The sequence below is a fragment of the Xyrauchen texanus genome, chromosome 2 (assembly GCF_025860055.1).
Source record: "Xyrauchen texanus isolate HMW12.3.18 chromosome 2, RBS_HiC_50CHRs, whole genome shotgun sequence".
Classification (NCBI taxonomy): domain Eukaryota; kingdom Metazoa; phylum Chordata; class Actinopteri; order Cypriniformes; family Catostomidae; genus Xyrauchen; species Xyrauchen texanus.
Window position 1 is genome coordinate 11819926 of NC_068277.1, and position 271475 is coordinate 12091400.

General features: G+C 37.4%; 7 protein-coding genes, 1 long non-coding RNA gene and 1 pseudogene across 12 annotated transcripts in view; 4 read left to right on the forward strand and 5 right to left on the reverse strand.

Moving 5' to 3' along the window:
• Window positions 1-1774: 1774 nt before the first annotated feature.
• Window positions 1775-3811, forward strand: LOC127652655 (MARVEL domain-containing protein 3-like; annotated as a pseudogene).
• Window positions 3812-13103: 9292 nt separating this feature from the next.
• Window positions 13104-97379, reverse strand: LOC127660520 (PH domain leucine-rich repeat-containing protein phosphatase 2-like). Its single transcript, XM_052150811.1, has 19 exons — window positions 97242-97379; window positions 92713-92990; window positions 81025-81158; window positions 55621-55811; window positions 55079-55204; window positions 52608-52762; window positions 46450-46596; window positions 43311-43541; window positions 33878-34080; window positions 32376-32436; window positions 32070-32165; window positions 25606-25761; window positions 23812-24012; window positions 23310-23472; window positions 20234-20364; window positions 19956-20069; window positions 15904-16098; window positions 15306-15537; window positions 13104-14372 (listed from the first exon to the last, which is right to left on the reverse strand). The coding sequence occupies exons 2-19, from the start codon at window positions 92982-92984 to the stop codon at window positions 13104-13106; spliced, it is 4077 nt and encodes a 1358-aa protein (XP_052006771.1). The 5' UTR covers window positions 92985-92990; window positions 97242-97379.
• A 3546-nt stretch (window positions 97380-100925) lies between these two features.
• On the reverse strand, window positions 100926-151668 carry LOC127660532 (AP-1 complex subunit gamma-1-like). Of its 3 annotated transcripts, none has more exons than XM_052150857.1 (23): window positions 151572-151668; window positions 125936-126139; window positions 125683-125807; window positions 124196-124337; window positions 123999-124095; window positions 122175-122251; window positions 120720-120815; window positions 119889-119969; window positions 119693-119791; window positions 119494-119549; window positions 119115-119228; window positions 118862-119002; window positions 118372-118426; window positions 117286-117408; window positions 117092-117181; window positions 115024-115148; window positions 114823-114927; window positions 113238-113379; window positions 112990-113116; window positions 112167-112271; window positions 111909-112069; window positions 109165-109263; window positions 100926-107616 (listed from the first exon to the last, which is right to left on the reverse strand). In XM_052150857.1, exons 2-23 carry the CDS (start codon window positions 126134-126136, stop codon window positions 107515-107517), a joined length of 2463 nt encoding a protein of 820 aa, XP_052006817.1. In that variant the 5' UTR covers window positions 126137-126139; window positions 151572-151668; the 3' UTR covers window positions 100926-107514. The 3 variants fall into 3 exon arrangements, with proteins under 3 accessions (XP_052006817.1, XP_052006825.1, XP_052006808.1); XM_052150865.1 differs by lacking the exon at window positions 151572-151668 and adding an exon at window positions 151174-151450 and having other exon boundaries at window positions 100926-107610; XM_052150848.1 differs by lacking the exon at window positions 151572-151668 and adding an exon at window positions 151174-151448.
• A 6430-nt stretch (window positions 151669-158098) lies between these two features.
• Window positions 158099-159727, reverse strand: LOC127660577 (uncharacterized). The gene is made up of 3 exons (XR_007972660.1): window positions 159548-159727; window positions 159281-159312; window positions 158099-158234 (listed from the first exon to the last, which is right to left on the reverse strand). It is a non-coding gene; the product is annotated as an uncharacterized LOC127660577 (long non-coding RNA).
• A 3527-nt stretch (window positions 159728-163254) lies between these two features.
• Window positions 163255-186908, forward strand: LOC127652750 (zinc finger protein 821-like). Its single transcript, XM_052139106.1, has 7 exons — window positions 163255-163286; window positions 168493-168542; window positions 182466-182597; window positions 182750-182862; window positions 183208-183306; window positions 185869-186032; window positions 186117-186908. Exons 1-7 carry the CDS (start codon window positions 163255-163257, stop codon window positions 186892-186894), a joined length of 1368 nt encoding a protein of 455 aa, XP_051995066.1. The 3' UTR covers window positions 186895-186908.
• A 21997-nt stretch (window positions 186909-208905) lies between these two features.
• On the reverse strand, window positions 208906-234748 carry LOC127662413 (ataxin-1-like). Its single transcript, XM_052153573.1, has 3 exons — window positions 234615-234748; window positions 213808-214967; window positions 208906-210843 (listed from the first exon to the last, which is right to left on the reverse strand). The coding sequence occupies exons 2-3, from the start codon at window positions 214852-214854 to the stop codon at window positions 209503-209505; spliced, it is 2388 nt and encodes a 795-aa protein (XP_052009533.1). The 5' UTR covers window positions 214855-214967; window positions 234615-234748; the 3' UTR covers window positions 208906-209502.
• Window positions 234749-244920: 10172 nt separating this feature from the next.
• Window positions 244921-255112, reverse strand: LOC127652766 (hemicentin-1-like). Its single transcript, XM_052139132.1, has 10 exons — window positions 255011-255112; window positions 254144-254491; window positions 253663-253929; window positions 253209-253541; window positions 251134-251400; window positions 250118-250450; window positions 249074-249340; window positions 246767-247099; window positions 246372-246638; window positions 244921-245258 (listed from the first exon to the last, which is right to left on the reverse strand). Exons 1-10 carry the CDS (start codon window positions 255045-255047, stop codon window positions 244921-244923), a joined length of 2790 nt encoding a protein of 929 aa, XP_051995092.1. The 5' UTR covers window positions 255048-255112.
• A 2303-nt stretch (window positions 255113-257415) lies between these two features.
• LOC127661647 (elongator complex protein 5-like) lies at window positions 257416-260210 on the forward strand. Its single transcript, XM_052152460.1, has 8 exons — window positions 257416-257720; window positions 257912-257972; window positions 258073-258153; window positions 258926-259137; window positions 259247-259422; window positions 259527-259622; window positions 259761-259861; window positions 259998-260210. Exons 1-8 carry the CDS (start codon window positions 257666-257668, stop codon window positions 260104-260106), a joined length of 891 nt encoding a protein of 296 aa, XP_052008420.1. The 5' UTR covers window positions 257416-257665; the 3' UTR covers window positions 260107-260210.
• Window positions 260211-262663: 2453 nt separating this feature from the next.
• The window catches only part of LOC127659416 (CTD nuclear envelope phosphatase 1B), a 15519-nt gene continuing 6707 nt past the window's right edge, over window positions 262664-271475 (forward strand). For 2 of the 3 annotated variants that reach the window (XM_052149220.1, XM_052149235.1), the window contains exons 1-4: window positions 262664-263301; window positions 267451-267517; window positions 267765-267883; window positions 268413-268601. In XM_052149220.1, the coding sequence (XP_052005180.1) occupies window positions 263188-263301; window positions 267451-267517; window positions 267765-267883; window positions 268413-268601 (489 nt within the window). In that variant the 5' untranslated portion in view covers window positions 262664-263187. The remainder of the gene's footprint in view (window positions 263302-267450; window positions 267518-267764; window positions 267884-268412; window positions 268602-271475) is intronic. The other variant, XM_052149226.1, reaches the window with a different exon arrangement.

Sequence of the window (271475 nt, forward strand, 5' to 3'; positions counted from 1 at the left end):
TGTCTGTAGGTCTGTCTATCCATCCATCCTCTATCTGTCTGTCTGTCTATTTGTCTGTATATCTGTCTATCCATCCATCCTCTATCTGTCTGTCTGTCTATTTGTCTTTATATCTGTCTATCCATCCATCCATCCTCTATCTGTCTGTCTATCTACTTGTCTGTATTTCTGTCTGTCTGTCTCTCTATCTATTTGTCTTTATATCTGTCTATCCATCCATCCATCCATCCTCTATCTGTCTGTCTGTCTATCTATATGTCTGTCTCTCTATTTGTCTGTGTATCTGTCTCTCTCTATCTATTTGTCTGTAGGTCTGTCTATCCATCCATCCTCTATCTGTCTGTCTGTCTGTCTATCTATGTGTCTGTATATCTGTCTATCTATCTATTTGTCTGTATATCTGTCTATCCATCCATCCTCTATCTGTCTGTCTGTCTATTTGTCTTTATATCTGTCTGTCTGTATATCTGTCTCTCTCTATCCATCCATCCATCCTCTATCTGTCTGTCAGTCTATCTATATGTCTGCATATCTGTCTGTCTCTCTATTTGTCTGTATATCTGTCTGTCTGTCTATTTGTCTGTATATCTGTCTCTATCTGTTTGTCTGTATGTCTGTCTATCCATCCATCCATCCATCCTCTATCTGTCTGTCTGTCTATCTATATGTCTGTCTCTCTATTTGTCTGTGTATCTGTCTCTCTCTATCTATTTGTCTGTAGGTCTGTCTATCCATCCATCCTCTATCTGTCTGTCTGTCTATTTGTCTGTATATCTGTCTATCCATCCATCCTCTATCTGTCTGTCTGTCTATTTGTCTTTATATCTGTCTATCCATCCATCCATCCTCTATCTTTCTGTCTATCTACTTGTCTGTATTTCTGTCTGTCTGTCTCTCTATCTATTTGTCTTTATATCTGTCTATCCAGCCATCCTCTATCTGTCTGTCTGTCTATCCATCCATCCATCTTCTATCTGTCTATCTATTTGTCTGTATTTCTGTCTGTCTCTCTATTTGTCTGTATATCTGTCTATATCTATTTGTCTGTATGTCTGTCTATCCATCCATCCATCCTCTATCTGTCTGTCTGTCTGTCTATATGTCTGTCTCTCTATCTATTTGTCTGTATGTCTGTCTATCCATCCATCCATCCATCCATCCTCTATCTGTCTGTCTGTATATCTGTGTGTCTGTCTATCTATCTATTTGTCTGTCTATCCATCCATCCTCTATCTGTCTGTCTGTCTGTTTATTTGTCTTTATATCTGTCTATCTATTCATCCTCTATCTGTCTGTCTGTCTGTCTATTTTTCTGTATATCTATCAGTCTGTCCGTCTGTCTGTCTAACATATGTCTGTCCATCTATCATCTGTCTGTCTGTGTCTATGCAATTCAAAACAGTCAAGTTCTCAGCATTCAAGAACCAACTGAATGCACATCTGTTCCGTGAACACTTAACCAATCCACACTAAGTGCACTTATTATTTAACAACAATAATAAAAGACGGTCTCATTCTTCTGCATTAGCATCTTTACTACTCCAACCACTGTGAGAACTTGGCAGTGTGATACTGAAGATATTGTTGACTTTTGTATGACAAATTGCTTATGTTCCTCATTTGTAAGTCGCTTTGGATAAAAGCGTCCGCTAAATGACTATGTAAATGTAATGTAAATGTCAAGAATATGTAAAATAATTATTATCTTCTCTCAAGCAATGCCAGAGTCAAACCAGCATTACCACACAAGGAACAAAGACTACTCCGGCCAACAATGGAGAGATGGTGAGAAAGAACGGGAGCACAGACCTGATTAGAGATACAAGGAGGACAGGGGAACACCTGATGGGGAAGACAAACATAAACAAAGGGATGCCTACATTCACAAGGAACCCCTATGTATGCGTCCACCTGTCATCATAATTATGGAGTGTAAGTGATTTTAATATGCTAAACTAATTCACAGTGAATCGTTTTATTCTGAATCATGTACCACCAGAATAAACATGCTTTTATGCTGTGACTTTTTGCCATGTTTGCTTTAATATTTCTATAGGCCCAGTACGGTGACATCATACTATGATGATGATAGTGAACCACACCATATAGGGGCATTTTATAGTCTAAAATATATCACCACAAGCAGAGGTAGACCCATTTTGATGTTATATTGGTTTCAACCATTTATTATTTTGTGTCATCAAATTTAAGACTGTCTGAAAAAAAGTATTTGTTTAAGTACATTACCAATCAAAAGTATGGATAATTTAGAAGAACATTTCAGCTCTATAGGTCCATATAATGCAAGTGAATGGTGACCAGAACTTTGAAGCTCCAAAAATCACATAACGGCAGCATAAAAGTAATCCAAAAGACTCCAGTGGTTTAATCTCTATATTCAGAAGTGATATGACAGGAGTGAATGAGAAACAGAACAAGTCCGGTTTTTCGTATGGATTACTTTTATGATGCCTTTATGTGATTTTTGGAGCTTCAAAGTTCTGGTCACCTTTCACGTACCGAGAACTACAGAGCTGAAATATTAATCTAAAACATATAGTTTTTGTTCAGCAGAAGAAATCTGGGATGGCGTGAAAGTGAGTAAATGAGAGAATTAAATTTTTTTTATTAATCTATCCCTGTAAATATAAATCTTTGTAACATTTAGTCTAAATCACATGTGCCAAGTTCTTAGAAATGTAATCTTTGTGTCCATGTTGGTTTCACAAATCCTTGAAATCAGTTTTAATGACTTAAAAAATGTGGTGTAACCATAATACAAAGTAAAATGTATCAAAATACTTTTTGTGCACTTTGAATACATGAGAGTGTAACTAAATAATTAATGTTCATTTTTTTTTTTTACAAATATCATGACCTTGTGAGTCAAGTTTTCCCAGGGTTACTCCATATGTCCAGAACAAAATGTGCCTTGCCAAAAAAAAAAAAAAAAAAGTAAATATTGATATTTAATGATATATTAAAAGATATTATTTTTTTAAATATAAAACTTTATTCTGCACTACTCATGCCATTTTTTTTAACTTCAGCTTTTAATGAGACTTTTACATTAAGCCCCCAGAAAAAAAATATCAAAATGACTGTATGATTTGCATTTATGTATTTTTGAATAACGAGGGTCACTTCATTGTGACCCTCATGTATTTTTGATGCTCCATTTTAATCTCCTGAAGGCATCTGTCAGGCTGTGGAATTCACCTTAAACCTGTTGATTGTCATCTGTGCTGGAGCGCCTTATAGTAACACCGGCCGGTATCAAGACATTGCCAGCTTAGGCGGTTTGTACCAGCACTATTATGGAGGAGCCAGTACATTCACAGAAGGTACAGCAGCTCAAGCTGCCCTCATACATCTACAGCATGGTACATTTTCACGTGGAGGGGCATTAATGGTTTTTACTGGTGCCATGTTTGCTCTGGGAGTGTTTCATGTACTGTACCGTTTCACTCCTCTGATGCTTGCCAAAGCCTTGTTGGATGTGCTGATATTGGTTTCTTTCCTGGTGTGGCTTTCTACTTCATAAAACTGCAAGAGATTTACAACAACCCCATCTGTAAAGAGTGGGAAGCGCTATACGCAAGCAAAGATCACAGAGGATTTGAGTGCAATTTCAATAGGGCAGACATAGCAGGAGGCTTGTTTGGTGTTCTGGGAATTATTATTTTCCCCGTGAGTGCCATGCGAGCTTTAATAAGAGTGCACAAAGATGAAGCAGAGATGGACAGAAAATGGCAACCTCCGAAAGGTGTTTACAGCATATCATGAAGAGATTTTATTAGCGTTAATGTGAATGTTTGCTATTATAATATATAATAACGTTTTATTAAAATGGTATTCATTGTTGATAATTTATAAACATAAAAAATAAAAGCATGTAAGCCTTAAGACAATAAGTAAGAACATAGTGGCAAAAGACACGTTTCACAGTAAAAAAATTTATTGCTACTTGGCTGAAAAGTTAATTAAAAATACAGCTTTCTGCTCAAAACTAAGCATAGCAGCATCTCAAATGAAACCATGAGTCATCACCCACTCTAAAAATCCAAAGTAGTACAGTCCTAGTTGACAAACAGCAAAAGTGCTCGCATTTTGTCCTTTTACTAAATCAGTAAAACAACTCGAATGATCTCCTAAACTAAATACAATTAAATAATTTAACACAATGAAAATATTCAGCAGTTAACTGCATGCTAAAATAGAAACTTAAAAATATAATATACATTATGCTTCAGATATTAAAACAATTTCTTATTGACAGAAAAGTTAATTTTATACAAATAAATCACATGATAATATTATTTTATATAGGGCATGCTTCTCACATTTAATGCATGAATAATTAGTATCTTCAAAGATAGTACCTTGATGGGTGACAGTTTACCATAGAACCCTTAAATCAGATTCTGCACTGGAGGACCTATAAATTTGCATGAAACAATGAAGTACAAAAATAAACCTCAGCTTCTTGGCATTGAGAGGAAATATTAAAGCATCTCTTAAAAACAAAATGTACATAAATGATGACAAGATCAAGCTTTGGTCACATGTCAGACAACAGGAGCATCATCTTTATCCATGTCTTTCCAGAACGTTCCATGACAATGTGCAAAGTGTCAGTGAACACGCCAGACGATACAATGTGTTTTTGCATCCAAGCAAATATGATTTTTGTCGGTAAAAAAAATGACACGCTTCATACCCTAACAAACATACTCTCACACACCGCGCAAATGAACAGACTTTCGGATGCCTTCCTTGTTAAAATGAAGAGGATGGAATCAATTTCTGATTATCACACTGGATGTAACAGGGAAGGTTAAGTCAAACAGTTGCTCAAAAATTACAAAAAGCAAATCCTAGTAACTGCATGCTTACTACTCTATCTTCCAACATTACTGTGATCATGTTTTTTGCCTTCTGAGAAAGACAATTTTAAAGGGAAAGCAAATAATCACTAAGCTGCGTCCTCTTTATTGTGGTTAAAATGTTTTTTTGTTCTGCATAAACGGGATCCAGCCATTTAAAACGGGTTTTGATAAATGAAGCCATTGTGGAAAGCTATAGAGAATTAGATATTGTGCAGAATTTGACAAAAAAAAAAAAAAAAAGAAAAGAAAAAGAAATCTGAGAGAGTTGTTTATATGTTTTACATATTATATAAACATATAAACAAATGGTATTTGTCCATCAAGTATTAGTTGCTGTCAGTTTTAAATGGATGCCGAAAGATCATTTGCAATGCCCATATACCACTGACCTGCACTGGCAGACACATATGTGACAATCTAATTCACACATATAAGGAATAAAAGCATGCTTACACATACTTAGACCACCAAAATATCTTAAAAACAAGATGTGTTTAATGGGATTGGGGATTTTTGAATAACAGTATGCTTTGTACTCTTCTTTTAAGTATTTGATGTATGTATGTATGTAGGAACAGACTCTGCCATTCCATTGGACCTTCACAGATGATTATATATCTTAAGGGCTAAATTGCTATATCTTGATAATAACATAAAATACATTTGTATTTGGCTAAGAGAGATTTACTTTGACATGATTTGGCCAGGAGAACACAAATGTGTCCAAATGTGGCAAAGCAGGCCTTTGATATGATGATAGCTTAAGAAAGAATTCAACAATGGCCTAGAGACTTTTGAACAACCGAGCGACTGCCACTCATATGCACGCGTAAATGCACACATAATTATGCAGGTTCTTTTACCATCCTATCTTGATGGTATCATTGATTGATCATGATCAATCAAATTAGACACATGTTGCATACTGGGGCAAGAAAAAGTATGTTAACCCTTTGTAATTACCTGCATTCATGTATAAATTTGACTTAAAATCTGGTTTGATCTTCATCTAAGTTACAATAATGAACAAACAATCGCTCTCTCTTTCCTAGTGTTTGTCCCGCATAGTTGCATGGTCCACTTCGCGATAGTCCGCGCATATATATATATTTGATTTGGCACAAGTTTTACGGCAGATGCCCTTCCTGACACAACCCCGAGTGGCTGGGAAACTCTCACTCACACACATACTGGCAATTTAGAGTCTCCAATTCACTTAACCTGCATGTTTTTTGGACTTGGACTTGTGGGGAACCTGGAGAACCCGGAGGAAACCCACACAAACACAGGGAGAACATGCAAATTCCACACTCCTAGTTGAACCGGGACTCGAACCCAGGACCTTCTTGCTGTGAGGCGACAGTGCTAACCACTGTTATTGTAACATTCACAGTGTAGGTTGAAAAAAGCATGTTAACCCCTAGTCTAATGATGTCAACAAAATGCTAATTAGAGTCAGGAGTTGGCAAACCTTCATCCAATTAATGAAACGAGATTGGAGGTGTGGGTTAGAGATAATTTGACTAATAAACAGCACTCCAACATTTTGAGTTTGCTATTCACAAGAAGCATGTGCTGGCGCAGATCATGTCTCACAAAAAAGATATCTCAGAAGACCTATGATCAAGATTTGTTGCTTTGCATAAAGCTAAATAGTGTTACTAAGTTTTCTTGAAGAGCTTAGGTATTCATCTGTCCACAGTTAGACAAATTGTCTATGAATGGAGACGATTTAGTACTGTGGCTAATCTCCCTAGAAGTGGTCGTCCAGCCAAGATGACTCAAAGGGCACACCTCAGAATGCTCAATGAGGTATAAAAGAACCCTAGAGTGACAGCTAAAGCATTAAAGAACCATTGGAACTGGTTAACATCTCTGTGAACGTGTCTGCTATATGGAAAACATTAAACTGGCATGGCATCCATGGTAGGACACCATGAAGGAATCCGCGGCTTTCCAACAAAAATTGCTGCACATCTGAAGTTTGCCAAAGACCACCTTGACATTCCCCAACAGTACTGGTAAATGTTTTGCGGACTGATGAAACTCAAGTTGAATTGTTTGGAAAGAACACACAGCACTTGGTATAGCGTAAAAATTGCACCGCATACAGCATTAAAACATCATTCCAACGGTGAATTAGGGTGGAGGGAGCACCGTGATTTAGGGCTGCTTTGCTGCTTCTGGACCGCTTGCCATCATCGAGGGAAAAATAAATTCCCAAGTTTATCAAGATATCCTACAGGATAATGTCAGGGTGGCTGTGCGCCAGCTGAAGCCCAGTAGAAGTTGGGTGATGCAGCTGGTAATTGACCCTAAACATCTAAGTAAATTCACTACAGAATGGCTTAAAAAAAATAAATAAAAAAAAATCCAGTTTGGAGTGGCCCAGACCTTAACCTAATAGAGATGCTGTGAAATGACCTCAAGACCTCGGCTCTGGCACAGGTGGTTGCAGGGTTGGTGGTTTGAGTCCCGGCCCACACGACTCCACATGCTGAAGTGTCCTTGGCCAAGACACTGAACCTCAAGTTGCTCCCAACGGAAAGGCTAGCGCCTTGCATGGCAGCTCTGCCGTCATTGGTGTGTGAATGTGTGAACGAGAAGCAGTGTAAAGCGCTTTGAATACCGCTAAGGTTAAAAAGGCGCTATATAAGTTCAGACCATTTAGAATGGTCCAAACTTCCTTCTGAACGTTGTGCAGGTCTAATCCGCAGCTATCGTAAATACTTGAATGAGGTTATTGCTACCAAAAGTGGATCAACCAGTTATTAAATCCAAGGGATCACTTACTTTTACCATATCCCGTTAAACATTGTTAATGTTTAATGGGATGTGATCAATAAAAACATTAAAGACATGTGTGTTGCTAGCTTAACTGTGCAATGTATTTGTCTATACTTGTGACTTTGACGAAGATGAGCACATTTTCTGACCAATTAATGCAGAAACCCAGCTATTTCCAAAAGGGTTCACATACTTTTTCTTTCCACTGTACATCATATTTAGGTATCACACAGATCATGTTGTAGGGGTATAGAAAGGACTATGGTGCTCTTGTAGTGGTATGTTTTGCCATATCCGTTGTATAGCAAGCAACATTACTTCCCATAACAATGAAGATTCTGTTACAATTAATGCGTGTTTGAGTGTTGTAAGGGATAAACAGTTTGTAGCTAATAGTGCAGTGTGGGTCAGCGGAGTTATACAGCATCTAACAAACAATGCCAGCAGTCAAATGTCTTGAACTCTGCCTGTTAGCGCAGCATGAGTCAGCATGTTTGCACCTCAATAACCACATCTATCGTCTCAACCAGGCGTAAATAAATAAACATTTATCTTTCAAATGTGGTAGACTCGATAAAAAACAAACCTAGTTTTTGAATTATGTTAGGCTAAAAGAGGTCATAATTCACAGCCTAATGTTGTTGGGTTAATATAGATTTAAAAAAATAGCTAAAATGTCTATATAGATTCTCTAAGATATGAACAAAGTGCTTATACAGTGAAAACCCTTTAATTTAGATGATTGTACAACAATACTTGATGCACTTGATACAACAATACTTGTAGCTCTAAATAAATCCAGGGATCAAATTTCTAAATGTACTTCACATTTTTTAACACAAAAACTAGAATTGAGTCAGTGTTCTAAATAAATCAAAAGTGAACTAGCAACAATGCAGGATTATAAATACGAGATGTGCTTTTTAAGATGGTCTATAAAGACAATGACAGCACATGCCATGGTGAGCTTTAAAAAAAAAATGGTGAGAGAAACTTGGAACAAGCAGGTTCAAAGATGGAGGCAGCCCGGGTTTAATGCCATGACAGAATAAAACCTATGAGTCATGCTGGGCTGCTGCAGCCATGCCACTGGCTTCGTCTCACAATAGCACCCAAGGGACAACTGAAATACTCAAAATAACAACTTGCCTCTTTTCAAATACCATGTATTTTGGCACAAGAGCTACAGCTTCTGGTCTGTAGCTAGTTAATGGTCTGGGTTAAATAATAATTTGGGTTAATGGCAGTAGACTATCAATTAATTCTTCTCAGATTAAGCAGGTCCAGATTAGGTCACATGATGTCTTTTACTAATACATGCAGTACAGCAAACAAATCTGGGCATGTTTGGCACAAAGAGCATTCACCTAGTCAGGCAAAATCTCTTTCGAACTTTTAGATGTAACAATTTTAAAAATAATATCTGACCATGTACACACTTTATCTAATTTGCAGATTAAGGCCATATCCTCAAGAATCTGCTTTCGGTTAAAACTGCATTCATTTTGCTACGTTTACATCTCTTATTCAAAAACTGTAAACCCGAAAAAGTTAGCAGAACTCAAAAAATTGTAGGTAATCAGTTACTTCAAATTGTTTGTTAATAAATTCCAAATTTAAGTAAGTGGAACTGTCAGGTTTTGATTTTGTACTAAAGCATGGCAATTGCTCGAAAAATTTGGTAAGATAACTCATATTTTGATGGCACTTAACGTTAAATTTTAAGTAAACCACCAGATTATTATTATTTTTATTTTGGTTTTGCAACACAAATCCATCACTTTATTCACCCAAGTTAAGTCTGACTGGTGACTCGTGACTTGCTTAATTATGGATAAAGCAGCACGTAAGATACACACTTGGTATCAGTCCTCAACCTAAGCTCAATCTCCACTCTTAAACATTTACATTTATGCATTTGGCAGACGCTTTTATCCAAAGTGACTTACAGTGCCCTTATTACAGGGACAATCCCCCCCGGAGCAACCTGGAGTTAAGTGCCTTGCTCAAGGACACAATGGTGGTGGCTGTGGGGATCGAACCAGCAACCTTCTGATTACCAGTTATGCGCTTTAGCCCACTACGCCACCACCACTTAAACATAATGGTAACCCCCAAAACTCCAACATAACAGAAACTCTTCTAAACGGCAACATAACAAAACATTAAGCACTTTGCATTCATGTTGCAAAAACACAAAATAACAATTAATTTTAACATTTACTTTCCCTATCAAGTCTCATGCAAAGCATGCTGGGAACAAGAAATCAGCAGCTCAAGTTGAGTTTACCAAACCCAAAAAATTTAAGTTAATTAAACTCAAAACAATAAAACAGTTAAGGGTACTTAAAAGGAGTAAGCTTTTTGAACTCAAAAGAAAGAGAAGATTAAATTACTTGGACTAATTTGAATTATTAAATTTTTCCCTACTCAATACAATTAATTACTTTGAGCATTGGCGTTTACAGTGTACTGGAATGGCATTATCCTCCAACAAAAACAGAGACTTTCCAAAAAAATGCATGGTTCCATGAAGAACCTTTAAAGGGATAGTTCACCCTAAAATGACAATTCTCTCATCCTCACACTCATGCCATCCCAGATGTGTACGACTTTCTTCCTTCTGCAGAACACAAAGATTTTTGGTAGAACATTTAAGCTCTGTAGGTCCATACAATGCAACTGAATGGGTACCAAAATAAAAAGTAATCCACAAGACTTCAGTGGTTAAATCTATATCTTCTGAAGCACTATGATAAGGTGTGGGTGAGAAACGTTTTGATATTTAAATTGATATTTAAGCCTCCTCACTGCCCAGGCGATATGCACAAACTAAGAATTTGAATCGCCAAAAACAAAAAGAAAAAAAATGTGAAAGTGAGAATGGAGATTGATGATAAAAAAGGTTTTAAATATTGATCTGTTTCTCACCCACACTTATCATATCACTTCTGAAGACATTGATTCAACCACCGGATTCTTATTGATTACCTTTATGCTGCATTTATGTGCTTTTTGGACCTTAAAATTCTGGCCACCATTCAATTGCATTGTATGGACCTACAGAGCTGAAATATTCTTCCAAAAATCTTTGTGTTCTGCAGAAGAGGGAAAGTCATACACATCTGGGATGGCATGAGGGTGAGTAAATGCTTTTTATTTTTGGGTGAACTATCCCTTTAACATCCATGGCACTTTCCTACTGATCAAACATTGGTTTGTAGTGGAAAAAGGTTCTTTATCTATAAAAAAAAATGTATTCAGAAATTCAGTAAATGGTTCTTGGGGGAAAAAAAATGGTTCTTCAATGGCATTGCTGTAAAACCCCCTTTTGGAACTTTTATTTTTAAGAGAACTTGGGAAAACGATGACAAAAAGAATCTGAAAAACAAGTTTTTAACCGAAAACATATTAGTGTGGATGTGGCCAGAATGTCTCGTGGATGTTTTAGAAATTCTAAAACTGAATGTTTCAATAACATTATGCCAAATGTGAGCTTTTTATGTAATGATTTCTAAATTTAAAGTGCATTACGGTTTCGATGACCATATTAACTTTTGCTCATCTAAAAGTACATCTGAATGTGTACTGTATGAAAAAACTATATCTAATGCATTACAAGTGCATCTAAAAATGAATAAGAATGGCAAAAATTTAAAATAAGGTTCTATTCGTTAACATTAGATATCACTACACAATATTTTTAACAGCATTTATTAATCTTGGTTAAAACCCAATTGTTCACTGTTAGTTCACAAAACATTAACTAATGTTAATATAAACATCTTTTAATTGTAGATATGCAAGTGAAATTAACATTAACCGATATTTTTAAGTGCTGTAAAAGTATTGTTTATTGTCAGATCATGTTAACTAATGTAGCAAAATAGTGTTAACGAATACAGGTACAACCTTATGGTAAAGTGTTACCATAAATGTGTCCTTGCACCTAGTTTTCATTTGCTAAAAACATCTGATATGTAGCATAATAATGGCCTGCATGAACAGAACTTAATCATTATACACAATGTGCTAGATACAGGGAAAAAACCTTTGCAAGCCTAAAAACAACACTGTTGTTTCCAATAAACACCACTAGATGTCTCCTCACACCATGAGCACAGTGTTTTACTGCACAGAATTCCCTGATACTGTGATTGCGTCAATGAAATACTCAAACGACCCAGCAAGCAATTATCTTCTTATATGGTCCATACATGACTAAAATAAATCTCTCACACACACAAACAGTCATATCATATGCTCTGTACCTCTTCATACAAAAAAATCACTTTTTTCCTATATAATGAGAAAATATCCCAACATCACTCACATCAACAGCACAACTCTGTCATACTACTGCAAAGACCCAATGACATATTCACGGCCGATGCATTAGAGCAAGGACTCTGTCATGTTGTCATGGCACACCCGAAACTTCAAGTACTCTAAACAACTCGAGACAGCTCAAGTTATGGTTTCAGACAAGGTTGTGAGGTCTTTTCCTGTCCCTCAAATGAACAAGAGGTGTGAAAATACATAAACTGTGCATTGGATCTACTAAGAACAGGAAATGAAGGGTGTTTTCTCTCTTACTCTGACCTCCATTACTCCTCTCTTAATGAAAAATATATCAGGGTTTGAATGCTATGGGTTCATTATTTGCTTCAATTGTGCAGAGGGTTCCAGAGAGGTGGCGCTATTCTCTCAAAAACCCCATGGCTTTGTCTGGGAGATACTGTATGCAGGCAAGTGAGGATATCAGGGGAGGTGGAGAATGTTCTGGTCTTTTTCCAACAAAACATCTTTCCACCATGACCACTCTTTTCTTTTAATGGAGCATTGGATGTTTCCAGCAGGTCGGATGGGAAAGTGATCCGTTTGACCCACTGAATTTCTCACAGACTTCACAAGTGCTAAACACCACTGATTAAACAGAATATTGGAAGGTAGGAGAAAGATACTGCACATACACCAGATCAGTAAAGGTTCAGGAGAACCTCACCCATCTTCAAGAGGCACTTTTCTCATCTTTTGGTCTTAGTTTAGCTCGTATCGTTCTGCCAGAAGGCAAATGTGATCTTTGAAGCCTATTTTAGCCAGTGAACTTTGATATGAAGGGCAAATGTCGAAAATGAGAGCACATAGTGATGTATGAGGTACTCCAGCTCCATGCTGTGGTTTTTGGTCAGGAATAGCTCATGTATTTCAAGACCTCAATTTTAAAGATTTCATTGGTCCTGAAACATGTGCCCACTTCCAGTCTGCAACCCACATATCAGCCCAAAAATGCACATGCAGGGAAACCACGCGTGATGACAACGCTAAAGAACTAGAATATAGTAAAGGCAGGAAGAGCGTGCTAGCCTCTTTGATGTGGCACTACGATGCGAAGATGCTCCGATGACGCTTGTCTTCAAGCACCAACTACAGAGCCGTGTCATATACATCCTGCTGCAGGACGGTGGTGTGGTGGAGACCAGGGACGACTAGGTTAGGGTGGTCCCAGTTTGGTTCTCTTGCTGAGGGAGGTGTTGAAGGAGGTGGTGGCCCTGGAACTACAGGGCTCTGGCCTTTAAGCTGCTCTCTAACATCCTGTTCCAGACTAGGCGGTATAACAAACTGGTCTTCCGGGTCTTGCTGGGCTGGTGCGGCAAAATATCCAGATTTCTTTTTGGGCGCCTCAAGTGCAACTTCAATGATGTTGTGGCTTTCCTCCAGAGCTACTACGGAGCCATTCGAGAGCTTCTTTCCAAAGAGGCTGGAGGTGGATGGGGACTTCTTCAGATCAGAGATTTCTCGCCCACACACAGCCAACAGGCATCCGTTGGTGGCCGAAACCACCACACTGTTTTGTCGCCGCATTTTACTGTTGGGATAGTCTGAGCCCCGCAAGTCATAACGGCCTTCCAGATCTTTAGGGCTTTCAGTTGGTCCAGAGCGCAGCTGGAAAGCACAACAATGAATATCCACCTCCACTTCGAGCTTGCTCCCGTTTGAGATGACGCCCTCTAGGGGAGCCTCGTCATCACTGTCCAGTCCATTGTCAGAATGGTTGCTAGAGAATGTGGCACTGGAAGGTTGGCGTTGAAACAGAGCTGTGTGCGTCCCAGGTCCTAGGCTCGTCAGTGGCCCCGTGTTACACAACGTAACAGGGTGCAGACTACAACGACGTTCTGGACGAGCATTTGGCCCTGAAGAGGGGTGCTCGTCCGATGCCGTAGACCCAGCCTCGCTGCCCACTTCCGAGGCCGACATCTCACTGTTGAACTCCGAGGCAATGCCACTGCTGGATGATGGGGTGGCTGGGTCACCAGGGGACACAGAGAATAGTAAAGGTGTCGGAGCAGGCGGTCCTCGGTTATCTGTGGTCATGAGAGGAGGCTCGCATGTACAGCTGTCTTCCCCGATATGCAAAGCTACTACTACAGCTCCAACATTATCCCGACACCCATAGCTCTGTGCCAGCGTGCCAAGCTTTTTGGCAGCAGCGCGGGGGTCTCTGACGGCAAGAACAGTGCTCACTGCCTCCTGGTATGATATCTTCTGGAAGAGTGCTTTGTTTCCGAGGATCAGGAACTCATCCTGGGAACACAGAGGCTCGGTGTGCACCCAGGGTTTGGGAAGCACCCAAGGAAACAGGTAGGAACAGCCAAGTAACCGCGAACAGCATGTCACCCCACTCACCTTGTTGTCCTACAGCAAAAAAGGATCAAAAGACATTTCAAATAGTGACACTAATAAGCTTATAGAAAATAAGTACGTATAACCATGTTGATTAAGACTTGGCTGCGCAATATATCAAAATGTGATGATATATTTTATACAATCAACATAGAAATTATGACATAATGATGTATTATATATTATTAAAAGATTTATAATAAAATCATTATATACTGTATACTACTTTGTCATCAATAGAAATAACTAACTTTGTGAATATCACAATGATTTTAATGTGTTTAAAATAATAAAGCATATTCCAGTAGACTAGTTCTGCTACAGTCATTCAATTATGAATTTGCATTATCACTCAAAAATATTCATGGAAGGCACATGGCATTTTACATAAATATAACATATACATCAATTATCTTTGAAAGACTAAAAGCATTTAGACTTTGTTCACATAGTGGGAAAAAAAATCTGATTATTTCTGCCTGTGTGAACACAGCCTTACAGTAATTTTGAATGGGTCTTAAGGCTGGGTGATTTATCATTTTTATGATATTAAATATAATATTGTTAGCAATAAAATAACCAAAATAGGGAATATCATAATGATTTTTATGTGTTTTTTTTAAGACCATTCCAGTAGACTTCAAGACAGATAGGCCTATATTTTTTTGAAGATTTCATACAATAATTTGTTTGCGTCATAACTCAAAAACCTTCTCGGAAGTATTTTACATGATTTAAAAGGTTTATTGCTATGTGTTGTTATATCAGTACCTAAAAAAAAGTATTGTGCAAAAGTCTTGGTTTGTTTTAGATTTTTACTGCACTCTATGCATTAAACAGTATGTATATTTAGCTACATCACCCAGCCCTAAAGTTCATAACTGCCAAAAAGAAAGAAGCATGAGACATTTAGCTTTAAGGTTTGGACTGAGAGATAGTCAATACCTCAGTGATGATAGCTTTAGCCAGTTTTACACGCTCCATCTCCTCAGCACTCTGTTCTAGGCTGAAAACCTTTGAGAGGGCAAGAGGTTGCCCATCACGGCACAGCACAGCCTGGCAGGTCCCCACATTGGCCACAGTGAGGCTGAAGTTGCTACCCGACTCAAAAGACTCGTGGTGGATGTAGCACAGCAGAGCAGAAGCACCAAGCTTCTGGCCTGCCATACCAAGTTTCCTGCAAGAAGCAAGAAGAGGAACAATTTGACTAGTTATGAAGTTAAGAATCTGGACACAAAGCTCAGTGTAAATTAGCCATACATAACCATTTATTCCTCAACTTTTAAATAATATTATATTATTGTTTAACTACATGTTAGAAAGAAAGCCATAGGAGTTTGTAAAAACATGAAGTTGAGTAAATTACAAAATGTTCAAACAAAAAGTTTGGATTATATTTTCATTATCTCTCTATCTCTATTTATTATATATATATTGACATTTTAATAAATTTGCATGAACAACTTTCTGTTAAGCATATGTAAGGAAAATGTACATGCTGTGAATTGTGTTTTATGACTCTTTTTTAGTATGTAAAACACACCTATGAGAGGTTAGGAAAGTGTTGCACATGTACACACTGTCCACATTGGAGTGCTGTATCTCCTCTGCCAATACATCTCCCATGGTGCACTGCAGAAGCCTGGAAACTTCCTCATTACGGTCCCCATCAAAAATCCCGTAAGCAGCCTCTGGACTGTCCCCAAAGCGATCCACAGCCAGCACAGACACACACAACCTGCCCACCGGCAAAAATACAAGATTTTATAAAACCACAACAAATACAGTTCACAAAAACAACACCCAATCGAAATGTTAGAAAGTGTTCAATATCATATTACAAAAACACTTTATTGAATGGTAATGAGATACACCTATATAGGTACATACACAAACTCTCTCTGTCAAACACACAAAAGTGGCCCCCCTCTGCGGACGAAGAGTACTGAGAGGATACGATATTTGAGACTGACTGCTTTGAAACTGTGGAGATAATGCCCTTCACAGGGGGAGCCGAACACACTGAGGTCACATTAAACATGTAGAAACAAGAGGTTTAAGTCGATGTGTAGCATTTAAACCAGATCCCCCACTGCTTCCTGCTCTTGGGGAGCTACTGTGAAAACCAACAATGCTAACTGTTCAAAATATGAACTTAACATCATGGTCGACTGATACAAGTTTTTCACCAACCCTTTTCGATACCAATGTGATATCCAGAAAGCAGAGTTGTCACAACTCGCTTTATTTGAGCCACATTTAAAGGTGCTATATGTAAGACTGACAACAAGCGTTTGAAATGGGTACTGCAGTCCAAATTCAAAATATTGTTGCCAGAATGCTGACACGCAAATTAGCCAACTCAGTTTTAAAGGATTTCTGGGCTTTAAACTATCTCCATCTTCCAAAGGCATCTCCAATATTTATCCTTGTTTTACCACGTCTCTGTTCATGGTGGTTTTTAGATGGATGGTGAGGCTTTTTATGTCGTGTGGAATCGGCTATCTCTGATCCACTTTGTTTGCTGGCTTCCATGGGTGCAGCACACAGTGTTGTTTGCCTGCAAACTTGTTCAAATCTGGCAACCCGGCGGTGTCGAAATACTATTGTTGAGTGGGCAGGGGCAGGATCACACAGGCTAAAATGTAAACAGAAATTCCATCCCAGAATGGAAACTTCAAAGTAGAATACAAAGACTGTAGCATTGTTATCGGATAAGCAAGTATTTCAACTTAGCATGTTTCCCCAATTCACTAATGACATATTATGGTCATTTTATGATTTAGTACAGAAAAATATGACATACAGCACCTTTAAAGTAAGGATGGGAATCGTAAGGAATTGAAAGATTCCAGTTCTGATTGCTCTAAACGATTCCAGTTCTGTAACGGTTCCATTAACGATTCTTTTAGTACTTTTTAGGAAGAAATATTTGGGAATAGGAAATGCAAATCTTATTGATCCAGAACAGATTATTGCAAATGGTGCATTTACTTTTTCATTAATATATTTTATTCCTTCATTCATTTTTATAAATACAAATTACATGAAATTACACTCATAATAAATAGTCACTTCACACATACAGCCTTTCCCAGAAAATTAACAGCAATTTTCAGTTTAGAGGTCATGTATGAACACAGACCCGTTCAAAAATAATGGTACATTTTGCACTGGCTATTTCCCTAAATGAGAAGTTGAAACATTAACTGAAAAGCTCAGTTTGTATGCTGTGTCAACAGAATTGGAAGATTAACAGTTTCGGTATGTACGAGTTCAGGATACGCTGATGTAACACGGAGATGATTCAGCTTCTCTGGAGTCCAAAAAATGTCTTAAAATTGGACACTGAAATTATTCTATTTATTTAGAGGATATACAAATATTTGATATTTTAATGCTGACTATAAAGTAAAACTTGTAGTGTATGATGCTCCAAGACTCAAATATGAAGTCATATGGTGTGTAGCCAATGAAAATCGACTGAGCACGGCTACAACACTGGACCACAAGGATATGAACATGGCGAACAAGCCCTCAAAGTGCAGAAATCATTTAACGCCACTCTCCTTAAACTCAAGTTGTCATCTTGTCTTTCCAATAAAGATTGCAGACAAATACAATTGGCCAGATTCTTTTGAGACTCGGAACAGAGTAACAGCAACATCAACGGCTCCTAGAACAGGGGCGTGTGTTTTCACGTAAATTTGAAATTGGATCAACATGACAGCAAAAATGATTCTTAGCTGTTTAGTTTGATGGCCAGGTTTTGACTGCAGCCATTGGCATAGTTGGTAAGTGTGTGACCTAGTATTTTTAGATTCTGTTCAGATTTTAGAAGTAGTGTAGTTTAATCCTGCCTAAAAGCGATTCTCTTCATGAAGAAATTTGTTGATTGATAAAATATCTAACTACATCACAGAATTGAATGGCATTTTGGTGCTGATGTGTGAATGGTAGCTAAATGGAAAAAACGTGTGAATAGCAGATGTGGTACATTTACTTGTAAATGCAATCCAAAATGCTTTTACTGCAATTTACAAGGTTGCATACAGTTTAAGAAAGGGTCTACTGTTTATTTTTAACTCCACATTGCCATATCAACAACCTCTAAATTCTTGGTTCATTGCAAGTCAGACACGATGAAATTAATGACTTGGAGTAAAGTTTTTGATTCACTAAATATAACCGGCTGTTACAAGTAGGCTTCAGATCGATGCCTTTTTCATGCATCGATAATCAGAAGATTTTCCTGATGATTATCAACACATATCTGGATTTTACCTGGGCTACCCATTGCACAATAGTCTGTCTTTAAGAACATATTTCTCAACACAACTTAGGTAAAGAGTTAGCGGCAGGGTAAATTAAAGGGGGTTGCACACTGAACGTGTCTGGCTAAATTTCAAAACAATAATTTTCTATGACGGTATGTATGCACACACAAAAGACAAAGATTATTTACTGTAGCCATCAGTGGATCATATATTGTGAATATGCATCTTTCATATAGCCTACACAATGTATGTTCAGTTACAATGATTTTTTTTTATGGTTTGACAGCATCTTCATCTTCAATTGTTCAGGTTACTCTAAAATACCTGTCTTGTGTTATGATAACTGTGCCTTACGATTGCGACCTGCTTCAGTAAATGTTATATCACCCCCTTGTGGTCTCCCAACGCTATTATGCCAGACATTCAACAGAAGCCCAACTGAGTGAATTGGAAAGCATGCAAATTAGGCTTCTAATTTAAATGTTGGCTATTGTTAATACATCAATGCCTCAAAAATATATAGATAAAATAATGTGCAGATCAATAATTAATATATTTTGATATATCCAATATTTTATAACATGCCAAATTACAAGTCAGTAAGTTCAGTAGTAACACACTTTCTTTGCTGTAGATTCAAACGAACCAGCTCATAAGAGTCATTTGTTAGGGAATCGGGGTACGCTGATCGCATGGCTGATTTAGTAGCAGTGTTGCAGTGAAGCTGAATGGGCAGGCAGGAAACACTGTAAGAGCATTTGCGGAAGAATGGTGGTAGAATGTACAGTGAAGAACCGTTAAGGGAACCGAAAGTCATTAAAATCAACCAACCCTAATTTGTAGCCATTGTAAAATGGTGATTTTACCACAAGCAAAGAGGTATATGTGTACTCCACTTTGGGTCGTGCCCAAGAACACCCTTTACCTTGTGGCTTATAGCTTTGATATCCATTGACAAGTTAGATTGTGGAACTGACAAAATTCTGTTAATCAGCAGAGCGGGAACAATAATAGACTGATGTTGATAATCTTTAATTGGCAAAATATCATACAATTAATCGGTATTAGAACCTATGTATTGTTCTATCACTAGTTATATGAGAGAAACTCATGTTTCACAAATGTTTCTGATAATTAATATGCAGCTCTAAAGAGCAGAGAACTTAAGCCACCCACTAAGACAATGTGTATTTCTTCATTAGAGAATTAAAGTCTGAAGATAGTATTACCCTGATATAACATATCCATACAAACCACATTCACAATCACACTTGTTCTTTCCAAATCTGCCAATCTCATGCCTCTAGTTGTTGCTCACTTGTTTCTTTGACCACACATCTCAGCGTAGCCATGATCCCAGAGGGTGGACGAGCCCTGAGCATCTCCTGTGGTCACAGCTGGCCTCTGGTCCAGCTTCAAAGTACTTATATTACTGGAAGAGAAAAGAGAGAGATGGTAGAAAGTGGGAGACAAATAGCAATTACCTGGTTCTGACTGTATCAAAACATCTTATTTATATTCATCAGCTGCATAATGAATGGAGACAGGTCTGTGTGACCTGTCCAGTACAGAGGACTGCTGTTTGTAGTGACTCACCTGAAGAGGTTGAGGGTTTTATGCTCCAGTATGAGGCTGCTGTTCCCGGTAAGGTCCAGCTCTTGCAGTGTGGAGGGCAGAGAGTCTGGCAACAGGATTTCTGTTTGCTCATTACAGCTCACATCCACTAGCTACACAAAAAGCAAACATAGCACAGCATAATGCATAAATGCACTTAAACATGTTTACATTTTTGAATGCATTCAGCACTTAATGTGAAACAAAGCGTAACAAAAAAGCACTATTTTGTCAACTTTATCTACATAAGCATTTAAAAATATCAAATTTATGTATTAATTGTTTAAAAAAAAATCTAACCTTAAATCTAAATAAAAATGTAAATATAAAACTAAATAAATTCTAAACCTTATAATTTAAATGTAAATATTTTATATAAATATTAATAATTATATTATGATATTAGGGCTGGGCGATAGAACGATATCGATATATATCACGATAAAGAAAATCCAAGATAAGCTTTTAGGAATGTTCTATATTTACTGCGTGTCGCTAAAACACAAGCAGTTTGGCTTTCTCAGGCTGTTTCCACTAGGGCGGACGAAATCCACTCAAAGGCACTTTGCGAGCGCTCGGCTTTCATAGGAATTAATTAAACTCTCTCAGCTTCGCTCAACGCGCCAGTGGTAACGTAGGGTCAGACTGGATGAACTTGCTAATGCTAGCTGCCTTGCTAATGATTGGGTTACGTCGGAGACCGGATTAATTCCATCTGCACCGCAAGAATTCATGACAACGGTTTCACCCGCTCATCGTCTCTAGTGAAGAGTGCGACAGAACAACAGTGATGTGGACAACAGCTCTGATATTTCTGCGCTGTAATCTTGAATATTGTTCTTTAGCACCAAACATGCATCATATATGCCCTGTCCCGCTCCGCACGCGTTGCCTCTTTTCCCTGCATGTGTGTAGACATGAAGCGCCGCATGAGTTAACGTGGTTTCAAAGCACGTTTTAGACCAAACGTTTTTCCCTTCTAAAAGGTATCTTTATTAATCATCATGTTAAGAGCCTTTAATAATAAATAAATCGATTTCTGTTCTAATTTTGTGAGAATTAATTAGATATCTGGAATGGATAAGGAAAGACTAAAATTACGAGTTGGTAGACTAGTCTCTCACTTTAATGAAAATATACAAATGTTTTTTTAATTTAAAAAAAAAAGTTTTCTATATGTTCTCTCGGGACACCCCTGAACCCACATTCAGCATCATTCCACAGTCACAAGGGCTTCTATGCGCCATACTTGGGTACCTGAATCTAAAGAAATATGATCTTTTAACATTCATTTTCAATTGATAAACGGTAAAAGACGGTAAATTTGGTAAAAGATCCCACAGACCCCACTGCTTTGGCCGTCTCTGGACCCCCTGTGCAGTTTTGTAGAGACTATTTTGACTGTTTAGAATTTATTTTTTTATTTTCTTCCATCAACTTTGAAATTAAAAAAAAGAAAGTGCAATGTGTAAATGTATATCGTGATAAATATCGATATCGAAGAGTATGAAAAGGATTATCGTGATAACAATTTTGGCCATATCGCCCAGCCCTATATGCTATATATTAGGGCTGGGATAAACGATTATTTTTTAAATGATTAATCTAGCGATTTATTTTTTCAGTCCGATTCGATTTCGATTCGATTAATCGACTTGTGACAACACCGGAAATACCGGTTTCATCGGGGGTGGGGGTGTATAAAATGTAAAAAAAAAAAAAAACATTTGCCGGGAGTTTGATTGACTGGCGATCTGATCAATCAATCAATCATAATACGCCATTTTTGTCCGACAAAGTAGTCAGGAGAGAGAAGATTAACGTCGGTGGATTTGAATTTGAATAATGGATTGTAGGCTACTGTACTGACGTCTTTCCGTGGTTAAAAGAACAGTCCTTCTGATGTAGGCTACATTCATGTTTAGCCTATTTGATGCTATAAATTAACCAAGGAAAAGATGATCGGTTCACGAGCAGCTTTAACTGAGGCAATCTGTCACGACACATTAAAGAGCCACAAAATAGTAGGCCTATTTATGGTTTAATTTTCTTTGAATGACCAAATTTGAAAGTTGAGACTTTATTAAATGTTACCTGCTTGGTCCTGTCTGTCAGCGCGTTGTCCGTGTCCTTTATGTATTTTTCACGACATTCATAGCTATAAGCGCATTATTAATAGCTATAAGCGAAAACTTTAGGTGTCGACAACGTATATATATAGCCTACTCCAACATCGAGTGCAAAGTGGGGAGTTGAAAAAAAACTTACGGCGCTCTGTCATCTGCAGCTGCTCCCGGGTGGCGCCTCTTCAGATGCTGGTGCATTGCCGTGGTGCTAGAATGGAAGGCCATCTCCATTTTGCAAAGACGACATATCACGGAATTGTTTCCTTTTAAATTAAAGAATTTCCATACTTTAGAGGAACGAATGCGTGCCGCCTTGCATTTCTGCACTACTCGCCGGCGCCGCCATCTTTGTTTTGGGTCCGACGAATCGACGCGCATATTTTGCGTCGACGTATTTTTTGCGTCGACGTCGCGTTGTCCCAGCCCTACTATATATTATATAAAATATTTTGAAATAAAAATAAATTTTAGAAATTTATGTGAATCTTAAATACATATGTCAAATTTAAATGTAATCAAACATTTAGAGAGCATTCAATGTAGTGAAACCAAATTTTGAAAATGAATTCTCCACTGATCAAAACACTGACGTGGGGCGTCACTAATTTGCATATTCAATTGGTTAGAAAGATTTCAATTTAGGTTTCACATTTATATTAAGATGTAATATTTCAGTTAGATTTCAGATTTCAATTTATCTTTTGTAGATTTATTCAAATATTTATAAAATCACAAATTAAAATTGACTGTATATATACAGTTTTTGTCTATACAAATTATAGCAGCTGTAAGTTTAGAAATTGATGAAGTATGCATTTAATTGCTTTTCTTTTGTCACTGTTAACTCTTTGGTTGACCCTTAAGATCTTACAATATTTATGCCTGTTCTTTCACGTGTCCTTTCATCATGTGTCACTCAAACACACACTGACCTTGATCTCAGGGAGGCTGAGGACCTCAGGGAACACACTGATATGGTTAGAGTGGGCAGTGAGGGTGTGAAGCCTCTTACAGCTGGACACAGTGGAGGGGATCATTTTCAGCTTGTTCCCACTCAGATTCAACTCCTCCAACACCTCCAGTTTACTGAGTTTGCTACAAACATAACACAGAGGCTTATACAGAGAGGAAAAAGAGCAGTGTTAAAGGGCTAGTTCACCCAAAACAGAAAATGTTGTTATGATTTACTCTTCCTCATGTTGTTCTAAACCCATATGGCTTTCTTTCTTTCACAGAACACAAAAGGAGATAGGCAGAATTATCTTTTATGCATAATAAAATAATGCACCTTTCTTGAATGATTACACAAACAGTTTTTGAGCCATTATAGGGTTATATCTGATTAAAAGAGTTAGGATGCCAAATTTCTTCCCACCCATCCCATAAGTGGGAGTATAAGAATTCAAGGTCTCTCAAGTAAGGGTGTGTAGGTACCTAGCAGGGAAGGACAGCAGTTGGTTATAAGCCATATGCAAGACCCGCAGGTTCTGGTGCCCCACCAATAGAGCAGCGCAGTTTTCATTCAGGTTGTTTCCTGTGAGATAGAGCTCCTGCAGGGTGCTGAGGCTCTCTTCCGATTGGCTGCTTGGCGGGATTGTCACCAGTGCATTGGCGGACACATTCAGATACTTTAAACTAGAAGACAAAAAGAAAAATTCAAAGTTAAGGGTTAAAACACACACAAATGTTGCTCTTGCATAAACAATCATCAGTTTACAGAAATATGACTTATATTATAACAGGTTAAAGTAATAGTTCACCCAAAAAGGAAAGTTCACTCATAATTTACTGTATGACTTCCTTTCTTCTGCTGAACACAAATTTTTTTTTTTAGAAGAATATCTAAACTTTGTTGGTCCGTACAATGTAAGTAAATGGTGACCAGCCCTTTGAAGCTCATAAAAGCACATAAAGGTAGCATAAAAGTAATCTATATGACTCCAGTGATTAAATTGTTATATTCAGAAGTGATATGATAGATGTTAATAAGAAACATATCAATGTTTAAGTCCTTTTTCTACCATAAATCTCAACTTTCACTTTCACATCTAAAAGTGAAAGTGGAAATATATGATAAAAAGGACATAAATATTGACCTGTCTTTCACTCATACCTATCATATAGGTTCTGAAGACATGGATTAAATCACTTAAGTCATATGGATTACTTTTGTTGCCTTTATGTGCTTTTTGGAGCTTCAAATGTCTGGTCACCATTCAATTGCATTGTAAGGACCAACAGAGATGAGATATTCTTCAAAAATCTTCGTTTGTGTTCTACAAAAGAAAGTCAGTCATTTTTGGGTGACCTATCCCTTTAATTAAATGAGATAACCAAATTTTCTGAATAAAATGTGAGAGGTGCTTGCCCGTGCAACTCGCCAGTTGGTCTGACAACTTTCCCAATATTTGCTGAGCCAATGCTAAGATGTTCTGGGCGTAAAAACAGTCTGATCACTTAATGTGTGCTATTACAAAAAAAGAATTCTCTTTTTTTTTTTTTTTACTTTCTTTGCAAGCTCCACTAATAAAACACATAAATGTTGCTCTGGTGCAAACAGTCATACCAGCAATATGACTGTTTATTTCAATGAGAAAATCAATGCTCATAATACAACAATTATCATGTGAACATTTTTCTAAAAAACATCTTGAATAAAACCAAAGCCTCAGATCTGCTGTACATCTGTCAGCATTAGACATCCTTATGGATGACAAGTAAATTAATCCACAGGAAACAGAAGAGCTCCAAGCTCTTCTGGTTCATATTACAATGCCTCACCGAGTCCAAATCCTCCTAAACACATCCATGATGTTTATGTAGAAGCATGTCAGTACCTCAAATCCTTTCACTTGTAATCTGTACAAAGGTCACGTTCACAGATTGACGGTTTATAACCGAACGAATGGTACGTAGTGGAAATATTCTAGAAATATATCTGACAGATAATTTATAGCTCTAATAATCTGTAAAGAGTGGTTTCCAAAGAGTTCCCTGGTTTGACTGGTTTATGTGAAAGGCTGTGAGTTGTGATGAAGAGTTCAAGCAGCAGGACTAAAGGCCCACAGAGCAGAGAGATACACAGCTGCAGCCTGCACTGCACCGGTCACATACAGCCAATGCAAGAAAACAAGAGGAGAAAACTGAGGGAGAATTTTTTTTTTTAAAGAGAGCACAGCCCGGAGAGCAAAAGGAACAGGGAGAGGACAGAAGGAGGGAGTGACCTACTTTAAGGCCTTGTAGAAGAAGCTCTCCGGCAGTTCTTTCAACTTGTTGTGCTGCAGGTCGAGTGTTTCCAGCGGGATGTGGTCGAGCAGGTCAGGCAGTCTCTCCAAACGATTGTTGCCAGCAAGCAGTTTACGGAGACTCAGACTGCTAAGTAGTCTGAAAATGAAGAATAGTGAAAGAATTAAATGAAAGAATGGGTCTGCTGCTGTCAACATATTCAAGAAAACTTGGCAGCTAACAAACCTTCAGTGCACAGCAACCCTCAAGGGATAGTTCACCCAAAAATGAAAATTCTCTCATCATTTACTCACCCTTATGCCATCCCAGATGTGTATGACTTTCTGTCTTCTGCTGAACAAAAACAAAGATTTTTTTTAGAAAAATATCAGTTTTGTAGATCCATACAAAGCAAGTGAATGGTGACCAGAACTTTGCAGCTCCAAAAAGCAAATAAAAGTAATCCATAGGATTTCAGTGGCTAAATCTATATCTTCAGAAGTGATATGATAGGTGTGGGAGACAAACAGATCGATGTTTAAGTCCTTTTTTATAATGAATTCTCCTCCCTGTCCAGTAGGTGGTGATATGCAAAAATACTGTGATTCACCAAAAATAAAAGTGAAATGTGAAAGTGGAGATTTAAAGGAAAAAAGGGCTTAAATTTTGTTATGTTTCTCACCCACACCTATCATATCTCTTCTGAAGATATAGATTTAACCACTGGAGTCATGTGGTTTACTTCTATGCTGCCTTTATGTGCTTTTTTGGACCTTCGAAGTTTTGGCCACCATTCACTTGCATCGAATAGACATACAGAACTGAGATATTTTTCGGAAAAAATCGTTGTGTTCAGCAAGAAAAAAAAGAAAGTCATACACATCTGGGGTGGCATGAGGGTGAGTAAATGATAAGAGAATCTTTATTTTTGGGTGAATTATCCAATAAACAGTAAATTAGAAAATTATCAAAATTAGCAGGATCTGCCTCTGGTTTCTTGAGTATATGGGTTATTGAAGTAGTTTTGAATGATATAGGGACCAAACTAGAAGACAGTGAAAAATGAACAATCTCAATGATTAAAGAAGACAAAGAAGGTTTTAAACAAACTTTAACCTAATTGGTTGGAAGAGGATCAAGTTGACAGGTGGTGGTTTGGATTTCCGAATAATAGAGGATATATAATCAACGGTAGGAATTTTAAAGATAGAAAAGGCAGAAAGAGGTAGTTCAAAGGAAACAGAGTCTAAATGATGGGCCACAACCAGCATTATTTAACATTATTTGCTTGTGAATATTTTAAATTTTGGTATTTAAATAATCCATGAAAGTGTTACATACAGCGGTAGAATACATGTGTGATGGTAGTGACTCAGGTGGCTGTAGAATATTATTTACAATGGAAAAGAGAGATCTAGTGTTCCCTTCACCTGTCCTAATTAGATTAGCATAAAATTCAGATTTCACTTTAGAGATTGAAACCTTATAATGTTGCATATGATGAGCATACAATTCTTTATGAACTGCAAGACCAGTTTAGGCATGATATAGGGACCAAACTGGTGAAAAATGTCTTCTGCACATTTGTCATTCTCCACGTCGGCTCCAGCCGATGGCCTTTAGTTTTAAGCTGGTGTAATTCAGGGGTATACCAAGGAGCAGAGTGAGTAAAAGAAACAGTACAGGTTTTCAAATTGGCAAAAACATCCAAGATCTCATGAAGTCCATCATTATAAAAAGATACCAGGTCGTCTACAGTTGATAAATCAACTTTGCTAGAGAAGGTGGCAAGTTCATCAGCAAAGACAGATATATCAATAGTCTTGATATTGCGAAATGTGACGGATCGACACAAGTTTATCTTAAATACTGTAACGTGGGCATTAAAAGACAGCAACAAATGATCAGATATGTAAAAATCAGAGACAGTACAGTTATGAGGAGTTATACCGGAACAACAGATAGCATCAAGAATGTGCCCTTTGGAGTGTGTAGGAGTGTTGGGATATTGCAATATACCAAAACTATCAAGACAAGATAAAATTTCCCTTGTACATATACTACTAGTAATATCAGTGTGAATGTTAAAATCACCCAACAAAATCATATTGTGTGACAGAGCATAAGAGGGTTAAAATCTCGGTCTTGGGTGGGCAGAATACAGTGGCAAGAATAGTGGGAATTGACCCATTGATTTTAAGAGCAATGGATTCAAATGAAGTAAATACGGGCACAGTTATATGGGATACTTGTGAACTATCTAATTACAGGCCCATTAATATACTTCCAATATTATCTAAAATATTAGAGAAGGTGGTAACAAATCAATTAATAACACATTTAAATACTGGCCAAAATCAATTAATAACACGTTTAAATATGGGCCAAAATCAATTAATAACAAATTTAAATATGGGCCAAAATCAATTAATAACAAATTTAAATACGGGCCAAAATCAATTAATAACACATTTAAATACGAGCCAAAATCAATTAATAGTACATTTAAATAAGGGCCAAATTCCTCTCCACCCTATGCAGTTTGGTTTTTGTTAAAAACATTCCACAGAATCAGCAAACTGTTATTTTTTGGAAGAAATTAAAATCATGCTTGACAAAGGTGGAGTGGTTGGCACTGTTTTTATAGATTTAAAGAAAGCATTTGAAAAAGTTAAAATCACAATCTATTGATGTCAAAATTATCAACACCTAATATATTCCCAAACACAATATAGCACTAGAATCAATGGGCATTTGTCTTCTTTTTTTAGATTGTTCAATAGGGGTTCCACAAGGGTCAATTTTAGGCCCCTTACAGTTTAGCGCATATATCCTTAAGACCTTAAGGCTGCCAAGACTGGCAACACGACAAATCTGATGAAGCACTTGACAGTGCACGAAATAAACTTAAGAGCAGAAAGTTCCTCCGTCTTCAACTGCAAGAAGACCGAGCCGGTGCAGTCATCCTCTCAGTGTCCTGCCACAGAGCTTCCTTCAAAACTACTGCTGAATGCAGCGCCGCTATGACTGGGACTCCGACAGGTAAGGTTAACATTTAGCAAACAAACCAGCAAACAAAACTTGTAGTGGTGCATACTTGAGAACATGTTAAATTAACGTTTCTGTACACGGTGACATAGTCCTGTAAACTGGGTCCTACATAACGGTAGATATTGTTTGGATGTATGGCTATAGATAGCTAGCTAAATCGATGCTAAAAATGCTTTAAGGTTGACAGTAACTGATCAAGTTTAACGTGCATTAAACTAGTTATCTTGTTAAACCATACTTATCCTTAGGGTTGGCTGAATTAACAGTTTAGCTTTATTTTTATTTTTTTTTCTCTTCACATTAATGTTATAGCCTCTGCCGACCCTGGCATGAGGAGACAAGAAGGCTCAGTAAACGAAAAAAGTCAACAAACTGAAAAAATAAAACCAAAGTTTTTTTTTAGGTATTGTGTGACGTTTGTAATCTTGTTAAAATGGATTTCATAAAATTGGTATCGAAAAAGTATCGTTTAGGAACCGGTATCGAAGTCAAGGTATCGAAATTTGTGAATTGTCCCAAAACAAATAAATAAATTAATTATACAGTGTTTTGTAAGCTCACAATACATTACTCACACTGGTAATTTCTCTCTGTAATTTAATATGCAAATAAATGCCAAGCCATATACTATGTATTGAAAAAAATGTTTTACACTTTAATAACTTTTGAGAATTATTTGGACGATGATTTACAAATATAAGTGCTTAGATAAGTTAACACGCTTACATTAGGGAAGGATGGATGCATCGAGTTTGTGTCCGGGACAATAAATGTAAACGCATCTCTAAAGAGTCCCAGTCAGAGACACCCGCACATCACCGAAAATCTCAAAACTCTCACGTTAATAAATGCGTGCTGCGCGAACATTTAAAAAGTATTGCCTTTGAAAGAAAGGCTTTCCTGTCCCTCTGTCAGCAGGATGGTGGGACTTGCGCCATAGTATTACCAACTCTCTCAACTGACTGATGGTGCCTGAGAGTTTGAAGCGCTGGTCACGTGCACGGCAATGACCCTTAATATGAAGGTAAAATAGTGCCTAAATTATTTGCATAAATTACAGTAAGTTACAAGCGTGATAGAAACATTTGCATGCACAGAGTAAGATTTGTGAAAGCGTAAATCAAATTGCAAGCGAAAAATAAAATACATGCGCACAGAACATTTGTTAAGGTGTAAATCAAGTTGCAAGTGTAAGAAAATATTAGCAATACTTTAATGCTTTGCATAAGTATATTTCGGTTTAATATTTAAGAGAGGAGGGATACCCAGAGGAACGACGCCAAGCCATATGAAGAACAAGCTGTCTGCCACGTTATTAAACCAATCAGGTCAGAGTAAACTGGTCAACAAAAACCTAATTTGATTGGTTACTAGAACGGGTAGACCCGCCTTCCCCCTAGAGCTTGCAAAACTTTTTTCCGGTGAGAAATTCATGCCAAAAGTGTGAGCGCAAAAAAGGGAAGACGGAACAGTGTATATCGGATTATTTCTGGAAAATATTTATGCCACAAATACAAGTCATTTACACATACAGACTGTTTCTATGCAGTCAATCCGTTTTGCTGTTCAGGACACCCTTTCTTTGCTTGCATATCACTGATTGCAGGATTGCAATGTTTTTGGCCATGTTTAGATGCAAAACATTGCCATAAGCACGAAAAAAGGAATTCAGAAGAGTACACACCAAATTTACTTTGTGTTAATATGCAATTACAGATTCACAACACATGATTTACACTAATGCAAAGCATTAAAGTATTGCTAATATTTTTTTCTTACGCTTGCAACTTGATTTACACCTTTACGAAACGTTCTGTGTGCATGCGATTTATTTTTATGCTTGCAATTTTATTTATGCTTTCACAAATCTTAATCTGTGCATGCAAATCATGTAGGCACTATTTTACCTTCATAGTTAACATCTCAAAAAATGTGTTGTAGTGTTTCATGATCCAGGTTCAATACAATAAATCTCAAATTACATCATTTGTGGCATAATGTTGATTAAGATAAAACATTTCGGCCTGTCCCTCCTTTTCTTTAAAAATAAAAAGAAGCAAAAATCTCAGTGTGGGACTTACAACAGTAGTGAAATGTGGGCCAATCCGTAAAAAATCCTCACGGTTTCAAAAGTATAGTAACAAGATGTAAACGTTATCTGTGCCAACATGATTTTATTGTGATTAAAATTGGTTACTAACCTTTACTGTTTAAAGTTACAGTATATCCAATTTAACAACTTTGTTATCATGACGATGTAATGCTGTAAACTCTAAAACAATCGTAAAAACTATTATTTAAAATACTGTACAGCTCAAATAATACATGTGTTTTAAACAGAAGAATTAATATGGGAGCTTTAATAAAAGTATAATCTTCCCTCCAAAAATCAACCCCATTCACTTCCATAGTGGCTCACTGTAACAGTGATGTTTGCTTTTTTTTTTTTAAGAAAAGGAGGCACGAGTTAAAATAACTTTTTGTAGTAATCAACATTGTCACAAATGCTGTTGACTGAGCTTAAGTTGTAAAACCCAGAATATTCCTTTAAAGTTCAGTGTGTTCCTAACCCAAAGCTATTGTATGGCTTCAGAAGACTTGGAAAATATTGCATAAGTATTTTTGTCCTTTTAGGAGCTTGAAAGCTGTGGTTAATATGTGCATGAAGTCTTATTGTGTTCCACAAAAAAATTTTTTTCATTTTGTGTGAATTATTCCTTTAAAATACCAACACAGCATTTTCATGCAAGGCAGAGAGTGCACCACTACCAGTCTAAAATGGGGCACAAATTCAAGCTGCGTATTATCTCATTTGTGCATGGCTTTTAGCTCTTTCAGATGCAAATGAAAGAACGTTAATGTGGAATTAGCTGGAAATGTCGATGCTTTCATCTGCGTGTCGTCTACATCGCATTGCTTTGAGACGGCAGAGAGGCTTCATCAAGCATGTGCTGATGAACGCTGTCCTATTTCCATTCAGAGCCACCGTCTGCCCAGACGCGTTTTAACCAACTCTATTCATATCGACGGGGCAATTTTGTAAAATAAGCAAATACAAAATGCTGACATTAACATTCTAAAATGGGGGAGCAACAGGACTTTTTTTTGTCTCAAAAGGGCAATGAAGATGCAGTTTTTGTAGGTCTGAACATACACACACTCAGCTATATAAATGGGGACAGAACATAGACATCTCTAGTTTTTATATAAAGTTAATTCTAAATAATACACTTACCCTATCCCAATTTGCTTTATTTATGAATTGACTTTTTTATTTTCATTAAGACATTATTTAGTATATTAAGTAAACTGTTTTCCTTTTAGGGACCATTGGCTCTTCCCCACTATGTAGGTGATTTCAGGTTTTACAATCCTTGTAGACAAAACCTGACCCTCAAACACACAAAGGCTCGCACCTGGCTGAGAGCTCAGACAGCAAATTATGGGAGATGTCCAGCACCTCAATCTTCCTGCTGTCACACACCCAGTCCGGAAGGTATTCCAGAAGATTCCTACAGGAGTCAGGAGACATGGAAATTAACATTGTCCCATTTAGAAAGAGTATCTGAATTGTGCAAGAGTGTAGGTAAAGGACATTATTGGTATACAATGAGCCTCTTGTAAATGAGTTTATTAACAACTGGTCACATTTCATATGATTATTTATTCTAGATATGACAATAGGTGTTGTGAAGGAACATATCAGTCAATATATCACATACCTTGATAGGTCCATATGTGTTAGGTGGTTGGGAACAGGGTAGATGTTCACTGTGGTCAGACCTATGGAAAATAGGACCGTAAAAACACTATAGTTCTGAATAATCATCTGTAGCAGGGGCATAGCATTTATTATAACGGGGGTGGGACAAGTCCCCGTCATTTCTAAAAATGTCTAAGTTTTGACAAATTATACTTTATATTTTAAGAGTTTTGGCCACCGGTAAATCGGTAAGCAAATTGTGGTAAACAGTCATTTACCACAAAATGCCTTTCATCAAAGACAGTTGGACAAAAAAGTCAGGTTTGTATACATTTTTAGACATTGCAGAGCACTGAAAAAACACACTAAGAAAATATTTATATGAGAGTGATATACAATCACTTTTCACTTTATTAGGAATGCCTGTACACCTACTGATTCATGCGATTATCAAACCAGCCCATCGTGTGGAAGCAGTGCAATGCATAAACTCATGCTTCTGTGTTCACATCAACCATCAGAATGGGAAAATTGTGAACTTAGTGATTTTCATGGCATGATTTTTGGTGCCAGATGGGCTGGTTTGAGTATTTCTGTAACTGCTGATCTCCTGGGATTTTCATGCACAACACTCTCTAGAGTTGAATCAGAAAGCTGGCAAAAACGAACAACATCCAATGAGTTGCAGTTCTGTAGATGGATATGCCTTGTTGATGAGAGAGGACAACAGAGAATGGCCAGACTGGTTCAAGCTGACAGAAAGGCTATGGTAACTCAGATAACCCCTCTGTACAATTGTAGTGAGCAGAAAAGGATCTCATAATGCACAACATGTCGAACCTAGAGGAGGATGGGCTACAACAGCAGAAGACCACTTTAGGTTCCACTTTTGTCATTCAAAACAGAAAGCTGAGGCTGCAGTAAACAAAGGCTCACCAAAACTGGACAGTTAAAGAATGGAAAAAACATTGCCTGGAGTGATGCATCTCGATTTCTGCTGAGGTACACAAATGGTAGGCCCACTGAAGCCTCAGGTTTATGTTCTTGGCTGACAGAAGTGGAACCCGATATGGTCTTCTGTTGTTGTAGCCCATCCGCCTCAAGGTTCGACGTGCTGTACATTCTGAGATGCTATTCTGCTCACTACAATTATACAGAGTGGTTATCGGAGTTACCGTAGCCTTTCTGTCAGCTCAAACCAGTCTGGCCATTTTCTGTTGACCTCTCTCATCAACAAGGCTTTTCCATCCGCAGAACTGCCGCTTACTGGATGTTGTTTGTTTTTGGCACCATTCGGAGTAAACTTTGAGTCTGTTGTGCATGAAAATCCCAGGAAATTAGCAGTTACAGAAATACTCAAACTAGCCCGTCTGAACTAAGCTGATAAGGTTTATAATGTGTGCCCCCTACTATTCAGATGCCCCTGATCTGTAGATAAAGAAACAGGAAACTAGGAAACTAATGTCGTTGTCACAGGAACAAATTTAAACTGAAAAGCTTCGAACTTATATTGTGTCTTACGGTTGTTATTGGTGTGGAGTGTGCGTAGAGAGAAGCCACTGAGTGTGAGGGCTCCGAGTTGGTTGCGCTGGCACTGCAGGGTCTCCAGACTGCAGACCGAGCTCAGGTCCAGAGAGCTCAGTTGGTTGTCTCTCAAGTCAAGCTGGGTTAGATGTTTTACAGGCTCCAGAGTTTCACTTTTAACACAGCAGAGGCCATTTAACCTACACACAAACAACAGGCCTTATATTTGCCACAAATATACAAAAAGACCATCACAAGAGAAGAATCCAAATGGCAATATCTAACAGTGGACAAACAAATTGACAAATTGGAATAGTGGAGAATATTTCTAAGATTGTAGAGCATTCAGATGATGGTGTCCAGTGTGTATTAAAGGGATAATAAGTAATTTTAAGTTTATGTTTCACTGTTTGTTCTCATTTGTCTTCCTAAGCAACTGATTTAATTGGATATATTGGACATTGCATGCTCTACAATCAAGCATGGATGCATGAAGTTTTTGTATATTCACTCTTCCGATTACAAGACATGGCTGATCATGCGACCTCAAAAAAACCTGCCCCACACTAGCAGTCGGAATAACCCTATTTAGGTGAGGGGTGTCACACTTAGCAACTGTTGTTGCTAATCTTGCCCTCAGTTGGTGGGCCTGTCACACTCACCGATTAAGCATGGAGGATAGGTGTCACACAACTGCCTTAGACTTTTCTCAACGGTTCAATATCATACCCCATTTTTGCAGCCAATCAACCTGAAGCTCGCAGAGAGCAACAGCATTATGCGGACATAAGCAATAACAATAAACAACAATCAGTGTTTCACGGAATTTGTGCCTCAACATTTACACATGGAAAGAAGCAGAAGAAGCAGCAATAGGTTTGGATGAGACCACATTTGCGGGGTCACAGGCAATATGGCTTGGCAATTCTCCAGCAGTACTTGGAGGCTTGTTTAGAAATCGATATTAATAGATGGTTAAGGCATAATGTACAGCAGGGGTCCTCAATAGGCGGACCGAACCGGGATCCGGACCGAGATCTTAACCTTTGTTGCCTCTCTCCCCACTATAGGCACCATATAAAGCCTAATTTACTGTATGTAGTTGCAGGCACGGTTATTTTAACAACAGTAGAGCAGACAATGCTACAGATACTGGCATCTTTCCCTTAAACCAGTGTTTCCCAACCACTGTGCCAGGAATGATTGTCAGGTGTGCCATAGAAAATTGTACAATTCCACAAAATAAATAAATGCATGAAAAAAATTATTTCAGGGATCCAAACTCCTGACCTTTCGGAGAAATTCGCCATTTTGAAAGCATAATTGGTCACTTTTGTGATTGTGAAGAGCAATGATTCATGTGCAAATGTGAGTGATATTATTACGCTTTAAGGGTCTTTCACGTGACTCACATCAGCGCTGAAGAATACATTGAAGTCTATGAAGTGACGTCACACCAAAGTGTTTTTCACACAGTTTTTTGCTTGACCAGTAATGTCTTTGAGAGCACTAAGCAACAAGAGATGTCCAAATTTGTGGAGACATTGAATGTCTCAATTTCTTTTAATTAAATATAACCTTATCTTTTACGAAATTCAGAGACCCCAGTTATTGAACTCGTTTAAATTCACCAAGAAAACGCTTCGACCTAAACATAAACAAGTCTTTTTATTACTTTCTGCTATAAAAGCAACTGCAAGCTTTTTTTTCTCTCTTCCAAATACATGTTTTCAATGTTTATTGTGACGTTTATTTTTACGTGGCAAACTCATAAAGTCGTCTGTCCGAGGCAAAGACACAAAATCTAATGACAATTACCTCAGCATCAGTCTCCCTTGATGCGTTTGATTACGCACAGACGAGCTCCCGTCGATGCAGACCAGGAGGAAGGTTTGAGTTGTCGATTGAGTTCTGATCAGTACATTTTTTACGTGTTTTGTTCATATTTTAATCGTATTTGTTTTTTGGTAATATTGCGTTGTTCATATGTCGTGTTTTAGTTGCCTCTGTCACTGCGGGGGGAAAAACATTCATCTGATTCGTGTGGTGTCTCTGTTGTTCATCTGTTCTCTTCATAAATACATAAACGCATAATCTGCCATATGCTCGACCTGTAAATTCATAATAAAAAATTTAAATATGAATGAAAATAAAAGCTATTAAATGTCTGATTATCATTAAAATATGAACATTAAAATGACAGGTAATACTAGATTATGACTGAATTTTTATGACCCTGTCTAACGCAAGCACCTTATGTGACTTGTTTCTTTTTTTTTTTTTTTGCATAGCCAAATTTCAAACATTACAAGTAAACAAGTATTATAAGTCACATATACCCATCCTACCGACTGTCAGTGATAATATCAAACAAGCCGGATGTTGTTTAGGAGTTTGTAAAGTGATTATTTTAGCCGAAAGTCCCGACAGTCAAGGGATTAACGACCTCCCAACTTTTTTAATAGGAAATTATTATTTAGTGCAATTTTAAAATGGATAATAAACAATTACGAGTGTAATTTGAAGTCCAGAAAAACAGCCTATATGTACTGAATGTTTTGGGGCTAGTTGAAGATCTGTACTTATAGGTCAGGGTTGGGTTCACCCATGTTCTGGTTCACCTCCATCTGTATAAACAAAGCATCTTGACACAGTTCACTAATGACTATCACTGTTAAAACAATAGGGGCATTGAACTTTTCTGCTGCTCTAAGCCCTCTCGTGTACTCAAATTCCCGGCCACATCTGTTGTTTGACTAGTGAATAAGTGAGGAATCTGAGGAGGGACCCTGTGTCAAGAGCACTGGGATAATCCAGTACAAAAACTCAAAGCTTTTTCAGGTGACAGGCACCTTTCTGTTTCTTCAGTCTCTCTTCTTCCCCCTGACTTGGCCAAAGGAGTTTCAGACCCTGTGTGAGTTTTCGCAACAGCTCAAGATTTCTGCTTTATGAGCCTAGCTGGGTTTCTAATCCACAGCATGTGCAGCCAGGTACCAGAAAATACACAAACCAAAGGCAAATCTAAGCCTGTTTTATTCAGTTTAAATGTTGCCGTTATTAAAAGGAATATTCCGGGTTAAATACAAGTTAAGCTCAATTGACAGCATTTGTGGCATACTGTTGATAACCAAAAACGTATTTGATTTGCCTTCTTTTCTTTAAAAAACTGGGTTCCAGTGAGGCACTTACAATGAAAGTTAATGGGACCAATCAGTCAACATTGAAATACTCATTGTTTAAAAAGCATAGCCACAAGACGTGTTAACATGATTTTAGGGAGATAAAATCGCTTACTAACCTTTTCTATTACAGCCAATTTTACAACTTTGCTGCCATGACAATGTAATGTCAACAAACCCTAAAACTCTAAAATAACTGTTAAAATGATGATTTAAACATTTGCATTTACATTTATGCATTTGGCAGACGCTTTTATCCAAAGCGACTTACAGTGCAATTATTACAGGGACAATCCCCCCGGAGCAACCTGGAGTTAAGTGCCTTGCTCAAGGACACAATGGTGGTGGCCGTGGGGTTCGAACCAGCGACCTTCTGATTACCAGCCCTGTGCTTTAGCCACTATGCCACCACCACTCCTAAACAACATTTTATCAGAAGAACTAATGCAATTACTTTTATAAAATTAGAAGCTTATAATTTCTACTTGTAAACTCTCCAAAAACATGCCCCATTCAGTTCTAGTGCCTCACTGTAGGAATGCAAGAAACTTTTACATCAATGGAAGGTTGCTTTTGCACTGATATTCCCTGCCAAATTGAGAATGGATGCCAAGGATGGCCGTAAAACATTCACACGCCCACAGCAAGCGATATCCTTCATGAAGTCAATGGAGTGAGTAAGTCATCTTGTTGTTCTCACGTTGCAGCTGAGTGGACAGGCTCACTGAATATTCACTTGACCGTTTGAAGAATCTGCATGCTGGAGTTTATTTTGTTGAGCAACACACCTTCAGGACAGTTTTATGGATGAATTTATACACTCTTTATGCTTATTGGCTATTGGCTGGAGTTTGTTTTGTGGAGTATTTCTTGCAAAGTCATTGGAGTAAGTCATTAGCTTGCACTCACGTTGCAGCTGAGTGGACAGGCTCACTGAACAATCGCTTGACAGTTTAGAGAAAACTGCACACTTTTTCTCTTTTTGCTGGTTCCGCCTAGCGGCTGGAATTTATTTCAGGACAGTTTTATGGATGAATCTACACACTGTTTGTGTTTATTCTGCTTAATGGCTGGAGTTTGTTTTGCGGTGTAATTCTGTCTCACAAAATTTGTGTAGAAACACCGAACTTGAGCAATCTGAGGGCAAGGCTGTCGCGGGGGTTCTCGAAGGTGTGCATGGACTGTTTGAGTTTGGAGGGATGGACGCCAGTTGGTGCTGTTGTGCGCAGGGATAATGCACACGTTTTCTTTTTTCGGTTTGTTTTGTTCCAGAGGTTGTTCGGATTTTGATGGTTGCACTAATGTGAGATTGTGGTCTTTATAATCTTGTTTTATAATCAATTTTTTCTTAAATGTCAAAATGTCAAAAGTTAATATGTGTGGATTTGTCTCTCTCTACATGGAATTTGAGTGGGTTGGGGCACCCTATAAAAAGAAGGAAGGTTATTTCTCTTCTTAAGAGTAAGAAATATGATACAGTGTTTCTTCAAGAAACGCACTTTTCGCCGCAAGAAGCTGAAAAATTTGGGAAGATATAGGGTGGGCATTTGTTTTTATATATTGCTGGCTCGAGTAAGAGCAAGGGAGTCATTACACTGATAAGCAAACAGCTACAATTCAAATGTCTCAAACGGAGTAAAGATACATTAGGAAGAGTCATAATTGTTTTAGTTGAAATTCAGGGACAAAGTCTTATTTTGGCGAATATTTATGCACCTAACTTTGATGATCAGGGTTTTTTTAATAGCTCTTGAAGTGATGTTGCAAGCCACTGGCACCCCAAATTGTTTTCATCAGTCCGTAAGATTTACTCTAGAATAGATTTTTTTTTTCTTATATCCAAGTTCCTCATTTCATCCGTTGTTGATTGCTCAATTGGAAACATCTTAGTCTCAGATCACGTCCTGGTGTGTTTAGAGGTGTTGCCACATACGGAGAAAAATAAATCATATAGTTGGTGCTTTAATGTATAACTTATGCAAAATCCCGAATTTCAACAAATGCTAAAGGCTGAAATCAATGTCTATATGGAGACAAACTGGTACTTTGTATCCTCTGTGGGCATGGCTTAGGAGGCACTTAGGCGATTCTTAGGGGCTGGATCATACAGTATTCACCAAAAAATCCAAAGCACAAGAACTTGTGTAACTGGAAGGGAATATTAAAAGAGCCATGATAGAGCTGAACAACTGAATGTTGTCTAATGGCCTCAGGGAATTGATAATGGCTTTTCAGCAGGGTGCCTTCCAGTGGCCCAAACAGGGCATTAAGTATTTGGGTATATTATTCCCAGCAAATTTGTGAGTTAATTTTGTCCCTTTAATAAAAAGGTTTGAGCGGTGTGGGCAGGTTGGCTTCATTACATTTATCTATGATTGGGAAGGCTAATGTTATTAAAATGAATTGTATTCCAAAATTCAACTACTAGATACTACAATCTCTCTTATTTCAAGCAATTTGATAGCATAGCAAAGTCCTTTATTTGGAATGGTAAATGTCCCAGATTACATTTCAGTAAATTGCATAGGCCTACCCAAGATTTAGTTTTATTATTATGCATTCGGTCGCAGACATTTGGCTCATTTGGCGCTTAAACCTGAGAGAGCCTGGTTTTGTATTGAACAGGAAGTTCTTGCCCCTATTAATGCCATTGCAAATCCTTTCTATCAAACTAACTGGAGAAGTTACACACTGTTATCTCGCACTTGCAAGCGGTATGGACAAATATGTCCAGAGAGTTTAATTCAGACATTTAGTTAAATGTTGCTTCGAGCATATGTCTGAACCCAAAGTTATGTATTAATAAGTCCCCTTTCTGCTGGTCAGAGTCGATTGTGAGGGGGGTTACTACACACGGTGACTTATATGAGTATATATATATATATATATAACTGCGCCACCTGCTTTGTACTATTTTTGGGAGTAGCATACACCCTCCTAATGCGGCAGTTACTCTGGGAGTGATTACTGATTTTGGAAAAGTCATGAGGCATCAGTTTATTACTCCCTGCTAATTCAGAGTCTGGGGGATGGAGCTTCAACTTCTCTCAAGAGATTATGGGAAAAAGATTTAACCTTGGTATTGGAGGAGGGAGTGTAGACTAGGATAAAAACAAAAACAAAGTCTACATCTAGAGATGCAAGGGTGCTCCTTATGCAATTTAAGATTTTACATTGATTCAATTGGACCCCATCTAGATTGTATAGGCTTGGTCTTAAAGACACACCCACTTTAAACTGCCTTCTATGGTGCTAAAAAAACATTTACACCTACACAATTGAGAGCATCCTGACAGAAAACATCACAGCCTGCACAAAACAAGATAGACTGGCTCTACAAAGAGTGGTGCGATCAGGTGAGCGCATCACCCACATCAAACTCCCAAACCTGCAGTCCATCTACAGCAAACGATGCTGGACCAAAGCCAGGAAGATCATGAAAGACCTCCAAATAATGGACTCTTCTCTTTATTGCGGTCAGGGAAACGCTTCCGCTCCCTAATGGCCAAGACAGAGAGAATGAGAAGGAGCTTCTTTCCCCAGGCCATCCGTGTCCTGAACCAAGGACAACACCAGGACTAGATTCACCATTCAACACCACACACTTGAAGCAATATTACACTCTGCATTATCATATTATTATATCATACATCTATATCACCTCTATAACATCAGCCTGTTGCAGGTCAACATTGCTGCACAATTGCACTTTACCTTGCACAATGTACATATTGCCTGTCAAACTGTTGCTGCTACCACATCTACACTCAAATTTCATTTTGCCCCAGACTCTGTATTTTAGGCGATGGGACGGTCAATAATATAGGGGATAAATACATTAAAAATTGGGTCCTAGCCAGTGTTATGATTGGCAGGCAGGTCATCCTTAGGGGATGGAAGTCGGCTGGAGCGTCCTCATTTCAGGAGTGGTACACGGAGAGGGGCAGGGTAGCATTTGAGGAGATGACATGTAGAAGGCTTGGCTGGATTTTTACATCAGGAAATGGGGTAGCATTTTAGCCTTTTTGGAAGGCTCTTGAGAGAGGCTAGTGGGTTTGGATGTGTGTTGTTGAAAGTATGCTTTTTAATGTTTTTTTTATGTTTCTAAGTATTTTCTGCCGTTTTATTGTCTATTTGCGTGTCTTTGTCAGTGTACTTTGACGTCATTCGAACCCGGGTGTGCATTAACAGTGCTAGTCTAAGCACCCTCACACTGTATTTAGACATGTCCCAAATTTTGGTAATAGGATTTAGCCAAACAGTTAGCAGTCAGCGCACTGCGCACATTTAACAGCTCAGTCATTTGTTTTTGGTTGTGTTGGTGCATACACCATACAACTGGGTGTACTACACGACCATATGTCCCAGACTAAAGCCCTGTTTAAACCAGGTATTAAAATATTTTTTAGGTGATCCGATCACATGTAGACCTTGTCGTCTGTTTTAGGTGATCTGATCACATGTAGACCTTGTCGTCTGTTTTGACCACATGTGTTTGGATTTTGAGGGGAGAGTCTCAGATTTCATGATGGCATACATCAATCATTACATCAGTTTATTACTGCATGATAATAAAGAAGCAAAAAGACGCTATAAATTTAATTTAATTTAATTTAATTTAATTTAATTTGACCAATTGTCACACATTATACATACATTTCTGCATATACATGGTGAAATTATTTATTTTTCACATATCCCAGCTAAGCTGGGGTCAGAGTGCAGGGTCAGCCATGATACGGCGCCCCTGGAGCAGATAGGTTCAAGGGCCTTGCTCAAGGGCCCAACAGTGGTGTCTTGGTGGTGTTGGGGCTTGAACCCACGACCTTCTGATCAGTAACCCAGAGCCTTAACCGCTGAGCCACCACTGCCCTCACGGCACACTTCTTGCATACTTGCATTTAATATCAACACAAACATTTAGAACACGTTTAGAGCAGAATTCAGAGTTATTTTAGTGGAATACCTGTATCAACTGTCAGATGTGTGTGCTTCTCATCTGTGTCACTCCATGTTGATATCAGGCATACTGAAGAACATCTGTGAAGTTCTTTTGCATGTAAATGTATTCTCTTTTTCAAAGTTTTCTGATCGGATGGTTATTTCCTTTTAAATTCGTAAGTAACCGGCAATGGTTCAAACGGATCACCCAATACACATCTTAAAGATACAATCCCGAATTTAATACACAAACTCAAGCAAATAGCAACGGGTTTATTAGCGATAACATTTCAACAAACAACATGAAAAAAGGGCTCACACCAGTTTATTGCACTAATTTGCTAAGAACAAAAAGACATTGAAAATAACGATGAGACAGCTGGTAGAGAGATGGTGCTGTGTAATATATATATATATATATATATTTATGATTATTGTCTTCTGCTTCTCAATGTATTGCTCTCCTCTTGTTCTCTCTCTCTCTCTCTCTCTCTCTCTCTCTCGCTCTGTGTGTGTATTTTACTGGCATGTGCTCATTGACAGTCTTTGACAGCTCATTGACTCCAGAGGTTAAATGAAGGTCTTCTAAAGCAATACGATTGCCTTGGGTGAGAAACAGATCAATATTTAAATCCTTTTCACTATAATAGTTTACTTCCGGTTGCTCTCCGATGCCTGTCCACAACGGGACTTGGTTACCTCCGCCTCTCACGTGAGGTAAGCGTGCTGGCATGTTCAAATGAAAGCAAAACCAATGAAGCTTGTGAACAGCGTTCTCTTATAAACAAATCGCGCAGCACTTCCGGTTGTATCACGTCAGTCCTCGCGTAAACATGCAAACGTGCTTACGTCATGCAAGAGGCGGAGGGAACCACATCCCATTGTGGACAGGCATCATAGAGTGACTGGAAGTAAACAATTATAGGGAAAGGAACTTAAATATTGATCTGTTTCTCACCCAAAGCGATCATATCAATTTAGGAGACATTAATTTAATCACTAGAGTCCTATGGAATGCTTTTACTACGATTGTCGGAGCTTTTTGGAGCTTTAAAGTGCTAATCACCATCCACTTGCATTGTATATACCTACAGAGCTGAGATATTCTTCTAAAAAATCTTCGTTTGTGATCAGCACAAGAAAGAAAGTCATACACATCTGGGATGGCATGAGGGTGAGTAAATGATGAGGGAATTTTCATTATTGGGTTATTTTTATTTATTTTTTAAAGAGTTTCAGGCCCTATTTGTGCAAAGTGCCATATCGAAAGAAAAAAAAAATAGATAGAGGAAGATGTTTTAATGTCTCACCGTAAATCAATACTCTTAATGTGAGTCATTCGAAGCAGGCTGCACAGACCTAGGGTCTCCACCCTGTTCCCAGCCATCGCAAGCTTGTCCAGGGCACAGAGCTTCTCCACCACGCTGGGTATGCTAGGGAAATCATTGAAAGAAAGTCCCAAGCTGCAGAGCTGCACGAGGTTGCCCAGCTCCTCTGGTAGAGAATCTAACTGATTTCCATCCAGAGACAGAGTCTGTAAGCTGAAGACAGAACAGTCTTTGATTAAGATATATGAATACACACCGATATATACCATATGTGGGAAATAATGATTAAAGAGAGGTTAAGGATGTACCTGTTTATCCATTTTAAATTTCAAGTAATCGATTACTCGTTTTTGTATGTGTAAGAGAACTCAACTACAAAATTACCAGAACTGCCCATCATTAATGATACTATTATTATTATGTAATGCATGGCTTCTCGAGGGTTATTGGTTTAATAAATAAGCCTCTCATATTATAAGATTCCAATATAAGCCTAATCAGCAAGTTTTAATCACTCATATTGGTTGAGATGGATATGGTCACCAGTATATCCCGGTAAGACTGTTGCAGGTCTTCTCTGCAAACTCAGTGCCCTCCTGATATGCACTGGGCTGAGAGCAGTAAAAGTAGGCTGATTTTTATGCTTGTTTTAATCTGGTAGAGTAATATGCACGGCTGAACTTCATGCAATTTACTGGCTCATTTAGGGGACAAAAAGAACTTCACTTGACAGCCCCTTTGGCAACACACTTGAATGTAGCCAACTGTAATTGCAGCAGCAGTGCTATAAAGTACTGAATATTTTAAATATAATCATGCAAATAAAAGAGTTATACGGAACACAACCCATAATCACACTCGATACGATGTGTAATTTCTTTGAAGTGACCTGCAATGTGCATTTGTGCCATTAAAGCTGATTAAAAAAGAGAGTGGTGATAGATGGCACAAAAAAGTATCACTGACCTCAATAGTTTGTTAAACTAAACAATATTTTCTCTTTTAGGATGTTAGATCAGCTTACAAGAAAAAACAACAGCATATACAGTGGCAACTTTTCGGAGCACTTAAACATTTAGATGGGTTCAAAGCTTAAAAAAAACATACATTAACTAAATGACATAAAACTCCACTTTTGATTTCATGGGGTTTTCTTTAAACAGCATACAGTGCATCTGGAAAGTATTCACAGCGCTTCACTTTTTTCACATTTTGTTATGTTACAGCCTTATTCCAAAATGGATTAAATTCATTATTTTCCTCAAAATTCTATAAACAATTCCCCATAATGACAACGTGAAAGAAGTTTGTTTGAAATCTTTGCAAATGTATTCAAAATAACATAAGTACTTTGCTCAATATTTTGTTGAAGCACCTTTGGCACCAATTACAGCCTCAAGTCTTTTTGTGTATGACGCTAAAAGCTTGGCACACCTATTTTTGGCCAGTTTCTCCCATTCTTCTTTGCAGGACCTCTCAAGCTCCATCAGGTTGGATGGGGAGAGTCGGTGCACAGCCATTTTCAGATCTCTCCAGAGATGTTCAATCGGGTTAAAGTCTGGGCTCTGGCTGGGCCACTCAAGGACATTCACTGAGTTGTCCCGTAGCCACTCCTTTGTTATCTTGGCTGTGCGCTTAGGGTCATTGTCCTGTTGGAAGATGAACCTTCGCCCCAGTCTGAGGTCCAAAGTGCTCTGGAGCAGGTTTTCATCAAGGATGTCTCGGTAAATTGCTGCATTCATCTTGCCCTCGATCCTGACTAGTCTCCCAGTTCCTGCCGCTGAAAAACATCCCCACAGCATGATGCTGCCACCACCATGCTTCACTGTAGGGATGGTATTGGCCAGGTGATGAGTGGTGCCTGGTTTCCTCCAGACATGACGCTTGCCATTCAGGACAAAGAGTTTAGATTTTGTTTCTCATGGTCTGAGAGTCCTTCAGGTGCCTTTTGGCAAACTCCAGGCGGGCTGTCATGTGCCTTTTACCGAGGAGTGGCTTCCGTCTGGCCACTCTACCATACAAGCCTGATTGGTGGAGTGCTGCAGAGTTCTTCTGGAAGGTTCTCCTCTCTCCACAGAGAAACGCTGGAGCCCTGTCAGAATGACCATCGGGTTCTTGGTCAGCTCCCTGACTAAGGGACTTCTCCCCCGATCGCCCAGCTCTAAGCAGAGTCCCGATGGTTCCAAACTTCTTCCTCCATGGATGGAGGCCACTGTGCTCATTGGGACCTTCAATGCTGCAGAAATTTTTCTGTACCCTTCCCCAGATCTGTGCCTTGATACAATCCTGTCTCGGAGGTCTACAGACAATTCCTTGGACTTCATGGCTTGGTTTGTGCTCTGACATGCACTGTTAACTGTGGGACCTTATATAGACAGGTGTGTGCCTTTCCAAATCATGTCCAATCAACTGAATTTACCACAGGAGGACTCCAATCAAGTTGTAGAAACATCTCAAGGATGATCAGTGATTTTTTTATTTTTAATAAATTTGCAAAGATTTCAAACAAACTTCTTTCATGTTGTCATTATGGGGAATTGTTTATAGAATTTTTTGTGAAATTATGAATTTAATCAATTTTGGAATAAGGCTGTTTGTAACATAACAAAATGTGGAAAAAGTGAAGCACTGTGAATACTTTCCAGATGCACTGTATGCTGTTTAAAGAAAACCCCATGAAATCAAAAGTGGAGTTTTATGGTTTAGTGTGTTTTTTTTTAGCTTTGAAGTGCTCCAAAAAGTTGCCAAAATTAACTTTTAGCATACAGTATTTACACATTTAAAATGTACAGTCTTTCACTTCTATGAAAACTGACCAAAAATACAGATCTTTGTTCAATCAAATGCTCTCTAAAATGAGAATGTCCCTCCCCATAATACCAACTGCAACCGATTAGCAAATCAGAATTCATGGCTGATGTAATCTAAAGTCTATTGGCTATTTAAAAACAAATGAGTGAGCCCTTCGATATGTCCTGCCTTAACTTCCTGTTTCAATGGGAAATACATCAACATAGGAAAATTGCTCTTGTCGTGTAATTTCATGGGTTTTTTAAAAGTGTTGAAAGTAATGTTGTGCACAGAAAAGTTGTTTTGTGGCAGTCATGTAATGTGTGCTGACCTCTGGAGATTGCCAATGTGGGCGGGGATGGCACAGAGGCCATTGCAGGAGAGATAGAGCTCCGTCAAGGTCTGGATCTCACACACTGACTCCGGAAACACACCCAGCCCATTGTGAGAAAGATTTAAGCTCCTTAGCTGTGCAAATCTGCGGAAATATTCAGTGCTGTTAATGGACAAGGTTATTTCCTGATGATATGACTCATATCTGATATGAGATATGAGAAACACTTATGCATAATGGATTCACAACAAATGCACTTAAGAGTCTTTAGAAGAAGAATCCGTCTGCCTTATGGTTTCTCTAAATCTATCCAGCAATGACATTTACATTTATTAATTTACTGTAGCAGATGCTTTTTATCCAAAGTGTCTTACAGTGCATTCAATGTGTCCCTGGGAATTGAACCCAAACCTTGTTGTTTCTAGCATTTCTATAAATACACTGGTGTTTCTATATATACACTGTATATATAAACAGTACTGTGCAAAAGTCTTAGGCACATAAGATGTTTCACAAAAGCATTTGTCTTAAGATGGTTATTTATATTTTCAGCTTTAGTGTGTCAATAGGATATATACATTTTAGACTCCCAAATATATATTTTGCAAATAGAATAGAAAAACAGGGGGCCCTGCAACAGATGGCATTGTCCCCACTGAGCCCCTTGAGTCAGTCTGGGATAACACGAAGAGATAGAAGCAATTGAGACAGCCGAAATAGAAGCTTGGAACATCCTATCTGCCAACAACCAAGCAAAACTGTGTCCAGGTGTACCTAGGAGAATTGGTGCGGTTTTGAAGGAAAATGTGGTCACACCAAATATTGATTTTGCTTTTTTTATGTTTACTGGACTTTGCTGACATTAATTCATAAATTAAACCCATTTATGAAGACATCCTCACTATGCAAAATTTTTCCCAAGTGCCTAAATCTTTTGCACAGTACTGATATATATATATATATATATATATATAGGAATAAACTTCAAATATATTGTATTTATACTTATAATCAAGTATTATAAATCAATGTTGCGATTCAACCTGGAGCTGGATTGGTTTAAAATCCCTATGGAGAAAATAAAAGGAAAAAATACTTCCCACAGTCTAGTTGTATTAGTAATAATTGCAGTAGCTGTGGCATTTTGGCACAAAATAAATTTACCATCGTACATTTTCATAAAGGAGTGGCCTGGACATTAAGTAAAGGCATGTTACAGGTTCAAAACAATTTAAGCTCAATTAACATTATTTATGGCATACTGTTTATAACCATCCATCCATCCATCCATCTTCAACCGCTTATCCGAAGTCGGGTCGCGGGGGCAGCTGCTCCAGCAGGGGGCCCCAAACTTCCCTATCCCGAGTCACATTAACCAGCTCTGACTGGGCGACCCCGAGGCGTTCCCAGGCCAGTGTGGAGATGTAATCTCTCCACCTAGTCCTGGGTCTTCCCCAAGGCCTCCTCCCAGCTGGACGTGCCTGAAATACCTCCCTAGGGAGGCGGCCAGGGGGCATCCTTACCAGATGCCCAAACCACCTCAACTGACTCCTTTCAACGCAAAGGAGCAGCGGCTCTACTCCGAGCTCCTCACGGATGACTGAGCTCCTCACCCTATCTCTAAGGGAGAAGCCCGCCACCCTTCTGAGGAAGCCCATTTCGGCCGCTTGTACTCGCGACCTAGTTCTTTCGGTCATGACCCAACCTTCATGACCATAGGTGAGGGTAGGAACAAAAATTGACCGTTTATAACCACCAAAAATAATTTTGACTCAACCGTTGATTGTTTGATTGACAGGTGGTGTATGTGTGTGTGCTGAACATGCGCGGGAGGGCGTTCTGAAAATGCTGAACATTCAAATGCATTTCAAAATTCTGCCAAAATGCCCGTCTTGATGAGGTATTCATGTAAACACAATGAGTGATGCCCAAAGTGAATTTAAACAGGGGAGAAAAAAGTGGATTTGTATTAAAATGTCAGACTTGTAAGTATAAATGTAAGCTAATAGACCTTTAGTAGCTTTAAAAATAATGCAGTAAATGCATTCCCAGACATATGCCATTTTTTGTAATTCAACTTTTCAAATGTGATGTCTCCTGATCTCCAGTGACCTTACAGGATAGCAAAGTGTCCACTGGTTGCACACTACAGAATCTCAGTGGATGCAGTACGGCGTCCGGGTAATTTTCGCCTACTATGTAAGAATAATGTGTTTTCGGACGCCTTACTGATTTGACATGCTGCTTTTAGCCTACTGTGCAGCAGTATATTCAGATGCAGGTTGAGTCACATCATTTAGATATCTGTTCTGGCCTCTCCTGCCTAATTTCCCACACTCCTGTTTCTGTTAACTGGCTCAATGGCCTTTGTATCCTTGTTACCACAGGCAAATGACGCTGTCAAATGGGGCTCCTCATGCACGGCTGACTGCCAAAGCCCTAATCCAGCCAGGAGCCACAGTCTGACACAACAAACACCCAGAGCTAGGCCTCTTGGAAGGATACTGATATATGGGTATAGCACAAAACCTGAACATCAGTGGCTGCAGCGGCTATATCTGGATGTGCATTTCTGTGCCAGTGTGCTGTGAGGCTGTTAGGTGGGCCTGCCAATGAATGATGTGGAAGACAGATAAGGTAATGACACAGCTGTGGAGGTGGCTGCCTGACTCAGAACATATGCTGAGCTCTCATGCATACATCACTCCCCAACACTACAGTACCATCATCCTACGCATATTGTACCGCCTACCACACAGAGTTACTAAATATGTCACAGCACACGAGCAGGGAGAGAGATTGAGAAAGAGAATGGGAGGCGTATAGGGAGAATAGAGCAGAGAGGAGCGATTTAAATGTAGCAGGCATGTGTGAAGGCTCTCTTCAAGTAATAACATCATGGTAGTACTTGTTGTACTGGATTGAATTTATGCCAATTCAATTATTCAAATTCATGATTTTCTTTACTGTAGTACACTGATACATGAAAATGAGATATCATTTTTTTCACCTCACAGTAAAGAGGATTGGGTGGGAAATGTGCTTAAATGGAATTGTTCACCAAAAAAAATGAAATTCTGTCATAATATGATCATCAACATGTCGTTCCAACCCCTTATGAATTTCATTCTTATGCAGAACACAAAAGGAAAATATGAAGGAATATCCTTGTACGTATTTATAATAAATGGCATTAGATAGTGACTCACATTAAAGCTTAAATAGCACCCAAATGTCTCATAAAAGTAGTACATGCGGCTCCAAGTCTTCGGAAAGCATTCGATAGTTTTTTGTGCAAAATGTCTTTTGCACATTCATGAGTGCATGAGAGAAGCTCGTTCACATTGGCTTATAAAAACGAATGTCATACGAGTTTGGAACGACATAAGGCTGTGACTTTTCGGGTGAACTATCCCTTTAATTGTTATTACAAAATACAATTCAAATGTGCAAATGCAACATTATTTTTGTAGAATAAGAAGATAGATTCTCCTATCTATCTTCATCCAGTCTCTTTTTTCTTGCCTACACATTGCCCGCTTTCTGTGTCCCTATCCAATAAAACCCATACCGATTTAAAACAGCACTAATCATAGTAGATGATTAACATTTAATAGCATCATTCCTTCTGCAAGTTCCCATTTAGTGAAGGCTCTTGTTGGTTGTGTTTGCACAGGAGGGGTGTCATTGACACAAGTGCCATGAAAAAAACAAATAGCTGCTAGAACATTTAGAGTCGGTTTAAATCGCTACGCAGCAAGAGACCACATCCAAATGAAACAACAGCCTAAATTAATATACAAGTTTATAATTAGTAAATTTGAACAAGGTTTTTCTGAAGTACAGCAAACCAACCAGGCAAACAAAGTATTGACTCTATGGACAATTTTAAAACCACTTTGTCTTAAGCGAAGTGTTATGCAAGTTTTTATAAGCACCAAGTCAGTTGGCATGGCCATAAAGTTTTAGTTGTAGGCGTTAGTGGGTTGATGGAAAGCACCTACAAAGTATGAATGGATTTAGTCAAAGAGCAATTTAATAAATGAAAACATCCAATTCCTAAGAACATTGATGGTGTAAATGGTCTAATGCAATGTATGCAATGCATTAGAAGAATAGAAATATAGACCATTTGTGTCTTGCGCTTTTGTGCATTATCTATGTTCTAGTTAAATGCCAGGCGTATTTCTGACAATGACACGCACCTTAATATGTATGCATGTTAGTATAATTAATCATATTGATCTACCGACACAAAAATCATGGTTAGTAAAAAAGGTAGATCGATAGATTTTTGATATAACTTTCCGGTGGAATCTCAAAACCGCAAATGCAGGAACTGAGTTTAGACTTTGCGGTGAGAATAGACATGCTTCTCAGACGTCTTAGCAACGTTATTATAGTATTTATAGCTTTATTTAGTGTCTATTTTTATATTATTTCAAATTTCATTTGAATTTCAGTTTTAGTTTTAATATTTTTTTTTTGTTTTTTTTTTTTGTAGTATTTATTTGCTTTTTATTCAATAAAAATATTTCTATTTTCAGTTTTAGTCATTTTAGTTTTAGGGATTGACCAATGCATGAAGTACTTTAGCTGACTGAGAGAAAATCAAATAACATTTTTTTTTTAAGTTTGTGTATTTTTTGTATTTATGGCACACATTTATGGTTCTGGTGGTACTGTCAAACTTACAGAAATATTTAATTTCTTTAACATAGTGTAATAATTATGCAAATATGCAGATTTAAACATAATATTATTTATTGTATACAGAAGCAATGCAACCTGCTCACTTCACTACTGAGATACAAATGTATTTCCAATCACGGCCAACTAAGGAACAAAAATTACATTAAATAAAATGGCAATTTAAAAAAAACAGGGGAAATTACAAATAATGGTCCTAAATGTATCCTTGTACTTCTGAGAATGTTTTTATTTTTTCTGTTATTTATTTTGGTGCCACAGATAGTAAGTATTGTGTGACACAACAATGCATTTGCTTTTTAGAGTCACTGTATCATATTCAAAATACTCCCAAACAGGATTTGTTTGCTTTCTGCCAACTGCCATCATAAGAGTATATCCCATTAAACACATCTTGCACATTTTGAAGACAGAGTAGCCGTGGTGCCGAACACCTCCACCTACTGTTGTGGTGCTAGATCTGACCATTCAAAACTGCAGATGATTTCAAATTGATCCTTGATCAGGGATGCTGCACATATTTAAATATCAAATGTAAGACTTAAGACCTTTAAGACTTGAACAAATAAAAATAGTAATGTATGTCCATACCAGAACATATTAATCTAATATCATCACATACGAATTAGAGATCAACCGATATTGGGTTTAGCTGATACAATAATGTGTTATTGAAAGGTAATAACTGATAAATCGACCCATAGTTTTTATAATTTATATATTGAATGTGTTAAAAAATATTCTCAGCATTTTCTTACTGTGATGGGCACAGTCACAGAGGCAACAAGATTTAAGTAATTAACTGATTTTAACTGCTCTAAAAACCGTTGGAAACACTGAATCATGAGCTCCCAGTGTGTTTGGAGAATGTGCATCCTGTGTGCTTCACATTTGGACATTCCTGATTTTCTGTCCCTACAATTAAGACCTCTTTAAATAAATATCTTAAATGGTATAACTAAAGTTTTAATTATTAAGACTTTTTAAGGCCTTAGATTTTGAAAACTGAATTTAAGACATTTTAAGCACCTGCAGGGACCCTGTTGAAAATTAATTGAAAACTAAAATGTAGTTTTTGAGTGTAATTTAGTTAGTTGTAAAGGAAAGATAGAGATATATATATATATATATATATATATATTTATTTATTTTATTTTTAAATCTAATATACGCATCTTATTTTATTTAACGAAAATGTTTTTATTAGTTTTAGTTAACGATAATAACCCTGGCGCAATTAACTACATTTTCAGAAAAAAGCTAATTACGATTTGCAGCACTTAATTAACATAAACACGCCTACTTACAGCCACTTGCGCATTGCGCTGGCACAAAAGATTGTGCTTAGAATTAGTGCTCTCATAAACAAATTCTGAAGATGCAGCGCACAGTCAATGCACAGACACTGTTTGAGGAAACGGTGAAATACAGATGTGTATCTTCACCTGTTGAAGTTGACGAGTCCTCCAGGGCCATGCAGCCTCATGAAGTTGTGGCGTAGGTTGAGGTGTGTGATGTCCTGGCAGTAGAAGAGATACTCTGGCATTTCCTCCAGACTGTAGCAGGATAAATCCACCAGACTTATTGTCTGAGACACCACCTACACACAAGAAAATACCCAACTCTCACTAACCTGATCTACAGCAGCATATATTCACAGATAGATTATTGGATACAGCAAAACGAATCCATGATTGATTTTTCCATGGTTATGGGGTGTTGTTAAAATCAATATAATATCTCAAGTGGCTTATATGATAAAATACATCTAACAAATACTAATAAAACAATTAATATAATTAAATTAATATAAAATGTAAATTATAATATGTACTATAAAATAGTATTTATTTTATTTTTAATAATAAATCACAATAAGCAATGAACCTAGTAGTATATATATATATATATATATATATATATATATATATATATATGTCTGCCAAGCCATGTAGTGATGTGGCATATTCATGTATAATTCATTTCATGTGTGTTCACAGGTGTGCGTATATAATCGGCTACTTTCAAACAACTTTGAATGTGATTATCCAATTAAATTTTAGAGCTGGAATCTGTTTAATGAGGACATATAAACACATTGTTTGATAACTCCTGAAGAGACAGCCAACTGGTGACATCATTCAGACACTGCAGTTCAAGCCAAACTCAGATCAGTGAATTAAAGCACATTGTCAAACCAAGGTCTGTTATTACATCACAAGATCAAACTCTGAGCGAGCTGGTTAAGATAAAGACTCATGAAGACTGTGGTTTGGACTATTGCTGTCTGGGTCAATAGAATCACATATTAACACATAATCTTTACATACTTTGACTACACATTTGAAACAGTATGTATTTTAGGGTTTATGGGCTGGCCCTATCCACTTCCATTTTAAGTGCCTCACTGTAACAACGATTACACTAAGTTTCTATTTATTTATTTTTACAAACAAGGGATGAGTCAAAAATATTTTTTCATGGTAATCAATATTATGCAACAAATGCTGTTGATTGAACTTGTATTGAACCTGGAATATTCATTTAAATCAAAACTTATTTAAACCATAAGTTCTTCAAAAACAAACAAAAAGAAAGAATAAAGATTTCTAAGATTAAATTGCATGCGCCATGTTCTTATTCAAACAGATGCGCCTTATTCCACATTGACCGCTAAATGTCTAAACTGGACTGGATTGAAAGACTCTTATTATTGAGCCAATCTGTCCCCATGGCACAACAGCTATAGTGATGCCACCAGAAATGCAAACATACAAATTCTCTTTCCCTCATCTATCATGCAACCTCAAACTGCCCTTTCCCTCAGGATCACCCTCTCACACAATTGTTCTGAACGGGTTGTGCATTATTCATGGAGTTTCTGGTGTACAAGTGTTAGCTGTGCTCTCTAGAGATGGTCAGAGCTCATTAGACTCAAGGGATAGTGAGAGTCTGGAATGCCAATTAATTAGATGATTAAGATAAATGAGGACTAACAGAGCACAGAGGAGCCAAAAGAGGGAAGAAGACTGGAAAAAAGACATTAACAAAGCAAACATACCAGTTCAGGACAACAAAATGCGTGTTATTTTTTTAAATACAAAAACACATAGACAGCTGTTTCAGCAAAGCTGTGCACTGCAGGTAGTGGGTACAGAGCGCCCCTTTATATGGAAAATATTAAAGACATGCAATTTGTGACAGAGGGATTAAAAAAAAGGAAGAAATGAAAGATAAATCAGGTAAATTGTAGAATCTTTGTGGGTTTTGTCATGAAATCTTAAAGGAATAGTTCACCCAAAAATCAAATTTCTCTCATAATTTATTCACCCTCATGCCATCCCAGATGTGTATGACTTTCTTTCTTCTGCTGAACATAACACATATTTTTAATAGAATATCTCAGCTCTGTAAGTCCTTACAATGTAAGTGAATGGTGACCAGACATTTGAAGTACCAAATGCACATAAAGGCAGCATAAAAGCAATCAATAAGACTCCAGTGGTTAAATCCATGTCTTCAGAAGTGATCTGATAAGTGCGTGTGAGAAACAGATCAATATTTAAGTCCTTTTGTTTACCAAAAATCTTCACTTTCACATTCTGAAAGTGAAAGTGGAGATTTAGATTAAAAAAGGATTGAAATATTAATTTGTTTCTCACCCAAAGTGATTGCATTGCTTCAGAAGACATGGATTAAACCACTGCAGTCTTACTTTTATGCTGTTTTATGTGATTTATGGACCTTCAAAAAGGTCTGATCACCATTCACTTACATTGTAAGGACTAACAGAGCTGAGATATTCTTCTAAAAAGAAGAAAGTTATACACATCTGGGATGGCATGAGGTAAATGGCAAATGATGAGAATTTATCCCTTCAATGCTATAATAGATTAGATAAAGCACATTTACTCACTTTAGAAGCTTGCCGTTGCCAGCGCTGGAAGTCGGTCAGCGTGTCAAAATTAACGTAGTAGGTCTGGGCCTGCGGGCCAGCGGAGCTGAATATTAGACAGTGCGGCCTCCTCTTCACCTCCTCAACCTGAGCAAAGAAAGGAGGATACCCGCTACGAAATGTGTCGGTGATAAAGGCACTATATGCTTTGTTATAACCTGTCTAATGTATGTGATTAAATAAATATTCTGGGTTATTTACAAGTTAATGTTTACGGATAGCATCTGTGGCTTGTTGATTACCACAAGTGACATAACTGTAAAGCAGTAGTTGGGTTTCCATCAAAATGTTTAGCATATTTAATGCACATTTCTGAAAATATGACTAAAGAAAATGCAAAACAACGTGTTTCCATAAACTGTAAATGTGCATTATCTTGAGGGAGCCCGCCTTTTTTGTCATAGAGCATTCATTAACAGCTGTTTTGATGCATCTGCACACTGTTACCTTTTCCCTCTCAGAGCCTGTGGTATGTGTGTGTGTAGGTGTCTGTGAACCCCTACCTTTCCCCCAACCAAGGGCAGGATGTGCATCTTGCCGGTCAGACTGTCCTTGACAGAGGCCACGATAAGAGACGTCCCACACAGGATAACCTGCCGTTCTGCCCATTTATGGAGCTGTGTCTTCCCCTTCCTGACACTGAACACACCCTTCAGAAGAGTCCGCTCCTGCTGGTCAGCGTTCACTGGTTTCTCTAAGCAAAAAGACACACACACAGTGCAATCAACCAACGGTCACTAACAGTGTGGATATTATCTATGAAACCAGAAGAAAAGGTGAGTGGTGCTTGCATGTACAAAAGTCATTGCAAACTAGGTTGCTCGAGTGGCTGCTAGGACAAAAGGTCTAAAAGAGCCAACCACCAATCTCTATATGATATTTGGTTCCAGATTAGGCTGGAGTCCCTCCTTTCAGAACAAGAACATTGTAAGAGTTAAAGGATGGGCAAGGAAGAGGAGGGAACCGGCTGAAGAGTAAACATATAGCGGTCTATATATCACACACATGCATACACATCCATGTGCTTATGAATCCATATGTTGTGTGAAGTACAGCTCTCTGTGGCACATCGAAAAAGGGTATATGGGGCTGCCAGAAACCATGTCAGCTGTATTGGTCTGCTAATGGTGATGCATACAAACAGAGGAACTGTGCAGAAACTGAAAGCTATTCACACACACACACACACACACACACACACACACACACACACACACGTTGTGTTTCCATGTTTTATGGGGACTTTCCATAGACATAATGGTTTTTATACTGTACAAACTTTATATTCTATCCCCTAAACCTAACTCTACCCCTAAACCTAACCCTCACAGAAAACTTTTTGCATTTTTACCTTTTCAAAAAACATAATTTAGTATGATTTATAAGCTGTTTTCCTCATGGGGACCGACAAAATGTCCCCACAAGGTCAAATATTTCGGGTTTTACTATCCTTATGGGGACATTTGGTCCCCACAAAGTGATAAATACACGCTCACACACACACACACACACACACACACACACACACACACACACACACACACACACACACACACACACACACACACACGGTACCATCAGATTGTAAACTCAATAAACAACAAAGGATGTTGCACAATTAGCACAATAGCTTAAGGGGATATTTCATGCCATCCCAGATGTGTATGACTTTCTTCTGCTGAACACAAACAAAGATTTCTTTTAAGATTTAGAAGAATATCTCAGCTCTGTAGGTCCATAAAAAGCAAATAAATGGAGGCCAGAACTTTGAAGCTCCAAAAAAAAGGACATAAAATGCAGCATAAAATAATATATACGAATCCAGTGGTTGAATCAACATTTTCTGAAGCGATATGATAAGTGTGGGTGAGTCCTTTTTAATTTTTACTATAAATTCTCCTCCCTGCCCAGTAGGTGGCGATATGCACCAAGAATTTGAACTCCAAAAATAAAAGAAGAATGTGAAAGTGGATATTTGTTATTAAAAAAAGAACTTAAATATTCGAGACCACGGCCATCCGATTTGAAATCACACCGTGCTCCTTTTCCTCCTTTCTGGATTTCGGCACCAGTGTAAAGCAGTTCAATGGAAAGGAGGCAAGAACCGGCTTGATAATATAAATAATAGTTTTAATGATAAACGTAACAGACAAACACACTCATGATGGACATGTCCATCTCTCTCTCCTGCACCACCGCCCGCAATCGGCCTTTGTCCCTCTCGGCTTAATTAGCCTGATAAGAGACCGGGTGTGTATAATCACGACCCGACCCAGCCCCGCCCTCCATCCTGCCACAAGCTCAAATAATACATGTGTATTACATACATGTACAAATATGTACATACAAATAATACATGTATATGTTTTAACAAAAGAATGAATGTGCCTTTATAAATCTATTAGCTTCACATTTCTGCCTTTAGACCCTCCAAAAATTGTCCCTGTTCACTTCTATTTAAAGTGCCTCATTATAACCTCAATTTTCTTTTAGAAAATTTGAGATGAGTCGATATTATTTTTTATGGTAATCAACATTATGCCACAAATGCTATTGATTGAGCTTATCTTGTATTGATTCAGACATATTTGAGTGGTGGTGGTGTAGTGGGTTAAAGCACATAACTGTTAATCAGAAGGTCGCTGGTTCGATCCCCACAGCCACCACCATTGTGTCCTTGAGCAAGGCACTTAACTCCAGGTTGCTCCGGGGGGATTGTCCCTGTAATAAGTGCTCTGTAAGTCGCTTTGGATAAAAGCGTCTGCCAAAAGCATAAATGTAAATGTAAATATTTGTTTAATATTTAATGAAGTAATATGTGAAAGTGTGACAGAAATGGCCCCCAGGCATCATGAGTACCTATATTGTTTTTGTAATTTTTTTCCTTATTACTCGAATTTAACGTAAACAGAATATGGCATATCATTACATACAGCAGATGGTCCTGATTAAAACAAGCCCAAAAACAACATAACATTGTACATAGATCTTAAAATAATTCTCACATGCAAACTCATGGTAGAAAAGAATAACTAACAGCACAGATATGCTCATGTTCATAGCCAAGCTACACTCACACACGGTCACAACTCAAAGACTATGCTAAAGTACTCTCAAGATGCAGCAGTCAGTGATGAATGAGTCAGGCTTTTGTCACATTAAACTTGCTTCTCTCAATCTAATTACATAGCAAGCGCCTGCCACAGCTCCTCTTCAGCACCTCTAAAGGGCACATCAAACACAGGGCCCCACAGCTTGGCCAGGGGCTACACACTCTCAGGTTAATTGCATGTCAAACTAGCACAAAGGCCACAGCAAACTTTTCTTCCCTTCCATCCTTCTATATACTTAACTTCAGTAGGAGCAGTCTGAACATGGATGAGTTAATACAGAGAGTGACTCAAGAGTGGCTGCTCTTTGTTGAAGCACTTCTGAGGCAGGGCCCAGTGGATGAGTCTGAATGAGTGGATCCTGTCTCAGGGATCGACAATAAGGACTGGCCGATGGCCCGGGGCCAGTGTGAGAAAGATTCGGGCCAGTTGCTAGAACTGTCACTTGCCCGATCGGGCCAGTGCTGCATTTATAATATTAGTGCAAGCAAACAACAAGCGAGAGAGCACAAAAATTACACAGAGTGAACAAAGTTCAGGAAAAGAACCGAGGAGCGAGCACGAGTATATTTATCTCGCAAAGATGTGTAAATGCATAATATACTGGACGTGCCAAGGCACAGTCGTGTGTATGCACAAGATCGTGCAGAGACCGAGTGCACTCTCCTAGCACCGTCCTCGCTCTTTTCCAAGTGTCTCAGCTATTACCACCATATAGAAAATAGCAGGAAAAAACCCACTTAATGAATTTTGTAGTGGGATTTAAGATGATTTGCAACAGTTTAAGTATCCCTGCACATTCAGTATTCACGGTGCTTGAAATTCCCAAATGTTTTCGTTTTTACATGTTGGTGAAAATGAGTAATTCACACATTGGAACACAAGAAATCAACAGTTTCTTTCTATAGGACTGAAAATTAACGTTTCTCCATGCATAATGTCTCATCATCATCTCTCTCCTAGTAGCGTAGTCTGTTTAACATGCATGTGCTCTTATAAGGGACAGAGCGCTAGTTTTATTCCCACTGTAAAAAAAAAATCAAACACATTTTCTCTCATTAATTCGCCTTCAGAGATGAAGTGCCGAATAAACTTTGTTACACCCCAGTTATACACGTGTCTGGAAATCACAAGCTGCTCAATATCCAAAATGTAAATATACATTTAATTAGGTAATGTTTCAAAACGTAAACATTAATTCGGCATGATAATTGCGTTTGATATGAAAAGCAGCAAGATCACTGTGGCTATTAGGCTATTATTATTCTCAGAGCTGTTCAGCTGCAGGGAAAGACGAATATTTAAAACAGTCTACTTCATACCATCCTCATAAAACACCTGTTGTCTCATTGTCTCATTTCTGGAACATACAGGTATTTTTGTATCTTTGTATATAAGTCTGTGTTGGTCTTGTGTGGGTTGTCTGATTTCATGTTATATACACATTGTTAATTCACAGATTAGGCCTTCCATCTACCTACTGTATATTACGCATCACAACCGATTTAGTAGCAAGTCTGTTCTCTCAGCCAATAATCAAAAATTTTACGGAGTTAATAATCTTTGATCCTTCTTGTGAAAACACAACACAAGGGCAAAAGTCGCGTGACAGCATGACTAAACGGGTGACCGAAAACACTTGGCTTAAAAGCACATGTGTAAATGGCAGGACGGCTGAGGTTAATATGATGCATTTATGAATGTATGCATGTAAAGCGCATATATGGGATTACATAAGGCATAAATCATATCTTGCAAATTATAAATGGGATTCAATTTTGCGGGACACTGTATTTGAAAACATTTTCTCCCCTTTTTCCTCCCCAGTTTTAAATGACCAATTCCCAATGCACTCCAATTCCTCGTTGTGGCGTAGTGACTCGCCTCAATCTGGGTGGAGGAGGACGAATCTCAGTTGCCTCCACGTCTGAGACCATCAATCCGTGCATCTTATCACATGGTTTTTGAGTGTGTTACCGTGGAGACATAGTGCTTGTGGAGGATTCACGCTATTCTCTGCAGCATCCACGCACAACTCACCACGCGCCCCACTGAGAGCCTCAAGATCAACTCACCAAGAGACTCACCATCCGCTTCAAGGTTTGACGTGTTGTGCATTCTGAGATGCTATTCTGTTCACTACAATTGTACAAAGTGGTTATCTGAGTTACAGTAGCCTTTCTGTCAGCTCGAACCAGTCTGGCCTTTCTCCATTTACCTCTCTCATCAACAAGGCATTTCCATCCACAGAACTGCCACTCACCGGATGTTTTTGTTTTTAGCACCATTCTGAGTAAACACTAGAGACTGTTGTGTGTGAAAATCCCAGGAGATCAGCAGTTACAGAAATACTCAAACCAGCCCATCTGGCACCAACAATCATGCAACGGTCGAAATCACTGAGATCACATTTTATGCCCATTCTGATGGTTGATGTGAACATTAACTGAAGCTCCTGACCTGTATCTGCATGATTTGATGCATTTCACTGCTGGCACACAATTGGCTGATTAGATAATCGCATTAATAAGTAGGTGTTCCTAATAAAGTGCTCAGTGAGTGTATATAAGTAAAGACATGCAATAATATATTGGTAAATTACTCAGTTCTTGTGTTCATTTATTTAAAATATTTTGGGGAAAATATGCCTTAAACATTGTGAATCTTCAATCAGAGGAACCTTACTTTGGCTGATTGGTCCAATTTAAGGTTCCTCTGATTGAAGAAAACAAAAATTACCTTTATGCCATTTCTGAACAAACACAAACATTGAAATATATTTTGACTATCATCAATAGGCTAAAATAAATACTGACATTTTCTTTAAAGCTCATCCCATGACAGACATATATACTGTAGATGGATCCTGCCCCAATAACACCCCGCACTCACATGTGCAGGACCAAATATGCTTACAAATGCGTAAAATAAACACTACATCAAACCACTTTCCATTAAACATCTAAGAAAAGTATAAGGCTGCCTAGTGCCCCAACGGCGAACCTGGTTTCTCTCAAGGTTATTTTTCTCCACAAACCAACATCTTATGGAGTTTTGTGTTCCTTACCACAGTCGCCTTCGGCTTGCTCACTGGGGTTCTAAATACAATTATTATTTATGTATTTATTTATTTTTATTGACATGTTAAAATCATCTTCTAATCAAATTACACAAAGATGACTCTGTAAAGCTGCTTTGAAACGATGTGTGTTGTGAAAAGCGCTATACAAATAAAAATGATTTGACTTAACTAGTCAGCCGACATCTGACCGCCTCTTCTGTGTGGATGACCACCTCTATGACTCATGAGATTCCGTGACTCGAGAACTAATCACACACCAATGCCAAAGTGTTGATGCCAAACGGAATAAACCACTACAACCACACAAAATAGGCAATACCCTTCAGTCCAGCCTGTGGGAGGAGACACTGGGAATGATCCAGTGTGACCCAAACAAGATCAGCCCCAAAAGAGAAACAAATTAAACTCCCATAAGTTTAACTCAGCAAAAAACGACATTGCCTGGAGATAGACAGCTAAAACCACTCATTTTAAATGCATCTGTATTAAGGGAAAAGACTACAGGAGATTGGGAATCCAGACTTTAAAAACAGCTTTTGTGGACATGCCTTTTTTATTATTTTATTATGTTCCTTGAGATTTAATTATAATATTATATTTAAAACAATTCACAAAAAAATTTCATATACATGATCTTTTCAGAAACGGACAGTTTTTGGTGCTGCTTCTCCTTTTAAACCTGACAGTAAATGCCCACTGTTATGATTGGCTCTCTGCGCTTGACTGACCTGCTCGCTTCTTGGCATCTCACTGCTCACCACTAATGGACGGTCTACGGAAGTGACTAAAGGAAAAGTAAGCATTGATGTGTTGTTGTGGAGGTGGTCAGATGCAAATGTCTACCACTGTGTGAAATCACAATGTGGAGGAAGTAGAGAACGAGGTGTCTTCAACAAATGCTCATTTTGTAGCATGGAGGAAGTTTAGAGTTCTGAAACATGCATTATGTCTTTATAGTACAATAACTCTTCTATGCCAAAAGATAAAGGAAAATATGATTCCTTGTGTCATAACCCCTTTAAGGAAGGGTTATGGCTTCATAATGTTCATGTGACCCTGATCAGATGCATTTCAAAAGGGATATACAGACATTAAGGGCAGCACTTCAACATGGTAACAAACACATTCAACTAATAAATAGACAAAATAACGAATGTCTTAAATCTCACAAAACATTGAAAGTGAGAAAAGTTAGAAATAAGAAAAGCTCCAATACAAAGCGGAACAAAATCACTTGTGGACATCCTGAAAGTAGTATGACGCACTTCAGGGCGATCCTCGCTCCACATTCAAAACCGCAGAACTGAAAGATAACTTTATTGTGGGTACACAACATCTAGTTCACAACATTCAAGAAATGTATCAGAAAATATCACCAAAAGACTTTAATCATTCCACAAATACAGGAAAATAAATCACAGCAGAGGATTTAACATCTGACAGTAATCATCTTGAAATGTATTGTTGATGCAGCGTGTTGACGGCTGTAACAGTGCATAAAAGGACTTAATCTAAAGCATTAAAGAGACAAAACTTCTTGCAGAGGATTTAACCGTGCTGACTGTTATACACTTTTAAGCACAGCAAGCTATCATCAAGCAAAAATGCTCTCAGAGAAGTGACATCTCTTAATTAATTTGAGAATTGCATCTCCCATTAAAAATATAAATGTTAGTAGTCATACAGCTATATTGTAAACATCTATCTTCTGTATACACACACACGCACACACACGCACACACACGCACACACACGCACACACACACACACAATATTAAAAAAAAATGCATAGCAAAAGTTTATTATTATCATTATTGTTTATTATTGTTATTATTTTTGATAGAATTATTCAATTACATTATTATTGTAATTATTTATATTATTGATAGCAAAAGGATTGCTAAAATTAAATGAGCATTTAATTTTTTTTACACAAAATTGAATTCAAATTCACTCATATCACATTTGAAAACAGAAAATAACAAAAAATAAACACTAGATGGTTGAATGATAATGGATTGTGCAAAAACAGATATCCAAGTAAGATCACGATTTACAATTACTTAAACAATACTTCTCAACATATGATATACTCATAATGACAATATGAAAATGAGTCATCATTGCTAGTCATTTTTGCATACACCGCCTAGCCAAAAAAAGTCACTGTTTGGATTTAAATGAGCAGATCCTTCAGAGCCTATGATTGGATCATTATTGCAGTGATTAATATGAGTCAGCTGGCAACAATTCTTTTAACCCTAACGGATGCAATGTGTAGCTTCTCATTTCTTAAACAACCATGTCGTAAGATGTATACCTTGGTCATGGAAAAGATGTTACGGTGTTTCAGCAGGGGCAAACTATTGGCCTGCATCAAGTGAAGAAAACAACTAAGGATATTGCTGAAATCACTGGAACTGGGTTAAGAACTGTCCAACACATTATTAAAAACTGGAATGATAGTGGTGAACCGTCAGCGTCGTGGTAAAAATGTTGTACGGAAAAAATCTCGAATGATCGTGATTGAAGATCACTAAAACGCTTGAAGTCACATTATAAAATAATTGACAGTAGAACTCACAGCTATTTTTAAAAGTGATGAAATATGAGCATTTACACACGTACAATGCATTGAAAACGTAGAGGATTGGGACTAAACAGCAGTGTGCATTGTCGAAACAATGCCATGACGAATGCACGGCCGTAATTAAAAGCTAAAGGTGGCCCAACTAAATATTGGAGTATGCGACTTTCTTTATGGCCAGGCAATGTATATCCAGTCACATGATCTGCTGATCCCATCTCAACATTCAAGAACCAGCTGAAAACACATCTGTTCCACGAGCACTAAACAATCCATACTAATTGTACTTACTACTGAACTTGCACTTACTGTAAAAAACAATTATAAAATTTTTATTTTCTGTCTCTCTTCTGCGCTAGCACCTATACTACTCCAGCCAACTTGAGAGCTTGGCAGTACAACACTGTAGATATTGTTGAACTTTGCATGACAAATCACTTGCCATGTTCCTCATTTGTAAGTTGCTTTGGATAAAGGTGTCTGCTAAATGACTAAATGTAAAATGTATATCTAGAAATTTTAAAGGGAGTTAACTGTACAGATTTAAAAAGTTATAATCTGTCAACCTCTGATGTACACTATCCATTGAGAGGACTATAGATCTATGAACTAACAATTGTGTGAATCTGCCATGTGAGCATGGTTATCAGTCAATGCCAATAATTTCAAAATTGCAGAATATCGGCCAATCAGCTAACTCTTCTCTGTTGACTCTGTTAAATCATGGTGAGCTTGGCTATCTGATCTCATAGTCAGTGACCTGGAAAAACACTTTCTTACAAAGGGGCTCAAAAAAGAACAAAAACACACTTTTATCCTGAATGTCTGCTAATAGAACAACACTGTGGCTAAGTGATAAGGCACAAAGATACATTAGCAGCTACCAAAGGCACCAAGATATGCTTTCAGTGTGGTAAACAAGCCAGACCCCTATTACATGAGAAATCCCCATAATTGCAAGAGAACAGCCTCTCTGAGAGCAGATGAAAGCCCTCAGTTATAGAAGCCATAGTGGAGGATACCTAAATATAAATATAAATAAATATGTAAGTGGCTGTCAAACAGCAAAGTCACATAGTTGCTTAATATTTTGGGAGCAACAGTGAGCAGACAATTCATTATATTATTCTGGTCAGAAGATCACTCAGTTAGGAAGAAATTGTTTGACAGACATCTAAAGCAATGAACCACAGTGTATTTTGTTTTTGCAGTTTAAGGTTAGGTTTTTTCTGAAATAACTGATACTACAATAATAGACCAGCACAGAAAAAAAATTTTTGTAGACTTAATCAGAATTTCTGTCCATTACAGTAGCCTAATAAGGACTCATTATATCACAGAAAAAAAAAGTCGAACACTAGGGTTGCATCAGTGTACTGTACAGTGTTACCGGTTTTACTCGGTACAAGGGTCAACACTGGTGTGACATTTTATACCAGGTAAAAGGTGGAAACATTATGAATGGAACTTCCAATTAGGGCTGCACCTAACGATTATTTTTTATCGATTAATCTGACAACTAATTTGCCGATTTTTCTAAAGATGTTTTATTATTATTTCTTGATTAATATAACAATTAATTAACCCAAAATAAATATAAAAAAAACTCGTCTCATGAATATTTACATTTTTTAATAAATTATCTTCTCTTAAACACAAACAAATGTACAAGACACAAAGTGTGCACTGCAGGGCATTATTCTGCAAAAAATAGCCCTGTTTTAACCGGTAATCTCCATTTTACAGTCCAACATTAATTTTATTTTGGAGAGATTTTATGTTGGACAGCTAAACTCGAGGTTGCACAATGTTTTGCTATTCCTCCTGAAAGTGACTTGAATTTTATATTTGTTTTATTTATTTTGTTGCTGGATTGCTAAATATCGATTACTATAATTTTATTTTCATTTTATGATTTTAAGTAAGAACTTGTTCAATTTGAGTAAAAGGAAAATGCAATCTACATTTAGCAATCCAACAACAAAATAAATGAAACCAATGTAAAATTCAAGTCACTTTCAGGAGGAATATCAAAACATTGTGCAACCTCGAGTTTAGCTGTCCAACATAAAATTATTTTACAGTAAAATTAGTGCAATTTGAGTAACACTTACAGTAAATGTTTTTCTAACAGGAATAACTAACACTTGTGCATGCTTAATCAACTCTCAGTAAAAGAAACATTTGTAACAAAACAATTCACAAGGTAGGAACCTAATAATGAAAATTAGGGGTCACGATTGTGAAATTTGTCTGACAATTAATTGTCAAACAAATAATTGTGATTATGACCATGATTACTGTATTAGGACTATAATGATTAATTGTCTGTTTTAGGTGTTTCACAAATATGATGATTAATTACCATACAAACTCACTATGTGTGCTTCATGCACACAACAAAGTCATTTATACAAATTTAGCTTGGGTCACATAATAAAATAAGGGTATATGATTTCATTTTCAGGCTTCAAAAATGTATGAATGACAGTCAAATAAAAATTATAAAATAATGAAAATAAGATTTTAATTACCAAAATATGTCTAAACAACTAAAAGATATCTCTCTTATTTGTCCGATTTACTTTGGATCCATTGGACTTTCAATGTTTTGTTTTCTTTTGCTTCTTTTGTAACCCAGCTAACCTGTATAGCCAGAGCCGGCCCAAGGCATAAGCGAAATAAGCGGCTGCTTAGCGGTGGTTTTGTGATTATACTGTCAATGGACAATGGTAATTATACAAAAACGCAATATTAAATGCAATATTATGTTAACGGGCTGCAGGATGCAAGCACATTCAGACAGCAAAACAGCAATGTCACAAAAAAGGACATATCCTCTGGTGCAAAGAAAAGGAAAAAGAAGAAAACAGAGGAAGAGAAAAAACAGCACGATAAAGGTATGTTAAGTAGCTAGGCTAAGTTATGAGCTAACATTAGCTGGCTAGTTAGTTAACATAGCCTATGTAGCATATCTTCTTTTTTAGGAAAGTTTGATCAATCATCCGTAAATATAGGTGTGCTACTGTTACATTTAAAACCGTAGAAGGGTAAAATCATGCCAGGCAGACATTGGTATGTTGTAAGCAACACAGCTACAACTAATAAAATTTATAAGGGGTGTGTTAGATTTACAGTGTGCGAATAATCAAGCATTGACCAAGCATTGACCATATGAGGGGCCCCCAAATCAAATTCTGCTTAGGGCCCCATAAAGGCTTGGGCCGGCCCTGTGTATAGCTATTATATTATATTATGTAAAAGTAAAATATTTCTGCCTTAAATTCTTCACTTTCACACATTATTTTAAGGCTCTCTGGTAAACTCACAAGCCCTTATTTCTCATGAAGGAAGACTTTGAGATTCTGTTTCTTGCATTTGATCATCTCCACAGAAAGAGCAGGGCATCTCCTCTGTCTCTCTGCATGTTATAACACTGCGTGAATAAACCCACAATGACCACAGATATTTGACATTACATGGCCGTAATGTGAAACTGGAGCGCTTTGAGTTCACAAAAAGAATCCGTTTATATCATGTTTAAATTTTCGCGGGAGTTTTACGCACGGCACTGTAGACTACGTGCTCATCAGAGCGCTTGAGAAGTGGTTCATCTTCACACACTCTAAAGAGAGCTGCCCTTGTGACGTCAGCGGTGCGGTTCCCTCAAGTGAATGAGACACAAGTGCTTTTTCCTCCGCGCTCACTGCCGAGTGAAATGTTAAATTTTACTTGCCAGTGGCTAATAACATGCATTGTGTAAAGTTACGTTAGCACAGGTGCAGAAATTACTTTTAACATGGGGGCGATGAGGAAACATTTAGAAAATATATTTTAAGTGACTACTACTAACAGAAACACCAGTTGTAATACTATATCATGTTTGGGTGGGGACAAAAAGTAAACAGGACTTACGGTGCTGCGGTCTTAACGAGCGCTCCGGGATGCTTTTGCTTCAAGATGGCGGTTGTATGGCTGTGATAAGACATTTCCCAATTTGCATATCTTACACAGCACCACATCGTTGGGTCTCCGGCTAAAATACTCCCACGCTTTAGATCACCATGGGCAAGTTATTTTTAGCTGCAGCTTGTTCTTTGGGGAATCCATGTTTTAACCGTTGCTGCCATTTTAATTATTCCAATGTGACACACCGACGCATGTTATGCAAATCGACGTATTTCTGAAATCGATTACGTCGATTAATCGTCCCAGCCCTTCTTCCAATATCAATACAATAGAGCCTAACCAACAGAATCGCATTAAATAAAGAATAGTAGCCTACACAATCGTTTGTGACACCCACATGTCACAACCGTCGGACACTAGGTGGCACTATAATAAGCACCTTTGCATTTGTGGTCATAACTCTGGAACCGTAAGGGCTAGGATCAAAAATCCTTCAGTCAAGGTCTACAAAACGTACATCTCCGATTTAATTTCTGTCTATAAAACATTTAGAAATTTCCGTAAAATTTTGTTATTCGAACTGCTCCAAGGATGTATGTCCAATTCGCACAAAATTTTGGTATAAATTATCTATGGAACCTCCTGACAAAAAATTAGCAAACAGCTCATTTTTAATTACACACTTGCGCACCTCTGCCTCTTAGTTGCACTATAATGGTTAAAAATTACAATCGCTCTAACTTTGGAACCGTTGGTCCGATCAAGTTTGCATGCAGTTTATTTGTCCAAGGTGTCATCAAGATCTACGAGGACAGTCGCATATTTTGAAAAACATTGCCGCCATCAACCAATCATCTTTCAGCAGCTTTTATATTGTCAATTTAATTATTTGGCATCTACTGGATCATTTCTGTCAATTCTGATTATTTAGTTCATTTCTTCACATGTGCTTGGACCCAGATGATTGCCACTTGTGGCTATATTTACATTTATAATTGTTTTTAGATCTTAATTTGTATTAGTAATTTTCCACTTGTTGTCATAGACAGATACTTGCATGATGGTAAATGGAAAGGAGGTTATTTATGATTTTATTTTATTTTGTGACCACTTTGTTATTTTAGTTGCGTTTTCATTTAGTTTAAAGTGCAATTTGAATTAAGAAATGTCTTTGGTTCAAGTTTTTCCTTTTTAAAATACATTTATTTAATTTTCAATGCAAAATCACTAAAGCAAGAATATTCACTGAACCCTCAGCCTGGGGGTTGACGATGTACTTGGATATTGTGATATATTTTTTTATTTAAATAAAATAAACTCATAAAAAACACATTTCTTGCACATCGCCCAGCCCTAGGAGGGAATACGGTTGCAGCGGTATGAGATATTCGCAGTACGATAACAGTCTCAGAAAATAACACGGTTTCACGTTATTACACAATTATTATTATCAGTCCTTAAAGGAGTGAAAACTCCTTTTTTTTTTTTTGGTTGAGCAAACACTTCATTATAATTGAAACTTGAAACCATTTTTTAAAATGAAGTATGTGTAAAACAGAATGATAATAATAAACCAAATTAAAAAAATAGCATGTAACTATAACATGTTATATAACTAATGCATGTTAGTTTACATGTTAAATGAACTACTAAATGAAAACTAACATAAGCTGTGTGATCTTTTAAAGAAATGTCCTATTATTAACAAACACTACATTTTCTAAAGTTTAGGGTCACTTATTCATACATTCATTTATTTTTTTCCTTAACATTTTATAATAATAGTAAAGTCATCACAACTATGCAATAATAGAAATGGAAATATGGGAATTATGTTATGACTAAAGAGGCTAAAATACAACACAGATTTGATTTATTTTGGATTTTTTTTAAAGTGGCCACACTTTGCCTTAATTAATATGTTGGCACAATTATATTATTGTCTACAAAACATATTTCAAACATTTAAGCATATGCCTTCAGATCAAAAGATTTTTAAGATCATGAGAAACATTTCAGGCAAGTAACCCAAACTTTTGAACGGTAGGTGCACGACAGTGCAGCCAGACTTCTCCTGTCTGTACCTTTAACTCAGTGGTTCTCAACTGGTTTTGCTTCGGGATGCAGATTTTACATTGGAAATAAAGTGACGACCCACCATAGTAAAAAAGTAACCTGTATTTCCTTTTATGTTGCATAGCTTTGTTCATGGTTTTCAAGTACAAGGACATGCATCAAGTGATGTTATTTTTGTTGTTGACGTCATTATTAGTCAACAACTAAGTTGTTGAACCCATTAATATCCCATTTGTTTCCTAACTTCAAACATAATTCAAACAGTTCATACTTATTACACGGGAGGAAAGGCTCCTCATTACCATGGTTAGGTCAGTGTAGTTAGTCTTAAATAATAGTAATAATAATAACAACAAATTATAGTATTTATGAAAAATGCCACTGTTGATATAAAATGAGGTCTAATAGATTCTACCTTTAGATTATTCATATGAAACCATAACATTTTGTCAAAATATAACAGTTCATTTTACTCATGTAAAACTGTGAATATATCTTATCTTTATAAAGGTGATGATGCATAATGAAAAAAAATGTGCGCATTGCACAGTGTTGCTCTTTTCCTCCGTAACGCTTTAAACTAGAAAAGACTCACTAGAACTTAAATTGGTCATATCCGTTTTGAGCTCTGCGGTCTGCAATATCAAGAAAGGCTCAGTTGTTGCACACACACGTATGCCAGAGAACAGAGTATATCATGATCTCGAGCTAGTTCCGTTACACGTGCGAAAGTGCAGATGAGAAGCCTTTAGCTGATTGCGAGATTATCATTAAATCTGCCTCGGCAGTCCTAAATAGGCTATCACTTGGGCGGCTGCTGAAACCATGGCATTGTTCTTTCCCTGCTGTCCGTGACCCAGTCCAAATAGACCTGTGACCCACAAGTTGAGAAACTCTGCTTTAAATCACACACTCACTTATGTCAGACCCTCCGCCTCACTTCTCTCTGACATTTTCTCTACTGCATGTGTGTGTGTGTGTGTCTGTGTGTGGCACAAGTTGATGAGTCTGACAGGCAGAGGAGGAGGAAGGGAGATGCGCATGCGCAGGTGAGATTCATGAGATGCATTTCATTTCTCAAAAAAACATCAATTTTCATACCGTGGTATACTGTGAAACTGGTATACCGCTGCAACCCTAGGAGGGAACATAACAAATGTATTTACACACATTCAAAGTCAGTACCCTTCCGAAGATGTCCTGGGATGAAAGGTAATAAAACACCAACATTATACCTGGAACAACCCACAATAAGTGATGTATTTGCCCAGACAGCAAAATACACGACCGGTAGCCCATGATGGAGAGAATACACAGATGAAGTAGGTTCGTTGCCAAAGAAATGTTGCCCTTCACAACTGCTGAAAAGCCATCTTTCAAAAAGTTGCACAACATATTTTAATTGCACTTAATTTTTTCAGTTTCATTTTTCTTAAATTCGGTGTTTTTCATTTTATTTTTGCTGAATTCCATGTTTTAAAGTTTAATTAAAATTAATTTACCATCAAAATGATGTCTATTCAAATGAATTAACAAAACTTAAATTAGGGCTGTGAATCGATTAAATTTTTTTAACTCATTAATTGCAAGGTTTTCTGTGATTAATCACGATTAATCATGGTATGATACATTAAAACAATCATTTAAATATAATTATAAATATTTTAACCCAAACTAAGTGGTTAATCATCATTTTAATTATTACATATTAAAATGTTAATTATTTTGCAGATATGATTAATTAGACACATTTCTACAGGTTTAAATCTTTGAAGTATTGGTATACATGCCATCATATTAATAATTAAAAGTTGTTTTCCAGTAGACTTTTTTAATAATAGAATCAAATGGACAGATTCAATACATGTCAAGCTTTATTGGAAAGATAAACTTAAGTGTACATTGCCTATGCATTATTAATTGCAACAGCTGTAATAGTCTCAATAAACCTTTTGGATTAATTGCGCAGCCCTAGTTAATTTCATGCTTAAAACTGGATTCTGTGATTCTGTTGACATTTTCTGCATTGTGGAAATCATAGGGCCCTATACTTGCTACTGCATGCTTCAAACAAAACTGAGTATCTTTCAAAAATGTGATGCCACTAACCTGGCAAACTTTCAGAAATTCACTGATAAGTTCTTCCTCAAACGTGTTCACTGCAGCACCCTGGTACATTTACATTTATTAATTTGGCAGACGTATTTATCCAAAGTGACTTACAAAAGAGGAATAATACATCATAAGCAATTCATCTTAAGGAGACAGCAGTACGAAAAGTGCTGCATTACAATATTTCACTAGCATCAGAATAGTAGTATCCAAGACAGATTAGAGGTTTTTATGAGTGCTTGGTTAAGTGCTCATGGAAAAGATGCGTCTTTAGGCATTTTTTTAAGACAGTGAATCTGCTTCACGAATGGAGTTGGGAAGGTTATTCCACCAATGAGGTTCAGTGAAACCAAAAGTCAGAGAAAGTGATTTGGTGCCTCTGTGTTGGTACAACAAGGCACCACTTATAAGCGGACCACCAAGAATGACATTTGAAGTATCGACATTGAGTTCTATCTGCTATAGTTAAACGGAAAAATATTACGTTGTCACTTGTGATATTTACCGATAATTTGCGTTTCCTTCAGCTATATCGGTAAACTTTTTGATGCACTTCACATTTTGTCGCAAAAAAACCCTTGGATGGAAACACAGTTAGTGTCAAGTTAGGGTTTTGGTAAAGCCAGGACTCAAATGCAGAATAGTGATTAGTGCTTTTATCAAAAATATAACAAAACATTTTTTTTTTCAAAATCAACACAGTCCAGGGGCGACAACACAATGATGGGCTGGGCTGGAACGGTGAACCAACAAAAATCAGACTTGACAGGAACATGACCGACAGAGACCTAACTGGGGACATAAACACCCCACAACAAACGGAGCACAAATGGAGATTATAAAGGGAGAGAAATCAGGAGGGAAACGCAGGTGAAAATAATAAACCAATAATCAAACAGGTAACAAGGCAAATGAGAGGGCGGGGTTATCACTGAAGACAAGACAGACATGAATGCGCAAGGAAATGAGAAAATACAAAACCGAGTGCATTCACATAGCACGAGACTGGACTAAGCCGTAGAGTCAACTAGGGTTGGGCGAAGTCCCCTAAATTGGCAGTTGACGATGTTGACAGTAAAACATCGCGAAGGACGATGATATCGTCGGTGGGGCGGGGGGGGGGGGATTATATAATTTCATATAATTTTCAAAAATTATATGAAAAATTATAATTTCGTTATTTTACTAACCCAACTAATGACTCGTCGGCGCTTTATCAGTAGGTTGCACGACACGTGAAGCATTTTTTTTTTTAGCTTTCACTTAAGAAGAGTTGTGCACTTTTTATTTTAATATATCTCTTTACATAAATACTACTTTCCACTTAAAACTAAAATTTCGTTATTTTACTCACTGATGAGCAAAAGGTCGAGGCAGAAATGACCATGTACCTGCAGGAAATGGCCATTGATGGGGAAGAGGACCCGCTGACTTGGTGGAAAACGAACGACAAAAGGTTTCCGTTCATGGCAAGATTAGCACGGAAATATCTGTGCATATGTGCTACCAGTACTCCATCAGAGCGGGTCTTCAGCACAGCGGGTAGTGTAGTTACTCCAATCCGCAGCTTATTAAAACCAGATAAAGTGAATATGTTGGTATTTCTGGCCAGAAACATCGAAATTTAAACATGGTCTATGGTGAAAGATATTAGACTTCTTTACGTATTTTTCGCCATCCGCTATGGAGCTATTCGATTTTGCATATTATTTTTTAAATGTTCATTTGTGTAGTTCATATGACCACTTTACAATATTTCAATAACATAATTTATTTTGTAGCCTGTGCTGAAGTTAATTGTGCTGCTAATTATAAGTGAAATGTTAATGCCGAGTTTCGGTCTGAGTGTTGTTCCTGTTTTCTTGTTCTTTATTTGTTGTTCTTCTATGTTTTAATAAATGTGTGTTATTCATATTCACCTTGTTTCTTTCATTTGATTTGACATTATGGATTTATGGCCAAGGAAATTTTTCTTTAAAAGTATTAACCAGACAAAAGTTATTTGACGTTCGCTGGTCTGGGTTTATCTTAAACTGCCGCTTCAGTGTATACAAGAGCTATGTGACAATGAGCAAGATTTTCTGAGACACTACAACTACTAATAATTAATTAATAAAGTCTATTTTCTAGTAGCCTACAACATAAAATATTTTAATCTAAATATACAGTGTAAGACATGTAAAAAAGACAAGAAGCTAACAATGTCAAGATCAATATTTGTGTAGCCTGCCTGACACGGTATTTTCACAGACTAACACGTCACGTCTCTGGCATATACTACAGTATTTAAAATAGCATATAAGCATTAGTTATATTCTCAATTTAATTTACAGAGCAATCCCTGCAAAGTTTTTAGGTTAACTATAGAAGAGACTAGGATTAGTGAGTCACACTAGCAAGACTCGCAAAAGGGGGCGTGGCATCACGATGGTGGCTCTACATCGTGATGTTGGTCAGCCATCACATCGTCCATCGGCACAACCCTAGAGTCAACAAACCAAACCAACCGAAGTGGCTGAATCCAGACACAAGACCTTTAACAGACATGGAACACCTACAAGGGCAAAACCCTGACAGAGATAATTCAAAACCATGATCTGGTTATGAATGGTACAAATTGATTTCTATTCCGATAAATATTTGTCTTTCTATCAGTTACCCAGCCATTTTAGTCCGTAATGCCATGTAACTTAATACTGAGGCAGTTAGCTGACCTGATAACAAATATTAGGTCTAAGAGATATAAATATGCAGATCACACTCATGTCACAAGTTAAAAATAGATGTGCTAATATTAGTGGATGTTGGTGTTATTTATTTATATTTTTTCCTCAAAGCCTGCATCTCAATTCAAATACATTATTCCACCATAGAAGGTTGATCTCAAAAGCCATGACATACATTCAATACATAATTAACAAGCTAAAAAATGTGTTGCCAAATGGGTCATATGCCCTCTCCGGTTTGACTGAGAATTATAGAGTGCTCATTTCATCGGACCATAGATTCACCAAAACAAAAATCCATAGTATTTTTAGAGATAATAATATTACACTGATGGATTGGATGAATAAGAATCGGGGGAATTATAATGGCCCTAATTATAGGCAATAGGGCTTGGTATACAGCTTTCCGGATTTGACAGCAATTCACAAGCTCTCGTGATCAGTATAAATAAAGGACTTCTAATTCACTAGAACAAGAGAACTGGAGTCTGAATATGATCACATGTGCTCCAGACAGGTCTCGGCTTTGCTGAGCTCATAGTAACTTTGTCTACTTCCTGAGTATTACCCCTGAAAAGTTAAGGCTCCAAGCAGATCGATACCTCATTAGTGGCTAAATCCAGCACCACACAAGATTTATTTTTGTAAAGCCATGGTAATGGCTAGCAGTACCCGTATCCAGTGGATTTTTAGTGCAAAAAGACTTGCAGCTCCAACGAAACACCCGACCACGCAAGGAGAGTCCAGTCCAGAACTCACCGCCCATGTCAGGAAACCAGGTCTCTGGGCCTGTTTTTGTCTTTCAGTGGTTCTTATGTCAGTGTTTAGTGACTTTAACTCCCTAAAACTGTTCCCTGGCCACAGCAGGATATTTAAAAGAGGGGGAGGGCTGAGGAAATTGGCTAGTCTGTTTTCAGTAAAAACATACTGTAATCAAATAGTCTGTAAGTAAGTTTTAGAGGAATTTTACAACTTCTGTGCACTGGAATACAACAATACAATATAAAAGGGGTTATAACTTTAACTTTCAGAACTCAAAACATCCTCCGCAGTTCAATAAGACCATTTCAATAAAGTAGTCTGAAAAAACATCTCTTTCTAAACTCACAACTTTCTGATATATGCAAGGGATTTATTGCATAGTACAAAGTTGCTATAAGATTTGAGAATAGATCCAGATATCATTCAAATGAAAAAATAAATATAATGACCCCTTTAAACAGTAACAAGGAGCTATTATGGATTTTAAAAACATTGTTAACATGTGAGACATTGGCCCTTGAAGTCACCTAAAACAGTGCTAAAAGCACTAACCACAACTTTGTAAAAAACCACTCCACCAAATGAAGCAGCAGCTCATTTGACTCATCTATCTCTCTCTCTCTCTCTCTCTCTCTCTCTCTCTCTCTCTCTCTCTCTCTCTCTCTCTCTCTCTCTCTCTCTCTCTCTCTCTCTCTCTCTCTCTCTCTCTCTCTCTCTCTCTCTCTCTCTCTCTCTCTCTCTCTCTCTCTCTCTCTCTCTCTCTCTCTCATTAATGAGCACGAGAACATGAACAAACCGATATGCAGAGTTATTTGCGAGCTGGTGCAAGCTAAACTACATCTGGTACAATCGTACGCAGAGACATTTTCCAAGAATAGGTCATGCAATTGTTTTGTTTAATTAGTCTACAAAAGGAATCAAACCTACTAAAAAGTGCCTATTCACTCTGATGTTTTATATGCTGCTTCACTCATGTGTTGTCTGCAGCGAAAGCCATTCACACATCTACCCAAAGTGAGATATCTGCCAGTATTCTTTTGCCAGTATTCTTCTCATTAACACTCTTTTATACAACCATCTTTGCATTAGTATCAGTGTCAATATAAAATACAATAACAGATGTAAACGGTGCATATTATAGCTTTCTAGTGTCAGCGGAATGTTTGCAAACTGTTGTTCAGCCTTTTCGAATGTCGTTTTGGCACTGAGTGAAGGAGAACTTCTTCCTGAGTCTGCTGGAGCCTCAAAGGGTTTTCACCGAAAAATTACAATTCAGCCATCGTTTACACACACCTGTGCTGTTATAACCCTACATAACGTTTTCTATTTCTTAACACAAAAAAGGAGAAATTGTGAAAACACAAAAAAGGAGAAATTGTGAAAACAAATTTTGCTCAGTGATGTCATACAATAGCAATTTGTTGTGACCACCTTTCAAGCCAAATCTAACACATTGTTTAGTAAAAAAATATTCACTGACAGTTCACGCAGCCTCCTCGCGACATTGCGCCGTTCAAGCGAAAACAATAATGACAACAGAACACAACACAGCTGCAAACAAAACGGACAACAGAACTTACTAAACATGTCTGAAGAGTTTGAAGTCAAAGAATTTATGCATTTCTATGCCCATCCTTATTTTTTTACGTTTTTGGAGTTCACAGTGGACACGTGAACTGTTGCTCTCGTGCTCCATCATAAATACACACAGGTGATCAATGGTCAGTAAACATTATCACTAAATAATACATTTCATTTCGGTTTGTATTGCACCAAACCTTCATGAGCCTCATGGAATAATTTATTAGATTTCTGAATTATACTTGTGTCCATTTGAAGCTTGAAGATGTGGTTACCATAAACTGCCACTCTATGACATCAACATGCACAAGATTTTTTCACAATTTCTCCCTTTGTGTTAATAAAAATATAGGAAGTCATATAGGGTTTTAACAACACGGGGGGGACAATGTACACTTTCAGCTACAAAATAAATTAATCTCTGGTGACATTTACATCAGCTAAAAGTGTATGGCAACACCGACATTGTTAACTGAAAACATTTGCTTTGCTGAATCTATGCCAATAGTTGTCAAAATCCATTATGCTTAATAAAGAAAAATAAGTTACTTCATCTTATTTAAAACTACTCTGTGATTGTCTAAACCTTTACAGTGTCACAATGTTTCAATGTTGGAGAAACTAATCTGCAGCTATACTAAGAATGTCATCATCACACTAAGGGTTTGAGTTACTGACATGAGAGCAAAGAGAGTTTATTACATCATCTGACCCATTTTGTGCAAAGATGCAAAGCCTTTTGTTATTGCAAGTTACTTTAAAGGATTGAAATGTAAAATAATAGCAACTGAAAAATCAATAGTTGGCGACAGTAGATCAATGCAACATTGTGACAGTGCAATTACAAAACTATACAGTATTGGTCGTCCTCCACACCTCTGAGAAGTAGGGATGGGGCTTTGAGGACACAGAGCACACAACACTATTCTGCTACAGCTCAACTGTCCCCGGAGTCACAGTGTACAAATGAGGTGGATGCAGGCCGTACGTTCAGCCTCGGTGGCTATATATCAGGTGGACGTGCGAGATGTAGCTCACCGCTATGGCCCTGACAGGACCGGAGGATGAGAAATGGCATGTCTCCGTTCCCCTGCCGATCTGACAGATGGGCATTTACTCACTGCTCTGGACAAAGGGGAGCAAAGGGGGATTCAGGTCCAGTGAGACTCTGCTTAAATATAAATGAGCTTGGTATATGAAGGACAGTTTGCAGGACTCCATGTTGCATAGAGTATGCATGGAATTTAAAGTGTTTTCTACGTTTTGAGAGCCTTCAATTATGTTATTATTACTGCTCATACACAGGGTTAGGGATTTGAACAAACCCCCAAGCATATGTATTAACCTTAGATGTGTAACTCCTGCTACGGACATGTTTGCTTGTGGAAGAGAGGTGCGCAATTACTTTTGTAAGAGGTCATACTTGCAATTTTCATGTGGCAGATGATAAAATGGGCTTTAAATAGTTCCTTAATAATAATACATTTTATTTATATAGCGCCTTTCCAAGAGGTCAAGGTCGCTTAACTTCAAAAGTACATATATGGACAATACAAAGAGAAAAAAAAAAAGCACACAACAATGTTTGCTTTTTATATATAATGAAACAAATGATGTTTCATTATATATAAAATAATGTAGATATGGGTAAGGAGCTTCAGTTAAAGTTCACATCAACCATCAGAATGGGGGAAAAAATTTGATCTCATTTCAACCGTGGCATGATTGTTGGTGCCAGACAGGCTGGTTTGAGTATTTCTGCAACTGCTGATCTCCTGTGATTTACACGCAATGGTGCCAAAAACAAAAAAGATCCAGTGAGCGGAAGTTCTGCAGATGGAAACCTCTTGTTGATGAGAGAGGAGAATGGTCAGACTGGTTCAAGCTAACAGAAAGGCTACGGTAACTCAGATAACCACTCTGTACAACTGTAGAGAGCAGGATAGCATCTCAGAATGCACAACATGTCAAACCTTGAGGCGGATGGGCTACAACAGTAGAAGACCACGTCGGGAACTTTATTAGAACAAAAGTGTTCCTAATAAACTGCTGAGTGAGTGTTCATCAAAGTACCATGGTATTACCATCTCATAACATCATTATACCACAGTACTGCCACAGTATTTTTGTAAGGGATAGAAAAGGGAGCAATTGGAAGTTTAGTTGGGGCTGAGGGTCAGAAATTTAGGGAGGTGCAGGGCAAAAATGGCACCAAAAATTACAAAAATGTCCACTGGAATTCCAGATGTGGGGGCAAAAAATTCTTCTGTTGGTTTGTTTTTTGTAACATCTTATCTAGTTCTTCATATTCTATTATAGTCCTGGTTTCAAATGCAGTATTTTGGAATAAAATACGAATAGATGTTAATTTAATTCTTGGGGTAAGAGGCAATCAGTTTGTATGCATGAATTGATTTACAGGTGCATCAAAAAAAAAATGTGCATGGTCCCAGACTCTTGAGGAAGAGTGGAGAGGCACATAATTAAAGTTTCTTGAAGTCCAGTGTGAAGTTTCCAAATTTAGTGATGATTTGGGGTGGCATGTCATCTGCTGGTGTTGGGCCACTGTGATTTCTCAAGTCGAGAGTCAATGCAGCCGTCTACCAGCAGATTTTAGAGCACTTCATGCTTCCATTTGCTGACAAGCTTTATGGAGATGCCGATTTCCTTTTCCAGTAGGACTTGGAACCTGCCCACAGTGCCAAAACTACTAGTAACTGGTGTGCTGACCATGGTATTACTGTGCTTGATTGGCCAGCCAACTCACCTGACCTGAACCCCATAGAGAATCTTTGGGGTATTGTCAAGAGGAAAATGAGACACCAGACCCAACAATACAGTACTAAATACAAAAACCACTTTTTGAATTAAATTACGGAAACAAAATTATTTTCCATGATTTTCACAATTTTTTAGATACACCTGTATTTGACAAACCAAATGGCACACAGTTTATGGTTTAAATGGTTAGAAAAAATATGAAGTAAGAACAGGGGCAAATATTGGCCCTTAAATGTAAAAGTGCATTTCTGACCCAGTTGAGGCTTATTTTGAAACTTTTTTTTCAAACAACCAAATCGTGTCATCAAGAGATGGTTTGTACATGTGGCAAACTGGAGCAGAAGTGTAATTGGCATCCTTTGTGTGACTCATGAGAAAGAGCTAGAATCAGCCACAATCCCCTCAACACTGATGTTGACACACTGATGTCTGACACTAGAAAAAGCCCATTATTCAGCACTGTCATTTCAAAGAGAGAATAGAGAGATGGGGTGTGTACGAAAATGCACCAGCACAGAGGGAATGGCAGATTTGTGCCTTTAAAGTAATAGTAGACCACTACACACTGAGAACGGCAGCCAAAAATAGTGCTCATGCAGATATAGAGAAACATAGTTGACCCGGTGGACTTTAAGAGATTTTTCTGGAAAGCCAGCAAACTGTTCACAGAGCTCTGGGCTTTTGATCATGTCAGTAGAGCTAACAGTGCCAGCATTCTGGCTCAACGAGGGTCCAAAATTAACTTTTTGTCACATTGGCAATGGCACATTTTTGTCACATTGGCAAAAGGTACATTTGTAATCAGTGAAAATGTACTGGCCATGAAACTATATGTATCCTAGATAGATAAACTTATGAAGGTACATTTTTCACATAGGTAAAAGTTGTTGTAAGATGTGTGAGAGGTGACAAATGATTTCTTTAGTAGACTGACTTCCATCACACACATTACTTACATCAGCAAGGGGTCAGACAATTCAATTCAAACCATCTGTTATGATGGAGTTTCTTCAGAAGTTACCAACCACCGTTTAGTAACTCCATTTTTTAATCACTAAAACCACTTTTTACTAGCATTTATTGCTTCAGTGTTCATTTTGGGCCCTGGGCTCAAGCCAGCAGTGGAAATGTTCCATATCACACAGAGGGCATGGACCGGCCTCACATGGGCCACAACTCACCACTGTAAAACCGTATCATGCAGCTGAGGTCTGAGTTGGCCGCTTCCTGCTGTACACGGAGCGGGTCAACATAGCCCATAGCAGTCAGGTAGTCATAGACCATCTGAAGAGGATGCTCAGAGGGGTCCAGTCTCCTGCAGACAGAACAAAAAGACAAGAAATTATAATATTACATATATAATATACACAAAATGAGAAAGTGAAGCACAGCTACACTGCAATCCGACAGTCTAAAAACGAGAATTGGAATGGCTGTAATTCATCAAATTCAATACATTGCCTGCCCCTTGAATGTTAATTTGTTAAATGTTTAGGCTAATTTGATAATGCTTTCAACTGGTGACAGACCAATATATCGACCGATCCGATTTATAGTCTGATATTTGGCCATTTTGAGATTATCATCATCAGCCAATAAGGCTGGGTAAATACATTGATTTTCCAATAATTCACTAACTTTATTTGAACAATACTGATATCGATTCTTAAAATAATGAGATCATTCTTTTACCTTTTACCTATTTCAGTTTTGGCTGTTGATTATTACATCTGTTAAATAAATTAATCTTCATAGTTGCAGAACAGTTTTATACTTATTTTCATCTAACCTCAGTATAAAGTAGGGCTGTCAATTGCGCTGAGAAACTACATTTTATTAAATATTACCAAAATTAAAATTACATTTGAGTTTAAAGTTCTCAAATTTTTTAACTGATGCATTGAATACATTCAAGCCAAACAGCACCGTGTCATATTATTTCAAACATCATTTCTGACTGTTAAAAAGTGAATTCCATTTTAAACTTAAGTGCATAAAATAAAATAAAAACAATAAAAAAAGATTTAGCTAGTTCATATTCTCAAATTTTAAAAGGGTCATGACATGAAGAATCAATATTTCTTTGATCTTTTGGCATATAAGAGGTCACTACTATAAAAACATACGGTAAGTGTCAGAACTCAAAACTTCCTCCACGCTACATAAAGAGCATTTGTTGAAGACAAGCTGACAAAATGACAAGTTCTCTAATTCCTCCACATTGTGATGTCACACAGTGGTAGACATTTGCATTTGACTGCCTCCACAACAACACATCAAGGCCTATTTTACCTTTAATCACTTCTGTAGCCCATCCAGTAGTGGTGAGCAGTGAGATCGCAAGGGAGTCCGTCAGTCAAGAACAGGGAGCAAATCATAACAGTTGCCGTTTATTACTGTCAGGTATAAATGGAGAAGAAGCACCAAAACCATTCATTTCTGACATAGGGTCAGAATGAGGGTGGAAAATTACTGTTTTTTTATTTTATTTACTGGGACTGTAAATTGTGTAAATTGTGCAAACTAATTTACTAACATTAAAAGTGAACCTCAAGGAACATATTAAAATTATTTAAAAAGGCATGTCATGACCACTAAGTAAAAAGAGCTTAAACAGACCGTTCTCCAAGTTAACATGGTGTTGCACTAGTGTCACAGTACTGCCCTACACACAAGCTTCATAATAATGGCGATACCACAGGGTTTTTCATTCATTACAATTGCATGTAAATTCCCAGGTTTCCGTTAGTCGTTAATTACCGTTTTTTGACCGTTAAAATGTCTTAATGTCTGACAAATTCCATCATTGTCGGGCACAATCTCCAGTGAAAATATAAAACACAATGTGTCAGAAACCCTTTTAATTGATGCCACACATGTACAGTACAGTGTGATGCCATGCCAATGATAACAGCGCTTCACTGCCACAAAGGTTTAAAGTTTAACAAGGGCTGGCGAAGTCCTAATCCACGACTATAGCGGCAAATGCTGGCATACTGGCAAAAGCAGCCCGCGTACCCATTTCGCATGCCCACTGCGGCAGTGAGAAGCTTCTCCCTTCAGAATCACATCAAAACAGCCTTGCTTTGCCATCTTCTGGAAAGAAGGACACCAGGACACACACAATTATTTGTATATCACTTAAGCAGCACATCACATTTGTACTATGAGAGGAAAATAGTCATAAAAATAAAGAGCCAAGGAAATTAGCCAAGGTGAGAAACTATTTGACATAACCTAACAAATTTTATTGTTTAAATATTTATTTATAAATGAAAAGATGTTTGGTAAATTGAAGTTGAGTTGTGTTGTTTGCCCCCAGTGATCATGTTTTTTTAATGAGACAAATTCCACGATGGAAGTTTTTTTCTTAAAGCAGTTATAATGAACAAATGTTTATCGTTCATTTGAATTGATTGTGTTATTATTAGCCTACGTCACATTATTATGCACAGTCCATCACGTTTACAGTACAAAATAAACACAGAAATGAAATGATTTTTTCCAATTTGTCCGGCAAAAGTTTACTTTCCCAGACACGTTGCCAGGCACCAACATTTCTTAGCGGAAACTCTGGTACATTCAATGAGAACTTTAACAGAAACACCTGTACACCTACTTATTCAAGCGATTATCCAATCAGCCAATCAGGTTGCAGCAGAGCAACAGATAAAATCATTCTGATATGGGTCAGGAGCTTCAGTTAATGTTCACAACAACCAATTATTACAATCAGTGTAATCATTACTCATTTTTTTATTTTATTCAGCATTACGTGCAGGAGCGCTGTGTTTTTAAGATGCAGTGTAAAATTCAGAACTTCAACCTTGAGACACCTGTAGTCTGTTAAACAGTATTTGTTGCGCTGAATGCAATTGGTCTGAAGTCATCGTCAGTGTTTGGCCCACATCTAAAATTCAAATGCACAGTTTTAGCATTTGAATGTGTGTTTTTATGTTAAATTCATCAAATATTTGAATTTCACATTTTTATTGGACAGCCTTAGTATACAGCCTCAGAAGGCAGTATTTTCCAGCTTTTTGACGAGGCTGTGTCAACAAGGTAACCCCATGTTACCCAAAGTCTTGCGAAAATCTCATTCGCTGTTACCAAGGTTAGGTTTGGGTTTAGATTTATTAATAGGTGTAAGTATGTGTGGGATAGGTGTAAGGTTCTGTGGGACTCCAAACAAAAACTAAAAACGCAGTGTGTAAACATCGCATTCGACTCTCACGAGACTTTGGGCTACCGGGGGGGTTGGGTACCCTCTAGACCAGACCTTTGGATCCAGACAGTTTGGTTTGTTGCCTGTACAGGTGGAGTTGCACTTACTGCCCCCTGCTGAATAGAACTCATAATAACATTGTAGTTTTTACGAAACACTTCAAGCTTGTGTTGCTTCGACGGAACATCTCAGCATTATATCTGCGCCAGGGTAGACTGCTGAGAGCAGAAATCTTTAACCTCTCATTCTCATAATAAAAAGCCTATTTTGATCTGTAAAATAAGTCTAGTAGATGCATTGGGCTTCAAAATATGAAAAATAAAAACAGCCAAAAATAAAACAATGTCAACGTAGACAGATGGGGAGAGACGCTGGGGATAGTGGCATCATATTGGACCTCAGCCACTGGAAAAAAACCCTATTGATCGAATACTACTTTCAATAACAAACAATAGTGTAGTAGTCCAAGGTCCACTTAACACATTTTACCATATTTAAATCCATTCCACATAATTCCACTCATAATCAGAACAGACATATTTATAAAAAAAAGAAAGAAAAAGTGTGCAAATTCCAAGTGGGCCTGCACAGTAACCCATTCTATTACCCTAACTTTTAAAAGGAATGACAATACACTGTATCCCCAAACCCAATATCCTCAAGCAGTGACTCTCCCTTTGAGTTGGGTCTTTTCCCAGTCAAGGAGACAAAATATACACCTATCTATGGGGATCACGTCTGGTCATCCCTCTAGTCAAATTAAATGTTTCAACATTTATTAAATTGTTTGTTAAAAAACCCCACTGAGCTTCTGTCTGAGAATATTTCCTTTAAATCAAGCAAGTTATCATTCTGCCAGTCTGACACAATGATTTGTTTGTGACGTGAAGGCATCCTGCGTCTTATTAAAACTGTCCAGGCTCATAATCATCAACCTTGTGCTACGGCGCAGCCTCTCTCCACCTGATTAGATCGTCATCTCATTCCAACGTTCTAATCCTGTTAACGGCTCCACGTGCCGCTCTAAAGCAGATAGGCCTGCGAATGCAGCAATCCCAGTCTCGTAATCTGGCACTGCAAGAGCGCAGCTGCTCTGAGTTGCTCAGACCTCCATGCTAGCAAGCAGATATGTCAGCTGCCTTTGTTAAAGCATATCTAGGGTTGTTGGCCTTGCTGCTTGAGTCAGCTTTACCACAAAATGGGCTTTGCAGTAGAGATAATAAGAAAACTTTTCAAAATCGACTAGTCGGTGAGTTGATGAAACTACTAGTCAACTAATCGGTCTTAAGGAAGCACAGTAAAATAAGAATGGTTTTACGATTTCCTGACCCCAATCAGGTGTGTTTTAGGGGCTGTTTACATACACGTCCTTGCGATTGATTTTGTCAAGGACCTTATACCTTTAAGGGACATTGCTTTCATTTTGCTAATTTTAACATTTGCATTTTCCTTAGTATATCTTGTCATTATTGCATTGGTTTCCCACTTTTATTATTATTATTCTTTTTTTGTCAGTGAAAACCATGTTTTGTTATTTGTGTCATGAAAGTTCAAAATCGCTAAAAGGGCGTTTCTTCAACTTTGGGGACTTTTAGCACTTTGGATTTCTGGATTTCTCTCATGATCATGGTTGCTGGGGCACACATTCAACAAAGCCCTAGCACAAAACAGTGTATCTGCACATTTGAAATACTCAAGACATGTTTTCCACATATGTATATATACACACATCATATTAAAATTGGTTTATGTAGCAATATATCAAACATATTAATTAGAGGTCAACCAATATTGACAGATTTTGCTGCTATGATAATAATGTGTTGAAAGAATTAATAGTAATAACACATTTATAGGTCTATTACAAATGTTACTGCTTAGTTTCTACCATGTGTGATCTGTGCAAATGACAATATAATGTCTTGAGACTCATGACTTTAGTTTTTAAAATCGATATATTGAATGTGCTAAAGAAATTCACCAAAGTGCGGTCCTGGTCTTTACATTCTCACATTTAAGACCTCTAAATAAAAGGTAAGATAAAAAAAAAAGGTGTTTCTCCCATTTTCTCCCCAATTTGGAATGCCCAATTCCCAATGCGCTCTAGGTCCTCATGGTGGCGTAGTGACTCGCCTCAATCCAAGTGGCGGAGGACGAATCTCAGTTGCCTCCACGTCTGAGATTGTCAATCTGCGCATTTTATCACGTGGCTTGTTGAGTGTGTTGCCGCGGCATCCACGCACAACTCACCATGCGCCCCATTGAGAGCGAGAACCACATTATGGCGACCATGAGGAGGTTACCCTATGTGACTCTACCCTCCCTAGCAACTTGCTTAGGAAGCCTGGCTGGAGTCACTCAGCACGCCCTGGATTCGAACTAGCGACTCCAGGTGTGGTAGTCGGCGTCTTTACTTGCTGAGCTACCATTATTATTTTAATTTGTCAAATAAAATTGTCCAAAAGTGTATGTACATGCATCACAGTATATTTATGTAATTTTTCTGAAAACTATTTTACATTTATGCATTTGGCAGACGCTTTTATCCAAAGCGACTTACAGTGCACATATTACAGTGACAATCCCCCCGGAGCAACCTGGAGTTAAGTGCCTTGCTCAAGGACACAATGGTGGTGACTATGGGGATCGAACCAGCGACCTTCTGATTACCAGTTATGCACTTTAACCCACTACCACACACACACACAACCTTTATCTTGCTAATGCTAATTTCATAGATAACATTTTATGTTTCCTAAATACACACAATTAAATGTTATTTTCACACTTTTTTGCGCAAATGTACATTATTTGAAATTTCTTTGAGAATTCTGCTCTCAGATGGTATTTATCTTGAATTTTCTTTGTTTTCTTCAATCATAACTTAGGACAAATCTCAGTTGCCTCCGCGTTTTCATCTCAAGCATGCTATTCAGACACTTTTCTTGACTTGATTATCAAGTAGGCTCATTTTTTAAAACAAAAAAGGGGATGAATTTGGTGTGTTGGAAATGATGCCACAACTGTGTTGTAATAAAAAGATATTAAGAAAGATTTTTTTTTTAAAAGACCAAAATACTTTAAAACAACAACTTTGAAATCTGTTTATTTTAATCAAAATCAACCCCTGGCAAGTGCCCCAAGTTGAAGAAACAACCCCTAAATGTTACTCACAAAAAACAAAATGTGTTCAAAATCAGCTAGATGGAACAATGGAGAAATGAAACAGAAATCCAAAGGTCTCGAGATTTGTTTTAAAAAGTTATACGGTTTTACTTGACGTGCTCTTGGCGGGACTCTCAAAAATAGTGCGAGACGCAACGCAACGGCCAAAGACATCTGTCTGAAGGTCTGTAGCATCTTTAAAGGGGCGAAATATCTAGGGAGCCATTCACACAGGAATGAGTTTGTGTGTACGTGCTGTTTTTTAATTGAATTTCTACAGTATGTACCAATGCGCTAAATGGACATCTGACCACGGCGACTTGCCTAGCTGATTTTTCAGTGTTTTGTTCCATGAGCACAGTGATTTTAAGATGACATGTCAAGTTAAAAGAATTATCAAATGTAAAACTCGTCCAGACACCTACATTCGGTTTCATTCGTGTACTGCATCTAGCTTTTTTAACACAATAAAATGTTCAGTGTGAACGACCCTTAACAGCTAAAATCACAGCACTCTGTCAGCATGCTTCAAGAACAACCACTAAAAACATAAAAAACGAAAAATATATACGTTTATATATAGTTGGACTAGTTGGATGATCATCGTGAACCATCGTTACTTTGCAATTGCCTCAGCTTTGCTCATTGCATTTTAGAGGGAGACTGCAGCTGACAAAGACACTTTTAGGATTTAATGGTTCCTTGCTGCTTACCTGAACTGAAATAAATAGAAGACTAAAGTAGAAAGCACACACAAGCTCAACATCACACACACATCAGCAGATGTCCCTGCGAGCTGCCCTAATGGGCAGGCTCCTTTCAAGTAATTCAGCTTAGCTCCCTGGCTTTACCTCAGCTCAGAGCTGGGCTGCCTCTTGCCAAAAAATGTGATTTCAGCCACCTCAGCCGCAGCCCAGTCATTACCAGTAGGGCAGAGAGAGGGGAAAGCATGACTTGCTTCTCTCTCTTTGTCAGTGACACCTTCAAAATTACCAAACACTGCAGACAGTGGACACTACAAGGAGGAGGGCCATTTTACACACACACACACACACACACACACACACACACACACACACACACACACACACACACACACACACACACACACACACACACACACACACACACACACACACACACACACACACACACACACAGTTTCCATGTTTTATGGGGACTTTCCATAGACATAATGGTTTTTATACTGTACAAACTTTATATTCTATCCCCTAAACCTAAACCTAACCCTAAACCTACCCCTACCCCTAAACCTCACAGAAAAATTTCTGCATTTTCAAAAAACATAATTTAGTATGATTTATAAGCTGTTTTCCTCATGGGGACTGACAAAATGTCCCCACAAGGTCAAAAATGTCAGATTTTACTATCCTTATGGGGACATTTGGTCCCCACAAAGTGATAAATACACACACACACACACACACACACACACACACACACACACACACACTATAAGTTAAGCCCAATTGACAGCATTTGGTATAATATTGAAGGAAGGATCACTATTACTCATATTTAGGGTTAGGGATTAGAGCAAACCCCTGAGCCTATTAAACTTTAATGCGTAACTTGCCCCGCACCATAGGTGCTACTTTTGCATGGGCAATTACCACACATCTTTTTCAGAAAACTAAAAACCCATAGAAGTTGTTGACGATCCATTTATTATTAAGAACTTTAAAACTGATTCTGGACTGGCTTTGTTAAAGTCACTGCTCTAACTTATCAAAGTTTAATTATCATTTGGAAGAACACTTTTATTGGACTTTTCCTAAAAGTTAATTTTTTCAGCTTTTTGGTGTACATAGCATAGACGGCCTCAAAGCTAACACACATGGTGCAGCAACACAGAGTTATTGGTTCATTTTATGTGAAATGATTTATATTTTAACAACCAAGTTGTGACATAAATTATCTATCTACTGTATACAACACTGAATAAAAAGATTTTGTGGTGAAGTAAATATAGCAGAAAAGATCAAGTACTTTCTACACTGAATAAGTTAGTAAATTCTACATTTGTACTTAAAATTAAATGTAAAAATGTTATGCTCTAGATCAGGGTTTCCTAAACGGGGGTTCGTGAGAGTAGAGACTGCGTACAAAAATATGTCCGTCATTTACTGATTTTTAAAAACTGATGATTTCAAATGTTGTCCACTATTTTTCACTTCTCCTTAAAACCAAAATTGTGTCTAAGGCTTCAGTGCAATTTTCTTACCTCAATTAGATGACAGAATTCTCTCTCTCTATGCGTGTGTGTGTGTGTGTGTGTGTGTGTGTGTGTGTGTGTGTGTGTGTGTGTGTGTGTGTGTGTGTAAGAGAGTGTGAGTGTTTGCTTTAATGCAATGGAAGTGAGAAATGGACATTAATGCAAAAGTAAATTGTACCCTACTCTCCAAAAGTTATGATGTAGCCCAATTAAAAAGTAAAAAAACCTTCATTAACCTGACATTGTTTGCCCTATAGTCTTGAAAAGCAATAGGTAATGGCTGTACCTCCTTGCCTTTAATGTTACAGCTCGTGTGCCTGTTCTGTTCACTGCCGAACTGAACCGTTGACGGAAGCTTCTGATTAGTCAAAGGTGTCAATAAAGCAGCCGCCTTCTATTTCCTGGCATGGCAGCCAAAACTTTAAATGTAGGCTAATCATGTATAATTTAATAAAAAATATAAATCTAATGTTTCATTTCCTAAAAATACAGTATATCTAGAAGTAAGGGGGACATGTTCCCTCACCCATCATCATTTTTAATTACTGAAAATGTACAAATTGGCTATATCATATCAAGATATTAAATGTAGGCTACATACACAAATTGAATGGCATAGATTTATAAACTTTTCAGGGACATTTAAACAGATAAATAAAGAAATAAATTAAACCATTAGACTAAGACAGATAAAAACAGACAAACAGTGTGTGTGTGTGTGTGTGTGTGTGTGTGTGCGTGTATTTATCACTTTGTGGGGACCAAATGTCCCCATAAGGATAGTAAAACCCAAAATGTTTGACCTTGTGGGGACATTTTGTCAGTCCCCATGAGGAAAACAGCTTATAAATCATACTAAATTATGTTTTTTGAAAATGTAAAAATGCAGAAAGTTTTCTGTGAGGTTTAGGTTTAGGGGTAGGGTTAGGTTTAGGGGATAGAATATAAAGTTTGTACAGTATAAAAACCATTATGTCTATGGAAAGTTCCCATAAAACATGGAAACACTACGTGTGTGTGTGAGCGTGTATTTATCACTTTGTGGGGACCAAATGTCCCCATAAGGATAGTAAAACCCAAAATGTTTGACCTTGTGGGGACATTTTGTCAGTCCCCATGAGGAAAACAGCTTATAAATCATACTAAATTATGTTTTTGAAAATGTAAAAATGCAGAAAGTTTTCTGTGAGGTTTAGGTTTAGGGGTAGGGTTAGGTTTAGGGGATAGAATATAAAGTTTGTACAGTATAAAAACCATTATGTCTATGGAAAGTCCCCATAAAACATGGAAACACAACATGTGTGTGTGTGTGTGTGTGTGTGTGTGTGTGTGTGTGTGTGTGTGTGTGTGTGTGTGTGTGTGTGTGTGTGTGTGTGTGTTTAAATGTTATCCTATTACTGGGAATGTAGTGCAATCTCTGATTGGGATAAAAATGGCAATGGTGAATTAAACCAAATTAAATATATAAATATTATAAGAACAATAGATGTGATAAACGTTCCTTCAAATATATCAATTATGCGTAACATATAGTGCAAAGATATAACATGAATTATATTTCAAAAGTTTAACATTACCCAAAATATCAGGGGGTACTTCAAATAAATCACTGAGATCAAATAGGTTGACAAAGTTTGGTAACCCTTGCTCTAGCTCATAAGAAAATATTATTCATGATTATTTCTTATTCTTACAATGCGTCATAATCTAGCAATCTTAAAGTAGAAAACCTTGTAATATTTATTCGCTAAGTTCACAGGTAAATAAAATAATCGAAGCTGGTGTTCCCAGCATGAACAAGGCTTGAATAATTTCAACATGTGCAAGTTTATTTACACAATTTGTATTTTTGATTTTGCTGTAACGTTTGGTAGCTTCTTGTTTTGTGAGGTGTAAAGATAATTTTGTACTCCAAATTCTCGGTTCATGATTAAAAAAGAAATTATGATTGTTACGGTCATCGTGCTTTGCGCACAAAGTGTTGAGGTCCGCTACGCATCCCTGTATCTTGTTTCTATTGCCTGTAATGCAAGATGGTGTTGTCCAATAGACTACAACATAGCATGCATTAAGCTTTCCTATGGGAGGCTTCTATACTGTATGTCATGTGGTACATGATAAACATGTTTATAAGGAAAGTTCAAAATGTTCCAATATGGAATACCAATATGGTTCCAATATTTATGTTAACTTAAATGTTACTTTACTTTTGGAAGTAAAAGGTACTGAATTAGCTATTGAAATGTTTTAGTTACTCACTCACTTTAAATCAATATTATGTCATAAAGTTAAGTACATTTTACTGCATTTTATTCAACTAAAATTAACACAAAAAAAACTGTGTGCAAAAAGTAGCTAAATAAAAATAAGTAAAACTTTACTAGTCATTTCTTTCTGAGTACTTTTACAATTTATAACCTTAAATTGTAAAAGTAATAATTTATAAGACAGACATTCTAACATCGATGTCTATGTTAATCTGGAGGAATATTAATATTTATAATGTCAAGAGGGGGAAATGAATGACGAATCCTTCACAATCTCCTTTAAAGAGAGTCATTTCAAGTGTTTTAACTTAATTAGCAAAAATAGAATCTCAGTTGCCTCCGCGTCGGAGACCGTCAATCCACGCATTTTAATACGTGGCTTGTTGAGCGTTACCGTGGAAACCCCACCAAGAGCAAGAACCACACATTATAGCGACCATGAGGAGGTTACCCCATGTGACTCTACCCTCCCTAGCAACCGAGCCAATTTGGCTGCTTAGGAGACCTGGTTGGAGTCACTCAGCACACCCTAGATTCGTACTCGCGACTACAGGGGTGGTAGTCAGCGTCAATACTCGCTGAGCTACCCATGCCCCAATTGCAAAAATAGATTCAATGTTTTTAAATTAACAAAATGAATGGAAAACTTTTTCAGGGAATTCAACCTATAAATAGCTTAGTAATAATAATAATAATAATAATAATAATAATAATAATAATATTATAATAATTTGTTATTTCTGCACATTAAGCTGGGACAGGAAAAAGTATTTGACACATTACCTTTAACTCATGCAAACAGTCATTTGTTAAAAATGAGCACAAAATTCACATTCTCCTTTCTGAAAATCAACCGAACTCGTATACAGAATATCCAGCCAGAAGCTCAATGTTCCGCAGTGCAAGTCTGATAAGATTGTATTAAGTTCCTGTCTAGCCAGAAAATAACAGTTCAGTGAACACAAGTGTGTGTTACCTGATTAAGTCTCCATGCAGCTGCAGGTAGAGACCCTGAACATCTCTTTGAGCGCAGAGCTCCTCAACAGTGGTGTTGGTCGAGCAGAGCACCAGTTTCAGGTCCGGCTGGGTGGTGGAGGTGGTCTGGGGGCCCGATGCAGGAGGCTGAGGCTCCGAGGCCCCGTATAGACACACACAGCCTCGCTGAGCATCACCCTTAAGCCAGTCACGCTCGCGAGAGCCGAAACGCGTCTTCCGGGTCACGCAGCCGCGGCTGCCATTCCTCTTCATGTTACGCTGCAAAAAAAGGATGTAGAGTAGATGTTGCTTCATTGCAGTGTCATTGTATTTTTCAACAATGGTCAGTGAAAGGAAATGCTTAGCCTTCAGAAAATGATGATTGTTGACCTCAAGAGACCAAACTAAATAATATTTGAGCTATTTTATTTTCTATTTATTTTAGATAAGGTTTGTCATTTTTGCAACCCTGTCACCAAGATTTGGGACATGTCTATATAGTTTAAAGTTAAACTTTAAATTTGTATATTCTAGCAATAAACATAAAATAATGCATCAAATTAAGCTAAATAAAATGCTATACCAGAACAGATAACAGGGTTGCGTTACAAGATTACAGATTTAGCCTGAATTAAAATGTCAAATATTATGTCAAAATGATTACACTGATGCACGGATTTAAATTTTGAGTACAGTTAAGAACGTCAAGAGGTGAGACAGGCCAAAATCACCGTTTTAAGGGGACCTCAGGAGATCGAGGTAAATATTATATATATGTTTAAAATTGTTTTTGTATGAACCAAAATTGTCTTTGGATAAAAGCGTCTGCCAAATGCATAAATGTAAATGTTTTGTTTTCTATTTATTTTAGAAGAGGTTTGCAATTATTGCAACCCTGTTACTAAAATTTGGAAAATGTCTAAAAACAGTTTAAACCTCTTGAATTTGTATTTTCTAGATAACAATTAAATTAGCATCAAATTAAACAAAAGTCATTAAATTAATCATAAAAAAAAAAATACTATTCCAGAATAGAAAACATGATTACAGATTTAGCCTAAATTAAAGGGATAGTTCACCCAAAAATGAAAATTCTCTTTTCTCATTAAATTCTCATTTACTCACCCTCATGCCATCCCAGATGTTTGTGACTTGTGAAACGAAGATTTTTAGAAGAATATCTCAGCTTTGTAGGTCCATACAATGAAAGTGAATGTGGTTTTAGAACTTTGAAGATCCAAAAAGCACATAAAGGCAGAATAAAAGTAATCCACGTGACTGGTTAAATACATGTCTTCTGAAGAGATATGATAAGTGTGGGTGAGAAACAGATCCATATTTAAGTCCTCCAATTTCACTTTTACATTCTTTTCTTTTGTTTTTGGCAATTCACATTCTTTCACATTCGCAGGGAAGAGAATTTATAGTAAAAAAAGGACTTAAATATTGATCCGTTTCTCACCCACACCTATTAATTCGCTTCTGAAGATAAAGATTTAACCGCTGGAGTCGTATGGATTAATTTTATGCTGCATTTATGTGCTTTTTGGACCTTCAAAGTTCTGTTCACCATTCACTTGCATTGTATGAACCTACAGAGCTGAAATATTCTTCTAAAAATCTTTGAGTTCTTCAAGAAAAAAAAGAAAGTCATACACATCTGGGATGGCATGAGGGTGAGTAAATGATGAGGGAATTTTCCATTTTGTGTGAATTATCTGTTTAAGGGGTGGGAGGTATATACATTTGATGCATTTAAAACAAATAACGTTACATAATAGTTAAAAAATGTAATGTTAGATAATAGTTTATCTAACATATCTAACAGTTCTCGCTAGGATTTTGTGAATCAAGTTTAAGTCATGGGACAACTAAGTGTACCCGATCTGTGGAAAGTGCCATGGAATAAATAAACGCCAGTTATGTAGTGTGGCCTGGTGAGCAATTATGACCTTCTAGAAATAAGTATTTTAGAACCCAATACAGTCATAGGAAACCATGCCTCTGTAACCAACCATGACTGTCTGGCACTCCACCCAGTAACACTTTGAGAGACACCAGTCTTTGTTTTCGGTTGAACTGCAGGAGCCTAAATATTAACTCAGGGCACAAACGCCCTTGAAAGATGTGCGAGTCGGGCCACTTTTGAGATGACACCATTAGACTGGTGAAGTCATGCTCTCATGATGCTCTGCCCTGGTTAAGTGATCCCCGCACACTGGCATCAGTGTCACACACCACTATAAACACAATAAATCAGATCAATCAGATACCATTGCATACTTCACTAAAGCACTATAGTTTATAGTTAGCTATATTAGCGTAATTGCATAGCTTTACAAGGTTATGGAAAGAGATTATGTGGAATACATTTACATTAATAGGCCATTGTAAAAAAGTTTGATACATTTTAAGAGAGGATAATCACATTTCACATAGGATCAATCCATCCCAATCAACTACAGCATACATATCTGTCTAATCAATAGATCATTGCTGACTCATCATTGATGAGCTTTCTCTTCATGTTTGAGATGCTTCACTAAATATGGATCAGAAATAGCTCTATCATCTACACTTAAATGTCTATTTATGTTTACTCGTTTAAATAATAAAGTAATCATAATAAGCATGACAATCATAAGATCTATACTCGTATCATAGCTGACAAATAGGGAACACCCCTGACCATGTCCATTTAGCCTATGTTTACTTCACTCATGCTTTGGATATTAAGGCAATAATGATGTTTCAACATTGATAAATGGGAACATCATATTGGATTTGAATGCTGTTTTTTCCCCACAAGGATAAGAGAATATAAGACAAAACTATATAACATACGTGTACAGTGCTCCAAATATAGGCTGGAAAACTGTTGCAAACTTAACAGCCGTTTCAGGAGGGGGAATCGACTAAATAAATTGACATTTAATTTTGTTCTGATTATCTATGGCGATGCTTGAGAAAAAAGGCAAGCTAATTTCCCGTAGGACTATTATGTGAGGTTTATTGTGAAGATAATGTCAGTAGCATCGTCACGTCATACAGGCTCAGGTGTGTTCAATCGGGACACATTCATGCGTTCATATCATAAACAGCTAGACGGAGCGCAGCAGAATGGAACAGATTGTAGGTGTCTTAATAAGTGGTTTTAAAAGTTGACTTGGCCTACTTTCAAGGGACCGTCCACACTGGTTTCGCTGTTTTTCAATTGTTTCCCTATGTAAACATTCGCTAGATAGACATCTTTGAACGTTGTGCCGCATCTCGCTATTATTTCAGCATCTCGTGCAGAAGTGTAGCGTTTTTAAAGACGCTATGCTCAAATCGAAATTATTTTTCTTACAATTTTATAAAAGCACTTACATGAACACTTCTGCTAAAACTCGTGTATTATTTGAGCTATAAAGATGTGTATTCGTCATTTTTACAGTTGTGTTAGGGTTTGTTGACATTACATCGTCATGGCAACAAAGTTGTAAAATTGGCTATAACTTTACACAGAAAAGGCAAACGATTTTATCAAACTAAAATAATTTTTACACGTATATTGTTTATGTCTTGTGGCTATACTTATGAAACTGCGTATTTTAACGTTTACGAATTTGCCCCTATTCACTTCCATTGTAAGTACCTCACTGTAACTTTGATATTTTATATATATATATATATATATATATATATATATATATATATATATATATATATATATAAGAAAAGGATGGACAAATCAAACTTTTTTTTGTGGCAATCAACAATATGCCACAAATGCTGTCTACTGAGGTTAACTTGTATTGAAGCCTGAATATTCCTTTAAGATCAACAGTTAAAAACGCGTATCGGGACACTTGGGTTCTGTCTTTTTCGTTGCGCTGCGTCAAGCTGCGTTTTTTACAGGCCCCTAACTTGACAGGGCGTCTTAAAAACACACCGTTCAGGACACGCCACACAATTCCCCCAAAAAGTCCATCTGACGTAGGCCTATGTGTACGCAAACCAACCATTAAAAATAGCGCGGACAGAACGCAAGACCGCGTCTGTGCGTGAACGCCCCCTAACAGGTAACAGCCGTTACAGTATGGATTAGGATACAGTGGCTATTCTGACTAAACTCATCAAGAGCCATTACAGAGAAGCGACATTTAATAATAATAAAATAATAATAATAATAAATAATAATAAAAAACACTCTTTAAAGCTAAAAGGGCATTCTTGATCCAAAATCGCAACTATCTCAAAACCTAGTGAGCTGGCTGCATAGACAGTATTTTGGGGCATCATAGGTGCGTCCCGGGTAAACTCCGAGTTGAGATGACTCGGAGTGCGTCTAGCATGACCAAGAATGCTGTCTAGGTAGACAACTCATTAGTTTTTGAAACACATACAGTGCATTAGACAGAGCGGCGCGTGAAACTGTTGTACAGATAATTGCTGATGCAGTTCACGGATTCATACTGATGATTAACAGCAAATTGCGCTCTAAACAGCCGGGCAAACACGGACATGTACGTCAGCTGGCTCTGATACCTTCAAAACGCGTATTCCCGTCCCTGCTCGGGCTGTCGGCGCGGAGGCTCGGTCTGATCCCGCTTCATGGAGCACCGGGTTCAGCGCTGATCCGCTGCCCGCCCGGCCATCCTCCACATCAGCTGCATTTTTATGCTCTTTCTCGGCACTCGGTGGCGACCGCGTGTTTTTCTCGTCCTTCATTTCGCCTACATTTGATGTCTTCTCAGCACACAAATCCAGATGTGAGATAGCAATGTGCGACTGATGAATTCCAGTACAGGAGGCGGTAGAAAAAGCCCATCCTGAATTGATGAGACGCCATAATGGGACTGAAGCGCACGGCTGTCAAATAAACTCAATTAATAAACATTAGGGGGCGGAGTCACTTACTATTCATAGAGCAACGCCTATTCCAGTATTTCCGTTACTGAATTATTCATGAGGATACTTAAGCTCAGACAGGTGATTTGGATTGTGTCATGTTAGAGGGGATGATTTGTCACAAGTTTAATATAAATTATATTTCCTTCGGAATTCTGCACATATAGGAATCATCTCATAAACAGGAATTGAAAATGAAACTCTCAAAAAAAATTTTTTGTTGCTTTAGTTACTACAAAGATACAAGTTAAAGGAATAGGTCTCCCTAAAAAAATTAAAATTCTCTCACCATTTACTCACCCTCATGATATCCCAAATGTGTATGACTTTCTTTCTTCTGCAGAACACAAACAATGATTTTTGTTCAACAATGATATCTCAGCTCTGTAGTTCCTTACAATGCAATTGAATGGTGACCAAAACTTTGAAGCTCCAAAAAGCACAGAAAGGCAGCATAAATGTAAACCATAAGACTCCATATGTCTTCTGAAGTGATCCAATCGGGTTTGGGTGAGAACAGACCTAAATATAACTCCTTTTTCTCAATAAATATTGCCATCAGCGGTCTCTTTTCAGAGCATTAAACTTCCTAGCGCCATCTAGCGCTCTGCAAATGCGTCAAGCACTAGGAAGTGTAATCGAGCTTGAAATCATTATCTTGCCTAGAGACTGCAATGACAAGTTGTACAGTGAAAATGGAGTTACATTTTGGCATGAATTAAACCACTGGAGTCGTATTGATTACTTTTATGCTGCCTTTATGTGCTTTTTGGAGCTTCAAAGTTCTGGTCACCATTCACTTGCAATGTAAGGATCTACAGAGCTGAGATATTTCTTTCCAAAAATCTTTGTTTGTGTTCTGCAGAAGAAAGAAAGTCATACACATCTGGGATATCATGAGGGTGAGTAAATAATGAGAGAATTTTCATTTATGGGTGAAATATTCCTTAAACTCAATGGTCCAGTTAGATCTTTTTGTAAAGGTTTCTAATAATCAGATGAATACACTTCCTTTATCAGTGTGTAATATTAAAATTTCAATTTTAATATCAAGGACATCAGGTGTGCAAATATAGTTCACATCTCTTAGATTTGGAGTCACACATTCTTATCAAGAATCACTGACCTCTGCCACTCTTACTGGAATGATTAGTCCTTCTTGTGCAATGTGTTTTACACCAGCTGTTAAACTTTAAACAGAACATAAACTCTGTAGCATGCTGTAAATCATAGTTGTCTAGAAGTAAATGCTTTTATTTACATCTTATCTTGCAATGAGGTAAACATTGTAACATCCCTAAACAACAACTTAAATATCATACATTCTGGGACTGTCAACTTATCAATGTAGAAGGGTGGCATGTGAGGAAGAACTGAAACATGCTTATGCTCATTACATGCAACCTGGATGGTAAAACGGAAACGTCCTTTAAGGAAATGTACTATGGTATAGTTTACACTAAAATGTTATGTAATGCTATGCAGAAAATGTTAATTCTCCCCGAAAGGTATCACTGAAATAAGTGTCCTGAGATATAGCTCACCAGTCTCGGTGACAGCACTAAACTGTGTAAACAGCAAACAAAAATATGACCACAGACACATTACTTGATCAGCCAATCAGAAGACTTTGATGTGCATTATGCCTGTCAACTATTTTGCACATTCTCATAGTGTAGTTGAAGCGGTTGATTCAGGTTTAATCCCATATTTAGATTCATAACAGTTGTCCGTTAAAGGTGCTATTTTGCTACTGTTTTGTGTTTATGACAAGTGACTGTGAGAAGACACACTGCTCTACTGCTTGGCTATGGGGGCGGTATTTTGGAAAGAGTGGGGCATGTCTAATTTAACAGCTTGAGTCTCGTGGAAGTTCTAGAATGGCTAAAATTGCTCACAGCACTTTTATGCTTAATCAAAGTCAAGAACACGTTCTGTGATGAGTAGAGATAAACAAAAAATCTATACGCCAAATTAAGAGGTTTGAAGTAGGGGAAAGTGATTTGCAGATACAATACGTGACTGAAAAGTGATCTAATTTGCATTAAAATGATATTCCGGGTTCATTGCAAGTTAAGCTCAATTGACAGCATTTGTGGCATAATGTTAATTAACAAAAATCGAGGTTACAGTGAGGCACTAACAATGGAAGTGAATGGGGTCTATCTTTAACATTAAAATACTCACTGTTTCAAAAGTGCAGCCACAAGACATAAACAATATGCGTGTTAACATGATTTTAGTGTAATAAAATTGCTTGCTAACATTTCTGTGTAAAGTTAAAGACAATTTTGCAACTTTGTTGCCATGACGAAATGTGGTTAAATACATGTCTTCAGAAATGATAATGATAAGTGTGATTGATTAACAGATTAAAATATCTACATTTACTTTCACTTTCTTCTTCTTCTTTTGTTTTTGCTGACTTGCATTCTTCATGCACGTCTCCACCTACTGTAAAACTGACCTAAATATTGATCTGTTTCACACCAACACCTCAAATATCGCTTCAGAAAACATGGATTTAACCACTGGAGTAACATGGATGACTTTTATGCTGCCTTTATGTGATTTTTGGACCTTCAAAGTTCTGGTCACCATTCACTTGCATTGTATGGACTTACAGAGCTGAAATATTCCACTAAAAATCTCTGTTTTTGTTTTACAGAAGAAAAAAAGTCATATACCTCTGCGATAGCATGAGAGTGAGTACATGATGAGAGAAGTTTCATTTTGGGTGAACTATCCCTTTAACTTGTACTGAGTGAGAAATATTCCTTTAAGCACAATTGTTAAAATGTTGAGAAACCTGTGACCACAACATATATGTGATATAAAAATTGCACAATAACACATTATCTCATCTATGCTGCTAAAGGTTGTCATGGGCAATATAAATACCACCACTCCCTAATGATCTCATTAAGATGAAAAACAAAAACACAACAACAAAACAATAAAAGCTATATCTATGATATTACTCTGAACCCCTAATTCCATATAGCCAAACTATTATCATATGATAATATATTCTTGCTTTAATTATCTGTAGTATCTGAATGACACTATGAATTGATATAGCTATTGTGCAGTATAATAAAATCAGGAAATTGTGTTTTTAGGTGTGGTATCAAAGCAGTCGGCCTTCCATTTCTACTGCAGTATTAAAGTTCCAACACAAGAGGGTGTAGCAGACCAGTGTGGCCATTGAAAATACATCTCTTAAATGAGATAATTCAGAATAAGGTGGGGCAGTTTTTTTTCTTAGACAATAACAGATACCATCTTCCTAAAACATAACACTGCAAACATCAAGTTTGACTTTTTATTATTTCATTTGAGCATCATTTTCTCCAACCCTAAGACAACAATAGTACACAGCATAAATCTAAAATCACCCATGTTGGTTGACGTGTTATTGTCATCCATCATGAATTATTTTCAGTCCAAGACAGAGGACATGGGACTGTGATACAGGTCAGCATTTCAATGTCACTGGGGAAAAAGTCAACAGTTTATCCTCCACTCCCAAACAAGTTCATATGTAGCTGAATAGCAAGTGTAAAATATCAGAGGACGGGGCACATGTATAGATACACTTGAATAGTTATGTGCATGTATCGCAAGATTAAACAAGTGTGGTTTCTTAAGAATTTGAACGTTGCTTGCATTACTTCTGGAAGTTTACATAAAGAGTAGAAATGACAATATTTACATTGCTTTTTTCCACATGCAGCTGAAAAATCATTGTTTGGGAAATTCGCTGATATGACAACCCCACAGCAAGTCCTGTCATGTTTATTTTACTCTCTTCAACACACAAACATCTTTGCTTGACTAAGATGACAAAGTTGTAAAAAGCAGCAGATTCAAAAATTTGTTCCGAAAGGTCTCTCTAATTTTTTTATAGTGTATAATTGAAGCTTTCATCAATTTCATTACCAATAATGCATGATGTATTAAATCAACAATATCAAGTCTGAAATTAAAGGAACAGTTCTCCCAATTTCTTTTACATTTACTCAACCCGATGCCATCCCAGATGTGTACGACTTTCTTCTGCTGAACACAAACAATGATTTTTGGAAGAATAGTTCAGCTCTGTTTGTCCATGCAATGCAAGTGAATGCTGACCAGAACTTTGAAGCTCCAAAAAGCACATAAAGGCAGCATAAAAATAACCCATAGGACTTCAGTGGTTAAATCTATATCTTCACAAGCAATATTATAGGTGTGTGTGAGAAACAGACCAATATTTAAGACCTTTTATCCTATACATTCTCGTCCCTGCCCAGTAGGTGGCGATATGCACGAATAATGCGTAAATGCATAAAAAAAGTGACAGTGGAGACTGATAGTAAAAAAGGATTTAAATATTGATCTGTTTCTCAGCCACACCTATCATATTGCTTCTGAAGACAGATTACATTTACATTTATGCACTTGGCAGACGCTTTTATCCAAAGCGACTTACAGTGCACTTATTACAGGGACTATCCCCCCGAAACAACCTGGATTAAGTGTCTTGCTCAAGGACACAATGGTGGTGGCTGTGGGGATCGAACCAGCGACCTTCTGATTACCAGTTATGTGCTTTAGTCCACTATTGAACCACCATTCACAATTTTCATTTTTGGGTGAACTACTACTTTAAAGTGATCATTTTGAACTATCAATTTAAAGGTATAGTTCAACCAAAAAATAAAAAAACATTTCTCATAATTTCCTCCCTCCTTTTTTCTTGATTAAACCACTGGTATCATTTGGATTACTTTTATGCTGCCTTTATATGCTTTTTGGGACTTCAAATTTCTGGACACCATTCACTTGCATCGTATGAACCTACAGAGCAGAGATAATAAAAATCTTCTAAAAATCTGTGTTCAGCAGAAGACACTCCTACACATCGGGGATGGCATGAGGTTGAACAGATGAGAATTTTCATTTTTGGGTGAACTATTCCTTTAAAGTGATCATTTTTGAACTATCAATTTAAAGGTATAGTTCAACCAAAAAAAAACTAAACATTTCTCATAATTTCCTCCCTCCTTTTTTCTTGTGCCACAAGAGGAGATGCCAATCACCCATTCACTATTTTGCATCTTTTTTCATACAATGAAAGTGAATGGTGACTGAGGCTAACATCTCCTTTTGGTGTTACATTGAAGAAAGTTAAGCAGGTTTGTAACAAAAGGTTGATTAAAGGGCAGAATTTAAATTTTGGAATGAACCATCCCTTTAAATTCCATTATTGTGTTTAAATAACGGGATAGAATTTGAAAATTCAACAAAACACCTTAAAGCTCTTATGGAAGATGAACAGCTATCTGTTCCATGTACAGCATTTTAATCCTTTCAGTAGTATAATCACATGACTGTAATCCACCCACCTACTACAAAAGAATGTGAACTGAAGATCATGTGCACAGTAAATAATGTCTACAGCCCCTTAACTGAATGTCATAGTCTTCAAATGGGATTTTTATTTGATTTGATCCTTTTGATGCGTTTTACAATTATATACAATATACAGGCAGCACATAGTACATTTTCTTTCCAACACACAATCAAACAGGTGAGTTGTTAAATTAGACTTTTCTGAGGGAGAGCTTCAAACATTATACACTGTGCAGTACTAGAAGGAAGATTAGAAAATGGTATCTTAAAAAGGGATGAAAACAGATGATGCATCTTAAAAGCCTTCGGTATATACAGAAAAATCCAAGAAAGCATCTTTAAGAATTGCAACAAAATTCAAAGAAGCTAATAGAATGAAATAATTTTTCTCCATATACATAACATAGCTAAAAAACTTTCCCAAGCCCAAAGAACATCTCTTGATTTGATCACCAGACTTCAGTGTGGCGTAACAAATGCAACTGATGTAGATTAAAACCAAAAATAAGAGCAGCGAGAGAGCAGTAAAGTCTGTAAGTAAAGATGCAAGTGTATGGACGCTATAAGGTTTTCCACAAAGGCGACTTGAGAGCTCTCAATCACTTGATGAAACGGTCCTCTTCAAAGCTGACAGAATGACAAAAAAAAGACAATGTGAGCTATATATTTAGGTTAATGTTTCTAGAAGAGACAGCCTGGGACACACTTGATATTTGACTTTTAAGACTCCCTCTGAATGAGAAAGAGAAATGATAGCAAAACAAAAAAGGTCCTCTACTCTTCTTCAGACATCATGTTTTCTTCCTGTAATGATGAAATGTAACCGCTTGTCTTGCAGATGTCCGAGGGTCTTCTTTTAACCAGTTAGGACAAAAGGCACATTGCTTTACATCAGGCAATAATTCTGTACTTCAAATCACTGCAGAAAAAAACACCTTTAAAGTCAAACAAAATAATAAAAAAAGTGTCCATTCAGTGCATATAACTACATTCAGAAAGCCTTAATTGTCATACATCTATATTTACAGCATCTGTGCTGACCATAACCATATTGTAACCTACCTGCAACAACTACATTGTTGGGCCTCTAGTTTAGTTAATTTAGTAAGAAATCAATTTTAAATTTAAATCACACTGTCCAGCTACTAACAGGTTTCAATCCTTTAAAATGGAATAAGATGTTAATTTATTCTATATAACTTATTTCAATATTTTAAAAACAAATACAAGAACACATTCTGTGATGAGTAGAGATAAACAAAATAACTGTCAAATTAAGAGGTTTGGAGGTGGGGAAAGTGTCCAGTTTGGCGGATATAAAACTACTGATGATTATATAACTGAAAAGTCATCTAATTTGCATTCAGGTAATTGTCAGGGTTCAATGCAAGTTAAGCTCAATTGACAGCATTTGTCGCATAATGTTGATTACCACAGCATTTATATAGACATGTCCCTTCTTTTCTTTCAAAAAGCGAGATTGAGTTTACAGTGAGGCACTTATAATGGAAGTGAATGGTGCCAATCTGTAAACATTAAAATACTCACTTTTTCTAAAGTACAGCCACAAGACATAACCAACATGAGTGTTAAAAGTATTTTAGTGTGATAAAAATTAGAAATGCTAAGCAACCTTTTCTGTGGAAAGTTATATCCAATTTCACAACTTCGCTGCCATGACAACATAATGCTGTAAACCCTAAAACATCGATTTAAGCAACCCTTCAGCTCAACAAATACACAAGTTTTAACAGTAGAATTAAATGCAAGTGCTTTTGTATAATTATAAGCGTCATAATTCTGCTTTGAAACCCTCCACAAATTGGCCCCATTCACTTCCATTATAAGTGCCTCAAAGCAACCTTGATTTTCTTATTTTTTGTACAAACTCAATTCCAAAAATTTTGGGACAATATGAAAAATGCTAATGAAAACAAAATAGTGATTTGTAAATTAAATTCCCCCTTGCAATGTTGAAAGCATTACAACTACACATTATATGATGTTTTAGTCTGTGAATTAAATTTTTTTTTTTTTGGTACATTAATTTCAAATCGGATGATTGCAACATGCTCCAGTAAAGTTGGGACAGTCGAGTGTTTACCACTTTGAAACATCATCGTTTATTCTAATAACACTTATTAAGCATTTGGACACTGAATACACAAGATTGTTAAATTTAGAAAGTGGAATTTCTCCCCAATCATCCATAATATAGATCTTTAGCTGCACAATTGTACAGGGTCTTCGTTGCCGTATGGTGTGCTTCATAATGCGCCACACATTCTCAATTGGAGACAGGTCAGGACTGCAGGCAGGCCAATCTAGCACGCACACTCTCAGCTTACACAGCCATGCACTTGAAATCCGGCCAGTATGTGGTTTGAAGTTGTCCTGCTAGAAAATGCAGACATCCCTGGAAAAGACAGTGCTGGATGGCGGTATAAGTTGCATTCAGGATGGCAGTGTCTGCATTCATGGTGTTCTCACAGCTGTGCGAGTTACCCATGGCATGGGCACTGACACACCACTGGCCCATACAGACACTGGCTTTTAGACTAGAAGCTAGTAACAGCTTGGGTGGCCCTTTTCCTTTGACCTGGATAACACAATGGCTTTGTTTTTCAAAAACATTTTGAGTTGTGGACTCTTCACACCAAAAAAACACAGTTCCACTGTTCTACTTTCCATCTAAGATGAGACCGAGCCCAGAGATGTCGCAGCGCTTCTGGCCAGTGTTGAAGTAGGGCTTCTCATTTGCATAGTAAAGTCTTACATCTGTGGATGCAGCAGCGAGTGGTGTTGACTAACAAAGGTTTAATTAAGTTATCCCAAACCCATGTTCATGATATCCATTACAGATGAATGATGTTTCTTTTAAGACTGAGGGATCAGAGATCATGCACATTCAGAAATGGTTTTCGTCATGCCCTTTATCCACCAAGATTTGACCAGATTCCTTGAATCTTTGAAGTATATTGTGCACTGTAGAGTGTGAAATGCCCAAAATCCTTCCAATTTGTCTCTGAGGAACATTGTTCTCACAATGCTAGATTATTTGCTGAAGAATCTGTTAGTAAATTGACAAATCTCGAACGGTCCTTGCTCCTGATTAGAAGTCTAGTTTAGTCTCGGGACTAGGCCATTTTTGGAGGCTCCTATATACTATGACATGATTGCCTCACAGGTTTAACATCTCCTGTTTCACATCGCCTTATTTAAACTCATCAAATTGTTATTAGTCTTAAATTTCCAGTCTCAACTTTTTTGGAGTGTTTTGCAATCTCGCAAAATTTCTTAAAATGACTGTACGTTTAAAAAACAAAAACTATTAAATTCACAAGGTAAAACATCATGTGTGTAATTGTAGTGCTTTCAATATAGAAAAGCGTATATAACTTACAAATCACTCCTTTTTGTCTTTATTAGCATTTTTTAAACTGTCCCAACTTTTTCAGAATTTTAGTAATCAACATTATGCCACAAATGCTGTTGATTGAGCTCAACTTGTATTGAACCAGGAATATTCATTTAACAGTAACAAACTTCCTCTCTCAATCTACTGCAGTCGTTTCACTACCGAATGTTGTTTCATTGTCAGAACATGACATTTATAAGCAGTCCTGCCTAGAAGTAATAAAGTAAGGTATTAGCCGTTTTAACCTGCCAGTTAATGATAGGTCATGTGATGAAGTCAAACATTTGATAGGCAATGAGCCAGATGATGTCATGTGAAATATGGTACAGCCACAACATAGCTTGTATCCGTACCATTCATCTGGTATACTTTATTACAAGACATTAGATCAGTAATGAGCCAACCTTATAGGAAAATTAAGAAATGCCATGTACAATGTTAATTTAAGGCGCCATCGCAACCCATTATCCTCTTGATTCTGAAATGCTTAAGGTGCAAATGTTCAGACTTGCAATTCATTCAGTTCAATAATTTTTTTTTTGTTTGTTTCTTAAAATACACCAAACCCATTAACAAGGTTAAAAACATGGGGGAAAAAAAAATCTAACAAAAAGACAAATAAAAAAAATGCCTATACCAAGCAGCTCCTTTCTAGAGTGGCCATGAGTGACGTTTTTCATGTATGGACCGTGGACGGCAGCGTGAGCCAGAGCGGATGACTGTATGTGAGGGAGTACACTACAGTAAGAGTATAAGTGAGAGAGAGTGCACAACGCTAAGTGCAAGTGTGAGTATGAACATGTTGCACTAACCCCAAAGAAGAGAGAATGACAGCTGGGCAAAACAAATTTAAAAGATATGTATTCAGATATTTGTGATTTTGCTTCATCATTGTCGCTGTAATCATCATCATCATCATCATCATCATTATAGTCTTCATACAATAAACTCTCGACAGTTTCAGGAAGATTCCACTGCTTCCCACAGGGCAGCGATCTGTGGTGATGTCACAAGGGATAATTTGGGAGTGGGGAGGGTACATCTTTCCCATAGTTCCCTTGCTGGGGGTCTTTAAGATTGAGATGGGGTAGCAAATCACTGCCAGGACTGAGGGGGAAAATTGTTGACCTCGGCCAGGTCTTGAATAGGAGAGCCTTTGTGAGTGTACGTCAGCTTGATCCGCATTCGCAACTGTTGCTGCAATGAAAAAGCAAGTCAGGCATATGCAAAAACCTACACATGCAATATTGTTAAAATAATGCTGCATTTACGTTATCTAGGAATTACTTTAATTACGAGATGACAGCTCAGAGATTCTACTCGGGAGCGGTTTACAAACTCTGAATCAAACATTACTTAAGTCTATGGCAACGCTTATTATGCCAATAGAGGTCCATGTGCTGCTTTTTGTCGATTATAGCAATATATTTTATCACTACATTAATTCACCTCTCTATGCTCTTGTGACATTTTTAAGAGCAAAAAAATGCTCCAGGTAACACTGGCTATAATAAAATATCATTTCAAAAGGGAAATTGTTGTGGCTGCTGCCATTTTGGCTCTTTTTACATGACGTCTCAACAGTCCTAAAATTCAGAGCTCAACTTGTGATTACGAGTTCAAAAAATACTTTTTTGATTTTTCCAAGTTAGAAGCTCCTAATTACGGTAATTTCAACATGAAATGAACGCACCATTTAACTATTGAAGTCAGTGGAAAGTGACCTTTAGTCTTCCGTTAATTCAAGATCCATAATGGGTGCAATTGGCATCAACAAATTCCAAGCCAAAACAAATCCAATCGGCTTGTGTTACGAACTCATCCAATTGATTTCAAACACTACTCAGACACCTGAGGCTTTCAGAGTGGACTAAAAGGCACAGATATACATCATGCTAAATCGAAGAAGGAATTGGTATGAAATTATTTAGAACAAATCGGTCCAAAAAGGTGTTTTTGCGGTTGTTTCGGGAGTTCATAAAAGCTCGTCTGGGCGAACATTTAGGAAAACTTCTAACCGGCTGCTAAACTCTATACTTGCTGCCATTGGTCCATGTCATCAGTAGGTGTGACCTGAAGCTCCACCTACTAATTTATGTTTTCAGACAGTATTCAACAGGAACACACCGGCACGCAAGACAATGCTATGAATAAGTTGTTTAATTAGTCTACAAAAGGGATCAAGTCTACTCAAATATCCTCAAATGCCCATTCACTCATGTGCCATCAGCAGTGAACATTCTCTCATCTGCCCAAAGAAATATATGCCTCTATCATTATTCTTTTGTTTGTGTTCTGAACATTAACACTCTATTATACATCCATCTTTGCAGTAGTATCAGTGTCATCATAAATTACAATAACAGTGCAATCAGCACATATTTAGAGCATTAGAGTAATGAATTCAGAATCTAAACAAGAAATGTAAAACTTTCTACAGTAGATATATTACTTTAAAACATCAACTTCTTATACTGACTTCATGTGAATTAAACTCATTTTTAAGGTTTTACATGTAGCTTCCTCACATTTAAATGCTCCTCTAAACGCCTCCCATAGCGGTGGGAGCAGTGTCTGAATGTTCACAAACAGTGTACCTTTGCTCGGCTGTTCAGAACTTCCCTTTTACCCCTGAAGGAAGAACGAAAAATAACTTTTCCGGAAGTATATCAGGGCCTTAAGTCTCTTCACTGAAGATCTACTGTAACATGGCCTCCTTGGTCAGTGAACACCGTTTTGTCTTACCTTCTGTGGGTTCAGAACCCTGATGACCTGTGTGACATTTCCCTGGTTGAGTGCTGGAACTACATTACTGCTGGGGGAAAGAAGCTGCAGCTGGAACGTCTGAAAACAAACAAGTGCATAAACATTTGGCTGGAAGAGAATAGATACAATAATCATAATTACATCCACAGCAATATTCTGATATTAATTGGAATGCAGACATATTCCAATTATGTATGTCATGTAAACACATTCATTTGCCAAAACCCCAGTAAACAAGGTTTCTAGAAATCAGAATAAGTTATCAAAGAAAGTTCAAAACAAATTATTAATAAAAAAACAAACTAGCAAAATAATGGTTAGATATCAACATTTTATATGCAACATGTGATATTACATGTTACTGTTAAAGACTAGTTTTGTCAGTTTATTACATTTTTAAATTGCGATTAAATAAATGTACTTTTTCATGGTTAAATCGCAATTAATCACAGATTTTAAAGGGTGAAATTTTACTCTTTATATACTTTTCCAGTAAAAACGCATTTATTTCCTTCTTGGGAAAGAAAACAAAACAATACAATATGCAACAATAATGCTTTAACATTTTCAAACAAATCCTTCCACAGTATAAAGTTAGAAATGCACTAAAATATCACCAATTCCAGTAACATTAAACATTTCCCAAAGTCCAAGTTTGACAATTTGAAAGAACTAGTCCCCACATAGGTTGCATTTTCATTGCAATGGGCATTAAATCTCTTACACTTTCATCCTCCACAAGCCAGCATACTGTGGCTATCCGCTTTGTTTCAGCAGTTGTGAAGTCGCATTCATGATTCATGTCAGGGTGTCAACGCCAGCGTCAAGCGGCGCTTTTAACTCCACGTAAAAAAGCACTTACAAACGATGTCTCGTTCTACATGTCTGTGATAGTTAAGAATAGCCGTGCTTCTGTGGTAATGAAATTGCGCATTACAGAGGCCGCAACGTACTTGATTTTTGTCATAGGTCCCATCTGGGCTAGCTTTGTACAACAGTGTTATGAGATCCTTTCTCCATCATTTGATGACTAACATGGCTTTTGTGGGTGTGCTTGTGGTGTACAAACATCAGGGAAATGATTCTGGGTGGACACGTCGCATAGTTTCCGCCCTTTTCCGACCAGTGTATATGCTGGTTTATCCTTTATTAACGGTAAATGCATTCATCAGTATTAAGAAAAATGTGTTTGTGGCAGGGCGGAGGGTGGGGCCGAGTCGTGATCATACGGTCTCGTATTAGGCTAATTATGCCTCCGTGAGGTTTAAAGGCTGACTGCGGAGGGCCGTGCGGGAGAGAGAGATCGTTAGCGGATATGTCCGTCGTGTGTGTTCATGTTGTCTTTAAGTTTCTCATTAAAATATGATTTATATTGAAAAGCCGGTTCTCGCCGCCTCCTTTCCATTGATCCCTTTACACTGGTGCCGAAACCCGGGAAGGAGGAGGGATACGCCATAGTAGAGTTCTCGCTACTACCGTCCACCCCAACGGAGCAGCCGCGGCCATCGCAGGAGCTGCCTACCGGCCGCTGAACACAGCGGGGTTTAAGACCACCGACCGCGAGCAGGGAGGGGCTCACTGGTGACCGCCTGGAGCGAGAGGACCGCTGCCAGGGGCGGGGGAGACCCCTTCTGTTCCCCGAGAACGCGGCGGGGTGTTCCGTCCGCCAGGGGCTGGAGGACTGCCTCGGATCCGCCCGGAGAGGCGCGGCTGTCGTCCGATAGAGGGTGGAGGAGTGGCCGAGGAACAAGCTGCGGCGTATCGGAGAACTGGCGAGTAAGAGGTTTTTTTTCTCTTTCATCTCTCTCTCTCTCTCTCTCACTCCCGCTCTGCGTTGGCCTTTATCCTCTTTTAAATTTTACAGTTTTTGGGGGGGTACTTCCTGTAACAGTGTAGTACCCCCCATTTTAATTATTTCTGTTTCCCTCCCCTTGTCCCCTCCCTCGTCCAGGTAGATGGGGATGACCTGCCGGCAGACAGTGCGGAAGGTGTGCCCTCCCCCAGGGAAAGGGAGGGGTGGATGTACGTCAGGCCAGGGGCTCCCCAGCCTGAGAGAACGAGGGAGGAATGTGGCAGGGCGGAGGGCGGGGCCGGGTCGTGATCATACACACCTGGTCTCGTATTAGGCTAATTATGCCTCGGTGAGGTTTAGAGGCTGACTACGGAGGGCTGTGCGGGACAGAGAGAGATCGTTAGCGGATATGTCCGTCGTGTGTGTTTATGTTGTCTTTTAAGTTTCTCATTAAAATATGATTTATACTGAAAAGCCGGTTCTCGCCTCCTCCTTTCCATTGATCCCTTTACAGTGTTAAACTTTAAATCAAATTGCATGGGTTAACTTTGGCAGCTCTATTAAAAGACACTGAACATGAAGAAATATGAATATGTGTCAAGCAAAGTGTAATAAATGGCAAGTGAGCATCTGTCAGTGTTTCCAGAAGAGAATAGCAGAGAAAGAACAGCATTTCTTGGATAATTCGGAATCTGGCAATTGCTAGAATTTTCAAATAGCTGTTGCATGTCAAACTTTTTCTTTTTTTTTTTTTATAAAGATTGAACCACAATATAGTCCTTAATTAGCAAATAAGATGCATGTAAACATAGTCAATGTGACAAGCAGAAAAGGAAAGTGTGAAAAACAAACGAAATGTCAAATAGCTAACTGCTACGTTGTTAACTAACCCAGATTCCCTGTGAACAGTCCTAGAGGAAACTAAACAAACCTTTGGTACTGCAGCCTGGAACACAAAATCTGTCATGTCAGCCTCAGTGGAATTGGTGGCATGGATGGTGATTACTGCAATATTGGGATTGGGGTTGGACCTCTCAAATGTGAATTCTATTTTCAGGCCATTTTTGTTGTACGCTGTCATTGGAGGAATGCCTGCAGAGAGTAATAAAATATAATAATGGCACCGTCCCATTTTCCTGAGTTTGTTGCTCTGGCAGAACCATTATGATGAAACATCATGTAAGCTCACCCGCTACAATATCATTGAAGAGAGGCTGCGAGGTGAGACCGTCCAAAAGGAAAGGAGACTGGGACAAGGGCACAGAGGGAGCAGCAGGGGTGGGGGTTGGAGTGCCTAAGGAGTGAGAAGGAACAGAATGATGTGAGGAGTGTTTAATGGGTTAGTTCACCCAAAAATAACAATTCTGTCAATTCCTCACCCTCATGTAGTTCTCAACCCATTGAACTCTGCTCTGATGAAAGTGTATTATTACAATAAAAGCACTATAAAAGTAATCTATAGCTTTGTGTGAGGAACTTTTAAGTCGTTATTCTTCTCATCCTGCACACCTTTCAAATCTCATCAATACGTTTATTCAAATACACCAGATTTGAAGTCAATGATGCTCCTTTTGTTAGTCTCAAGACATGCCATCCATGTGTCTCGTAAATGATCACGACGACAGCAAGTTTGATCATGTGGAAGTGCAAATGAGATTTCAGAGCTATTGTGGAGGGGAAAATTTATAGTGAACAACTTAAATTTTGGTCCCTCTCACTTTCATTGTATGGAAAAGAGCAGGGTGAACATTTTGCTTAACATCTACTTTTATGATCTACAAATAAAAGTCATGTGGGTTTGGAACAACATGTTAAGTGAGTAAATGAAATCAGAATTTGAACTTTAGTGTGAACTATTCCTTAAAGTATCAATGAGGACTCAAAGCCTATCAGTGCTCTACACACTGAAACACAGGAAGGGCAGGATGATACAAGCTCTACTGAGTGAACAGAAATCTACAAGGATGCAAATTACTACACAGCAGCAGAGGTTGAGCAGCACTCATGCTTACCTGTCAGTGAGAGGTCTCCCAACAGGTCAAGTAGTTCTCCCCCAGCTGAAGCAGGCTTTGTGGGAACAGTTGTTTGGATAACAGGTACCACGTCATTACCTCCAAGCAAGTCTAATAAATCATTTGCCTGTAAAAAAGTAAACAACCACCATTAAAATAAATCTGTAACCATAGCTAAATACCCCTCTTATCTGCTCAACCATACAACAGAGATTTTTCATTAATATTTCATTACTCAGCTGACTCACCTGACTGGTTGGTTGAGTGATGTTGGGCAGATGTTTTGTGTCCAGTATGGTTGATTCTGTTTCTCCATTGGTCTGCACAATCTCTGCAGGACCGTTAGAGGCTGTTTTTTCCATGACAGGCATTCGCTCTAGTAATGCAGGTCTTAATAGGGGAAGAGAAAATGTAAGAACAGGAAACTGAAAAGGATTATAAAGATTAGAAACAACATGAATAATGGAACCTTTTTAACTTTAACACACAATCCTGGTGAGGAATCTAAGGATCTGACTTTCTTAAAAGCAACATGTGAGTATTCCGTTGGTTTGCTTGCGATTTCATTCCATGGCAGCTTCCATGGCTACTTTCACAGTGAAAACCAGGCAAAAATAAAAAGGTATAGCGATTTAAAAAATAAATAAAAACCTATATAAGGGGGTTTGAATCTTCAAATCAAGTCTGGTCTGAAATTGTTCAAAATCATTTCAAGTGTCAGCCAAATAAAGGAAAACCCACCACAATCCAATAAAAAATGCTTTTATTGGAGTCAGTGGAATCCATCATAAGCACATAATGGGGAATCTTCATCTGATAATATAAACTTGTGGCAGCCAGGTTTGGCCTAATCGGCACTGTGTATAAATGATTCCAGCGATTATTGAAGTGGAAAATGTTTCTTTTTCCAAAAGAGGGATGATTTTTTGTAGTTTGTTTGTAATACATTGATGGCTGTGTTATCTATGCCATTCATTTTTAGATATTGTTTAATAACTACTTTTCTTTTTATATTATTCTTGCCATGTTTTGCAATATTGCTGTTTAACCTTATGATGTGTATGGTATTGTCTTCAGAAGTTAGAGACAAGGTCTTGTCTCAATTCGAGGTCTTCCAAGTTCATAAGACACTTTAGAACAATGAGTATTGACAAAGATGCAACTAAGGTTATTCAATATACTCTGCTCATTTCTTATAAAATGTTCTCCTGCCTGCTGCATTTCCCTCTTGGCTGGTAGATGCAACCTGACAAAGTGTTGACTGATATTCAATGTCAGACAAAATCTGACAGACAAACAGACAGACGAGAGAGAGAGAGAGAGAGAGAGAGAGAGAGAGAGAGAGATATATCTGTCTAATAATAGACTGGATCTAAACATGGATCCAAAGCTAGTGTTCATTCTGGTATGTGTTGCATACTTTCCACTTAATTAGTACAGTTTTTTCTTCATTAAATATCGTCTCACACAGAAATGTAATTTAGTATATTTCGGTCAGAAACGAACACTGAGCATCTGCGTAGAGGAAGCGTGATGTAAATCTCGTCATCAGAGAATGATTTTTCTAACTATGCATCTTTGAATGCGCAGAATGCGCCTTGAGTTACAGGTCATGTGAAAAAATTAGGACACCCCATGAAATATTAGAGCACACGTGTCAATCGCCGGTGTATGGTGTACAGTTATAAGTAGTATAAACTGACAGGCTCGCGTTCGACTGTAAGCAGACACTAAGCGTTTGCGTCAAAATAGAAGTATACCGTGATACAAAAGTGACGGGTGCTGCCATTACGTGTCACAAGCACAAGTCTGGAACAGTAGATGAGCTTTTACCTCATGTGATCGTATTTTTTGAAAAGTGCATTGTATTCCACAGCTCTCTGCTGCAGCTCCACGTCTATGCTGCTGCCATATATCGACACCACCTTTTTAATTCGACTGTAGATAAAGACACAAGAAAAGAAAAATAAGATCAAATTTCAAGAACATTTGCCTTCATGCTTGTATAAAAATAGACAGAACACATATCCTTACTTCACACCGCTGAAACGGGTGGACAGCTTCATGATAGCAGTCAGGGAGTAACCTCTCGTTACAGGGGTGGACAAGTTAGATACAAGAAGACCCTCCAAAACATCCAAGACCTCATCTTCTGAAACCTGTAAAGAGAGGAAGGTATTAGCAACCTGGATCCTTATTGGCTCCGATACTGAAGCTTTTAGATGGATCAGGTATCGGTCAGACAAGCCCGATCCAAACAGATACTGTGTGTGTTAGTCATGTTCGTTACTGTCAAAAAATTACGTAAAAGTATGGAATTACGATTGTGTCAATAATAATGAATGTAACTTTATAAAACTGAACGTAACTTTATAAAACTGAACATAACTTTTTCACAAACTATCAAAAATATTCCATTACAAAAGAAGAAAAACACAATTAAAATGAAAAAAAAAAAAATGAACTCAGTCGCACGAATTTAACAGGCTCTTCAAATATGCTTCATTTTTTGTTTATCGATGTCATTTTTGTTACTGAAGTAACCAATAACATCGATAAAAGTTTTATTCATGTAACGTTACAGTGTGCAACAGTTCTGGCTTTATTTTGCAAATTTATTGTAAAATAAACTCAGTAACTTCAGTAACACGAACTTACTTCAAGCTGCCTTGAAGGACAAGAGGAGGAGGAAGATGATGCCGCTCCGTGTCTCTCCTGAGAGCTCATCTTTACAGACTGATCAAAGACGATTATTAGACGATCGAAGGTCTCATATACTATTAAATTACATAATTATAGGTCAAATATTATTTACATATTGTTAGTAATACAACAAGGTTTGTCTCAAAACAGCAAAAGAAAAACTGCGAAGCGTAAGCGAAATCTGTGGCAATGTATTCAGAATCCACGATTTGCGAAAATGAATCTTTGAAAAACATTAACCAAAAAATGAAGCATATTTGAAGAGCCTGTTAAATTCGTGCGACTGAGTTCATTTTTTTCATTTTAATTGTGTTTTTCTTCTTTTGTAATGGAATATTTTTGATAGTTTCTGAAAAAGTTACGTTCAGTTTTATAAAGTTACGTTCAGTTTTATAAAGTTACATTCATTATCATTGACACAATCGTAATTCCATATAAAAGAACCATAAAAACTCAAAGCGGTTCATATGACTCGTGCATTTTATTCAAAGCCACTTGAAGACGTGCCATAGCTCTGTGAATCATAAAAGGCTGTGTTTAATAAGTAAATATATAAAATGCATGTGCAGCTCCAGAGCGTCAATGAATCGCACTGCTATGTTTACACACAGACACACACTCGCGACTATTTTTAGCCTTCATGCCGTGCGTAATATTTGAGCACTACTCACAAACAACATCTCAGATGTAGATGCTCAATAGTTCGATTCACTTATAATATGCATTTAGAACGGCACTGGAGGTGCCTTTTGTTTTCCTTTAATTTTTTTTACCAGAATTTGAATAAGAAGTGAATTAAACTACTGTGAACTTGTCTTCAAACAGACACGACTTCCTGGAGAATTCAGCATGTCAAAATAAAAGTGTGAGGGTTTAAAAGTTAAAGGTGCATGACTGAGATATATTACTATATATTATATTATTATTATCATTTGTTTTCAAATTATAACAATATTTAAGTTGAATGGGTTCCAAAAAATAACTGTGAATGAAAAGTGAGCTGATATCTTACAATTAAATTGAACAAAAAAAGGAGATCTGAATCATTTTAAGTCCAGATACAAGTTGAAAAATGAAAAAAAAAAAAAAAAAAAAGGCTTTTCTACTGATGACTTGTATACTGGATAATGTAGCAGCAAAAATAACAGTAATTCCAGTCTTCTAGTTAACAATACAATTTTTCTTAATGAGCTATACTAAATGTAATAATGTGTAGTTAGAGGTTTGTGTTTCTTTACATTTTAAAGAGTACTCCCAATTAGTTCCACACAATAATGTAAAGATATTCTAAACTGACTATGCAAAAAAACAACACTTGTATCGGATCTGGATCGGCTGATACTGAGATTTCCGATATCAGAATCGGAAGAGAAAAAGTGGTGTCTTCAGGAGCATGTACCTGAATAGGTTCCTCTTCCTCACACTGGCCTGAGACTAACAGGTCTCCGTACTCTCCTATGCACCAGGATGCCACCTGTACTAATGGTTGCTATAGGAAGAGAGGGGAAAAACAAAGATCAGAATCTTCTGTAAGATTACTGGCTTAATCTGCAGTGAAGAAACCTCACGTGAGGGCGATAAGATTGTTCCGACCTGAGAAATGTCATCCAGTAGGGCTTTGTAGAGTCTCTGTACAGTGTAGGCATGCATCTCTACACTGTTTGTAATTAGCTGAATCAGATTTGGCACAGAGTCATCCCGGACATAACTCCCAGCCTACAAAAGCAGATACATCAAAACAGGTCATACAGAAGATTATTTTAGCTCACCAAATTATGCACAGAACTTATGACTAAGATTTAGAGAAGCTGTTGTTGGAGATAATAGGATCATTCTTTGTAGTCTATAGATAGGTCACACAAAGTCATCAGCCTGTTCTATAGGGGCGGGCCTTTAGAGTACATATAGCTGCTTTTACACTATTGGACTAGTGCAAGCCAGGGCTATAAACTGGTCAGCCGGGGTTAATAGCTTCAGACCTCAAGCCGCAGGATAAAAAACGATCCGCCTTCCCACCATCGGACTACTAGCCCCGCAGCATGCCCCTAAAACCATCGCTTAATACTCTGCCCTGGTGCCAACATCACTCACTCCACCCATTTCACAAGCAAGAAGGAAACTCTGAGTTTTTAAAAAAAGATTCCCAAGCCTGTACCATTGTGCGCTGTATACACAACTAGGCAAGTTCGGTGACAATTTACTTAATCACATCTTTTCGGCAGATGCTGCTGATTTGACATTGCACATTTTCATCAGCCCAATTATTCAGAAGAGCCGAAATTTCATCTACTGACCAGTACTAACGATTCCCCATTCTCCATTAATCTATTGAGGTAAGTTGGTAGCCAAATATGAAAAACTGGGGAACGAGTCTCTTGGTGCTAACCCTCTGACCTGAATCAGCTAAACTCCACCTATGACATTGACCACGCCTCAATGCCCAGTTGGCCTTTTTTGGCCCAAGGATAATCGGCAGAGGAAGCCCTGAAGAGGCACGATGAAGTGAAGACCCAGAACTGACAGTTGGAACGCAACTGGCTCTGGCATGCACTAGCATGCCCTCATTTAAGCCAATAGTGGAAACATGGCTAATGATCATGATTGATACAGGTTTAACATTTTAAAAAGATAAGATGATATACAAGTAAACTACAGTGAGAAATAATGGAAGACATTTACCGTTGTCAAAACCCTCATAATGGTGTCTATATGCCATCTTTTGGATGGGGCATACCTGTAATATAGACAAGCAAGTTAAATCTGAAGGCAAATAGTTCAAAGCATGCATTTGTTTTAAAGTTTCAAGTGCATTGGTTTACAAGCACTTCAAACACTCCTAAAACTCTTTCTTGCTGTCAGATATAAAAGTGTCAACAGATTCAGGTTCTGCCGATGGATCACTCATTTTATCATCAAACAGCTGAGGCACTCTACAATAAAAAAAAAAAAATAAATTTTTTTTTTGGTAGGGATTGAATATTGAATTTGATCTTCCCCAACTAACTAAGATATTGCAACATTTGAAGCACTTTAAAAGTAGTCTTTTAAAGAGATACAGCAACACAACAGCTGCAAATCTAACAGCAGCATTTCCATATGGATATATCTGGTTCTACCACTCATATTTTCTGTGCAACTCTGAAGCAATTCACAATAAACAAAGCCTTACTTCTCAGCAGCCAGAAAGATCCCTGATGCGCAATCGGCTTTGAACTCAGGGTCACAGGAGTCCAGGAAATACAGCAGCTCTTTCATCATGCCCCGGATGTTGTTGCCGTTGACCAGGGCAAAGCTCAGCTCCATTGCACGCCTGGGGAAGGCCATGAGGATTGCAAAAGTGTTGGCAGCAGCAGTAATCTCCTTATTCAATGCTTTTATCCTCAGTATAGATAAAAAATCCATACTGCCAGCTCATAATTTACCTCTTAATGGACACATCAAGGTCTTTCAAGCAGTCCACAATAGTGCTTCGATGTCTCTGTACAGCATTGTGGTCTGTCTGAACAGTCTTCAGTAGAGATGTCAATGCCACATATCTGAAGAGGGAAGTGTAATAATGTCAAGGCCATGTCATTTTCATTATCAATCCTAGTCTTAAGAGCACATAAAATAAGCCATGCAATCCTATGGTAAAGCTGCTGTCAGAGACAATGAGATCATCATTTGTAACACTCAGTCGATGGATCACTCAAGGTCATCATCACACAACAGCATTAAACTGCTTTCTTTCTGCTCCCTTTAGAATCAAGATTAAATGTCAAAGTTTGGTCTACCTACTGCTAGTCAAATGCAAAAAGATACCTGATGTTTTTGTCATTGTTGAGAAGAAAGCGACCCAGAATATTAATGGCTAAAACCTGTACCAAAAAAAAATTATTAAGCAGTGTTATTTGTATTCTTAGTGAACATGTTTGAAAGGATTTTATGAAACAAAGTGCTCTGAATTTTAAAGAGTAAATAGTGATTATTGACAAACACCACCATTTCGAGCAACACTCACCCTTAGTCCACTCTCTGATTTAATGTCCATAATAGTAAGAACCGTTTCGTAGAGGATAGCATTGCCTACATTTTTACTTGTCTCCGTGTTTGTTGCAACCTATTAAAACATTTGAAAAAGCAAAAACATTAATTTGGTGCAAATTTATTTCTAAAGAATAATTTATTTCTAAAGAAAATGTAACCATTCTCCTTACCTGTGCAAGAATATCATTCATAGCTTCACTAGAATCATCGTCACCCTTTCCCAGAATTCTCAACAGCCTCAATATCCGCACCTTAAAAATGCAAAGAGTGTGGCCCAGAGGAGCTCATCAGATTGGTTTTGGATATAAAAAACAGGTATCATCTCATATGTGAAAAAGATGGATTGAAACTTCAGGACCACTCTAAAAAGGCATTAACTGACAGCAATATGCACTGACAAAATAACCAAAGTCATTGATTTTCAATGAGAGTTGAAGATTTGAGGCAACATAGACCATTGCCACAACAGTGTCTGCCAAATGCATAATAGTAAATGCGCAGTGACAACGCAGCAGCTACCAATGGAAGTGCAAAGAGTGGAGCTCCAAGGTTCCCACTCCTTTTGATCAATTACTTTTTCAGTTGTTCGTGATTACTGGATAAGGAATTTTAATACATTTTAAGTATTAAAAAAAAAAAAAAGAGCAATTTCTAGCTAATTAATTTTTTTTAGAGAGAGCTAAAAAGAGAACAAAATAATAGGCAGAAAAACTACAGGAATATCTATGACTTTTAAAGCTTATTCATTTAAATGAGATTTTCATGTCTGGAAATCACAATTGTTTAATTCCAGGATACTTTCATGATATCCATGAATGAGGGAACCCTGGAACTCAGATGATCGACTGCATCAAATTCAATAGCAGTCAGTGTGATTGTACAGTTAAAATCTATTGTTTGCCTCTGAACAATCAAATGACATGAATTACATTAGAAAAACTCTGCATTGACCGTAGTGATAAATTTATTTTAAGTCAATGATGTGAGGAAAATGTTTATACCTGCAGGAAAGGGTCACTAATGCCAGACACATCATGCTCAGGGGAATACCCTGACATGATCAGGTTCTTCAGGATTCGTACCAGTTGTGGAACCAGCTAGAAAAAGACCAGTGGATAAAACTGTCAGCAAGATTACTGAAAGGCCATCCCAAGAGATTTTGAAACTCTGAGTTAAAACTGGACAGCACAGAAATAGGATAAGCAACCGTCAATACACTGAGGCACCCTGAGTTGGTCATCTTCCAATAGATTGATTTTCAGTATACATTAAATTAAGAGGTTTATTCACACAAGTGAATATTATTCACAAGTAAACATGTCTGTTTTAATTGTTTAGCACTTTTACTAATAAAAGTTACATATTTTTTTCACCACAATCTTTTAATTAACATAATCTTCAATTTGGGAAATATCTTCATTTTATTTGTTCCCCCCTATATTGTACATATTGGAAAAACCACAACCCAATAGTGACCGTATAAAAGAGAATCATAAAAATGTATCTAATGGTGAATGCAGGATAAGTGAAAATGTAGGAGGATCTACACAACCTTGATTAAAAAAAAAAAAAAAAAACATTTAGATGAAAATTTAAAAATAAAAAGTACATCAAAACCCAAATAAATTTGACAATGTTAACAGTGACCACGATGTTGAAACTTTTCCTTAAGAGCATGCACCAGCTATGAAACCAAAATGTCCTCTTACCTTTTCATTCTAACACAATGCAGGAATTGTAACAGACAAATGACAGAAAAAATATGAAGTAGATGTTAGGGGGGAATTGGAAAAAAGTCACTTTCACAGAAGAGCTTAACATAATGCTACGGTTATGAGAATGAGAGGTGGGCGTGCTGGCACAGTAGATCAGGCTGGGGGTGGGAAGAGCAGCGGCAGATATACAGAGGAGGAAGAACCCTTATTCAATCCCAATGTGATCAACACACCTGCAGCTAAATGCAGGACAAGCATCTAGATTTCAGAATGGACTGCTCATTTCAACATTTATGTAAATGCTATTAGTGATAGATAGGGCTGCATGACATAGACCAAAATTGCATTATGTAATTAGATTGTTGGATAATGTGATAGCAATATGCGATGCAATAAATTTAAGATTAATGTGCCAAATAAACTTCAAGAACTTGTCCTGTGTGAATGCCCCACAACTCATTCACACTTTCATCTCTGCTGCTTTTTTGTCTCGGCCCCATACTAGAAAATAACTCTGCATCTAGGCTATTCCATAAATCTTTCGGATTAATGCATTAAAGTAATTCTATTATTGTAACCATGACAATCAGCTTATTACGATACGTTTATTTACAATATCTTTTCAAATTCGATACATCGTGCAACCTTAGTAATATTTACAAATGATGTTGTCTCAATGTGGTGCATGAATGGTTTCAAAGATCACTTGTGAATTTCAAAGCATGATCGGTGGCTACGTACCTTCCTGAAGTGCGAGAGCATGTCAGGACTTCGCTCACACATTTCAGTGAGCAAAACAACAGACGTGTGAAGAACTCCTGCAGAAAACACAAGTGAAATACAACTTTTTTTATATTTCATTCTGTAACTGCTGAGCAAACTTGAAGTTTATTAATATAATCAAAATGAACAACAAATTCAAATTCTGCTGCTGGCACTTGGTGTGGAGCATTAAACAGAGCTCATCTGGTTTATTCCTGTTATGCAGATTATTCACAGAACTGTAAGTATAACCCCAATTCCAAAAAAGATGGGACAGTATGAAAAATGCTAATACAGCAAAATTATTATTTTCACCCTTTGCTATACTGAAAGCACTACAACTAAACACTATATGAGGTTACCTCGTTTTAACACGCTCCAAAAAAGTTGACGAGAAATTTAAGAGTAATAACAAATTGACGAGTTGAAATAACAAGGTGCTGTGAAACAGGAGATGTTAAACAGGTGAGGCAATTGTGTTATAATACTGTATACTGTAAAAAGAAAAAGAAAAATAACCTAGTCCTTCAGAAGCAAGGACCATTCGAGATTTGTCAATTTACTAACAGATTCTTCAGCAAATAATCCAGCACTTTGAAAACAATGTTCCCCAAAGACAAATTAGATGGATTTTGGGCATTTCAACCTCTACAGTGCACAATATACTTCAAAGATTCCAGGAATCTGGTCAAATCTTAGCTCGTAAAGGGCATGACGAAAACATTTCTGAATGCACGCGATCTCGGATCCCTCAGACATCACTGTCTTAAAAACAACATTCATCTGTAATGGATATCATGAACATGGGTTTGGGATAACTTTAGTAAACCTTTGTTAGTCAACAACACTCATTGCTGCATCCACAGATGCAAGTTATGACTTTACTATGCAAAGGAGAAGCCGTACATCAACACTGTCCAGAAGCGCTGCAACATCTCTGGGCTCGGTCTCATCTTAGAAAGTAGAACATTGGAACTGTGTTTTTTGTTTTTGTTATTGAAAAACAAAGCTGTTGTGTTATCCAGGCCAAAAAGGAAAAGGACCATCCAAGCTGTTATTAGTGTCTAGTCAGGTCCAAAAGCAAGTGTCTATATGGGCCAGGGGTGTGTCACATTTGTGAGAACACCATGAATGCAGACAGATGAGTACACATTTTGGAGCAACATTCTAATTTCTTAACTTAAACTTGTGTGTTAAGTGTCCAAAAGCTTAATAAGTGTTATTAGAAGAAATTATGTTTCACAGTGGTAAACACTCGACTGTCCCAACTTTACTGGAGCGTGATGTAATCATCTGATTTGAAATAACTGTACACTTAAAAAAAAAAAAAAAAATATGAAATTCACAGAGTAAAACATCATATGTATAGTTGTGTTACTTTCAATATAGCAAGGGGGAATATAATTTACAAAATCACTCATTTTTGTTTTTATTAGCATTTTTCATACTGTCCGAACGTTTTCAGAATTGAGGTTGTACATAAAAAAAGGTGTCTAACAGAATAGAAATAAAGAACAAATGTTAGGGATTGAGAGTAAGATATGAGGGAAAGATATGCCTAGAATATTTATTGAGAAGTTGTTTTAGAGATCTGTATATTCACTTAAAACAACAAATAATCTGATATTATCTTATATATCATGACATGTAAAATTTTTGAATATGTACAATTTTAATATATTAAATAGAACAAATGACCTATGTTTACTGATTTTTTTAATTCAGTATTTACTGATTTCTTTGAGACAATACACAGAAAAATTAGATCTATGGGAAGGTTTTAGACTAGAGCAAAGCTCTCACCATGATTTTTCTCACTGAGCAGATTTTTTGTTGCTGGCAGGAACATCTCCATCAGCTCCGGGACCTTGCGGATGACATGAACTGCGCACAGTGCTGCCTGAGGGCAAAAAGTTCATGTCAAAACAGTTCACACATTTACAGCTCAACATCCAGCTGGATTACAACCGCATATTCAGCTGTGAAGGACTGTAAAATACCTTTTTCCTCAGATAGGAGTTTGATGTTTTGAGGAGCTTCTCCACTTCTCCAGCTAAGTCACGGCACATTTCAGATGAGCCCATGCAGCCCAGAGTGCACAAAGCAAGTCCCTGCACATACTGTGTACTATGGTTCAGGTCACTGCAATACACCCAAAGAAAGGGCATTAGATGGAGCTAGCCAAATTAGGCAGATGTCAACATGGACAGGTTGTTTGACATACCCTCATCCTCCAAAAAAAAAAAAGATCCTGAAAACATAAAATACACATTCATTTGCAGCTGGGATAAACATGGTGTGTGCTGAACACGTGTTGTGTGTGGCAAATTATTGGCTGCCAAGAGCATGAATGACAATAAATGGAACAAATGAAGTGGCACAATTTAAAATTAAAATTTATACTCAAGAACCAGCACACAACTATAATAAATGAGTCTTAAAATGGAGAATAAAAATGTCCATGATATTTAGATAAAAAAAGCATTGATAGTTCCCACCCTGCTGAAACATCTCATTTTGAAATCTGTGTGTTCGTGATGTCACGAGACATTGCTCATTTGTATTTACACATCCCACAACATGCCTCATCGCACCCTTGGCCCCACCCACTGGTGCTCAGTTCGAGAGAGTTTTTAATTGTTTTTGTATATAAACATGCACTAGGCAGACATCTTTGACTGTTGTCATGTACATCAAAGCTTTTTAACGATGCTGTGTCATGTTACAACTCTGAAGTGGAGAAAATATTCTCTTTCATTCCGCTGCTGCCTCTTGCTGTTTTGAGCACAAACTCATCCTGGACACATTCTTTCGACACATCTGCGCTATTTCTAATAGTTTGTGTATGTAAAAATGCACTAGATGGACGTTTTTTTACCATTTCGATGTATTTCCGGTGATGTGTGCCTCAGTGCACCTACAAGTGAGCGTCATTTCACCACGAATTGGACTGTGTGTGTGTGTGTATTTTTTCAGCTCATATCAACGTGGATTGCTTGTGAACCAGTTCAACAGTTCAAGCTTTGCAAAGGAACTGTTATTGAAGGATGGGGCAGTTAAAAACACTTGGACCCAATCACAAAACAGTAAGAATACCATTTCATTCATGAACACTTCAAATGTCATGACTGTTTTATTGTTTGTGGTGCAGATTGTTAACAGTTGTGCTTGTGATATTGTGATGTGAACAGTATAATATTTTCAGATGACATGTGTTGGATGTGTGTTGTGTAAAATTCTGAAATAGTTTTATATTATAGTGGAGCCAGTTCATTCTCTTCCAATTGAGTTTCCAGTATGGCTGTATTTGAGGGGCTGCACAACGTTAGCAATCATAACAGTGGCTGTTTACTTTATCAGTGGACCTCAGGGAAGAGAATACAATAATTTTTTTTAAATAGCATTTCATGACTCCTGTAACACCACCAGTCACACAGACAATTCTGGATGATGCAAGTGTTTAGACAACATGAGATTCTCTGCTCACTTCTTGATGCAGTTTGTCATTAATAGATGGACGTCCTGCCTCTCGTCTAGTAGCAGCATGGCTCCCAGGTACCCTATCCGCTTGTCTGTGAACTTCTGTGATGCAATCAGCTTCAGGCACTCCAGCTAAAAACAAGATTTTTTTTTTTCCCCATCAAACACTGAAAAACTCTGTATGGTTGAAGCGGGTACTTCTGGCAGTACAATTAAAGATTCCACCAAGTACTGTTCTGAAATAACATTTTACAACTCACCTGGCCAAAGTGTGCCGGATAGCCCAACATGTGCATATAAAGCAGCTTAGCAACATTTCTACAGCGGTATGTGTTGTCCTCTTCTCTAAAGGATGACCTAATGGCAGCACACTCTTTCTGGATCATCTCTCGCTCCTCTGCCTGGGTTCGTGCCGTCCGGATTGTCCGGATGAGCTCCCGCAGTCTGATTGGAGCTGGCATCCTCTGTAATAAAAGCAAAATGTCAGCAAGTGGAACATCAGAGTACCATTAATGAATATGTGCCACTAGGGCTGGGTAATATGGCCAAAATTGTTATCACGATAATCTTTTTCATATTGTTCGATATCGATATTTATCACGATGTACATTTACACATTGCACTTTTTTTTCTTTTTTTATTTCAAAGTTGATGGAAGAAAACATTTATTCTAAACAGTCAAAATAGTCTTTACAAAACTGCACAGGGGGTCCAGAGACGGCCAAAGCAGTGGGGTCTGTGGGATCTTTTACCAATTTGACCATCTTTTACCATTTAACAATTGAAAATGAATGTTAACGGATCATCTGTTTGTTCTGAAGCATAGTGACAGCAGTCCAGTATTTGTTGGAATATTTTTACATTAAAATGAAATATTTTTTATATTTCTTTAGATTCAGATACCAAAGTATGGGGCATAGAAGCCCTTGTGACTGTGAAATGATGCTGAATGTGGGTTATGGGGTGTCCCGAGAGAAAATGTATAAAACTTTTTTTCTTTTTTTTTTTTTTACATGTAAAAAACATTTGTATATTTTCATTAAAGTGAGAGACTAGTCTACCAACTAGTAATTTTAGTATTTCCTTATCCATTCCAAATATCTAATTAATTCTCACAAAATTAGAACAGAAATCGATTCGTTTATTCGATTTATTTATTATTAAAGGCTCTTAACATGCTGATTAATAAAGATACCTTTAGAAGGGAAAAACGTTTGGTCTAAAAGGTGCTTTGAAACCACGTTAACTCATGCGGCACTTCATGTCTACACACATGCAGGAAAAAGAGGCAACTCGTGCGGAGCGGGACAGGGCAGATATGATGCATGTTTGGTGCTAGAGAACAATATTCAAGATTACAGCGCAGAAAGATCAGAGCTGTTGTCCACATCACTGTTGTTCTGTCGCACTCTTCACTAGAGACGATGAGCAGGTGAAACCGTTGTCATGAAGTCTTGCGGTGCGGATGGAATTAATCCGGTGTCCGACGTAACCTAATTGTTAGCAAGTTCATCCAGTCTGACCCTACGTTACCACTGGTGCGTTGTGAGCGAAGCGGAGAGTTTTCAATTCATTCCTATGGAAGCAGAGCATCATGCTCGCAAGGTGGATCGTAGGATTGGCAGCGGTGCGGAGCAAGCTCTCTCCTAGCGCTGTGAGCTCCTTTGAGTGGATTTCGTCTGCCCCAGTGGAAACACAGCCTGAGAAAGCTGAAACTGCTTGTGTTTTAGCGACACGCAATAAATATTGAAAATTCGTCAATCTTAGTGGATTTTCTTTATCGTGATATACACTCACCTAAAGGATTATTAGGAACACCATACTAATACTGTGTTTGACCCCCTTTCGCCTTCAGAACTGCCTTAATTCTAAGTGGCATTGATTCAACGAGGTGCTGAAAGCATTCTTTAGAAATGTTGGCCCATATTGATAGGATAGCATCTTGCAGTTGATGGAGATTTGTGGGATGCACATCCAGGGCACGAAGCTCCCGTTCCACCACATCCCAAAGATGCTCTATTGGGTTGAGATCTGGTGACTGTGGGGGCCATTTTAGTACAGTGAACTCATTGTCATGTTCAAGAAACCAATTTGAAATGATTCGAGCTTTGTGACATGGTGCATTATCCTGCTGGAAGTAGCCATCAGAGGATGGGTACATGGTGGCCATAAAGGGATGGACATGGTCAGAAACAATGCTCAGGTAGGCCGTGGCATTTAAACGATGCCCAATTGGCACTAAGGGGCCTAAAGTGTGCCAAGAAAACATCCCCCACACCATTACACCACCACCAGCAGCCTGCACAGTGGTAACAAGGCATGATGGATCCATGTTCTCATTCTGTTTATGCCAAATTCTGACTCTACCATCAGAATGTCTCAACAGAAATCGAGACTCATCAGACCAGGCAACATTATTCCAGTCTTCAACTGTCCAATTTTGGTGAGCTCTTGCCAATTGTAGCCTCTTTTTCCTATTTGTAGTGGAGATGAGTGGTACCCGGTGGGGTCTTCTGCTGTTGTAGCCCATCCGCCTCAAGGTTGTGCGTGTTGTGGCTTCACAAATGCTTTGCTGCATACCTCGGTTGTAACGAGTGGTTATTTCAGTCAAAGTTGCTCTTCTATCAGCTTGAATCAGTCGGCCCATTCTCCTCTGACCTCTAGCATCAACAAGGCATTTTCAGCCCACAGGACTGCCGCATACTGGATGTTTTTCCTTTTCACACCATTCTGTGTAAACCCTAGAAATGGTTGTGCGTGAAAATCCCAGTAACTGAGCAGATTGTGAAATACTCAGACCGGCCCATCTGGCACCAACAACCATGCCACGCTCAAAATTGCTTAAATCACCTTTCTTTCCCATTCTGACATTCAGTTTGGAGTTCAGGAGATTGTCTTGACCAGGACCACACCCCTAAATGCACTGAAGCAACTGCCATGTGATTGGTTGATTAGATAATTGCATTAATGAGAAATTGAACAGGTGTTCCTAATAATCCTTTAGGTGAGTGTATATTGATATTTTGTTGTCCAGCCCTATGTGCCACAAAGACAAATGAAGATTCATCCTATGCTTGCATTAGCCAGAGCAAAATTGGATCAACAACCTAAAAACAATCAGGCCATCGATCTCTAGTGCACTATATTGCTCTTAAATGTGTGAATGCTGATCGTGCTTAGATTGGCACGTGGCCTGAAATTTGGCATGGGATTGCGGGTAATGCGCACAATATTAATAATTCCTGCAAGTTCAAAATTCATAACGAGGGAAATTCCCGCACACTTTTATTCAATTTAAGACTTTTGCCTATTGGCCTACACCTCTGATGTGTGTGCAAAATTTCCTGAAATTTTAAGCATGCCAAGTGCCATGGCAACAGTATTTATGATATCTGCCTCAAAAACACCCAAATATAGGAAGGAATTACAATGAATGTGTTGCCATGGCAACAGAAGTTAAGATAAGAAATATTAACAAAGTATTAACAAATATTAATATATATATATATATATATATATATATATAAACTAAAATCTAGGTTCCAGAGAGGCAGTTACAATGGAAGTTCATGGGGTAAACTCTTAAACATTAAAATACTCAATATCAGAAGTATAGCCACAAGACAAAATATGCACGTAAACATGATTTTGTGTTAAAATCACTTACATTTCGGTGTAAAGTTACATACAATTTTATAACCTTGATGTAATACACGAGTTTTTTTCAGAAGAATTAGTGCTTTCATAAAATTAAAAGCTTCACATTTCTGCATTTAATCCCTCCAAAAAATTGGCCCCATTCATTTCCATTAAACGCCTCACTGTAACACTTTATTTTTTTTTTCAAGAAAATAAAAATAAAAATGTTTTGTGCATAATGCAACATTATGCCACAAATGCGGTTGATAGAGTTTAACTTGTTTTGAATTTTCAAGGAATATTCCTTTAATTAATGGTGTGCTTTTCTCTTACGGTAAATGTTCTATTATGATATTAGCTGATGAATTAGTTTTAATAGATGGTTTACAAGAGCAACTGGTTTGTCAAATCTAATAATGTTAATAATGTAAATAGTCAAATCACTCCTGCACTGAAAGATGAATTTCATGCACAACACCCCAGAGCCCTCTTTTGATCCTTCTTTCTGCAAAGCTCTAACAATCCCAAAGGATGCTAAGCATCTCATATAATTGCCTTGCACATGTGGTGATAATCTATGGGGATGATCATTCTAAAAAAAAAAAAAAAACTTGGAAATCAGTACATAATCAAAGCATAATCAGCTACATTAGCCAATTCGACACAGGCAGGTGAAATCACCTGTGAAATTCCATTCCTTCAACAGAAGAGAGAGAGCACTGAAGTTTCAATCCACTGAAGACGGATTAAAAATTTAAAGTGCGCACACAAGGTGGTAAGATTACATGGCTGCCTATTTATGCTCAACTGCATGGGCCCATTTTTACACCATTCAACATGAATCCAGCACAAACTAACAAACAATTCATGAATGTATTTTTCTGATTAACACCTTTTATTGATTCAGACACATGAAACAGAAAAGCAAACATATATACACCGAATCAACTTTCAACCCTCATAATTCCCTTTGCCCTCAAACAATTTATGAATTAAGCTAATGACTCCACTGGAGGGTTGTGTAGTACAATGAGGTTTACAGATATTTACAGTGCATCCGGAAAGTATTCACAGCGCTTCACTTTTTCCACATTTTGTTATGTTACAGCCTTATTCCAAAATGAATTAAATTAATAAATTTCCTCAAAATTATACAAACAATGCCCCATAATGACAACGTGGAAAAGATTTGTTTGAAATCTTTGCAAAGTTATAAAAAAAAAATTAAATAAAAAAAAAAAAAAATCACATGTACATAAGTATTCAAAGCCTCTGTTCAATAAAGCCCAAAGTGTCTTCTTTCAAAAGATACTACAACTGTGTCAATAATCCAAAGTGTCCAACCATTTATACCATGGTCTGGGTGAATACTCGATTCTGATTGGCTGCAGGGTGTACGTTAAAAAGTGATAGAGGACACCTAGTAAAGTAGTTCTGGTGAAACTGCCTGTTTACCATTCGAAATTAATAAATAAATGCGCTGCCTACAACAGCTGTGAGTAACCATAGCAACAGGCAGTCAAAGTATCCGTTAACAATTTGCTCTATCAAAACAAACATCTAACGTTAGTTAGATATTACATAGCCTACTAATACAACAATGAGCGACTTCGTTATTTCTTTTAACATTTATGGAGAATATGACAACTTTGACGACTGGGATGCTGCTGAAGAAAGAAAAAATGTAAATAAAATGGAGAAAGGACACAAAGCGATAACACCGGGAGAATTGAATCAAATAGAAGACGAAAAAGATGAGATCAACACGAAAAAAAAAATACGAAATGGGCAGTAAATACACTCAGAGACTTTATTGTTCAAAAAGAAATGGACTCCAGCTTTGAAAATTACACCGCTGCTGCTCTGAATGAGACCCTGCGGGAGTTTTACGCAGCTGTCCAGACAACCAAGGCAGGAGGAGAGTACAGCGTTTCAAGCCTAAGGAGCCTGAGAGCCGGTATCAACCGCCATATAAGGGAATTCAATATTATAACTGACACCAGATTCATGACCTGTAATGCTGTGTTTAAAGCAATAATTAAGCGTTACAGAAAAAGCGGTAAAGATACCAGCGTTCACCATCCACGTATTTCTGAGTCTGATCTTGAAATCATAAAGAATTCACCTGTACTGTCTCCCGATACGCCCCTTGGCCTGGTCAGAAAAGTCTGGTTTGACATCCAGCTGTGTTTGGCTCGGCGTGGCAGGGAGGGCAACAGGGAGCTCTCCATGCAGTCTTTTAAAGTCCAGAGAGACGAGGATGGGGTTGAGTTTGTCACCCTGGCTTACAATCCGCACACCAAAAACCACAACGATCCGAATGACCCAGATAAGGAAAACTTCCGAGGTTTTATGTTTGCCAGACCCGGGGATCCGCTGTGTCCGGTGAAAAGTTTCACGTCCTATGTGTCCAAATGTCCATCTGACGCAAAAGCTTTCTACCACCATCCGAAGCGCAACGTGACATCCGCTTCCGAAGTGTGGTACAGCCGGGAGCCGATGGGCATCCACTACCTCGGGAACATGATGAAAAAGATCAGCGAAGATGTATTTACAATTTATGTCAATATAAATGTATTATTAGGCCTAGTAGACCTACTTTTATTATAATTATAACTATTATTATCATCATCATCGTATTATCATAGGTGGTGGGTCTTTCGAAGGTCTACACTAACCACAGCCTCCGAAGCACCGCTGTAGGTCGACTCTCCGATGCTGGACTGGAGAGCCGTCAAATAATGTCGGTGACAGGCCATCGATGCGAGAGCAGTCTGCAGGCTTACTGGGCTCCGTCAGTCCGTGAGAGACGAAGCTGGAGCAACGTACTGTCTGCATCAAGTGCCCATCATGGGCAGTACCCAGCTTTTGTGGATCCTCCTTCAAAGGCCGCTATGTCTGACTGGCCGACTTTTTCAAATTGCACTATAAATGGAAACGTTGAAATTAATTGTAAATAAAAAAAGCTAGCATGTAGGCAAATGACCCTCTCTTTGATCTGATTAATTTATTGCCCTCTATAAGCGCAAATCGCTGGAGCGCAGAACTAATTGTTTTTTTTGTTTGATTGTTGTTTGATTAATTGTTTTATGTGTAATAAAAAAATAACTATGCCTACCTTTGTGTTTCATGAAAAAAAAAAATGCATTTTTGAACCTGAAGGGTTCTACAAGCTGAGCGGACTATAAATATCTCCGGTTGCTAAATAAACCGTCAGGCAAGTTATTATTTGTAAAAACTAGATTTAGCCTAATTAAAATATAAACTAATGTTTTAAAAATGTTTTATTTGGCAAGTGACCATGGTATAAGCGGGTTAATGCCCTCCGAGGTGCCCTCCGAGGTGTCCATTGTCAGGTTTTAATGGCCTTCGGCGGAGGCAACCGTCCTCCGCTGCGCGTCGGCCGGTTCACACCTCGCCGTCGTCCATTAAAACCTGACAATGGACACCTCGTCGGGCATTAACCCTTACTTAAGTTCAGGTATGTCATTTTCATGGTTTGTGCTAAAAAAGGGGGGTAAGTATCAACAGGTTAAAGGACTTCTTTATTTGTTCAATTTAGTTTTAAGATATCAGTTCACTTTTCATTCAGTTATTTATTTTTTGGAACCTACTAAATTTAAATATTGTTATAATTTGTAAACATATGATAATAATAATAAATTATAATTTAATATATAGTAATATCTCAATCATGCACCTTTAACTTTAAAATCCTCTGGCATTTATTTTGACATTCTAAACTCACATCTTTATCACCTGTTTTGATAACATTTAATTAAAACAAAACATGGAATCCAGAAAATTTTAAATGGAAAATGTAGAATTTGCAAGACTTTTAATCAAGTCCTTTTCTGTGTGATTTTATCAGTAATCGGAGGTTATTTATTTAGGAGTGGTGGTGGCATGGTGGGCTAAAGCACATAACTGTTAATCAAAAGGTCGCTGGTTCGATCCCCACAGCCACCACCACTGTGTCCTTGAGCAAGGCACTTAACTCCAGGTTGCTCCAGGGGGATTGTCCCTGTAATATGTACACTGTAAGTCGCTTTGGATAAAAGCGTCTGCCAAATGCATAAATGTAAATGTATTTGTTGCCGAAGTATCAATCTAGTATCAATACCAAGGTACCAGGGCTGGTATCGCACTGAAGCCAAAATTTTGGTATCAGAGCAACCCTAATAGGAATCATCTCCAATGATGAGGTTTTATCCAGATCGGGTATCAGCCCGACCGATCCTAAATGAGCGCTGCTCTGTTGATGCGCACTCATAGCAAATTTGGGGCTCGGGTATCGGAAGAGAAAGAAATGGAATCATGTGTCCCAAATAAACACAGGCTCATAAACAGTGAAAAGGAAATTGATATTAGCACGGAAGGAGTGAACTGAGGATGCTAATGGGGAGAGAAGGCTCATTTATCAAAAACCTCTCTAGATTATGTTAGGAATTTGGAGTAGGAGTTGATGTGAGGGGACTGCTTTGTGGCAGACAGAGCTTTTAATATATGAATGTGGAGTAGTCTATATAAACACTCAGATCACTGAGGGGCATAGGAAATGACTCATGTTGCAGACAAGAGGCTGAAAGTACATGACATTCCTCAGAAAAATATTAAAGTACCACTTTCACCCTTCACAAAGACCAGCTTCTCCATGCTTCTCTCAATGGACAGGTGGAGAGATGGAGAATGTGGACAATGTGAGGTTAATTTATTAAATGCAAGCAATGCCACTGAAAAGGCAGAACTCCACAAGTGGTTTACTGCTCTGAGATTGTGCATTAATCACATTAGTATGTCCATCACAAATGTGCCAAGATGCAAGACAGAAAGTTAATATTCATAATTTTTCTCCACACAGAGAGACAAGAGCTGCTTTTAGGCTTGCCATAACAGAAGAAACCCGGCACTTTTAATCTGTTAGCATGCAGCACCCAATTAAGCTGCTCTAGACAGAGTGAAACTACAGCAATTACTTGCTAAACAAAGGCATTCTCAGCATCTACCAGCAAAATAACGAATGTAATTGCAGGGATAGAGGGTTCGGTTTTGTAAATGGACTGCGTAAAGGAGAGCACTTTTTGACAAATATACAATGTCATTGCCAAGCATGAATAACAAAAGTGAAGTGTTATTGCAACAGGGAAACACAAGAAATTAATTTTCTGGGTTCAATACAAGTTAAGCTCACATTATCATTTTGATATCCACAAAACAAATTGATGCGTCTCGCATTCATTTAAAATGAAGCAAAAATAATGGTTCCCTTAAGGCACTTATAATGGAAGTGAATGAGGACAGTGAAGACATAAGTGTTACAAAAAGTACTGCCACAAAGGTTTTAACTTGATTTTAGTGTGACAAAATCAGGGATTCACCAATGACACGTTGTCAAGACAACGCAGTTGTAATATTGGATTTACCTTTGCTCAGAGAATAAAGCCATTTTCAAACGTAGCCTATAATTTTGACATATTGTGGCTATTTTTTGAAACACTGCAGTGCGCATCTTTAATGCTGGTCCGTTTGTCCGGGACAAGTGGAATTTCGAATGGGCAAGTTAAAGAGACTTTTACTTGCCCGACTGAACAAGTTGCCTGATTAAAATCTAAATAACGGATGTTAGCTCAATAGCACGGGAATGCAGGGATAGAACAATTTTAATAATTTCTCCATGTTTCACTTTCAATATGTGGGGAATTCCCTCTATCGCATCGCCCTCTCGCCTTCACTCGTGGTGCAGCGTTCAGCAGCTTGTGCGTGCGAGCAGTGGGGAATATTTACTGAACTTTAGATTTTACATATACGAGTATAAACCTGTAAATTGGACATGCAAATGGTGTTGTACCACGTCTCTATATGCAATCGGTGCGATAAAACTATTGCTCCGGTTTATAATCAACAAAGCGGCATCCATCGCAAACGTGCTATGTTGGAGAGATCTTAAAACGATATTTGGCTTGTTTTCCCATTAATCTTAAAACAGACATGCTCCCATTACATCTCATCTTTCTAGAGCTCCATCTTCTCTGTATGTATCAGAGGTATTTTCTCTGCCATGTGAATCAGTCAATTTTAATAAGTATATAAAAATGTACATTATATTAATACTATAACATTAATCAAATACACAATCAAAACATTATCCTTCTTTAATATGCATATCTGTTTTGAATATACAACAAATGATTTAGCAGCAAGGTTCTCTCAGGATTTTATCTGTTAACATTTTCACTGCATTTTGTCAATATTAAACAGCCAGTTTTAATGCAACTGGTGAGAACTGACTTGTACTCTCAAAGAGATGTACCCAAAAATTAAATTTGGTAACACTTTACAAAAATGTTCCATTTGTAAACATGAACTAACAATAAACCCTTTTATATAATATATTCATCTTGGTTAATGTTAAATTCCAACATACAGTATATTAATACATTCAAATAAAAAGTTGTATGTTAACATTAGTTTACACACTATGAACTAACAATGTATTTTATTTTATTTTTAGTAACTAACATTAAGATTTATAAATGCTGTAAAATATTGTTCATTGTTAGTTCATGATATATAATGCATTATCTAATGTTAATGAATGGAACATCATTGTACAGAGTTCCCAAAAATTCTGTCGTCATTACTCGCTTTTATGTTGTTCCAAACCTGTCTGACTTGTCTTCCGTGGAACTCAAAGGAGATGCTAGTGAGAATGTTAGTTTCAGTCTCAACTCCCTTTTATTTTATGGGGAAAAAAGATGCAGTGACAGAATTAGTGACTGTGACTAACATTCTGCTACATTTTGCACATAATTTTGTGTTCCTCAGAACAGAGAAATTCATACATGCTTGAGGGTTAGTAATGATTTACCATCTTTCTGCACTGTGTTCTTAATCCCTATTAGTTGTAAATGACAACGATAGTGGCTTTTCTTTTTTCTTATGTCCCATCTTTTTTTTGTCTCCATACAAGTAACATTTTTACTTGGACAAGGAATGATCAATTTACTTGTCCGAAGGACAGACACATGACAATGCTTAAAGTTGAGCCCTAAAGGTATTTTCAAGGTTTTTGGACTGGCACCATTCACTTCCATTGTAATTTCCTTACAGTAACCACAATTGTAGCTTTTTATTAAATAAACAAGGGACATTATGCCACAAATCCTGTCATTTGAGCTAAACTTATACTGAACTTGGAACATTCCTTAAATGTTTTGCCAAGCTTTATGAAATTTTTGCTTTTTTGTTTTTAGCCAAAAGCACTGAATGTCTATCTACAGCTGATGCAGGAGAAATTGGTTTCCCAATAACTTGGAAGAAAAAATTTGCTAACCTTTTTATCAGTATTATTCCTCTTACAAATACAAATTGATTTTAAGGTGAGAAATTAAAAAAAAAGATTTATACAAGGGGAGGGAGAAAAACAAATGGATTCTCGGATGCATCGTGATTTTTTCTCCAATGATTCTGGATCTATTCTCAAAACTTCTGAGATCAGTTTAAAACACGGCAGCATTTTTTACGTGTAAAGTTACTATTACAATTTGAAAAAACATTTCAGAACTTCTTAAACTACTTCAAAGAGTTCTCATCAAAAAATCCTCCATGTGCAACAATGACAGCTTTGCAGATCCTTGGCATTCTAGCTGCAAGTTTGTCCAAATACTCAGGTGACATTTCACCCCACGCTTCCTGTAGGACTTGAAACATTGCACATCAAATATTATTAAATTATATTCCTCCAAGCACCACTGCACTTACAACAAAGTTTAACTTGGTGGGCTCTAGAGTTGCCAATGTATTTTGAAACCATTCATAAAAAGAAAACTCACAAATTAGTGATTCTAAACCATTTAACACTAAGACACCAATAATCTTTTTTCAGCCTCAATAAGCTCCACCAATAAGTAACTAGGCCCTTGTATATAGTGTCAGATGCCTTCACACAGTTCAGCATGTGCTCCCACTCGTGCTGATTTTGGTCTTCTGTCAGATCAATGAAAGCCAAGGCTTCTTCCTTTTAGGCAGGGATGCTTAATTTTAAGAGCCTTTTCAGTTTACTTGGCACTATGTTAGCATTAGCTAACTTCTCCATGCAGATGACACACAGGCTAAGGGCAATTTACAGTCCCAGCTTAACTAAAGCTGCAGACAATACAGTTTTGATGATGCTGACTATTGAAAGCTTTACATTTGTTGTTTGCAATGGATCGCATAACTGTTTGACTACAGTTTGGCGTAGCCTGCCAATTCTCTCCACCACAATCACAACAAACAGGTGCACTGAATAAATATATTGGGCCTATTATTAGTCTAAAAGTACCAGCTGTTTGACATGTTAAAACAACCAATCACAGTTCGTCTGCATATGTGCTGTTTAGAGGAATGTAAATCTGTGGGAGGGGGCTTTGGATGACACCAAAATAAACCAGTAAATAATGGTGCCACTGTCTAGGAAACACTGCAGAGGCAGCACAAAATAAATTAAAGCCCCATTTAGTTAACTTCAAACAAAACCTCTGAATATCTTTATTTCAAATACCTCTGGAAAATTAGCAAATTAGCAACTACTTGGGCCATCTGACATGTGTGATTCCAGTCCATGCTGCAGATAAATGCTGAGATGTCAGAGCAGTTCCAGCTAAATGTATGGCAAATACACTGGAGGCCAAAAGTTTGGAATAATGTATAGATTTTGCTCTTATGGAAAGAAATTGGTACTTTTATTCACCAAAGTGGCATTCAACTGATCCCAATGTATAGTCAGGACATTAATAATGTGAAAAACACTTACAATTTGAACTACTTCAGAGTTCTCAAAAAATCCTCCACGTGCAGCAATGACAGCTTAGCAGATAGCTGTCAGTTTGTCCAGATACTCGGGTGACATCACCCTGTGCTTCCTGTAGCACTTGCTATAGATGTGGCTGTCTTGTCGGACACTTCTCACGCACCGTACAGTCTAGCTTATCCCACAAAAGCTCAATGGTTAAGATCCATAACACTCTTTTCCAATTATCTGTTGTCCAATGTCTGTTTCTTTGCCCACTCCAATGTTTTCTTTTTGTTTCTCTGTTTCAAAAGTGGCTTTTTACTTGCAATTCTTCCCATAAAGCCTGCTGAGTCTCCCCTTTACTGTTGTACATGAAACTGGTGTTGAGCGGGTAGAATTCAATGAAGCTGTCAGCGGAGGACATGCGAGACGTCCATTTCTCAAACTAGAGACTGTGATGTACTTATCCTCTTGTTTAGTTGTACATCTGGCCTTCCACATCTCTTTCTGTCCTTGTTATAGTCAGTTGTCCTTTGTCTTTGAAAACTTTAGTGTTCAACTTTGAATGATATCTTAATTTTTTTGGCAATTGCAAGCATGTAGGGATGCACCGAAATTTTGGCCATCGAAAATTTCCGGCCATAAAAATGACATTTTTACTCTTGACTACTGGTACATGAACAAAGATTGCGTACTGCACGCAGGTATTTATCTGCCCCAAGCACCAGCACACAGAGAGAGAGAGAGAGAGAGAGAGAGAGAGAGAGCACTATTCAATGCAGCATCTCAAGTTCTTGATGAGAAGAACCATCTCTCCTGCCAGAAAGCGGAGCAACTTTTGTTCTTGAAGAGAAACTTGCCACTTTTACTTAAATAGAAAGCAGTCAAATTTGCTATGTGTATAGCAATTACATTACAATAGGTTTAGCCCTGTACAACTTTGTTCTTCACTAGAGGCTACATCTGTCGTTTACAGTTTGAGGTTGGTCACAATCTCAAACTGTACACAATCATTTTAAACACAATCATTTTATATTAAAGTGGAAATATGTTTACATAAATAGAAGAGGCCCTCTGCTTCTGTGTTTTTTGCCTGTTGCTTTCATTAAAATGATTGTGTATCATATTTTAACTTTTTGTATTTGCAAGAAGCTAGCCTAGAGCTGCTAAGTTCATTACTTGACTGCCGTTTTGCATATCATTATAGTTTTCTAGAACGTTACATTATTTAGATAATTGGTAAAAAAAAAAAATCTGTTAAATTTGATATGTTAAAGAACTGAATAAAGAATAATATATTTAATATTGATTTAATATATTTTCTGTCCAATTTTGGTGTGTTACGTTCAATAAAAGTGTGATCATTTTATTGGTTTGTAGTTTCAATTCAGATAAATTAAATTCATGAAATTAATTAAAAAGTATAATATTAATACAATTATATAATTAAAAAAACAATTTAAACATTTTCGGTTTTCAGTCCAAGTGCATCCAGAATTTTTGGTTTCGGCCCAGAATTTTCATTTCGGTGCATCACAATATTATAGCATTCATTCCTCAAAATAATGACTGACGGATGAGTTTCCACAGCCATAGCCAAAAGTATTGGCAGTGACATAAATTTTGTGTTTTGCAAAGTTTGCTGCTTCAGTATTTGTAGATTATCTTTTCACATGTTTCTATGGTATACTGGACAACAATGATAAGCATTTCATGAGTTTTAAAGGCTTTTATTGGCAAAAACATTAAATATATGCAAAGACTCAATATTTACAGTGTTGACCCTTGTTCTTCATAACCTCTGCAATTCACTCTGGCATGCTGGATATCAGCTTCTGGGCCAAATCCTGACTGATGGCAATCTATTTTTGCCTTATTAGTGCTCAGATTTTAATCACAATTTATGGGCTTCTGATTGTCCACTCGCCTTTTGAGGATTGACCACAGGTTGTCTATGGGATTAAGATCCGGGTAGTTGCCTGGCCACGGATCCAAAATTTCAAATGTAATGATCTCCGAGCTACTTCATTATCACTTTTGCCTTGTGACATGGTGCTCCATCATGCTGGAAAATGCACGGATCACCACCAATTTGCTCCTGGATTGTTGGGAGAAGTTGCTCTTGCAGGACGTTTTGATACCATTCTTTATTCATGGCAGTGATTTTGGGCAGAATTGTGAGGGAACCCACTCCCTTGGATGAAAAGCAATCCCACACATGGATGGTCTCAGGATGCTTCACTGTTGGCATGACACAGGACTCATGGTAGCGTTCACCTTTTCTTCTCCAGACTATCGATTTTCCAGATGTCCCAAACAGTTGGAACGGGGCTTTATCAAAGAAAAATAGCTTTGCACCAGTCTTCTGCTGTCCAATCCTTGTACTTCCTGCAGAATTTCAGACTGTCCTTGATGTTTATCTTGGACAGAAGTGGCTTCTTTGCTGCCCTTCTTGACACCAGGCCATTGTCCAAAAGTCTTCACCTCACTGTGCGTGCAGATGCACTCACACCAACCTGCTGCCAATATTGAGCAAGCTCTGCACTGGTGGTGACACGATTCCGTAGTTGACTTCTCAGGAAGAGGAGATGGTCCTGGTGCTTGCTGGACACTCTGGGACATCCTGAAGCCTTCTTCACTGCAGTTGAACCTCTCTCCTTGAAGTTCTTGATGATCCAGTTAAATGGTTCTTTCAGGAGCAATATTCTTTGCAGCAATTTCCTTGCATGTGAGGCCATTTTGATGCAAAGTGATTATGTCTGCATGTCTTTCTTTAGAGGTAACCATTGCGAACAAGAACACAATGATTGGAAGCACTTCCCTCCTTTTTTAGCAATCAGTCTGCTCTTATAATCCAAACAGAATGATAGTGATTTCACCTGACTAGTACTCACACACTTTCCCAGGTGCTGTTGATATGATTAGTGAAATGATGTTAGCTGGTCACTTTGTGCCAGGGCCAAAAAAAAAAACAAAAGTGTGAAATTTGGGTTGTGTTTATTTGGCCAATGAAACTTTTTGCAATTATTTAAAATGCATCTGATCACCAAGCACAATCATCTAGAAACAATGTGTATCAACACCACAACAACTGAAAATGTATGTCACTCCCAATACTTTTGGCCACGGCTGTAGAGAAACTTTTTGCCATTGCTTCTTTTTTTGCCAGTTTTTGACCTAATATTGACCTGAAGACATGCCAGTCTATTGCATACTGTGGCAACTCAAAAACAAACACAAAGACAATCTTAAGCTTCATTTAAGGAACCAAATAGCTTTCAACTGTGTTTGATATAATGGCAAGTGATTTTCATGTACCAAATTAGCAACTTAGCACGATTACTCAAGGATAAGGTGTTGGAGTGATGACTTTTTTTCCCAAATAGTGTTGGTGCTGTTTTTTACATAAGTAACGTCCTGACTATACTTTGCGATCAATTGAATGCCACTTTGGTGAATTAAAGTACCAATTTGCTTCCGAAACATCAAAATCTGTACATTATTCCAAACTTTTGGCCTCCAGTGTACATATAAATGGTGCATTTATAGCACATTTCATTAATCTCTGCAAGTGCTGCAGAATGAAAATTACACCAATAAAACTTAAACTCTGATGGTATTGTTTTGAGCACGAGTTTCTGATCAATACTCACAGGCAGATAATATTGATAACACTTTACAATTATGTGCTTTGTTAATATTAAATGCATTCGAAATACCAGAAGTGCAAAACTACCAATTTTCCTAATTGACTAGTCGGTCGATTGTTTGAATGACTAGCTGACTAGTCTGTGTTAAGGATAATAGTTATAAATAGGCTCTGTTATGTTCAGGTGACCCCCATCAGATACATTTTAGAGGGATATACGGACAGCAGTTCAACATGGTGTCTAGTGGATTTTCAACAAATAAATAGGCTGAATAAATATAAAATCTTATTGCACATAACTATCAAAGTAAGAAAAATAAGAATTAAGGCTCCAATACAGAGTGGCACAAAACCACTAATGTACATCCTGAACGCAGAATGACGCACTTCAATGTAACCGGGTTGCTTCAGGGTGATCCTAGCTCCACATTCAAAAGCGCAGAACTACTAGATAATGATGCATGTACACATCTAGTTCATGACATCAAGCAGTTCAAAACCTTATCTAAAGCAACAATTTTAAGCACTGTCAGTCAGAATCAGCAAGACTTTAATCTCTCCACAGCACCTCACAAATACGGGAATATTACTCATAGCAGAGGATTTCATGTCTGACAGTGATCGTCTTGAAATGTATTGTTGATTCAGTGCTTTGCTGCAACGACAGCACATAAAAAGACTAAACCTAAAGCATTAAAGAGACAACTTCTTGCAGAGGGTTTCAATGTACTGAATAAAATTCACTGTTAAGCACAGCAAGCTATCATGCAAAAACACTCTCAGAGAAGTGACATCTCTAAATTAATTTCAGAATTGTGTTTCCCATTAAAACCACCAGCAATAAAAATACTCATGTTAGTTTTTGATCCCACTAATCGACCAGTTGGTTATTGGATGACTAGTTAGTTGGTCGACCATCCTGGCACATCCCTATTAGATGTCATGAATTTACAAACAACAATATTTTTGAAAGCATTTATAATTCTTGGTATTCCAGATATAATATATTCAACGTATAAATGTTAAAAATGTTCTTAGTTCATGTTAACGAAGATAAGTTAACTAATGTTAAAAAATACAACTTTATTGCAAAGTGTTATTGATAAGATTTCTTGGTGTTATAACAGATAAAAAAATCAAACTAATAAAGCTAAATAAAATGTCAATTTTCAAAACAATACAAACGAAATAAAAACTATTTATGCACCATTAAAACAAAACTGAAATTGAAATCAAACACAAAACACATAAAAAAATATTATCAAAATTTGGCTGGCATTACCAAGACACTGTATCACCATTGTTAGCCTTTAAAAGACTAAACCACCACAAAACAAATTTACACTTAGAACCAAAGGAAGCCCTTTACATACGTCAAGTAATGCCCAAAAAAACTATTCTGTGTATCAAGTTTATGATAGCTAAAGACATTTTACAAAGAAATGCCAATCTTATGTGCTCCTAAGGAAGAAAAATGTACCCTGGGAAACAATAAAAGGACAAAAATATATACATATGATGGATAGATTTCAGAAGAATTGGCTCATAATAATTTTTCCAAGTCCCATTTTGCCTACTGTAACAAGCTTTGCACTGCACAGGGAATATGAAAGCTAACGGTAACTCCTAGATGTGATGATGGTTAGTAGAGGTGTGAATCTTCACTGGCCTCACGATTCAAATATGATTCAAAAGGATAAAGACTTGATTACAAAATGATTCTCGATGCATCACAATGCATATTGTCCTCCATTTTTTTTAATCAATAGGCGATGCAACTTTATTTATATAGCACATTTGAATGTTAAAGTGCTTTATATAAAAAAATTATAAAGAAAATTAAATAATAAAAAACGTTTAAAACCAATTAAGAACAAGAAATGTTAAAATAAATAGATGTTACAGCTATTTTCAAAAATCTGAGTCACAATACATAAACACTATTATATACTTCATCTTATTATATTAAAATACTTTTTTTTTTGTTTAATGCATTGTTAATCATTTTTATTTAAGAGTATTTAATTATTAAAGTTAATCTATACTAAGCCTATTTATTTTAATTTTAACAATAACCACAAGTTGATGGTCTAAGATGTGTTATCTGCTTCTGTGATTGTGCGGATGTCAGCTTCTCTCCGCACCAGCACAGGTAAAGGAGTTTATATAGTGGCCTTAGAGATTTATCAAGCATCTCATATGAACTCTTCTATCTGTTTGCTCTGTGACTATGAAGTCTCAGGTATCATGACCCCGTCACACACGCTACGATGGATTTCAAACATGAGTTATCAGACTTGTGCACTGTCCAGATGAGCAACAGACAAAGAAATGGAGAGAACGCAAGAGGGAATAGGCATTGGGAAGCAGGAGACAAATAATTATTTGAATATAAAAACATCACCCATGTCTCCTGAACCACAGGGTCATCATTATTTTCAGCTGTTTTATCCCATTCTATGCAAATCAGTGTAATAACTGTCACAAGCATGTGCATGTCTTTTGCCTTGTCCACACTAATACTTTTCGTTTGAAAACGCATCATTTTCTCTCCGTTTTGGCCTTTTGTCCACACTGAGATGACATTTTTGTCTGCGAAAACTGAGCTTTTTAAAAACTAACTCCAAAGTGGATACATTTGAAAATGCAGTTTTTGCGTTGTAGTGTGGACTGTGAAAACGGATATATCTGAAAATGATGTATTTGTTGTCATGTGATGCAGTCATGTGATCTATCCAACCAAAGCAATCAAGATGGCGGCGCGTGTTATAGCAGCGCTGTTGTACTTGATACTCACTTTGATAGAGTTGTTAAAAAACTAAATGTTACCATGTATAACCTTCACATTGCATTCCTTCAAAGACGAAGGGAAGTTTACTCGGAATTGGTGTCCGGCCATTGAACACGAGGACAATTGCGTTTCAGACCGTACATGCAACAGGGATTTTCTGCATGCGCAGTAACATGATTTAAGCATTTTCATATGCTTCAGTGTGGACGAACAACTTTTGGAAAATGCTTGAAAACGCTGGTGTTGACGGAGAGCGTTTTGAAACGAAAATGCCATTTTCAAAGGTATCCGGATTAATGTAGATGTAGCCTTTGTAAATGCATTTTGGGATTGTAGATTCATTCGGGCACGAATGGTCGTGTGGTTGATACACAGCCTCAAACAGCTAGTGATACTTCTCTTAATCAGCAAACAACCCTGTGTGTGCACTTGGCATTAGTTTGTGTGTCTAACAGAAATATATTTTTCTATCATCTCATTCTGTCTCTGACGCGCGCCACTGTGCTGCCACGGTTTAAACTGAACTCTGAATTGATTCTGAATGTTTTGAGAATCGATTCAGAATCGTTGGAGAAAGAATCGCAATGCATAACTGAAACAGTTTTTCCTCCCACCCCTATTGGTTAGGTAGCTCACTCAAGGGAACAACTGCAAGAAAAGGAAGTGGTTCCCGTAACAGCTCGTCACTGATCTACTCTGGCATGCATACTCTCAATCCTTTTTGAAAACAGGCAAAGGAATACAAGATGGGTTTTACGCATCCAACAAGGTGGAATACAATCATAGCCGTCTATATACAATGTGACAATTAGTGATTCAGCATTAACTATTGTGACATCAGTGTTGCCATAGCATTCACAGTTGAATGAATGAGGAAGTCACCTTTACAGGAATGAAGAATGCATTGTCATGAATTTCAATAAGTCTGACTATACACACCAAGCCACTAAAACATGAGGCTTCATCATCCACTTTGACAGCAAGAGTGTCAAAAAAAAAAATTAACATCAGCTTTCATTCAATTACACTGCTCCAAGTAATGCATAACTGCTTATTCGAGCACATAATCTTAGCCTATAGAAATTCAAATATGAAAGACTTCACCAAAATAGACATGGGAACTGCTTATAGTACAGGGTTCACCTCACTGCTTAGAGGACAGATTGGGTACAAAGGAGGGATTAAGGTGACAGTAGGCAGGGTAGCTAAAATATTTTCTCCAAGGTCTGCCTTACGTGACCTTACTTCCTACTCTCAGAATAGTAAAATCATTGTTCCACTGTGTATTCCCTTTTGTGTATTTTTCAAAAGGCATCAAATCATTAGCAAACTTGGGGCGATTCGGGCAGATGGTAGGACTAATCGAAATAAAATCATGATCTGACCCAGTGTGATTATCAAACCATGAGGGCTGCCACTTCCGGTTGTTTCGCGTCAGTTCTCACGTGAAAATGCCAGCACGCTCACGTCACGAGAGGGGCAGCGTGAACAGAGTCCCCTCATGGATGCGCATTAAAGAGCAACTGGGTGTATACAATTATAGTGAAAAGGACTTCAATATTGATTTGTTTCTCAACCAAAGCAATCGTTTTGCTATAAAAAGATATTAATTCAACTACTGGAGTGCTTTTTGGAGCTTTAAAGTGCTGATTACCATTCACTTGCATTGTGTGGAGCTGAAATATTCTTCTAAACATCTTAATTTGTGTTCAGCAAAAGTCATTAGGGATGCACAATTGATCGAAATCTCAAAAAACAAATCGTGGTGAGCATGTGCGATTTCTAATCTGCAGAAAACTGTGATAGTGCATTTCTCATTTCTAAATAATTCTTAAAAAAATATTACTGGAAATGTTACTGGAACCGTTAAGAGGGATAGGAACCGGAATTGTAAAATTCCTTACGATTCTTAAGATTCCCAACCCTAGTCTGGAATATCCTATTCAGCAACAGGTGTAAACGATCTGATCCCAGCGATTACTGAAATTAAAGATGCATATTTTGCCCACTACAGGGTTGATTTCATGCAATTTGTAATGCATTGATCCTATTCAGTCTGCCATTTGTTGATGATGTAAGAGACTATGGTAGGTTTCAGATCTGAGGGTGGTATGGAGCATCATTAGTAAATGATGCAATTTATATTTGCAAAAGGCAAATGCATTTAGCGCATGTGTGCAAACATGCGCTAAATGCATTGTTTAAAGCTCTACAGATTCACAGTGCGTAATTTCACACATTTGGCTGTTACAATTGAAATAACCCTATGACACCAGGTTTTTGTGAACAGTAGGGAAGATGAGAGCATTTCACTGCATTAAAAAGATGTTGTCAACTCAACTACAAACAGTTGCTTTCTTCAGTTCCTTTAGTTCTACGCCCAAATAATTGTTTTTCTCCTCTGTTTCATCATTTTATTAAAGCTGAATTATGTAATTTTTCAGGTGTTAAAATACTTTTTCTTTCTCAGCTTATACTACAGCAAATATAAGGAAGCACCAACATTACTCAATGGCGTGAATCGGAGGCGGGACTAAGCGTGAGTGGCGTTTCAGAAAGCTTTGTTTATTTTTGCAATTCCATTCAGTGACGCTAGTTTTGCAGAAATCTTTGAATTTTTAAGACAAGTGTGAAATTGTGAATACACTTTTTAGAACAGTATTTCCGGTTAGCAGTAGAGCATGGGAAAAATATATTTACTTTTTTTCTGTTCAAATCAATCACTTTTGTTTATCATTCTCAGATCAAATCACAATCGCAACACTTTTCAAAACAAACGCTATTAGATTGTTTTTGTCCAAATCGTTCAGCCCTATCAGATGGGAATGTAAAGAGAGCTATTCTGGGGAAATCCATTGAGCTTTTCAACAGTTTACAACTGCTGTTAAAATCAGATTCAAACAATTGGATCATCAGAGTGTATTTAGGTAAATGAAACAAGAACCCACTTCTACAACAACATTTGCATATGTCCTAATATGGAATAAAAACATGATAATCCAATGACTAAGTGTTAGCTGTTGCTATAAGCCTTTATCATGCCAATGTTATGATAATGGGAGCATTCACTATTTTTTATGTCTTAATATTTTCAAATGTGAGCCCGGGAAAGACATGTTCAGGTTACAAGGCAAAATATTATCATGTCTCTGTTTCTATGACACTAAGCCGTTTCATCTAACACCTGCCTCCAGAGGGACAGGGATGATCACATGGAAGCTGTGCTTAGCAACCAGGAGAAGAGTACAAAAAAAACCAACCCCCACAAGGAGGTGACTTTCAAGATTCTTTGTGTAGAGGTATAAACTAATTGGAAACACCCTCACCAAATTGTTTGAAAGAACAGGATATCCATTATTTCAAGGAATATTCATGGTTCAAGTTAAAGGGATTGTTCACCCCAAAATGGGAAGACTCATAATTTACTCACTCTCATCCCATCCTAGATGTGTATAACTTTTTCTTCTGCTGAACACAAATGCAGATTTTCAGAAGAATTTCTCCTCTGCAAGTCAACAGGGTCCAAAACTTTGAAAAGACTCAAAAAGCACAAAGGTAGTTTAAAAGACTCCAGTGGTTAAATCTATGTCTTCAGAAGCGCTATGATAGGTGTGGGTGCAAAACAGATCAATATTTAAGTACTTTTATGCTTTCAATTCTCCTCTCTGCCCAGTAGGTGGAGACATGCACGAAGAATGTGAATCGCCAAAGAAAACAGAAGAACTCTTAGAAGAGAAGAGCACTTAAGACGGCTATTTGAAATTAGAGATTTACATAAAAAAAAAATGACTTTCTCACGTACACCTACCGCTTCTGAATACAGATTGAACCACTGGAGTCGAATTGATTAACTTTATGCTGCCTTTGTGCACTTTTATGAGCTACAAATTTCTGAACCCTGTTCAATTGCATTATGTGGTGGCATGAAGGCGAGTAAATGATGAGAATATTTTAATTTTGGGGTGAATGAATAGTGTTTAACCTCAATCAATGTGGCATAATGTTGATAACCACAAAAATTAATTTTGACTTGTTCCTTTTCTTTAAAAAAAGCAAAAATCAAGGTTAGAGTGAGGCACTTACAATGGAAGTAATGGCCAATGGCCAATTTTGGGGGAGTAAAATGGCAGAAACGCAAAGCTTACGATTTTATAAAAGCAGTTAAAATGCATTTTTTGTTAAAATCCCTGTATTACTAGAGCTGTAAATGTGTTTAAACCAGAGTTTAGTTTTTTTGTGGGATTACATGGTTTACAGCTTGGTTTGCTTCATGGCAACAAAGTAGTAAATTTGGACATAACTTTAGGCTAGCAAGCGAATTCACCACAAAATGTTAACATTAGGGATGCACCGATAGCACTTCTCTTCCGATCTTACACCAGTATTGTTTTTTTGCATAATCAGTTTAGAATATCTTTACATTATTGTGTGGAACTAATTGAGAGTACACTTTAAAATGTAAAGAAATACAAACCTCTAACTACACATTATTTCAATATAAATGTAAAGCTTATTAAGAAACACTTTGATATTAACTAGTATACTGGATAATGTAGCAGCAAAATTAACAGTAATTCCAGTATAAGTCATCAGTAGAAAATACGTTTTTTCAAGCAACATTTTTTTAAACTTGTATCTGGACTCTTTTTTTTTTGTTCAATTTAGTTGTAAAATATCAGCTCAATTTTCATTCACACAGTTTTTTTTGGGCACCCATTCAACTTAAATATTGTTATAATTTGTTTACAAATTATAATAATATAATAAATTATAATAGTGATATATCTCAATCGTGCACCTTTATCTTTAAAACCCTTGAGCTTTTATTTTGACATTCTGAACTCTCCAGGAAGTCCTGTATGTGTCTGTTTGTAGGCAAGTTCACAGTAGTTTAATTTGCTTCTTATCCAAATTCTGGTACAATATACCTTAGGTGCCGTTCTAAAGGCATATTATAAGTGAACCGAACTATTGAGCATCTACATCCGAGATGTTGTTCATGAATAACGCTCAAATATTGCACACACGTGAAAGCTAAAAATAGCTGCAAATGCTAGCGCGTGCTTATGTGTGCACTAATGTGCTGGCGCTGCACATACAATATATTTACTTATTAAACATCACTTTTGTGATTCACAGAGCTATCACACATCTTCAAGTGGCTTTGAATAAAATGCACAAGTCATATGAACTACTTTAATGGTGTTTTCATGGTTCTTTTGTCATTTTTTTAAGCTTGACAGTAACGAACATGACAAACACACAGTATCGGATTTGGCTCGGGCTTGTCTGACCGATACCCGCTCCATCTAAAACTTCAGTATCAGAGCCGATAACAATCCAGGTATCGGATCGGTGCATCCCTAGTTAACATGTATTTTGTTTACGTCTTTTGGTAATACTTTTAAAACAGCAAGTATTTTAAAATGTACAGATTCACTTCCATTGCAAGCGCCTCACTGGAACCCACATTTGTGCATTTTTTTTTCTCCCCAATGCGCTCCAAGTCCTTGTGGTGGCGTAGTGACTCCCCTCAATCCGGGTGGAGGACGACGAATCTCAGTTGCCTCCGCATCTGAGACCGTCAATCCGCGCATCTTATCACGTGGCTCTTTGAGCGTGTTACCGTGGAGACATAGCGCTTGTGGAGGACCACGCTATTCTCCGCAGCATCCACGCACGTGCCCCACCAAGAGCAAGAACCACATTATGGCAACCACAAGGAGGTTAACCCAACGTGACTCTACCCACCCTAGCAACCGGGCCAATTGGTTGCTTAGGAAGCCTGACTGGAGTCACTCAGCACGCCCTGGATTCGAACTTGAGACTCAAGGTGTGGTAGTAAGCGTCTTTACTTGCTGAGCTACCCAGCTCCCCTACATTTTTGCTTTTTAAAGAAAAGGGAGGTACAAGTCTTTAATTTAAATCAATATTATGCCACAAATGCCCTCAATGGAGCTTAATCTGTATTGAACCCGGAATATTCCTTTAAAGCACCACGTCCACTCCCTGAGAACTCAGGTGTGAAAGTTGCAAAGTATGAGTACTTAGTTAGAAGTATGCTGGGAAACCAGGAATTTAACCAGAGGCTGCAAGGCCTTTTCCAACAAAAGTGACATTTTCCAAAAAAGTTCACAGACACTCTTGGAGTGGACAGAGAATGCAAATATAATCCAGTAGCCATGCAAACTGAACCAGGGACTGGGAGGACTGACTTTGAAAGGTACACGTTTACACACGGCCACTTCCTTTATTTCTGTAACCTTACTCCACAATTACAATGGAGAGAGAGATGTCAACACGCCATTCATTGTCCCATCTCAATCCAAATGGATGTAAAGACATTATAAATAGACTATATATGAGAAAGCGCAAACATACCTAACTAACCCTATATTTAACATGTCCCATCGAAAGCACTCGTGACTAAACAAACCTCATATTCTTAATGTCTACGTCTGCGCACTATTTGAACACACATTGACCGTTAAATCCTTAATATTCGAGGAGATAGTGGATGACTTTGATGTTTCTGGAACAAATCTTTCAGTGCCATGCTAAAGGATAAACAGTGAGCTGAGGTAAAAACGTTTGCACATACGTACTTTTAAAGAGTACTAGTGGAAATGTTATTTGAATCAAATACCTCTTTAAGTCCTGTGAATGAAGCGCTGCGTGTATGACTGGAATCCAGTCAGGCCTCAAACTGAGAGTCGATCTGATGAAGGATTATATACACACACCGCTCATATCGTACATTATAAGCTGCAAACTGGTACGTTCAGAGGCTGTGGTTTAACTGGTATTTCACGGCGGACACGCCTGGTAGCGTCATACTGCCCGTGGATATACAGTGAGGAATAGTTTGCCAGCGCTCGAGTGAGTGACAGCGTCCCAGTGCTTTAGCTTGTGTGCTCTACTTCCAATGCAGCCTACAGTCAACCCTCCTAAATACGCATAAAACAGAGCAGCTTGACAGCTCCGAGCCGCATCAGTCGCGTGCAAAGTCGTTAATGTTAACGGTTAGAATAATGTCTCACTCACCAGCCGTTATGATACCAGAAAACAAGTGCAATCTTCTCAATCGACGGAAGGAGGAACGGGCCAGACATTCAAAATGGTGACGGTCCTAGCCTCAGCACTTCTACCGCAGGCGGAAGGTTACACTGAAATACAAGGTGTAAGAAATGCGGATGTGAGAAGGTGCGACCTGCTCTGATCTGGTACTAAATGATGCAGGAAGCCAGTGTTTATGTCGTTAACCGTGTTTAAAAGGGTTATATATAAAATAGAAATTAAAGATTGGGGACTGATGTCCCATTGACGCTGATGATGTTTAATTCTTGAATTGCGCTGATGCTAAGAGGGTCTAACCACCCTCCACTGTGTCAGCGTGAAAACAGGTGAATCTTCACCGATTTTTAATCGCAATATATTTATAATGTATGTGCTGAAGAAGCTGGTGAAATAGTGTGTCAGTGAAGAGCATGCACCTTTATTTCAATGCTGGGCTACGTGTCAATTCGGCGGATGACTTGCCCAAAAGAGCTGTGCTGCGGTCTACACGTCACCTCGTGGCAGTCAATGATGACGTCAGCATGTAATGCTGTGGCACTTCCTTTGGGAGTCACTGAACTGGTTCTCGTTTAGAAAGCCAGGGGTCGTTCTCTCGGACCGATGAGTAATTTTGTTGTGACATTAGGCACTACAGTTTTCCAAAAGTGTGTGTGTGAGTGTGTGTGTGTGTGTGTGTGTGTGTGTACCCATAAGGATAGTAAAAATGTTGACCTTGCTTATAAATCATACTAAATTATGTTTTTTGAAAATGTAAAAATGCAAAAATTCTTGACACTATATGTAGATACAATTAAATTAAAAATATATATAAAATTTAAATATCACACACAAATAACATATTTATGAATAATAATAATAACAAATGTGAGGAAATGTTTTTATTATTATTACTACTATATTATTATAAGGAATAATTAAAGGGATAGTTCAACCAAAAAAGAAAATTCTCTCATCATTTACTCACCCTCATGCAATCCCAGATGTGTATGACTTTAATATTTCTGCTGAACACAAACAAAGATAAATAAAAAAAAACTCAGCTCTGTACACTTGCATACATTGCAATTGAATGGTGACTAGAAAGCATATAAAGGTAGCATAAAAGTAATCCATAAGAAATCCAGTGGTTAAATCCATATCTTGTGAAAAAGATATGATAGGTGTGGGTGAGAAACAGATCAATATTAGGTCATTTTTACTATAAATCTCCACTTTCACTTTCTTCTTCTGTTTTTACTGGGCAGGGAGAATCTTTTTGTAAAAAAAAAAAAAAAAAAACTTAATTTGGATCTGTTTCTCAACCACACCTATCATATCACTTCTGAAGACATGGGTTTAACCACTGGAGTCTTCTGGATTACTTTTATTCTGCCTTTATGTTTGGAGATTCAAAGTTTTGGTCACTATTCACTTGAATTGTAAGGAACTACATAGCTGAGATAGTCTTCTTAAAATCTTTGTTTGTGTTCAACAGAAGAAAGTCATAAACATCTATGATGGCATGAGTGTGAGTAAATGACGAGAGAATTTTCATTTTTGGGTGAACTACCCCTTTAAGTTGGGAGGAAGCCATTGGGCAACCGCGTTCAGCCGTGACGTCAGTTTGTAGGCGAACCCGGAAGTCTTATTCGCCATGGGTTCCTTCTGGATTTTCCTATGGATTTATATGTTAAATAATGTCTGTGGTAAACATTACAATACGGCTTCAATATTTCCGTATTAGTGTGTGTAATTTATATTGTAGAACAAAACGTCAACGCTACCTTATTTTTCTCATAAGTTAAAATAACCCATTATAAAAACCCATAGGAAAATCCCGAAGGAACCCATGGCGTATTCTCGTTCGGGGTTTTTGACTACAAGCTAAACATCTCTGATGCCATCTAGCGAGCAAAATGTCACAATCTCTAAATCAAATATCTTTATTAGAAATATGCTCACAGAGTGCCACCATAATGCTCAATACTGGCATCTTTTACACTTGACTGCAAATTTCTGCACTACAGGGGTTAATAGACTACTCATCAATATCGAACATAACTTGCATTTATTGAACAACAACAACAAAAAAACTCCTCTGTCTCTTTCTTCTGTGCTAGCACTTATAATACTCCAGCCACCTTGAGATCTTGGCAGTTCGACACTGCAGATATTGTTGAACTTTGTATGACAAATTGCTTGCTATGTTCCTCATTATTAAGTTGCTTTGGATAAAAGTGTCTGCTAAATGACTCTATAAATATATATATGTACTCATCTAATCTTAGAATTGCCTCAGTTTCAGCTGTTAACTGAAAATGTATACCATATGTTTATACCATGATCAGTGAAAACATGCTTCACACTGCAACACTCAATAAATAATAGCTTAACAATTCACTATATTGGCTACTGTATTTTCACTAAAGTTCAATGCGATTATTCATATTCTTTTGATTTTGTGAATGAAAAACATTTGGACCAGGTTGGAGTGTGAAACCTTCATTTTTTTTTATTTTTATATAATTACAGTTAAGGTGTTTGTGTTACCTACACTGTAAAACTTTTCGCTGTAAATTTACAGTAAAATACTGGCAGCTGGGTTGCCAGCCACATACTGTATTTTTACAGAACTAGTACTGTAAACAGCAATTACAGTATTGCACTGTAAAATTACAGTACAATACTGGCAGCTGGGTTGCCAGCCACATACTGTATTTTTACAGAACTAGTACTGTCAACAACATTTACAGTACTGCACTGTAATTACAAAATACAGTATATACCATAGTTTTACAGTATTATACTGTTGTCTACAGCAATAAATTGTACTTTTACAGGAAAACTGCTTTAATTATTACATAATTAAAAATATTATACTTTAAAGTTTCATAAGAGTAGTCACACTAGAAAATAGAAACCAACATTCTCTGGGTTTTAAAACATTTATTTTGGTTAAAAGCAAAGACCAGACAATTGCCTTATGTGAACATATTGGCTGAAATGCCAGATGTGTATATATATATTTTTTTTAAACATGTAAAATGTTAATTTAACAGCAACAAGTTAACACTTAGCACTTAATAATGCAGTAATCTTGTTTACCTTTAACAAATTGAAAGTTTTTTTCAGAAATTAAAAGTGACCAAGAAAGAGTCAAAAAAAGAAAAAGAAAAGAACAAATTGGCTGAAATGCCAGTTGTATTTTTATAAATGGAATTAGCGATGCAGTAATCATATTTACTTTTAATGCACTTGCTGACGGGATCTAAACAAAATTCCATTCAAAGTCTGCAAGTTTTCGCAGAAGTGAGGAAACCTGTGGGCTTACAGTGGTGTTCTTTTTTTGCACAACTTGGCCAGTTTTCTTTGAAGTTACTTTTCCTTTCTTTGTTTTTGATCCACGTTCAGGATTGATGTCAAGAAAGCGTCTAAAAGGCAGAAAAGAAAAAAACACAATGAAATATTATAGACTGTATATATATACACACATACATACAGAGAGAAAGAAAACGGATAATGTGTAAAAAAAAAATAAGCCCATGATTTACTCAACCTCAAAAAAGTGCATCCATCCATTATATAACCCCCCAGAGTCATGGGGAGTACTTATATAAATGGATGGATGCACTTTTTTAAGCTTCAATCTGATGGTAGCAATCCACTGCCATTATAAAGCTTGGAAACATCAGAGTGTTTATTAATATAACTTCAATTGTATTCATTTGAAAGAAGAAAGTCATATATGACTAGGATGGCTTAAGGGTGATTAAATCATGGGCTAATTTTCATTTTAAAGTGAACTACTCCTTTAAATACCCTATTTTTTTACTAAGGCCTAGACCTGGCTTAAAGGAACACGCTGACTTTTTGGGACTTTAGCTTATTCACCGTATCCCCAGAGTTAGATAAGTCCATACATACCCTTTTCATCTCCGTGCGTGCTGTAACTCTGTCTGGCCTATTACACGCTAGCCTAGCTTAGCACAAAGACTGGAAGTAAATGGCTCCAGCTAGCATACTGCTCCCAATAAGTGACAAAATAAGCCAACATTTTCCTATTTATATGTTGTGATTTGTATAGTCACAGTGTGTATATATTCTCAGAAGGCTGAAGCACTGCTACTTGGGTGGAGTGATTTGCTCGCAGCACCTGAGAAGCCCGTAGTGAGGAGCAGAGAGTTCGCTCAGGGTGTTGCGCTAATCACTCCACCCAAGTAGCAGTGCTTAGCCTTCTGAGAATATAGTTCCCAGTATGTATCACGGTTAAAAGATGCCTGTCTCTCATATGACCTTGTTATTTGTACACACTGTGACTATACAAATCACAACATATAAATAGGAAAATGTTGCCTTTTTTTGTCACTTATTGGGAGCAGTATGCTAGCTGGAGCCATTTACTTCCAGTCTTTGTGCTAAGCTAGGCTAGCGGTGTGTGCATCAGACAGAGTTACAGCACGCAGGAGATGAAAAGGGTATGTATGGACTTATCTAACTCTGGGGATACTGTGAATAAGCTAAAGTCTCAAAAAGTCGAGTGTTCCTTTAAAGGGAGAGTTCACCCAAAAATGAAAATTCTGTCAGTAATTACTCACCCTCATGCTGTTCCAACCCTGTAAGACTTTCGTTCATCTTCGTAACACAAATTAAGATATTTTTTATTAAATCTGAGAGCTGGATCACTCCTCCCTTCTATGGGATTGAAGCTTGCGGCCCAGAAAAGTTATTAAAGACATTGTTAAAATAGTCCAAGTGCCTACAGTGGCTCAATGTCTTTAATAACTTTTCTGGGCGGCAAGTTTCAATCCCATAGAAGGAGGAGTGATCCAGCTCTCAGATTTAATAAAAAATATCTTAATTTGTGTTCAAGATGAACGAAAGTCTTACGAGTTGGAACAACATGAGGTGAGTAATTACTGACAGAATTTAAATTTTTGGGTGAACTATCCCTTTAAAGGAGAACTCCGGTCAATTTTAACATTGAGCTCATTTTTTTGTAAATTTGGAGTGTTGTCAGTACAGAGAACAATGACAAAAATCGGTGTTGCCTACACCGTGTTATCCTCTTTTTAAAATGTGCACCCTGTTGACTTAAATGGGGCAAGTTTTAAACCTGCTTTTAGCCTCTTAAAGGATTAGTTCACTTTTAAAAAAACTTTTGCTGATAATTTACTCACCCCCATGTCATCCAAGATGTCCATGTCTTTCTTTCTTCAGTCAAAAAGAAATTAAGGTTTTTGATGAAAACATTCCAGGATTTTTCTCCATATAATGGACTTCAATTGGACCCAAACGGTTCAAGCTCCAAATGACCGTTTCAGTGCAGCTTCAAGGGCTTTAAACGATACCAGACGATGAATCTGAAAAAAGTTTACGGTTTAGAAGCACAAATGCTCGCCTTGCTCTGTTCTGTGAGACCTTTTCAACGTAAATGCGTATTACGTGACGTCACAAACCGCATCACAGAACAGAGCAAGGCGAGCATTTGTGCTATAAACTTAAACTTTATTTATTATGAAATGACCGATCGTTTCGCTAGATAAGACCCTTATTCATCGTCTGGTATCGTTTAAAGCTGCACTGAAACGGTCATTTGGACCTTGAACTGTTTGGGTCCCATTGAAGTCCATTATATGGAGAAAAATCCTGGAATGTTTTCATCAAAAACCTTAATTTCTTTCGACTGAAGAAAGAAAGACATGGACATCTTGGATGACATGGGGTGAGTAAATTATCAGCAAAAGTTTTTTAAAAGTGAACTAATCTTTAACATCCTGATGTGTCATTACAAGTGCACAGCCATGTGAGTGATTTTATTCAGAGTGAACATGGTGAATCTGACTGCAGTAGATGTGAAAGATATGAATAAAAGTGATGTTAATTCAGCCAGCTCACATACCTGTATTTACTTCCTGTTTTCGGTCGAAGTCCACAGTAGTCGATTGATCTGAGGATCTAAGACCAATGATCAGCCTGAACTCGACAATCGACTACTGTGGACTTCGACCAAAAACAGGAAGTAAATACAGGTATGTGAGCTGGCTGAATTAACATCACTTTTATTCATATCTTCCATCTACTGATCAGATTCACCATGTTCACTCTGAATAAAATCACTCACATGGCTGTGCACTTGTAATGACACATCAAGGATGTTAAGAGGCTAAAAGCAGGTTTAAAACTTGCCCCATTTAAGTCAACAGGGTGCAAATTTTAAAAAGAGGATAACACGGTGTAGGCAACACTGATTTTTGTCGTTGTTCTCTGTACTGACAGCACTCAAATTTACAAAAAATGTGCTCATGTTAAATTACCGAGTTCTCCTTAAGCTAAGCCCTGTCTGTGAAACCAGGGCCCTATTGTTATTCCCAGTAGTCAGCTGTACAAAACGTTTGTGGGAAAAACAAACAATGAAGTCCTTAACAAATACTGTCAAGACAAGGTTAGTGACAATTCAGTCTAAAATATATGACTAATGACTAACCTCTGAACAAACTCAAGGGTGCATGCTGCCTCTTCCTGGTACTGCAAGTTGAAGTTATAGAAGGAGGCAAACAGCTGCCAGGCCAGTGATAAAGTTGGGCTGTGCTCCTTCACACACAACTTGGCCTTCCAAACTTAACATCCAGCACTGGTTGCTTAGAGATTGACCTGTAATTGAAAAAAAGAAAAATGAATAAATAAATAAATAAATAAATAATAATAATTAAAATAACTATTGTGGGTTCCACTGTGGTTCTATGTAGTTGTCTATTCATAGTTCTACATAACTGTTAAAATAACTCTGAAACACCATTCACAGGATTCACTATTTCATTCTGTTTTAGTAGTGTTTTTGAGAATGGTTCATCAATACAGTAATACTATCATTTAATTTATAGCAATGAGCAATTTCCTAATTAGAGGAATAGTCTCCCCTGGTGAAATTAAAGTAGTGTTAGAGTTAGTTACAGCTGGACTTCACAACCACACAATACTGCCTTTGTTAGGGGGAGCTGAGTTAAATGTCTGGCAGTCAATTTCACAATAATTATAATATAATTTCAAAATAGAGCCATGTTTTCAAAAAAAGAGATTCATCTGCATTATCTGGCAATAGTGCATTATCCAACTGCTCTATGCCATCACCACAATCAAAGAATTCAGACTGTGGATGTGAGTGTTCAGCCATGTAAGATACCTCACCATGCGGCCTCTGTACTGAAACATTTGACTGCAGTAACGTTATATTATGACGCAACCTTTCTGCTGAAGAGTTTCGATGATTCCTGGATAAATGTGAAGTCAATGTAGATGCTACAGAAAAGCTTTTATTACATGTAAATGGACATGGCACTCTGGTGCCTTCTTTGATATGAGTTTTCAAGTTTTCAACGAAGTTTTTCAAATCACTGCACTTTTCTTGACAAGTACCAATGTCACAGACTAAAGCATCAATTCCTAATGGCTCAACAGATGTCTTTGAGGGCCTGTCTTTGTGATACCTGAATATGTGAGCCTTGACAGCAGTGAACTTTTTAAATGTTTTGGAGCAATCAGGAATACCACATTTGAAAACAGTATTAGGAATATGACTATGGATTTTCATGTGCTGGCAAAATGCTGACAACGATTCAAAAGCACAATCACAGAACTGACACCATGGCATTTTTGTTATGTACCAAAATGTTACGTTAATACCACTATAAAACACTTACGTTAGCACTGGACCGTCATCAGATTACAAAACCTGAAACGAAAAAAATACATATTAATTAAAAGCAGGTCATGCAAATGACATGGTAAATGTTGCCTATGTCAAATATCGAAGTTAAGTTACTTTGTAAAGAGGTGGAACAGAATGTTTTTTTTTTTCTTTTTTTCGCGGTAGCAAAGTACGTTCGCAAAATCAAACCATTCGTGTTAAACAATATTATATAGAGATGCGAACGCAAAAAAAAAATAAAAATAATAGATTGGCATACCGTATCACTCAGTTGAACAATCTTGTCAAGCTGTAAAATCCACTTTTGGTCACCGGCGCAAGTTAGATTTAGTTGTCAGATTCTTCCTCCCATCTTCATGTGACGTTAAAATTTTCTGCTGCGTCACGGTTTGAAAGATGCTCACAAAAGCTTACACGAACCGAAGCTTCAAGATTGCTCACAAATTCACAGACACTGTATTACAAGGAATTAAAGCAGTTTAGTCCCGCTGAAAAATCAAGTAAGCCTGTATTGTCTGTTCGCGTCACGTTTGATCTGAGCGCGAAAAAAATCAATCCCACAATGCAATGCCTTTACAGTATGATACTGTATTACGAATTTATCAGGATGAAAACAGAATTGTGCTGTATATTTACTGCTGTTCTGTAAAAAATACAGCATAATACTGTATTATGAAAATACAGTACAATACTGTAAGAAATTACCTGTAAATTTACAGTAAAGGGTTACAGTGTACAATTAAGTCCAAGAAAGACCATGTTGAATTTTTTTACCTCTCTAAAGGATCTGTTTATGTGACATCACCACATTCTGAGCACAGAGGTGATTCAGTGGACTATCCAAAATGTGGCTGATTGGTTGACTACAAATCGTTTCCATGAGTTCATCCCTATATTTCAAGGTTGATTACACAAAAATGCCCACTTTTTTTAACCCTGAATTTGTGCTAGAAAGGGGCACGTACCTTTTGCATTTGTGGGTCAAATTATACCTTTTTTTATTTACCACAAAACACTTAAAAATATATATAATTTTTACCCAATATAGTGTTTTACCTCATAACTAACTTGTTATCAATTCATAACCACAAAATCTGTATTGACTTTTTTTTTATATTTAACTTTTATTTTGTGGTGCAAAGGCCACATTTATCTTGCTGTTGAAAATCTCATCAAACTAAATCCTCAAAAATAGGGTAAAATCTGACCCACAGAGAACATTGATTTCTAATAGGAAACCTAGACTCTTTAATATTCGCTGCTGGGTCAGATTTGACCTGGAACACCACAGATGTAACCATTTTTTTTTAGAGACCTTCAAAATCAAATAAAATAACCATTGGTTTTTATAGCTGTTTTAGAAGCCTGGATCCAATTATGAAAGTGGATATTATCTTGAAATGGGTCAACTTTGACCCGAACACAATAGGAGGGTTAACTGTCCCCGATACTGCAAACAAACATTATCTCGAAATAAACAGATTCGACACATTGGCCTTTATCACCAAAGTGACCCAAAATTTGAATTTACATGTGGATTGAATGGTTGTGGCAAAATTAACAAAACCTTCAGTTCTTATAGATCACATATGTATCGCAAACATAGACATCTTCTTTTATTGGACACTGAAGAAGGGGATGCTTGTGAATATGAGGTTAATAACTCAGAAAAACATAATGATGGCTTTGATGATTTTTAAGAGGAGTGTCCTAGCACTAATGTGGTGGACTTGACCAACTGCAGAGAGTTTGGAACAGAAGATTTACTGCAAAACCTGAAGCAAAATCTTTGTCTGTTCATGTTAAAATTAAGAGAGAATCATTGCAGCCACAGTTCAGTTCAGTATTGTGGAGAACCTGCGAGTCATCTTTCAAGAGTTCACCACTCATTATACTGTGATGCTGAGATTTCATCTTCAGCAACAACATCAGATTGACACTGATGAACTACATAATAATTTTTTTATCAACTTGAATACATTACACCTGTGCAAATTCTGCTGGATCAAACAGAACAACATGGTGCACATTTCCAGTATATACCTCTCCAGGATCTGCTGAGAAAGATTGCCGTTTTTGAAAGATTGGGCAATGCTTAACCAAGAGGAAAACACCCAAAAATCTGAATGTTATGGAGGACTACACTGATGGTTCAAAAGTAGACATGTTTCTTCCTTACCCAATCTACATTTACATTGATGAATTTGAGATAGTTAACCCTTTAGGCTCTAAAAAGGAAAACATAAACTGACAGCTGTTTATTTTAAACTTAATTTAATACTCATAAAATCTTGAGAATATCTACCTTTCTTCTTTAATCAGACATCTGTTTATTGAAAAAGACCTTACCAACTACAACAAACTATTTCAGCCTTTGATTAAAGAAGTAAAGTGTCTTGAGACTGAAGGAGAGACTCTGTCATGTGCTGGGGAAAGCAGATGGTTCTTTGGCACAATCTTTCAGCTCACTCTTTGACTGGGTTGAAAATACATTTTTCTCTTGGAAGATGTTGGCTCTCATGTTGGTTCTGCATGGCCACAAAATAAGACATCACTGCCAAATTCAGTCAAAGAGGACTTTACTCTAAGAGACAGTTCTAACTACAAATACCACCTGCAAGCTGTCCATGAAAATCCTGATCATGGGACTGTTTATGGTGTGCTGAGAGAGTGCGGTTTCTCATCTCTTAACCATGCTCCTACATTGATAACTCACGTTGTTCCACCTGATGTGATGCACGATATTTTGGAGGGAGTAATCACTAATGATCTGAGGTGGATTCTTCATCAGCTTATCTAAGATAAACACTTCACCCTAGCTCAGCTGAACTATGAAATTATAATTTTTTCATATTCTGTAAATGACAAAATATCCAAGCCCCAAATCTTGACTGAGAGAATGTTGCGAAGGTCATCTCTCTGGATAGGCTTCAGAAACCTGGACACTGTTTCGAATGCTACCACTGGTTGGATCACCGATGGATGTCCTTCCAAACAAGTATTGGAACTGTTACCTTTTACTGCGAGAAGTGGTAGATGTGATCATGGCCCCAGTTGTTATAAGATCATGGATACCCCATCTGGAGGAGAACATTTCATTCAAACTTCCCTGATGTTGTCATTCCAAAAATGCATTTTATTAGTGCACTGCCCCTCACTTATGCTGAAATATGGTCCATTAGTTAATTTGTCTTGGATGCTCTTTGAGGCAAAGCACTAGTATTTCAAGAAGGTGTCTTACAGTATGTTGTTTGCAACTTCAATAACATCACCAAAACATTTGCTAAAAGGCTTTAGCTGAGACAGTGCTGGGAGCAAGCTTAGAAGAAAAACATTGGACATGAAGTGTGCAATTCCTCAGGATCCTGTGAATTCCCATCAAACACCCTGCCCTCTCTAGTTTTGGCCACATTGGAATCAAAGGTTGGCAAATCTCTGTCCAATGAAGTTCTACAAAAAACAAATTCCATCACAGTTAATAATACAACGTATAAAACTGGCGAATGCAAAGTCATTGACACCGTATACGCTGAAGAAATTGTAATATTCCTCAAGGCAATGTATGTGTACAGTGGTATGTGGTACATGTTTGGAAAAATACTCACTCCATTCAAATTTGACAGTCATCTACATGCATACAAAGTAACTGAAACATCTTGGTGTGCCCTTGGAGTAGGGAAAGAGTTAGCTTACCACGGACTGGACATATATAAAGACCTGGAAGGAAATCTTTTGATTTTCTTGCGACACTGCATTTGTAAATTCTAGTATATGTGTCTGCGCACCAATATAATATGAAGAAAGCAATTTTGTGGACATGATCATCTTTCACTTGCTGTTTTAACAGAGAATGAAATTGATGGGGATGCTTTATTAAACCTAACTGAAACTATGATAGCAAAAATATTCCCTAAAATGAAGGATCAAGTAAAATTCACAAGATTACAGGAAAACCTAAAGACTAAAATGCCTACCAAAACCGCAAACACCAGTCATGAGTAAGTCTATTGCATCTCTGACTTTACAATAACAAAAAGAATAATTGAAATGGTTTGGTGTTTGTAACATACAAATATAAACCTCTCTGACTTCATTTGGTTTTTCACATGGGTCAATCTCAACACAACATATTGCATAAACAGGGTGGTCAGCAAATTATCAGCTACAAAACTTTCCTATGGCAATACAAAAAAGACTTGATAAGGAGAGTAGAGATTAATTTTTTTGACAGGATGAAGCAAATGGAGATAACAAATTATTCAAGCACTGTCTCCTATTTCAGGTATCCAATAAGTGAACAATACAACAAGGTTTGCTACCAAAATTCCCTTGTTAACATATTCCAGTTCTTAAGAGACAAGACTGGAAGAGGATATGTAAGACCGTGTTAAAGAGCCTTTCAGTTTAATAAAACCTTAGTTCTCAGACATCTTGAAGGTGATACATATTCAGCACAAATTAATAACTTTGTTGTTGTTGATGTTTTTTTTATTTAAGGAGTCATGGCATGAGATACTTTTCCTGATTAACACTTTTTATTGACTCTGACATATTAAATGGAAAACAAAACATTTATGTACAGAATCAATTCCCTTCCCACCTCCCAGTCACCATTCCCACCCTGACCCCCAACAAACATCCCTGTGTTCAAAGCTAAAATACACACACAAAGAAAAAAAACAATATATATATATATATGATAATCAGACACAATTAAAACTATAAATCCCTCTCCACTCCCCCTCCCCGAGAGCCTTCCAAAAAGGTCAAATACCTGCACCACTTCCTATTAAATACCCCCAGGTTGCCTAGCCTTCTATCTGTCATTTCAAATGCTGCAACCCTGCCCATATCTGTGCACCACTCCCAAAATGAGGGCACTCCAGCTGACCCCCATCCCCTAAGGATAATCTTTCTGCCAATCATAACACTGGGGAGAACCAAATTTCATATATATTTATCCCCTATATTAATGACTGGATTTATAATCTAATTGTTTTTTTTTTTCTTATATCCAAAATGTCAGACGTTAATATGAGTGGATTGTCTCTCTCCATGTGGAATGTGAATGGGTTTGGGCACCCCATAAAAAGAAGGAAGGTTATTTCTCTTCATAAGCGTAAGAAATATGATACAGTGTTTCTTCAAGAAACGCACCTTTCTTCACAAGAAGCTGAACATTTAGGGTGGGCATGCTTTATTTAGAGCCGGCTCGAGTAAGAGCAGGGGAGTCATTACACTGACAAGTAAACATCTACAATTCAAATGTCTCAAACAGATTAAAGATAAATTAGGAAGAGTCATTATTGTTTTAGCTGGAATTCAGGGGAAAAGTCTTATTTTGGCTAATATTTATGCACCCAACGTTGATGATCAGGGCTTTTTTATAGATCTTGAAGGGATGCTGCATCCCGCTGACACCCCTCATGATATAACATCTGTGAAGTAGATGTCACCATGGCTCTAGTGGTTCTAATGGCCAGCTACTTCATCATGTCTTCAACATTGAATATGCTTAAAAGATGAGAAACACTGAAAATTATTGAAAAATATGAATGTGTCATAATGCCAAAGCCAAAATGCCACCCACAGTAATTAAAATTTTCCGAAGCTATCCGATGTCTCTAGAGCAGTGGTTCTAAACCTTTTTGTCTCCAAGACCCCCCCCACACACACTCACTGTCCAAGGCAATATTTGAAGCCCCCCCTCACCCTAAATTAGACGTGTCTGATTAATTAATGAATTATTGATATTTTTTTGATTCTAGAAGCTTCAGAAAGAGTCTGCTTATAATTTACATTTTTTTATATACATCTTAAAGTATTAAAAAAGTTTAAAAAAATATATATATATATATATATATATATATATATATATATATATATATATATATATATATATATATATATATATATATATATTTTAGGATTATAATTAAGTAGAATTATTTTAATTAATTTACATTCATTCTAAATCATCTCAAGGGCCCTATTGGAAGTGTGCTGGGACCTCCTAGTTGGTCCCGGACCCCTGGTTGAGAACCACTGCTCTAGAGATACCAAAAAAACCTCCTAAGATTTCAGTATAGCTCTATGGGGAAATGGGTGTTGTGAGCCGCCGAGCGCCCCCTGTAGGACTATTAGTGCTTCGTCATTTAGAATGTTTGTGGTTCTTAATAGAAACATCAGCCATTCTTCTCACTACATCGCTTGAAACGCATGTCGGCGAAGAGTCTCTGCAGTGCCCGGCTACAGTGGCGCAGGATCACACCTCAATTCCGCACATCTTATTCCGATCTCTTATGTTTGCAAACAGACATCTATCGAAATGAATGCGGTTTTATCGCAGAGATAAAAGAGCGAGATGCCTCTTTAGGCAAAATCAGCCCTTTATTCTCGTTTAGTTAAATTATCCCAATTGTGCTGGCCAATGTAGCCCTCTTTCAGTTCTGCGCGTTTAGAGGATTTTGTTCGCTGGATTGTTTACATGATCTCTCAGAAGAGGCTGATTTAACTCACCTATCTTTGGATTGGCAGAAGGCATCTTCACATCAGTCGGATCAAAGAAGAGATTCGAGTCCATCTCGGAGTGCGGCTTAATATGTCAAGACGAAAACAGACCAACCCTTTCAAAGTGAATTGTAGGTATCTCAGGTATTGTAAACACTTTTAATTTACCACCAGTAAGTGTTAGATAGCCATGCATGAAGCTCGAGTCATCATGATACATGTGGTATTAAGTTGTTTGGTTTCATGAAGTGTTACAGTACATCCGCATATTTACTGTACGAGAACAGCAGCCAGAGACCAGGTTACTTTTCACAACATTAGCTTGTTTAAAATCTAATCTAAATTAAAGCTAGTTCTTCAGATTTAGTCTTGCTTAAAGGGATAGTTCACCCAAAAAACAAAAAAACTCATGCCATCCCAGATGTGTGACTTTCTTTCTTCTGCTGAACACAAACGAAGATTTTTAGAAGAATATTTCAGCTCTGTTGGTCCAACAGAAGTAAATGGTGGCAAGTGAATGGTGACCAGAACTTTGAAGTTACAAAAAGCATATAAAGGCAGCGTAAAAGTAAAACATGACTCTTGTGGTTTAATCCATAACTTCAGAAGTGATATGATAGGTGTGGGTGAGAAACGGATCAATATTAAATCCTTTTTACTATAAATTCTCCTCCCTGCCCAGTAGGTGGCGTTATGCACAAAGAATGTGATTTGCAAAAAATACAAGAAGAAATTGAAAGTGGAGCTTTATAATAAAAAAGCCTAAATATTGATCTGTTTCTCACCCATACCTATCATATCGCTAATGAAGACAGATTTAACCACTGGAGTTCTTATGGATCACTTTTATGCCACCTTTAAGTGCTTTTTTTAGCTTAAATGTTTTAGACCCTGTTGGCTTGCATGGACCAACAGAGCTGAAATATATCTATATTTTTTAAATCATAATTTGTGTTCTGCAGAAGAAACACATCTGGGATGGCATGATGGTGAGAAAATGTTGAGAGAACTTTCCATTTTGGGTGAACTATTCCTTTAATCCTGAAAACACATGAACCCTAAAGATGTGTTTCTGTTGTATGTATGTTGACTCTTGTGATACTGTCACATTACTTGCTAAACTTTGGTTCTATCTATCTATCTATCTATCTATCTATCTATCTATCTATCTATCTATCTATCTGTCTGTCTGTCTGTCTGTCTGTCTGTCTGTCTGTCTGTCTGTCTGTGTATCTATCTATCTATCTATCTGTCTGTCTGTCTGTATATCTATCTATCTGTCTGTCTGTCTATCTATCTATCTATCTATCTATCTATCTATCTGTCTGTCTGTGTATCTATCTATCTGTCTGTCTGTGTATCTATCTATCTATCTATCTATCTGTCTGTCTGTCTGTCTGTGTATCTATTTATCTGTCTGTCTGTCTATCTATCTATCTATCTGTCTGTCTGTGTATCTATCTATCTGTCTGTCTGTGTATCCATCTATCTGTCTGTCTGTCTGCCTGTGTATCTATCTATCTGTCTGTCTGTCTGTGTATCTATCTATCTGTCTGTCTGTCTATGTGTCTGTCTATCTATCTGTCTGTCTGTCTCTCTCTCTGTCTGTCTGTCTGTCTATCTATCTATCTATCTATCTATGTATCTGTCTGTCTGTCTGTCTGTCTGTCTATGTATCTGTCTGTCTGTCTGTCTGTCTTTGTATCTATCTATCTGTCTGTCTGTCTATCTATCTGTCTGTCTGTCTATCTGTCTGTCTGTCTCTCTCTCTCTCTCTCTCTCTCTCTATCTATCTATCTATCTATCTATCTATCTATCTATCTATCTATCTATCTATCTTGCTAGAGATCAATTCAGTGTTCCCCAGTAGTCTACTCATATCATCATTCATTGTTTCTAGTAATGCACAATGTAAAAACATATCACTGTGCTAACTTATAGAAGGAGATTTTTGCTTTTTGTTTCAATGACTTGAGGTTATGGTCACCCAACATCTGACCCATGTTCAGTTCACCTTCTGAATGTGTTTATTTCTTGTTAGAGATGAGCCAACACTGTTTTGAGTCAGAGGAAGTTTTCCAACAATGTATATTTTGAAGCTCTCTGCAATCATGTATTTTTATTATATAATTGACTACTAATGGTTCACTCTCATTATTTTGCTCTTAAAGGGATAGTTACCCAAAGAAGATAATTCTCTCATCATTTACTCACACTTATGCTATCCTAGATGCTCTAGGTCCGTACAATGCAAGTGAATAGTGTCCAGAATGTTGTAGCTCCAAAAAGAAGATAAAGCCATTATAAAAGTAATCCATATGACTCCAGTGGTTAAATCAATGTCTTCTGAAGAGATATGAGAAGTGTGGGTGAGAAACAGATCAATATTTAAGTAATTTATTTTTACTATAAATCACTTTCACATTCTTCTTTTGTTTTTGGCAATTTCGTTCTTCATGCATGCATATCGCCAACCACTGGGCAGGGAGGAAATTTTATAGTAAAAAAAGGACTTAAATATCAATTTGTTTCTCACCCACACTTATCAAATAGCTTCAGAAGACCTGGATTAAACCACGGGAGACGTATGGATTACTTTATGCTGCCTTTATGTGATTTATGAAGCTTCAAAGTGCTGGCCACCATTCACTTGCATTGTATGGACCTACAGAGCTGAGATATTCCTCTAAAAATCTTTGTTCAGCAGAAGAAAGAAAGTCATACACATCTGGAATGGCAGGAAGGTGAGTAAATTATAAGAGAATTTTTATATTTGGGTGAACTATCTCTTTAAAGGACACAAGTCTAATCTGTAATGCATCCCAATCTTGTGCAGTCTTGTGCAGTAAAATACCAATAAGTTATTATTATATCTATATTTTTTTTACATATATCTCCATAAATGGTTTTGAAATATATCTCTTATTTAGAGGTTGTCAGTTTTACATATTTAACCAATGTTATTGACATGTAATAATTAGAACTAAACAACATTTTTTGCACATATTTTACTATAAATAGGTGTTCCCTGACTCAACACAAACAATAAAAACTTTCAAGAAGTTTGTTTCTATTGCAAATGTTTCATAATATATTACGATTTTGAAGCTGTTTCACTTCGTAGTAAATACTGTCTAAAAGTTAAAGATCTCCAGAGCTGTTGAAATTCAAGGACTTAAATGTTACTGTACATTTTTTCTATAACCTTTTTTCTCTGTTGAAATTAGTCAATGTATTTATAATTTTTGTATGTTTTATTTTTTATCCAGGACAGTAAAATATACAACTTTGTTGTTTTTTTTCTTGCGTATTGATAGGGGCTCTCTGTGGGAAAGTAGACAACTGAGATTGTTCTTCCATTGTGTCTGAAATACTCCTTTTGTCAATTAGGAAAAGTGAGATCTGAATTGGTTGTCTGGGTTATCAGATGTCTGTCTACAACCATTCCTTCACCCCAAGAACATAGACAGAGCAATCAGATAGGGTGCAAGGCCCCTAGTCCCTCTCTCAACTTTCTTGTACAGTTTTCAATGTTTTCTGTACTTTGTTTTTACCTTTTGGGGGTGGCAGGGGCTTTTAAAGGGTTGTGGGAGAGGGGTAGCTTCTCAGGATGCAGGAGCACACTCATTGTTTGGTATTCCAGTGAAGTTTTGGCCCTCTTTTTGTCTGTTTTGTTCCCACCCCCATCACTGACTTTACCCTTTCTCTCATGTCTGTTGGCTGATGAGTTTGTCTCTTTGTCTGGATGTAGTCAGACACTGCGTCACCTCCTGCCTACAGACAGACAGACGCAGCGATAACATCACTGTGGCACATAGAGGGGGGACAAGGGAGGGTGGATGGAAGGGAGAAGACAGAGGGAGGGTGGAGAGACAGATGTACAGACATAACTGGCAATGGGGGATGGGTAACTCTTACGTCAATCACTGGCTGACTACTGTAGAGGCGGCCTGTTGTAGCCGTTCATAGTTAAACATCAAGAACCTTCATCTTTTATGCAAATGATCATCCCTTGTCGGTGGGTCCAAGCATGTTTTAAGGTGTCAGTTTGAAACTGTCACGAGGATGCTAGGGAAGTAAAATGCTTGCAATGGGAATACTTGACAACCTTGGGGAACTAGAGGTAAAATATTAAATTGGTTGTTTCACAACAGAAAACAACACGTGGTGGAGGCATTCCAGAAATGGTCTGAGCTCAAATGGACTTAAGATTTCTGAAGTTCAAAAACAAGGTTCTTGGGAAAACCACCGGACACATTCAAACCCCAATTCAAGTCCAGTTTTAGCTTCACAACAATATACTGTTTGTATTGAGCCACGAGTTATTGGTGCTGACTAAGACAAGCATCACTATTAGGATTGCTCTTTATTCCTCATTAAAAAAGAAATTGATTTGACTTGATGGGATTCATTGATTTGATTGACTTGATGGGATTGATTAGTACTTTTTGCACCAAACTACGTTCATCTCTTGGAGACAGACTGCATCTCGTTCCTGAGCGGTATGATGGCTGCGTGGTCCTATGGTGTTCATACTTGCGTACCGTTGTTTGTACAGATGAACGTGGTACCTTCAGGCGTTTAGAAACTGCTCCCAAGTATGAACCAGACTTGTGGAGGTCCACAATTTATTTTTATTTTTTAGGTCTTGGCTGATTTCAATCAATTTTCCCATTAAGTAAAGCAAAGAGGCACTGAGTTTGAAGGTAGGCCTTAAAATACATCCACAGATACACCTCCAGTTTATTACACCTCCAATCAGAAGCTAATTGTCTAAAGGCTTGATGTAATTTTCTGGAATTATCTACGCTGCTTAAAGGCACAGTTAACTTAGTATATGTAAACTTTTGACCCACTGGAATTGTGATATAGTCAATTAAAAGTGAAACAATTTGTCTGTAAACAGTTGTTGGATAAATTACTAGTGTCATGCACAAAGTAGATGTCCTAAACGACTTGCCAAAACTATAGTTTGCTAAAATGAAATCTGTGGAGTGGTTAAATAATGAGTTTTAATGACTTCAACCTAAGTGTATGTAAACTTCTGACTTCAACTGTAAGTCAATACTAAAATCAACAAGATGTAACAATACTAGTAGGGCTGTTGCGGTGGCAAATTTGTATCACCTCAGTGGTTAAGAGCCAACCATCGGTGGTGGACATGTACGGTGGTTGAGGGGCGGGTAGGGGTGCGTGCAAATGAAATGTTAATGATATTCAAATTTTAAAGACATTATTTCAGGTAGAGGAACTGATTTTTAAGTCGATGAGGGTCCAACAAATCAATTTAAACCAATCAGCACTGTGTTGTAGCAATTGTCTATTGCAAAGAACATATGTGGCTGTTAACAAATTTGTGTAAAATTATCAAGTCAAAAGATTTAGCCAGTCCATGTTCTAAAGTAGTAAAACGAGATAAGAAATGCTTCAATAGATGATTCTATGTTAACTTAGTGTTGCACATTAGCCTATTGGTGCCATAGTATGGACTCAAGCTTCATAATACTGCAGTTCATAGTACCACAGTGTTTTTCATTAAATATATTTGTATGTACATACCTAATGCTTATGTAGCGAAAGACTGATAACAGAGCAAGGCATGACCTCCATCTCTGGGGGGGCTGTTCACTCGGAACGTGTCCATCTTTTTCTATGTATGCATGCACTACTAGACAGACATCTTGGACTGTTGCGCAGATGCAAACATTAGAAGTCTCGCAGTAGGTGTTTGGTAGATGGCAGAGATAGATTAATGGGATGCATGCTGGGAGGGTGTGTGGGCGTAGAGAGTGTTTCTGTAGGAGAAAATCTCACATTAGAAGCTCTGACTCGCCATGCAGGAGATGCAGGCTGTTTCCACTGGGACTGCATTGTATGTAGTAAGTTCATTCAGTGCGATGTGGGGGTTGGTGAGCGTGAGATTGAGTGTGCATGTGTCAACACGCATATATGTAAAGTTTTAATGTAGCATTAACATGATTCTAATCATGTTCTTTTTTTTCTGTGGTGCACAAAAGGAGATTTTAGGTAGTATGTTTTTGTTAGTCACTATTTTCTGTAATTGCATTTTGGGTTGTCTTTTCTTTCAAGAATATAATAATTTATAAGAAAATGGCTTTTTAGTGTGTGTTCCAAGGAGTTATATTGTTGTATTTTATTGTTGTAACCGCCATATCATGTTCAGATTAAGATACCCTCTACATTAAAGGAATGTTCCGGGTTCAATACAAGTTAAGCTCAATCGACCGCATTGGTAGCATAAAGTTAATCAACATAAAAAATGATTGCGACATGTCACTTGTTTATTTTTATTTTAAAGCACAAGAATCACTGTTAAAATAAGGCACTTACAGTTGAAGTGAATGGGGCCAGATCATAAACATTAAAATATACACTATTTTATAAGTATATCCACAAAACTATGATATGTGTTAGCATATCATAACCTTATCTTTGTTCAGTATATTCAATATTACAACTTTGTTATCATGATAATGTAACAATAGTAACACGTAATCTTGTAAACGCTGGTAAATACCTGATTTTATGTAATGTTCATGTAATGTTTATGGCTATGCTTTTGAAATATTGTGTATTTCAATGTTTATTCACCTTATATAGCCCTGCCCCTTTTCAGCACTCCATGCCTCTGTATTTTGTCTCTCAACCTCCAGTTTGTATTGAAGCTCCTGAGAAAAGTCGATCAAAATTGATGAGTCTACACAAAGTCTTTCTAGCAAGTCAGTCCAATGTCGGCCATCTTTGGAAAGCTCTCGGGAGACTATTTCCAGTCATGACAGTGCAGCTCCTATCTATTTGAATGGAGGAACACCGAAATCTCAAAAATGGTTGGTCAAGATTATGATCAAAGAACATTTAAAATCAGCAGTAAAATCTGACAAAACTGGTCTTATAAATTGTGATTCTTTACATCAGATTATGTTAAAACAAGCAATTTTCCGGGCTTGTACAGCTAATGCGCATGTGCATTCTGGAGTTGATTGACAGGCAATGTCTGTCTCTAAAAGGTGATTGACTCTTTTAACTGTAAGGCGGGACTTCCTTTCTACATCAGTTGACCCGTGGGCACTAGTTTCTTGGTTGGGCATTCCAATTTCTTCCATTTATTTTAATAGAAGTGTCCCATCTCTGCTAAATAGTCTGGTCTACACCACCCCTTTGCTAAATGAAAATGCTAGTGAGTTTTATCTGTCACTGTAAATGTTAATTTTTCCGACACACAGACAGACAGAAGTAAATTGGCAGATCTATTTAGATCTAGTTAGAATTGTTTCTAATTCAGAGACAAATGGAAAGAGATTCACAAATAGAAAGTTGGTACACAAATAAATTGAATGAGATCCACAAATAAATGTAATGAATTTCGCAAAAATGAAATTAATTCACAATAAAAAGAATGAGATTTACAAATATATGTTAGGAGTTTCACAAAAATAAAGTGAATTTACAAATAAATAAAATGAGATTTGCAAATAAAACAATTATTTACAAATATATTTTTTAACTCAAAAACACAATTCTGAAACTTTGCGCTAGAGCTGCAGGCAATCCACAAAATAGGTGGACTCCACCCATCGTCTACTCAAGCCAATCAGATAATGGCCACGTTAATATGACCAATCGTAGTACATTCTATCATCAACCAATCATGCTTCGTTAAACTATCAGGGCGGGACCAGAGTCACAGCGCTCTCATGAGCATGGAATCAAGCATTACAAATAAGCTCCAAGGCTGCAAACTTTTAAAGAAACGGACGGCATCAGAAGAATACTGTGACTTAAGGTTTGTATCATTTTCTCTTAGTTATAAACATATGTAGTGTCTTGGTAAATGTCGATAGCTGAACATTGCCCATTTGCAGAGTGTCCTGATCATTATAGCTAACCTGGTTGAGTGTATGAGCATGCTAGTTTAATTTTAACCAAGTTTCTTGACTAAAACTCCTAGCTACATAATGAAAATATATGTATGTGTCGTCAAAACCTTTACTCTTAATGTTACATAGCAGATACAAACAGACACACTACTAGACACCACAAAAGATCAGTAGTACAGATAGTGCCTTAATAAAACATGAATCACATTAGATGATCTTAGGAGCACAAACCATAAATGAATACCCTATATTACACAGTGTACAAGATCTGCTATGGCACTAATTTGGTTTCCATTATCCATTCATGTAATTTGTCCATAATCGCCATTTAATTTATTTGTGGACCAAATTTCTAATTGTGAATCTCTTTTCATTAGTCTCTGAATTAGAAACAATTCTAACTCCATACAGATCACATTCAGACACCTACGACACACTGCAGTTTATCATGTTACAAGCGTTGTAACATTGACAGCTCGTATTATTTCACATGCAAGTTCATAACATTAAAGGAAGTTACATTTGTTCTTTTTTAAATTAATCTTTCACCCCACATTTTTAAAAGGTTTAAATGTGATTAAAACGGTTGTCAACGGAAAATAAAATAAAACGTTCACTATATCTATTATGTGATGGGTGAATGACATGAGAAGATGGCCAGAGGGTTATTCCAGATAGCAGGTTAAGCGACTTATCCGGGTAAGTTTACTCCGAGTAAGCGGATAACCTCAACGTTCGGCTCCAAAAACTGAGGTAAAGCTCAGGGAATGTTAGTAGCCATAGGAACTTTACTCTGAACATAACCTGCTCTGGAGTAGTCTCACACCGCAGATTTGCATTCAGAAGTGGACAAACTGTGTACATTTTGCTTTAACTTTTAATGGGAAGTCTTTAATACTGTAATATTTTTAACGCAGAACACATTGGAAAGGCCTCCACACTCCACACTGCAAAGACAGGGCTATATGTATTTATATTTAGCCCTTCAAATAAATCATTTTTTCTATACATTTCATAGAATAAAATTATTATAGCACCCACTTTCTATTTACAGTTCCTTCAGTCAATGAATATTCATTTTATTTATAACATTCCATAGTATCAATACGTAGGTAAAATCTGCCAATTAAAAGCTTAAACAATTAATCAGCTTTTATTTCTTATCACTTTAATTCATGTATGGTACATATAAATGCACACATTTCCAGACGTGTTCATTGCACTCTCTTTATTATCTGATATAAATAAATAAATGCGACATGCTGTCATTTAGAGTCACCCACAGTGCCCGCCTTTAGCTGCTGGTCAAGTGATTCAATGAAAAGATGTATCTTTCTGATGCTCAGCCTCCTCTACTCCATCAGAAGCTGTACATGGTCCATCTCTAAATTACATTTTTTTCCTGCCTTTCAATAGGGACCTTTTACAGCCTCCTAATAAAATAGAAGAGATGAGATACTTTTCCCTAATGCTGAGATCATGAACATCTATAATGTATAATCAACATCTATAATGTATAATCAGATGCATGATCTTCAATTAAAACAACATTTCATTCAGTACCAATTTGCTGGAGGCAGATGGTCCCTCCTCTACTAGAGAATGCCCATGGCCTTTATGGGACAAGACAACAAGCAAGTTTTAATGCCACATTAAATAAGAAAACGATGGACATGTAACTTCTATCATTGTCCACCTCTGTTACAGCAGATCTTCATCTTATAATGCACATGAATAATCATGTGTGGCCTACTGAAAAACATTACAATAATCTATGGGAAATGATGAACACTGTGGGAGATCCTACAATTGAATGAGGGTCTATTAATACAAGGACACCATCAGCAACTGTGGAACATTTTTAGAAGTTTTTAGAAACCCCAACTGGGTACATCAAATGGGATTAAAGTTCACATGACATACAGTAAAATAAAATTAGCATGCACAGAACATGGCAAATACCAACTAAATTAATCTTAAAATAATATATATATATATATATATATATATATATATATATATATATATATATATATATATATATATATATAGTAAAGCTATTGTCTATTATCATAATATTAATAGAATATGAATGTTAATACTTATAATGAAGTTAAGTGCAAACAAATAAATAACAGCCGATCTATTAAACATTAATGTAGGCGAGAGAGGACTAATATTAATGTTGAATTAAGCTTTTACGTGTACGGTAAAACTTTATAATTATATTTATTTAAAAATTCACACAATGATTCAGTATACTTTTTGTCAAGCAAACTCTCAGTCCTAAATCGATGCAGCTTCTATTGCTATTACGAGTGAAGATGAAGTAATGCTCGTTTTAAGTCATTAAAATAACTTTGTGTTCTGTGTCTATTAAATATGGCGCGCCTTTCTTCTTAGCGTCTGTTTCCATTGTGACTGGACAATTCGGCGATATTTTTAGAATGCCTTTCTAAGTTCTCTGTGAACGCGCACAAACTCACGGTTGAGTGAACTAACCCCGCACAGGTGTTCTGGTACACACATACCGTAAGCAAGTTGGGTTAATCAACCGAGAGTTCAGGGTTTATGTCATGGTAAGTTAACCTTGCTGTCTGAATACCCCTCAGAAGTGTCGTATAGAAATATTTTGAATTACTTTGTGTTGTCTCTTGGACTTTCATGAGTATGGAGCATAGACTGTAAAAAAAGATGGACGACGCACCTTCGCTCTTTTCCATTGGTGAGAACTGAAGAGGCCAGTGTCCCGATATGGCGCTGACATCTTGGGACTTGAGTCTGCGCAGTTGCGATTTCGGGACCAGACCTGCACAGTAGTGAGCAGGAAGTAAAGCCGCGAATCAATCGCAAGCACACGCCCCTGCACTTTTGACTTTTGACTTATGACGGTGTGAAATAATTAATTATAGAAATTTAGATATAAAATTTAAAGCTCCAATCTCCTCAGTCCTCCGAAGATCCCGAAAAAAAGTCAGTTGGTGCTTCAGTGACTACTTTGCTCAGAGAACCTGTCAATCACAGCTGTCAATCATGATGTCACAGCACAAACACTTGAAATTACATCAACGTGATAGAAACTACTGTAAATGACAGAAACTAACTTTGGAAAAAAGATATGTGAAGTGTAATTTAATTGTTTAGTTGGTCTCACGTCCCGTTGAATAACATGGGGAGGCGGGGTTTATGACCTATACTAGGACCAGTCACCGGGGGGGCGATCGAGACGTTTTGGCTTCACTTTTGAGGGCTTGTGCGGCACACTTGGTATGGAGGCATATCAGTATGTCCACAACGTGAAGGTAGGACCTTGTGCATGAAGTACTCTTGTTTTAAATTCTCAGCTTTCAGTTATGATGTCAAACAACACTTTAAAATACTTGTGGTAACTTTTGGCAGCTCTATTACCTGTAAATCACTTCGCTAGCTAATTACACATTTGGCATCAACACCACAGATTCCTTTATAGAACTGTGGGGAGGGCGTGGTTGAGTGTCACTCAGGGATGTATCCTTACCGCTTCCCCTCTCCCTGGATTGACACTCAACCACACCCTCGCCACAAGACCGCTAGGACGGAAGTCTAAAGACAACATTTTCAAGATGGATGCGCGTTGTTTCTCTGGTGCATAATGTTGAAAGACTGGCCCTATTTACTTCCATTGTAAGCGCATTACTGCAAGTGCATTTCTTTTTTAAGAAACAAGGGACAAGTCAGCTATATTTTTTTAGTAATCAATGCTATGCTACAAAGTCTGTCAATTGATCTTAACTTGTATTGAATCTGGAAGATTCCTTTAAAGGGATAGTTCACCCCAAAATGAAAATTCAGCCATTGTTTACTCACCTCTGTGTTGTTATAACATATATGACTTTCTTTCTTTCTTTTAACACAAAGGGAGAAAGTGAAGAAAATGTGTGCTCCGTGATGTCATACAATGGCGGTTTATAAAATATATAAAATATTCGAACAACATTATTGATCTAATATATCTGTTATATTTTATGTTTAAATATATATGTTTGTATGTACACTCACCTAAAGGATTATTAGGAACACCTGTTCAATTTCTCATTAATGCAATTATCTAATCAACCAATCACATGGCAGTTGTTTCAATGCATTTAGGGGTGTGGTCCTGGTCAAGACAATCTCCTGAACTCCAAACTGAATGTCAGAATGGGAAAGAAAGGTGATTTAAGCAATCTTGAGCATGGCATGGTTGTTGGTGCCAGACGGGCCGGTCTGAGTATTTCACAATCTGCGCAGTTACTGGGATTTTCACGCACAACCATTTCTAGGGTTTACAAAGAATGGTGTGAAAAGGGAAAAACATCCAGTATGCGGCAGTCCTGTCGGCGAAAATGCCTTGTTGATGCTGGAGGTCAGAGGAGAATGGGCCGACTGATTCAAGCTGATAGAAGAGCAACTTTGCCTGAAATAACCACTCGTTACAACCGAGGTATGCAGCAAAGCATTTGTGAAGCCACAACACGCACAACCTTGAGGCGGATGGGCTACAACAGCAGAAGACCCCACCGGGTACCACTCATCTCCACTACAAATGGGAAAAAGAGGCTACAATTTGCAAGAGCTCACCAAAATTGGACAGTTGAAGACTGGAAAAATGTTGCCTGGTCTGATGAGTCTCGATTTCTGTTGAGATATTCAGATGGTAGAGTCAGAATTTGGCGTAAACAGAATGAGAACATGGATCCATCATGCCCTGTTACCACTGTGCAGGCTGGTGGTGGTGGTGTAATGGTGTGGGGGATGTTTTCTTGGCACACTTTAGGCCCCTTAGTGCCAATTGGGCATCGTTTAAATGCCACGGCCTACCTGAGCATTGTTTCTGACCATGTCCATCCCTTTATGGCCACCATGTACCCATCCTCTGATGGCTACTTCCAGCAGGATAATGCACCATGTCACAAAGCTCGAATCATTTCAAATTGGTTTCTTGAACATGACAATGAGTTCACTGTACTAAAATGGCCCCCACAGTCACCAGATCTCAACCCAATAGAGCATCTTTGGGATGTGGTGGAACGGGAGCTTCGTTCCCTGGATGTGCATCCCACAAATCTCCATCAACTGCAAGATGCTATCCTATCAATATGGGCCAATATTTCTAAAGAATGCTTTCAGCACCTTGTTGAATCAATGCCACGTAGAATTAAGGCAGTTCTGAAGGCGAAAGGGGGTCAAACACAGTATTAGTATGGTGTTCCTAATAATCCTTTAGGTGAGTGTATGTATGCATGCATGTATATATGGTTGCATTCTCTTTGCACTGGAAGCTTCTGTCACCATGACAAATTCCTTGTGTGTGTGTGTGTGTGTGTGTGTGTGTGTGTGTGTGTGTGTGTGTGTGTAAGCATACTTGGAAATAAAGCTCATTCTGATTATGATTTATGGTGACTACCACTTCAAGCTTTAAAAGAACGCCAAAGTATAATTAAATTCTAATATATTATTCCATGTGACTCATGCCTTGTTCTGAAGGAAAAAGATAAGATTTGGTGAGAAACAATCAGTAATCAAATGTATTTTTTTGTGATTTGTTCACTGACCGTTGATCTCCTGTGTGCATCATGATAGGGCATGAGAGCAACAGTTCACGCTGCCCCCTGGCGACATTGGGGCGTTCAAGCGAAAATGTGTTTGTTTATCTAAAACCAAGTCCGCCACAGCGATAGTGACAAAAGAACAGAAACATAGAGACTACAGGCAGCCACAGTGGCACCGTGTCCTTATCTGATGACAAACGACACACGATAACATTTATATTTTCCTTAGTAATCAGAATTTTTGTCCTATCTAGCCATGACTGTGACTGTACATTCTATCAATCACTTGTTTTCTATTTTCGAGATCACCTGAGTAACTCTGTCTGCTGTGAACTGGCACCGGTCCAAAAACGTTCTCATAACAGAATATTGAAGCTAGCATCTCATGAGCCGGTTAAAAACGACTTGATTTTGGCCAAGAATGTTACACCTACTGAATGTTTTTGCGGAGGTCTTACTCTCTTCAGGTCTGTAACAAATACTCACCGGTTCAGAATGGAGAAGAGGTGACAGACATTCCCACCTACTCCATCTCACTGTTTGATTGAGGACTCTGGTTCAAAAAAATTATTAGACTACAAACTTGTAGTAATTTATTACGTTCTGTTCTATAGGGGCAGTGGTGGCTCAGTGGTTGAGGCTCAGGGTTACTGACCAGAAGTTTGGGGGTTCAAGCCCCAGCACCACCAAGATGCCACTGTTGGGCCCTTGAGCAAGGCACTTAATTCCAGGTTGCTCTGGGGGGATTGTCCCTGTAATAAGTGCACTGTAAGTCGCTTTGGATAAAAGTCAAATGCATAAATGCATAAATATCGCTGGTGGTCATGTTGAAGCGAAATAAAATGAGATTTTCGCTTGAATGCCCCACCTAGCGAGCGGTAGCATAAATACTGTTGCTCTCGTGCAGACTCATGAACGCACACAGGTCAAGAGTTTCACTTAATAATACATTAGATTGTTTCTCACTATATCTTATCCTTTTCCTTCAGAACAAGGCATGAGTCGCATACAACGCTATAGTATAAACTTCTGAATTATACTTTTGTGTCCTCTTGATGCATGAAGAGGTGGTCAACATAAACTGCCATTGTATGACATCACTGAGCACAATTTTTGTTTCACAATTTCTCCCTTTGTGTTAAGAAAAAGAAAGAACGTTATATGGGGTTATAACAACACAGGGTTTATTACTACATTTTCATTTTAGGGTAAACTAATCCTTAAACTTACGTGTGGGACATGTCCCTACAATTTTTGCCTTTGCCAATTTTGTCCCCACCACTTTTTGTAAAAGCTTTCTCAGGTAAGTGTCTAATGTATTAGAAACATCTCCAGTTCTTGAGCACGAGTTTCCATTTCATTTGTGTGTTATAATAAGTGGCGAGCGGCATTGTTCTGTTGTGCATCCAGACGCACGCTCATAATATATATCCACTGATGTATACTAATCATGCACTCGATGATGCACTCAGTTAAGTTTATGTTTTATAAGGGTGGATTAGAACCTGTAACGTCTTATACTGGAGGTGAAATCTTTACCATAAAACCAATCTGTCATTCTGGCTAAAATGTACTGATCCATGTATTTATCCACTGACCAACAAAATCCCAAGTTATCAAATTAATTATGTGAAATTTGTATTCGAGCTATTAAATGGGTCATCAAGAACAACTGTTTATCAAAACAGTAAAAGATCATTTTACATTATGTGCACATAACCTAATTAATATTCTTGAGTCACCACCACTTTTTAAAACAAAGTGACACTCATGGTTAAGAATACAGGTAATTGTATTACTGTAGTAGATCTAACATTTGTCCAGACCCAGACTGAATTTGCAGATTTCTTTGTGCTGATTTTGGGGAAAAATGTGCCAAATGGATTTAAAAATGGCCAGATGTGTTAAACTGAGTTGAAATACGGCACTCTGAAAAGATAACAAAATTAGCTATTTTTGTTTTAAAGGGGTTGTGAAATGCTTTTTTTTTTGTAAACAGTTTTATTATCTTCCCTGAGGTCCACTAATAATGTTAGTAAAGTCTTTTTTGCATTAAAACAGTCAAAATTTTGTAATGCATGATCATTTTGCAGCTTGTCTCTGGCCCTCTGTCTGAAATGCTCAGTTTTGGCCTAAGCGCCTCCTTAAAACTTCAACGTAAATGCCCACTGCTATGATTGGCTAACATCGGGCAGTCCCTCGAATACAGCATATTTGAAACTCAATCGGAAAAGAATGAGCCAGCTCAACAACATAAAACTATATGTCATAACACACATCCAACACATTGCATCGAATTAAACTGTTCCTCTCAAGCACAACTGTTAACACTTACACCTTTTCTACACCAGAACCCATTATATTGAAACTGTTTACTCATGGTTTTATGACCCCATCTTTCAATAACAGTTCCTTTGAAAAGCTTGAATCGTATTATGAGTGGTATGATATGAGCCGAACATATAATCCACTCTAAAATACGCTGAAGACACATAAACATCCAGTTTCTAGTATCATTCAATCATACACCAACAACTTAAAATAGCGCAAATTAGTGAAAGAACACTGAATGACAGTGCTTCTCCACTTGAGGGTTGTAACTTGACAACATGTCTTTTAAAAGTGGACCGAGATATGTATGAAGCAGTCAAAAACATGTTTATACATGTTTATGTATAAAAACTTTTTAGTCAAGACAGGCACATGAAGATGTCCTGTGTTAGTCCACTTTGGATGAATCTCCCATGACAGGCCCAGTCTCTCTCCTCTTCACCTGTGTGACTGACTGAACACCAGTGGGCGGGGCCAAGAGTGCAATAATGGAAAAATAGGCATTGCATATGCAGATGTATTTGGTCCTTGTGACGTCACGAGTTCCACGAATTCCAAACTAGCCGTTTTTGCAGCTTGGTTTAAATAAATGGTCTTTTTCTATTAAGGAGGATGTTTTCAGTTCTGAAACTTACAGTATGTTTTTATAGTACAATGACCACTTGTATGTCAACAGATCAAGGAAAATGTTATTCCTTGCGTCATGACACCTTTATATAAATAGACACAAGCGACAGATTCAGTGTGGACCTGTATTTGGCCTAGTAAGCCCATGTGATGTTTGCATAAATGGATAAATCTTGATGTATGCTGATTATTTTGAATATAGGGAAACATTCGCAGAGACTATATGCTGTTTCATTAACAGGGCCTTTTCACACAACTGGGTTGGCAGGACCACTTGACACATTTAAGATGGATTCTCGAGATGACTTCACTGAGTATGGTGAATGCCATAGCAACAACTCGCAGGAGCCTGAAGAGCAAGACAGCACAAGCGGTGAGCAACATGGCTTAAAGTGCAACTCATTTTGTTCATTGCTCACAAAATATTTAAAAACCTTTTTTGTTAAGAATTAAAACAGATAAGCAAGATGACCTGTGACCAAGCCACTGTTAATAATAAGAACAAACTTTTTTTCTTGCTTCCAGACGACGGCGATAGTGATTCTGATAAAGATGACTCCTCAAATGCCTCTGCTGATGACAGCATAACGAGCCATCAAATCGGCCATTGTCCCATTCAGCGTGATGATGTCAAGGAGGTGAGTATCTGATGCAAGATCTCATGTTGTAAGACTGTGAATTACCTTGCACGCTTCCTTGCTCAAGTGATCTGCATTCTCATCTTTTTTATAGATAACTAAGTGTCTTCACTGCTTAGTGCCTTTGCAAAAGTATCCCGACCTTGACCAATTCTCTTACTTTACTGATTTACGAATGCATTGGAAAGCACTAAAAATATTTAAATGTTACATTTGTTTTAGCTAAGAAATATTCTCTAAATAGGTCTTTGACCTTCTAGTTGGGATTATTGTCCTGCGGAAGTAGTTACAAAATGTCGGCTTTGTATCAGACTTCATGTAGAATTTATAAATTGTGTCCATTAGGAGAGCGAGGAGGGAACAGACCAGGGAAGTGGTTATGTATGTCCTCTTTGTTCTTTGGAGTTCTGTAGCCCAGATCAGCTCATCGCACATGTATACCAGGTGAGGACACCAATACCAAACCAAAGCCTCTTGTCTTTTTTAGTCAGGAGAAGCATGATGATAAGGTAGCTTTAGCATATAGGATAATGACCTTTTAAGCTATGAGGGTGTTAAAGCTTTCCTGTCTCAGTGGCAAACCCAACATTAAAGGCTTATAACTCGACAAAAAACTAAAATAATTGGTATAATTTTAAAGAAAAATGTTCAAATGTTTTAATTATATAGATTGAAAAATTCTGCTGAAAAATCACAAAAAATATTGAGCCAAAAATTTCCTTTTATTGCTTATTTTTCTGATTTGACATTATATATCTCTGGGTGTAAATAAGGTGGCTCCAAAAAACGTATTTTCTTTTGTTCCCATTCAACTTAACTGTAATTGTAATTTTGTGTTGATACAACAAAGCAATCAAAAGTTAAAGCATTACAAAAATAATTAATCCTAGTGTCCAAAAACACTTTTTCTGTGAGTAAAACAATTAGGCTGGTTGTATTCTACTCTTTGAGAGATTTTCAACAACATGCCACATGGCTATTTGATGAGTTTGATGTTTTTACTGATTACAATAATATCTACAGTGCAAAATTGTTTAATAAATTATCAAAACTGAAAACTTCTGATTTGTCTGCAAATTTCAAAGCACTTGATCAGTTTTGGTCATAATGCCTATATCAGGGGTGCCCACACTTTTTTGTGTGATGATCTACTTTTAAATGACCAAACTCAATAAGATCTACCAACTAAAAAAAACACAGTTTCATTTAAAATAAGAAAATGCTTGTTGGGACTACTGCATGTATCCCTACATGGAATTCATCTTCTAATTAATAAAACAATATATAATAATGTTCAATGTTGATATCATTCAGTTTTAACACTAAACCCAAAACACCTACAGCACAATAGCTTACAATAGCCAGGGCATTTACCTTATTCTGATGACGGGTAAATATTGACCAGGTGAGGTTTTGTTTATTCAGTTGCATGACAACTAGGGTTACACATACGCGCCTTCCAAGGACTTCTGAGAACAGAGCGCGAAATTGCGATTCTACTGCCCTGATTAGGCAAAACTGTCTGATCCCATTCAGACAATATTTACTCATCAAGTGCAAGTCAGACAGAAACTAAAAGAAGGAAAGACATTATATTTATTTTTATAAAAATTTTACGAAAGTACATTTAAATTTTGTGCGATCTACCAGCATTGCCTTTGCGATCGACTGGTAGATCGCGATCGACGTATTGGGCACCCCTGCTCTACATGCATTGTAAAGTAAGCTTCTAAGCTTTAAAACGATACCAATTTTGTATTGGTCAGAACTGTAGTTATTAATATTTTTATTTATTTATTTTTTCTCGCAGCCCAAAAGGGGTAATGGGGAATTGGTTAACATTTGCTGATATTCTGAACAAACATTTTGAAATAAAATATTTTTTTCTTTCTTTTGTGTTTTCCCATCAATCAAATAAAAAATCAAAAATCAAATATTGTGACAAAGTGAATTATCCTTTAAATTATATCAGAAATTGGGGCACAAATGACACAGTTTCCTAAGAATGACCCATGTACATTCAAATGACCTAAGAATGACCCAAACTCTTCAAAAGTACTTGGACATTTACACACATTGCAGTGCGCTTGGTATCTTTGAGTATCAACGAGGAAGATAAGAGAGATATGTCTAGAGGCAGACATGTGCCAAAACCTACATCACATGCCACCGTTATTCAGAGAAAGTATCATGCTTTGGATAAATGCTACTTTATGCTTTTTAGCTTCACACTTTTACTTTCACCCCAGTTCATCTTCATCTCCTCTATCTAGAGGCTCTTTTAAATGTAAGCTATCAGCAGTCATCATAATAGTGTCATTGTACAAATGCATTCCAACACCTACAACAGACCCTTAAGGGCAAACAAACAACCTCAAATTATGACTAGACAAAGAGACATTGTCTCTGTAGACACAGGCGATGCAAAAAGGAATTTTAAACCATTTGAGAAATATGATGCATAGTGAAGATATCTTCAAAAGTAATGCCATAAATAGTTTTCATTTATCAATTAGCGTCATGCAAAGCTTAGTAAAGAAAAAAAAAGGCTAAATCAATATTTGATGTGACCACCTTTGTCCATAAAGGGGCACCAGTTCTCCTAAGTACACCTGGACATGTTGATGGCAAAGAGGATGTTCCAAACTTCTTGGAGAATCCACCTCAGTTCTTCTATCTATTTAGGATTGCTCAATTGTTTCAGTCTCTTCATGTAATACCAGACTGACTCGATGTTCAGTTGGGGGCTCTTTGGGGTCCATGCCCTCTGTTGCAGGGCTCCCTGTTCTTCTATTCTATTATGTTCTATTTGCAAAAGCAATGTTTATGAGTCTAACATTTATATTTTCTGTTGACACACTAAAGCTGAAGATATAAATAACCATCTTAAGACAAAAGTTTTTGTGAAACATCTTATGTGCCTAAAATCTTTGCACAGTACTGTATATCATTTATAAATGTGCATGTACGTTTAAGTACACTGCTCCTAAACCCCTTTTCCAACAGCACACAGCAGTGGGTGGCAGTAAGAGTTATGTCTGTCCTGTTTGTGGACGAGCACTAAGCTCTCCGGGCTCTCTTGGCCGCCATATTCTCATCCATTCTGAGGACCATTTGTCCAATTGTGCAGTGTGTGGAGCTCGCTTCACCAACACCAACAACTTCAACAGGTCAGCTCATTACTCCATAATATATTTTCGTCATTGTTTTTTAAAAAGTTGCTGCTCTAACATTTTCTTCTGCTGAAATTGTAGGGAAAAGTTGAAGGAATTCCTCAACACGAGTAGTATAGAGATCAACAGTGATGGTGAGGCCTGCTCCATGTCCAACTCCCTACCTAGAAGCTCCATGACAAACCCAGGCACCAATCCTGGGCCTGCACTGACCTCATTGCCAGATGGCCTCCTTTCTTCTGCGCCTCCTCTTCCCTCACTTTCTGAAAGCCTAAGTCCATCCAACATGGGTCTTCCGCCTCTTCCAGACCTTCTGAACCCAATGACCGTGTACCCTGCTGGGGTTCTGTTGGTGTGCAACAGCTGCATAGCCTACCAGCAGCTTGTGGATGCCCAGTCGCTGTCCATGAGAAAATGGGCAATGCGTAGGAAGAACGAGCCTGTGGATGTGCGAATGCAGCGGCTAGAACGCGAGCGAACAGCCAAAAAGTCCAAACGGGCATGCGAGACGGCGGAGGAACGCGAGATGCGACGCTTGCGAGACCGCGAGGCGAAGCGAATGCAACGGATGCAGGAGACCGATGACCAGAGGGCGCGGCGTCTACAGCGTGACCGTGAGGCCATGCGACTCAAAAGGGCGAACGAAACGCCCGAGAAGAGGCAGGCACGCTTAATTCGTGAAAGGGAAGCTAAGAGGCTAAAGAGGCGTCTGGAGAAGATTGACCCATCACTGCGAAACCAGATCGAGCATGACCCTGCAGCAATGGCAGCTCTGACTGCTGACATGAATCTATTCCAGTTTTCCTTCCCAATGTCAGTTCCCTCCATGGATAACAGTCTGTTCACAAAGCTGCCGTAATGAGCACAGCTCCCAAAACCTCTCAACCCATCATTCAGAAAATATTTGAAAAATAAAAGCTTGACTATATCTGCTATAGGATTACAAAGGACTAGCAGTTTCAAAAGGTGTTAACTCTGGCACCATTTTGCTGCATCAAAGCAACCAGAAGTCATTTATTTTCAAAAAGAGTTGACGATTTGAGGCGTGGTGAATGATAGAGAATATTGGCAATGCAACAAAGTTGAGCTTCATGTTAATGTACAGTGACACGAAACAGTGACTTCCAGAGGGAGTTCCAACAGTGAAGCTCAAGTAACCTGCAGCCTGATACAGTTGGGTACAGCAGTCAAGTAGGAACCTACAGTTCAGCGACTTGGTGACCTCCAGTGCTGCAGTCACTATTAGTGTGAACCACTCTTAATGGATTTATGTAACATAAACTGAATTTATATTCAAATTCAGACTCTGACAGAAGGGCAAATATGTTTTCTTGCCTGTAAGCATGTTTTAGAAGATTCATTCTACTTCATTTTCATGATTTTAGCCTTTGTTCAGAGCAGTGAGACACTTCTGTAAAGTGTCTCTGTTTGCACACAGATCCACAGTGATGAGAGTGAGAAATTAAGCCACTCCACATTCTGTTCAGTCTACTTAAAAAATGTGCCAGTCTAAAAGGTTGGAGTTTACCTGTAACCATGGCTCACCTCCCAGGAACCTAGATTGGGTTACTGGATAGCTTATATTCACAGAACCAACTACCTCACCATGGGCTCTCTGCATGGCTCAGTTTCACCTGTGGCCTCTGTCTGGACCCCACACACTGATACTACGTTCCTTATGCCAACATATACTACAATAATTTCCCTACAGATTCCCTGAAACTACATGACTTTATTTAAACACTGTTAAGATGCAAGGTGATTCAATGGCCCTGTTCCAAATGGTGCACTTGATGTGGACTTGCAGCCACGTGGTCTTTAACCATCCATGTGAAATCCATGATACCATAGGGCAGGGCTACTCAAATCCACTCTAGAAGGGCCACCGTTCTGCCGAGTTAAGATCCATCCCTAATCAAAGTCACCTGAACAAGCTAATTAAGGCCTTTTTGAAAGTCCAAAAGAAACCCGGCGAACTGGATTTCTGAAAGCACAGCTTCCCGCCTATCTAAATTTCTTGTTGATCGATGGATGCCTCCGCGTTAAGGCCAAAGTATACTTCGGTTTCCTGTCAGCCACTATGTCTCGTGCATAGTGCACTTGACGCAAATTTGCGCCATCAGCACTCGCGGACTGTGTGTGTGTTCAGCCAAGTTCAGGGTTTCCATGGTAACGGAAAACCTGAAAATATCAGAGAATTTTCAAATTGCGATTTCCAGGCCTGGAAAAATTTTGGAAATTGACAAGATCATTAAAGTCATGGAAATGGCTTTCGTGAATATACATTTTTCTAGTTTTCTAGAAATCACAATAGATTGGCTAGATTTTGCTCTTGGATAGAGGAAGGGGGTTCACACTGATCGCATTAATTGCTGTGCTTAAAAAAAAAAGTTAGATGCAGCATAACGAATAGAACAGAACGAAGATGTCTTGAGACATGTTTTTTAAGAGTTGAAGTTCTTTTTAAGCTGAAAAGTGTCTAAATAAATGTGGTGCTGCTGCGCAATACACTACAAAAAAATAGTACATGTTTACATAGTAAAACTATTTGAAAACAGAGCAGACGATGGAAAAATGCATTTGGTGTAAATGCCCCCTTGCTCGCAAGTGATGTCAGATTTGTGAGAGAATTGTTCTTTTGGGTCAATGATGGGTCAAAATGGCTCCAAAATCTGTCTGAATGATCCATTAGCAAATTTGTCTTAATTAAAAAGATTTTAAATTCTGGATCCAGTAATCACAAATGCCTGGAAAGGTACATTTTTTCCAAGGCCGCACTAGTGCGGACTATCTGTACTGCATTATGCCCCCAAAATGTGAATTCTGTGAAGGTCTGCAAGGTTTGAGGGCGTCATTTGGAACAGGGCCTCTACTGTAGACTCTTGTCCTTTTGAAGAGACAAATATTCCCTGAGGATGTAATATACTATATGTTATATAGTTGAATGGATTCATACTGAAAGTATCTGTTTCAAAGCACATTCTGACACATTTCTCTGACCTCGCAAAGGCTTTATACTTAACGCAATGCTACACGGGTTGATATTTGTGCAGGTACTCAGGGATGGTGAGGATCAAACTGCATCCTCACAGCCTGAGAATATAGAGGAGCAGGAGACCTCCTCTTCCTCATATATCATTTTCTTTTGTACATTGTTCACACTCCAAATTCTGCAGCTGAGCCAAGAGATCCATAAGGATATTACTCAACTCCATTATATCTTGACTAACCAACCAACCAATCTCCTCCTCTGCTGCTGTCACTGTACTGTATAATGTGTAAGTTACCTCTTAAAACCAGTGTGGTCCTGCACTGGAACTGGGAATGCTTGTTGTGAACAGTGAAGCACTTATTGTGTGCTTGATCTCAATGGCAAAATAATTAGTGTATAAAAATGTATGATGCCTTTGTCACTGGAAATTTGTGCTAGGACTTTAATATTTAAATACAGGTAAATGATTTTTGAGCCCTATTTCTATTAGATGTGCAATGATGTAAATGTTTAGCAAGTGCAAGTACGATGAAATCCCTCCAGTATGAAGCAATCATCATATTGAATATATACGGTAAAAAATAGAAATGGCAAATATTGAATACATTTATAAAAAAAACTCTCTTCACACTAGTTTTAAGTCAACATGAAATTCAAATGGACTCTATTTACTTTCTTAATGCACATTCTTGGTCTTGTTCTGCATGATCTTTTTTTCAAAATGTATTAACTTCCTTTTTATCTGACGTCATCTAGGGTGCGAGGGTGGGGAAAATAATGTTACCTGATAATCGAGTGGTTATTTAGGCATGGTTTTAGGCTGGTTTCATGTTACGTTGAACATGAACACAAAATTAGATTTTAATTAGATTAATCTGTGGCTCTGTGGCTCAGTTGGTAGAGCGGGTCGGACACTAATTGCAGGATTGGTGGTTTGAATCCCGGCCCACACGACTACACATGCTGAAGTGTCCTTGGGCAAGACACTGAACCCCAAGTTGCTCCCAGTGGCAGGCTAGCACCTTGCATGGCTGCTCTGCTGCCATTGGTGTATGAATAGGTGAATGTGTCACTGTGTAAAGCGCTTTGAATACTGTTAAGGTTAAAAAGGCACTATATAAGTGCATACCATTTACCAACATTCTTCATGTTTTCTCCTCTTGTTCCACTGAAGAAAGTAAGTCAGGGTTTGAAACAGCATTGGGGTGAGTAAATGACAACAGAATTTTATTTCGGGGTTAAAGGGACAGTTCACCCAGAAATAAAAATGTTCCCATCATTTACTCACCCCCATGCCATCCCACATGTGTCTGACTTTCTTTTTCTGCATTACACAAATTAATATTTTTAGAAGATTATCTCAGCTCTGTAGGTCCATACAATGCAAGTGAATGGTGGCCAGAAATTTGAAGGTCTAAAAAGCACATAAAGGCTGCATAAAAGAAATCCATATGACTCGTGATTAAATCGGTCTTCAGAAGCGATTAGCTTGATAAGCCGACAGCATATGAGGTCATGTAAACACCTTAAGCCAGCACCACACTAGCTGATTTTTCCAGCGATTTTTAAGTGTAAGCTTCATTTACATAATCTCTGGCTAGTATGGGGGAAACGCAGCGCACTTCAGCATCTGCCAGTGGGAAATTGTTAATCCTTGACTGCTGGGACTCCCTGATGAGTTTGTGGTTCCAGCACCTAGAAAAGCACATTAAAATGGTCAGGAAAAAATCGTTCTGTCACCGGGGTGAACACTTTTGGTCTCGTTGAGTGTCCAATGAGCTTCTTCTTTAACCGAAGAACTGACAAGACGTCACGCACATCTGAACATTAACCGATCAGCACATTGAATTTCACGTTGCATGTAAACACCTTTACCAGTGTTCTTACCGGCTTATCTAATATGCATGTTTTGCCATCAAAAGTAGAAAATAGTCTGATTATTTCATCCTATGTAAACATTGTCTTTTTTTATTAGCTGATTTTGATAGTTATCAATGTATTGCTGTGCATGTAAATGCTCTCAGTATGGGTTGCGAATAATTTCATGTTGACTTTAACGTTTACTCAGTTCTCAGTGTTTCATGTTGGGGGGTGGCAAAAGTCAGTCATGCACATGGACCACTGTACATCTGTAAGTACCTCATGAAAACAGGGTAAGCTGTGTATTTATGATTTGTATGTCTTATATTTCATTTCAATGCCTATCGCAAGTTACTCATTACTACACTACAGTGTTTTCATTTACCATCTATAGAGATACCTCTAAGTTCATGCGCAGTTGTAAACTACAATTTTATGCTTATACTGGATACCAGTCCTACATTTGTGCTGTTTTAAAGTATTGATGATGATTTGTAAGTAAAAGAAAGGATTTATTGCATGTGTTCAGCTCTCAAAGGTGTTCAACACATCATTATGCAATTGAGAGCTGTACTCAGAAACCTCGGACACTTTGTATTAATACTATGCAGTTGATATGAAAGTAAATAGACTCAAATGCACCAGATCACAAACCTCAGGCAACTCGAGACAGTCTAGACATTGGCCCTCAAGTACATTACCTTGACCATGGGATCCATCCTTACTTTTTTATTTTTATGTTAATGCATGCAGATTTAGCAAGGAGGAAATTTGTATTTATTAATTCATTGTAAACAACTTATGGTAGCATTCAAGTGGAAATGAATCCTAATTCAAGACCAAATGGAAAGATCCAGAAAGAGTAGTTGGCAGGATGCATTGTCTATTTTAAAGATGCAATATACCTATAAAAAGAGTATTTTCAAATGTTTGGTAACCCTATTTAGTCTCCGCATTATTCAAGTATTTTAAGTGGTATGCATTGCCATGTGACATGTATGAATAATAAAAAAAAGAAAATTCCTTTTCATATGTCAGTAAACCACTGGCAATTGAACTTGCATGTTATAAACTACGTTCTAAATGCATTTATATGAGCTACTTTTTACCATTTAATTTATTGAGTCCAGTAATTATTTTATCTAGATATTTCCACTGTAATGTTTACAAATCTCTACAAGGCCGACATGAATGAAACTTAATGGGAGTGAGAAGAATAGCACTGTAATTATTTGGTCATGCCGCCAAATGGTCCTCTTCAGAAAGCCATGTTCTGTTTTTGGGTTAACAGATTGAAAGCTCATTATAAACGCAGAAATAGAGTGTGAAATAAACATAGACTTTACTGCTAAGAGTTTGTTTGTCTATTAGTCTCTTTCTCTCTGCTTTGCTAAGATAAAGACGGTAACTGGTGTCTCACAAAGAGCCTTACAGAGTCAAAGACTGTGGACTTGTACTCAAGGAAAAAGCATACTTCATCACTTATATATGACATTTAAAACTTAAGAAAAGTTTATCTCCTTGGGTTGGTTTATCTACAGGCACATACCTTAAAGTTTTGGCAAACAAAAAAGCTATTGATTATTTCTGCCATTATGGCCCAGGATTAAAGAGAACTAATTGTATACATGATGTCACACTATATGGGGTAAATTGTCACAATGGAACAGCCTACTATAAACAAATCATGAAACTGTAAAAAAAAAAATGATTTGAATGGAGTTAAAGCACGTCTTATACAATGTAAAGAAACTTATATGCCATATGGCATATTGGATTCTTCTCGGTACTTCTTAGTGCACATAAATCTGCACTTTTGTAAAGCACAATTTCACCAGAGGTAACATTAATCACCCTAATGGTGACTTTACACAAATTGCAACTATCAACACCTACAACAAAACAACAATAGTCATAAGAATTAAAACTATATACATTTTAAATCATTATTATATTTCTCCATAGGTTCACTTGTCTTGACCAAACATACATAATTTATTCAAGCACGAGAGCTTATGGGTATTCCAAACAGCTGCAATTTTGTACTCGAAGCCAAAGTTTAAAGAATGTATACATTTGATAAATGTATATTATAAAACAGCGCCAACTCGCATCTCAGAATATCATTCTGATATGATAGTCATCTCACCACATTTGTACAAAGTGGTTATCTGAGCTACTGTAGACTTTGTCAGTTCAAACTTGTCTCCTCAACAAGGCATTTCCATCCACAGAACTGCCACTCACTGGATTTCTATTTTTGGCACCCGAGTAAAGTCTAGAGACTGTCGTGCGTGAAAATCCCAGAAGATCAGCAGTTACAGAAAAAACTCAAACCAGCTCATTTGGCACCAACAATCATCCATGCGATTATCGAATCAGCCAATCATGTGGCAGTGCATAAAATCATGCAGATGTGGGTCAGGAGCTTCAGTTAATGTTCACATCAACCTTCAGAATGGGGGAAAAAATGTGATCTCAGTGACTTTGAGTGTGGCATGATTGTTGGTGCCAGATGGGCTGGTTTGAGTAGTTCTGAAAATATAATTGTCCCCATGTGCACTTGCAAACTGTAGTCTGGCTTTATGGTGGTTTTGGAGCAGTGGCTTCTTCCTTGCTGAGCAGCTTTTCAGGTTATGTCGATAAATGACTTGTTTTACTGAGGATATAGATACTTGTCAAATCAAACCGCTCTGGAAGGAGATGCATTCTGTCTTCTAGAGAAGAATGTTTGGTGCAAAAAGTGCAAATCAATCCCTGAAAAAAATCAAAGGACCTTGAGAAAATACTGGAGGAAACAGGTAGACAAGTTTATAGTTATATACTCAAACCAGCCTATCTGGCACAAACAATCATGCCACAGTCAAAATCATTTTTTTTCACATTCTGATGGTTTATGTGAATATTAACTGAAGCTCCTGACCTGTATACACATTGTTATGCACTGCTGCCAAATGATTTGCTAATTAGATAATCACATGGATGATTGTTGGTGAAAGATGGGCTGGTTTGAGTAGTTCGGTAACTGCTGATCTCCTGGGATATTCACACACAACAGTCTCTAAAATTAACTCAGAATGGTGCCAAAACCAAAAAACATCCAGTGAGGGGCAGATGGAAATGCCTCGTTGACAAAGTCTATGGTAACTCAGATAACCGTTCTGTACAACTGTGGTGAGTTTTGGGGGGGACATACACAATATTAGGCAGGTGGTTTAAATGTTTTGGCTGATCGGTGTATATTTACATACGCTCAAAATACTTTAAAGACTTACACATTTCAATTTTCATACGATTTTTAAATCAAATTTACTTTAAGCTAAATATTACACTATTCGAATTTTGTTATGTAATTTAAATGCATAAATCTTAAAATTGGTGAATTTGTTTTTGGAGTATATATATATATATATATATATATATATATATATATATATATATACACACACACGATTACACTTGATTTGATGATCTTTATATAATTAATTCTTATTTTGAGAAGAATATTGACTACTATACACCAGATTTTACATTCAGAGTTTGAAAAACTGCATTTTTGCTAAGAAATTAATACAATACATTTGGTATTGTTATAGTAATTATAATAGATTATTAATTCTCATTCTCAGACGCATGGATACATTTCCACCCCTATATGTTATAAAATGTAAGGGATGTGGCCACAACACATAATGAAGCAGCTGTTACACATTGGGTATGAATTAGAAAAAATCTAAATTCTCCGTTATGTACAGTATGCATGCATGTATGTGTATATTAAAAAGTATAGTTTACAATGAATAATTATATATAATTATTATTTGAACAATACAAATAAACAATGCAACGGAATGTAAAAGAAGAACAGACGTCAAGCCAGTGTGTTAATATAATATAGATATATATATGTATATTATATTGCGTTTACTTAACAAACATGATAATTGCAATGCTTCCAAGAAGTTAGCTGTAACAATAAAAATACAATATCTTTGTGTCCTTACACAGAAATGGGGGGGGGGGGCAAACAAAACAGCACTAAGTAGTTCACAGAGAGGTACAAATATACAGTACAAATCTATTTTATTCAAAAAAGGGTACAAATAAAAATGCAACAAAATATAGTTATTAATGCTTTGTAATGTTCAGGTAGGTGTAGGGTACTCTAAGGGAGCACTTTGGGTAGACAAATAAGGCTTCTGAGAAGAATTAATACATATTGGTACGGCAATACAATATTAAAATGTACTATACAAAGTTTATACAACCTGGATTACACTTGATTGAATATTACACATACATCATTGCATATAGTTTGCAGATTTTATGCATTAACGAAAGATGCCATTTAAAACTGGTCACACATCACATTAAAAGCAATGTCACTTAGAGCCAACAAATACAATGTCAAATTTGAGAGTATATAATAATTCCTTTAAAACATTTTAAACCGCTAAAAACCTGATTTCAGCCTACATTATACTGACTCTGGATAGTTGTGCCACCGTTTTCATTCTGGGTTTTATACAAACCAATCACCATCTGTTTAGGTTCATAAAGCCTTTCAAAACAAAATATATTTAAATAAAAATCACATGAACAATTTGAAGCAATGATACTTCTGTAACTCACTAAACTGTTACTGATACAGATAACCAGATATTCATCCAAAACCCTGGAGGTTATTCTCAAGTGTTCAACCATTCTCACGCTTCATGAACTATGACATGACTGCTCAGAGGAAACGAAACCCTCCATTTCTGCAGCACTGTCGACAGGGAGACTCTAAATGGACATTTCCAGGATTCAACAGGGCCATTAATGACAGAAATATTAGATTGAATGCAGTTAATAAGAAAAGTCAGTTTAGATTCCCCACTTCCACCCCACCATTCCCTGACACAGACTCTGAGAAATTCAGCTTTCACTCACTCAAGCCACTATACTGAGGAAAAGGTTTGCTTAACATGTAAAGACTAGGCATTTAAAAAATATGCAACACAAAAGGAATGTACAGGTCACGTTTCTCCCCAAATTAAAAAGGAAAAGAATGTATAGATTTTTCATTAAGAAAATTAAGCCAATTTTTAGGAACATTACCATGTTTTACACTGAAATGTATTTAATACTAATATATATATATATATATATATATATATATATATATATATATATATATATATATATATATATATATATATATATATATATAGCACACACCGATTAACCACAACATTAAAACCACCTGCCTAATATTGTGTAGGTCCCCCTTGTGCCACCAAAACAGCACCAACCCACATCTCAGAATACCATTCAGAGAAGCTATTCTTCTCATCACAATGGTACTTTACTGTAGACTTTGTCAGTTCAAACCAGTCTGGCCATTCTCTGTTGACCTCTCTCATTAATAAGGAGTTTCCATCTACAGAACTGGATGTTTTTTGTTTCTGGCACCATTCGGGGTAAATGAGTAACTGTTGTATGAGAAAGTCCCAGGAGATCAGTAGTTACAGAAATTCTCAAACCAGCCCGTCTGACACCAACAATCTTCCATGTGATTATCTAATCAGCCAATCGTGTGGCAGCAGTGCATAAAATCAAGCAGATACGTGTCAGGAGCTTCAGTTAATTTTCACATCAACCATCAGAATTGGGGGAAAATGTGATCTCAGTGATTTCGACTGTAGCATGATTGTTAGTGCCAGATGGGCTGGATTGAGTATTTCTGTAACTGCTGATATCCTGGGATTTTCCCGCACAACAATCTCAAGAATTTTCTCAGAATGGTGCCAAAAACTAAAAAAAACATCCAGTGAGCAGCAGTTCTGTGGACGGAAACCCCTTTTTGATGAGAGAGGTCAACAGAGAAAGGCCAGACTGGTTTGAACTGACAAAGTCTACAGTAACTCAGATAACCACTCTGTACAATTGTGGAGAGAATAGCCTTGAATGCTGTTCTGAGATTTGGGTTGGTGCCGATTTAGCGGCACAAGGGGGTCCTACACAATATTAGGTAGGTTGTGTTAATGTTGTGGCTGATCGGTGTATACATATATGTATATATATATATATATATATATATATATATATATATATATATATATATATATATTATTAATTCTGTTAAAAATCATGAATTATTTGAGCCGTTTTTACATTTTACTGTTGTAAAATTGTTTATAACTTTACACAGAAAAGGCAAGCAATTTTATCACACTAAAATCATGCTAACACACATATTGTTGATGCCTAGTGGCTATACTTTTGAAAGACAGAGTAATTTAATGTTTACAGATTGGCCCAATTCACATTTTAAGTGCCCAGATTTTTGCTTTTTTTTCCCCAAAATTGAGGGTCAAGTAAAAATAAATGTTTGTGGTAATAAGCATATATAGATTTTGGGGTTAAATATGACCCCGATATGTTTTTGTGAGATTCACCCAATTATGAGGTGCCCATCTTACACTTTACCTAATGAGAAGTCATACATACCCCCCTGCATTTAGGATTTGACCATGTATTGAGGAAGTGAGAACTTGTCAGCATTGCAAAGCAACAGTTACAAAGGCTTGTCTTCAACTCAAGTTTGCTCCACTAACCAGAGCAAAATATTTAGAATTTATATCAAGCTTAAATTGTGTTCAACAAAGATACACATTATGAGCTAGTCCAAAAATATTATCTTACAATCAGTTAGTGCAACTTCCTCAATTGTTGTCAGTGAGCAACAGAAGGGCGTTCAGTCTTCCAAAACAACCACGATTGAGACTTTGCCTTCACGTGAAATCTAATGACCTTGCAGAGTAAGAAAGTCATTTGTAAGCATCATTCTATCAACACAAATGATGCACATCTTAAGGCGTTATCGACAAGCAAATACTATAAAAAAAAAAACATATCTTCATATCTGTACAAACATAAAAATGTTGGATGATTGTTTTACATAGTTTCAAATGACTCAATATCATGATGAAACATTTACTGTAACACAAAAGATGAAGGAAAATAAGTGCAGAACATTTAATTGCATCAAAGTGACAAAAGCCTACAGTATGTGATTAGGTGAGACTCGAGAACAAGCCATGTGCACTGAGAGTAAAGGCGAGGGTATACTTGGTTTTTCTTCGGCAGTTGGACTAGCGCTCTAGCCTTCAAAGTATAGTGTGGCACACTATTGCCTGTGCTGTCGACGTGCAAAGATGCGGATTCTGTGTGTCTGGTAAAAAAAAGTGGGCTGCATATGATCAGTCCGTGCGTACTGTGCTGACAACAATATTTGAGTCACTGTGGATGTGAAGCCAAAGTATACGCTTGGCCTTGAAGGAATATTCTGGGTTCAATACAAGTTAAGCTCAATCGAAAGCATTTGTGACATAATGTTGATTGTCAAAAATCGAAATAAATTCATTTTGATTTACACTGGAAGTGAATGGGGCCAATTTTTGAAGGGTTTAAAAAAGGCAATTTTATTAACAACTAAGCGATGCATAACATGCATATTGTTTATGTCTTGTGGTTATAATTTTGAAACACTGAGTATTTTAATGTTTACTGATTGGCCCCATTCACTTCCATTGTAAGTGCCTCACTGCAACCCAGGTTTTTGCTTTTTGTAAAGAAAATGGGGCATGTCAAGTCAAAATAAAATGTTTGTGGTAATTGATTTTATGCCAAAAATGCTGTCAATTGAGCTGAACTTGTATTGAACCTAGAATATTCCTTTAAGGGTGCTTACACACTAGAGCTTATGCTATATCAGAGAACACTTTAAATGTATTGTTTTCTATATGGGCATGGTGTGATGTAAGGGAGTAGAAAAAAAAATGCTAGTTTACAAAAAGTGACGCTTCATCAAGTAACCAAAAAGTCACATTAAATGTGTGGTCACACTAGACTTCGTGCTCCAATCACTTCCATTCGAATACATCCAAATGTGGGAGACTGTCGAAGAAATTTCGCATCCCACTGCAGATGAAAGTTCAAGTTCGGTGAACTTTGGTCTGCGAATTCGTGTGCCATGACATATGACCAATAATATGCCAAAACGTTGCAGATTGACCTCTTGGCTCAATAAAAAGAATACATATTTCAAAGCTGTGTCTTCTTATTGTTGCAGAAAAGTGAGTAGATGGTATATTTTAACATTTTGAATACAATATCGCAAAGGCTGATACATTTTCCCTTTTGGCCGATTTTCTTCTTGAAAGCGTGCATGTAAAGCGACAGAGACATGTAAACGACCAGTCATGGTTCATTTTGTTTTTACGTGCCATCATGTTACTACAATAATAGACAGGTGTGCATCAGCGTTATTTAAACAATGTGCATATCAGAGATCCATGTTTCAGCTCATAATGTTAAAGTGCTCGTCTGTTTCATTATCCCTCGCCCTCCTCAACAGTTCCCTGTAACTTTAACGGTCTTGTCTAATGAGAAAAACGCAAATATCAATAAAACTAATATAATGTACTACCTGCAAATAATAGCACATCTAATTTAAACAGATTGTGACAGGGCGGAGGGCGGGGCCTGGTCATGATTTTACACACCCGGCCCCTTATCGGACTAATCAAGCCTCCCATAGGGATAAAGGCTGACTGCGGACGGTGGTGCGACAGAGAGAGCGTTTACGGGCAGCTGTCTGTCCTATGTGTGTGTTTGTGTCTATTGGTTTTAGTTCTTTATTAAAAATATGATTTATATTGGCACGCAGGTTCTCGCCGCCTCCTTTCCATTGAACTGCTTTACACAGATGTAATAAACCAACCTCACACAACTTCAGCAGATCCAGCATCCTGTGGAGTGCTCCTAAATTGTCCTCTGAAGCACATATCCTCTCCTCAACAGTTCCCTGTAACTTTTCTAATGATAAAAGGCAAATATCGATAAAACTTGTATTATATACCATCTGCAAATATGCAGATATCTTGTTTAAACAGATGTCATTCACGAATCTCAAGAAAATCCAGCGGTTTCTTCTCGTCGAGCGCTCATCTAATATCTTCCTCCTCTGAAGTATGTATTTTCATCAGCAATCAGTAACTTCAGGATCAGGGTCAAAAGTTCCTCTCATTCACAAATCATGATGATCACTCCGTGACAATTCAAGTAGATAATCCAGACAGTTTAAACTCTCAGGAGATTGAGGCTAGCGCTGGATCCGCATGAGAGCGTGAGAGCAACTTCAAGTCTGCGTCCGAAACCAGGAAAATGTTGCCTTCGGAGGCTCTATACGGAGGTAAGATGAAAAAAAAAGGTGCTTTTCAAACTGTTTGGAAACCAGTTTCCTCAAGTGTTCCACTGATTAAAAACAGATGTCAGTTACGCCATTAACTGATTAGTCAGCAAGGTAGAAAGTCAGCTGTCTACATCTTCGGATGCAGCCCAAGGTAAAAGCACTTCATGTGTGCTATATGTAAATGTCTTATACATACATTGTTTTGTACAACTGGATTGATTCAATATTTTGTTTTGTTGAGTAATTGCGATTGCTAACGTGGACATGTCATCCATGTTTGCTTAACTACTGTGTGTATTGCTATATATATTTCCTTATATATTAACAATTTCTTCATGCGCAAATAAATTACTAACATTTGATGACTAAACAGAAATCGGAAGAAACTGCTATCATTTAAAATACAATATAATTTTTTCGTTTTGAGTGGAATTGAGTAAATATAGCGCTAAATAAGAGTTAATTATTATTTGTTTAGCAATTTAATGTTTATTTACTATATTAAATTGTGTGATATATCGGCATTGTATCTGCCTATAGGCCATTAAAAACCCATATCAGTTGACCATTAATTATTTGTTTTTGTGAATTACTAATTACATAAATCTGAAGCCCTCAGGCATGACATCTTATCCTGTTTGTTGTATTGTACAAAATAATTTCTCACTCTCAAAAGCCATGTGAACGTGGCTTAACTTTTGCTGCAACACATGCTGATGTAGGCATCTGTTGACTGATGAGAATTTTAGAGACAGGTCAAGTTGTGATTTTGGAAAACCAATTTGCTTTATATCCACAAGATTTCAAACCGACCCAGCTCTTTCCGCACCTTAGGCAATCCTACATGTTAAATGCTCTGCCAGAGCTTTCTCTAGTGTGTAAGCACATGATTGTTCAAGGGATATGAAAAGGGGTGCAGTGTTCAACATTAATGCATGAAGTGAGGTAAAGATATTATCTGATTAATTCACACACATCCACAGAGAAAGAAGGAAACGTGATACTCTAGACACATTATATCTATAAGAATGTAGCTTAGGGCTCCAGACAACAACAAAAAAGACTTAAACATTAAGTCGTCAAATCACAGAAATGCTCGATTGAGATTGCTGTTCAGATACAAGATAGAAAGCCGAAGGAAGACAGCTGATAACCCATTAATCTGAGGTTTAATAAACAGTATATATAGTTGAGAAGATAAGTTTGCGTTCCATTTTATCTAAAAAATGTTCACACCCCTTTCATAATTTATACAAATATAAGAGATAAAATATTTTGCACCTTGTGTAATAGTTGTGTGCAAGTCCCTCAATTGTTCAAATGTCAAAAGCTTGATCTCATATATATTATATATATATATTTATTATATAGTACTGTGCAAAGGTTTTAGGGCAGGTGCTGAAAAGAATGCTTCAAAAAATAGACATGTTAATAGATTATATTTTTCAATTAAAAAAATGCAAAGTGAACAGAAGTAAAATCTAAATCCAATTCATAATTGGTGACCACCCTTTGCCTTCAAAACAGCATCAATTCTTCTAATCTCTAAAAAAAAAAAGAAAAGAAATGTCCCTTTTCAGGACACTGTATTTTAAAGCTTATTTTGTGAAAATCCATATAACTTTACAGATCTTTATTGTAAATGGTTTAAACAATATTTTCGATGCTTGTTCAATGAACCGTAAACAATTAATGAATATGCACCATACGAACGGTCATTAAGACACTAACAGCTTATAGGCAATTAATGACACAGTTATAAAAACATAGGACACTAATGAGACCTTTCTACTGACTCTAAAAAACACCAAAAGGAGGATGTCCAGGGTCCCTGCTCATCTGCGTGAATGTACCTTAGGCATGCTGCATGGAGGCATGAGGACTGCAGATGTGGCCAGGGCAATACATTGCAATGTCCGTACTGTGAGACACCTAAGACAGCGCTTCAGGGAGGCTGGAAGGACAGCTGTCCACTCTGTGGCAGACCACGTGTAACAACACCTGCACAGGATCGGTACATCCGAATATCACACCTGCAGAACAGGTACAGGATGGCAACAACAACTGCCCAAGTTACACCAGGAATGTACAATCACTCCAACAGTGTTTAGACTGTGCGCTATAGGCTGAGAGAGGCTGCACACCAGACATCACTGGCAACAACGTTGCCTATGGGCACAAACCCACCATCGCTGGACCAGACAGGACTGGCAAAAAGTGCTCTTCAATGACGAGACATGGTTTGTCTCACCAGGGGTGATGGTCGGACTCGTGTTTATCGCCGATGGAATGAGCGTTACACCGAGGCCTGTACTCTGGAGCGGGATCAATTTGGATGTGGAGGGTCCATCGTGGTCTGGGACTGTGTCTCACAGCATCATCAGACTGAGCTTGTTCCCCCCAGAAATGTCCAGGAACTTGCAAGTGCCTTGGTGGCAGAGTGTGGTAACACCACACAGCAAGAACCAGCAAATCTGGAGGAGATGCACTGCAGTACTTAATGCAGCTGGTGGCCACACCAGATACTGACTGTCAAAATTCATATACCATGGAAATATTGAGCACAGCAACAAGACACAAGGTAGTTATACTGCATCAGCAAGGTCTCTCCCAGGCAGAAATTTCAAGGCAGACTGGGGTTTCCAGATGTGCTCTCCAAGCTCTTTTGAAAAAGCACAATTAAACAGGCCATGTTGAGGACCGTAGACACAGTGTTCAGCCAAGGAAACTTACTGAAGCAGATGAAACATCATGCTTACTTCCCTTTGCAATCAGAAGATGTCCAGCAGTGCTATCAGCTCAGAACAGGCAGAAAACAGTGGGACCCTGGTACACCCATCTACTGTCCAGAGAAGTCTGGTCAGAAGTGGCCTTCATGGAAGACTTGCAGCCAAAAAGTCATACCTCCGACGTGGAAACAAGGCCATGTGACTCAACTATGCATGAAAACACAGGAACTGGGGTACAGAACAATGGCAGCAGGTGATCTGGACTGATGAGTCAAAATGTGAAATATTTGGCTGTAGCAGAAGGAAGTTTGTTTGCCGAAGGGCTGGAGAGCTGTACACAGATGGGTGTCTGCAAGCAACGGTGAAGCATGGTGGAGCTTCCTGGCAAGTTGGGGCTGCATTTCTGCAAATGGAGTTGGGGATTTGGTCAGAATTAATGATCTACTCAATGCTGAGAAGTGCAGGCAGATACTTATCTATCATGCAAAATGTATTCATCATCACCCAAATTTATTCTGCAGTATGACAACAACCCCAAACATACAGCTAAAGTCATCAAGAACCATTTTCAGCGTAAAGAACAAGGAGTCCTGGAAGTGATGGTATGGCCCCCACAGAGCCCTGATCTCAAAATCATACAGTCTGTATGGTATTACATGAAGAGAAAAAGTAGTAACTGAGGCTGCCTAAATCTACAGAACAACTGTGGTTAGTTCTCCAAGATGTTTGGGCCAACCTACCTCCATTCTTACTATACAGCATTTTTTCACACCTGCCTAAAACTTTTGCACAGTACTATATATATATATATATATATATATATATACCAAATTATAAAGAAGCTCGAAATACATAATGGACTCTTATTTTGAAATGTCTGCACTCCCAGATGTGAACACACAGACCAATGATTCGCTGAGAAAGTGAATCCGATTCAAACTGCTAACATGAGCTACTGAGTTCAAACCCTCAGTTCTTTTCAGGTGATTCATGAAAAAGATCCAGTTCAAAAGAGTCATTTGTTCAAGACTCTCTCGCGCTGGGTTTGTTGTTGTGTGCAGTGCAGCGAGCTCGTCATTACAACAGAATGGGTGAAAAGTGGCGAGAGAGACACTGGTTGTGCATGCTATAAAGATGTATTCAATAAATTACAAGATGATATCAGATGAAACCACATATGAACGCACACAACCAGACTGTCACCAATGACGACTAGATTTTAAACTATTGTTGCAATCAATCATATTTGGTCGCATTTACAACCATTTTAGTTGCAGTCTGTAGCCCTGTAGCTCAAGCTTAAAAGCAATATGATGCAGTAGACACAATCTAGGTAAGTACACATTAATCACACCAAGAAAAAAGCTGAATAGGACAGACCCGATAAAGTTAAGACATTAGGAAGGCACAGACATAGCGTAAACTCGTTTTTATACAATGCACAATTCCACACTCAGTCCATACTCGCCACAAAGTTCAAACTCATTTTCGGCAAGAGATGGCTGGTAAGGCAGTGCATTCGAGAAGACAAACAACATAGAAAGCAATGGCTCCAAACAAGCCTACAAGATAAGCTTCAAGTTACATGGTTACTGAAGAAAATACAGACTGATTAATGATCTAGATGTTTCCTGAAAACAGCAGTTTGGTGAACAAACCACAGAAGAAAAATAAAGATAAATTTCAGTTTGAGTGGCAAAACTGCATTCAGTTTATGTTTATCATGCATATGGAGTCTTTACTGCATAGCTCAAGCTAAACTTATATCTTTCTGGTATTTCAAGTGAAGTATTGCTCATTTAAAATCTAATACTTGGATTTTTTATTTATTGTATCAGTGGATTTTGAATAATATGAGATAATTGTGTACTCTTGTTGATGCCTAATTTAAAGGCATAGTGATAGGTTATGGCAAATATTTAAGGCTTTAAGACCATTGTCTACAAGAGGAATAAGATACTTAATTTGCAAAATACTTTTTCTCCTTATTGGAGAACTAATTCCTGACTGGCTGTCCACAGTTAAGAGAACAGGGAAGTGTCCTTTGTGAATATAATGGTAGCCAGCTGATAAGTAGCTGTGCAGTGTGTAAACCTCACTCGCCTGGGTAAGGTTGCACCAGCTGTGCGTAAGGTCTCATGTAAGTTGGGACAAAAAGTTCACACTAAGGGCTTACTAGTTAACTAGTTAGTAACTAGTTAGTTTGTAACTAATTCAGTGCTTAATTTGGCTGCACCTGTTCTTAAGGCAAGACTTAACTAGTAGGACATAAGCTCTCTATAAAGAGTGTAGTCGCATAATATGACGTTTACTTGTATTGATCCAATAAACAGCCTTCAAATGTGTACACAGAAGTGTTAAAAAGCAGTGAATTTCAATTTGATCTTGTTATGGTTGCTCACATAACTGTCGGCGTTAATAAATTATATCCCCATTGAAATATGATGCGTAATTTCATTAATGGTATATTTAGCCTATGTAAATAACATCTAAAATGGATAAGTGCCAATAAACTAATACAACAGACTGGAAAAATAGAAATGCATTCATTTTAATATCTTATATATTTTGCATATGTTGAAACTTGACACCGGTCAGAGTACACAGGAATGTGCACCGTTAGATCGGTTTCATGCTGAAGTAGTACGTTGTTTTACATCATATTTTCTCCCGTAAAATGCCTGTTATGCAACATCATGATATATGTCGGAAGGACTGAAGACTGTCATGCAAAACACAAGCTCATTGATGTCATTAAATGAGTCTGCTTTTTTATTCCATACATTACTTCTGGTCGGAGGCTTCTGTAAATACTTTTATACGTTGGGTTACGTTCTACTGAAGTTTAATGGTGCAATGTTCAAATATTTAGTAGTGCATAAATTATGACTTTGTGCCCATTTACACAACAACTAGGCTAAGTTGTAATGTACGTATAGCTGGTGCAACCGGCCCCCGGTCTCAAGAGGCACAATAGCGACAGACGCTAGAGGCTGTAGCCTTTAGCCTCCTCGTTTGTGTGCCCGCCTCCCATCTCGGAGATGCCGGTTCGAATCGGAGCGTGTCTAGCAGGACCGGTTACATGAACAGGGTATCTTAAAGTGCTCCAAAGTCCCTCAGAAATGTTCTGGGACGAAGGGGAGATAGAAAAAGGAAGAAATAACATGAACTAGTTTTGAGGCCTCACTATAAGAAGCATGAAAGTGGGACTCCAAAGAAGGAACTGTATGATAACAAACAAAACACTACAAATAATTTCACCATTTATGGCGAGTCTTGAATGTAGGACCACTTTAGAAAGAGCAGATGATGCTCACTGCATGCTTCATGAACAAACAAATGGGTTTGAACCATATTAGGGTGATCAAAATCAACTACTGTTATACCTGGTACACGCATTGCTATTTCTTCATTTTGTTTCAATCAGATTGAAAAGTTGGGTAAATTGGCTTAAGAGGTTTGTGAACTACACAGACAAGTGGTATCAATGAGGTTTATTCAGTTTAGAAGTTGAAATTAACCAAATGTTAGCGCTACATTTATAAAAAAAAAGAAAGAAAAATCTCTCTCTCTATTATTTTATATATATATATATATATATAAACCTCAGCTCATGAAATTAGAAGATCTATGAAGCTCTCTCCAGAAAAGATATATATAGTTATAACTTCTTACCTAAACAAAAACTTTTCTATTAAAGACTTGATAGTGATAGTCTAAAGAGCACTGATTATTACTAAATTCAATCCTGGCCCAACAAAACCAACTCCTTTATGCCAAGATATAACAAAGTAGAAAAATATCGGAGATCATCTCATTAGAAGACTCGGCCCAAAGTGAACATTTAAATTTCCCATCCAACAAGTAGTAAGTGATATTAAAACATTGAAAATACTAATATGAAAACACATAAAACAAATTCCTGTGATTTATGCTAGTTAATGATGGGAATGTCAGGCTCTTTTCTGGAATGCTGTTTGGAAAAAAGCATGATTTTCCTAATATTTGGTCTAATTGCACTTCGTCATGCTTTCATCTGTTTGAAAATGTTCAGTAACTATGAAAACAGAAACTGCAGCATTTATTCTTGGCTAATTTGTAAACAGTGTCAACCTTGCCTGTCAGTTTCTCATGAGCCATAAACCACAGACAAAACTGAATAATTCAAAATCACTACACAAACATTTTCCCTTCATTTTCAAAAAAATTATAAAATAAAATCAGATTTCCATTAAAAGGTCAGTGTGAATTAATTGTGAACGTATCTGTGCAATACAAGACCTGCAGTACAACTTTTAAGAACCACTCATGGGTAATATTGCCAAGACACAACACAATACTGTACAACAGTCCACCTATTACAGTAACCAATGAAAAGATCATAAAAACCTCAGCACATGAAATTAGATCTATGAAGCTCTCGCCAGAGAGGAGCTGTTTCAGGATGAGTTTACGGTTTAACACAGTGTCCTAACCAGGCGTGGTGCGATGAGTTTCCACACTGAAAGTGAAAATGTTGCACGATGTGACAATTACAGCCAATTAGAACATATATTGTGTTTAACATACAGTTATGTGGATCAGGAGATTCGGATCAAATCGCAATAGCACAAAAATAGGAACTGCGTGACTGCAAAAGCACCCTGTTGCTTGTCGCTTTTTGTGGGTTCGGCTGGTTCTTTAATAACTTTTATCGCTACTCATTGTCATGCCTGGTTAGGAATCAATATAAAGGGTCCAGATCTTTACAGAAAGGACAAAAGCTAATCCTTAGATCTAACTCCTAATCTGTAAGTCTTTTAAAAAAGCCCCATTTAGTGCTTTCATATTAGGTATCTCTGAAGACAATAGTGGTCTGAAAGAAAATCTGTCTAACCTGAAAGTAAAAACAGATGTTTTAAATTAACTGTTAGAAATGAGGATTATCACAAAGTAAAACAGCATCATCTTAGAAAAAAATCACGAGAAGTGCAGGACAAGGTTAAAAATGTCTCTATAGACAGACTGCATATTTTGCACATAGAAAAACTGTAATGCAAGGAATAATTAGACTAGTACAGAATTTAAAACCAAAAATGTGTTAAACAAAACCCAGGCTTGTGTTATACAACTATTGCTTTGATTTTGGTAACTAAGCAGGGTTTGTCCACACCCAACAGCAGTGAATCTATACTCCTGTGCGCTTCCAACAGGGACAACTTCATTTAAACCTGCATGCTTCATATCAATAATCTGTTTCAACAGGAACAGGTCATTCGCAAAAAGCTAGAACCTGTTCCACATTTGGTCTTAGCTCTGAAAACAGGGTCGATTTTTTCTAACACCACATACTGTCTCCAGATAAAGGACCCAACAATGCAGAGGGGGAAGAAAAAGGAAAAAAATAAATAATACTAATAATAATCATCAGACTGGAGCGTGCTTCTAACCGTGAGAGGCTGTTTTCCTAGGCCAACCTTACTGAAGAAATTCCAATAGGCTGAGGATGAGTGGTCATGTTAAAATTGGAATGCTGATTAAAAGCCTCAGAAAACAGTAAAATGCTGAATGAAACTGCTAAAAATAACAAAATGGGTGATAGATTTAATCTGGAAATAGTTCCTGGATATCGATTGTAAAAAGATTGTTGGATCAATTGATTGATGTGGCGACACTGGGCTATTGTTCTCAAACTCCAGACTAGAAAGGAGTCCTCCGCAGAAGCACCCTGAGAAGAGGCAGGGAGAGGGGGAGAGTGTAGATCAAGTGTAGGAAAGTGTGGAAAAACATCTCTAGAGAGAGACGCATTTAAAAATGTCCATGTTTGAAGGTTTTATCCAATAAAATCCTGGCAGAGCAACAAGGGAAAGTAAACATTTAGAGAGAAAGAGCCTGTCTTTTATGAAAAAAGATCCAAACAATCTATCCTCTGGGAGTTTAATAATTATTTATATATATATATATATATATATATATATATATATATATATATTTATTTTTGAGCAGACTTTTAAAAGCTTGTTACGATGCTATGGCTGTATCCCGTTATTATTCCTGGCCTTTCTTAAATAAACATCTATTCAAAGATTTGTAAGATATCTTTGCAGAAGTGATCATTGCAGAACATGATATTTCATCCACAGGAACACACAGACGATGCAGGCTTTGGTATGTGATTTACCAGATAAAGCTGCCCATGCAGATCATTGCAGATGCTTAGTATGACCTGGCACAAAAAAAAAAAAAAAAAACATGATAAAGTTCTTGGCTTAAAGAGTTAGTTAACCCAAAAAAAAAAATTAGGTCATAATTTACTCACCCTCAGTCAATCCAAACCAGTAAAACTTTATTTGTTCTGTAGACCCAAAATGAAATCTTTTGTGTTCCATGGAAGAAATAAGTCATTCAAGTTGGGTCATGGAACAAAATAAAGGATGATATGCAAACCTTTTTGGGTAACCATCCCTTTAAGACCAAAACTATGCAAAGAAAAGTGTAGAAGGGTGGAGCGGCAGGAGAAAACTTCCAATATGTGCAAAATCTCAAACAATCTGAGGCTATATTCTCTCTTGCTCTCCACACTCCCTCTTTTGCATCCTTTTCAACCGACTCTGACACATTGCTCCCATTGACAATCTCTTGCTTTTGTGTTTGCTGCTATAGCGGCTGCTACTTCCCGGCATTAGAGCGCCCCTCAATGGACAACTTGACCTCCTGAGGGATAAAGGAGGGCCGTGAGGGGCCAGAGGTGGCAACTGAGGCTAGATTCCCCTCCTCATTTTTGATGCTGTATCTTTGGAAGCCAGGGGCAGACCAGCGCCTCTGGGATGCCTCCATGGAAGAGACTCCAGCTCCGTGACCCTCAGTGTGCAAATAATAGTTGCTCTGGCTCCGAGTGTGCTCTACTGAAGTCCTGTTTGGTCTTGGGGGCACGTCGGCATGTCTCAAACCTCCAACCTGCATGGACTCCTCCTTGTCCCGGTCCCTCTCTCTGTAAATGCGGTCCATCTTTAGTTGGCTATGTGGCCGAGTGTTCTGGGGAGCAGGGGGGCCCATGGGCTGAGGTGGGGCCCCTGATGTGGAGTTGGCTTTGGTGGGAGTCCTGGCCTGCACTTGTTGATGTTGCTGTTGCGATGGTTTCTGCTGAGGCGCAGCTTGCTGTGCAAGTGTGACCGACACGCAAACATCGCCTACTTGAAGATGGTGGCAAGTGAGACCATACAGTTGGGCAGTCTGTTCAGGGCTACAAGACGACCAGCCCTGTCCGAAAACGAAAAACGGGTGTTCAGGGGGTACGTCTATAGTCACTTTGCTCTGTTGCTCCCCTACATTGAAATGCAGAGCCACTAAACCGGGCCGCTGTTGACTAGCGTGGATGTCCACTACCATGCTTGAGTCAATCTTCAGCCCACCGCTTACTTCAGCGCTGCGCACAAAGTCCTGAGTCTGCAGATCTTCCACACGCTTGAGCTCTCCGGTTGCCAGTTGGATTATGGCCCCCTTCATGAAGTGCGATGGGCCTGAGGGAGCAAGAATAGGAGCTTGAGGAGGACCTCCAGAGGCTGGGGCAAGAAGCTGTTGGGAGGGTTCCTGACATTGTTGAGTAGTCAGCTCCACCACTGCCCGCTCTGGGAGAGACACTGCTGCAGAAGCATCAACGGCTTTTGTATAAGTTGAAGGAGAAGCAACAAGGGCTGCGGCAGCCACATCATTTGATTGACTTGAGTAGTGCTGCTGCTGATGTTGTTGTTGTTGGTGGTGGTGGGGATGGTAGTCCAAGGGCACAAGAACAGGCTGCCCATTGGCCAAGATCACAGCATGGCCTGATTGAACTATCTGCTGGTGTTGAGTTCTGGATTCAGCAGGATGTAATGCGTATGCTGATCTGACTTCACCCTGAGATTCTCTACTCCTCTGAGAGCTCTGAGACAGATTCAGGGGATTGTGTGCTGCTTCCTTGCGACTCATCCCATGAACTGGAGAGGTCAGCCGTCCAACCACTTGCTGAACCTAAAAGGGAACCAAGTGTAAAGTGTTAAGCTAAATTAAATGTAATAAAAATTGAACAGTGACAAAGGCCCTGTTTACACCTGGTATTATTAAGCTTCCATGTTTGAAATGGGACAATGCTAAAGACAGAGTTCAAAATGTTTTGAGTTTGTCCACTTCAATCAAATTAAAAAACCATGTAACCACATTGTGCTTGTAGCTTGTAAACGCTTATGTTTTCGAATGGGTTTGAACTGTAGCGAAGCAACGCATGCTCACCAGTCAATCAACCAATGAGATAAAACAACAGTTTTAAACGTTACGAGAAGCTTCACAAGGAAGAAAAATACATATACAAGCTCAAGAGCTTTACAGAACTCCTTCAGTGTGCCTGATATCAATATGCAAGAACAAAGATGGGAAGCATGCATATCCAGATTTCAGTTAATACATGTACTTCAGTAAAATAACAGAATTTTGCTCAAAATTTCACATAAAATGTAAGCATAATTGGTAGAAATGGTGGAAGATGTTTTCATGCTTTTTTCTTTATTAAAACACAGAAGTAGTGAGCAAGGTATTCAGTCATAAAATCAGGTACACTCCCATTCAAATCCGAACAAAAGTGATGAACGCATATTATGACCAGATGTAAACTGTGATTAATCTCAACTGTCCGATCAGATCGCTCGAAATACATCTTAATACCAAGTGTAAACAGGGCCAAATAAGGGTGAGACGTTATTTTTTCCTGGTCAAGATGTTACAGCAGATTCTGCTGACTTAAATCAAAAGGCAATATCTGTTGCTCCTACGAAGTAGCAGTCTGACTGATAGTTACTTACTCCTCAACACACCCAAACTACAGCTAATAAAGGAAGGAAGTGTTGTAACTGATGCTGATTCGAAAACAATTAGACAAAATATTTTAAATTGCATTAAAAATGCATGAGAAGATTAGGCAAACCAGCAGGAGATGCTCTCAAATAGGGCTGGGCAATATGGCTACAAAAATTATATCTCTATATTTTTCAGCTGATTGACGGTATTAGATATACATCTCGATAACTATCTATTTAGGAACCATCACTTCATCCAAGCATCCATTGCAGCCAAGTAGATTAGATACTTTAAAGACATTGAATAAAAATCTATTTAAAAATAATGAAGGCAAGTTTCCCAAAGTTTCTCAAAATTAACACATGGGAGAATTATATTTTATCATTTTCATTGATATGCACTTATTTATTTATATACAATGATATACAGTAGCTTACTAATAAGTATTACTTACCTTCAAATACACTCAATGAACACTTTATTATGAACACCTGTACATCGCATGTACATTCATGCGATTATCTAATCCGCAAATATAGTGGCAGCAGTGCAATGCATACAATCACGCAGATATGGTCAGGAGCTTCAGTTAATGTTCACATCAACCATCAGAATGGGGGAACATTTTTAATCTCAGTGATTTCAGCCATGGCATGATTGTTGAAGACAAACAGGCTGGTTTGAGTGTTTCTGTGTTCTGCTGATCTCCTGGGATTTTCAGCAAAACATTTCAGTCTCTAGTTTACTCAGAATGGTTCCAAAAACAAAAAACATCCAGTGAGCGGCAGTTCTGTGGATGGAAACGCCTTGTTGATGAGTGGTCAACAGAGAGTGGCCAGACTCGTTCGAGCTGACAGGAAGGCTATGGTAACTCGGATAACAACTCTGTTTAATTGTAGTGAGCAGAATAGCATCTCAGAATGCACAAATGTCGAAACTTGAGGCAGATGGGCTACAACAGCAGAAGTCCAAGCCGGGCACTTTATTAGTAACAGTGTACTTTTACTGTCATTCTTTTCTTCCAAAATTAATGTGAACTGGTGTAAAAACACAAGCCCAAAAGCCCTGCCAAAAACGCATCCCCTGTTTATTCTGAAGTATACACAGTCCGTTTATCTGACTTTCATCAGCCTTTTGCAGTTTAATCATCACATATGACCATACTGTATATCCATTTTGATGTTATTTTGATTAATTGAGCGGCCAGGAAGGATCGTGAAATTAGTATACTGATGCTCTTTATGAAACGTAATGGCCAGATAAAAAGCGCATACAAATTCTAGCGATTTTCACAATATTGCTTAATTTTCTATCGTCAGCGAAATTATCCTGCTTATATCGTGAACATCTCTTAGATGCTTTCAAGTATGAAACAAGTCAAACCTCAAAATGTTCTTAATATTACATCTAGTCTGAGGACAAATCTGACTTTGTAAAACATTATTCTGAGTAGTAGGGGCAGACTTCAAGTACAGCTTATTGATTGGATGGTTGTATACTTTAGGTAATATTGGTCATGTCTCTGGAGTGTAAATCAAAACTATGATTTTGATATACCCCCAACATAATAATTTTAAGGTTAAAATATGTAAAAAAATAAAATACAAATAATTTCACCATTTGAACCCTTTTAGCTTTTTTGCAGTTTATTTCAATCGGCTTGAAGTGTGACAAATTAATTTAACAAGAACAAAATATTTAATGTAGTCTCCCAATTAGGGCCGTAGCTAGTGGGGAAAAAAAGTGTTAACGATTCTAGGGGCCCACAGGTCCAGGGGGCCCCACAACAAATTCAAAACTGTGATAGGAATGGGGCCGTGAGCAATAGAGAGTCAGGAGGCCCAGAATACCTTGCTACAGACATGCTCCCAATTAATATAGTCATTAAAACTGAATGTATATTAATTGTTTGTTAGATGTTTGGCAATTTGTTAGTTTCAGTCACCATCCACTTTCATTGCATCTTTTTTTTTTTCCCCATACAACGAAAGTGAATGGTAACTGAGGCTGTCATTCTGCTAAAAATGTCCTTTTGTGTTCCATGGAGGAACGTCACACTGGTTTGGAACAACATAACATGACAAGTGGATTATCCATCCAAGATGAAATTATGGCACAATACAGTAAACCATTTCTCTACCTCACCTCAAGATCTGTGTCCGGTGTGCTGCGCTGGCCAGGTGAGACTCTACCATCCTGTCTGCGTTCTTTATAGATTTTGTCTTGCTGGGGCTCCAGTGCAGCAACTCCCGCAGCCACCTGGAGCAGCCGTGAATTTCTGGCTGAAAATACTGCATCCTGATGGGGATCTCTGTCTCCTCCATTCACCTCCCTTTCCTGCTCCAGGGAGCTGCTGTGCATGTCTCTTTGAGGTTGGATGCCCCTCATGGCAGGATGGTAGAAAACGGGCACCCCCCTTTGGCTGAGCTCTGAAGCAGGCAGTATCCCTACAGTCCCAAGCTGCGATTGTGCTGCTGCTTGCTCAGAAGGAAGCACCAGAGGAACTCCACCAGGTGCTGCTATTTTGGTGTACACATGGCTTGAGACCTGCTGCTGTGGGGAGGATGAAACCACTCCTTCCTGAATGACTGATGGATATGGAACCAGGTGGGACACGGAGTGTGGCTGCGGAATGCCTGACTGATGTGATATCAAGGGACTTGGGACAAATCCAGGAGGCACAGCATAGGGGACTGCAGTCGCATATGGAGAACTGACAAACTGCAAGGAGGAATGGGGTATCTGAGTGTAGCCAAGTGTAGGATATGGAACACTTGCATGCTGTAACACTGGGGAGGGAACGGTGTAGGCAGGAGAAATGTGGCTAAGAACGGGGTGCAAGCTGGTGGGCGAGTAGGTGCCAGCGGGCAGAGTAACTTTATAAAGCATGCTATACTGATCCACAGTCAGCCCCACCAGACCTTCTGGACACTCGACTCCACTAAAATGCACACTAGGTTGAGCTCGCACCCACTCGCTACTACCTCCCCCACTCTGGGGTTCTCCACTCGTTCCAGAGCTTTGTGAAGACATGGCCTCATCTCCTCCACCACTCCCAATGGTACTGCCTCCTGCCCCGCTGCTGATGTTACTGCTGCTATAGTTGTTGGTGGTGGTGTTATTGTTGTTAACTGGGAGGTCCCGTTTCTTGGGAGGGAGGCACTCCTGGTTGCGCTCGTGGACTGGCTTCATGGTGATTCTGGCAGAAAATGTGCGTTGTTACTGAACAGAGTAAGGGACAAAGCCTGACAGCCGCAGAAATAGCACCTCTAAGAACCTCCTGCTGGCCTCTTCCATCACCTTACCTATATGCACACACACACAAAAAAAAGGGATGTCTAAGTGAGTTTACACTAATATCAATGATCAAAATACCAGAAAGCAATGCCAAACTGAAGTGCCCTGTTGCAAGCTTTGAAGCTAGTTGAACAAACTCAAATTAAGTTTCAGGTTGAGAAAACCAGATAGATCTGGTCTAGATTGGGTTCAGCGATCTCAAGAAGCTTGGTACAAAATTTCTCTGTCAACTCCGTGTTTGCTCCTGAGTTCATGGTTAACCTTGTGCACATGAATGAGTGGCGTTTGCAACAAACAGCCAATGGGTGAAGCTTGGAGAGAGTTGGCATGATTTACTTCTCGTGAGACATTCAGCGTGATTTATGTCTCCACTAAATATAATTATGAAAATATAAAGAATTTATACATTTACACAGCACAAAGAAACACCGCTGCTGTCATGAAAGTAAAAACTGAATGTTTGTTTTACCGGATATAGGTTCACAATAAGACACATGCTTATTAATTTTAAAAGCATAAAAATTTACATATTTATCTCAAATGTAAAACTTATATATTAATTTAAATTAAAAGCCTAATAAAATTGAATTAAGTGCAAGCAATGTCACTGTGTGATAGTCTACAATATCATTTTAAATGCGCAGTGACTCTTCACACAATACATTTGTCTTTAAAGTGTGAGAATCATCATACAAAATTCTGCAAGCAGTATTTTTTTTCCAAGGTATGTGAAATGCAAAAAAAAGCTACACATTTTAATGAGCTGCTCAAAAGATAAAAGGTTCCATGATCTCTCAAATAAATCATCTTCTAATATCTTAATATGTAGGCATAATATCTAAATCTAGATATTAGATAATTTAATATATACATTTCCCTGTGAAGCACATTTTTAATTTGGAGCGAGTGATACAGGGGGGTGCAACTTTATTGCGTAAGAGATGTCACTTTACTTAAAGCTGATTGGTAACGCATCAGTTTGCGATCTGTATCCCAACATACAGATCCGGAGCAGGTTAGCCATGTGGCGCAAGTTGCTATGGGGATGAACACTGGTAAAAACCGACCCACCTTCTAGGGCCTGAAAAACCAGAGTTTGCTCAAACTAATCTAAAACTTACCTGGTATCTACTGAAATCGGGTTCGTGCAACAGGCCTCAAAACAAAAGCACCATTGTCAACAGCATTAAAGGGATAGTTCACCATATATCAAAACTCAGTCGTCATTTATTCATCCTCATGTTGTTCCAAACCCATATGACTTTCTTCTGTGAAGCACAAAATGAGATGCTTGGCAGATTAGGGCTGGGTATCGATACAGATTTACTGATTCAATTTGATTCTGATTTTAAAGCTCTCGATTCGATTCAATTCCAATTTCAAATCGATATTGATTCATATGCCATGCCTGATAAGGATTAAATGTTTCTTTTTTGGGGGCCTGGGTAGCTCAAGAGACTACCTGACTTCAGTGATAATTAATTTTTTCACATCAATCTACACTCCATACCCCATAATGACAATGCAAAAACCAGATTTTTGATAACTTAATTGAAATATCACACTGACCTAAGTATTCAGACCCTTTGCTATGACACTTGAAATTGAGCTCAGGTGCATCCTACTACTTCTCTGGATAATCTTTGAGATTTTTCTACACTTTGATTGGAGTCCACCTGTGGCAAATTCAATTGATTGGACATGATTTGGAAAGGCACACACCTGTCTATTTAAGGTCTCACAGCTGAAAATGAAATCATTAAACTCTTAAACTGTGTAAAATTCAATACAAAATACACTGATGAAAGAATGTGGTTTAATGATACCTACATTTTAATAATGCGCTATACATAATGGGTTTAATGCAATACATATGGGGTTAGACTATCCAACATTTTGATAAAAATATTAAAAAGCGAGATGGCATGCTAACAACCAGACAGGTAATGTAAACAATTAAGTACAGAATGTGTGTTGTAAATTCAAAGTTCACTATATTTTCATTCAACACTAGTACAAATATGCAACAGAAAGTGATATATAAATTTTATTAAACAGCCAAGACATGCAATATACACTTAAAAAAGGGGTAAAGGTGGATGTTGTTTCAGTCAGCCACAGGTCTGTTTTTTCCCACACTTATTTACAGTAACAACAAGAGGCAGCTATATACCCGATTATATATCAGATTACCTTGGATGTAATGATTAAACACACTCTGTTGTTCTCTGAAGGCAGAGAAATTTGTTTATGCCAAAGGTTTGGAATAAAGGTTTTTGCTGCTTCGGAAGGAAATTGGTACTTCAATTCACCAAAGTGGCATTCAGCTGATCACAAAGTATAGTCAGGACATTACTGATGTAAAAATCAGCACCATCACTATTTGAAAAGTAATTTTTGATCAAATCTAGACAGACCCCATTTCCAGCAGCCATCACTCAAACACCTTATCCTTCAGTAATCATGCTAAGTTGGTACTATTACCTATACATTTGTCATTTATTTTTTTATTGCAGACTTGCAGTTAAAATGAGGTAGTTTGATTATTCGCTTCAGAATTAGCTTAATTGCCAAGTGTTATCACATACACACAGAATTTTTTTTTTGATAGGAGAATCAAGTGCACACAGAACATTACAGTGAGACACAGAATATAAAGCAAGGTAAGAGTATAACAAGACAAAAATAATAGCACATATAACATAATGGCACATGTACATGTGCAAGAGGTAATGTATGCGCAAGGTAGAGGTATGTACAGTTATTGAATTAAATATGTACATGATATGTATTTACATGATTGCACTATGGGGGAGTCCTGAGGCAGTTTAATTGTTCATGAGGAAAATGGCCTGAGGGTAAATACTGATCTTGTGCCTGGATGTCCAGGTGCTCAGTGCTCTGTAGCGCCGGCCAGAGGGCAACAGTTCAAAGGAGTGGGCAGGGTGAGTGGGGTCCAGAGTGATTCTACCTGCACGTTTCCTCACTCTGGAGACGAACAGGTCTTGGAAGATGGGCAGGGGGCACCAATAATCTTCTCAGCATCCCTGACTGCCTGTTGTAGTTTCCTTCTGTCTGATTTGGTGGCTGAACCAAACCAGACAGTTATAGATGTACACAGGACAGACTTGATGATGGCAGAGTAGAACTGTGTCAGCAGCTCCTGTGGCAGGTTGAACTTCATCATCTGGCGAAGGAGGTACAACCTCTGCTAAGCCTTCTTCACAATGGAATCTATGTGGGTGTCTCACTACAGGTCCTGAGAGATGGTAGAGCCCAGGAACCTGAATGACTCCACTGCTGCCACAGTGCTCTTCAGGATGGGGAGGAGGGAGTGCGGGTGTATTTCTCCTGAAGCCCACTATCATCTCCACTGTTTTGAGCATGTTCAGCTCAAAGTTGTTGTGACCGCACCAGACAGCCAGCTGATCAACCCCCTGTCTGTATGCAGACTTGTTACCATCGCAGATGAGGCAGATGACCGTGGAGTCATCTGCAAATTTCAGGAACTTGACAGTGGGGTCTTTTGCAGTGCAGTCATTCGTGTACAGGGAGAAGAGCAGTGGAGAGAGAAAGCATCCCTGAACACCAGGAGGTGTTGGTATGTGTATGTGCAGTGAAGATCAGAGTGGGAGAGATTTCTCTCTCTGGTGGGGCATGCAACGTGTTGTTTGGCAGTTCAAGGGTGAGGTTAGCCTTTTTAAAATCTCCCAAAATAATAATAAGTGAGTCCAGGTGTTGTTACTCCGTGTCTTTGATGTTATCAGCCACCTGTTGCAATACTAATTTCACGCACGCTTGTGGCGAATGAATGAGGAAAACTCCCACGGTGAATAAAAAAGGCTTACAGTTGATGAAGAGAGCTTCTAAATTAGGGCAGCACATCATCTTCAACACTGTTACATCTATACACCAACTTTCAATGATGTAAAAGCATGTTCCTCCGCCTCTCATTTTCCCCAATGATTCCGTAACATGATCTGCTCTGAACACCCGGAAGCCTGGCTGATGAAATGCGCTGTCCAGGATGGCTTAATTCAGCCAGGTTTCCATGAAGCACAGAGCAGTGGAGTTAGAAAAGTCCTAATTTCTCAAGCAGTATTCAACAACAAGAATATTGAGACCTGAATTTCACAACCTTAATTTGTTTAGGTGAATTCACACAAAATATTTTAAAATATAAAATTTTTGGATAACATTAAATTACACACTATTTTCAAGAACATGAATTCTGAGGCTTTTTCAAATTCAAGATCTGGTGATATAATTCTGACACCATACCAGTCAAACATCTCTGAAAATGGCTGTCCACCGACAACCAACCTGATAGAGCTTGAGGATCTGCAGAGAAGAATGGCAGAAAATCCCCAAATCCATGTGTGAAACGTTTGTTGCATCATACCAAAGACTTGAGGCTGTAATCGCTGCCAAAGGTACTTCAACGAAGTTATATATCTGAATACTTATGTCAATGGGATATTTCAGTTTTTCTTTTTAATACATTTGCAAAGTTATCAAAAATATTTTTTTTGCTTTGTCATTATGGGGTATGGAGTGTAGATTGACATGAAAACATTAAAAATGTAAAGCATTTTAGTTTAAGGCTGCAACAAACAAAATATGAAAAAAAAAAAAAAATATTAAGGGGTGTGAATACTTTCTGAATGGACTGTATGTATGTATGTATGCATGTATGTATATATATATATATATATATATATATATATATATATATATATATATATATATATATATAGCTAAATATATACATTTTTAGTCATATAGCACTAAATTTGGTTTACAGGGTTGCACAGGGTAAAAGATCGATCCATGGCTTTTAGGGCTGTAACTAACGATTAGTTTGATAATCGACTACTCTAATGATTATGAGACCATTTATATAAATATTCAGGCGATTACTGCAACAATTAATAGATAGCTCTTAACTGACTATTCAGCTTATGCCTCGATTTAAAAGGTTGTATTAAAAGTGCTTCCTAACAATAAAGAGGACAAAATCATGTTTTAAAAATTTCACTAAATGATATTCACTGAATATCTTGGATATTCTGGATCTTTAATTATTTATATAATACTTGGAAGTTTAATTCATAAAAATAAAAAAAAACACAAAAAATCCTGTTATAAAGTGTTTTTGTCTTTTTTTCCATTTAAAATGTTCAAAAAATCCTTAAAACACAATACATTTAAATGAGCATTTTAAATCAAATAACTAATCATTCGACAACTCAAATTTTTGTAAAAAAAAAATTTGTTGACATTGTCGATATGTCGACTAATCGTTTCAGCCCTTTTGCTTTTCCTCAGCTTTTGAGAATCGCTACCGAATCGACCAAAAAAAAATTATCTATTTTTCCCCAGCCTCAAGGTAGAAGAACTTGCCACAATTTCAGTACATTAATGTTTTTATGCAAATGAAAATTAATAGTGACTAGGGCTGCACAATTAATATAAAAAATATTCTATATGACAATTACAGCTGTCACAATTATATAATAGTGAAAAGTGTTAATTACAGCATTCCATTTAGGTGTACTCCCATTTAGGGTTGTGTGATATACCGGTAGACATGATAAACCAGTAGAAATATGACAACCAGTATACATAATCGCGGTTATGCAAAATCACCACCGTGTGGCAAGAAATGTGAACCTCTTCCTAATCAAGTAACACGTATGCAGTTCTGTTGGACTGAGTGAATTGAAGAAACACGTTTTTTTTCAGCCACCCAAACAAAATTTCGGCCGCCAAAACAAATACAATTACAATTTATCTTGCGTTCTAAATGTACTTTTCATCTGACAGGCACAGGATTGTTGCGCGCGCTATTTCTGGAGAGTTTAAAGTGAGATCACTCATGCTACTCAATCCGTTTTTTCTTGATATTTCGGCACAACTCACAAAACTTGTGTGACCCATTTTAATTCTACTGCAAAGTGCTATGGGGAAGTCAATGGCAAGACAGCCTGACATTGTAAAACCTCATTCACACTGGGATCCGATCCCAGGATATCAGTGGGATCAATGCCAGGGAGCCTTCTGTGTGAACGCAAGCCAGTGCCGGAATGCCCAAATATTTTATCCTGGGATCAGACCCTTGTAACATTGCCAGGATAAATCCCAGGGACGTGTCTGTGTAAACAAATGCAGAGCTGATAGTTGTGAAGGGTGTGTCTCATAATGATGACGTATTTATCATGCGAAGGAGACATTTTTGTGCAGAATAGAGATTCAACAGTTTCACGGTGTACCACGGTTTAAAAAAACACACTTCTATCATAAAACGTTGCCATTTTTTTAAAATTCACAGCAGTGATTGAGTCAGGATTTTTTCAAGTTTTTTTATATTTCCATCGGCTACATTTACAGCTTCACCAACCTGACCTGATAAAATAAATTAACTTTTCATTCAGTGAAGCACACATAATTTCAGAACTTGAACTTTATTTCTTCCTAATATATGGTGCTTATGAAGTCTGTGATGTACAGTAGGAATTTTTTGGGTATTTAAAAATTTTAAAAATAAACTCTAGGTATTTAGCCAAATGATGGTTACCTAGTCTGTAAATTGTGATGAAAAAAAACAATCACCGTGAACAAAATTCTGCAGAATTTGCAAAGATGAATGCAAGTGAAAATACGGTAGGTATAGGCTAAATAATTATAGAACTCTTACATAAAAAACACAACCAGATACAGTACACTTTTACCAGTTTTGTAATGACTCGATAGAGCTTTTTAGGTAGACCAACTCGCCACAGTGCTTGCAACCTTCTGACAGGTTGTTCATACATTTATTTTCTTTACCCTAAAAGGGCAAGAACAGAATGATACTGAAAATGTAATTATTGCCATTTTCCAAAACATTAGGTTTCAAATAATACATTTATGTATTTCTCCCAAATATAGCTTCTTTTTCTTTTTTTCAATTTTAAAGCTTGAAGAAATCATGATGATTTTCAATGCTTTTTGCAAAAAAGAAAAGCACCAACAAATAAATGGCAAATGAATAGCCTAATCACTTCGATTTAAATAAATGCTAATGTCTGAAGAAAAAAAGCATAGTTTTACCTTGTTGGTGTAAGCTAGTTTGCTTTATTTTTAGGAAGGTAGACCCGCTTAGAATCAAAATAAATTACAAACGTAATTACTAAATCAAATGCACAACTTAACTTTTGAAGGACAGTATCAGTGAAATTTTTTCTATTATTTAATATTAATAATATTGCAATGCACCTAGATACTGTGCATTTTACATGTACTTTCACTTTCAATCTTTATTGTTCTTGGGAGGCATTTCAGTTGGTAGACAGCAGCCAATATCACAAAAATAATTAACATTGAATAAAACAAAAATTATCTTACGAGCTATTTATAAAATTAGGCCTAACTGCCTAAGTAGGCCTTATTCATGCAAATCTCATATACAGTGACCAGAGAGCTAAATGATGATTAAATTAACCATCAGTTTAGTTTTAATTTATGCAATTTATTCGTTTACAAAAGAATGAAATCAGTAAACTTAAAAAGCTGTACATGAGACATCACACTGTAAAGTGGCTTTATGGGATTTTCCCGGGATGTGTATGTATGCGAGCACAGATTATGGGACCGCTAAAACAATGTGTCACATGCCAACAGTTACTATATGTGTCATGCAGGGTTTTTTCCAATTACACATCACCCTAAATAAAATTCAGTTCGAATGATGTTAGATACAAACTGGCCATGTTTGTCTTTAGAATGATTACTTAAATCATCAAGAGCCTAAAGAACTGTTTTTTTTTTATTGTTTACTTATGGATTATTTCCTTTGTTGGATTGCTTTCAAAAGATGTTGAGTGTCTTGAGGAAAGTTTAAAATAATAAAAAAATAATAATCAACAACATCAGACTGAAATGTGGCATAATGTGAAATTTAGCAATATGGAAAGAGTAATTTAAAACCAAATAGACTTTAGTTATTTGAACTATATTGTCAATTTCAAAATAAAGAGAAAATTATATAATAGGAAGTACATTTACATGTACTTTTACATTTATTCATTAGCTGATGCTTATATTCAAAGCGACTTAAAAAATAAGGAAGGATATAACATAAGTAGTAGTTTTCATTTATAAAGTATTTAATTCACTGACTGGATTATTAAAATACAGGCATTAAAATCAGGTTATTTAATACAAAGTTTTATAGATTTACTTGAAAATTAAACTATACCGTGATATTTATCATTATCATGATATAAAATTATTCATATTGTGATTTGTCATCTCGCCCACCCCTACTCCCGCTGCATGCATTCTGTTTTAGATGGATTATTGCATCACTCCGAACATCTACTGATCAGGAAACGTTAAGTCGTGGCATCCACTCATGCTAATTCTTCCTGCATTGCATGCCACATGTTTACTATAGCTTCTTCCTTCAACATGTGAGAAATGTATGGCATTAGTCAGGCTGAAAGAGAAGGTTAATGAGTTAGAGGCACGCATTCAAATGCTAGTGGAGGTCAGTGAGAAACAGAAGCCGGTAGATACAGGTTCAGATGCGGGTAGTACAGCGAGCAACACACACACTTTGGTTCCGGCTTTAGAGCCCCTGCAGCAGGGTATTTGGGTGACGTCTCGGCAGCATACTCGCTCAGCAAAGCGACACCACTCTCCCAACGGTTTCCAATCAATTCTCCCCACTCAGTATCATGTTGAAACAGCCTTAGAAATAGGTGAATATTGCAGAATAGGTTCTATTGTAAGGAAAGTGGAAATGGAGACTTCAGCCACTACTGTTAAATGCATTTTGGGGACTCGAGCGTTTGATATCAGATCAAATTTAGTGTCGGCTAATGCGAAGCACATATTTTCTAAAATTGTTATTCATGTCGGCACTAACAATGTCTGGTTTCGCCAGTCAGAGATGACTAAAAATAATGTTAAAGAGATGTGTGAACTTGCAAAAACTAAGTCAGAAAATGTAATATGCTCTGGCCCCCTCCCTGTTTGTCATGGTGATGAGGTTTATAGTAGATCAGTGTAACTGAATGGCTGGATGTCTGAGTGGTGTCCGGAGAATATCATAGGATTTATAGACAATTGGAAACGTTTTTAGGGTAGACCTGAGCAACTAAAGAGTGACAGACTCCATACCTCCAGGGAAGGTGCCATTCTCCTCTCTAGTAATTTGGCTCATAGTCTTAAGAGTAGGGGTGCACAGATCAATTGGCAACCAATAGATTTATTGGCCGATATTTATCTTAGATCCTTGATCATCTTAAAGCCTAGATTTAAGGCTGATTTTTTTGCAGCATGCAGGGAATCCCACATACACTGCAACTCTAATGAATGAGCACTTGCTCTGCCCTTGATGCATGACTTGGAGGGTGAGATGTTGGCAGTTCTAAGCATTCGCAAATTTAAACTTTCAGACATGATGTACTTCAATTGAATATGCCGATATTTTTTTTTAAATGTGTAAGAATTACACGTGTATGAATATTAAGTTGCCCATTTTCGTGTCATTACGGTAGTTAATCTGACTCGCTTCACTGTGAGCAGGAAGAGGATAAAAGGTTGCTAACGGGTGTAAAAACGAATTAAACAACAAATAAGCATGCAAATTAGGGATGCACTGAAATTCCGGCCACCGAAAATGGAATTTTCGGCTCAAAAATATGAGCCGAAAATATATACCTCCCTGCCCCTCAGTGCTCAGATTGCACTCTTGATTGATCTAACCGTTATCACGGTGCTACCCAGAAAGGCTGATAATGTCAGCGGTATGGAAATACTTCAACGTTTCTGACAAGGCCATAAAATTTGCGATCTGCAGTGCTTGTTCAGCAGAAATTTCTTATGTTGCAAAGTCTACTTGAACAAAAGGGAGTCTTAGCTGCGTACATAACAGATTAAGATCTGCTGGCAACTTTGAAAGCACATCAGTGGATGTTAATGGAAAATATTGTGTCTCTACTCCATTCAAACAGTTAACCAAGGAAATAAGCTCAGCTAATGCGTCTGTTGCTGAAGTTATTCCATTGATCAGCACAGAAGTGTCTGCTCTGAAAAGAGGCAGAAACACACCATGGCGAAAAAACAGTAAAAACAAAAAATGTTGGACGAGATTCTACAGAAAAGCCTTCCCGATCCACAGCAGTGCCACAACTAGCACAGCTACACCACAACTGGAGACTTATCTAGCTGAACTACCCATTCCCAGAAGCGACAAACCCCTTGGCTACTGGTGAATGACCATTGCTTGCGCGGATTGCACGCAGGTATTTATCAGCCCTAAGCACCAGAACACAGAGAGAGAGACTATTCAGTGCAGCATCTCATGTTCTTGATGAGAAGAGGAACTGTCTCTCCTGCCAGAAAGCTGAGCATCTTTGTCCTTGAAGAGAAACCTGCCACTTTTACTTAAATAGAAAGCAGTCCAATTTGCTATGTGAATAGCAAATCAGGGTGGGAAATTAGCACCCGCCACCAGCCAATGGCGGGTACTTTTTCAAAGTGGCGCATGACTTTGCCTTGTATACCAGCCACAGTGGCGGGTAGATTGTAAAACATATTTTTATTGGTTACTACTTAAAACATTCCTTGTAACGGATTGGACAGCTTTTGTCAAAGAATGCTGTTGCTAAGTAACAATAATGCACTTTTGTCGAGTAACTAATTTGATTGGTTTTCAGTGACACATATAGCTGAGCTGAGGTAGGCCTACATACAGTACAGACGAAAGGAAAATTAAAAAAATGTGGCGACATATACCCGGTGTTAAGAGGCCTGCCGCGGAGTCAGCAGTAGCTGTACAAACTGTTGAGAGCGAAGTAAATAAAAAGAGAAGGTACTTTTCCAACAAGTGGCGCATTGATGACGAAGGGAAAACGAGGGAATGGTTAGCCTACCTTCCCATCGAACAGTCCATGCACTGTACTTACTGTCGAACCTATGCGTCATCCAAAAATGCAAACAATTCGTTCATTAGAGGAACAACTAACCTTAAAATAGAGTCAATAAAAGAGCACGAGTCATCCAAGTCTCATATCAAGTGCACTGCCATACAGCTGACGAAGACGGGACCCCAGGAGCAAAGTGTGGCAATAAAGGCTATCTGCTCTATGCAATCCGCGCAGTTGGACCGAATGAGAATTCTATTCAGAAACGTCTATGCGATCGGCAAAAAGGGTAGACCTTTTCGGGACTACGTTTGGATGTGCAAGTAAGTAGCGTTATATTACTAACTTGAAGTTGTGTGTTTTGTGATGGCTAGATAGCTATCGTTTTTTTAGTTTAGCGATAGTTTTAGCAGCCGCGAGTATAGGAGCCGATAGCCTACCGTGGGTGCTCCGGAGCTCGATTGCGTGTCAGTTAAACTTTTCATCTCCAACCCTATCTGTATTTGCTTTATTATCGAGCTTTCATGGAAAGAGGAGCCAAGAAGAGCCAACTTGAAGATGAGAAGGAGACATCTGAAGATGATGATGACTCTGAAGAAGACTAAAGTGACTTTTTTCACATCACTTTTTATTGATTATGTATTAATTTTGTATTAATAATAAAAAAAAAAAAGAATTGAAGCAATTCAAAATATGCTAGTGCACTTTCTTTTATACATTTGAATTCCGGAAAAAGTGGCTAGTAAAAAATATAAGTGGCTGGTAAAATTGGGCATCCACCAGCCACTGTGACTGATGGGCAAAAGTTAATTTCCCACCCTGTAGCAAATACATTAAAATTTGTGTAGCCGTGCAAAACTTTGTTCTTCACTTGAGGCTGCATCTGTTTTTTATAGATTTAGGTTGGTTTTAGTTCTATTACTGCTATTTTGCACTGTTGTTTTGCACAATAATTTTCACTTAAAGTGCATCCTGAATTTTCGGTTTCGGCCCAGAGTTTTCATTTCGGTGCATCACTAATGCAAATATTAATCGATGCATCTTGTCCTTCAATATCTTTTTCTTTTCACATTCTACTAAATGTATTTTTTACTCTCTATTTTTTCCCTTTCAGCTTTTTATTTAACAGAGGTTTTAAATATCAGAATGAGTCACATTACATAAACTGGCCTTTTACATTCAGTATGAGCTGTGAACAAAACAAGGAACGTCCACAAGATTAAATAAATGGTTCTATAGTTTAAAAGAGTATCTCAGTTTTTCAGTTTGTTTCTTTAGAACTTTGTAAACGATCTCTTAAAAGCACAGAAAAAAAATATTAATTGAAAACATCAACATCTCCTGAACCGCTGCCTCGTCATTATTTTCTTCTGTGTTTGTGAAAGAATTTCAGGATCTAAGTTTCATTCGGGAAAACAAATGGTCATATGTTTGATACAGCTGGTCTGCAAACAGTCATGTTTGTGCACTTTAATTTAGTGTATGCACTTAACTCGCGTCTTTGTTTCCACATCTGTCTTTGGCGCAGATGACTGCTCAGCTGTGATTTAAACTGAACTCCAAATCAATTCTGATTCTTTTGAGAATCGATTCAGAATCATTTGTGTATGAATTACGATGCATCACTGAAACTATTTTTTCCAACAGCTCTAGCATCAATGTTAAATAATACATCTTTTGATTTAAAAAATGTATTAGTATATGTTGTAACTAACATTAAGTTAATTAGTTCATGTTAATTACAGTAATGTTGTTAAATAATGTTAGCCAATGGAACCTTTTTGTAAAGTGTTACCGTAATTTTACTGTGTGGGTCATAACATAACTTTATTTTTTAAATCGGTATCGCCCAATCTTAATGTTAAAAAATCTGAGATCGATATTGGCCTCAAATTTCCTGATCGGCGCACCACTACTTAATAGTGGGAGTATTTGTCTAACTGGGGCCCAGGTCAGGAAGGAGACAAACTCTGCTATCTGCATTGAGACGTTTATTCGATTTTTTTTTTAGATAAACATCTAAACATTAGATCTCTTTCAACAAAAGCACTAATTGTAAATTAAATTATTACAGATCATAGTTTGAATGCACACTGTTTGACTGAAGCCTGTTTTAAACCAGATGAATATATTAGTTTAAATGAATCTACTCTCCCAGGTTATTGTTTTAAACATAAGCCTTGTCTGACGGGTCGAGGAGGTGGTGTTGCTACAATTTAGTTCAATTTAACAACAGTGAAGTTGTTGGTGTTACTCAGAGGACAGAATTTAATTTTAAGTTTTCAACTAATAATGCTTAATGTGACACCGTCAGATATAAATAAAAAAAATCTCTGTTGTCTTTTGCCCTTGCTACAGTATATAGATCACCCGGGCCGTATTCTGATTTCCTGAATTAGATTTTGTGAATTTCATTTTCTTTCAGATCTAGTAGTTACTGTATATAGAGATTTAACTGTTGGTGACTTCGACATTCACATAGATAATGAAAATTACATATTGGGATTAGCATTTATCGATATTCTCAACTCTTGCAGTCAGACAAATTGTGACAGGACCAACTGATCGCCATAATCATACGCAAGATTTAGTTCCATCATATGGAGTTTGTTAATACTATAGAAGTTTTACCACAGAGTGGTAATCTCAGATCATTACTTTGTCTCTTGTTTGTTGCAATCAGCTAATGTCACTCAATCTACACTACGCTATTGTTCAGGTAGAACTATTCTTTCGACCACTAAAGATAGCTTCACTAATAATCTTCCAGATTTGTCTCACATACTCAGTAAGCCGAAAAGTCTAGTAGAACTTAAAGGGGTCATGACATGAGAAACCAAATTTGCCTTGATCTTTTGGTATATAAGAGGTCTTTGTATCATTAAAACGTCCTGCAAGTTTAATATTTTAAGACGTCCTCCCCATTCTAAACAAATCATTTATTTAATCAAGCTCAAAAGACAGCTCGTTCTGGATTCATGGTTAGAAGTGACGTGTCGGTTAGAAGTGACGTAACAGCGTTTGCATATGACCGCCTCCAGCACAAGACAACTACGCTCATTTCGTATCGCCGTGCGCCTCACAAGTGTTCAGTCGATGGACAGCGAGCTCTGACAGAGACTACTTGTGCACAGGAAAATTACGATGCCACACAGATGTGCTGTTCCTGGCTGTGGTCAAACAAAACCTCTGAATAAGCTGCCGAAAGATCCAGACGTCAGGGAAAAATGGATGCAGTTTATTTTTTTGAGGACGTCCCAGTCATGGCAGTGTTAACTTAAGCGTTTGTTCTGTACATTTTAAGGATGACTGTTTTGAGAACAAATCTCAATATGATGCTGGCTTTGCCAGAAAACTGTTGCTCAAAGATAAGTCCGTGCCGACTATTCTGGGAACAACGACGACGCAAACTGTAAGTAATCTATTTTAAACTTTAAACTACTTTTTAAAGCGCAATTTCATTCATTATGAATAATCACAGTGTTTTTACTTAGTTTACTTGCATATTGTTCTGGCTGGAGGCGTCAATAATTGATACATAGGCACTGACGTTAGCCAATCATAACAGTGGGCGTTAACACTGAAGTCTTAAATGGAAAACGCCCCCAAAACAGACTGTTTGAATCAGAGGATGAGAAACAGGGTGGGAAAAGGTCATAAATCACTAGATTTTAAAAGTTTTTCTTAAAAAAAATATATTAATACTATAATTGCACCTAAGGGAACATAATAATACAATAAACAAAACCATGTCATGACCCCTTTAATGTAATAACAGTAGTAGGCTTCTCTAGCACTCTTGATATTGTTGCCCCCCTTCTATTAAAGTAAAAAGACCCACAACATGGTACAATTATCACACTCATGCGCTCAAGAGAGCAGCTTGGAAAATGGAGCGCAAGTGAAAAAACACAAAATTAGAGGTATTTTGCGGTGCATGGAAGGATAGTGTCTGTAGCACTAAACGCTGCCAGGTCAGCATATTTTTGCAAACTCAGAGAAAATAACCAAAACAATCCTAGGTGTTTATTCAGTACTGTGGCTAAATTGGTTAGGAATAAGGGATGGGCATTTTGGTCATTTTGTCTACTCGACTAATTAAAGTACTTGTCGAGTACTCAAGGGGCAATTACATGTTCATAACTGTATATAATAACATGTCTAACATGCATTGTGTCTTTTTGTTCCAATGTATCGTCTATTCATTATTATAGGCTGTTCTAAAATAGTATGTTAAAAAATGTAGGCCTACAATCAAAATATAATGCATCATATTTTGTCATTATGTGAATTTTCGTTGCCCAACTCTGAAAGAGTGTCCACAACGCGCGTCTGTCTGCTCTTCCTTCAGGTTATCGTAGTAATCTGTAAAAGTGCGCACCAGTTTTTTTTAGTGGTTGTCTTAACAGGAGATGCAATTTCCTTAAACTAAATTCTGACAAAACAGAGGTACTAATTATTGGACTAAAAACATCTAAAAATAAGCCGCTAAAATATAATTTGACTCTCGATGGATGTACTGTTACATCGTCTTCTACAGCGAAGAACTTAGGGGTTATATTTGATACCAATCTGTCCTTTGAATATCACATTTCCAATGCTTGTAGAACAGCATTCGTCCACCTCAGAAACATTGCTAAGTTAAGACACATGCTCTGTTGCTGATGCCAAAAAACTGATTCATGCGTTCGTGACCTCAAGATTAGATTATTGAAATGCATTACTGGGAGGATGTCCAGCAAGATCAATAAATAAAATTCAGTTGGTTCAAATTGCAGCAGCAAGAGTGCTGACGAGAATCAAGAAATATGATCATATTAGCCCAATTTTATCATCGTTCCATTGGCTACATGTTAAATTTCATATTCATTTTAAAATTCTGTTATATACATACAAAGCTTTGAATGGTCTAGCTTCACAGTAATTAAGTGACCTTCTACCACACTATATTCCATCACGTTAATTATGGTCTCAAAATTTTGGCCTGTTAATAGTTCCTAGAATATCAAAATACACAAAAGGAGGTAGATCCTTTTCTTATTTGGCTACACACCTATGGAATAGTCTCCCTAACACTGTTCGAGATGCAGACACACTCACTCAGTTTAAGTCTAGACTAAAGACTCATCTATTTAGCCAGGCATACACCTAACTTATCCATCAACTTACAATTAGGCCGTTTTAGATAACATTTCTCAGAAGCATTTCTCATAATCTATAATTCTGCATAAATGTAATGGTATCTACGCTAATATTATTCTATTTGTTTCCCTGTGTCATATTGATTTATATCCCAAGGTTGCCAGAGCCAGCCAGATCCAGCTTGGTTCCCGCTTGTGTCGGACTCCACTACTACATGTCGCTGAGAGACGACGACAAACCACAGCCGGTACTAACCAGACAGACTTTAGAGGATGAACTGATGCCAACTCCAACTGTAAGACATTGGATATTTCATATGCCACTGCCTGAACGTTAGACTGGAAGGACAACACTGAACCTCACCAAAATGACCTGCCTGTTGAACTGTGATGCATCACCTTTGTTTATTGATGGACTACACTCTTGAAATGGAATATAAAGACTATCCATTAACTGCCAACAAAAGCCTTAATCAGCCAACTAACAAAGGACAATGCATCTATGTGAACTTCTGCAGTTAATCCAGGATGGACTTCAAAGAAATTAGTCATTAATCTTACAGTTTATACAAACTCTTTGCTTAAACACTGGCCCTTAACACTTACTTAGTTTACAACTTTTAAACCATGACTTGCACTGCACACAAATAACTAATAGGCCTACTGGCATTATATTCATGCTGTTTAGCCAGTAGGGAAGTGAGTCTGGTTTCTCCCAAGGTTATTATTCTCCATTAACCAACATCTTATGGAGTTTTGTGTTCCATGCCACAGTTGCCTTCAGTTTGCTCACTGGGGTTCTAAATAAAAATTTTATTCATCTATTTAATTATTTATTTTTATACACAATTTACAATTACACAATTATGACTATTAGACTTTATAGATATTACAGTTTAATTTTCAGTTAAAGCATGAGTTTCTGTAAAGCTGCTTTAAAACTTTGTGTCTTGTGAAAAGCACTATATACAAAAGAAATGACATGACTTGACTCCCACTGAGCCAAAATGTTCTATTTTTTGGGCCATTGTGTGCATGAATGCAAGGGCAAATCTGATACATATACATTTGTCAAAAGGCATTTTATTAATGTTCACTATCTAAATTATACTGTGTACAATTTACTCAATGTGAATAACACTTTTTGTTTTTCATGCAATTAAAATATTAAAGCAATTCATGAACACAGTTCTCACATTGTTTTGATGCATAGCCTACATAAAGAATATGGAATGCAACTGCTCCACACAAAGTATTTAAATGTAAATTCTATTAATCGAAATGAATAACTGCAATTACAATATCCAAGGAAATATGATTTTCATCATAATTATGCAGCCCTAATGGTAACCGATGCTCAACATCTTTCCACAAAAGAAAATCTTATGAGTTTGGAACAACACGAGGGTAGGTAAACGATGACAGCACTTTCATTTCTGGGTGAACTATATCTTTAAACCTTACAAGTCCAATTAAAAGGAAATTATTGCTTTTAATAAATAACACTCCCTTAGTAACCCTGTATTTAAATTCACAAGAAGCAGAGCATCTGATAATTAAAATCATTCAAAATGTGATTATATTCATATTTAAACAGGATATTGCTGACACTTCATCATACAGAAACTAAATCAACATTATTATGACTATATATCATCAAAAGCTTGAAATAAATATTCACATTATCATATTTAATTTCATCCCACACAGTATACATCTCACAATAAAACCTTAACCAGCTACAGTCATATAATAGTTACAGTAATTAGATCAAGAATATAAAAACATTTCAAAACACATCTCTCCCAGACTTCTTAATCAACTGTATTGTTTTGGCCCATGATGATTCATAGACAGCAGATTTAATAAATGAAGATAAAATGCACAATAAAGTCCAGAAATAGTAAAACCCTGAGCCATTACACTGATTCATATCTTCCTGTATCTTGTGGGCCACACATAAATTTCAGTGAGCTTGCCAAGTAAACAAATGTTAAGATCTTGATCAGGAACAAACTACATTGACCATCTTCTAAATATAGAATAGCTTTATTTTAATAGCAAATAAAACAAAAACAAGCAACTAAGGCACTAGTGAAAACGACAAACTTTCCATAAAAGGGAAACTACGCCCCCATCCTGCAACTTTTAGACTAAAGCTTATTTAAAGAAAAGCAGAAATAATGTCATCACTGTTAGGGAAAACTTAAAGTAGAGATGCTACTAACTTAAAGCTGAAGTGACTTTTCAGTGATGAAGTACTTTCTTCTATCAATGCTTAATATGCAGAGACAACTACAAGTAAGCCATACATAGGTTAATTTTCTCAAAAATTGTAAACACGGTCTGTGGTGCTATAAAAATTCCTGTTTGTTTTGAGCGACCCACCACAACAATGTTGGACTATCGGACTGTTTAAACAACAGCAGACAAGGGACATATTCAGAAAACATTGTTTATTTTTGCAATTCGGTTCAGTGCCGCTACTGTCGCAGAAATAACATACTTCATCTTTAACTTAATTTTCCAGTAGCGTGTCAGTAACAATTTGTTTTTAAGTAGTGGTGTATTGCGACAAATGGTAAATTTTTTCAACGCAGTGAAAGAAATATATATAGATATTTGCTTAAACGGTTCATGTAAATAAACCCGATAAAATAATCAATTTGCATTATCACTTAAATAAAGCATTGGGAAATCCAATTCCTATTAGTGAATCGGTTCGTTCAAATTGTTTTTGTAAATGAACCAGTTCAAATAAGCGTTTTATGGGGTTTTCGAGCCCAGTCACTTCTTTTTTTGAAGTGAAATTATTATAAAATATATATAAATGTATGCTCATGTTAAAAAAAAAAAAAAAAGCATAAATTGCATTTAGTATAAAATTATGTTGTATTTATGTTCAATTTAACATTGACATACTAATTGAGACTGTGGCATTGTTTTTGTGCCAGATAAATACTGTTCTTATTGTAGAAATATTACATATAATCTGATTGCTTATTTTTATTTAAAAAATATATAATTCATGAAGAATTTCTTTAATAGCTTAAATGTAGTTAGCAGGTTGTAGTGTAACTAATACATGTCTTAAAGAGTAACTTGTCTGTAGTTTTGCTACTTTAAGTTATGAATAGTTTGTAGCCCAACACTGAATATCATCTAACACTAACAAAAAAAAAAAAAAAAAAAAAAAAAAATATATATATATATATATATATAGATATATATATATATATATATATACATATATATATATATATATATATATATATAAAGCTCTGTGGTGTCAACAATTAGTGTGAGCAATGGCATTTCGGTTCTCTGAATAGTGCCACAAGAGAAACATCTGAAGTACCTTCTAAACCTTTTAACTTCATTAGCCTGACACGTAGTACAGGATATATAATACTGCACAAGTATGAAACTCTTCCATGCATTCGTTTAACTTCATTAAAACAGACTTTTGTAGTAAATGTAAGTTGAAGACTAGATAGTTAAGTTAAAACAGGAGTAAATCAAAGGCCGCTAACGGGCTAATCGCCCTTCCCACATTCTCAAACAGCAACTTATTTACCCGCACTGCGACGAAAACACTCACCTCCGCATATCATTGTGTAAGCGACGTGCACAAATTCAGACTCTCGATGGAGTTCGTGTAATAAATCAATGGTGAAATGAGAGATGATGATGATGGTATCTGCCCATTCCAGAGGCCAGCAAACTGAAGCCCAGCGGCGCGCGCTGATGACGTCAGCGTAGGTGTTCGTTTCTCTCTCTCTCTCTCTCTCTCTCTCTCTCTCTCTCTCTCTCTCTCTCAGCATGATTGTGTTTACGTACAATATTGCCAAAGCATTAATAGACAAAACAGATAATGACAAGACTAATAATAATAATAATAAAACAGAATTAAAATAAGGTGCCAGGTAATGCATAAAATAAAAACTATAATAACAATACACACTATACAATATAAAATAAACTAAGCATTTAACAATATATAAAATACAATATATAATAAATACTGTGACTGAAGTGCATTAAGGCAGAAATTGGTTTCTGTAGGTGAGCACAAAAAAATAATTTAGCTGCAACTGATGCATGATTGTCCTCCCCCAGGAACACCTGCATTTGATCTGTTTTTGCTGATCTGGAAAACTGTGGCATTGGTTTTGAGACAGTGATTACTGAGGCTGTATTTGGCGAGGATCCGTCTCTGTTTTGGATCTCTTACAGTGTGGAGATATTCTGTCAGATTATACTTTCTGTTTAGGGGCCAACATCCCAATTTGCTTTGGATTTTACTTGGTCCAATGGTCCAAATATACTTTTTTGCTTACTTTTATGATTTGGTTTATTCTGATTGTTCAGCAGTGCTGGTCTGAAACTGGTGTTTGTTAGTTGTTAGTGGGTTTGTGAGTTTCAGAGCCAGCTGACAAGGGGACTGGTTTTAGGCTTCAAGTCTTGGGGTTCAAGGGCTTTATGTTGCAGTGTGTTAGGGAAACTTGAATTTGGGTGAGTCCAGAATTTGAGTGATCATTTTTAATATGTATAATTAGGGGGTATCTACCTAGTTCGTCCCAGCATACATTAGTAGGTCTCTCTCTTTCTCTCTCGGTGACAGCTGAGAAACTGTATCCACAATATTCTCAGCGAGTCCACTGTATTTTGCAAGGTGGGCGGGAACATTTTGAACGCATTATGGTGAGTGTCTCCTTTTCATTATTTTAACTACAATAGCATATTGTCAAGGAGAATATTAATTGACCATCAACTATGTTGGGTACATTGTTATGGTTTTATGATTTTATCCAAAATATATATTCAAATTGGAGGTTAACCTGATCAGGAAAATGGCATGTGGTTGTCCAGGCTAGGCCTACTATTGAAATTGTGAATCAAAATGGGGGAATTGTCAACTGTTACCACCTAGGACCAACTTTTGGGTAACATAGTTGATGTGACCCTACTGTGGCCAATGATTATAATGAATTATTGTGCATAGATCAGTTTTTTTTTTATCATAATTTAAGCCTGTATCTGTCAGAGGACACTGATTGTGTGTGTGCCCTCATGCACGTGTGTTCATGCATGCGTGTGAATCATGATGATTAGGCATTAAAGGACATTTAATTGATTTCACATTATTAACTAGATATTGATCCATCACAAGTTAAAACAGATATCTTCTTAATGGTGTTGTTGTATTTCATGAAACAAGCAGGATATTGATTTTACAACTACTGTAAGTGGCCTCTGGCCTCTTACCTCAAAGATAGAACCTTCTCAGTGAACATTGGGAGGTTTTCTTCTTCGTCGGTTCTCCTATTATGCGGTGTGCCCCAAGGGTCCATTTTGGGCCCTCTTCTCTTTTCACTTTATATGCTCCCCTTGGGTGACATTTTTGAGAAATATAAGATCTCCTACCACTGCTATGCTGACAATACACAATTTTATCTACCAGCTAAAACTGACAGTAGTTATCCTTTGGACGTGCTTTACGACTGTTTGGAGGAGATGAAATGTTGGATGGCTAACAATATTTTGCAATTAAACGAAAGCAAAATTCTGATTTTAGGCCCCTCTCCAACTTTTTTTAATTCAGGTTCACTTTCTGCCAGTGTTCAAACTCATGTAAGAAATCTTGGACTTACATTTGATTCGTCATTAAATTTTGAGAAACAATCTAGTACAGTGGTAAAGGGCAGTTTCTTTCATCTGAGATCAGTTGCAAAATTAAAACCCCTGAAAGATTTGGAGACTGTAATCCATGCTCTCATAACATTAAGATTCAACTTTATTGTCATTGTGTAGAGTACAGGTACAGAGCCAATGAAATGCAGTTGTTTTCGTATATCCCAACTAAGCTGGGGTCAGAGTGCAGGGTCAGCCATGAAACAGCACCCCTGGAGCAGATAGGGTCAAGGGCCTTCCTCAAGGGCCTAATTGTGGTATATTGACAGTGCTGGGGCTTGAACCCCTGACCTTTCAGGCAGTAACCCAGAGCTTTAACCACTGAGCCACCACTGGCTCTACATCACACCTGTACTACTGTAATTCCCTATATGGTGGCCTGCCTCAAACTGCGATCTCTCACCTGCAAATTGTCCAACATGTTGCTTCTTACCAGAACTAAAAAGAGGGATCACTTTTCTCCAATATTAGCGACATGACATTGGCTTCCTGTAAAGTTTAGAATTGATTTTAAAATTGCTGTTTTTGTGTATAAGGCTTTGGTGTCACACCAAAATACATTTGTGACCTTCTGATTCCTTACTCTCCCCAAAGAGCACTTAGGTCTAGTAATCAGCTTCTCTTAACTCTCCCACTTTGTCACTGTAAAACTAAAGGTGGTTGGGCCATCTCTGCTGCAGCATCTAAACTTTGGAACAGTCTGACCGTAAATGTGAGGTTTACTCCTTCACTAGCCAGTTTTAAATCGCCTCTTATATCTTATTTGTTCTCTCTGGCTTTTGATTAAGATTAGTTGAAGGGTTTTATGTTGAAGTTTTCTGATTGTATTTTATTTAATGTGTATATATGGTACGCTGCATGATTTCCTTTAATGCCTTCTTTTTATATGCTCAACATTTTATTATACAGCACTTTGGTGCAACTCCGTTGCTTTTAAATGTGCTATAGAAATACATTTTGACTTGACTTGACTGTATGTTACTTTCTGTGTCTACTATTTTGCAGCTGTTTTTTTTAACATTTCAAATAACAAGAATGCTGCTTCTGATATCCTTCAAGGTATATTTTACATCCACAAAGGTTCGAGTTTTGCAGAACATTGTTTAAAACTACCAACATTATATTTAAGACAGATTTATGATATTTTTTTACTGTCACTAGTGACCATGATGTAAATATCACATGAATATCTGCAAAAATATAAAATTCTTAAAATTAAAAAAAAATGTAAAAAAATGTCTGCACATATGACAGAATAGACAAACTAACCCTTAATTATGTGTGTTACTTGAAGTGTAGCTTTTAATCAGAGTGTGTAATGGCATGCAGTTTGTCCGTAGCATAGTTGACAAACTCACTAGGGTTTCCTTATAATATCTAAAAGGTGTTTAAGCTTTGCAATAGTAGAAATGCTACATTGAAGAAATGTATTAACATAAACCAATTGTTGCTTTATTGAGAAAGCACTTTGTTTTTGTACTTTTTTGTTGACAAATGAAATGTACCTCCAAATTTTGGGGAAAATAAGCACCTAAATCAGCTATAACTGGAAGGAAATCTGATGGAGGTCTTGAACTGACCAAGTCTTTCAGCATAACTACAGGCAGTGCAGGGTGTGGAACCCCACCAGGGTCCGGGGTGAAAGGGGGCCCGCGACAGCCAACCAAAAAGGGAACATTTAAAAGGAAACGACCTTGGGCCCTATGGTCCCTCACAGCCTCGTTGTCATTCTCATCCAAAATCAAAGATGGCGCTGCTGTGAAAAAAGACTATGGGGACTGTAAAATCCAAGTTACGCCACTGATTTAGTATTTCATTAAGATAAAGCTGACAAGTTGACAAGTAGCCCATTGATCAACCATTCAACCATTGATCTCAATATGATTATCAGAATCTCTCAGGTTATAGGTTCAGATAAGCTGTCTGTTTATTGACAGGTGAAACAGGACAAACTAAATTGCAGTATTTAATATGTTGTAGTATTATAGTATAATGTATTATTATGTATTATGAACTATTATGGTTATAGTATTTTATTGTCAGCTTGGGGTTTTTATTTAATAAACCTCATTATCGCACAGTAACTGAACTCATTGAATTTAAAATTATTTAAGAGTGGATATGTAAGCTGCCTATTAATCATCAATGGAAAATAGATTTTCAGGAGGTAATAGCCAATAAAGTGGATGTGGTTAGAGAAAGTAAATTATTTAATTCCACAATATCAATAGAGGGCAATGTTTAGCTGCCTCTATTACAGTATATTGAGGCTTGACAAGACAAGTAAATGGCTTTACAGTTTCTAGGTTAAAATTATCTTTGCTTTGGCCTAAAAAGTTCAAACTTGGGGGCTACAAAGCCGATTTGTACTATTTATGGTAAAAGGGATAGTTCTTCCAAAAATGAAAATTCTCTCATCATTTACTTACCCTCATGCCATCCCAGATGTGTATGACTCTAATTCTTCTGCTAAACAAAAATTACGATTTTTTTTTTAAATAATAACTCGACAGACATCAGTCTGGCTTCAGAAAAGGTCACTCAACAGAGACTGTCCTCTTGTCAGTAGCTGAAGCCCTGCGACTGGCGAAAGCTAACTCCAAATCATCCGTCCTCATCCTTCTTGAATTGTCAGCTGCTTTTGACACAGTGAACCACAAGATCTATGACCTGGGCATCACAGAAACTGTGTTTGGATGGTTTGAGTCATACCTCATTGGCAGATCTTTCAAGATCTACTGGAGAGGAGAGGTGTCCAAATCAGACACACTGAACACTGGTATTCCTCAAGGATCAGTGCATGGACCCCTCCTCTTCTCCATGTACACAACTTCATAGGACCGATCGTTGAGGCACATGGCTTTTCCTACCACTTCTATGCAGACGATACGCAGCTCTACCTGTTGTTCCAGCCTGATGACCCTACTGTCTCAGCTCGTATCTCTGCCTGTCTCTCGGACATTTCGGCCTGGATAAAGGCACACCACCTTCAGATCAACCTTGCCAAGACAGAACTCCTCGTGATCCCAGCCCACCCATCTGTTGACCACAACCTCACTATTCATCTTGGTTCAACTACACTAACAAGAACAGCTCAGAACCTGGGAGTGGTGGTAGATGACCAGCTTTATTTTACTGCCCACATCTGATCAAATGCCTGAACTTGTAGATTCGTGCTTTATAACATCAGGAAAACTAGATTTTTTCTGTATGAATATGCTGCACAGATCCTGGTCCAAGCTCTGGTCATTTCAAGACTGGACTACTGGAATGCTTGATTGGCTGTCCTCCCAGATAACACAATTAAGCCACTGCAGATGGTCCAGAATGCAGCAATGGGTCTTCAATCATCCGAAAATGGCTAATGTCCCTCCACTCTTGATTTCACTCCACTGTCTACCTGTAGCTGCCCGCATCAAATTCAATGCTTTGACTCTGGCCTTCAGGACAGCCAAAGTAACCGCACTCTCTTACTTCAATTCACTTCTACATGTCTATGCTCCATCTCGCTCTCTGTGGTCTATAAACGACCTGTGCCTAGTGATTCCATCACAAAAGGCTCAAAGTCTATTTTACCATCATTCACTTTCTTTGATCCACTGTGTTGGAATGAGCTTCCGACCTTCACACGATCTGCTGACTCATCTCAATATTCAAGAACCAGCTGAAAACACATCTGTTCTGCGAGCACTTAACCAATCCACACTAATTGCACTCACTATTGAACTTGCACTTTATATACCAAATTATCTGCCTCTTTCCTCTGTGCAAGCAGCTATACTACTCCAGCCACCTTAAAAAACTTGGCAGTACAACACTGCAGATATCGTTGAAATTTGAATGACAAATTGCTTGCTGTGTTCCTCATTTGTAAGTCATTTTTGGATAAAAGCGTCTGCTAAATGACTAAATGTAAATGTAATGAAAATCTCAGCTCTGTTGGTCCTCACAATGCAAGTGAATGGGTAACAACATTTTTAAGCTCTAAAAAGCACTTAAAGGCAACATAAAAGTTTTCCAAAAGACTCCAGTAGTTAAATCTATATCTTTAGTAGTGATTAGATCAATATTTAAGCAAAGAATGCAAATTGCCAAAAACAAAAGAAGACTGTGAATGTAAACGTGGAGATTGATATTAAAAAAGGACTTAAATATTGATCTGTTTCTCAATCAAATTTATCTTATCGCTTCTGAAGATATGGATTTAACCACTGGAGTCGTATGGATTACTTTTATGCTACCTTTATGTGCATTTTTGGAGCTTAAAAGTTTTGGTCACCATTCACTTGCATTGTATGGACCTACAGAACTGAGATGTTCTTATAAAAATATTTTTGTTCAGCAGAAGAAAGAAAGTCATTCACATCTGGGATGGCATGAGGGTGAACTATACCTTTAAGAAATAAAAGGTGTTAGGAACAATAACAATCAGTATTCACATATGATGTTTAAAATAATGAAACAAAAAAATTATACAATACATCTTTTTTTACGATTTATTAGAGCAGTCAAGTTCTATTTAACTCAACTTGGACAAACACACTGTGAAATATAATGTGCCATTTGGATAATAAGTGTACTTTAAGTAATGAAATATCTAAATATGTTGACCTACACACCTTCCCCTTTATTTTGTTGTGTCTGCATTGAGATCCCTTAAAACAAACATTACTAACTTTATCATTACAAATTCAGGTGATTAAAATGACACATCTTTCCTTTCCATTTGTGTCTGGCACTTCATACAGTATATGGATACAGAAGTCACAAAATATATACATTTTCACACCCCTTAATGACTGTTCATGACAATGCAAATCGTAATGGATGAAACATATGACCTGAAAACGATGATAAATAATTTAAAATAAAATACGTTTTCAATGAACAATATCCTTGCACACCTGAGAAGTTCCATTTCATTCACTTAAAATAAGTTAAATAAATTAAATCCTTAATCAAATAAATAAATGACAACTCTTAGAACTGATTCCACAAAAGTATGATTTGATGCATATTACAAGCATTTGCACAAACAAATTGAAGTATTTTGGAGATAGGACAAATCATAACTTGCCACTTCCACAATTAAACACATCCTCTCATTCCAGCCCATTTTTGGATTCAAATAACAGTTTTCTTTTTGCAGGTGCAGTACAATGGCTGACATGTATTTCTATATTGTTTGATTTAATTGACCATCAGAGATATGGCCTGGCAGGCAGTGGGCATGCTACCTTGGTGGCATTTGTGTGATCACTCCAAGTTTGAAAATGGCTCATTTAATTTCATGTCTGCCAAGAAATTGGCCGTGGTTGGATATACACTAAACAGTAACTAAAAAACTACTGGATGTCACATGGCGCTAGCATAGACAGCAAGAGAACGAGCACCAGCATTTGAATGGTCAGCCTAAATGACACTGCAGCTCCAGTGGAACACGATTCTGCAAAAAAGAATGAAGAACACAGGAGAAGAGAGTAAGAAAGATTGTATAAGTGTATAATGGAAGCAAATAATGGAATAAGCCTGGCAAGTAATGCAATGAACAATATATGTGAAATAAAATAGTAATAATCAAAAGAGGAGAATGGAGGAAAGAAATAGCAATAGAAAGTTAATACTAATAGAACATTAATCAAGTCTTCTAACAATTTGATTGATCATGCTAATGCCATGTGAATAAAGTTTCCAGTCAGTGAACGAAGTGATGAACAAGTGACAATAGAAATTAAGACCCATGTGGTCAATGACTTACGGTCGATAATTAGGTTTGTCTGCTGCTCTGCCATCCTTCCAGTGACATTATTTATTGCAACACAGGTATACTGGCCACTCTGACTAATGGAGGAGACCTGAATACTGAGTTTATTGCTGTTTTGTTGGCTAGAACTCAGTGCTTGGCCATTATGTTTCCATAAAAATGAGGCAGGGGGTACAGAATTGGACGTACATGTAAGAACAGCAGTCTGTCCCACAAGAGTGTCCCCCATACCTCCACACTTATCTGAGACTATTTTTGTCAGCTGAGGTGTGTCTGGCCCATCTATAGTAGAAAAGCAGAAGAAATTATGATATACTGTGTGAAATCACCCCCAGGGGTCATAAGCCATATCTTTAGCAAACACCACTAATTAGTGAGTGATAAGTGACTCACAATTCACAACAAGGCTGGCCGTAGACTCCTGTTGGCTGACAGGGTTGGTCACAATGCAGGTGTATTCATTAGCATCTTCTCTACTGACTGAGTTGATAAACAAAGATCTCTCTTTAATAGTGATGCGGGCGTTTGAGGACAAAACTGAGCCTCCTTTCTTCCAAGCCACAGTGGCCTCTTGGCCTTGAGTCCAGTTGCATTGCATTGACATATTTCTTTCTTCTACAGCTCCAGTGGGCATGTTGAGACTCACTCCAGCCACTACATCTTAAGTTGAATAAATAAATAAAAAAGAAAAATGTAAACAACTTTTTTACATTTTCATAATGAAGAAGGACAATGACAACAAAGCAAACAGATTTGATAAACCATTTAGAAGCACAACTTTTTATTGTAACCAGCCTTTGCAGGAAAATATTGTGATTTCTCTCAAAAAGATTCACACACTTGAAGGGCAAAGGTGGATCACAGCTACTGTTTTTAATTTAATTATACATTTTGTACACTTTATTTAATTAAAATAAAGGGCCTTTTCTAGCTATAAATTGTATAAACCCTGCAAAGAAATGTTGTTGTTTTTTTACTTATTTATTTATTGCATATAGTTATTTATATTCATATTGTTAATATGTATAGCTATTTATTCGTAATAAATGGTTAATTTCTTTGCATTTTGTGTAATTTATATAGTCCAATTTTAAGTTAATATATAATAAAAAAATTTTATTAAATTTGTTGTATAAAGTTATTTATTGTTATTAATAGTCATGTATTGTTCATTTGCATAATTATTTATTGGTGATAAATTGTTATTGTTAATTTCTTTGCATTTTGTGTAATTTATATAGTCCAATTTTAAGTTAATATATAATGAAAAAAATTTATTAAATTTGTTGTATAAAGTTATTTATTGTTATTAATAGTCATGTATTGTTCATTTGCATAATTATTTATTGGTAATAAATTGTTATTGTTAATTTCTTTGCATTTTGTGTAATTTATATAGTCCAATTTTAAGTTAATATATAATAAAAAAATTTATTAAATTTGTTGTATAAAGTTATTTATTGTTATTAATAGTCATGTATTGTTCATTTGCATAATTATTTATTGGTGATAAATTGTTAATTTATTGTAACTTTTTTGCATTTTTTGTTATTAATATATTCCAATTTTAAGTTAATATATTATATATAATTTTTCATTGTTTAATTGTTTTTTATATGGTTACTTATTGCTATTTATATACAATTTTATTTGTATAGTTATTTATTGGTAATAAATTGTTATTGTTAATTTCTTTGTGTTTTGTGTAATTAATATAGTTCAATTTTAAGTTAATATATAAAATAAAAAAATTGTATCTACGTTTTGTTTGTATGTATTATATTAACAGTCATTTATTATTCATTTGTATAGTTATGTTATGATAATAAATGATTCATTTATTTGTATTTATTTTTTATATATTTATATATTAGAATTAATTATATTAAAAAAGTATATATATATATATATATATATATATATATATATATATATATATATATATATATATATATATATTATATATATATATATATTTTGTTATTTATTGTTATTTATATTCAATTAATGTTAATTTGTATAGATATTTATTGGTAATAAATTATTGCATTATTGTTAGTTTTTCTTTTTCTTCTTTTTTTTTTGCATTTTATGCAATTTATATATGCCAATTTTAAGTTAATATGTTTATACTGTATATATATATATATATATATATATATATATATATATATATATATATATATATAAAATGAATAGTTTTTATTTTTATTTTATGTACCAATTTTTTTTATATAGCTATTTTTTTATTTATTTATAGTTATTTATTGTTAATTGTATAGCTGTTTATTGGTAATAAATTGTTAATTTATTGTTGTTATTTACACTTTTTTTTTTTTTCCAGTTTTAAGATATTATATATAATATACCAAGTAGAATTTATCTTAGGGCCCCCATATGCTCAGAAACGGCCCTGCACTTTGAAATTACAGTGTGTTGTATTTCACTCTTACCAAAGACATTTAAGCACAACTGAGAGTGAGCTGACGCTAAGCCCAGAGGTGCTAGCTGGATAAACGGTAACAGTGTAGTTTCCAGCATCACTGATTTGACTAGCACTGATCCTGAGTTGAGTCCCAGTCAAGGTGACTCTGTCCTGGTACTGGGCGATCTGGTTCAGAACAGACTGGCCATTAGTCCACAGGCCCAGACTCTCTCCTCCAGGAGAGGTCCATGTGATGGCAAGAATATCAGGTACAGTCTGTACTGTGAAGATGACCTCACGACCTGATGCCACCAACACTGGAGAGTTCTCAGACCGAATCTGTACAGGGTTCTGCAACATTGCTGCCCAGGGATTACATAAAAAGGAAGTGTTTGCATCAAGAGAGATAGACTTAAATCAGATGAGAAGAATTGCATTTTTGAAAGTACTCCCAAAGATGAAGAGTGAGGAGCTACAGTATTTCATGTACAAATTTAAATAGTAAAAGCACATTAAGGATGCTAAAGCAGAAACAAATGGATGGGGAAAAAATTTGTGTGCACAATTTTACTTGTGCAAATAGGATCAGGAAAAAAATGCAAATGATCACAAGTCAGCAGGACTGTGTTCCACTGTACATGGAAAGTTGTATTTTCAAACCTCCTAGTTGTAAAAGTGCAATGGCACACCTCTTTTTGTCAGACTTTTTGTCACACGTTCATGGGTTTTAATAATGGCAGTTTTGGATTTATGAGTAAAATAAAGTCTGGGGTAAACATTACGTGAATATTGAAGCTGCCGATTGTGGTAGTTGTAGTCATTATTTAGCAACTTGCTAGCAAATAAAACAACATTTAAAACACAGGAGCTTTCAAATTCATATTGGAGGTATCACGGTGTGTAATTTATGTTGTAAAACAAAGACCTTATTTAAGCAGCTAATTTTAGCAATAAAAAACCCATAGGAAATTCCAGAGGGAACCCATGATGTATTAGCCTTCCAGGTTCACCTACAAATTGACATAATGGCTGAACAGCTCTTTTGCAGCTTTAACTGGCCAAGAAACAGCCACTTAGACAGGAAGAGTCATCTAACTGACATATAAAGTGCCAATCGCGGTCAGTTTTTGGGTGGACTGTCTGAGGCTGAGACTATACACTTTTAACTTAAAGGCACTAGAAGGCAGCTATATGATGAACGAAAGGCAGCTGGATGATGCAACTGTACTAGGGCATGGCAGATGTTGACAATAACAATTGCATGCAATTTGGTTTCTGTTGTTAATTGTACACCCGCTAAAGAAATGTTCGCATTGGTATTTTGTTTCTTTATATGTCATCTTCCGATCATTGGAAAAAGAAAGATGTAGCAAGTAGCAATGTAGCAATCACCTGTATCTGAATTTGAATGGAAAGTATCATTAGATGAGTTTACTACAATGCAAATTACTAATCAGCATTTATAAATTACTCACAATACACAACAAGGCTGGCCGTAGACTCCTGTTGACTGACAGGGTTGCTCACAATGCAGGTGTATTCATCCGCATCCTCCCTCCTGACTGGACTGATGAACAGAGAACCTTCAATAATGGTGACACGGGAGTTTGAAAACAAGACTGAGCCTCCTTTCTTCCAAGTCACAGTGGTCTCCAGACCTTTAGTCCAGTTGCATTGGAGTGACACATTTTTATCTTCTATAACTCCAACTGGCCCAGACAGTCTCACTCCAGCCACCACATCTTAAATGAGTTAGTAAAAAGAAGAAGAAACTTTAAAAAGTGTTTACTGATGCTGGCACTACTGATTATACTCTTTACAAGAAGAAGCTCTTTGAGATGCAAATGTATGTTGTTATTTTCACTCTTACCAAACACCTTTAGCTCAACTGAGAGTGAGCTGATGCTAAACCCAGAGACGCTAGCAGGATAAACAGTAACAGTGTAGTTTCCGGCATCACTGATTTGGCTAGCACTGATCCTGAGTTCAGTTGCTGTCACGGTGACTCGGTCCTGGTACTGGGCAATCTGGTTCTGAACCGACTGACTGTTAGACCACAGTCCCAGACTATCTCCTCCAGGAGAGGTCCATTTAATGGCAAGAATATCAGGCACAAGCTGTAGAGTGAAGACGGCCTCACGACCTGACGCAACCAGCACTGTGGAGTCCTCAAACTGAATATGTACTGGATCCAGGAACATTGCTGCCCAGGGATGACATGAAAGGGATGTGTTTACATCAAGAGAAATGGAATTAAATCAGAAGAAACGAGGAGTTTGGGGCTACTTTATTCCAACATATCATATAATGAGCAGTAGAACTCAAAAGGGGTCATATTATACATTTATGATTTTCTTTAATCATTTTTTTTTTGAGGTCCACTAATGTTAGTAAAAGATTTCTTGACTGAAAAACACATTACATTATTTTTATATTTAATATATATATTTAGCTTTTATATGGTAATTTTTCACCCTGAGCCCTATTTTAAGAGTGCTAGTGCTAAGCGCAGCACTATGCCATAAGTCATACATGCAAAGTCAATGGGCATGGCCAGGAAGTTTTGGTATTTTCATGCAAACATGTGTTAAGTCTAGGCACATGTGGGTTTGGCAAAATTGTGTGAGCAAAGCACTACTAGGCTGGGTCAAGTGCAATTTAATATGGAAGTTCTTCTACGGCACAGTCTGCATCCTATTATATAGTTCATTCCCTGTCAAGCACCAGTGATATAAACAAAAACAGCAGATTCATAAGAAGTTGGTAGTGTAAATGTAAAATACTGTATGTAATGAATTAAAAGAATAGGAATATGGACTCATGTTCTTTTGTTCATTAGCTGCATTACTGTTGAGGCATATTTCTATGACAGTGACACGCTCCTTTTATTCGCATGGAAAATGTGGTTCTCGTCAAGATTTGGATTTTCACTCCACTAAATTATGGAGAATGTAAGTATTATTAATCATTTTCATTTACTGACACTCAAATCATGGCTAGACGCAGTGATTATACCGGAATGCACTTCACTTCTACTGATCGATTTTGATTTTGAAATATTAAATTTATTTATTGAAACATGAAACAATTAAACCACATTCATTTCTAAATTCTAATTACACATCAAAACAAAAAGTAAATATAATCAAAAATCACTGAACGACAACAGGTGGAAAAATAGCAATGCAAATTAAATCATAAATACAATTGTTAATATAAACATAATAATAATAATAATAATTGAAAAATAAACCATGATCCAGTTTTACACAAATCTCATAAATATTTGTTTCATAAAACGGCTAAAACAGTGACCAACAGCTACAACAGCTACAACAGTGAGCATCATGGACATAATTTGATGCTCCATTTTATTTTCAGAGTTTGGACATGGACTTTATTACCATCTGCGGGTGAAATCTCCAAACTGCAAATTCAGGAATTGAATTTAGACTTTTCGATGAGATAAGACCTGCTTTTTAAATGTCAATTATCTATTTCTCAGAAAATTTGCAACACCCACAGTTTGTGCGCATGCACCCACAGATAGCACAAACACTCCCAACCATGGCCACTTGCACTTTGAGGTGGCATGAAAATTGCGCTTAGAATTAGCACTATCACGAAAATTGGATAAGATGTTGCGCGTAATCATAGTGCATAGTGCTGTGCTTTGCGCACTCACGAAAATAGAGCCCCCTGCCTCAAAGTCCTTTTTTGCATTGCTGTGCCTTTAAGATTTCTGTGTAAACAGCATTTTGCTTGTGAAATGAGTAACAATGCTTGCATACTGGCAATTTGGGTTTGCAGTTGGGTTCATTATAGTTTGTGCCTCCCTATCCATCAATAATAGCCTATTAGCAAAGACATATTACATTGTGACTGGTTTACAAATCAATCTGTGCTAAATTGTGTTTATATTTTAGGGTTTCTGATATCAGAAATCCAAGGATTTTGGAATGAGTCATTTTTACATCTTAGTTTCAATAGCCAGTCTTTTTGGACTGGGGATGACATTTCCATTCTGGAACTGACAGTATATTTACATAGCACTTTTTACTCTTCTAGAATTTAATTCAAAGCAATGATGCATGTCATAGAAGTCATAGACCAACACACATATTTGCCCTTAATCCACATTACTAAAATTAATTCATATAGATACTAATTTACTCACTGTGCACAACAAGGCTGGCCACAGACTGCTGTCGACTGACAGGGTTGTTTACAGTGCAGGTGTATTCACCCGCATCCTCCCTCCTCACTGGACTGATGAACAGGGAGCCCCGACTAATGCTGATGTGAGAGTGTGTAAACAAGGCCGAGCCTCCTTTACTCCAATCCACAGTGGTCTCTTGGCCTTCAGTCCAGCTGCATTGCAGTGACACATTGGTTTCTTCTATAACTCCAGTGGGCACATCAAGATGCACACCAGCCAAGACATCTAAATTTGGTTGGTTAAAAAAAGTAGAAACATTCTGAAAACACTGTAGAACACATTATTAATATTGCACCATAATCCATTGTTGGGAAATGCTATGTCTTTTATCCTCCTGAGAGGTTTAGTAGAAGTGCATGTTGTTCTGCTGTACATGTGACTACATTATTGCTACTACATTTAAAGGAATATTTTCTGGGTTTAATACAACTTAAGCTTTATCAATTAAAGGAATATTCCAGGTTCAATACAAGTTCACCTCAATCGACAGCATTTGTGGCATAATGTTGATTACAACTAACACACATAACACCCGAAAACAAATACATTTTCGACTCATTTTCGAGGTTGGTAAGCCATTTTGTCACAGTAAAATCATGTTAACACACATATTGTTAATGTCTTGTGGCTATACTTTTAACGTTTACAGATTGGCCCCCATTCACTTCCATTTCAAGTACCTCACTTTAAACCAGATTTTTGCTTTTTTAAAGAGCCCAGAATATTCCTTTAATTCGGCAAACCTGGTAAGGGACAGCACTATTAAATGGAACAAAGTGGAGCAAAACTCATAAATGGCAAATGCATAATCAGAAGTTTCTCCACTCAGAGAAGTTGTTCCTCCTGAAAAGAATAATTAAGACACCTATACATATAATGTAGGTGCCAGGCATGCTGTTGAAATGATGTTGCATTTAACCTGGAATATTCCTTTAAATGATCAAGCCCTTTATAAGAAAAAAGCACTAATATATTGTAGTGTAAAACTGTTTATCATCTTACCATACACCTTAAGCTCAACTGAGAGTGAGTTGATGCCAAGCCCTGAGGTGTTAGTTGGATAAACGGTAACAGTGTAGTTTCCAGCATCACTGATTTGACTAGCTCTGATCCTGAGTTGAGTCCCCGTCAAGGTGACTCGGTCCTGGTACTGGGCGATCTGGTTTAGAACAGACTGGCCATTACTCCATATCCCAAGAATATCTCTTCCAGGAGAGGTCCATGTAATGGCAAAAATATTAGGAACAGTCTGCACTGTGAAGATGACCTCACGACCTGATGCAGCCAGCACTGTGGAGTCCTCAGAGTTAATCGGTACTGGGTTCTGCAACATTGCTACCCAAAAAAAACAAAAAAAAAAAAAAACAGGCATGGCATGAAAAGGAAGTTTTAACATTAAGAAAGATGGATTTAAGTCAGAAGAGTGGAGTTATATTTGTTAGCGTATTCCCTCAGATGAGGCGCTATTTGAACCCAACTTGTCATATGAGCAGTAGAAGTAAGGGAACACGTACCTTATAATGGCAATTCTGTCATCATTTACTCATCATAATGTTGTTCCACATTTGTATGCATTTTTGTCCTCCGTGGAACACAAAAGGAGATGTTAGGCAGAATATTAGCCTCGGTTACCTTTCGTTTCATTATATGTATAAAGATACAATGAAAGTGAATGGTGACTGAAGCTAACATTCCTCCTAATATCTCCTTTTGTGTTCCACGGAGGACAAAAATGCATACAAATTTGGAACAACATTATGGTGAGTAACTGATGACAGAATAGTCATTTTGGTCAAACTATCCCTTTGTAGATTCTAAAGCAGTTACTAAAAACAAATTAATGGGTGGAAAAAACACACTATTTTACTTACACAAATGGAATTTGCTAAAGTGAAAGCATGCAAATGATGCACACCAAGATCATGACCTAGATCTACACACCAAGAGTAGTTGCTCATAATCTATTTTAATAATAAGCATGTTACTTAAATGACTGTATATACTCAGTTTTCACTCACTGTGCACGATCAGGCTGGCCGTAGACTCCTTTTCACTGACAGGGTTGGTCACAATGCAGGTGTAATCACCTGCATCTTCCCTCCTGACTGGGTGGATGAACAGGGAGCCCTCACTGATGTTGATGCGGGAATTTGAGGACAAAACTGAGCCTCCTTTTCTCCAGGCCACAGTGGTCTCTTCGCCTTCGATCCAGTTGCACTGCAATGACACATTTCTTTCTTCCACAACTCCAGTGGGCACATAAAGCCTCACTCCAGACACAGCATCTTAAGTTGGTTGGTATAAAAAGTAGAAACTTATAAACAATCTGAAAACACTGTAAATGTGCTTTTCAAGAGTAAAGAAAGTGTAATTACTAAAATCTAATCATGGAAACGTATAATAGCATTTTTACCAATGAAAATGCTGTGATTTTGCCAAAAACCTTTGCTTTTGCTCGATCCTGGTTGCGTGATCCCCCACGACCGCTGTTGCATAGGTCAACACAATTTTTTACATTAATTTGTAACATTATCAGTTACTGATGCTGCCACCACAGAAATCAGCTATTCACAACCTTTCATTAGTTTTTTATTCCGCAAGTTAAAACGTCCAATTTTAGGGGATTTTCGAGATGATGCAACTAGGCTAATATGGTCATTATCTCAACATGGCCGCATATCCAGCACCATATACAGTATATAGAATAAAGCAGCTTTATCTCTAAGAGTCTTCATCTTTGAGCATGTGTGTCTATTTAAAGATATTTTTCTAAAATAATGTTAATTTCTTTTTGTTTAAAAGTTAAGCCATTAGCAAAAAATCACTTAGTGCAAATTGTACCTTGCTGCAACCTGGTCTCATATAATCACGTTACTATACCTAAATTTTTGCTAAATGAATTTTACTTGGCTTTTTGTATAACCACGGCAGTTTCCTGGTAAAATAAACACTAGTTTCATTCACTCTCACATAAATCACGAGTAAAAAAGGCAGATTATCAGTTCATAAACACTTCTTTTCTGTTCTTCATACAATGGTAATTTATGACATCTAAAAACTTTTAAGGCGAAAAATTTAAGTTTGCTTTACATAACCAATTACAATTACACGCTTGATCGAACACAATTGAATTGTGTGGTAGCTCAACTATAGAGGGTTAAACCTGAATGCAATACAAAGGTTCAGTACCAGTATTGAACAATATGTGAGTCGACGTGTGAACCGAAAGCATCATAAGCACCAGGAAATGATGTGATTGCTTAAGCAATTGTGTTTTTCATCTCATTTTTGTTTTTTATGAAACTAATGTTTAGGTATAGGTTTAAGGTTTAGGGTAGGGAGGTCAGTCGGTTTTCAAAACCTCATCTGTTTTTCATCTAACATTTGCTTTTGATGAGACTATCAGCAGAGACTGTTTAGCCCAAGACGGAGCACTGGCTTTGAAATTAATTACAGAAATTGTAACATCCATTATACCGGATGTAAAAAAGGTCCTGCCTTGCAATTTAAAGAGACAATCAACTTTTAGATATAGACATTGCCTGTCAGTCAACTCAAGTATGTGCATACACATTAGCTGGACAGTTCTTGTTTTTAAGTGTGATCTGAGCAAAAGAAGCACAATTTATGATACCAGATTTTACTGCTGATTTGAAATGTATAATTTGATCATAAGCCTGACCAATCATTTTGGAGATTTCGGTTTTATTCCATTTAAGAAGATAGGAGCAGTACGTTTATTCCACTTGAATCCATAGAAAATAAAAGGCATGTAAGTGTTCGAAAGACGGCCACTATTGGACTGACTTGCCTTAAAAGGGACTTATCTGTCAGTTAGGTTTATGTTGAAGGTTTAGATGGGAGGTTGGCTTTGTATATTTAAAACTTGATAGAGCATTTACCTTAAAAACCTCATCTGTTTAGGAGAATATTTAACAAGCTTTTAGGGCCACACAGTGGACATTATACCTTGAAACTGCCACGACAGGTTTAAAAAACCAATAGCAAAATCATAGTCACAGTCATGTAATTTTCTTGACAAGATAAAGCTCTTTTATTAAAGATTGTAATGTATAACTGTTTTCACACTTACCAAACACCTTTAGGGCAACTGAGAATGAACTGACACGAAGCCCTGAGGTGCTATTTGGATAAACGGTAACAGTGTAGTTTCCAGCATCACTGAATTGGCTATCACTGATCCGGAGTTGAGTTCCAGTCAAGGTGACTCTGTCCTGGTACTGGGCGATCTGGTTCAGAACAGACTGGCCATTAGTCCACAGGCCCAGACTATCTCCTCCAGGAGAGGTCCATGTGATGGCAAGAATATCAGATGCAGTCTGTACTGTGAAGATGGCCTCACGACCTGATGCCACCAACACTGGAGAGTTCTCAAACCGAATCTGTACTGGGCTCTGGTTTATTGCTGTCCAACAAATGAATAAAAATCAAAAGAAAACTTTATTTGCACAACTTTAAATGTACATGTAAATTTGACCCTCAGTCAACATTAATAAAATTAATTAATATAGGCAGTATTTACTCACAATGCACAACCAGGCTGGCCACAGACTCCTGTTGGCTGACTGGGTTGCTCACAGTGCAGGTGTATTCACCCGCATCCTCCCTCCTCACTGGACTGATGAACAGAGAGCCCCGACTAATGTTGGCATGGGAGTTTGAGGACAAAACTGAGCCTCCTTTACTCCAAACCACAGTGGCTTTTTGGCCTCGAGTCCAGTTACACTGAATTGACACATTTTTTTCTTCTATAACTCCACTTGGCACATCGAGACTCACTCCAGCCACGGCATCTTAAATTGGTTGGTTAAAATAAGTAGGAATTTAAAAACTTTCTGAAAGTGCCGTGGATTTACTTTTCATGAATACAGAAAGGGTGATGATACAATTCAATTTCTACCAATGGAAATGCTCACAAAGGTTTATACTTCAAGCCATCTTCAAGTCCGGATAAAAAAAAAAAATGACTTGTACTAGATGCTAATGTATAGTTGTTTTCACACTTACCAAAGACATTTAGCGCAACTGAGAGTGAGCTGACGCTAAGTCCAGAGGTGCTAGCTGGATAAAAGGTAACAGTGTAGTTTCCAGCATCACTGATTTGGCTAGCACTGATCCTGAGTTGAGTCCCCGTCAAGGTGACTCTATCCTGGTACTGGGCGATCTGGTTCAGAACAGACTGGCCATTAGTCCACAGGCCCAGACTCTCTCCTCCAGGAGAGGTCCATGTGATGGCAAGAACATCAGGTACAGTCTGTACTGTGAAGATGACCTCACGTCCTGATGCCACCAACACTAGAGAGTTCTCAGACCGAATCTGTACAGGGTTTTGGGGGCTTACCTCCAAAGGACACCCTGAAACACAGTTTGTCATATCAATCAATAAGATTAGTTCATATATTACAAATTCAAATATATTTCAAATTCTTTTTTATTTTAATCACTTTTTACATTTATATTATACTTAACATTTCGTTTTAGCAATTGGTACAATTTAGATTTACCGTTTATATATATATATATATACATATATATATATATATGCACATTGGTGGCCAAAAATACTACGTATAATGTACAGATTTTGCTGTTTTGGAAAGAAATTTATACTTTACCAATTACAAATTATAATTTTATATATTATTCATTTTTAATAATTTTTCATGTTATTAATGTCCTGACTATACTTTGTGATCAGTTGAATGCCACTTTTGTGAATAAAAGTACCAATTTCCTTCCATAAGAGCAAAATCTGTAAATTTTTCAAACCCTTGCCATCAAGTAACATTTTACAAGTGAATGTAGTCTACACACTAACCCAAAACAGATGGAAGGAATAAAAGAAAGCAGTAGTAGGTTTAAACAAGATCTTACCTGACAAAGATAACACTAAAAGAAGTAAAATATTCATACTTCACTGGATTGGCAGAGAAATGCTAAATTAAGTCTACCGGATGAAATAGGCAGCAATGATCTCAAAGACTCTGTCAGAGATCTGTTGTGAACTGCAGAAGAGGTAGTACTAACCTGTGTCTTGAAAACCTTCAAAAGTGAAAGCTTTCTAATTAGATCATTTACCTGAGGAATACGGTAAAACTAATGATTTCACCACTCAATGAATGTCTTCTTGTGTCCCTCTCTTCTGTCTTTCTAATTATTCCCAAGAATTATGGCAAAAATGCTACTATAAATAAAACTTAAACTATGCAATGCCTTTTTTTAAAAAATGGTCTCATATTAAGGGCAGTACAGAAATATTTTTTTTACTCTAATTTGAATTTACAATCACACAGGTGGCTGGTTTCAAAAACATTTCCAAAGTGAAACAATACATTTACATTGTATTTAAATGCCAATGTAAATATTACTAAAATTTTCAGAAATGTTTTTTTGTATTATTTTACCCTTGCCTTGACTGATATGACTGTGTTATGATTATGTGCCTATTTTATTTTTAGATATTTATATATTTTAATGTTATTCCTTTGCATTTATTTGGTTTAGTGCAAGTGAAGGATTGCTTGTGACTAAACTATTACAAAACAATCATGTCAGGTTATTTCCATAGCAAATATGCATCATAGAGTGCGGCAAAGGATGCACTTTTAACCCTTCTGGAAACATGTCCCTCGGACATATCTTTCAAATGTCCACTTATTTTATTAAAAATGATTGAACACAGTTGTTAATTGGCAATAATGAAACACTCTAAAAGGGTTATCTGTTGCTCAACTAATAGAGCACAGTGCTAGCACTGTGTCCAATGTCCAATGCCAAGGACATGAGTTTGATTTCCAGGGAACACACAAATTGTTAAAATAATAAATAGCTTTGGATAAAATCCTTCAAGTCTTCCAAATGCATAAATGAAAATGGAAAAGGTAATTTAGATGACTTTAATAACGCACCAGGGAACAATCATCGTTCACTTTAATATGCTGGATGGTGACACTGCATAAATACGTTTCTGGGATTACGGGAAGAATGTATGATATGAATTAAATGAATAGTTCACCTAAAAATTTAAACGCTCTTATAATTTACTAAACCTCATGCAATCCCACTGATGTGTATGACTTTCTGTCTTTTGCTGAACACAAAAGAAGATTTTTAGAAGAATATTTCAGGTCTGTAGGCCCATGCAATGCAAGTAAATGGTGACCAAACTTTTGGAGCTCCTAATATTACATAAAGGCAACATTAAAATATGTGGTTTAATATACTGTATGTCTTTTGAAGCGATGCAATCACTTTGGGTTAGAAACAGGTCAATATTGTAATCCTTTTTTGCCATAAATCTCCACTTTCACTTTCAGAATGTGAAAGTGAAAGTGTAGATTTATAGTAAAAAAAAAACAAAAGGACTTAAATATTTATCTGTTTCTCACCCACACCCATATTAGAAGATATTGAAGATATTGATTTAACCACTGGAGTCAAATGAATTACTTTTATGTGGCTTTTATGTGATATTTGGAGCTTAAAATGTCTTGTCACCATTTACATGCATTGAAAAGAATGTCATTGAAAAAAAATCTTTGTTTGTGTTCTTCAGAAGAAAGAAAGTTGTAGACATCTGTGATGGCATTAGGGTGAGTAAAGGATGAGAGAATTTTCATTTTTGGGTGAACTCTCCCTTTAATATCTAAACTTCCCACAGAGCTTTTTGAATGCGGTGTGGTCAGTGAATCAGTGAAACGTGTCATAATAGAATGAATCAAGTCTGAAGAGGAAATAATAATTAAATAATTATGAAAGTAATTATAGAAAGTAATATAACACTACTTTTGCAGCAGGTTTTAAAATATATCCTACCAGATTAACTGAGTGGATGTACAAAATATCATAACTATGATAGGAATATAGCACAGATGATTGGAATAAGTTAATATGATTGGAATAAGACGTCTTGACTAACTCTATAGTGCTACCCCACCCTTCAAAAAATGGTTTCTTTTGTGTTCTACATAAAAAGTAAGAAGATACAGGTTGTGAACAACATGATGAATAATAATAATAATAATGATGATGATGATGATAATAATAATAATAATATGAATTAGGAATAATAATAAAATAATAAGTGTAATATAGTAATATTAAAAATGATAAAATATTTATTATCATTCATTTATGTTTTAATTTATAAAAATATTTTTATTATTCATATGATTTATATAAATGTACTGTATATGTGTAGTTTCTCGGTCCACGCTACAGCACATTAGGTGGCGATGAAGCTCGTTTTAAATGTGCGAACCTCCATAACATATGAAAAGAAGAAAAATAAAATGTTCGACTGATCTCTGAATTTGTGAGCTTCAGTTTAAGCTATGAATTTAGCATGACGCTTAATTACAAATAGAGGGTTAAAATCTGTCATCTTTCTATTCATATGTTTACACCGTTTCATCAGCAGCACAAATATACTGTTACCAGGCCGTGGGTTGCCAAATACATTTTACTTACATTGAATGAGCTGTTTATTGGTTAGCTGATGGTGTTTAACCAATATTCCACATTCTAGCTATGCTGTTAAATGTCCTACAGGGAAAAGAGGCTGGAGGACTCATAATCATTCAAGGTAAAATTCGTTTTCTTTAATTTCACTTCATTTATTCAACTTACTGTCTTATCAATACTTTTAATAATCAGAAGTGCTCTGTGAGGAAGGTGACGTTTGACAACCTGCTGATGTCACACATCAATAGAAATGTACTTGCACCCCTGTTGAATGTTGCAAGTATGAACTTTAGTATGTGTTTCTGCTTTCAGATACTGTCAAATACAGTGGCCGGGGAATCCTAAAGTGTTTTATTAATGCAGCCTTAAAGAGGCAAGTACTTGCATCCTTTTAAAAATATATATTATTATTATTATTATTATTATTTTTTACACTTTGGATAATGTTTAATTTGTGCTTAAATCGTTTAAAGGGACGAGGACGTGCATGTGTTGGGGTTCGAGACCTCTGAAGAAGAACTCCATGCTGGCTTGGACAGCAGCTGTGTTCAAAAGTGAGCTCAATTAGCAATATTATTTTATCTGAGAAATGTTTTTAGTAACAAGTACGGTTAGCTTATACCGTCATGCAAAAATGTTATTTATTGCCATCAAATTAAGAGTGTACATTATTCCATTTTTATTTCAATATCATAGTTTTGCTGCCTTTGAAATGCATTTGTAATTAATATAATTAGTTTTTGTGTATAAAGGCTTCGTTTCTCCATACTGAAACTGAAACTTATGATTAATTAATTGTATTATTAAAGGTGTAGTTCACCCAAAAATGAAAATTCTCTCATCATTTACTCACACTCCAAGGTGTGTACGACTTTCTGATGTGTATGATTTTTAGTAGAATATTTCAGCTCTGTGGGTCCATACAATGCAAGTGAATGTTGGCCAGAAATTTGTAGGTCAAAAAAAGCATGTAAAGGCAGCATAAAAGTTATCCATACAACCCCAGTGGTTACATCGATGTCTTCAGAAGTGATCTGATAGGTGTGTGTGAGAAACAGATCAATATTTAAGTCCTATATAAATCCTATATATCCCATATATAAGTCCTATATATATATATATAAATTCTCCTCCCTGCCCAGTAGGTGGCGACATGCATGAAGAATGCGAATCGCCAAAAACAAAAGATGAAGAATGTGAAAGTGGAGATTTATAGTAAAAAGTGGATTAAATATTGATCTTTTTCTCACCATTTTTATTGATTCTTTATTATTGATGTATTGGTCATCATTGTCATTAGTAGTGTTTTGTTCTTTTTGTCTTAAGGCTTCATTTTCACAAGGGTTTCCCAGATCCCCTTGGCTGGACCGGCAAGTCCTTATTCACCGTTGAGACGTTCACCACTCAAGAGATTATTCGGGTTGTCAAAGAGACACAGGATCCCAGATCTTCAGTGCTTATTATTGACTCTCTCTCATTGGTTTTAAGGCATCATGACCCTGTTGTCATCTGCAAAAGACTTCATGAGCTCAAGAAAGGTAAAACACACTCTTTCATGTTAGCGACTGCAGCTTCTATTATTATTAATCTTATTACTTATTGATCATTTGGTAAATAGTGCTATTGTTTCTTCTCATTTACCACCAGGAGGAGTCATAAAAACTATTATTGGTCTCCTGCATTCAGATTTGCATTCGCAAGGCATTGTAAGCATTTTGTGCCACCTAGCCAGTACCGTTATCTCTGTGGCATCTGTAAACAATGAACGCCATGCTGTGGCTAAGACCACTCGATCCACAAAGTCAGGCAAAGTTTTGCAAGAGGTAAGACATTGGCGAACAATGATTGAAAATTTAAATATCTATCTCAATGTTTAATTATGTTGAATTCTAACATTTTTTAAAACTCTTATGGTGCTTATTGCTAGGAAGAGTACTTCAATGTGTCAGAGGATGCAACCCTCTCTGTACAGGCCAGACCACATCAGCCTGGGCATGCACAGAAGGAACTAGATGTAGCCGAGGTGAGCAAACCCTGCTACAATTGAAGTTACCAGTTACAGTGGATCTATTGATAGCAAATGTCATTTAAGCAGAGTTTCCCGCCATGTATATTCAATTTAAAACTGTCAACTGGTTGTGTTCCTTTGTGATCTGAGCAGGCCGACCCAACATCGAACTTGACCTTTAATCTTCGTCTGTCTGAGGAGGAAAAAAAAGCCAAGGAGAAAGTGGCACTGCCATTTGTATTTAGTCAAGAAAAGTAAGAGACCTCTGTCCTGGTGTTATTTCACATTGTTATGTACAACATTAATGTAAGATTCATTCTTTTAGATAAAACTGTTTATAGTTTAAATAATTAGGATGTTTTATGTTGTTTCATTTGACCTATTCTACAGAAAATCAGCTCTTCTGAGGCCAAGTCCTGGCTCAGGAAGGATTATGTACGAGCCTGATGCCAATGATGACTTTGATGAGGAGGATCCAGATGATGATCTTGATGTGTAAATGAAGATGACCCAAATTATGTTTGAATGTTTCATGGAAACAGTAATTTCAACAAATCATCATTTATGATACATAAATTGTATTATTAAACGGTTTCAAATGGTCTTGGATGGTCTCATTGCTATCAGACTATTAAGATTAAGATTAAACTTTATTGTCATTGTGCAGAGTACAGGTACAGAGCCAATGAAATGCAGTTGTTTTCACACATCCCAACTAAGCTGGGGTCAGATATGAAACAGTGGCCCTGGAGCAGATAGGGTCAATGGACTTGCTCAAGGGCCCAACAGTGGTATCTTGGCGGTGCTGGGTCTTGAACCCCGACCTTTCGGTCAGTAACCCAGAGCCTTAACCGCTGAGCCACCACCGGCCCTGGAATGCAGTTTTAATGTAAGAGTTTTTGTATTAGTAGAAGTGATGGACAAAAAATATATGTTTGGCATATTGACAGGCTGGATTGAGTATTATGTAACTGCTGATCTCCTGGGATTTTCACCACAACAGTCTCTAGAATTTACTCAGAATGAGGCCAAAAACAAAAAACATCCAGTGAGGGGCAGATCTGTGGACGGAAATACCTTGTTGATGAGAGAGGTCAACAGAGAATGGCCAAACTAGTTTGAACTGATGAAGTCTACAGTAACTCAGATAACCGCTCTGTACAATTGTGGTGAAAAGAATTGCATTCTGAGATGCCGATCAGCCACAATATTAAAACCACCTGCCTGATACTGTATAGGTTCCCCTTGTGCTGTAGTGTATGTACAATGGCAACCATTATTTCCCCCAAAATACCATGGTTACTAGAGTTATTGGTTCTTTATTATTGAGGTACATTATTGGTCACCATTGTCATTATTAGTAATGTTTCATTCTCAAATGATTCATTTAGGTGAACGAATCGTTCTCGTTCACTTCCATTGTTTTGGTCTCAAGTGACTTGTGTGTTCTAATGAATCAGTGATTCAATGACTCAAAACACAAAAGACACTCATTCGACACTTCCTAAATGGCTACATTCTATTCCATTCAGAAGGGATCATCCATATCCATATTCCCTTAAAAGACTTAAAAGTGATAGTTCTCCCCAAAACTCTCTTATCATTTACTCTATTTCATGCCATCCCAGATGTGTATGACTCTTTCTTCTGCTGCACACAAACAAAGATTTTCAAAACAATATTTCAGCTCTGTTGGTCCACACAATGCAAGTGAATGGTGACCAGACCTTTCAAGCTCCATATGATAGGTGTGGCTGAGAAACAGATCAATATTGAAGTCCTTTTCTGTACTCTAAATCTTCACATTCTGAAAGTGAAAGTGGAGATTTATTGTAGAAAAGGATTGAAATATTGATTTGTTTCTCACCCAAAGCAATTGCATCGCTTCAGAAGACATACATTAAACCAGTGGAGTGGTTTGGATTGATTTTATGCTGCCTTTATGTGATTTTTGGAGCTTGAAAGGTCTGGTCACCATTCACTTGCATTATATGGACCTACAGAGCTGAGATATTCTTCTAAAAAGCTTTGTTTGAAGACAGAAAGTTATACACATCTGGGATGGCATGAGGTTAAGTAAATGAGAAAATTTTCGTTTTTGGGCAAACTACTGCTTTAACATCCACTGTGAGAGCTTAGGGAGGCTGAAAGTGGTGGAGCTCAAAAATAAAGAAACGGTGACTGAACGAATCACTGAAAGAATTTCTGGTGAATGATTAGATCACTTAGATAAATCAAACTCTCCAGTTACAAATAATCTGCAGAACATTAACTTTTTATGGTTTCAAAATTGTACTCAGGAACTTTTGTTTTTGTGTTAGCTTGGACTTACACTGACACCTAGTGGCTTGGATGTAGCATCATTTAAAATTAATAGTTTTCAGTTTCAGATGCCATTGTAGAAATTAAGTAATTCACAGTCAGCCATGATTACTTTAATCCATGAGTGAAAGTGTCAAATAACAGGAAGGTTACTGACATTATGTGAGTAGTATTCGGCTGGTCATGTGATTCTAACATGGCAGCCCCCATGCGCTGAACCTCTCTATGTAGAATAAAGCAGCTTTTATAACGTTACTGATATGACTGGAGTCTTCATTTTAATGTGTGGTCATGATTACCAACATATATTGCAAACTTACAATTCCTGACCTTAGGAGTCAAAACGTTTTGAATGGGGAACAAATGACCGAGTGCACCTTTAAAACAACAACAATTTTTATAACTACCACTGTACTTTTAGTGCCATATATATATATATATATATATATATATATATATATATATATAAATGTCAGGTAATTTTCACTGTAAGCCCCTAACATGTTTTTTGCTGTATGTACTCTTGTTTATACTTTTTCATTATTCAATCATTTTTGTTTTCATTATTCTAAAAAAAAAAAAGGTACCTTATTTTATTCTTATATTAAAACTACTCAGCTGCATGCATAATACGCTTATAATGTGTAACTATAAAATATATATATATATATATGTGTGTTTGAAAAACGCAACTTTATATTTCTCCGCGGAAGTGACGTCAGTGTAACGATGGCGGCTCGTACTGCTCTACCGTATTGGCTTTAAACTCTCCTTGGCGGCGAGAAATAGTACGCGCTTTATTTTTTTTTTAGCTTTCTCAAAAAATCTCTGAAAGAGATGGAAAACACAAACGGACCTTAATGTCGCAGCAGAGAGAAAGTCGGACTTCTCTCGGCCTTTGGAAGAGCGCAGACATTTGTTCGACTCTCCAGCAGGATATTTAGCAGGTTGGTCTGACCATCTTAGCCAGCGAGCATTTGAAGTCTTCACAGAGAGCTGGATATAAAATTACCTCTCCAAATATAAGGACTTAAACTAAGTGGTATTTTATTTTGGCACTTAAAAAAAGTCGATGTACGTTTTGCACCTTCCGTACGTATATCTTGAACCATATCATGCCACGTGAGGTGTAAACAGAACGCTCCAGTGTTTGAACTTGTGAGTGGTTGTCAGGATCTTAATTCCACAGGTGTGTTGTGCTCTTTCTTCTTGTATTGATCACTTCAGCTGTTTAAAGCACACCTCACAGACTGGTGTAATGGTTGACATGATAAAGACGCGTCAATGTCTGCTCGGTGTACGGACTTTCCTCGGCGTGACGTCCAGAATATGGAGCTTCTTCTTATACATCCTCAGGAAGCACATCAGAACGGTGAGAAACTCAAATCTTCATGTTTGTTCAGCTTTACTCTTGTTTGAGCAACTTCTGTTGAGAGACATGCGCACTGAACTTGCATTCAGGCGTCTGGAGGGAAAGCGCCTGTCTGCTTCGTTAAAACCACATCAGGAGCAGATTAATTCTTCATCTGTGTGGTGAAAAAAAACGGTTTAATGAGATAATTTATGCATTTACATACAGATCCAATAAATGCAGTGGGTATGACTTTGTTTGATCAGGTTGATTGGGATATGCTATTAAAATTCCTGCATTCCTCTTAACCTTTTCAGAATTTTAGGTGTCATATAATGCAGTAAAGTATTTGGTCACAAAGTCCTGGTTCCATTAATAAATGCATATGTTTTATTCTGCTGACACCCTTGACCAGGGGTGTAGATTTCCCCAATAATTAAAACAAGCCATTACAAAAGCCCCCTTTGTCAAAGTCACCCTGCAAGTTTCCCTCTGCTGGGTTCTCAAAAGTTCCATTGACACTTTTAGACAGTTGGAAGAGCTAAAGATAGCTCAGAAGAGAGGGATTTGGAGAATGAGAGGGAAAAGTATTCACATTGTGGCGAGCAGTGGGCTGAGGCGGAGGTGTCTCGGACCTCTCAAAAGGAAAGAGATCTTGGCTCAATTTATTCCAAGAAGTTTGTGATTGATTGAGCTACTTATTTGCCATTCAAGGTTGTGAGTTGAGCAACTGCAGTACACCCATTACGTTTCAAAACATACATTTACTGAGCACTTTATTAGGAACACTATGGTCCTAATAAAGTGCCAGACGTGGTCTGCTGTTGTAGCTCATCCCCCTCAAGGTTCAACGTGTTGGTCATTCTTAGATGCTATTTTGCTCATCACAATTAAACAGAGTGATTATCTGAGTTACCGTAGCCTTTCTGTCAGCCCGAACCAGTCTGGCCACTCTCCGTTGACCTCTCTTCAACAAGGCGCTTCTGTCCACAGAACTGCTGCTCACTGGTTGCTTTTTGTTTTTGGAACCATTCTGAGTAAACTCGAGAGACTGTTGTGCATGTAAATCCCAAGATATCAGCAGTTACATTAAATAATCTAATATATCAAGCCAGACCTTCTGGCACCAACAATCATGCCATGGTCAGAATCACTGAGATAGGGCCTGGGCTCAGCAAGTAAAGGTGCTGACTACCACACCTGGAGTCGCAAGTTCTAATCCAGGGTGTGCTGAGTGACTCGAGTCAGGCTTCCTAAGCAACCAATTGGCCCGGTTGCTAGGCTGGGTATAGTCACGTTGGGGTAACCACCTCGTGGTCACTATAATGTGGTTCTCGCTCTCGGTGGGGGGCGTGGGGAGTTGTGCGTGGATGCCGCGGAGAATAACGTGAAGCCTCCACATGCGCTACGTCTCTGCGGTAACACGCTCAACAAGCCACATGATAAGATGCGTGGACTGACGGTCTCAGACGCGGAGGCAACTGAGATTCATCCTCTGCCACCCAGATTGAGGCGAGTCACTACACCACCAAGAGGACTTGGAGCGAATTGGGCATTTCAAATTGGGGGAAAAAAAAAAAAAGCTTCAAAAATGACATAAAAACACAATTAAAGCAGTTCATATGACTCGTGCATTTGATTCAAAGCCACTTGAAGATGTGTGATAGCTCTGTGAATCACAAAAGGCTGTGTTTAGTAAGTAAATATATTGTATGTACAGTGCCAATACATTAACAAATGGTGCTGCTCTGTTGACAAACTCAGGCACAGGCTGCTGCTGCATTCGGAGCTATTTTTAGCCTTCACGGTGGTGCACAATATTTGAGCGTTACTCAAGAACATCATCTCAGATGTAGACACTCAATAGTTCGGTTCACTTATAATATGCATTTAGAGCAGACACATACAGGACTTCCTGGAGAGTTTAGAATGTCAAAATAAAAGCATGAGGGTTTAAAGTGCACGATTTAAAAATATTAATGTTGTATTTAAAATTAAAAGTCAATAATATTAATAACAACTTATTATTATCATTTTTATTGTCATCATTAGTATTTGTTTACAATTTCTAACAATATTTAAGTTTAATGGCTTCCAAAAATAACTGTGTGAAATGAAAAGTGGAGTGATGTCTTACAACTAAATTGAACAAAAGAGATCTGAATCCGTCCAGATGTAAGTTGAAACATTTTGGGGGTTATTGAATTAAAAAGTCAAAAATAAAACACTGCTACATTATCCAGTATACTAGTTAATAATAAAGTGTTTCTTAATAAACTTTACATTTATATTGAAATAATGTGTAGTTAGAGGTTTGTATTTCTTTACATTTTAAAGAGTACTCCCAATTAGTTCCACACAATAATGTAAAGATATTCTAAACTGATTATGCAAAAAAACAAAACTTGTATCGGCATCGGACAATGCTGAGATTTCCAATATCCGAATCGGAAGAGGAAAAAGTGGTATCGGTGCATCCTTTATTACACTGCTTCCACACTATTGGCTGATTAGGTAATCCCTGATTAAGGAATACACTGCGTGCCCAATTATTAGGCAAATTGTATTCCTCAGGATTAATTTTATTGTTGAACAAACACAATGCTCCTGAATGTTTAACAAAGGAAAAGTGAGTTTTGTCTTTCTCAGGGGAATATAGAAGTCTGCGCAACTATTAGTGTGCACAATTATTAGGCAACTAAATTACAAAATAATTTCTCCCAACTCATTTGTTTATTCTCAATTTTTAGAGTAGGTTTAACAAATACGTAACACTAAATTACAATTAAATAACATTTTTGGCATCTCAAAAATATACAGTGACCTGTATATAGCCACCCTTCTTTTCAATAACTGCCATGAGCCTTCCATCCATGAAGTCTGTCAGTTTCTTGATCTGTTCATGATCAACTTTCACTGAAGCAGCAACCACAGCCTCCCAAATGCTGTTCAAAGAGGTGTATTGTCTTCCCCCACTGTAAATCTCACATTTGAAAAGGGCCCACAAGATCTCAGTAGGATTTAAGATGGGTAAGAAAGGGGGCCAAGTCATTATTTGGGCATCTTTGAGGTCTTTGCTGGATAGCCAAGCAGTGGAGTACTTGGATGCATGTGATGCAGCATTGTCCTGCATAAAGATCATGGCCTTCTTAAATGCTGAGGACTTCTTCCTGTACCACTGCTTGAAGAAAGTATTTTCCAGAAACTGGCAGTAGGTTTAAGAGTTGAGTTTCAGTTCATGTTCAACTCTAAATGGTCCAACTACCTCATCCTTAATGATAGCAGCCCATACCAGTACCCCTCCTCCACCTTGCTGGCACCTGACTCGAAGTGGTGCCCTGTTTCCATTAATGATCCAGCCACGGGCCCATCCATCTGGTCCATCAAGAGTCACTCTCATTTCATCTGTCCATTTGAAAAATCTGTCTTCATGTATTTCTTTGCCCAATCTTGACACTTCAGCTTATGTATCTTATTCAGTGTTGGCCGTGTTTCAGCCTTCTTGACCTTGGCCATGTCTCTGAACACTTGGCACCTTGTACTTTTGGACACTCCAGGTAGGTTGCAGTTCTGGAATATGGTAGCATTGGAGGGTAATGGGTTACTGGTAGCTTCACGTTGAATTCTTCTCAAGTCTTTTGCAGTTAATTTGCACCTTTTCTTCTCTGTGTGTTTTTTTTGCACTCCAGTTGACTATTCACAACAAAACGTTTGATTTTCCGGTGGTCACGCCTCAATAGTTCAGCTATTTCAAGAGTGTTGCATCTGTCTGAAAGGCATTTTACAATATTTGACTTTTCTGTGTCAGTTAAATCTCTTTTTTGGCCCATTTTACCTGAAGCTGCCTAATAATTATACACACCTTGTTATAAGGTGTTAGTCACTTTCGCCACACCCTCCCTCAGTACACACATACATACCACCTGAAAATGATTGAATCCAATAAGCAGTCAAGTTTATATGGTTTGGAGTTGGAAAATATGCATGGCAATAATAAGATCAGAATAATCAATTGCCTAATAATTGGGCATGCAGTGTAAATTATTTATGAAGTGCTTAGTGAGTCTATGTCCTTTTTGTTTTTCTTTGGTGTACACACAATCTTCTGCTACACATGTTATGTTGTGTACTGAGTTGGCTGTTTCCTGTTTTGTCTCTTTCCTGTTCTAGATAATCCAGTATCAAACAGTGCGATATGACATTTTACCGTTGTCACCCATCTCTAGAAACCGACTCAGTGAGTATTTCTCTGTTTGTCCTCAATGAAAAGACTATAGGCATTACAACAGAAATATGCAAAGCTGCCCACAGTTTGAATTATTCCTTGAAGAAACCGTTGTTTTGTTAAACTTGTGCCATTTAAGTAGCATTCGCAAGCAAGGCTTTTATGAACTTTTGGTCTCTGTGGAAGTGAAGTGTTGGTGTGTTTCACAATGATTTTTGTTTACTAATGGGTAAAGATGTGTTTGTTTTTTTTTCTCAAGATAATGTGACTCGAAAGATCCTAGTTTTAGATCTTGACGAGACGTTGATACACTCGCATCACGATGGAGTTCTCCGACCAACAGTGCGACCTGGCACTCCACCAGACTTCATCCTTAAAGTAAGACAATACAATTGATAGGCAAATGGCCAAATGCTAATGTCGAACTTCGTATCAGGTCAGAAATAAATCAAGCTATGAATCAAAACAATCACATACATGTTTCTTAGATTGAAATCCGACGTTAAGGTTAGAAATTGCATCTTATTTTAAAACTCCAATGTCTTTAGGAGGTTGCTGAATATTTAGTCACAGAAAATATGATGTAGAAATAATAATAATTTATCTATTGTCACACATTATACATACATTTTTTGCATATATACAGTGAAATTAATTTTTCCACATATCCCAGCTAAGCTGCGGTCAGAGTTCAGGGTCAGCCATGATACGGCGCCCCTGGAGCAGATAGTTTCAATGGCCTTGCTCAAGGGCCCAACAGTGGTGTCTTGGCGGTGTTGGGGCTTGAAACCCGACCTTCTGGTCAGTAACCCAGAGACTTAACCGCTGAGCCACCACTACCCAGTGATCTTGTAGCGCTAATGCAATGAAGTATGTCGTCTTTCATATAAATTCTTTTCTTTTTCAGGTGGTAATAGACAAACACCCAGTCAGATTCTTTGTACATAAAAGGCCACATGTTGACTTCTTCTTGGAGGTGGTCAGTCAGTGGTATGAGTTAGTAGTGTTTACTGCTAGTATGGAGATATATGGCTCTGCAGTAGCTGATAAGCTGGACAACAACAAGGAAATCCTGAAAAGAAGATACTACAGACAGGTAACCACAACTGTGACTGTTTTCATTGTAATATTCTTAAACACTTTTTGCCAATGTAAACATGGAAAAGGTAGAAATTAAAAAGTATATATTTCTGTAATTGCCAACAATTTACAACAGTGTTTTATGTGTTAAAGTGTGTTAAATATTCCGGGTTCAATACAAGTTAAGCTCAGTCGACAGCATTTGTGGCACAATGTTGATTACCACAAATAAAAATTAAAAATGGATCTTTTCTCCCAATTTGGAATCCCCAATTCCCACTACTTACAAGGTCCTCATGATAGCGTGGTTACTCACCTCAATCCTAGTGGCAGATGACAAGTCTCAGTTGCCTCTGCTTCTGAGACAGTCAATCCACATATCTTATCATGTTGCTCGTGGTGCATGACACCGCGGAGGCTTGCAACATGTTGAGGCTCATGCTACTCAGCGATCCATGCACAACTTACCACACTCCTATTAAGAGCGAGAACCGCTTAATCATGACCACAAGGAGATTACCCCATGTGAATCTACCCTCCCTAGGAACCAGACCAATTTGGTTGCTTGGAGTCACTCAGCACACCCTGGATTCAAACAAGTGACTCAAGGGGTCTTAGTCAGCGTTAATACTCGCTGAGCTACCCAGGCCCCCGTCCTTCCTTTTCTTTAAAAAAAAGAAAAGCTTTTAGTGTTTACAGATTCACTTCCATTGTAAGTGCTTCATTGTAACCCAGATTTTAGTTTTTTTGTTTTTTAAATAAACCATGACGTAATCAACATTTTGCCACAAATGTTGTCAACTGAGCACTTGCATTGAACCCGGAATATTCTTTAACATTAGTTAATTCATTGGGTATCATAAACTAACAGTAAACAGTCTTTTTTAAAGTAGTTTGTTCATTGTTAGTTCTTAATGCATTAACTAATGTATCCAGTTTTTATTCCTAAAGATTTACAAGTTAGAGATGTGAATCAATAAAACAATTAATCATACAGTTTTGTTTTGTAATTAATTGTGATTTATCATGGATTATTAAAACAAACATTAAAATAGTCATAAATATATTGTCTCAGTGATCTTGCAAGAATCAACATTTGTTTTAATTATTTAAATATGTACATGTTATAATGTTTACTGAACTTATAATGACATGCTGAAATTAAAAGATTGGCAAAATCTTTAATAATAGGATCAAATGGGCAATTCATATCAAGCTTTATTGGCAAGATAAACTTAAGTGTAAATTCCCAATGCATTATTAGATACTATACATACAGATTTAAAACAAATTGAATGCAGAAGTTTAATTGGCTGAAGTTTAAAATCGCAAAACTATTATTTTCTCTGCCGTTAAGGCTGTTTCAATCACATGCTGGGTCTCTCTTACGTGGTCTTGCTTTTGACACTGGCTTACAGTGATGGAGCATTTTAGGGCGATGTGAAGCGATACGGCAGCTTGCGACTCCCCACTTGCGAATTAAGTCTCCGTTCTCCATACACAGGGTTCATGCAAAGTGCTTGAATTTGGCTTTTTCAAATTTAAGTTGTGGAAAACCCTTGAAAATAGCCATTTTTACCAGGTGGTGCTTTAGTTCTTGAATTATAGAAAATCGTAAAATATGTGGCTTAAATCATTTAATAAATGAAATGTAATTATTTCTTTTTGGAAAAACATGACGACAGACCACTAGACCAATAGTGAAGCAAGCAGCGCATAGATGGTGTGGTCACGTGACACCTGTTACTGTTCAGAATTGGCCAATCACAATAAATTGTTGTTGGAGGATTTAAAAAATATATTTTATAGATACTGCTGTGGCAGATTTAACAAGTACGAATTCTTGCAATTATCAGTTTTAAAAAAGAGTTACCCTCCAGATAACTAATAATAATAAACTTATGGGTTATATGAGATGTAAAACGTTCTGAGATTTTAATACAGATCAATGGAGGATTCAGTTTTGTGAGCCGTCTAAATCCCTTTATACAAGACAGATTTGTGTCTAACAAAATGGATTATTTCTGACAAAATTTGGGTCGATATGAAAATATGTGGACAAACATGTCCCTTGACTTTTTTTAGTCATTAAAAAGCTTTCAAATAACGTTTATTTATTTTTTTATTTGTTTTCACACACAAATATCTGGGTTTGAACCCTCAAAATGTGGCGCTGTAACCCATTTAACCCTCATTAGTGTTAACTTGCTTCGTTCGTGAAACAAAATTTTATAATAATAAAAGAGAACAACAGCCGTGTTGTCCTTTTTATTAATAAAAAAATAATTATGTCAAAATGTTATAAAATGTTTACCCTCAGCGTTTATGAGCAAAAACTGAACTGAATGGAAGTTTTTTTTGAGAATGACCCTTTTTCAATTTGGGTCAGTTCCTCACAAATCTGTTTTGTGACATTAGAAAACATGGAACATAGCACATGTGTCATATTGACTACTTGTTTTTCACTTTTGCTGAAAAGCAAAGTACGTTTTAAGGGAGCACACTACAATTGCACATCAATTTCGTCAGGAATGAACCAAGAATTGTTATTGAATATGTAGTTAAAGATGCTCATTGTTGTACTTGTAATAAGTGGTGTTTTTATAAAAAGAAATGAACTGAATGAATAAAATATCTCTTTTAATGACATCTCGAGCATAGTCCTTGAAAACAAATAAAAATGTGCTTGAAAAGTCCTTTGTGGCATGGGGGGGCATGGTCATGTGTTGACCTGCGGGAGAGGGAGAGTGGTTAAGGTGGTACCATCCGTAACATAACTGTAAATTCACTGTTGTGGTGAAAGCACTCTCAAACAATAGACAGTCTCTCTGTTCGTGGATGTCGTGCTGTCCAGTCGCTCTCTCTCCTGCACTGACGCTCTGGTGGGCCT

What these genes read in the sequence shown, in the direction of transcription:
- LOC127660520 (XM_052150811.1), bottom strand. Translation starts at nt 92,984, where the DNA reads ATGAAGAGGAATGGCAGCCGCGGCTGCGTGACCCGGAAGACGCGTTTC. An exon ending in ATGTGTGGTCAAAGAAACAA is followed by an intron (nt 16,099 to 19,955) that starts GTGAGCAACAAC and finishes GCCGGTGGGCAG; the next exon opens with GTTGTGTGTGTCTGTGCTGG. An exon ending in CTAAAGCTATCATCACTGAG is followed by an intron (nt 14,373 to 15,305) that starts GTATTGACTATC and finishes TTTTTGCTGTAG; the next exon opens with GACAACAAGGTGAGTGGGGT.
- LOC127660532 (XM_052150857.1), bottom strand. Translation starts at nt 126,136, where the DNA reads ATGCCAGCTCCAATCAGACTGCGGGAGCTCATCCGGACAATCCGGACG. An exon ending in ATGACAAACTGCATCAAGAA is followed by an intron (nt 124,338 to 125,682) that starts GTGAGCAGAGAA and finishes GGTGTATTGCAG; the next exon opens with TGACCTGAACCATAGTACAC. An exon ending in GGGAGACCTCTCACTGACAG is followed by an intron (nt 112,272 to 112,989) that starts GTAAGCATGAGT and finishes CTCACTCCTTAG; the next exon opens with GCACTCCAACCCCCACCCCT.
- LOC127652750 (XM_052139106.1), top strand. Translation starts at nt 163,255, where the DNA reads ATGCCTACCAAAACCGCAAACACCAGTCATGA. An exon ending in AGCGTGATGATGTCAAGGAG is followed by an intron (nt 182,863 to 183,207) that starts GTGAGTATCTGA and finishes TGTGTCCATTAG; the next exon opens with GAGAGCGAGGAGGGAACAGA. An exon ending in TCATCGCACATGTATACCAG is followed by an intron (nt 183,307 to 185,868) that starts GTGAGGACACCA and finishes CTTTTCCAACAG; the next exon opens with CACACAGCAGTGGGTGGCAG.
- LOC127662413 (XM_052153573.1), bottom strand. Translation starts at nt 214,854, where the DNA reads ATGAAGCCAGTCCACGAGCGCAACCAGGAGTGCCTCCCTCCCAAGAAA. An exon ending in CACCGGACACAGATCTTGAG is followed by an intron (nt 210,844 to 213,807) that starts GTGAGGTAGAGA and finishes GTTCCCTTTTAG; the next exon opens with GTTCAGCAAGTGGTTGGACG.
- LOC127652766 (XM_052139132.1), bottom strand. Translation starts at nt 255,047, where the DNA reads ATGAATATTTTACTTCTTTTAGTGTTATCTTTGTCAG. An exon ending in TTTAGTGTTATCTTTGTCAG is followed by an intron (nt 254,492 to 255,010) that starts GTAAGATCTTGT and finishes ACTGTGTTTCAG; the next exon opens with GGTGTCCTTTGGAGGTAAGC. An exon ending in GGCCAGCCTTGTTGTGTATT is followed by an intron (nt 245,259 to 246,371) that starts GTGAGTAATTTA and finishes ATCCCTGGGCAG; the next exon opens with CAATGTTGCAGAACCCTGTA.
- LOC127661647 (XM_052152460.1), top strand. Translation starts at nt 257,666, where the DNA reads ATGCTGTTAAATGTCCTACAGGGAAAAGAGGCTGGAGGACTCATAATC. An exon ending in ACTTCATGAGCTCAAGAAAG is followed by an intron (nt 259,138 to 259,246) that starts GTAAAACACACT and finishes ATTTACCACCAG; the next exon opens with GAGGAGTCATAAAAACTATT. An exon ending in TTTGTATTTAGTCAAGAAAA is followed by an intron (nt 259,862 to 259,997) that starts GTAAGAGACCTC and finishes CCTATTCTACAG; the next exon opens with AAAATCAGCTCTTCTGAGGC.